Source organism: Lethenteron reissneri, chromosome 44 (assembly GCF_015708825.2).
Source record: "Lethenteron reissneri isolate LAM-NWPU_2019-01 chromosome 44, ASM1570882v1, whole genome shotgun sequence".
NCBI lineage: Eukaryota > Metazoa > Chordata > Hyperoartia > Petromyzontiformes > Petromyzontidae > Lethenteron > Lethenteron reissneri.
The window spans coordinates 12,707,959-12,992,177 of NC_083822.1; the positions used below are offsets into that span (position 1 = coordinate 12,707,959).

The 284,219-nt window shown below is 47.4% G+C and overlaps 8 protein-coding genes, 1 long non-coding RNA gene and 1 other non-coding gene across 23 annotated transcripts; 4 read left to right on the forward strand and 6 right to left on the reverse strand.

The window, feature by feature from the left end:
* Positions 1-13,336: 13,336 nt before the first annotated feature.
* On the reverse strand, positions 13,337-14,693 carry LOC133353468 (globin-1-like). Its single transcript, XM_061569735.1, has 3 exons — positions 14,509-14,693; positions 13,949-14,180; positions 13,337-13,686 (listed from the first exon to the last, which is right to left on the reverse strand). Exons 1-3 carry the CDS (start codon positions 14,628-14,630, stop codon positions 13,561-13,563), a joined length of 480 nt encoding a protein of 159 aa, XP_061425719.1. The 5' UTR covers positions 14,631-14,693; the 3' UTR covers positions 13,337-13,560.
* Positions 14,694-36,088: 21,395 nt separating this feature from the next.
* On the reverse strand, positions 36,089-40,614 carry LOC133353491 (globin-2-like). Its single transcript, XM_061569777.1, has 3 exons — positions 40,433-40,614; positions 39,712-39,943; positions 36,089-36,431 (listed from the first exon to the last, which is right to left on the reverse strand). The coding sequence occupies exons 1-3, from the start codon at positions 40,555-40,557 to the stop codon at positions 36,306-36,308; spliced, it is 483 nt and encodes a 160-aa protein (XP_061425761.1). The 5' UTR covers positions 40,558-40,614; the 3' UTR covers positions 36,089-36,305.
* A 1,350-nt stretch (positions 40,615-41,964) lies between these two features.
* On the forward strand, positions 41,965-51,741 carry LOC133353591 (uncharacterized). Its single transcript, XR_009756407.1, has 3 exons — positions 41,965-42,233; positions 42,439-42,555; positions 48,228-51,741. It is a non-coding gene; the product is annotated as an uncharacterized LOC133353591 (long non-coding RNA).
* Positions 51,742-58,872: 7,131 nt separating this feature from the next.
* On the forward strand, positions 58,873-104,139 carry LOC133353433 (inactive rhomboid protein 1-like). 2 transcript variants are annotated; one of them, XM_061569695.1, is made up of 19 exons: positions 58,873-59,401; positions 82,554-82,706; positions 85,067-85,197; positions 86,406-86,531; positions 91,312-91,513; positions 91,955-92,158; positions 93,126-93,254; positions 93,772-93,959; positions 95,706-95,987; positions 96,764-96,875; positions 97,340-97,414; positions 98,090-98,251; positions 98,969-99,066; positions 99,179-99,242; positions 99,395-99,489; positions 99,975-100,050; positions 100,446-100,546; positions 101,582-101,735; positions 102,272-104,139. In XM_061569695.1, exons 2-19 carry the CDS (start codon positions 82,578-82,580, stop codon positions 102,695-102,697), a joined length of 2,754 nt encoding a protein of 917 aa, XP_061425679.1. In that variant the 5' UTR covers positions 58,873-59,401; positions 82,554-82,577; the 3' UTR covers positions 102,698-104,139. The 2 variants fall into 2 exon arrangements, with proteins under 2 accessions (XP_061425679.1, XP_061425680.1); XM_061569696.1 differs by lacking the exon at positions 86,406-86,531 and having other exon boundaries at positions 58,874-59,401.
* Positions 104,140-104,208: 69 nt separating this feature from the next.
* LOC133353459 (IgGFc-binding protein-like) lies at positions 104,209-131,618 on the reverse strand. The gene is made up of 34 exons (XM_061569723.1): positions 131,454-131,618; positions 130,284-130,480; positions 128,803-128,964; positions 127,993-128,131; positions 127,011-127,182; positions 126,637-126,778; positions 125,564-125,728; positions 125,189-125,229; positions 124,919-125,043; positions 123,749-124,040; positions 122,472-122,701; positions 122,256-122,370; positions 121,983-122,157; positions 120,392-120,684; positions 119,569-119,768; positions 118,812-118,962; positions 118,000-118,091; positions 117,432-117,578; positions 117,020-117,330; positions 116,260-116,522; positions 114,884-115,092; positions 113,772-113,910; positions 113,185-113,411; positions 111,096-111,352; positions 110,623-110,903; positions 109,872-110,086; positions 109,042-109,177; positions 108,229-108,413; positions 107,299-107,402; positions 106,913-107,215; positions 105,585-105,681; positions 105,250-105,442; positions 104,482-104,554; positions 104,209-104,302 (listed from the first exon to the last, which is right to left on the reverse strand). The coding sequence occupies exons 1-34, from the start codon at positions 131,616-131,618 to the stop codon at positions 104,209-104,211; spliced, it is 6,090 nt and encodes a 2,029-aa protein (XP_061425707.1).
* A 627-nt stretch (positions 131,619-132,245) lies between these two features.
* Positions 132,246-171,236, reverse strand: LOC133353501 (exocyst complex component 7-like). 3 transcript variants are annotated; one of them, XM_061569792.1, is made up of 20 exons: positions 171,143-171,236; positions 155,400-155,488; positions 154,908-154,973; positions 153,275-153,459; positions 149,992-150,097; positions 148,092-148,326; positions 147,016-147,165; positions 145,609-145,701; positions 144,994-145,139; positions 144,201-144,353; positions 143,312-143,410; positions 141,697-141,759; positions 140,570-140,645; positions 139,112-139,177; positions 138,489-138,609; positions 138,201-138,296; positions 137,559-137,622; positions 135,312-135,353; positions 134,609-134,742; positions 132,246-133,581 (listed from the first exon to the last, which is right to left on the reverse strand). In XM_061569792.1, exons 2-20 carry the CDS (start codon positions 155,460-155,462, stop codon positions 133,479-133,481), a joined length of 2,061 nt encoding a protein of 686 aa, XP_061425776.1. In that variant the 5' UTR covers positions 155,463-155,488; positions 171,143-171,236; the 3' UTR covers positions 132,246-133,478. The 3 variants fall into 3 exon arrangements, with proteins under 3 accessions (XP_061425776.1, XP_061425777.1, XP_061425775.1); XM_061569793.1 differs by lacking the exon at positions 171,143-171,236 and adding an exon at positions 170,303-170,347 and having other exon boundaries at positions 155,400-155,471; XM_061569791.1 differs by lacking the exon at positions 171,143-171,236 and having other exon boundaries at positions 155,400-155,645.
* Positions 171,237-202,238: 31,002 nt separating this feature from the next.
* LOC133353560 (forkhead box protein J1-B-like) lies at positions 202,239-223,160 on the reverse strand. Of its 2 annotated transcripts, none has more exons than XM_061569885.1 (3): positions 222,958-223,160; positions 218,535-219,210; positions 202,239-204,597 (listed from the first exon to the last, which is right to left on the reverse strand). In XM_061569885.1, the coding sequence occupies exons 2-3, from the start codon at positions 219,177-219,179 to the stop codon at positions 203,725-203,727; spliced, it is 1,518 nt and encodes a 505-aa protein (XP_061425869.1). In that variant the 5' UTR covers positions 219,180-219,210; positions 222,958-223,160; the 3' UTR covers positions 202,239-203,724. The 2 variants fall into 2 exon arrangements, with proteins under 2 accessions (XP_061425869.1, XP_061425868.1); XM_061569884.1 differs by having other exon boundaries at positions 202,239-204,642.
* A 3,542-nt stretch (positions 223,161-226,702) lies between these two features.
* Positions 226,703-226,850, forward strand: LOC133353741 (U12 minor spliceosomal RNA). Its single transcript, XR_009756467.1, has one exon. It is a non-coding gene; the product is annotated as a U12 minor spliceosomal RNA (small nuclear RNA).
* A 1,339-nt stretch (positions 226,851-228,189) lies between these two features.
* On the reverse strand, positions 228,190-254,403 carry MGRN1 (mahogunin ring finger 1). Of its 9 annotated transcripts, XM_061570078.1 has the most exons (20): positions 253,620-253,882; positions 252,794-252,993; positions 250,535-250,653; positions 248,347-248,435; positions 246,949-247,095; positions 246,077-246,194; positions 244,345-244,411; positions 242,639-242,682; positions 242,103-242,150; positions 241,869-241,940; positions 240,355-240,514; positions 239,699-239,811; positions 238,722-238,948; positions 238,284-238,404; positions 237,328-237,436; positions 236,931-237,094; positions 236,455-236,500; positions 235,870-235,974; positions 231,598-231,647; positions 228,190-230,534 (listed from the first exon to the last, which is right to left on the reverse strand). In XM_061570078.1, exons 2-19 carry the CDS (start codon positions 252,879-252,881, stop codon positions 231,604-231,606), a joined length of 1,881 nt encoding a protein of 626 aa, XP_061426062.1. In that variant the 5' UTR covers positions 252,882-252,993; positions 253,620-253,882; the 3' UTR covers positions 228,190-230,534; positions 231,598-231,603. The 9 variants fall into 9 exon arrangements, with proteins under 9 accessions (XP_061426062.1, XP_061426057.1, XP_061426058.1 ...); XM_061570073.1 differs by lacking the exons at positions 231,598-231,647; positions 253,620-253,882 and adding an exon at positions 254,195-254,403; XM_061570074.1 differs by lacking the exons at positions 231,598-231,647; positions 253,620-253,882 and adding an exon at positions 254,177-254,403.
* An 8,482-nt stretch (positions 254,404-262,885) lies between these two features.
* On the forward strand, positions 262,886-275,630 carry UBALD1 (UBA like domain containing 1). 2 transcript variants are annotated; one of them, XR_009756394.1, is made up of 4 exons: positions 262,886-263,152; positions 266,192-266,254; positions 273,699-274,365; positions 274,549-275,630. XR_009756394.1 is itself a non-coding variant. In XM_061569812.1 (3 exons), exons 1-3 carry the CDS (start codon positions 263,033-263,035, stop codon positions 274,044-274,046), a joined length of 531 nt encoding a protein of 176 aa, XP_061425796.1. In that variant the 5' UTR covers positions 262,886-263,032; the 3' UTR covers positions 274,047-275,630. The 2 variants fall into 2 exon arrangements, 1 of the variants encoding a protein (XP_061425796.1); XM_061569812.1 differs by having other exon boundaries at positions 273,699-275,630.
* The last annotated feature ends 8,589 nt before the right edge of the window (positions 275,631-284,219 follow it).

Below are 284,219 nucleotides of genomic sequence, written 5' to 3' on the forward strand. Positions count from 1 at the left end.
CCACCTGTCACCCGTGCTGTTAGCTCCCTGCTCTTGTTTAAGTCAAGGTACAAAACAAACAGACTACCTTTTTCTTGCTATAACACACATATGCCAACTATTTTTTGTCACGTTAAGTTGCTATATACATTTTGAAAGAAATGTAATTGTACCGTGGTGTATTGTTCAATGTAGGCATTTTTACATTGTAAATATAGAACACGAAAGAATCTCACAAATAATAATCTGATCTAATTTCATATACAACAACGCAACGCATTAAAAACGATGCTTTTCAAAGATATCGAGTAACAATGAAATCTTTACTATGGGGACCTCATTTGCCAGTAAAAATATGATAATTGGTTCTTTACCCTTCTATCTGGCAACAAAACTGACACCTTTTTGCAAGGAGTCATGTTTGCATAGACCGCAATACCTGCAGTCATAATACAAACAAAAGAACATAACTCTGATAATGTGCACTGTCCTTGAAGTTGATTGGTCCACACCCGAGACAGCTTTCCTTCGAGCCTAGTCTCATATGGGTTGGACCAGATGACGCCAAAAGGCGCACAACTCAAAGACAATGCACCATCAGAGTATGAGAGCTCGGGGCAAGCATCTACACTATGGGGACCTCATTTGCCAGTAAAAATATGATAATTGGTTCTTTACCCTTCTATCTGGCAACAAAACTGACACCTTTTTGCAACGAGTCATGTTTGCATAGACCGCAATACCTGCAGTCATAATACAAACAAAAGAACATAACTCTGATAATGTGCACTGTCCTTGAAGTTGATTGGTCCACACCCGAGACAGCTTTCCTTCGAGCCTAGTCTCATATGGGTTGGACCAGATGACGCCAAAAGGCGCACAACTCAAGGACAATGCACCATCAGAGTATGAGAGCTCGGGGCAAGCATCTACACTATGGGGACCTCATTTGCCAGTAAAAATATGATAATTGGTTCTTTACCCTTCTATCTGGCAACAAAACTGACACCTTTTTGCAAGGAGTCATGTTTGCATAGACCGCAATACCTGCAGTCATAATACAAACAAAAGAACATAACTCTGATAATGTGCACTGTCCTTGAAGTTGATTGGTCCACACCCGAGACAGCTTTCCTTCGAGCCTAGTCTCATATGGGTTGGACCAGATGACGCCAAAAGGCGCATATAGTAAACATATATAGTAAACATATAGCAGTGTGATACACATTAGGGTGGGTAGAATAATACATAGTGTTATATTAAAATGGATAAGGCAGCAACTGCAGCAGCAGCAGCAACTGCAGCAGCAGCAGCAAGTGCAGCAGCAGCAGCAACAGCAGCAGCAGCAGCAACTACAGCAGCAGCAGCAACTGCAGCAGCAGCAGAAACTGCAGCAGCAGCAGTAACTGCAGCTCCCTTTGATGCTGTTAATCCTGCATAATGCACATGCATATGCAGTACTAATCACATTCCTGCATTTCTCATAAATATGCTAAATTCCTTTTGATATGCAAATTCCTTTGTCAATGCGCCCAGCTTATATATATGCTCGAAGCTCGTGTGCTGTTTCATTCAGACTCTGTCGCCTCGACGGACCTGGTTTTCACCTGAGGACGGCTGCTTGCGTTGTGGCCGAAACGTCGTGAGAATTGTTTTATTATGTTTTATTTTTATTATTTTATTACTTCCCTTCTACGTGACTTTACCGAAAGAACCAAGAAGATGAATCCCTGCAGTCACGAAAGCTTTAAATCGAAATTTAATATTAGGTGTTTTCTACTTTTTTCTAGCAACAAAACTGAAACCTTTTGCAAGGGATCATGTTTACATTAACCACAATACTTGCAGTCATAATGCAAACAAAAAACCAACACCGATCATTTATGCATTGTACTTAAAACTGATTGGTCCACACCAGAGACAGCTTTCCTTAGAGCCTCGTCTCATACGGCGTTCGACCAGATGACGCCATATCATTATATTTTGGTACTGGCAAAGGAGGCCTAATGATGTAGTAACGAATGGACACGTTTTGTTAATGTGACAAACCTTACTTATTGGCTGGGTCGGGTGGTGGCGGGTCTAATGACACGTTTATATTTATGCAATCTAACCCATAAAAAAAAACTCAATTATGGACGACTGGCTGATTGAAGACAACGCGAGTCCCTCTCTCGTGCCCTTGTCTGTGTCTCTCAGGCTCATACCGTGACATCGTCATCTGTGTTTGCATCTCTTCTGTCATCTCACTTGGAGCTTACAACTTGTAAGCGTGGAGGGCACCACAGACGATCGTTGTTACCCCCCCCCATCTCAATAGGCCATCATAACCACTGCGCAACATACACGAGTGGAATAAGTCAACTAAATTGCACAGCATTACCGTGTGTTTGAATTCTCAACCACAGTCTCTTTTTCCCGTCAAATCGATACATCTATCGTAGACATTATACAAACGGCATGTGTACACAGTGCGCCCGAATTCAACGTTTAAATTCAACCAATAGGGGCATCGCTAAGTGCACTTGAACAAGTTAAACATACTGTATTCGGCATTTACCGTTAGCAAAAAGAAAAGCCCTCCTCGGCTGCGTTGGGCATGTGTGGGGGTGAACAGGCGGGTCGTTGGCGTGAAACCACTCGACATTGTCAAGGGGGCAACATGCCAGAGTTGGCGGCCATGCCCTTCCACTCGTCTCGTCTGCTTGCCGTGGCTGCTCAGTCGGTCAGAATATGGAGTGGGTTCGTTCGCTGCCCGTCAGGCAATCTCTCTCTCTCGCTCGCTCGCTGGCGAACCGGTCAGAGATCGCCACTCACCACTTGGGAGGGAGCGCAGCGCCCCTGACAAAAATAGGCGCAGCGCACTTAACCAGCTATGCTGCTGTAACCCGCCAGGGCCCTTTCGACCTTATTCCGTGGGCCAACCCCAGAACACATTTCTCAGTCGGCACTAGGTCCAACAGAAGCGCGCAGAGGTCGTCTGCTACCGTGATGAAGTGCAGCACAGCAACGTCGTCGCACATGGCTCGGTACAAATCAATTCCTGCCACTCGAACACACACAGACGCCAATTCCCAGCCTGTCCGGGTCACATTTGGACAGGTTGGAAATACTGTTTGCACGTTTCAGGGTGGATTATAAGCCAAAAATAATGCATATTCGAGTTATAATATTAAACGGGTAGTTAAATGACACGAAGCATGAATATATTGCGTAAAAGTAAATGTGCCCAAGATGTGTATTATATAACAAAATGCGTGTAAGATCACGATACCAACACCTTTTATACGCCATTTGTTTTGTCAAAGGATGCATTTAAGAGTAATTATAATTCAAATTTATAATGTGCATTCCACGCTAGCATCCCAATGCGCAATGCATGGAAAGCAGGAAACAAAAAGAGAACCAGCAGGGCCAACCGAGCAAACTAAAGAGGGAAGGCCACTTTAAAGAGATGGGTTTCAAAGCAGACTTCAATATATCTGCCGACTCTGATTGCCTGATTTCAAGTGACAAAGCATTCCATAGCTTGGGTGCCCTGCTAACAAAAGCCCGATCGCCAAAAGAGCACAACCTATACATTTATATATTCCATCAATGTCCTTAAGAAGATCTTATTTTACATTTATATATTCTATCAATGTCCTTAATATCTTCTTGGAATATATAAATGTATTAGTCCCTGCAATTAATGTTGGATGAGCCCTTTTAAAAACCTTATAGGTTAATAGCAGTATATTAAAATTCACTCGTATTTTACCGGTAGCCAATGAAGGGATATGAGGACTGGTTGTAATGTGCTCACGGAATGGTGTACGTGGTGTGAGCACTCTAGCAGCTGCATTCTGAACAAGCTAGAGTCTGCCCAGTAATTTGCTCGGTATCCCAGCCAGTGAGGCGTTGCAGTAGTCGAGTCGAGATAACACAAAAGCATGGACCAGTCTCTCCCAGTCAGCACGTAACAGGAAGTGATGTATTCTGGACATATTTATTAGGTGGCAAAAATAACATGATAACCACTTGAGATAGATGTGCCTCAAAGGATTATCACTGGTGAAACTGAACACCAAGGTTACAGACCTCCCGTGTGGTACTGACATCGTGACCATCAATCAACAAACAAGATGAACCAATTTTAGAAAGATTCAGAGGGGAGCCGATTAATATGGCTTCGGTCTTGTCAGCAGGATAGATTTTTTTTATAATTTGCCAAAACTTTGTCAAATCACCGCAGGATAAATGCCACCCCTTCCTATATATCAGCATTTTTCTTCTTGCTCTCCCCTATGTCTGAATATAAATGGTCAACGTGCTATTTCCGTTGTGGTCGATATGTTGTTTAAACAGAGTTTACACAGCCGGTCAGTGTTAACATGGTGGGGGGTGGGGGGGGGGTAGGATTATTTCGACTGCCGCGCCAGGAGGTTCATCTCGGCATCGCACGTCCAGTGTGTTCACCGCTGCGCAATTTCACCATTAAGCAATGGACAAATAATACAAAACACGTCAACAATGTGAAACTACATTTACAGTGTCGCTTGATTAGTTCATTTGCCCTTCATGCAACAGCTGTTCCACTTACCCGCATAGCGGTCAGATGACAGAATTCCTTCAGCTGCCGCCGTGCACCAAAAGGACCTCAATGGGTTGCAAGTAGGTCATGGGAAAGCTGTGCAAGCAAAATAAATAAATGCAGAACATTAGCATAGAGATTTAAAACAAAAACACCAATGACTAATAAGTTTGTCATTTTGCAATACCATAGCTTTATGCTGAATGGAGTACTAAAAAATATTAACTGTTTGAAAAAAAACCACAGGCATTGTGCAACCTATGAAAAAATAGTAATGCAGCCAGTGGCAGCACTTGGTAAAAGCAAGCTGAGTCGAAGTGCATGGCCCAAACAAGTGAAGGGGTCACGGGTTTATGAAAAGAATAGATGAACAAAACATCTGCTTGAATTCATATCCTGATAAACATAACATGCAATTAGCATAATAAAAAAATAATCAATTGATGGTTTTCTTTGAACCTATCTACGTGACTTTACCGAAAGACCCACGAATATTAATTCCTGCAGTCACGAAAGCTGCAAGTCAAAACAGCGAAGTCATCTCTCTCCACCTCTCTCTCTTGTCGACATCTTTGCCGTTGCACACATTTTTGTCTCATCCGTGTCTCTCATCTCATTACCCCTCAATCGTGTGTCCACATTTCTGTTATCTCAGTACACACACCTCTGTCTCTTGCCCATCTCATTCTGTCATCGCACTCAGAGTTCATAGATTGAAAGGCGGAGAGCCCTGAATCATTTCTGCTCTGGGCCCCCGATGTGTCCAACGTCACCACTGGACGCTGCACATCTTCTCCTAATGGCTGTGTTCGGTGTGACCGCTGTTCCTATTGCATGCAAAGTTCAACGCTTCAATGGACACATTTTGCATCGTTAACATTCGGAAGACCAACATAATATTTCGTTTAATCTGGGTCAAATGCGTTCGGTGTACTTGCTGTTCCGTTTGAATGCAAAATGTCACGTTTCGGGGCTTCGGTGGACACGTTTTGCGCAGCTAACGATGTGCAGACCGAGAGAATATTTTTTTCTAATCTCGGTAAAACGGCACGACCATCCTGGTATAGGTCAACCGGTGGAAACGTTGAGATAAATTGATGATATGAAGGGGCCAGGAAACTGACTTTTTGTCACAGGATACTGGTGTGGGATATGTTTGCCCTTATCAGCTCTAAACAGGCCTTCTCAAGATTGCAGAAGCTGAGACTCTGCCCGTACAGCATACGTTTAACCACGGTTACATCGTCGCTGCAATTCCGTAGAATATGTTTTCTTCTTCGTCCGTACGCGGCTTCGCTGCGCGTGTATTGTATGGACAATGCTTAGTCTGAAGATGGCAACCTGCTGCAAAGGGAGCACGCGCGCGTGTCTTCACTCGTTGAAAATGCTAACTCACAGCATTTGTGCTTAGAGACACCTTTTATGAAGCACAACAGCTTTCACGCAATTTTGGGTTTTTGCGAGGCGATGCCACGGTGTTTACTTTGCTAATGCTTTTTAAAGAGTATCCTGAAGGGAAACATCTCCCAGAGCTTTGTCCGCCTTCCTTTACAATGTCTACAATGCATTCACTCAAGCGCCGGCGGAGTATGACTGGAAAATTCTTTCCCATAAAAACATTGTGTGAAAACAAGCTCAAGTAGCGTCAGTGCCAAACGTTTACACAATGCGTGGCAATTCCCTCGGTTTCATTATTCGGTTGGATATCTTGAAATTGAGATTTACTTCACACTCTGAGTATGTATTTGAGACAACTGCGCACGTTTTGATCACGTGGTGATGTGTTTCATATCTTTGTACAAAATATATACCCAACTCTTCTCATACGTATTCCTAGTACGGGCAACTTTGGCTTCGTATTTTCTGAAAACTATTCACTGATTAGGAGAGTCACGCAGAAACTTCACTTTGATTATCTGCAAAATTTGATTGTGGATAAGATGAGTGAAATTGTGGATAACTCCCACGGATAATGGGATCTATGATATTGGTCGCCTACCACATCACGGGTAAGAATTTTCTTCTATACCGTGACTGCAGGAATGCATACTCTTTGGTTCTTTCGGTAAAGTCACGTGGGTAGAAAATTTTAATAAAACAAAAAATATTATTTCACGACGTTTCGATCACAACACAAGCGGTCGTCGTCGGGTGAGAAAAATAATCATCCAGCAGTGGAACTGCTGAACCAGCGAGAGAGCTGCTACAACAAGAGGCTATTTACGTGGCGATGGGCAAGGGTCTGCAAGGGTCTGCCCATCGCCACGTAAATTACTTCTTGTTGTAACAGCTCTCTCGCTGGTTCAGCAGCTCCACTGCTGGATGATTATTTTTCCGCCTGAGGACGACCGCTTGTGTTGCGATCGAAACGTCGGTATATAATATTTTTTGTTTTATTATATTTTTCTACCTACGTGACTTTACCGAAAGAACCAAAGAGTAACCTTGCATTAATCTCCCTCCCCCTCCCTCTACTGGTTATAGTCCCCATAGCAACAGCGAAGAGTCAGTGTCGAGTGGTATCTGGAGTGGTCCTCGGCCCGACACTCACCGACCTACACTGACCAGCGAGGTGAAGTATGGCAAAGAAGCTACCCATGACCAACAGGATGTGAGGAGGCCTTCATTTAGCAGAGGATTGACATAGGGCTGTAAATTACTCTTGTAAATGTATTATTGTCGCCAGGTGACCCTTGAATAAAGCACTGAATTAATAACTGATTTGAATTCAGATTCCAAAAAACACAGGATGAGATCCTTTGTGCAAGCACTTCCAAGAGTTCATGAACAGTGAGCCTGGTGAAATTTGGGGAGCGCATCGTCAGTAGTGAACCTTTGGTTCCTAGGGTGTTTCGGCCTTTCATACTATACACCCTCCCCAAAGGCGGCCAGCGACAGGGTGATCAATCCTACGCTTGCGTCCCATTCCCAATTAGTCATAGGAGTTGCCTTGAAAAATAAAATAAAAATTTGAGAGGCAAAATTCAACAACGTTATACATTAACTCGGAAGTGTTTGTAATGTTATGTTTTTTTTTTTTAAACTGTGTGTCATGTTGTGGATTAACAAATTATTAATTACTTGTTGGCATCTTTGTCAATCGACTCGTAACGTAGTTCCATCACATCAAGTCTGTCATGTGGATTGTCATATACTAAATGGAAGGCAGGCAAGGATATTTCTTTGAAAAGCCTGAGGCAGTAAAATAATAACATCGACCATTTATTCTAATATGTCATCACTGCTAAAAGTTACGAATGTTTTTTAGCTCCATCGATTATTCAATGAACACAGGTTTTTTTACATATTCGTGGTGAATAGTGACATAATGTGTTATTATAATTAGAGTTAGAAAATGTCCCCGTGGCCCAAATGCTTTTGTGAAAGTCGGGATTCTGTCCGGTGTTAAACTCTTCTGGCTTCAAGCTCAGCTCACGACGTAGCTTGTGGGCGGGGCTACCTGAGCAGTGGGCGGGGCTACCTGAGCAGTGGGGGGGGCTACCTGAGCAGTGGGGGGGGCTACCTGAGCAGTGGGGGGGGGCTACCTGAGCAGTGGGCGGAGCTACCTGAGCAGTGGGGGGGGGCTACACGAGCAGTGGGCGGAGCTACCTGAGCAGTGGGGGGGGGGGGCTACCTGAGCAGTGGGCGGGGCTACCTGAGCAGTGGGCGGGGCTACCTGAGCAGTGGGGGGGGGCTACACGAGCAGTGGGCGGGGCTACCTGAGCAGTGGGCGGAGCTACCTGAGCAGTGGGGGGGGGGCTACCTGAGCAGTGGGCGGGGCTACCTGAGCAGTGGGCGGGGCTACCTGAGCAGTGGGCGGAGCTACCTGAGCAGTGGGGGGGGCTACCTGAGCAGTGGGAGGGGCTACCTGAGCAGTGGGCGGAGCTACCTGAGCATTGGGCGGGGCTACCTGAGCAGTGGGGGGGGGGGCTACCTGAGCAGTGGGCGGGGCTACCTGAGCAGTGGGCGGAGCTACATGAGCAGTGGGCGGGGCTACCCGAGCAGTGGGCGGGGCTACCTGAGCAGTGGGGGGGGGGGGCTACCTGAGCAGTGGGCGGGGCTACCTGAGCAGTGGGCGGAGCTACATGAGCAGTGGGCGGGGCTACCTGAGCAGTGGGCGGGGCTACCTGAGCATTGGGCGGAGCTACATGAGCAGTGGGCGGGGCTACCTGAGTAGTGGGCGGAGCTACCTGAGCAGTGGGCGGAGCTACATGAGCAGTGGGCGGGGCTACACTGAGCAGTGGGCGGAGCTACCTGAGCAGTGGGCGGAGCTACCTGAGCAGTGGGCGGGGCTACCTGAGTAGTGGGCGGAGCTACCTGAGCAGTGGGCGGAGCTACATGAGCAGTGGGCGGGGCTACCTGAGTAGTGGGCGGAGCTACCTGAGCAGTGGGCGGAGCTACATGAGCAGTGGGCGGAGCTACATGAGCAGTGGGGGGGGGGGGGCTACCTGAGCAGTGGGCGGAGCTACATGAACAGTGGGGGGGGGGGGGCTACCTGAACAGTGGGCGGGGCTACACGAAACAGTGGGCGGGGCTACCTGAGCAGTGGGCGGAGCTACCTGAGCAGTGGGGGGGGCTACCTGAGCAGTGGGCGGGGCTACCTGAGCAGTGGGGGGGGGCTACATGAGCAGTGGGGGGGGGCTACCTGAGCAGTGGGCGGAGCCACCTGAGCAGTGGGCGGGGCTACCTGAGCAGTGGGCGGAGCTACATGAGCAGTGGGGGGGGCTACCTGAGCAGTGGGCGGAGCCACCTGAGCAGTGGGCGGGGCTACCTGAGCAGTGGGCGGAGCTACATGAACAGTGGGGGGGGGCTACATGAAGCAGTGGGGGGGGGCTACCTGAGCAGTGGGCGGAGCCACCTGAGCAGTGGGCGGGGCTACCTGAGCAGTGGGCGGAGCTACCTGAGCAGTGCTTGGGGCTACCTGAGTCATCTTCTTCTCCATCACTCAAACATATCCATCAGAACAACCTCTTACAGATCCATACTCTTTGGTTCTGTCGGTAAAGTCACGTAGGTAGAACAAATAATAGATCACGACGTTTCGATCGCAACACAAGCGGCCATCATCAGGTGAGACAATCACAGCAGGGCAACTGCAGTTTCCCTACTTTACCGAAAGAACCAAAGAGTATTGATTCCTGCAGTCACGAAAGCTTCAAATCCAGATTCTTACAAATCATCGGCATGGATTCCATCAGGAACAATCTACCTGTGGCCTGATTGCTTATGTTGATACACGTTAAGAGCTTGAGAAGAGAGACCATAACATTTCTAAAGCATTTGATCATGCGTGGCATAGCGCACGACTTGCCCAGCTGGTCCACTCTCATCTGCAAGCTTGGCTTTAACAAAAAGCAATACACTTGTTTGGTGTGACAACAACAACAACAAAAACCCCTGGTCATGTTTAACCTAAAAAGAAATCCACTCAAATATCACGGCAGGCTGGCAAACACAAACAGTTGCTCCCATAACAATTAACGATGTTATTCTTAGCCGGATATATTTTTAACAAAAATACTTAACAGTAATATGCCGGGCACAACACATATAATCTGAGCTGTCATCGATAGGGCTTTACAGTATCACTGAGTCCTGGCTAACGAGGCGAAGTTGGAATGTCGCCAAGACTGCACTTGACAGAATGAATTGTAAGGCGGTCAACTTGATTGATGATTCAGCACTCACCAATTCCCTCCACCCACTCGATAACCGGTGGAACAGTCCGCTCCCTGTCACCCTTCTCTCGCTACTACCGCTGTCAACTGACCCTGCTTCTTCCACCGCACTGCTGCCCCCATCCCACTTTTGAATTCCCCTTCTATTGTTTGCCCCCCCTCCCCAACCCCCCAAGTTAAAATAACCGTTCTCAATTCTATAACGGGTGTGGACATTATGGGATTCGCTTGACCGTGAATCCGGGAGAGGGAATGGAGTCATATTCTTGGGTTTTATCGGTAAAGTCACGTAGGTAAAAATTAAAATTAATAAAAGTAAAATAAAATAAAAAATAAAATAAAAATCACGACGTTTCGGAGGCAACACAAGCTTCCGTCTTTTATTAATTACATTTTTTTACCTACGTGACTTTACTGAAAAAACCCAATAATATGAATCCTTGCAGTCACGAAAGCTTCAAATCAAGGCTCCCTTGACGCGCTGGCTTGCCAGTTTGTGAGTCCGATTAGCACTGATTGTGATGGGCGCAGCTGTTCGGATCGTTGTTTGTTGAGCCACCTTGTAGATTGTCTCTCGGTGGTTTGTTTCCAAGCATGTATCTGTGCGTGCTTCTCTGTGCATTTTAATCCCAGGACTTGTTAAATTTTATTTGTCAAATTTCATGTTTCTGATCCATATGTCACATTAGAGTGTGTGTGTGTGTACCAAGGACACTTATTGTCAGAATCAATACGATGCAGGTTAGAGTGCTTTTAGGAAAGTTGAACTGGATAATAAGAATCAACGTAACAATGTGCCTAAAGAAAGTGAACAAATATGTTCATCATTTTAGCCATGATCAATCCACCGTTGGATGGATGCCTCCTCATCCCGTCAACATAGCTCATGATTCTACGACGTGATAATCCACCTCGCATTCGATTCACGTTCTGAATACAGAATACGAAACTATGAATGCGGCAACAGCAGACTGCCTCTTGTGTGTGTCAAGCGCTCTGATGGTAACGTTTGAGATTTGACGCAAGGGAGAAGTGCGGAGTTGCGTCTGACCGCCGGCTCCACTTGAGTCAGGTCGGGTGAGGAGTCATTTGCGAGAAAATCGAGCGGTGTGTGCCCGAGCACCGGTTCTTCTCGCGCGCGCGTGTTTTGAAAATCATCTACGTTTCTATTTGCACAGAGCAATTCATGCGCGTGGGATCTGATGCGTGCATCGTGAGCGCTGACCGTGGCGTCGTTGCGTGCCGTGCGCACACCACGTGGTCGTCTCGGACAGAAGATTATATTTATATTTTATATTATAAAGATTATAATAATTTTCTATTATTATACAGATTATATTTATATGTTATATTATCATAAGATTATATTTATATTTTATATTATTACAAAGATGATATTTATATTTTATATTATAAATATTTATTTTTATATTTTATATTATTACAAAGATTATATTTATATTTTATATTATTATAAAGATTATACTCCACTCCATCAGCTTCTATTCCTTCGCCCCCTGCTCCAGCCACGTGCCAACTCTCCTCGAATCTCGCTCCACTGCATCCTCCCCGCCTCACCCTCGGGTCTCCGTCGCCTCCTTCCGTCTTTCTCCGGTGCCATCTCCGCAGCTCCCTCCTCATTTGCATCTCCTCTCTTTCTCCTCGAGAATATTAGTCGCCCCGCTATGAAGGCTCGAACACCTTCATTCCCTATTTCTTCCTTCAGAGGCGTCGTCTCAACACGTCCCATTATGTATACCTTAAGCCACTTCTTTTTTACGTAAAAAAAAATAAAATGGTATACATTTTCTCTTCTTGGTTCTTTCGGTAAAGTCACGTAGAAGGGAAATAATAAAATAAAATAAATAAAACATAATAAAATAATTCTCACGACGTTTCGGCTACAACGCAAGCAGCCGTCCTCAGGTGAAGAACAGGTCCCTTCTACGTGACTTTACCGAAAGAACCAAGAAGATGAATCCCTGCAGTCACGAAAGCTTTAAATCGATGGTATACATTACTGTAAGTTGACTATACCTGTGTGTGCTTAACATATTTCAAACGAAACACGTGGATTACATATCATATTGCATACGCAGAGGATGACGCGCTACGTGTCTGGCTGTTTGTATTATCAAAGTAACAAACACACAGTGTGTGTAACAATTGCTTATATTTAATTTAGCTCAATTATTTTCACATGCCAATAGGATGTCCCACGCTTCTCAAGAAGAACCCACGTGCAGCTGAAACATTATCCAGAAATTAAATCATGATTATCGTAATTATCAGTGTGAGAAACTATGCATGCCGCCCCGTAGTGTAACCCAGTATTTCTCTTCAGGTTACATGATAGACCCCGACTTGTATTTAGGACAAGGCCACAAAGTACGCTTTGTTGAATTGTGCTACAGAATATAATCAATTAGATGCGCCCCCCCCCCTCCACCCATAATAGGGGCAATTTTATTTCAGCGCCTTAACAAGTGCGATAATGCATGAAGGCTTTACCTCCTAATCGTTGTGAACAATGTATATTTGATTAACTAGTTGTGGGTTTAAATACGTATGCCTCATTAAGGATTTTAGTCTTTGCTTTTTAAGAATGTCGTTATCATCGCTCGATTTTTCAAACACTGGATTCTTTCCTTACGCTTCAAGGAAATGTGTCATTGACAACCACCATTCACAACCAAAATTCACAACAACAATTCACAACCACCATTCACAACCACAATTCACAACCACAATTCACAACAACAATTCACAACCACCATTCACAACCACCATTCACAACCACAATTCATAACCACAATTCACATCCAAAATTCACAACCACCATTCACAACCACAATTAACAACCACAATTCACAACCACCATTCACTAACACAATTCACAACCACCATTCACAACCACCATTCACAATGACAATCACCATTCTTTTAGATGTTACCTGCAAACTTTTTCACTGCGTTGTGTTTAAAGTCACAACACCGTCGTGCGAATGTGCAATAAACACTCCGTTTAATGGCTCGCCATTGTCTAGCAACATCTGTAAACATTTACTTTTTGAACTTGAAAGAATATGACAGAAACAAAAAAAGCTCACATTATATGTGCTTTATTTTTTTTTGTAATACAAGGATACAGAAAGCACCAAGAGAGATGGAGAGAACTTAAAATCCCATAATCTTTGCAAAAATTTAGTTTTTTTTATTAAAATGCCTAAAATCCTATTACAATTTAATCAAGCTTGAGTGGGTGGGCAAGATATGCTGAAATCAGACACACATGTCGAGAAGTGTATTAATCTTAAAATCTATTTGCGTCTAGAATGCAGATTTTAAGCCAATGCACGTGGTGGTCAGCAACTTGGACCAGCCATTCTTGGCCGCGTCATTGAATTGGGCTCCAAGACCTTCAGCAATGACACTCAAAATCACATTGGAGATGACCTGCAAAACAATTACATGAGATTATGTTAAATAAATACGACTTCACCATCGCACAAAAAAATTTTAGCGCGATAAATTGCGTGTTAATATTAATATGCATAAACACATTGACGTCCAAATAGAAAAAAAACACCCAAACATGTGGCTGCAATGGTTTGGGTTTTATTATCGCTGTCGTTATTTTTCAGTGTTCAAATTATAAACTTTTAAAAGCTTACGATGCACTCGGCGCATGTATGAGATGGCGAAGTTAAACATTTACCTTGAAGTATTTCGGGTCAACCTTGAAGTCAGTGGCATGCTTCTTGCTCAAGCCATTCATCTGGGCGTTCTGAGCATTGGTGTCATCAAGGGCCACCACCATGTCATTGATGGAGCTCATGATGCGCTTGGCGTGGTCGCGCAACACGGGGGAGCTCTTCATCTCATCGGCAGTTTTCAACGCCTGGAACTTGGGGAAGAACTTCTTCGCATCGGCGTTGTCAGACAAAAACCTCAACGGACGAAATACAAAACAGATGACAGAGACGAATTGAGAAGCGTAACTTCATCCCACAGAGAGAAAAAAAACACTCAATACGCCAACGTTATTTTATTTCTCATACTACAAGTAGCCAAATAATACATTTACAAACGTCAAAAATTTCAAACGGAATTTCAGTACAAATATTGCACCAACAACGAACGTGGCACGCTCCGACAAAACAACTCTTCCCACGTTTGCAGGGGCGCACGTGAATTTAAACAAAACATCGACACACATGTTGACGCAACAGCATTTCAATGTAACTGCGCGCATGCAAAATTCCGCGGGCATCCTACTTGATGAGAACGGTGGTCCCGTGGTCCTCTGCGTGGGCGTAGACGACTTTCCAGGTGTCCCTCACTGCAGCCTTCTCGTCCCCAGAGAGAGTCGGAGCGGAGCCGCTGTCTGCAATGCTCATGTTTGCCGACTTTTCTGTTGCGCTTGTCCTACGAAAAATCAAACTTTGACTCTTGTCGGCGTATGCTGCCGGGTTGTCCGACTTATATAGCCCTAGGATCACGTGATGACATTAGCAGTGCCCATTTCAGGAGCAAGTGGAAAGTCACGATTGAAAAAAAAAGAGAGAGAGAGCCCCTTAGCACCGCCCGGTTGTGTGGGAGGTTGGGATGTTTGGAGGTGGGGCTCTGGAGAAGTCCTGGGTGGACACGCGTGGCAGTGGCTTACGTGCCTGCTGCCCCGTACCAAGGTGACCGCAGTCTTTGTGCTGCTTAACCCTGAAATTGTCCAGCTGCCTTTAAACGCCTTCCGAGTCCACGGTTTGTTTAAGTTCACGGGGACATACAATAATTGTGGTTGCGGGCTGGGTTTTTTTTTTGTCATGCTTCATGGTTATTTTTTAGAGACATGTTCCTGACTGAATGTGCATGCATGGACACGGATTATAAACGAAGTACCAACCCACCCATTCCTGTATCTGAGAGCAAAATTTGGGGCTGAAGGAGTCTTCGAATCTGCCACGCGTGTGTGTGTGCGCGTGCGTGTTCAGATTTGTGCGAGTTTATTGACAATAGGCATACGTTTTGAGTGCGTAGCGTTTCACAATCTCGAGGATACGGTAATACCGTTTGATGAAGAATCACTGAAAAGCTGGCGTGGCACATTAATGGATGGTGTGGCCAAAAAGCCCCACGTTGAACCACTTTTGTCTTCCCAGTGCACCCAGGCATTTTAGGTTGAGTCCACTTGGGGGAGTCACCGGTCATGTTTAGATATCCACCTGCCACTCGTGTTAGCCAGGTCAGATATTAAAACTCAGTTCGCTGGATTGTTAGTGGAGTGCTCTAAGCAATGCGCGCGTGTTGTGTGTGTGTCTGTGTGTTCAGGCGTGGTGCTGACTACCCACCACCTCGTGCGCCGTGCCGGCCTTCACGTGTGCTACTCGCTAACAGCACTTGCCCCAACAGGCTGTCGAGGCTATACCGGAGTCTTTGTATTTCACGTATATATATATACAGTACACACTAACTCACGTCATATATTCCCATACAGTATTGTGTATGTGGACATCTTTCAAATGCTATCTGCAAAATTAATTGCGCAAAAATATATATTGCAAATACTTCATTGTCAATCACCAACAGGGAGAGAGAGAGGGTGGTGTTGGAGTTCGGGGGGTGGGGAGAGCTGGAAAACATTCCACGAGAAATTAAGCCCTGGGTATTGTCGTTCAGAAACCACATCTGAACGGTGGTGGTTAGCACTGACATTTGTCCATCCATGTGTAGTGTCAGTGATTCGGAGACGAGGTTTGTAGGAGGCACCTTCTTTATTAACAACGTTCATGGTCTCGTCCACACACTCTCCCCAGTCGCGTAGCCTAGCCTGTGCACAACCAACACTGGCCGTCTAACACGGCGCTGACAGAGACAGCCAACAACTCTCCTGCAGCGCAATGTCTAGCGGAGACGACAGCTTCCGCTCTCGGATCCTTTCATGCTACCAGCGCGGCCTGACCCCGCCTGACCGCGCCTCCCTTCTGGAACCCACTAGCAGGTTCCAGAGGCCTTTAGATGGGGTCCTCTTGCAATAGTTCCTCCGCTCTGCCAACACGCACCGCGCTCACGCTCACCGGCGTGTGGACTGTCTGTCCGCCACAGTTGTCGCTGCTGTCCACCAGCCGGCGCTATTACACTAGACGTGTATCCAAATGTGATTCATCGGGAATGTTCACATTGCATGTGGAGTCTATTCTTTGCTTCTTTCGGTAAAATCACGTAGATAGAAAAAATAAAGTTCTTAATCGGAGTGAGTGTACTGGCAGTCGATAATGCAGACTGTTGCCTGGTTTTAAAGCTGGTGAGCATATTGACAGTCTATGATGTAGACTGTAGCAATTGTTATTAAACTGAGTGTGTAGTGTAGCAGCGCCGACTGGCGGCCAGAAGTGGCAACTGTGGGTGTACCAACAGCATATAAAGAGCAGACAGTATACACGGGAGCGTCGGCAGAGGGGATGAACTGGGGCAAAGGTCATTGAGGAGATGCATCTGGGAGCTCCGAGAACCCGCTAGAAAGTTCCAGAAAGGGGGTGTGGCCAGGGCAGAACCAGGCCACGCTGGAAGGATAAAAGGGGGTGAGTGTCAGGGCTCGGGGCTGTAAGTGGGAATGGGGGTGGTCTCATCATGGAAGTCATCTTCGTGGTCGCCATCGTCGTTGTCGTCCTTGTCATCGCTCGACCTCGCCGCCGCTGCTGGATAGTCAGCCAGCTATCCAGGAAGTCAGCGCTGTCGTGCCAGACGGCCAGCATTGTGTTGTGAGTTAGTGAGTTGTAATAGTGTGAAGACTGAATAAAGAAGGTGCCTCTACATATATGGTCTTTGGAGTCCTACGTTACACATGTGTAAGGGAGTTCAGGGGAAGGATTCCCGCCAAACGGAGGGGGACAGTGGAGCAAGAACAGTGAGAAGGGAGGAGGAGCAGGTGAAGAGATATATGAGAGGGGCTGAGGCGTGCGAGGGGAGAAACTGGCGGGAAACGGACGGAGAAGGCCGGGGACGAGTGTGGACTGGGGGAATAAATAAAGGACGAACCCCCTGCAACCTCGTGTCGGCTCTCCACAATGGCGACAAGGAAGAACCTCCGTGGAAAAGACCCAAGAGAAGACGAAGCATGGGCCGGAGACCCCCCAGGGCAACAAGGGGGCCTGCTCAGCGCGTAGCCCAACGCCTTCACCTATTGGCGTTCAGCTCAAGCGGCCAAACAAGCCCAGCCTTGTGTTTTTTGCTTGTATAAATCTTAGACAATTATTGGTGCCCTTCATCAATTGCACCAATGGCCTTCTTTGATGCACTGATGAGCAAGACGATGCGCGCAGAGCCACTGGCGACAGCCTTGTGGTCGTCTCCTGTGGTCTTGAGGTGTGACTCGGTGTGCACGTGTCACCATTCATCAGCGCAACTGTGCTGAACAACACGTACACTCACATACAATTATGAGTACAGGTACGCCGCTTGACACGTAACAACACCTTGACTCTGCTTGCGCGATGTTTTATTTTGACACGCAATCTCGCATTTAAACATTTCCCCCCCCCCTTCCCCGCATCAATGATTAGTGAAGTCCGCTTATTCACGACCTTCATTTCCTCCCTTAGCCCACTTTGCTCGACACGAGATGAACTGAATTCTCTCGGTCTCCACACCCACCCCGCCTCGGCCTCTGCCTTGAAGTTGCCACCCAGTGGGCGAAGGCGCGCGCGTGTGTGTGTGTGTCGCCGCTGGCTCGATGTCCCCTGCTAAGAAGTGTTACTCGCAACGATCCAGGGGGACGGCTCTCGCATGTGCGCCGTCACAGGGCACCGCCCGTCCTTGTTCGCCACGCGCCATGTCCGACGTTCCGTTCCATGCGCAGGTGGCGTCTTCGATTCCTGAACAATTCACGTCCTGAAGAAGCACACCAGGACATGGAGCAAAACGTTGGACATCTCGCCGAACAACACGGCATATCAAAGAGCTTACAAAGTGGAAGTTGCTCCGTCGTAGCCAGGAAAAGTGACATAGTAACGTGCCATTCTTTTTTATGCAGCTTTACAACTGTTGCTTGCACGGTTCTGTGGAGGCAGACATTGAATACATATCATTGCATACAACTGGTGCAAACTGCTGCTTCATGATGTTTTTATGAAATTCCATAAGATTATTTATACCCACTGGTTTATAATGGGCTTCAGTAGGTTCTGAGGTGCAGTTTTCGTGTAATTCGTTGAGTACACAATTGCAAAAGAGGCTATTGCGGTTTTTGGAACAAACAATTAGCTCTCTATAAAAAAAAAATGTTAAAATCGTGTTGTAAGTTTCTTGACATATGACTACTCAAAAGCCTTATGTCTGCATTGAGTAAATATGGGGTAGCTTTAAAACGCTTAAACTTTGCAGAAAGCCAAAGCAAACCTTTTTTCTGTAGTCTGGAATGTTAACAAATTCACACTAGACACAATGAAAACACATTCACCTTGATGCAAAGGTACACACTGACATAGGGCAGAGGTCCGGCAGAGAGCCCACGGTAGACACAAAACAAGCCCTCACCCGTTGCTTGTCATGGTGTCAGCCCCGAGGCCTGGCTAGAGTGAAGATCCACGATGTCTTCAAAGGGAACGGACACAAATCTAAACGAAATACAGGCGGTCCCTCGACTTTAGTCGGATTTGACCCACATCGATGCACACTTACGGCAGGTCACCAACTGCCACACGCACTTACGACGCGACGCTTGACTCAAGCGCCGGGTCTGCACGCAAACCAACGTACGTTAACGTCAGTTTAACACGGAGGCTTTCGCGACCACTAATATTAATACTGGTAGGAACCTCCTGGTTACACCAGCCCACAGGGGATTATTGTGTCCGTCGTGCAGGGAGGGGCTGGGTGGGGAGGGAGGGGCTGGGTGGGGAGGGTGGGGCTGGGTGGGGGGTGGGAGGGATGGAGCTGGGTGGGGAGGGGCTGGTCACCCCGTGGTGCCCTTATAAAACTCAACGTTTAACCTAATCACGCTGGCTCGTGCCCGCCCTCACAGTCGGGCATATTTGCGGAATACACCACGCCGCCTTTGACCCTGGCCATTGACCCTGGCCATTGACCGGGCAACCCAACGTTCCTACCAGCTCCCTCTGCAGGAATGTGTTAATAAAGGTTTTTGGGTTGGAACGCGCAATTATAAATGTGTCGTAACCCTCCACTACCCATTTACAATTAATGTTGTGGATTTACTCTCCAACACATCGGTGGGCTGAAGTAGTAACTAATTGGTGCGTTGTTTACATGGCAAACCTTACTGGCTGTGTCGTGTGGTGAAGGGTTACGACACATTTATACTTAAGCGATATTACCCAAAAACCTTTATTATGAATACAGTAATCCCTCGCCACTTCGCGGTTCAAGTTTCGCGGCCTCAGTGCATCGCGGATTTTTCGAACTGATTTTAAGACCTCATTATACCTGTGCAGTAACACCATCATCATTCATCATCACATTCATCGAACTGCACAGGTCTGTCATCGTCGTCATTGTCATCGTCATTGTCATCGTCATCGTCGTCGTCGTCATTACTGGAGTCAAGTCTCAACATACTACTGTCATTGGTGAGTGTAGAACACCATAATACGTATCGTATGAGAGAGAGAGAGAGTGAATGTATAATATGAAGGTTTTATAATTAAATAGATTTAAGTAAAATAGAAATATATAAAGTATACATATACATATTTTAAACATTCTGGTACCCACACACACATATACGGAAATTCCTAGGGGGCCAATCCTACTTCGCGGATTTTCACCTATCACGAGGGGTTCCGGTCCCCATTAACCGCGATAAACGAGGGATCACTGTAGTACGGTTATGTCGCCCACTCGGTCTGCCTCTGTATGGTGGCGCTCTGGTGCTAGACCCCTGTGCAGTATGAGTCATTTTAAATATTTATTTATTTAATCCTTAAAAGCGGCTGACAAAAGGAAAGGTGAGTGCTCCCACAATGGTGTTGTAAAGGAACGTACCAGAAATGCAAATAAGCCAGGTATTACAGAGAATAAAAGTGAAAAGTTTCTAAACACAATTATTGTACTTTATACATGATTGGTAGTCGATTAAATATGCTATTTATATTCATATATATAAAAAAAGTTGCATATCAGACCTTTCCTCAGGAACGTAACCCCCATTATATCATTGTTTCTGTGGGAAAATCGGTCTCGCCTTACGCCGTTTCGATTTACGACACCCTTCCTAGGACCATAACCTGACGTAGGTCTGAGAATCGCCTGTATGTCTCCGTGAGATCTCAACACTGTGGGCTAGGCAGCGATTGCTAGGGATGACATTATCACCCCCACTGTACCAGCACTGCCAGGAAGATAAACCCCCATGCAACATGACCACCTTAACATCACCCATGCAACATTGCCACATTCATGTTCTCGCTACATGCCGTAAGTATATTTTGAATTTTTCCGCAGATTACATATAATACATTTTCAAGTTTGTTCGTATGATTGTGTTGCCGATATCAATTGTGTCATGAATTATAGCATGCTGTTGATGATCGATTTTGCTTACTTTGGCTTTGGCAATTGACTTACGCCTCCAAGTTCTCTTCGAACGGAGAGCACACGCGTAAGACCCCGAGTGGAGCCACGCATTGTGGTTCGGTGGGTTTTTTCACGCAATAATTTAAGTTCATTCAACTAAATTTAAACTATTTACTATTTTTATTTGACCAGGTAAGGAAGGCCCACTGAGCGATATAGCTCATTGTAGGAAGCGACCAGGATGTCACAAATGATGGCTCAACGAAGTTGCTTATCACGTGGACATTTAGGGCAGAAAAATACTCTAAACGCACGTTCCGAATTACTTTCCCCCTGTGGTCCCTTTTATAAAGCATTCATCATTTTCACTACGTTATTTTTTGTTATATTTGCTGATGTTCGGCTCGCAAGCGGAGGTTTAAATTAAACATGGCAATAAAATAAATAAATAAATATGCCTTTCCCCAAATTCATGCCGTCAAAGGTCAACTCAAGGATTGCAGGATTTTGTTTTTTAAATCCACAATTTATAGACAATGAACAATTGTTTATGGACGGTGGTTTAATACCCGTGTATAATTTATGTTTTAATTTTACGTGCATTTTTGCAAAGAGTCCCTTCTGAAATACATTTGTGTTTCATGGCAGTGACATATCAGTTCCATCGCCAGCCGAGTTGCAAATATCATTCTAAAATATTCAGAATCTGAAGAGAAAATATTCCGAATGATCTTTGTTTAAGGTTAAATAATTCCCTTATGAAACACATTCTTTTTTAATGATTTATGAAATGCAAATCAAAATGTAATATTTATAACTAACCTACAGAGTGCATTCTGACACAATATTATTTTATAGAGAAAAGAAATGCATTGCCGTTTCATCACTTAGAAGCATAAAATATTACCGCACAAAATTCTACATAAAACAAAAAAACGTATTATGTAGCACATTTAACATCACAAACAAAAATAATGTACAGCAATTATTCGATGTGACTACTGCATGAAGGCTTCCTCACTCACTGTCAGTCATGGAGGTCGTTTGACCGTATATGTCAGCACACTGCTGTGTGTGTTGGTGAGAGAAGGGACCAGGACTGGTTTATATGTAACTCACCGCTGACATTAGCCGGAGCTTCAACTCCAACTCACTACCCAGCGGGATCATAGGACAGTGCGCTAAGCACCAAATATCCATTGCTCATTTTAGGTCAACAACAACAATAATAATGGGCTTTATCACAATTATATATATATATAATGATTGAAACAATGTTTCAGAACACAGAGAGACAAAAAAAACATACAACAAAAAATAACCTCCTGCTAAAATACTGAGAAATTATTTCACCTTGACAAGGAATGCAAAACATGCAACGCTCAGTTGTGAGGCCAGCAAATTCCGGTGCGATCCGCCGCAGCCACATCACGCTAATAGGATTATTGTTGGGCGTTGCTAACGTACAAACGGCACGTAGCCACAACCGTATCTGTCAATTAGAGTCGAGTTTAATTAAGGGGTTATACTTCAATATGCAACATTTGGGTGAGTTTTAGCCGTTCAGAAGAGAGAAAGAGGAGAGAGAGAGAGTGTAACTCACCGCTGACATTAGCCGGAGCCTCAACTCAAACTCACTACACAGCGGGTTCATAGGGCAGTGCGCTAAGCACCAAATATCCATTGCTCATTTTAGATCAACAACAACAATAATAATGGGCTTTATCAGAATTACGGCACCACAGCAATCAAAACAGGCCAATCAAAATCAAGGCGCAGCTCTGCACTGAAATCGCTCGTCCACTCCACTGCTGGCAGAAGGGCTTCCACGAGAGAGCGCTGTGCAGAGCCCCCCCTCTAGAGGACATTCTACTGCCGCTGGGTTCACAGAAGTGGTGGGGGGGAGGGGATGGGATGCAATAAATTTCGATTTAAAGCTTTCGTGACTGCAGGGATTAATATTCTTGGTTCTTTCGATAAAGTCGCGTAGAATGTGCGACAGAAGTGCAGCATACATACATCGTGTATACACGACGATAGTAGAGGACTGTAATTCTCTTGTAAACCGTAAAAACTGTAAAAAAAAACATCTGTGTGAAGAAAATTCTTGATCAGATGTCTTCATCTCCGATGTCCTTCATTATGTGCTTCCCAGTTAAACGCAAACTCGAAAGGTCCTCAAAATAGCCACAATTTAAATTAGTTCAAAGTGATCGTGAATAAACACAGACCTGCATATCAGGTTTGTGAATGAACACCGACACACAAACACGAAATATGTTCCAAAAGATAAGTAGCTAAGCCCCGTGGACGAAGAGAAGTGGCTTCTGCCGATTGCCACTCTCAAACAAATGCGCGTCGTGAACTCCATCGATGGGACTGGTGGAGGGAATGGATGACTCTGAAGGGACTGAACACCAAGCTGAGAAAACGTAGCGGCACGACACCCATCATCTTCAAGGTGGGGCCGCAATAGTTTAAGGTTAACATTTGTATCTTTACGAAGCACTGCAATGATGTACAAAAAAAACACAAAGTATTTTCTCACGTCACTTCTCTCGCTCTGAAATGTCGAAGTACTTGTGCAGTGATCCCACTAAAATAATCGGGGGAAATTATCGATGAAACATCGTCACGTCTCCCACCAGTCTAAATACACGCATACTATTAAATCCTGTAAATATCAATCTTCTCCGTATGACATGTTACCATCGCTTTCAAAATATTCAATCAGTAAAAAGGGCATTATAAATCAGTGGGATATCGACACAGGTAATTGCCCTGTAAATTATTAACAGTGTGCGACTGCGGCCATCCAGAACCGACCGTGCAATGTCCGAGCCACCAATACAAAGGCGACTGCTGCTGATGCGTCGATCTGGGCTTGCCCACCTGAATGTCAAATTGTAGCCGTCGCTCTGCATGTACACCATTAGCAACACGATAGAAAGACAAACATGTTGACTTGCTCTAAGTTTGACTTCATGAGAAAAAAAATACCTCGGCTTTAAAAAAACAAATCAAATATACGTGTTCCTGAATAACCAGTTAACAACGTGATTAAATGCACACGGTCACAGTGACCTGTCTAATCGTGGCTGCATGAATAATAACGATTACTCACCCCGGGTGTTAATTACTCCAACACGTTTATTATTGCGTGCAGATGATCAGTTCTCTGCCAGCTTTATTAAGCAAAACTATTTTATTCATAATATATCTGCCGTTAGGACTATGTTTGAACAAGCAGGCACTATATTCCACCGTTTTGCATTGCTCTCACTGCTAACCAAGTTGCTCTGTTAATGATGTACCATTATGGGTTGAAAAAGCTACACATACACACACACGTGAACATTAGCCAGTGTTGATGATTGTTTTTTTACCCTTTTATCTGGCAACAAAACTGACACCTTTTTTTACAAGGAGTCATGTTTGCATTGACCACAATACCTGCAGTCGGAATGCAAAAAAAACATAACTCTGATAATGTATGCACTGTCCTTGAAGTTGATTGGTCCACACCCGAGACAGCTTTCTTTAGAGCCTAGTCTCGCATGGTGTTGGACCAGATGACGCCAAAAGGCGCACAACTCAAGAACAATGAACCATCAGAGTATGAGAGCTCGGGGTAAGCATTTACACCATTGGAGCCTCATTTTCCAGTAACAAAATATGATATTAGCCATTGTTGTCCGACCTTTCATAAAGTAAAGTGAAGCTGACGGTGCAGTATCTGTATGTACTTGAGGGATGTCCCAACACTTTTAATCTATTCCAGAATAGTAAATAACACAAACACACAAGTTTACAAGAGAGGCACGCTTTCATAGATTGTATTTTTGTCGGGATGTTTTTTGTTAATTACATTTAAATACCCAACATAACATATACATAATGACATAAACATCGCACTATTTAATACATGTTTTATCAGCTGGGAGCAGGGCATGCGTGAAGAATCACTGGGTTACGAACAGGAAGTACTTCTGAGTCTGACCATCGCTAACTTCACCATCGCTAACTTCACCGTACAACACGCGAAATCTGCCCGGGTGCATCAAGCCTTGTTGAGCGGTAAGCTGACGTGTCAGGATTTCAACGTGAAAGCTAATAAAAGGTGAAATGCACAACACACGAGTGAGTGCCTAATATCAAGTGTGAGTGCCTAATATCAACGCTGTTTGGCCCATACATCGATTTAATATCACAACAATAAGCACATTGAAAAGATTATACTGACATTGTGCATCGCTGTGTTATTAAACACACAACGACAATCTTATCTTATGTTATCTCGGATTTTATAAAGTGCTTTTGTCAAAGCGCCCTACCAGAATTATAAATGGTACATCTGTTTTGGCTGATGGGGTAAAGGGATGGGGTTTGAGTGTTGTGGAGGAAATGGCAAGGAAGGGTGACGATAGGGAAAGGGATGGCTGGCGAGGTTAGGAAGGGGAAGTGTGGTTAAGGTTTAAGGATGCGGACAGGACGTAGTAGAGGGATACGCTATTGAAATGGTGACTGAAGTTACCTGCTTGATGTGGGAGTGTATTCCAATGGAGGGGAGCCAGGGGGCCAAAGGAGAGGACACGTGACTGAGCACAGAGTCCCATATGCTCAGTCACCATCGAGGGACAACAGAGATTGTGAACGAATGTGAGCACTCGTCAAGATCTAGAAATGCACGGCCTAAGCTTCAACATTCTTAGGTTTTTTAGGTAAAGTCACGTAGGTAAAAATTAAAAGTAATACAAGTAAAATAAAAAAATCACGACGTTTCGGAGGCAACACAAGCTTCCGTCTTCAGGTGGAACCGTCACAGCACGATTGCTGTATCATTAAGATTCAACAGTTTTATTATCTTACTTGATACAGCAATCGTGCTGTGACGGTTTCACCTGTGTGTTGCCTCCGAAACGTCGTGATTTTTATTTTACTTTTATTAATTTTAATTTTTACCTACGTGACTTTACCGAAAAAAACCTAATAATATGAATCCTTGCAGTCACGAAAGCTTCAAATCTAGAATTAAGCTTCAACAGTTTTATTCATGGCATTTACGGTTTCACGCTGCTTGGCGCGCACAGAGAAACGCTTAAAGCTCGAACTCCCTTTCACGGGCTGTCTGACGATTATCCATTGAGCTCACCTACCAACTTGGAAGCCCCAATTTTTTAGAAGAACGTAGGAGGGCAATTTCAGCCAAGCAATACACGTGAATCTTTACTGGGTCAACGTTTGCTTGGTTGATTGAAACTAACGATGTTGCAGGTTCGCACAAACGATAGGCAATTGCAAAGCTAAACTTCTAAGAGACTTGAGCACCATCCCAGATTTGTAAATCTACAATTGACTGGCTCAGTACCCATAGCAGACAAGGAACTTTTTTAACAATACAAACTGCCACCACGATAGATAGAAACAAAAACATTGTGTAATTTAAATTTTAATATATCCTGCTTTCATCATATATAAAATTACTGTAAACTTGTAACCGATGGATACACAGCTAATGCAGCATTTGGAATTAAATATGTACTTCTTTCAAAATATATGTCATATCTTTACCCATTCTTTATAAATATATTTACACACAGGGTGCGTGAATATAGCAACCGCGTATGTTACCTTCACAAAATGACAGCTCCTTTTCCACGAATACAAAACAACAGATGGGCTTCACAAATAAGGCTATTTCATCATCAACAATAACAGCCAACGATCGATCCACTGCTGGACGAAGGTCTGCTCACCCCGTCACCATTCATCACACCCGTAAATATCCATCTCACCTCTGCACAGGAGCTAACCTCGTCACTGCATTTCCTTGGTGGAGCATTTCCCTCTGGAATGTTCCTTCCATTAGCTGCTATTCCATCCCAAGTCTAACCCATCAGCTGTCATTGCATCAAGCAATCTGCCCTGCCAACATGACTTGATTTTCTTAATAGTCATTCAAACTAAAGTGAAAGTGGTTTGGGTTTGTTATCTACTAACGAATTCCGTTTGTTTTATACATATGCATTCATAAGGCTCAAAGAAATGCGTATTCTTTATCACATAAAGCGTCATAGATACAGGGATACTGCCGAATACAACCTTCATTGTAAGTCTGCCAGCTGCACCACATTATAATTAAACACGACTTCTGCCCGCAGTACCCTAGTTATCGGTGTGAAGATGAAAGCAAATGAACAGTTAATACAATTCTGAACCTCAATTGCTCCACAAAATACCGATGGCGATCATTAATTAGTGATCAAAGAGACGTCTCTTTATTGTGTAATGTGAACATTTCTCGCCATTACCGTTCTCAAACGACACGGTCGGGGCCAGGTCCACCAATCTTGTGCACTAGTTATTAGTGAGCGTGCACCTGCAGAAATGTGCCAGAGGTGGAAACGCCGCGAATAGAATTATACAGCTCAAAATTGCATTCAAATTTGAGCTGAATCACATTTTATCGATGCCCTTACTCGCCCATTGGGTATCCTGAGCAGATTGCGGGGAACCTCGTTAACAATTAATAAGAGAAATACATCTCTCCAGTGAGATATCTCTCATGAGTGAGATAATACATTAGATAAATCTGTGTAGTGAGATGAGAGACGAGGGGTTTAGATAGGCTATGTTCATTAGCTTGTTATATTTGTTGGGGGTTGAATATCGCCTGATATTCGATGCATCCTGATTTATATTTTGTCATGAACCCAGAGCCTCCTTGGACTGCTTGGGGACCCGAAGCGTCGTGATGGATTTGCTTTGGCCTGGTGTTCCCATTGTACCTCCATGGGCCTCTAATGCCTTTCAAAGCAAATGCTGACAGGTCTCCTAACAATAACAACACATTTTTTAATTAACTTTAAACTTTTTAACAAATAGTGTACTGTATTGTGACGTGCCTGAATGATATTCCAGTCTATTACATACTTATGTGTTTATGTTTATCAGTCGTTATTAATGTTACGTAATAACGTATATTTAAGATCAAACGACCTCATCGTTTAACGTTTAAATCTGATATTGGTCGCGTTTTCAGTTTTAAATACTTTTCAAAATGTGATTGAATAAGCCTTTCCGTGGTAGATCTTTAATTAATCCAGGCGAGTCATGGGATGCATGAAAGTTGCATGATCACAGTGCCAACTCTGCCATCACCACTCTTTGAACCGTCCTTGTGAGTGTGAGGCATTGAGAGGCCAATCAACTATCTACGTTTAATTTTATCACCGAATCCAACACTCACACTTCACCGCCCATCGGTCCTTCCTATTTTTAAAACGAGTGACCTGCGAAGAATGTATCGAGCGTACCGTCTGATAAAGGTCCGGTAAAACAATTTTTTTTAAGACGGATACTTTTGTAAATATTTAAGCTTTGTCATATGATCCGGCAAGCTGTCCCGGGCTTCACCCGGGACTTGGATCCACCAGCGCGGCCGCCTTTGTCTCCCCAGTGGCGATGTTCACACACCACAGCAGTTACTTGTTTGAGGCTGAGTCGACCTAGGGGAGGCCTAAGAGCGGTTGAAATAATCGTCACCGGTGGTGGCCGTGAGCGGGATTCGAACTCGGGTCGCCGGGTTCGTAGCGCAGCGCGCTAACCACTACACCACCGCTCCCCACTCACACACACAGCGCGCTAACCACTACACTACAATGCGTTACACTTCCACATGCGCGGGTCACGTGACAGATTTGGCGTCACAGCTCACTTGGCGTGCAAAAAATATATATGCATTATTGAGCTCCCCCCCTAGAAAAAAACACAAAAGTGTAATTTAATATGTTTTGCATGGTGTACAGTCTGGAAAGTACCCACATGGCAAATTTAAAGTTTGTTGCATGTCGGGAAGTACGCTAAACATTTTGAACAGACACACATAATCACAGCGATTCGCGTTTGTGCAGGCGACGTTCTGTGCACCGTCACTGCCCTTCACACTGACGCTTTGCCCCCCTCCCCTTCCAAGCATGCCCTCTTTACAACTTCAAGGGTCGATTCCAGTTTGGGTCGCTTCCTGCAGCCCCTCACCCTCACCCTGCTGAAAGTCTCGCTCTCCCGCTCACCTTTCTGGCGTTTGTTTGGACGTGTCTCGCAGCACTCCCCTAAATATACTCGGATTCAACCTCGCCAACTCACCGTGAAACGTATCCCCCCATGCCATTGTGTCGAGTGCGTCTCTCGCTCTGCATGCGGGCGACATCTGCTTCGCCAGTCACGTCGCACACGACTCCAGTTCAGAATAAGTATAACCCGTAAAAACAAAGTTTTTCACTCTAAATCCTTTATATGCGTGGCAGCGAACTTAATATAAAGGATTTAAAAGTATATTCACCTGTGGAGGACGCGGGGATCGATCCCACGACCTTTGGCATGGGAAGCGAGGGTACTACCAACTGCGCTACTCCACCACGGCCTGTGGAGGGGTTACGCTCTGGGCTCTTATAGTGTGACATTCAGCCAAAGCCATGAATGAGTTCTATTTGAATATATATGAAATAATTTTTTTTTGCCAAAAATTGTAAAATTTTGGAATTTTTTTTCACGAACATTAATTGTCTGGCACAACGAGTCTGTGTGGAAAATGTCAGCTCGATTGGATCACGGGAAGTGGGTTAAAAAACGACCGAAAGATTTGCACGGTCGTAAGCAAGCAAGCAAGCACGCAAGCAAGCAAGCATGCGAACTTAATATAAAGGATTTAAAAGTATAACCCGTAAAAACAAAGTTTTTCACTATAAATCCTTTATATGCGTGGCGGCTAGAGTCCTCTCGTCCTCTGGCTTGAGATGGCTGCCACCTATGGGTCAGATAATTGTCTGCCAGTATTAAGCAATTGGTAATTAAATATTTAATTTGTTTTCCCTAAACAGTGTAAAATTTTGGAAAAAATATTTCACGAACATTAATTGTCTCGCACAACGAGTCTGTGTGCAAAATGTCAGCTCGATTGGATCACGGGAAGTGGGTTAAAAAACGACCGAAAGATTTGCACGGTCGTAAGCAAGCAAGCAAGCACGCAAGCACGCAAGCACGCAAGCAAGCAAGCGAACTTAATATAAAGGATTTAAAAAATGCGTTGCGTTTTCACGCGCAGTGTCTCCACAACGTAACATAAATCAAAGCGACATTTTTTGGTTTCGTTTTTAAATCAAAATTCAGCTATAACAATTGTTTTTATATTTTACCAGGTAACGGCCCACTGAGATAGAAGGCTATTTTTCAGAGGCGACCTGGCCACATATGATAGCTAAATAAAGTGGCTTATCACGTGGACATTTACATCAGCTGAATACTCTAAACGCACGTTTCTAAATGTGGAGGGATACAACCGTAGGACCCGGAGAAACATCCACGCGTCCAAATATACAATACAGGCGTCAGGGTCGGAATCGAACCCACGACCTCCTGTATACCAGGCGAGGGAGTTAACATCTCATAGCCACCGTGTCGCCCCCAGCTGCTAGTTGCAAAACCTCCCACAGGTGTAGGAATACGTTTGTTGTTTCAATGTGCTAATTGGTTACTGATATATTTCATGTTTTTGCTTTTATATAGTTGCGTTTTTGCTCTGCGGAGCAGGAGATCGTTGATTGATGTTCGGTTTGCCGCCTTGATGGTGGATTGGTCGCGATTTCTTCACTCAACAGCGTTGGGCCGCGTGAAGGCTGCTTTGATCTATAATACAGGGTTTCTTTTGGGTTAGATCGCGTAAATATATAAATGTGTCGTTAAACCCGCCACTACCCGACACAGCGAATTAGTAAGGGTTGTCATCTAATTGATCCTTATGGCGGTAACCCGGGGTACCAAATAATACAAACTGGCCAAGGCAATTAAAAGTGTTATTTCTGGGACACTATTTTTCCCAGGGGTGTACTTAACTCCGTGACTGGGGTACCAATCAATCCGAAATCAGTGCCACTTCGCGATGTCGAAACGCAGTGAGGACGATTGCGCCGAAACCCTGAACGCTCGTCTGCACGAGAGTGCATCGTGTACAGCTCGTCGAGATGAGTCGATTGCCGCATCGCCGACCATCAACAGACTAAAAATGACTGCATCACGGACATTGTGCGAGAGCCGGGGCACTATGTTATGGCTTGGCTTTCCAACACACTGGTTTGCTGTTCTAGTAACGAATTGGCACGTATTATGGATGATATTGGTCGCGAAAGGCCACGTGTTAAACTGCTTTTATATTGTAACCATGATCGTGAATACAGTTCGCGTAATATTGGTGGTACATTGAGACGGGGCTGAAAAGCAAACCTACAGTTTGAGTTTGTATTGCTTATTTTAGCATCTCATAAGAGTCGTATACAACTTTAAAATGCACTTTTATATCTATACACGCGTCCATTACAAGATGTTCTACAACGATTATCAAGGTCCTTCACGGGATGCAATGCGATCTACTTTCGCTCAGGGTAGAAAGAGCGATTTTAAAAAACACCACCCGTGAACAACCAATACAGCCTATCGATATCAACTGCCGAGAGATGCTAACTGGGTTGTTACACAACTCGGAATTGCATTTCGCAGAGTTTGCGACACGCGTGGATGGAGCATCGAACCCAGCTCTCGGGCCCCCCCTGGGGGGCAACGCGACTCGCATCGTTGGCCGTGGCACGCGGCACACGAGAAGTCGCACGAATCCTTTTCGTTCTCACGTATGGACACTGCCCCCTGCTGGAGTGAAGCTTCGGCGTCGCGATGATATTTTTTACCGTTCTGCTTGATGCCATTCCCGACTGGACGTATGCATGTCTGTATGAGATCATTTCAGTTTGTTAAAAAGGTGGCCCTGAAATGTTTTGCTCATGCCACCGCTGGTGGCCACGAAATGTTTTGTCCACTCGTTGCAAGTTGGTCAGCTGTGGGAGGATTTACCCACACTTCACCCCACCACTGCGGTGAAGCCATTCATGCTGCCGTGTGGACAGGCCGTGGGCGAGGGGGTGTTGAAGAAGCTTGCCCCGGGTTATTTCAACTGCGATGCCGGGAGATTGAATCGGACCGGCGACTTCTGGATTGCAAGTGAAAGTGTGCTAACCGGTAACACCATGGCAGCATTCCAGTTTAGTTTTTTGAGAACGATGTTAAAAGCCCACATCACTCTTATCTCGGATTATGAATTATAACCAAGCAATCTTTTTAATTGTACCAAGTCTTAGCGATGGGCGCCACGGTGGTGAGGAGTTGACTACCACGCCTCGTATACAGGAAGTCGTGGGTCTGATCCCGACGCCTGTATAATTGGAGTTTGCGTGTTCTCCCCGTGGTCGCGTGGATATTTCTCCGGGTCCTCTGGTTTTCCCCTCCATATTTATAATCATGCGTTTAGACGATTTGGCTGCTATAAATGTTCACACGAAGAGCCACTTTGTTGAGCTGTCATGTGTGATAGTCAGGTCGCTTCTAAAACAAGAGCTGTACAGCTCAGTGGGCCTTCACTGGTAAAATAAAATAAAAATTAGAGCTGAATGTTGGTTTAGAAACAAACAAAAATGTTAGTTTGCTTTATCTTACCACTTTCACGTTGTGGGGACACTGCGTGTGAAAACCAAACGCATTAAAACAGTTCACGTACATAGTGATATTTTATTAATTGTAATTTTGTATAACTATCAACTAAAGTAACTATGTTTGGAATTCGGTATCTTTGGTTTGATGTCTCAGTTACACCTGACATGGTTTGTACTTAGCCCTTTGAGCCATTGACCCAATGGCTAATTGGTACCATCCTGTATGGCAAATGCTATTTTTAAAAATTGCATAATATTATCTAGCATATACAGAGCATACAGAGTATATGCTAGCAAGGCCGCTCGGCACGGAATGGGACCGACCGCGCGTGACAAATTTTTGCTTTTGGAGAAATAACGAATCCCGAATTAACCGGAACCCCCGTGGAATGTGAAAATCAAACAGCGGCTTCATGAAACAGATGACACCTGTGCTCACTTCTCTTTGTCCCACAGACGACACTGCCCATCGTGCACACCCCAGCTGGGAGCGGCCAGCCCCCTTGGCTCACGCGGTTCGCATCCTTTAGATGTATTTACACCGACAGTTGCTGTACATTCTGCGTGAATTAATACAATCCACGCGTTGCCTGTAATCGCAACGTCTCGGCTGGATGCCGCAGCTGGATTCTCATCTGGCTCCTTTAAATGTAAAACGAATGTCTTTGTAACTGCTGCTTGTTGTTGTTGTTGTGTTTAGTGTTGGTGTCCCCCCCCCCGCCCCGCACCTCCAATTAGCACGGTTAGCTTCGTAACGGTGGTGCAACATACATTAGAGAAGTTCAACATACACACCAAGCGTACATTACAGAAGATGATCGATCACTGTGTAACAAAAAAATTGTTCCTGGGTACTGTTATTTCCTAATTGCTTATACCTCAAAAGTACAGAAATTGGCTCTTATTCCCCAAAAACTTTGCTTTGTGACCAGGACACAAAAGCAAAGTTAATAATCCACTCCATCAATATCACTGTGTAACAAATGTATTTATTTTTTGTTCCTGGGTAGTGTTATTTCCTAATTGCTTATACCTCAAAAGTACATAAAATGGCTATTATTCCCCACAAACTTTGCTTTTGTGACCAGGACAGTGATATTTTTAAATATATATACTTTCAAAGAGAAAACGTGATGTGCATTTGTATCTTTGGTTCACATTAAGAGTCAGAATATTTACTTATACCGCAGGAATCCGATGAGCTATAACGCTCTTTGTCGCAGATATCTAGAGGGTGCACGTAAAAACATTACCACAACGAACAATACAAGAGAGGGTAACACATCACTCAAGAACAAATTAAACTAAACCATCCCCAACCTACCAGGCAAACCCCACTGAGCTATCAACTTGTTTTTCAGAATCAACCTGGCCACAAATGATAGCTCAACAAAGTGGCCCATCAGTTGGACACGGGACACTTTGTTGAGGCTCACGTGATACAGTGCTTCTTAAGCTTTACTGCAGCCTTGCACCCCTTCAGTTCTAAATCGTTAAAGAAATGTTAATAGACAGGTTTGATGAAACAGAGTAGTTGTATTCTTGGTTCTTTCGGTAAAGTCACGTAGAAGGGAAATAATAAAATAATATAAATATAAAACAATAGAAATTCTCACGACGTTTCGACTGCAACACAAGAAATCGTCATCAGGTGTGAAATCCACAGCAAGAATATTTGAAAAAAGGTGGTTTTATATTAATATTATTTTATTATTTCCCTTCGACTTGACTTTACCGAAAGAACCAAGAATATGAATTCCTGCAGTCACGAAAGCTTTAAATCAAAAGAGTAGTTGTACTTTCGTGCCCGTGCTTAATTTGTGTGATCGATTATTCGCCTTCTAAAAAAACAGTCTGGCCGTGTCTCGCAACCCCAGAAAGGGCATCTCGCATCCCCAGGGGGTTCAGCGTGCACCCCAAGTTAAGAAGAAGAACCACTGCCCTAGACCATTCTTACACCGGTGCACAAACGACTGTGATTGATCGTTGTCTCCAACAGTCGGCAGCAACAAAGGACTTTTAAAAGTTGATTCTGGAATGAAAAATCGGCCACAATTACAGCCTCTTTGCAAACGACAGCAACAACACCTCGTCGTGGGCATCGACACGTGGCAGCCTGGCAATTCCATCCCATGGATCTACATTAACGTCACCTTAGCAACCAGCCCCTGTATTTATGGAAGCGACCAGAACATTTGTGGGCAGCAGGAGGCCCGGGGGGTAAGTGACGGAGTGAGGGTGTTATAAAAGTAATCTCGGGGTGCATGAATTGCCTCACCCTGGCATTATCAAACGTGATTGGATATCGGGATCACGGTTAACTGATGTCTCCCCCCCCCCCCACGCTTGCACTCTCCCTCCCTCTCTCTATATGATGCTATAACAGCTTATTTTATGTCCGTAGTGTTGATATACTATGACTGTAATATAGGGTAAACTGTAGGAACGTTTGGCACCGGGTGATGGTTCGCACACTGGACTCACAATCCCGCTCCGCCGACTAGCACTTTTGGCTACGTACGGCGCAAAAGAAGTTCAACACACACACAATCCAGAGGTCGCCGGTTCGATTCAATCTCGCGGTTGTGAAAACGCGATTACGTTTCTCAAATCCCTAAGATTGTCCTGCAAGCATGGCCACACGAATCTAAAAATTTTTACAGCTCTTTCTTTAAAAGCTTTTCAGAAGGTACCGGAGTTGCCCAGTACCATAACATTCTGTCCATGGAACGTACATGGTATTCTTGTCACCACATAATTGACACCGGAAAATTATTAAAACACAGGGGTCATTAAGCAACACAATCAAGCGTTGTCCACACGGTGAATGAGTTATGACGGGATGGTATGACTTGGTACAACTCGGAACGTGGTCTAAAGTTACTTAAAATAGTGTGAGCACTCATGGCATCCATACATCTTACAAGTAGCCAAACCCTAGCCGTGAGAAAATGACGTCAGAGCAAGCCCGATGGAAGGAGCGCGTGTACAGACACATTCACACGCGGCATTGCCAAGTGTCGCACACCCCCAGTGTTGCAAAGTCGCCAAATGAACCTCACAAAGTCGCTCTGTAGATCTTCTACAGGCGTCAAAATGGCAACGAACAATTTACCAAAATTTACACCGATGAGTGGTGATTAACCGTCCTTGTGAGTGCGAGGCAATGAGAGGCCCATCAACTACAGTATCTACGTTTAATTTTATCACCTAATCCAACACTCCCACTTGCATGACATCGGTCCTCCCAGAAGGTCACTGGACTCTGTCTCCTCGACAAAAATGTTGTCGTGAAAGGCACCCAAAGTCGCTAAATTTAGCGGCAAAAATCACCCAGTTGGCAACACTGGCATCACCACAGTGCTTGTACACAGCACAGCGCAGCCTCGAATGTAAGCCTAAAGACATCGCACAAGAAAGTCATCCACTGCTACCGCTGCCACATTGTGCACATGCCACTACCCGTCCTGTAGACTAGTGGCAGAGTCTCTGTGGCCGGCTTGTCGCCTTTGGTGGGTGTTAAGCTAGAGGAATTGCTCGTTGTCAATACATCACTGGAATTGGGATCCGTCAAAAACGAAGCGCCGCTTGCCTGGGCTGCGTGCCCATGGTTTACGCAACGTTCTTCTGACTTTGGATCGAGTCATTCAAGTGATACGAGTGTGCTGCGGACACTCACACACACCAGCCCACATATCGACACCTGTACATCAAGTGGATTGTGAAGCGCACATCGGTTTTTTGGGGGAGCGGGAATGTGGGTGTGTAAATTAGGCACCGTGTACATTTCATATTTGTCAGTGTTATTTATTTCTATAAACCATTTATCACCACAAGGACAATCAAGTTCTGCTCCAAAACCATTTCAACAAATACAAGTTACAAATGAGCTGGAATGCACAATTTTTTTTAAATGAAAACGTGACAAAATATGTAATGTAAAGACGCCACTCGGGGTGGCCAAGAGAGGCTTCCGAGGCAGCGCTGTGGAACGGAGGCACCGTGGAGCCGTGCCTAGTAGGCCGACTGCAGCTCGATGATGATCAGACTCAGCAGCTTTGACCAAGACGTACGCATCTCGGAGGTAAAGCTCTTGCCGCACGTCTCGGTCACGTACTTCAGGATGACTTCTGCAAACGTCTGTGGGAAGAGAGAGGGCGAATATGCCGTGAAGTGGGCGATCATGCATATGCAATATTTGAATAAAATGTAAAAATATAACGACGACGATGATGATGATGATTCCAATGATTTACGGTCCTTAGTCAATCTACTGCTGGATAGAGGCTTGTCGACTCCATGTTGGTCACGGGAGTTGTCTGGTCATACTTCACCATGCGGGTCAGGAGGGGGGGTGGGGGGGGTGCCCAGGATCGGTCCACGCATCACTCGCCACTCGTGTTAGCAGTGGCCAAGAATCAAACTCGGGTGGCTGGGTTCACAGCGGAGTGCCACAAACCTCTGTGCCAAAATAATATCTCACTTTACAAAGTTAAGTGCGACATGGCTTTGTCTCGGGGCTTCATTTACATCGAAACATTACCGCGATGATACAAATACATGAATGAGCATGTTCTGAAGCAAAATGTAAAGGCAAAATAAATAAATAAAAGATTAACGTTTAAACTCTGCTGCTTGTTTAACAAAGTCTTCAAATTGAATTCTCGTGTGCCAATTCCTATTTGATTTAATTCAAAAAGACAGCGTACACGTGGCCGTATTTAACGTCTAGCAATGGCAGAGAAGACAGGGAGGGCTCCCACTATGGCTGTCCGCGTGTGCTTTCGGGTCGCACTGCGAGTTACAGCCGCCTACCTGCAGCCGCCTACCTGCAGCCGCCTACCTGCAGCCGCCTACCTGCAGTCGCCTACCTGCAGCCGCCTACCTGCAGCCGCCTACCTGCAGTCGCCTACCTGCAGCCGCCTACCTGCAGTCGCCTACCTGCAGCCGCCTACCTGCAGTCGCCAACATGCAGCCGCCTACCTGCAGCCGCCTACCTGCAGTCGCCAACATGCAGCCGCCTACCTGCAGCCGCCTACCTATAGCCGCCTATCGCTCGCTCCACGTGCTGGAGAGTTCCATGAGAGGCCGAGTGAGATGAATGGCACGGCGCCCAACACCCTCGCGGCACAGCGTGACAAAACAACAACGGCAGTAGCACGGGGGGCCGACAGAGCACAGCCGTGAGGACACCCCCACGCCCGCAACAATTCGATTTTACTGGACACTGCGAAAAAAATGGGCAAAGCCCAACAAACAAAATCTACAGGTTTGGTAATAACATGACGGAGAGTAACAATGCAACACATTCCAGGGGTCCCTCGAGTGTGTCTCGCGGGTGTAGTTGACACGAGGTCAGTGTCGCTGTTTGGTATCTTGCTCTGGAAACCCTTTGACCTTCCCCACGGAAGTCCCCACACGTGGAGCGAAGCTCCAAAACAAAAGTCTTCATGGCTTGCAAAACAAAATACATGACCTCATCTTGAAGGCAGGTTCTTGCTCAGCAGCGAGTCATTTGCAAACTTTATGGCATGTGTCAATAAAAAAGGCTTATCGCAAAAATGCAGGTGTGTGTTCATTTTTCACGCTGATAAAGAAGGCAACATATTTCGTGCGACATCACATGACGGCAAGCTGAGCAATGCTGTTCATACCCATCTGTCTCAAATATTATTTGATTATATATCTCTTAAGCATGCTTAAATGTAAATGGCTTCCATTCAAGTTTTTTCCCTTCTCTAAAATCCTTACGGGACTTGGGACACGTGTTGATGAGAGAGAGAGAGGAGGATGCAATGAGGAGGGGGCTGCAATGAGGAGGGGGCTGCGGAGATGGCACCGGAGAAAGACAGAAGGAGGCGAGGGAGACCCGAGGGTGAGGCGGGAGGATGCGGTGGAGCGAGATTCGAGGAGAGTTGGGACGTGGCTGGAGCAGGGGGCCCAGGAATAGAAGCTGATGGAGTGGATTTTAATATTAATAATAATAGTAAATATAAATATAATCTTTTCAATAATATATAATATAATCTTTTTTAATAATATAAAATATAAAAATAAATATTTATAATAATATAAAATATAAATATAATATTTATAACAATATATAATATAAATATAATCTTTATAATAATATATAATATAAATATAATCCTATGCGCAAGAATGTATATTTATAATTGCGTGCAAATGATGTGCTGATGAAGGAGGCACGCACTCCCCAATTTTCTTGCGACTTAATTTCCTTGCGACATATGGCTTAGAAGATGATTCCTAACAGGGGGTCCATTACAAAATAAACGTGTTATACAAGTGGTCTCTCACTTTGTTATGTTATTAAAATATTGCATGAATGATGAAAGCAACAACAAAATCGATGGTGATGATCACTTGAAGGTTTCATCATGTTGGGATGTGGCTCTGTGTTATTCTATGACACAGAGCTGCAAATCTTCGCCCTCTACTGGCAGACTAATGCCCTAATCGCAGGCCGGTGACGAGTCGCACCAGACCCCACGCGGACCAGCTGTCACTCGGCCTGCCCTGTAAATTATATTCGAGATGAGTTGTGGTGTGAGGTGCCATGATTTGCTGAGGCATTTAAGTGTCCTCTAAATGCCAGTAGAAGTGGAAAAAAAAGTTGCACGTATGAGAAGACCTGATGATGCAGGCAGTGATGAGAAGGAAACTGGCACTATTTGGACACATTTATAGAAAGACAGACAGACAGCAATAGGAAAATAAATAATGTGTTGTTTGGAAAAATGGAAGGAACCGGAACGAGAGAAAGACGTGCACCACGGAATTGCTTGACGACGACATCACAAGAGATTGGTGCCAGAAACACGTGGCACCACGTGAGCATCCTGGCACAAGACAGAAAGGAAAGTGGAAACAAATGACGAAATGTGCAGTGGACCACCTACGGGCTCTCTGCCCAATGGACCGTGATGATGATGTAAACGCCAAGATTGCTGTTATTATTATTCACATTGAAGTAGTTGAGGTGGTTCGGGCACCTGGTAAGGATGCCACCCAATATACTCCCCCTGGAACTCTGCCGGGCAGCAGCAGCACGTCCCACTGGGCCAAGACCCCGGGCCGGCCCAGCACACGCTGCTGCTGGCAGGACGATGTCACTCGGCTGGCTTGGGAACGCCTGGGAATTCCCCCCAGCCAGAGCTAGAGTCTGAGTATAGTAGTGTAGTAGTGTATAGTGTAGTAGTGCATAGTGTAGTGGTGTATAGTGTAGTAGTGTATAATGTAGTGTATAGTGTCGTGTATGGTAGTGTATAGTGTAGTGCATAATGTAGTAGTGCTGGAGTCTGTCGCCAGGGAAAGGGAGGTGTGGACCGCCACTCCTCGACACGCTGCTGCCACGACCCTCACCAGGACAAGCGGACCGAGAAACGGACGAACGAACCTTGAAGTAGGCGGGCTCGACGTTGAATTGCTGAGCGTGTGATGTGCTCAGGTCCTTCAGCTTGTTCTTCTGCTTGTCGGGGTCGTCCAGATTGAGCACAGCTTGGTGCACGGCCGCCAGGATCTTGTCGCCATGGACGCGGACCTCCGCTGAATTCTCCAATTCCTCGGCCGTTTCGAGGCCTTTAAACTTGGGAAAGAATTTCTTCGCCTCGGGGTTGTTGATAATGAACCTTGAAAATGGAAAAGAGAAAGGCACGTACATCTGAACAGCATGCACTGCTACGTCACTTAAAATAATAATATAAGGATAACACTAAACCATATATTTACAATTGTCAACGTAAACTCACTAAAGCCAGACAATACAGCTGGCACACATGGTAGGTAAAACTGACTAAAGACATTAAACAATCTATTCAATTTTTTTATGGTCAAGCCAAATGTGCTATTATGGCTTATGCTACAATTCTGTCACGGTAAGTTTTATAGTAAAAGTCACGGCCGAGTTGCGGAACAATAACAACAATACATCTGTGACCTCCGTGCCAAAATCATAGCCTCACTAAAATGGCACATTCTTCATGGTGCACGCCTATCGTCTCTCCAGCAATGTGCGTTCCAGTATATCCTCGGTACAAGGAGCTTCACATTTAGTGCCCCACCCAATGCCACTTGTGAACGGTCGCCATAACACATTTATGTTGTTGTTCGAATCCTACCTCGCTAAAATTTTGACCCCTGCATCTTGGTGGCTATTGTTAAAAATGTCCCAAGATTCTCGAAGAGCGGCCTTTTCATCTTCCTTGAAACTGCTCACGATTCCTGAGTCCTGCAGGGCACCCATTGCGAGCGTGTGCGGCTTACAGGGGCGAGCTCGCAAACCGGTCCCGAGCGACCATTCGCACCGGACTTATATCGGGATCGTGAGCTTGCTTCATGCGTGTGTTGTAATGCCATGCGGTCAGGATCCGTGTTGCAAGATACTCTCGCTGTGCACGAAACAAAGTGTCTGCACGCCGCTTATCTTTTATTCAACAACAAAAAAGTGAAATGTGACATTGAAAATATGTTTTTTTAATTCATCTTATCCGCCATGATGCGGGACGGGGACAGACATCGCAGATCCCACTCTCCGTGAAATTTTGCTCCACTTCTCCGCAGAAAAATTGCAAACAGAATATTCCGTGCGACTCCTCGTGTCCATGAACAAATAGCGGGCAGGAGGAAGTCGTCCAGAAACATAGGACAGGAAACCCCACGGATAATAGGAATAGGGGGAGCGAGCCTTTTTGCAGACCCTACAGCTCCCTTGAATAGAAGTCTCGCAGATTATGGGGTCATGGATAAGAGGAGTCATTCTGTATATAATCATCACGAAAGCTTTCAGTCAATCCAAGACTGATGACAATTTATAATATCGCTCAGTTCGGAAAAAGTTAACTTCCTTTGAAATCAAACGTAAAACATCGCACACTTCAGCAAGGATGACACTATGAGAAAAATCCAAACACAACCTGTTTGACAATCATTCTACGAAAGCCCGTTTCAACGACGTATCATCTTCAATGGGGGACGCTATCTAGCAAACAAACAAAAAAACAGACCGTTCAGCATTGCTGTAATAAGTGACATCGCGTTTTAGAGATACCATCCCTTATCACAATGGGCAGGCCAGGGTGTCGCGCTACCAAAGGCACTGCAATCAAATGATCGTCTATGATAGAGCCCCGCCGCTGTGAGACACGTGTGTGTGTTTGTGCATACTGCAACAAGCGGGAGATTAGATCAGGCGAGAACAAAATCGTGATTGCTCGCAACTCTCACAAAGTATTGCAGCAAGCAGCGGCCATAATCAGATTTTACCGTTTCACGCTTACAAAACATTCCAAAGAGAGCACTTCAGAGTAATATGCCCAACATATTAGCCATTCAAATAACGCTACAGCAAACCTGTCAACCGCTTATCAGTGCCCTACCTTATTACATACCAACTCAGACCTTATTGGTCACCCCGTGCCCTTAGAAATCTCAACGTTCATCCTACAAAGTCCCATCACAAGGGAGAAACACGAACAGACGAAACAATGTGACTACAATTCAGATTTTTTTTGGCCCAAATTTAAACGGCTGTACGCAGTATGGACCTCAAAACGCAATGTCCCAACCCCGTGACGACCCGCGCGGGTTGCCACGGGGTTGTCAAAGCCACAGCACACAACGCGCTCTGAATCGCGTGCAGTCGCATGCCGACTTCGCTGCGGCTGAAGCGGCTTAGGACATTAAATATAGCCCCCACACACACACCAGCACCACCAGCACACACTAAGCGGGATTATGAGGGCATGTGTTGATGCGGGCATACACGAGAGCTGTGCGTTTTCTCTGTAAGGCGACTGCTGGTGTTGCCGCCGCTGCTGCTGCTGCCACTTGGAGGGCAGCCCGCGTCATGTGCACCACCATTGTGGTCATCAGCACCCTCGTGTACCTGGTGCGCAGGAGGTTCTTCAACAAAGTGGGGCCGTGAGTCCGCAGTGCCTCCTCGCGGCGTTCGCTCTGCGCCTTGCCTCTACGTGGTCACGTTTAATGATTAATTGTGCAAGCCGGGGGCTCACTTCGCAGCCTACAAAACAACAACAACCTTGCAAGCCGCTCGGTCGTATCTCTTTGTATGTTGTTGTTGTTTCGATTGTTTGAGAAAAAAAAGAGTATAAAACCTCTTTTTCAGACTCCATGAAGAATGCAATTTAAGGTCCAAAGGAGCAGCAAATGGAATTGGTGTTCAAAATGGAACCCCGCCTTAGCTGTGCATCGACAACATCCCCAGCAGCTGCCTACGGGAGAGGTATTCATGAGATCTTGATTGTGTAATGACGCTGCATTCTCTTGCCTACTACAAACTAAAAAAAAGACACGAATGAAGCAATGGTTTAATCGTGAACGAGCATAGGCAGGTTGTGTTTCATTTGGTGGACTGTTAGAAAAGATTCTGCTCCAGCGAGGGTCACGTTTTGCTTGCCACGTTTGGCACCAAGTGTCAGCCAGCCACGGCATGGTGGTGGAGTTAGAATTATATATATGTGTGTGGACACGTACACATGCGTTCGTGCGGCACACACACACACACAGGAATAGAATGATTAACAGCGACAATTGAACTGTAAGTGATTTGGTACTGGAATCATAAAGTTCGATTAAAACAACAATAGACGCAGATGTTATGCATTGGGTAAAACATATTAATTTTAAAGGTACAATTATGGCAGGGCCCATATTAATGGCGTGATAATTATTGTCTCATCATGATCACAATAAGTGTATTTGACAAATTGCATTACATAATAGCGTGTCTTTATTGTACATAAACATGTTATACCACTTAATGTGGTGCTGTATGTATGAAACAACCCCACTTTACTGGGTTTACCGCATGCAAGAGCTCATCTTTTTTTTGTTAAAGAAACTTAACGAGATTACGACAGCAGCACCCATCCTGGATGTTAACCAACATTAAGACCATGCTGGATGTTTGTTAACCAACATTAACACTATGTCCATTAGTCAGCAGGTGGCACTGTTATCCCAACGGAAGGTGCAGTATAACAACGTAATGTAGGGTTGGTCGTCTTGCAACAGCCACGACTGGGCCATGACATTACAAAGCAGCATTACCCTTGTACCTATGTTTGTTGAACTTCTTTCGCGCGCTACGTAGTAGGTGCGACATCCTTGCATTGTCTTGCAAGGGCGGAGAACCATTGTCTTTACTGGGGGCTCATTGGGACTTTACAATACCTCTGCCTGGCCACACAATAGCACACGCACCACCGGCGTGTTTATCCAACAGCATCGCAAACAATCATTGGGGGTTCACTTCTACCGCACTAACGAGATGCCTCCCACCTGCTCTTCCCTCTCTCACACAATATCGATTTGGTTCCAAAGTCGACATGCGCACGTGGTTTTTAAGATTCACCCGAACACGGCAGCCGAGATGCAGCGAGGGATACGCGTCATTCGGGGTGCCCGTGTCAAGGTGTTTTGAGGTCGGACCACGCGTTGTTCGCCAAGATGTCCAACGCTCTCGCTCCGCGTGCTGTATGAGCTTCTTCGGGAATGGAATGATGTCGGTCATCGTGCCGAACAACCCGCGGTGCAACCAGAAAGACATCGGATGTATGTTGAACTTCTTTCGCACCGGACGTAGCCAGCCGCTCTAATCGGAGGTGTGGGGGGACGGGACAAGCTAGACACAAAAAGCGGTTTCTACATAAATGCGTTTTCAATCTAGACGATGTAAAGATGCATAGCTCCAGGTGGCCTCCTAGCATCGGAGAGCTACACGGCACAAGCGCGACAAACTCACCTCAAGTCGTACATTTGCGGACCATTTCGATGTGACCGGGGCAGATTTGTGTGGCCGCGAGGTAGATGAAATGAAGTCGTTTGGGGCGTTATCTCACCCATGGGTTGCCCACCACCCACCCCGTGAAGTAGCAGCAGCAGTCGTGTACGGTGAGCAGTGCCGGATCATCCTCGTAGCACAAGTAGCTGCACAGGCTACGGGCCCCGCATTTTCAAGGGCCCCGTGCTAAATTATTTCAAGCTATCAATTCCGGTTTAGTGATTCTGCACTTGCTCTATTACTATAGTACTATACCGCTTTCAACTTTTATGAACGACTGGGTGTTTAAGGTTAGCGATTTGTCGTATTATCCGGCTGTATAGCAAATGAAAAAATACAATTAATAAAATAATAAAAATAGAACATAATAAAATACAATTCTCACGACGTTTCGGCCACAACGCAAGCAGCCGTCCTCAGGTGAAAACCAGGTCCGTCGAGGCGACAGAGTCTGAATGAAACAGCACACGAGCTTGGAGCATATATATATAAGCTGGGCGCATTGACAAAGGAATTTGCATATCAAAAGGAATTTAGCATATTTATGGGGAATGCAGGAATGTGATTAGTACTGCATATGCATGTGCATTATGCAGGATTAACAACATCAAAGGGAGCTGCAGTTTTATTTTTTTATTATTTTATTACTTCCCTTCTACGTGACTTTACCGAAAGAACCAAGAAGATGAATCCCTGCAGTCACGAAAGCTTTAAATCGAAATAAAATACAATTACTTTACTATGCAAGTAAATCAATTGTGTTTTAATATTTGTGTCTTTTATTTAGGGCCCCTTTATAACAAATGCTATACGCCCCGCACCAGCTTAATCCGGCACTGACGGTATGCGGTTATTGTGAATGACATTCGCAAACTGCTCTTTCAGATGTTGGCCGCGGTATGCTGCGTGCTTAACCGCACGCCCACCGCCTGGAATGAAATGAAGGATCCATCCACCCAGCAGTAGCAGCCGGTGGCGAGCGCCCGACACGAAGTGGGGGTATAGGAGGGTAACGTGGCACCTCATTTGCTCACCACAGCCATTCCCACGGGCGGCGCAAATGTTTCAGCACCGCGTTTTCACTCAAGGCCAGCGGCTTGCATGTGTCACTAAACAATGTTGGAGAACGCGCGGGATAGATGATCGTCGCTGTTCGGGCCACAATTGGCTGTGCCTCTCAAGACACCGGTCAAAATCAACAAGCGACGTTAACGTCATTGTTACTGCTGGCTGTCATCAGCAGCCGTGATCTATCCACTGCTGGGCGAAGGGCTCTCCTCCCCCACCCACGAAGTTGCCATCGTTTACGATCCGACGGTGAACACAATCCACCAGAGCTGCTTCCTCGTTGCTTCATCTCCACGGTGCACGTTCACGCGGGGGGAGTGTGCGCATTCACGCGGTTCCGTCCTCCCGGCGTGAGTCTCGAGCACACCAAAGCCACCATCCTCGACAGCGAGTGACGTCTCCCGGCCCAAGCGAGTGCGCTTAGGGGCCATCCATTTAATCCACGCAGAAACGATCAAGGATTATACGGGATTAATAATATTAATGTGTTTAAGCAAACAGATAGTCCACCGCCGGACTATCTAAACTCATTTGAAGGCCAATGTAGACAAATTATTATTGAGGCTTCAGCCCCCCCCCCCCCCCCCGGTTCCTATGCATACGTACATATTTCTAGATTTGAAGCTTTCGTGACTGCAAGGATTCATATTCTTAGGTTTTTTCGGTAAAGTCACTTGATACAGCTATCGTGCTGTGACGGTTCCACCTGAAGACGGAAGCTTGTGTTGCCTCCGAAACGTCGTTATTTTTATCTTCTTGGTTCTTTCGGTAAAGTCACGTAGAAGGGAAGTAATAAAATAATAAAAATAAAACATAATAAAATAATTCTCACGACGTTTCGGCCACAACGCAAGCAGCCGTCCTCAGGTGAAAACCAGGTCCGTCGAGGCGACAGAGTCTGAATGAAACAGCACACGAGCTTGGAGCATATATATATAAGCTGGGCGCATTGACAAAGGAATTTGCATATCAAAAGGAATTTAGCATATTTATGGGGAATGCAGGAATGTGATTAGTACTGCATATGCATGTGCATTATGCAGGATTAACAACATCAAAGGGAGCTGCAGTTTTATTTTTTTATTATTTTATTACTTCCCTTCTACGTGACTTTACCGAAAGAACCAAGAAGATGAATCCCTGCAGTCACGAAAGCTTTAAATCGTCGTTATTTTTATTTTATTTTTTATTTTACTTTTATTAACTTGAATTTTTTACCTACGTGACTTTACCAAAAAAACCTAAGAATACGTACGTACATAGTCAATTGACCCCCCATACGCAAGGGTACGCGTTTGGGTGAACCCCCCTGCCACTCCACGCGTGCGTAGTCAATGGATGGCCCCTTTCGGAGTGGGTGGCTTTTTTGTGTTTGTTATTATTATTGACATTTAAATTTTTAAAAAGCGTACGTTTAACAACCGAAACGTGTGAAGTCTTTGTTACCTTCATGAACAAAATAGTATCCAGTAGTCTAACTCGGTAAGATAGTAATGCATAACTCACAGTGGATCATCGTCAGATGATCACGAAATTAACGTTATTTAAAATAGCTTCTTTTTGCACATTCTTGCATATAATATTTTTTGATATTGTGTGTATGGTTTTTTGTGCGTTTAAAATGGGTTTACGACATGAACTTGGTATAAAAAACGTACAAATAGACAAAAAATATCCTATGAAAAAAAAGTTCCCGTATTTACTCTGCCGTACTTACCACTCCAATCTCGAAGACTCTGCATGGGGCGATGTACGCAGTACACCACCACTACTACTACTCTCTTGATTCAACACAACCACGGTGGGTGTTTGACAATAGCCAGACTGGGTAACAAACAGCCTTTGCAGCGGTTTCGGCGGATCGGTCCGGGACCGTCGGACAATCGATGATCAAGTGTCGTTTCATCCACTTTCAAAGGAGAATCGTCCACTTTCATGAGTAATTATCTGTATGATAATTCCCGCATTGTGGGTTCGTTCCATGACCTATGCGAGTGTAGATCCCACGCGCCTCCACGTGGTCATCGATGCACTTTTCAACTTTTTTCCCCCATGTTCTTTGTCGCTGTCCATGTTTCTTTTCCATATGTCACAGTAGGTAATTGATACATATATCGACCTGCTAGAACATATCAATGTTATATACTGTACAGATTAAAACGGACTTGTTTATGAACATTGAAATGCGTCGCCTTCCACTGCTAAGTTCAGTTCTCTAAACTCATTCCACGCTGCTCTCTCCTCTGCATTTGTACCCCCTGACGATAATTGCCCAAGTATCACCCCCCTCCAACCGTGTTCCTCAAAAACAACATTTTCTATTGTTAGTGGCCCTGTTGCAGGGCACTTTTGTTTTGCGAATTCGCCCCCGAGCTCTACTTTTGCAGCGCTGTTTGTCAAGTTCTTCGATCAATCCGCGACGACAATTCACCACTGCGGCTGCAATTTAGCGGCTGCTGCCAGCAGCAAACCCCGACTCGTTAATCTCGTCTCGATTCACGCTTATGCCTCTTTTTTTGGGGGGGATATCTCCCAATATCATTGAGGTTGTATCTCCGCGTCGAAACTCGCCGTCCGATGAGTACTTTGTGCATTCCTCCACGTTATTTTGACGATTCCAACGGTTTTTTTATAGCACACGCGCGTATCCGGAGCATTGCTCATAAAATAATCCGCTCTGCTAATATTGCCCCCGAAGTAACCAACACGGCTCTCCGCAGCCATCGACTCCACCCTTTGCCAAGGGTGGTGCCAGAGTGACCCAATAATAACTTTTATTGCCGCTACCACCTAGGAACGAAGGGAAGAGTGATCCAAGTCCACTAACTGCAGGGCTCGCTGAGTCACCGCCACCCACACGCGCCTACCCGCGTCACCTTTCCTTGGCCTCTCCTCCCACACAATAAATGTTGACATTGGAGCAACGGCCACACCTATTTCATGTCTCAGGCGCACACCGACGGCTCTTCCTGCACAGTCTCGAGAACGCTTTAGAAGGCAGCTTTCGCCACAACATGTTTTTGTTGACATCTTTGCATCGACAGGTCACGTCTGCTAGTCGCTCGACTGACACGAGGGGTGATGAAGTCGTGATCAGCCGTGCGTGCTGCAGCCGCAAGTGGCGTGGACTTCGTGAACGTGATTGAGCTCAACACAACTCGCACGCATACTTTATTTCACAAATGGAGTGTCAGTATTGTGCTTTTAACCAAATGGTAACGAAAGTATACATATACACAAACGCAAATAATTTTAAATATAAATGTTCATGTATTTTACATTATCATGATGTATACACAAACTGACATTTCGTAGTATTGCATGAATACTCTTGATTAGTTAGATTTTGCATGACTATAACTTTACGAAATTATACTGTAATAATGTTAGAAACAGCCTTAATTGGGTCACACTGCAGTCTCCCGTGACGCCAATCCCCTGATGATTGCCTGTTACATTGCATGCACTCTGACCACATTTCATACCCAAACCGACATGCAGATGCTGGTGTCTCTCTAACCCCCGTGGGCTCCCATCTTTAGTTTTTTACCCCTGGGATTTACCGTAATAGCCTTGATGAACACCTCCTTCAGTCTCACCCATTCATTATGCTAATATGCTACTTAATAGAATTAACTTTTAAACGATTAAATTCTTATTTTAATGATTAATTTGGTCACCTCCGATTAGCACGGTTGGGTTACGTACGGTGCAAAAGAAGTTCAATAGACGTACGCGCGTGTGTCGTACAACACTTACCGTCCCTGTTTATTGTGTTGCTATTATAATTTTAACTTTGAAATGTGTAGATGGTTATCTATATTCACTGCCATCTGGACATGAAAGCCTGACGTAAACACAGGGGGTGGGAGGCTCCGTGTTCCTGATCATATTTCACGGCTCGTCGGATCACCGAGGGAAAGTCCTTGACCCTGAAATTGTCCCGAAGGAAGTGGTTAATGAATGACAGAAAACGAGACCAGGCCAAAGGGGCCATCCCTGTCTCAGGCAAGCCAGCCACCTCCTCGCCATCTCAGGAGCAGCCGACGGGGTTGACTTGGCAGAGGGTGGGAGATGGGGGAAAAATGATATGGCCTACCTTTGGTAATCCTGCATGGAAGAGTAGGCCAAACACCCTGGAGAGGGGCTGTCTAGAGCCCACTCTAGGGGGAGACCCTTCCGCCAGCAGAGACACGAGAGCGAAATTTCAGAATTGCACCTTTAACGTGCAGTTGTCCACGTGCTTTCAGGAAGGGAATTAAAGGAAGCAGTCACTAGAACTTGTAACTTGGTTTTTCAATACAGTACTGGGCTGTCTAATCTCTCCTGTCAGAATTACAAATATAACACCGGTCAACACACTTTCTCTGGCATAAGGTATTCCAACGGTTTTAAGGTAATTTTGGGGTGCTGATTCCAAATCTGGCATCAGTTTTGTCTATCATATCAGGTTTTTGAGATATCAAATATTGCATTTTCAATCAAAACTGCAGAAGAAAAATATTAAATAAATGTGGATATTTACATAAAATGATATTATAAACACACAGTTAATTTCGGGTAAAATCAATGAAAATGGGGTATGATAGAGCAAATCTGAGATCAGATTTGGAATCAGCACACTGAAATTAGTCTAAAACAGCTGCAAAAGTCCAGGCCAGAATTTTTTTTTTGTTGACCAGTGTAATTTTATACATGTGCATCGCGTTTAAAAGCGATTTCACTGTATCAACATCAAAACTTATCCACGTCACCATCAAACCACCAACGACAACCGTTGCATCAAATGCCGGCGGCGAAGACGAGAGCAGCGTGTGTCAGTCACAAGGACACCGACTTGGCGGGCGTTAGCGCGGGTGAAGCGACGGGGGTCTTGAAATGTGCCGCCGTGAATCACGCGAGGCTGAATAAAAAGGCCCTCGCCGACAGGACGTGCAAGGGAGGGCATTTATAGGCTGGCTTGTTAACCGCGCTGTTTCTTTTTACTGCACGTTGTTACTAACTGGATTTTGGAAATTGTTATATCGGTAACCCAGCAATGCATACTTTTCGTAATAAAGGGGTTTTTTTTGGGGGGGGGAGGTTAGATTGCGTGAATATAAATGTGTCGTTAAACCTGCCACCACCCGACACAGCCAATTAGTAAGGTATGTCACGTCAGAAAAACGCGCCCAATTAGTGACTACTTCAGCCCACCACCGGTGTGTTGGCGAGTAAATCCACAACATTTACAATTTGATGATTACATCCAGCACCACTGGGCGATTTTTCGAGACAATTCATCCGAATCGGCAGGTTTTGTTTACGTGACAAACCTTACTCATTGGCTGTGTCGGATGGTTGCGGGTTAACGACGCATTTATATTTACACAATTTAACCCCCCCAAAAAAGACATGAATTATGAATAATATTGGTCGCGAAAGCCTACGGTGTCAAAATGCATATTTTGTGAGGAAAAACTTCAGCCTGTACTGACACTGTTTTATCTATGTTGCTGTAATTTTGTCCGTGTACATGTACAGCCAGTTCTGTCAATCCACTGCTGGATGAGAGCCTCCCCACACCGTGCAGGCTGTGAGGGTTATGTGACCATACTTCACCACGCTGGTCAGTGCGGGTTGGTGAAGGTGGAATGTGAGTGCAGAACCACAATGGATGTGGCTCCACTGCCCTCTGCTACTGCACGTGTTTATCATACAATAGTGGTCACCCAAACAATATCCAGGCTCACACCTGCTTAGATTCAGAGTTTTGATGGGATTGGGCACATTCTTGTTTTTTGTTCATAGGCTATTTGTAATTTTGATTTGATTACATTTCTACCGCTTGCGATTTTGACAACAGTATGTATTTAGTCTGGTACTTTTATCCTGTAAGCAGTTTGGTTTCCATTACAATGTTTCTTATCATTCCATTGCTCTTCGTGATGTTTACATGTTGTATTTAATGTTCAAGGTCAAAAAAATAGTCAGACTAAGAATACATATTTACGAAGTCACATGTGAAATATCGCATGTCCCAATGTGATATTTGTGTTTTTGTCAAGGCACAATACCAGGGACCATCCCTTTTCCATTTCCAAAATGAAAATTTAAAAGGAATAATTGACCAATACTTTATAATACCTTATGCCTTTGTTCTGAACACAGAAAATATGTTTGTGCAACAGGCATAAGGGCCCGCCCATTTCCTTTAAGCAAACAAAATAAAATTGAGTAGTCTCCAGTGAATCTGATGGAAAAACACATGTTCATAGAACTCCAGTTGCTGGGTGCGCCTATTTTGTCACTTGTAAGAGCCTTTACAGGCAAAAATAATGTTTTAATCTGTTAATCTTGATATTGTTTTAATGGGTTTTTTTTTTCCCTCCGACGATGTTTTATTGTCTCTCCACTGAAAAACAAACGATTGCATGGTCAAGATGAAAAAATAGCTCAGAAAAAACGAGACTACGTGTAAATACCCCCACAATGTTAATGTTTTAACTGACGATACATGGAACAATTTTCGAGGGAAAACTTTACTGTTTAGTTATTTTAGCTGAAAACACTCACCAAAATGTGTAAAGAAGTTTACATAATTTAAATTTATAATTAAGCTCCAATTCAGGATTTACCAAAAAGGAATTAAATTGCCGCTATAAATCGGCGTAGGCTCTGCTAAATATTAAAATAGAATCAAGAGGAGCACACAGGAGTTGGGCATCTCAGTCGTTCAACGGGCGACTCTGGCTAATGTAGCGAACGCGAGCGGTCCCCTATCTCTCGCGAAGACCACAATGGCAACATGTATGCACAATGCGAAACAGACGATTGTTATGCACACAAAAAACAGCAGTCGTAGGAAGTCTGGTGTCTGATGTCTGCATTCCTAGATAACATTGACGAGTCATTTTAGTCTGCCTTAACTGTGGCTTTCTCGTGCAATCATTCCCCACCATTTGGCTTCTTCCCTGGGGTGTGTGCCACTAGAATTCCATTGTGCGTGTGCATCCACAGGGTCTGCCCTAATCAGGGTGGACACGCTCTCTCTGATGGCCTCAAAACATAGATATGTAACCGAAACTATTTTGTATTTTACCAGGTTAGGCCCACTGAGCTATGTAGCTCTTTTCAAGAAGCGACCTGGCCACAAACGATAGCTCAACAAAGTGGCTAATCATGTGGTAATTTACAGCAGCCAAATACTTTAAACGTGTGTTTCTAAATGCGGAGGATCTGGAGAAAAATCCACGTGGCCACGGGGAGAGAGAGACTTGCAAACTCTAAATATACAGCCGTTGTCAGGGTAGGGATCGAACCCTCGACCTCCTGCATACCAGGCGAGGGAGTTAACATCTCACCACCGCGTCGCCCACATATATAGTTATACACAGGGACGCATGACGGCGTTCTGCGAATATGTAATTTTCCAAACACCGCTCGCACAATGAGATTGTGTTCAGTATCGTTTTTGTTTTAGCGTTGAATGGGGTCCCGCAGTATAGATGGAGTGTGGTAGTTGTAAAGTGTGGATATTCCCAGACTCCTGCCCCAGTGTGAAATCGTAGGCCAGTGAACACTCTCAAAGGACTCTGCAGACCTCCTTCTAGCGCAGGGGTCGGCAGCCTGTGGCTCCGGAGCCGCATGCGGCTCTCTAAGGACTGTGTCGTGACCGTTATTTATTAAGGATCACCGTCTCATATTCACATGCAATGTGGCTCTTGAAATATTGAGGGTTTTTTTTTTAGCAAATTCGAAAAAAAAAATATCTTCTCGTTATTTTGGTTGCCGATCGCCCTGGTCTAGTGGAGGCCTTTCAGCCAGCAAGCAATCTTACGGCTTCGCATTTGCCTTGAATACCCATTGTGTGCATTAAACCAACGATTGCGTTACGATTACTCAACCAACACGACTCAATCAAGGAACTAACCGATCAGCCTATAGCAAAGCTCTCTTGAAATTAAGTCTTTGGACTTAATTGAGATTTTTTTTGGCAACAAAATTATCACATTAATTTGTCAATTTATGATTTAGCCCATTACCCGATCTCTATTTGTGATTAGTTTTGACCTCATTAAAATACTACTAAAATGTCATCCCAGTTACTGCATCTTTAAAATATGCAATTTTATTCCAGACAACTCTGTAAATTAAACGAGAGTGCATAATCTGTCACCAGGCAGATCAAACTTCCACATGTTCCAGCGACTCATTAGTGCACTGAATTACACGTGGCTCCTAATTTTAAGGGCAGCAGCAGCAGCGTCCGGAACAAGCATGAAGAGATGCCATTGCAAGCACTGTACAAACTAAGGAGCGTCTTTCATTTGGGTGCAGCTGCCGAAATATCTTTCTACCCTTGCATTCTGCCTGCCTTTCCCTCCCTTCACTATCCCCAACTTCAGATTGAACATCAACACAGCTCCACAAATCCACTCACCATATTCTCCCCAAAGGAATTCCAACAACTAGCTTTCCAATGTGCTTTGGGTTGTACCCAGTGCTGTTCGGTATGATGTCTGAAGGTTCAACTCCGATTAGCACGGTTGGATACATACGGTGCGAACGAAGTTCAACATCCATACATACGAACACGTGGTGCAACCTGAAAACAAATTTGAGAACGAGAAGTCCTCACTTTACCATATTAATAAAAAGTGTGCCGTACTTGGCCCTTCCCCTCTTCAACCATTATATATACGGAGTGGTAGCTCTTGTAATCTCTCATTTACTTGATACAGCTGTCGTGGCTGTGACGGTTCCACCTGAAGACGGAAGCTTGTGTTGCCTCCGAAACGTCGTGATTTTTTTATTTTACTTTTATTAATTTTAATTTTTTACCTACGTGACTTTACCGAAAAAACCTAAGAATATGAAGTCCTTCATGCTTAAGTTGATGATCATGTTCTAGAACATTCTTAAGAGTTCGAAATCTAAAGCCATCGTCTCTGTAACACATTTCTAAAGAAAAAAATACGAGTCAACTGTGAAGCTAACCAATTGTCACATTCTTCACTTTTGTTGAGTGCTATTCTGGACTTTACGCACCACATTATTTATTTATTTCTTAATTATTTGGATAACTGGAGCATCATGCATGTTTTTCCGTCACAAAATGTGTCCAGTCATGTTTAGTAGTTTTGATGAATTTTGGGAAAAGTTGGTCAAATTATTTTGCAGTGAGTGGCCACAAAAACAAAAGCCCTGTTACACATTCGCCCTATGCTGACAATGTAAACACATTATATATGTATAGACTGCATTGGCAAACCGTGCTGCACGATAACAAAAACCCAACACATTCGCCCAAACGACTGCCTTAAAACAGAAAAAGATATACATATTAGCAGATGTTTCGGCACTTGGTGCTTCTTCATAGCAGTGATGGAGCCTAAAAGGAAAATGAATATGCATTCATACTGGAGGAATCCGATGAGCTATAAAAAAGAAAATCACAGATGAGTACCAATCTCAATGAGCCCACGTGGAAGGTTGTAGCTTCTTTGCATGCTGTCCACAAGATTCCACAATACAAAAAGGTCGAAAAGCCATGCCAATATAAACAAAAGAATCTCTCAAACTGAATATATTTTAGGTACTATCCTTTCCATGACATCCATCAGGGAACACGTGACGTGGAATCCGCTCCTATGCAAAGCAACAGTGATGTACTATCCAGGAGATTGCATACCCATGCAAAGAGTCCATGCAGGCAAACAACTGAGCCTTGCTGCTGGCAGAAGTGATCAAGAGGGAGCTGCAGCAGAGTGTGTGGGATTACTCCTCTCGCTGACAAAGATAATGGCTATAGAGGAAACGGTCCCATTGTGGCCACACCAGTTGCTGAACCAAAGGCAAGCTTACTGTGTGCACAGCAAATGTTTACAAAGCAGTTCCTTTTCCACGTTGTCTATAGTCAAACCACAAACAGACATAAACATTCCAGCACTTCTATGTTGATTTAGGTTTCTAGAGTGCTCTTAGGTCAACATTTATAATAAAAAAATATACCCAGCTACAAGTGCCGCGAGTAGATGACGGGATGATTTGGGAGCCCGTTAAGAGAGAACTGAGAATATCGGTTTCACTGTCACGCGACAATCATTACTCGCAAATGGTGGGAAAGTGATGCCCTTTACCGTGTGGACCATGTGGCTTGAAGGGAACTAAGAGATGGCTCTGTAGTGTCTGCTTCTGAGCACCATTCGCTATCATGAAGGGTCACGTGGCTCTGGGAGGGACCTGAAGGGATCCTTCTTGTCATGGGCCCCAGAAACCAAATTAAAACTAAACTATTTTTTTATTTTACCAGGTAAGGCCCATTGAGATGCATAGCTCATCACGTGGAAATTGATAGCAAACACTCTAAATGCACGTGGTTCTAAATGTGGAGGGGAAAACCGTAGGACGCAGAGAAAAATCCACAAGACCACGGGGAGAGAGACACGCAGACTCCAAATATACAGCAGCAGGCGTGAGGGTCGGGATCGAACCCCCAACCTCCTGTATACCGTGGCCCCCGATAGCATGATCGGGGTAGAATTGGTGAACATGGCATGATCTCCACTAGCGGAAGCCCCAGAGAGCCCCTGTGGTGGGTTACTGAGCTCTTCCACACGAGCCAGACTTCTTGTAAGAGGTCGGAGTAGCACCACTCCACCCCGCTGCAAGCGACACACAGATCGACTAACTGCGGTGGAACACATGCACAGTGTTCGGTCGACAGACATGGGGAGAGTTAAGATAGTGTGTGCACGTATGTTAACTTGCAACGTACACGGGCATGAATACACATTGAGTACAGTAAATGTACACACGCAAGTCAAGTCTGGGACCGCATTGGCAAGTGTAGAACTGTGGACTGGCCACATTACAGCCGATATATGTGTACGAAACTAAAGTATGTAACACAGCACATGACCCGGCTCTTTTTAACTAATTAATGTACAACCCCAAAAAACAAGCTTGTACAGAAAGGTAATCTTCAAACATTTATACCGTAATACGTTTGCTAAAGATACTTTTTTTTTCCTGATTTCATTTGACAGAAGCAAGTTTTTTTTAAAACCGACCTTTCAATGTTTTCATAACAATTTTACACATTGCTTGCATGAACATAATGAGTCTAAAGTTACAGTTACTCCGGCGATGACAAATACCGAGCTAAAAATATCTCATCAAAGCATGCCAGTCGTTCCGACTCGCGCGCACACCCCACGTCATCCCGTCGAACCCTCCGCGCGAGTCGAGGATTGTCTCATGGATCTTGCTATTAGACTCTGTGGAGCTCTTATCGGAAAACACCACCAACCACCAAGGTACGTAGGTGGACTTCTGCACAAATCTGGCTGTCGCCTGATTAAGCTAGTTGTAATTACTGGCCAAACGTCGTACTCAGATTGTAAATGTTGTGGTTTGGCTCTCGAACACACCGGTGTTGCTGTACTCGTGACGAATTGGCCACGTTCTGTTTACGTGACAAACCTTACTAGTTGGCTGTGTCGGTTGGTGGCGGGTTTAACGACAAATTAACATATTAACGCGATCTAACCCAAAAAAAATCTGTATTATGTACGTAGTAATGCTGACACGCGTGATGCCACACTGCCGATGTAGGCAGCCCGAATAGGTAGCTGTGTACCGTGACCCACCAGCACGATGTCTGATGACTCCACTCCACCTACCGGGGGATCTTTTTGTTAACTAATACATATTTACAGCTAAAGAGGCTCCCAGCACGTGGAGCGAAACGTCGGACAATGCGGGACAACACGAGGTGCAACAGGAATACGCATCTGGAGGGCAAAGCTCATAACATCACAACCGTGACAAACTGCGTGGTGGTAAACCCAAATTGGACTTCTCGCACATTTATGAGCTGTTGTCAAACAAAAATAAATGTAAATTAATAAAATAAAATACACAAATGTGTGATGAAGGCCCCAAGCCATCGGGGTTGTTTGACCATACTTCACCACGCTGGTCAGTATGCGTTGGTGAAAAGGGGCTACTCAGGAGCAGTGCAGATACCATTCACCACTGATGTTAGCCGTGGTCAGGAACCAAATTCAGGTCACCAGGTTCACAGTGCCACACACTAACCACAGCGCCACCGCTCCACCCCAGAGCTATTATGAGACTGAAAAAAAACATTGCCGGGCACCTGCCACATCCCGGTCTTATTTAAACGTATGACCTTGAACCACTCAACACCGGCTTACTTACACATTTGTTAGTCTGCTCTTCAGCAGTTATTCAATGTCAAGTATACGGAATTAAAATGTGGTCTACCACGTTTGAAAACCCAACTCATTAAGTAAGGTGCAAGTGCCAACGAAAGACTTGTTCAAATCACGTGTTGCAACCGTGACACTTCCATTACACAACAATTGCTCAATTTTATTGTATCCATACATCAAAAGTGTTTTCAAACGCTGCACGAAGATTACTACCGCAGTTACATGGAATCTAACGAGCGGTAACATCGTGATGTATTTGGGGCGATATAAATGAACTGCCATAATTACGAATGCCCAACTACTCACAGGGCCACGTAACATATATGTTGAGTATTTTTAGGTTTCGCACAAGCGAATTGGTGGAGTGATAATAAGTGTGCAGTACTGTACTCGCAAAGAGAAAACTTTAGTTTGATAACGCAGCGAGGTTAACATCATGCTCCCCCCCCCCCACTCACCAACCCACAATGACCAGAATGGTGAAGTATGGTCAAAACGTACATAACCGTCGTGGTTGGGGGAGGCTATAATCTATCAGTAGATTGGCAAAAGGCTGAAAATAATGATTATTCACGTACGCTTTAAACGTAATGAATGGGATTTTCAAAAAAATAATACTATCATTGATGCAATTATCACATTGCATTATCTAGTTGTATTTTTGTGAACAAGAAATATATGAGTTCAAGTACCGCTCAGGACATTCATAAAATGTGTTTCACACCTTGTCACACGCCTCGTGTATTGCATCATTTCTTCACGACAACGTGTTGGACCGACTTGGACATTTTACATTTTAGCCACCATAAGTGCCATTAAGTAACAGCCGACTGACGTTAAGCTAGGAGCCTGTGGTCTTGGGAGTCATCTCATTGTTGGTGTTGTCTCTCCGTGATGCGATTGAGCTCTGTGAAGTACATTCCATCAAACATGACAAATACGATGGTATTTTTATTATAATCAGGAGAGATTCCCAATAATTGACTAAAACTAAAACGTGAGAGAAAATTATTTGCTGGATTAAATAATGCCACTTTAACTGTATTTTCGAACATTTTTAACTGCGTTTAAAAATAAACATGACATTTACAGACTGCCAACAATCTAAATGTTCAACATGTGTACAAAAAAGCACGCTCCTTTTGTAGCTGTAGCCGTTATCGACGTGCGAGTTCACGGCATGTCTTTGCGAGATAAGATTCTTCTGTGGGACTTCTGGACAGGAATGCTGCCCGGTTAGGGGACAACCTTAAAACAGGTCTGTGAAAAGTCACTTAGCGACGTGGTTGCAGGGGGAGAGAGAGAGAGAGACAGAGAGCGAGGGGTGGGTGGGGTGTGTGTGTGTGGGTTGGGGTGTGTGCGTGTGGACGAGGAGGGCTTCCCACATGAGTCATCGAGTGCATGTGACAGCCCGCGTCTGGCGGCCGGTATGTGCATTTGTGAATGGGGAAATAGGAGGAGCCCGTCGAGCAACTGCTGCCACCCAGAGCACGCGCGTGGCTTGGGTCCTTCCCCCTCGCGGGCCCGGCCCAGCCACTCGCAACCCAAGCAGGAAGGGAAAACGAAGCAGCAGCAGCAGAAGAAGAAAAAGAAATAAAATATTTAATGAAAAGTTCCATGGCCTAGGCACTCCCCCCCCCCAAACTCATGGTCCGTGAGTGAGGCTCGTTGTGCGCAAGGCTCCCGGTGTTCCACCCGCCGACACGCGCACGGGCATCATCATCATCCTCATCCTGTGCTGCAGCCACTCCACCCGCTCACCGCCTCGTGGCACCGGGGCCAGTCCGGACTGGCCCAAGTAAGAGCAGCGTGCTGCTGCTGTAGCTGCTGTACGACCGACAGGGAGAGCGAGAGAGCGAGAGAGAGAGCCACGTCTCGGGGCCTAAGTTGCCAGCGTTCAACAACGACAAACTCGAGGATGAAACCAGAGCTGTACACGGCGAGGCGAAGGTGACGCGAACCTCAGCGAAAGACCCCCAAGGCTCTGCCGGACGGAGGTGAGTAGCGCGGAGTCTGATGATACTGCCTGTCCGAGCGCTGCTCTTCTCTCTCTCTCTGTCCGTCTCTCGTCACCGAGTCGCCTCGAACTTGACGGCACTTTGACTTACAGCATTCTCAAAGTTGACTGCCAAGTAGGTAAGCGTGGCTTGTTGAGTTACTACACTGCGCATCTTACCCGTCCTGAGATTCACCATCGCTGCGGGGTATAAAGTGTTCTTCGTTGCGTTTGTTAAAGCTTAGGTGGCACGTGTGCGCGCGTGTGCGTGTTTAACCGGCTTTCACATCAAAGAGCAAAGTCATTCAGTGGCGTGCACACCGGCCGTGTACGCGGGGCTGAAGCCACCGCTGTGCATGGTCGAGTGTCAACTTCACTCGATCCAAAGTCACACTCGTTAGCTGCTTGTCGCACACTTGGACACAAGGTGACACACACACACACTCTCGTTGGAGTTTATCGTAAGGCGAGCGTTGTGTTGACAGCCGCACACCGATGTTGCGAAACTCCCTGCTAATCCGAGGTTGCCCCACGCCCCCTGGATCGTCGGGGAAAGGGGGGCAAATCGCCATCTGTTTCCATCTGTGCGGGGACAGGGCGTTGCGCCTTTGCGCGCGTGAGGTTTCTCCTGCCACTTGCATAGGCACTCGTTAATTGGGTGGAAACAGCTTAGAATTAAGCCGAATTAAGGACCTTCCTAAAATAAATATACCACGACGCAGTTGTTACTTTCCTGGATAAATAAGTAAATTATTATAATTGAGTTCCGAGGTGATGCACTGTATTATGAATTCATGCAACACAGCACGGTGGTGAAATACTAATCCTCCATAATGTATTCGGTGTCAATAATCGCACCATTCCATATTAATCTGCAATACAATTGCAAAATGTCTCGCATGAGACTTTTTGCCCAACAAAAATAGAATGTTACCCCAACAGTTGAATCGGCGTTCCATATGTTAAAATGTACATCCGAGTCAAATGATCGTTGCCCCTAAGACAAAGGTCAGTGCATTGTAATTCTCTGCTCGCCACGATGGGAGGGCCACACATCGTATTTTCTTGAAAATGTCCACTCGAGAGAAGTATTAAAGTCCACTTTGTCATCTCAAATGTTACAACTCCCGGGGATTGTTCTAGCCTAGGCATTGCCAACTCGTGTTTGCTCTTAAAACGTAAAGTGACAGACATATCATGCCTTCTCACTTGTAAAAGTACCTCGAATTAAAGGTCACGTTCGCGACCCCGTTGCCCATGGCTCCTCGTTTCCGCGGGAGCCAGCGTTTGTGAAAACTCATCTGGCCCCTAATATTCATAATGAAGGTTTATTGGGTTAGATATCTCAAGTATAAATGTGTCGTTAACCCAACACCACCCGATACAGCGAACCGGCAAGGTTCGTCACGTAAACAAAACGTGCCAATTCGTTACCAGTGGAGCCCACTCACAACATTTTAACAATTTGTGAGTATTGAGATGTTTCGCTGGTAATTACATCCAGCATCATCGGGCAATTTTGCCAGAATTGTGGCAACACTTGTAACTGTTGTGGATACACTCTCCAACACACCGGTGGGCTGAAATAATAACGAATTGGCACGGTTTATTTTACATGACAAACCTTAAATTTTGATTTAAAGCTTTCGTGACTGCAGGGATTCATATTCTTGGTTCTTTCGGTAAAGTCACGTAGAAGGGAAATAATAAAAGAATATGAATATAAAACAATATTGTTTTATACTTATTTAATTTTATTATTTCCCTATATAAACAATATTGTTTTATATTTATATTATTTTATGATTTCTCTTCGACGTGACTTTACCGAAAGAACCAAGAATATGTGACAAACCTTATTGGCTGTTTCGGGTGGTGGCGGGTTAAAGACACATTTCACTAACGCGATCTAACCCAAAAAAACTTGTATTGTGAATAATATTGGTCGCGAAAGCCGACGTGTCAAACTGGCTCCTAATATCCCTACCATCAGAAATTCTCTTTGCAGATAAGTGGAGTAAAATTAGTGGATAACATCGCGGATAATAGGATCCGCAATGTCCGTCCCCCACATCACGGCGGATAAGAGGAGCTCAACTTTGGTATGCTCTAGGAGTAACTAGTAAGTGTGTGAAACCACATGGATTTGTTGGGAACCTGAAAACGATCCCCAAATTGGAATTTTTGTTGAGGCCCTAATTAAGGAATGTAATTATCCCAAATATTATACGCAAAATCACAAAGCCATACAGAAAACTAGATTATTGTTCTGATGTGACATCATTGAAGTGGCAGAAAAACAAAGGGGTTTAGCCCCCTTGCTGTTAAAGGTTGAGTAATTGGTTCAAGCACACCCAGACCACCCCCACACAATCTCTTAAATTCCACATTAACAACCACGGACTCAAGATTGTGTGTGTGTCTGGCCAAAGTTGACGCTTGGCACTTAACACAGTTATGTCAGTAACAGTTTTGAAAACAATTAGTGTATTGGAATTATATAAATGTGTTGCTAAAGTCCAACTTGGCTTTGATGGGGTTTTTTTTACCTTCGGGTTGTAGCATGTTGTTTGTCTGGTACAGCAATCCGACGTTTCGGCTTCACGTGCTTGGAAAGCTTCCTTAGAGGAGAGCTCAGTTTCGAACGAAGTTCTCGGGCATGTGGAGGGAAATGTCATAAAATCGTGCCGAACACGGGCATAAACTCAGACCCATCGCACGGCACATGCGGCACAATCGCCCTAACCTACGGCAATTAATACTTCCTGCATGTTGATAATGTCGGCTATTAATAAAAACAAATTGCTTCTAAACTACTACAGTAAGTTACGTTGGCAGTCATTGGCACATAAACAAACACTGCACGCCTCAAGCAATCGGAATGCTAATACAAACACAAATGTCAACAACAGAGTAGATTGCAATCTCAGAATAGGGTTCATCCAGACCGCGTTGGTCCGAGTGACAATTCCTGCTGTTGCAACAAAGTTCTCGATCAGTGCAGGGCAGTGTCTGCTGGAAGCTGCCTGTTTTAAGTATTGTTATGCCAGCTTGTTTCTGTTCCAACGTCAGGGATGGAGGCGGGTGTGTCACAGTGGTGAGCGACCCGAGTTTGAATCCTGACCATGGCTGACATCAGTGGCAAGTGATGTCGGAACTGGTCTCGCACCACTCCTTCACCAACGCACACCGATCCCTGTGGTGAAGCCTCGTCAATAAAACCCCAGACCAACAAAGTGTTGGGAGGCCTGATTCCACTGGGGAATTGGGAATGACTAGATTTGCATCGTACATATATGTCGTGTGTATATATACGCACACGTAGAGGTACTGGGTAATCCAAGATTATTACATGGGGGAGCAGTGGTGCAGTGGTTGGTACACTCTGCTACGAAGCCGGAGAATCTGAACTCGCCCTTCACCTATCTGCATAGACCAGCATGGGGTAGTATGGTCAAGCAATCCTCACCACCATCACGGCACAGGGAGACCCAACATTTGCAGTGTATGGAAAAGGTTCTGAACATTATTATACATTTAATTAACATACAAACATTTGCCACTTAAAACATTGCAATCCATAAACTGACCAATTCAATTTAATTACATTTTCCTCTTTTTAGGTGATGGGACTTTTTAGCTTGCATGATTGCACAGTGCATACCTTGTCATAACCCCGCGTGGAGTTGCACTAAATGCCGTATTACTAAACATTTATGAAAGCCAGCAGCACATGGGCCTGGGAACTTTAAACATCGTCATGAGTGACTTCCTTTGGTACATTACGCATCGACTAATTTTCGTTCTTTCATTGCCACTGCCCCGAAGACTGACCACAGCGTGCGTGTGTGCCGAAACACGTGTGCGCCGAAACACGTGTGTGCTGTTAAAGTCTGCGTCATGGCCATCGGTGCTCTTGGCATTTGTTTGACAAACAATTACAGAGACGAGTGGCCGCTGTACATTCCCAGACAGCAGTTTCTTTTTAATGTGAACAATTCATGATTTAGTCCAAAGAGAAAATAATCCTACGATGGTTTTCGGATTAGTACCCCGCGTGTTGTCCAGCACGTTGTCCGACGTTTTGCGCCACGTACCGGCAGTTTTTTAATTTCCTGAAGGGGATCTGAGCTCGTGACGAACAGCGCACAGGACAACCCTAAACGCACCATAGAAGAACTGTACAACACAACCGCGGAAACCTCGAGTAGCGACCGTGGAAGTTATCCGTGCACATGAATCCATGTAACGTTATACGGAGCACCATCGAAATGTGCACTGGACATGTAATTGACTCGTAACAGCTTTGAAATGTTTTACATTTTCACCATTTAAAGTCGAGTAATAGAAGGTAACTCAAAGGATGGCTTGTGAATGTAATAATATTCTTGGTTTCACACCTGATGATGATTGCTTGTGTTGCAGTCGAAACGTCGTGAGAATTTTTATTGTTTTGTATTTATATTTTTTTCCCCTTCTACGTTACTTTACCGAAAGAACCAAGAATATGAATCCCTGCAGTCACGAAAGCTTTAAATCAAAATTTAATGTAATAATAATTGATAACAATGGTCGAACAGCTTTCCGTCAATTCACGGCCAGGCGAAAGCCTCCCCATGCTCTGTCAGTCATGGGATTGTTATTTGACCGTATTCACCGTGCTGGGTCAGTGCCGGTTGTTGAAATTGACGGGGGGGGGGGAGGAACGGGGTAGCCCAGGACCGGTTCTCGCCGCTGACGTTCGCCTTGTCCAAGCTCGAACTCGGTTCATCGGGTTCACAGCAGCAGTGCAGCAGCCAGCGCGCTATCGCTCCAGCCTGCCAGGTTTCGATTACGTAACCCAGAGAATGGCACGCGCCAGCTACCACATTCCATAACAGTTGTATCATAACGCATCCGTTCAATAATCATGCCAACTTATTGAATCGGAAAAGGCTCGTCGAGTTTCGAGATTCTCGAAGCAAAACGTTCTTGCACTGGCACGTGTGGCTGCTTCCATGAGTAAGTGCTTGGCTTGGCATGGAGGAAACCGATGCACAGTCGGTGGGGAAGGTAAACTGAAGCATTCCAGGAGTAACGATCAAAGCTTCCCATCTCCTGGGCACCTCGCTCCAACAACACCCGGCATTGCCAGACAGTCTCCCACCAATGTACCGACGAGGCCCAATGCGAGAGAGAGAGTGGGTGCTTTTAAGGCGATTGGGGAGAATGTGAAACCAAATGATGGATTATTTTGTGACCTAGACACGTGTGTTTATTCCTAGATTTGAAGCTTTCGTAACTGCAAGGATTCATATTCTTAGGTTTTTTTCGGTAAAGTCACGTAGGTAAAAAATTTAAATTAATAAAAGTAAAATCAAAATGAAATAAAAATCACGACGTTTCGGAGGCAACACAAGCTTCCACGTGTGCTTGTCGGTAGTCAGCTAGACTCTCATTCGAACAACAATTGTGCTGGTCAAAACACAACGTAACGTTTACCAGAGTTATAGTTTCCGCTGGTACCAGTTCAACCATGCTCAGGATTTCATGACAAGTGCCCTTTCCTGTTCAGTAAGTGTCCTTTATAAAATTCCACCCGGCAGTATAAATAGATAGCCTGCAGTTCGTCGACTGGCCGGTTGCGTAAGAAGGGGAAACGTTGTGGCTACTCCAACTTCTTCCAAACCGTCAGCCCGTCGTGGAAGTGTAGGCCAATTACCCACTACAGGAGCTTATTAAGTCCTGCCATTTTCCCCAATGTTATCCCGATTATGCTAGCGGGGGTCACGGTGGCTAGGAGATGTTAACTACCTCGCCTGGTATACAGGAGGTCGTGGGTTTGATCCCAACCCTGACGCCTGCTGCTGTATATTTTGAGTTTGCTTGTCTCTCTCTCTCTCTCTCCGCGTGGTCACGTGGATGTTTCCCTCCACATTTAAGCCAAATAGCCCATAGCAGTCCAGTAGTGACATAAGCAAGCAAGTGCAGGGCTGCACATTTAGTCTTCATTTCATGATATGCTAATGTTATGTGTGAGCCAATTGAGCATACATATATATAAAACCGTTCAATTAAACACCTTATGTGGTGAATTTCATTTTTTTAGCTTCCACTCCATTATTATTCTTCACCATCGATCTGTCATCATCCCTTCCAGCGATGCGTCTTGCCCAAGCCCAACTTTTCTTAGTAGTCGGGAGAATACCATCCATCTGCGTGTGTTCTCTCATCCGTGTGTTCCTCCCGCCTCTGTGATGCCAGGCATGCATCTGTACATACTTCTTTGCAACACTTTTTAGTTTTTGTAAGGTTTGTTGTTGTGAATAACCATTTTGTTGAACCACATGTTCAACATCTATGGCAAGGCGCCATAGATTAATGCATCCGATTCGTATGTTCAGTTAAAAGTGGAATCCTGAACGTAAACCAATTTGCGAATATTCTTTGAGGTTTGTGTAAATAAAGGAAGACTTGTTTATTAATTAATTTCTAATCAGTAGAGTTTGGGGGGGGGGGGGTTACATAAACTTGTTATTGACAGCTCACCCTCCTCAGCTTCCTCACGAGTGGCTGCGATCATCAATGTGCCACCTGTGCAGCTGATGATGAAAATGCCTTCACGCACCCACACCCCCCCCTGCTGCGGTCACCCAGATTACCAGCGGTGTGGTACATGGTGCCAATGCCACCGCAATGCTTGTGCCATGCCTTGCTGCCACCAGGGCCGTATTTTCCAATCGGCTGCAAAAGGCACTGTGCCCACGGCCTTCGAAAACTAAAAGGGCCTAACAATTTTTTTTACCTATGTTCTTTGTTTGTATGATAAAAAATGGCACCAATATGTCTTTTTGAATAAATATATTTGTAGATAGGAAGTATAGACACAATGTCTATACAAAGAGGCAGAGTTATTAAAATGTCAATCGTTTTTTTTTCATCAGGTGAGAGAGAAATTAACACCGGAGGTGAACTTTTGGAGATTTTTGTTCATTGTAAGATTCGCAATAACATCTTCAAATTGTGTTTTTCGCACAATCTCATTGTCAATAGAGTGCAGTGCAAGGGAAGGACGAGGCGTTATCACTGAATTCATCACTGAAGGCCTACGAAACAGAAGTGCCTAGGGTCTACAAGAACCTTAATTCGGCCCTGCATACCACGGCACTGTTTACCAATCTTAAAATGTGGCAACAAATGCATGTCAATCTACAGTAACACCTCTGGAGATAGTTACCCAGGTAGTTGCCAATGTATCCGTGACCCAATTTAATTAACTAAATATATTAACAATTTATTTCCTCATTTACAATGTACAGTATATGACTATTTAATAAGGAAACGTGTAGAACTGTAGTTCGCATGACATTAACAGTGACAATATCCTGTCTTTCTTATGAGCGGTATGTATGAAGCATGATATGCTAACGTATAACATTTGTACTCAATATGTGAGTGGGTTACTCGGCTACAGTATTTCAGTTTTTAAAAGGTATTTTATCCGTAGTTTATGACATTACATTGCATTGTTTTAATATTTACTGGAGTATGGGAGGATATAAATTTACATTCATGTCTGGTATTTATTTTACATACACAACATAATCAACCCTTTTGACGAACGGAATACTGCAATTGAATAGTTACATTAGATCATGCGATACACTCGTGCTAAAAAAAACCCCATCACCTCCGCAATAGATAAGCCTACATTATCACAACATTATTATTATCATAGATTTAACTTACTACAGCGGACAAGCTGGTACCAACCCATCCTTAGGACATTAATCTTTTTCCCCTCTCAGCCTGCAGTTACTATTAATATCAATTTCTTTGAGTGGCAATAAAGCGGTCCAACACCGGGCCACTTGTTTGACTTGCCGTTTCGCCCCAAATGGACATTTGTGAAAGAGCTTCATAGCTCATCGGATTCCTCCTGCAGTGTAAATACAGATTCTGATTGTGACATGAGGTGGAGCCAGCGCTATGCTCTGTCTGCCACGGAGGGCACCACTCACAGTGATTTGGTCATCTTTCTTTGGCTTAGGTCAAAGGTCACAGGTCATACGTAGCTTATCATCACTAACATGGATTGTGGTTTTGTTTTGATTAGAGCACATCCATCCTCCACTCTCAATGATGAAAATTGACTCAATTGAGTTCTGTGACTGCCAAATTCATTTTCTAAAATTACGATGAACAATAATCAATGTCTGCGTAATGTAATGACACATGCTCGTGACCCACAGCTCCCTTCTAGCAGTCGACTTGTTATGTTTAACGTGGTATTGGTATGTGTAGCATTTCGAGAATGATGAGCCAGGGTCTATTCCAGATGCCACACATTTATTGAATGGCTACAATCTACATTTTTGTCTTGCGGGTATGTATGTATGTATGTTGAACTTCTTACCGCACGTAGCCAACCGTGCTGATCGACGATGTGGGGGACTTAACAAAGGCTATTTCCATAACACTTGTATATTCATGAAACCATCATTCAAACTTACAAAAAAATTTAGTCAGTTGCCCTATAACACATTTACAAGTAAATCTCAAGCCAGGGTAACGATCTTTCCTTTAACAATAACAAAATAACTGTTATGTTCAGCTAACTGCGTGCGAGAGCAGGCGTTGCAACTGGATTGCAACATAACATTGACGTTTCATGTTTCGGGTGCATTCCGGCACCCGAACCATGAAACGACAATGTTACTGGCAGGACCTCAACACCGCAGTCACGCAGGATTTTCAGCAGTTACAAACGATAGCCGCTGGGAATTAATCATGCGCTAATGACTCCTTTTAAACAATCTAAACAGGGCTTTCACGTTTTAGTCTCTTTTAATACACACGTTGCCACACGTGTGTATGTAGAACTTCTTTCGCACCATACGTAGCCAACTGTGCTAATCGGAGGTGCGGGGGGAAGGACAACAAACTAAAACACAAAGCAGTTCTAAAGAAATGAGTTTGCAATCTAGATGATGATTTAAAAGTGCACAGCTCCCAGTAGCTACCGAATATCGGAAGGAAGAGCGTTCCAGACGGCCGCAGAAGCGCATGAGAAAGCGAGCGTTGCGGCGACCGCCTTTGCTCGATGGCCTGCCAAAAGCCACCGAAGTAATATGCTAAAATCCTGTGTGTAGCGTTTCCTTTCAAAGCAATGCACGCTCGCGGTGAATATCACCTGTCTCTCCCAGCCAGACCACCCCATGGCATGGGTATCTTCATTTATAATGCATAGTTCACGACACCAACCGCCAATGCTGTACCTCCACAAGCACACACACGCACACACGCACGCGCTACGATGCAGTGCTGCACGTCGTAAGAGAAAACATGTATTTATTAAACCCACCTAAAATGATCCCTTTAAAAAAATAACTGTGCAATGAACGCACGGGTGTTAATTGCACAGTTGATGGAGGCAACTTTACACTATGAGACAATGGGCACGTGAGCGTAAGTGCAGATACATCTCGGAAAGGACTCGGGATATGTGGGCTATATGAGCAATGTGCAAAATATAGTATTTGTAGCAGTGTGGTTTATACGTCATCGACTGTAATTACAAGGCTATAGAGTCGTCAGAGATTAAAAGTCAAGAGTTATTACTCTGCTTGAAATTATAGTTCCGCCACGTTTGAATGCCAATGCTGTCATGAAAAGTAACAGCCACCAAAGTAATATTTTGCGTGTGGGTTGATACGCCCGCACGCGCGTGTGTGTGTGTGTGTATGGTGGAGGGGGCATACATTGTTGAGGTGCGCATGCTGTACTACAAATCGCACTCGTATGGCTTCAACTTCCGGACGTGAACAAGGGTGGCCGATGGCATTCCACCTGGTCCTGGGCCACCCCAAGGAAAATCCGCCAAAGGTGTCTCGCTCACTTCTGGGTGGAAGGGCCTCCACTAGAGGGAGCTCCCGAGAGCCCCTCCACGAGGTATTTGGCCTACTCTTCCATGCCCGTAAAGACGTCTTGGAAGCGTTGGGAGTAGACCCACTCTTCCCCACATTATTTTCCGATTGGCTCGCTGTGCTGTACCCAATTATACCGCGCGGTAGGCAGAGGAAGAGGGGTGGAGGTTAGGGTGTCTGTCATCGGCCAGCAGTCTGCGTGGCTGCGCGAGGGATACACTTCAATGTTGTGAGAACAGCTCTTTTTAAGCTGAAACAGGTTATCCAACTGTTGCATCCACTATCGAAACGTCGCTCACTCTTGATGTAAATGTGGGTGATAATACCCACTTGGGTATACCAGCATAGTGTCCAAATTCAGAGGGCCCACCCACCCCATCGTGCTCGCAAGATCCCCGCGCCCCGGGTCCATGGTGCCAGGATTACAGGTGCACACCAAGCCTGACAATGCTCTTCTTTCACAAAAGCGGCCAAGATGAAAGGTAGCAGCTCTCTTACAGCACGTAAGTGTGTTGTTCTCGCCGTGCAGTCTGCATCAACATTAGTCACCGCTGGCTTTACAGAAATAGACCTCCGATGAAGCCAACAGATTACCGAGTCACTTGAAAAGTATGTAAATACTGTACGAGCTATAATTTACGCTCGGCTGTGTTGTTACAACCCACCCACAGTTTTAAAACACGAGTGCACGTACGTTGAACTTCTTTTGCAACGTACGTAGCCGTGCTGATCGGAGGTGCGGTGGAAGGGCAAGTGGCAGTCGGCGTGAATGATCAAGCCCAGCGTGAAAGAGTAGACCAAAGACCTTCTCGAGCTCCCTGTGGTAGTAATGGAGAGGGCCTCCCACCAGCAGTGGCTTGAGCAGCCAAGCGTCTGATCTGAGAAACGAGGACAAAGGCATCACGCGGTCACCGAGGCTCCCGTGCCGTGCCGTGCGTACGCCGGTCGGGACCATTCATAAATAACGACAACGATCCACCTGGAACGGGGAGCCGTTCGTGACCACTCGGACCCGTTAAATGGAATCTGAAAATGGTCACCGATTTAGCGGTTATTGTTTAACAACCCCTAAGTTATTATAAACGACAAACACGAAGTGGTCACCATTTGTCGATGTTTTACTAAGCCCCCACATTCACGCTCCTTTTCAGATATTCTGAAACAGTTGCTTCTTTAAACGGCAGATATTTTCGTACGACCTCATTTTTTCCAGATATGTCGAATGAGATGAAGTCACTCGCACAGATGTCTTTTATTTGATTTCGCAATGTTATCAGTGTGGGAAATTTCCAAACTTGTGCTGCGCCGAACTGGTACTCGAAGGCAATGACATGCCTGTTGATACGCCCAAGTATTGAGGTAGCGAATACACCTGATTGGCAAGACCAATGGTGGTGGGGGAATAATCGAAGTCGAGATCACTGAAAGTCCCAGCTCGCTATGAATGCATTTAACATCTATGCAGCGAAATCGCAGCATTTAACGTGCGTACGTGCACGTCATGAATATATCGGTGTGCGTGCCGTGTATACGCAATTTAACTGTACACACCTGACAAGCTTAACAGTAGTCGGTGTCGCCCATCGTGCGTTGTGTGTCTCACATTGGTAGGCGCCACGTTTGGTGAGGAGATAGCCGGTCCCTCCAACCCGACCGCCCATCGCTTCACCGCCATCACCTCTACCCATCTGCCGCCAATAACGTGTTCCAAGTGCATTTGCACTTGACATTATGCTTCATAGACTACATACAGTTTGAGACTGGGCTGTCTCTGGTGTGGACCAATCAGTTTCATAGGCAATGCATATATCATCAGAGTTTGTTTTTTGTTTGCATTCTGACCACAAGTATTGTGGTTAATGCAGACATGATACCTTGTAAAAGGTTTCAGTTTGGTGTTTTAACATCTTAACAACTGTTTTGTTGCCAGAAAAAAGGGGAAACCCTGTTCTCAAATTTTGGTACTGCCAAAGGAGTTCCCATGATGTAGATAATATGTTCTAGGTAATGTATTATACATTCTAAAGCATGCGTTGCACACACGCATCATGCATGTAGTGGATCACAAATGTAGAGAATTGGTTGCCTGCCTTTGTGAGTAGACAGAGTCTCGATAGCTTGGATTTGACCATTGAGTGATTTAAAAACTGGAGCTCTGTGCATCGCTGTTACACGTTACTTTTATTCCTGAATTTTCACGTTTAATTTAAACTCAACTTAAACTTCCCTTTTAAAAAAATGTAGCACTTCTTTTTTTATTTACACTTCTGATTCCACGAATGTATTTTTTTATATGAGAGACTTCAAATTAAATGTTTAGCGTTTATCCCAGTTGCTGACTAGTCCCAAGTATTCATGCAGCCTCTCATGTGATTAAGGGGTAAATACCTGTCAACCCCTTATCAGTGCCTACCTTATTGCAGGCCAATTCAGATCTTACTGGTCACCCCGTGCCCCTTATGAATCTCAACGTTCATCCTACAAAGTCCCTTCACAAGGGAGACACACAAACAAATAGACACAAAACATTGTTTTTGCTGTACGCCGTACGGACCTGAAAACTCAATTTACCTGAAAACTCAATGTCACTGTGCAAGAATACGGGGTAAACCGTATGGGTTGACAGCTATGGGTAAATGTATTGCAGTGGTATGCAAAACAGTGCCTGTAATTGTGAGCTTTACAAATGGTCAGTATGCCAAAACTGATGTAAAAATCACAATATAATTTAGACACCACCAAGTGATTGAACAATATATAACTGTAAAATAACATCTCTCAAAAACATAGAACATGAGTTTTTGTAGGTATTGGGTTAGGCAACATGGTAGTTTTTGACAAAAGTTACTGTCATCATCAACCCTCCACCACCCGACCAGATTGTCACGATTACACAGATGTTCGTACGTATGTACATTGTGTTGAACTTCTTTTGCACCGTACATCGTCAACCGTGCTAATCGGAGGTGCGTGGCCATTGTATTGATACATTTATCATTCATTAAGCTCACCGGTGCCATAAGACTTCACTCCATTTCCGAGTTCATTGCTTGATGAAGCTCAAAATCAGCTTGAGTGAAACGTCACGTGACGTTGGCGATGTTCATGTCAGCCATGGGAGGTCTGACGGCACCGGCGAGTAGCTTTATTGGTCAGAATTCGATCAAAGCATTAACAACGTACAAATAGCATCTTTGTAAACGGGACAAATCTTGTTGGGTGCTAAAAACAAACGTGGATTTAATTCCTCCAGAACGGCGTGCTGATAGAGTTTGAGTTCGTTGCACGCATTGGCAGTCGAGGACACAGGGAGCGCTCCTTGGAGCCAGCAGTACAACTCGCTGACATGAGACCATCTTCCCCCCCAATGGGTTTCCGGGTTGTACCTCGCGTACTGCTTCACCGTGATGTCCGCCGTTTCACTCCATGTGCTGCGACCTCCTTGAGGAACAGAATCGTTGAAAGTGCTCCTGCAGAAGGTCTCAGCACGTGGTGCGAGACGTCGGACACCACGCGGTGCAACCCGAAAACACGCCGCTCGGAGCCGTACCGAAAACACGCCACAGCACCGGCAGCAGCACAATGATCCGATCGAAATCCCTAATTTCGATCGGATCATTAGGGTTTATTAGTAATACATTGGCATTTTGCGACCCCCACTGCCACTGTGTAGCATATTATTACGTGCCAGGGACTCTATGAGATGATAGGACAATAGTCTGAGTCCATAATTGGCAATAAGTAACGGCAAAGCAGTTAAAGTGACTCACAGAATTGTGCGCAGTTGCGTATTCAGTTCACGACTTCCCTGAAGGCAAACACCTTCAGCGAGCGCGATGCCGATCACAACGCGGTTCAAATTCGACCCTCGATCGATGGCTGCGCCATCGCCGCACACGCGCCGAATAAAAAGTGAGGGACAAGTCCTCACTAACTAACAACTCTTATCATTTTTAATTGCTGGAGGGGTTGCCCCCCTCTACCTGAAAATCCTGGCTCCGCCATTGGGCAGCAGTACCTCAAGCGGCGGAATTTTTTATGAGACAATTGTTAGTTTAACACGTAGCAGGCTTTCGCGACCAATATTATTCATAATCAACGTTTTTGGGTTACATCGCGTTATTTATAAATGTGTCGTAACCCTCCACCACCCGACACTGCCAATCAGCAAAAAAGTGTCACGTTGACAAAAGACAAATAGTCCACTGCTTTATTCCACCGGTGTGTTGAAGCGTGAAACCACAACATTTACAATTTTTGAGTACGACGTTTCGCTGGTAATTGCATCCAGCATCATCGGGGCAATTTCAGGGACATTGAGTTTTTACTGGTAATTGCATCCAGCATCATCGGGCAAATTGCCCGATGATGCTGGATGCAATTACCAGCGAAACGTCGTACTCAAAAATTGTAAATGTTGTGGTTTCACGCTTCAACACACCGGTGGAATAAAGCAGTGGACTATTTGTCTCTTGTCAACGTGACACTTTTTTTTGCTGATTGGCTGTGTCGGGTGGTGGAGGGTTACGGCACATTTATACATAACGCGATCTAACCCAAAAACGTTGATTATGAAAAACAATTGTTAAACCGTTTTCCTCGGGGGGCAAAGGGGGCCACTTGTAATTATGAAATAGTTGGCCACTTAGGTAACAAAATTAAATGACCAGAGCCCGCGTGGCATTTAAGGTTACATGAAGGGGCCGTTGCTTTTTAGCCACGCGACGTCTTCATTGCCTAACTTAAGACCACGGAGAAAACACAACATCTCAGTGTTGGCAAATGCGTTGCCTGCAAGGGTTGCGTGCCTGAAACACTCCATCCAACGTCAGGTCACGTTCCCACACGGCGCAAACTTTTAGTTGAATTCAGCGCCGTAATTCGGAATGTATTTTTTAAATATATATTCACGCTTTTGCTGTAGTACGTGGACTGTACGGTACGTTGGTGTTTGCGAGTGGCGCTGGTCGCACAACGATTCGCGCACTGTAACCCTTAAACCCAGCGAGTTCTATTCCTGGCCACGACATACCACCGCTCACTGGACAGAGCAGTGAAGTAAAGTCAAGCAAGCCCCACTGCAACTTCCCCACCCAATCTGCTCCAGAGCCATGCCAGCCAAGCAGATATTCTTTCTTAATGCTCAAGTTTTTTTTTTGTGTGTGTGTACGGTCATTGGGGACTAGGCAAAGACCATCAGCTCGCTGCATTTGAGAACCCAGTTTTTAAACCAGGTTGCCGATACCCACATTCAAACCCAGGATCAGAGTTATTCCACCTTAGCACTCTGACCTTTGAACCACCAACCACCTCAAAATCATAACATACCGTCTTTAAAACCGTGCACATGGATGATTAATGATTTTGTATTCACAAATGTTCTTTGTGTAGTAATTCGTTCGCATGACCACTTCCACCACTGTTCACCAATGTTAAGAACATAGATTCTTGAATTCAATTATAACCCCCAAATGTGACACCGTCGAATTAGAAGGGCGAAATCTTACCAGATGTATTAGTTAAAAAAAATAAGAATAAAAATAGAAACCATCAAATTAAATCACGACGTTTCGGAAGCAACACAAGCTTCCGTCATCAGGTGGGATAACCACAGCAAAAAACTAAAAATGTCTGTACAGTAATTTTTATTTTTATTCTTATTTTTTATTTTCATTTTTTCACCTACGTGACTTTACCGAAAGAACCAAAGAGTATGGATCATTGCAGTCACGAAAACTTCAAATCTAGAAGATATTAGTCACTCGACGGTATATGTAGATGAGGGCCTCTCCACTACACGTCTGTCTTGGGTTGTTTGACCATACTTCACCAAGCTGGTCAGTGCGCGTAGACGATCAGAGGGCCCAAGGACCAGTTCAGATATTACTCGCCGCTGATGTTAGCCGTCGCCAACAAATGTGCTGTGATTGTGCATGCACAATGTATGTATGTTGCACTTCTTTCGCACCGAAAGTAGCCAACCGTGCTAATCGGAGTTTCACTGTAGTGTGCTAACCACCGCACCACCACTCTCTCCTAGTATATGAATATACGATAGAGTGATTTAGATATTTTGACTATATTCAAAATATCTAAAGTAAAATAGTTTGGTTATCAAATGCCACGAACCCTTTTGGTTTTTACAGCTGGGTTATTAAGTTAATATTTATTTATTATCGGGGCAGAGTTGTTGAATCGGTGAGTGGTGTACGGCAGGGGTCCCCAACCCCCAGGCCGCGGACCGGTACCGGCGCGTGGCCTGTTAGCAATCGGGCCACACAGCACGAGGTGAGCGGTGAATCCGCGCGTGGCCCGCCCATGATTTTATTTACCACTTCCGTCCGCGCCTCTTTCCCGCACTGCGCACTTGCCTCAGTCACAGTTTTGGTAAGCCCAAAAGCTGCTAACCCCTAGTAGCCACAATGAGTCAAAAACAAACGTCGCTGGAGAGCTTCTTTGAAAAGGGGGAAAGACCCAATGATGAACCCTCCCCCCCACCCCCGGTCCGTGAAAAAATTGTCTTCCATGAAACCGGTTCCTGGTGCCAAAAAGGTTGTGGGCCGCTGGTGTGTCAAGGTGCCTACTTGAGTCCACTGCGTTTCATCTTCTTGGTTCTTTCGGTAAAGTCACGTAGAAGGGAAATAATAAAATCATAAAAATAAAACATAATAAAATAATTCTCACGACGTTTCAGCCATAACGCAAGCAGTCGTCCTCAGGTGAAGACCAGGTCTGTCGGGGAGACAGCTGTCTTCTTTCCCTTCTACGTGACTTTACCGAAAAAACCAAGAAGATGAATCCATGCAGTCACGAAAGCTTTAAATCGAAATCCACTGCATTTGTCAGCCAGCCACCCACATGGATATGCAGCCGCTGTCGAACTCGACGAAGACATTGCATTGCTCAAGGTCCACCTGTATTACACATCATCAATAGCCATGCCATATCCACTGCTGGTTTAAGGTTAGCAGAAACTGTTGCCATCTATGTTCCAACTCATCGTTTTACAGGCGTCTGTGGAATCAATATAGCACTTAAGCGGATCAATCTCGTTTAATATTGCTCTTGTTTCTTTTGTGGTATCGGGTAAAATCTGTTCTCAGTTTGCCTTTTAACCTCCACCCCACTTTCAATGCAGTATGACAGCACCAGTCAACCCCTTATTAGTGCCCTACTATATCAGACCAATTCAGACCTTATTGGTCACCCCGTGCCCTTATAAATCTCAACGTTCATCCTACAAAGTCCCATCACAAGCGAGAAACACAAACAAATACGCAACATTTATTTTGCCCGTATTGAAACGGCTGTACGCCGTATGGACCTGAAAACTCAATTTCCCTGCACAAGAATACGGGGTTAAACCGCATGGGTTTGACAGCGATGTATTACCGTACTATGCTTGTTCATCCATTATCAAAAGTGGTGACATTTAATCCTGTTACGCCTCTAGGTATTCGAATATGTTGGTCAGGTCATCCACAAACAGACTGCCGCCATATACTCGCATCTTGTTTGCAATAATCATTTCCCTCTCTACCTAGGTTAGAAGTACATCTTGCACACACCAGCATGTAATAATTTCCCATGTTAAAATTTTTAAGGATAAAGGCATCTGTCAATATGGGCTTTCTCCATTCCAGTACCCTACTATCAAGTACGTGTTCATTCATAATTTCACCTTTTCCACTCCTCCACATTCATTTCTACACAAGTGCGATGCATTCATTATGAAATCCTCTAAAAAAAGGGCACTTTGTAATGAGTCCATCGCTGTGAAGGAGCAGGTGGGACTTTTTTTACCGCTAACTTTTGGGCGTTAAGATAAATAAAGAATATCGCGAGAATCGCTGACGGCGTCTTGCGTTTCCTGCTCTTGCGGGTAAACCGCGAGGTTTAAACCATTTTCTAAAAAGCTCTACAGAAAGCGATAACCTCCTACGCTACGAGTGCATGGCGCCAGATAAAAATGTGAGGTTATCCACGGACGCATGTTAAAAGCACAATAATTCACACACACATACACGCACCAAGGGTGATGCTATAATTAACTCCCACTGCAAAGCGGCAGTGTAAGTAAGTGTGCGGTTTTTTTCCCGAATAGAATCACAGCCAAATGTAGTCCACGTTTCTGGCATTGATTCTATAGCTGGACCTCACTAGAACCTCGCAAAACTTGGAAAAGCCATTTTTTTTCTGTAACTGGATGCATTTTATACAGTACGTATACGATTATTAGTTTTGTTATATATTTTTCCTTTTTTTATCCTCTATCAAAATTTTTTTTATTTAAAGTGCACAATTTAACATTCATAAGTTACAAAAGAGTGTGTGTGCGTGCATGCAAACACGGATTATCTTGCAGAATAAAAATGTTTAATAAATCATGAATACTGAATGTCAATATTACAAGCATAATTGTATTCTTGGTAAAGTCACGTAGAAGGGAAATAATAAAAATAAAACAATAAAATTCTCACGACGTTTCCATTGCAACACAAGCAATCATCATCAGGTGTGAAAACCACAGCAAGAAAATGATTTCCCTTCTTACGTGACTTTACCGAAAGAACGAAGAATATGAATCCCTGCAGTCACGAAAGCTTCAAATCGAAATTTTAAAGCATAATTGTTTTTGGGGAGCAGTGGCACAGTGGCTAGCACACCGCACTGAGAACCCATCGAGCCGAGTTCGATCGCGGGTCCGTGGCTATCGGTGACGAGTAACATCCCCACCACCCGCTTGACGAACTCACGCCGACCAGTGTGTGAAGTATGGTGAAACAATCCCCACGTGCGACGGTTTGGGGAAGATTTCATCCAGCCGTAGATTGGTAAAGGACTGTAAATTATAAATGTTGTATTGGATTCAACTTTTGATACACAACTGAACCTTATATACAACTGAACCTTATCAATACTGTATTCGATTTATTCGATGTTGTTGTCAAGATTCAGACCGAACATCATCAGTCGTGATCAATCTCCGCAATCTGTCACCATCGATGATGGCCTCACGATGCAACAATCACGCGCCATCTCTCTATCCTGCACGTGAACCGGACCTCTTGGCTCCATCTCGGTGGTGGACAACATCTCGCTCGTGTTCTCTCCTTGGGCTGCTATTCTCCTGCCATTTCCCACCGTGTCCGTCCAGTGCTCGCCGAGCTGCGTTGGCTTCCGCTTGCCTAACGAACACATTAGTGTAAGGTCGCACTCAATATACACGAAGTGCTTGCCACGGATGAACCACAATGCCTTGCTTAAACCGTCACGCAAAACACAAAGCATCACACAAACTCCGGTCATCCTGGCAGCAGCGGCTTTGGGTTGGCCATCGAACAAAGACGGTCACCGCATCATCGCGCGCTTTCAGATGCGCTTCTGTGGCCGTCTGGAATGCTCTTCCTTCTGATGCCACTGGAGCTGTGCACTGTTAAATCTCGATTGAAAACGAATTTCGTTCGAACTGCTTTTTTCTATTTAGTTTGTTGTCCTTCCCCCGCACCTCCGATTAGCACGGTTGGCTACGTACTGTGCAAAAGAAGTTCAACATACAGTACGTACATATTCATCCATCAGTGGCGACATCTTCCTTCCCCGTGACGTTTCGTGCCCAAGCCCACCGACTTAAACGTCGATATGGTGTCCGTAACTTGCGATGTTCTCTGACCTATGCATTTCTATTCTGCTAACTTTACACACCTTTGGTTCCATATCCTCTCTCTCGGTGTCCGCGTTCTCCTGATCCGTATGTCCGAGCAAGTGATGTGCACTCTGCGGGCACGTTGTTGGCAAGTTGCTCTTCATTGTCAAGCTCGGCTGTCTGAAAGCACCTCCAATTATCCTCTCCTTTGTCTCTTTGTATTTTATAATTTTGAGCCGAGCCACCTAAAAACAAAAACCCTCCTTAAACATCACCTCAACTTACCGCACGAGGCTTCCTACCCTCTCCACCACCTTTCCACGCACTCCCCCGCCTCCCCCCAGCTGAAATGCTTATCGCAACTGCGAGAAAGAAACCTAACTTTTTATTCATGGAAAAAGAACAACGCTGGCCAACACTTCTAAATTTACCTCCACGGTGAATAGGTTACAAGTGCACCTTATTTTCCGAGTCAAGGCCGAGCGTAGGAGTAAGGATTGAGTTTCCACACGCACCTTGGGGCAGGTGCAGCTCATTTGGCAGAGACTGCTACTGCCGCCGCGCATCGAATACCGCGGTGTTGCTCCCAGCACGTGGAGCGAAACGTCGGGTGTCAAACACGCGGTGGTACAACCCAAATACGCATCGATGAGCTCCCCCCCCCCCCCCTACACATACAGCCGCGTTTGCAAATTTGTAACTTTGAACCCAGATCCGTGTATCCTCGTTAAATTTTAATCCGCAATGTCATTGAGGAACTGTTGTTGTTGTCTTGGTGTGGTCTGGGACTGTTGTTGTTGTTGTTTTGTCGATTTGCCCCAACCCTTGCATTCGGTGTCGACAAATCGCCAGGAATGTATGCACGTGTGCAGTTTGTAGTCGTGTACTTGATTTCTGTTTAACGACTCGCTTACATTTCTCTATCTTGCGCTCGTGCCGTCTTTGACATATCGCTTGCTGATGTAACCCGGTGACCCCGTGACCCCGTGCCCCGACCGGACATCGTGAAAAAGAGCTTCACAGCTCATCGGATTCCTCCTGCAGTCTCAATAAAGATTGCGACTCCGTCCACATTCTGTTGTTACACCCGTGGTCACACGCGCCGTATGCAACTATCGGCAACTTGCTGCTGCTGCCACCTAGTTGCATGCAACACGCCTGACCACGGGCATGCCGGAATGTGGAGATACTCTTTATTACGACTGGAAAAAAAACGGAGTGTAAAGTGGTGCACTCTGGAACTACGGCGTTCTGACCTCGCTCGTCTCGGCAGATGTTTGAATGCGTGTATAACCCTTTTTCCGTTGTATGCCGGAGTGGATCCATGCATTTACATGTGGGAACGTTGAACTGAAACGTTAAAACAATGCCGGCTCTGCTCAAAGCGTTACCATGTTTACGCCCAGAAATTAGACAAACAATTCCGACACAAAGGCACGACGAACAATTGCTCTTGCCAGTCTGCTATTGCTCAAAAACAAAAACTTAATCTGTTGAGGCTGCACGTACGTGGCGGACATTATTGTGAAATTGCTCCGAATCGACAGAGCGTCCGCAGACACAAACACTCGACCCATTGGCAGAAGCGTCTGTGGGGCCGTGCAGCACAATAAGTCTGGATTACGCACGTACACAAAGGGTCATTGTTTGTAGGAGGTATGATTCACAGCTTGGCAAAATAAAACAAGAAATATGTTTGAGAGAGAGAGAGAAAAAGCAAGCAGCTTGTCCAAATATTGAAGTAGCAAATATAATAGCTGCGGTCTTTGTGTTCACGTGACACGGGTCACCAACTTCGTTGCCTGCTGCTATGTTCATCGTGTTAATGGAAAGTGCGTGTGCACGTGTAAAGGACGGTTGAAATGCATCGAAAGGTTAGCGCGCCGCCTTTCTCATATGAGCACTAATGTGTATTTGCAGGTAGCCCGGAGACAATTCCACATTTCCATGGTATTGACCAGTCTTTCCTGTAGGATGTCTGCTCTTGACTTCCCACAAGGTGCAGCCCTGCAATTGCTTATTCATAGTAAATGCTGACGGAAGGGCCTCTACTGCACGGAGCTCGAGAGAACTTCTCTCGAGGGTGTATTTGGCCTACTCCTCCACGCTGGCCAGATGTCTTGGAAAAGTTGGGAGCAGTCCCACTGGACGTCACCACGCGTGCGCTATCAGTCCGAATTAGAATCTTTCTTGGAGAAATCCGATGAGCTATGAAGCTCTTTTTTACATTTGTCCGATAGAAATCAAATGTGGTGTGCCCACTTATACTGCTGGGTAGACAGAGGTGGGGATGGGGGATTTAAGAAACGTATCCGTCCGACACGTACGCTGTCACGACCGATATTATCTATGAGGGTTGTTTTGGGTTAGTTCGCAGAAATATACATATGTCGTTAAACCCGCCACTAGCCGACACAGCCAATTAGTAAGATTTGTCACGTTAACAGAGCACGGCAATTCGTTACTAGTTCGGCACACCGGTGAAATGGACAGTAAACACACACGGCATTTACCATTCAACTCCAACGTTTTGCCAGTAATTACAACCAGCCTCATCAAGCGACAGCCAGAGTTGTCGACGCTGAGGCCGCTTGTACCCGTTGGTTCCAGTGGCGAGCCAGGAGAAACTAGGAGAGTGCGCTCACCACAACACCCGCCACCCCTCTCTTGATTGACCCTCGGCAAAAAACCACGAGCCGAGTCACATCCCAACAACGACTTAAAAGTTGCAACACTTTGGTCGTGCGTGACGCACGCCAACCCCGCTCGGTGCAATTACCAATGCCGTCTTTGTGGCGTTCACTGCCTTGCGTGACGCATGCTGTTTTGGCGGTCGAACGCCGACTGCTCATCTCCGGATTGCCGCCCACCACCGGTGCCCAAATGACTGCCGACACCCGACCGCCACCTTGCGTGCAGTCACTTATCATCGCCCTGGCGTTCACTTTATCGGCGTCTGTTTAGGCACACCCAGAGTGGTGGACGTAGACACGCTGGTGTCCTGCTACGATTCGTGTTGGGCCTTGCAAGCCCGTGTTAACTGCCGGTTACCCTCAGAAACCCCGGTGTTGCTTCAGGTTGAAACGTTACAAAAAGGGCCGGTTAACGTGTTTTGGCATTCGGAAAAGTGCCGGTATATCATATCTTCATTTACCGTCACATTTCTACCGCTGGTTCGTCTTGTTTTACTTTATCACAATAACAACACGATGTACTGAAACGCTCATACATAGATGACCTTTATAACAAGGTTCGGGTCCACTCAGACCAAAATTCGCTTTTAAGAAAGACATGTTTATAGATAGGAAACAGTAATTCTCAGTGTATTAACAAAACACTCTTTGACATTTTCTAGTCAACCTCCACTACTCATAGTGGGGGGGGGGGGGGGCTTTATCCAGCAGTCCATTAACAAAGGTTCACAAATTATGACATTCATCTCGTGTTTATATATTTTTTTATTATCATATAACCGACTTGTTTTAACCGGATGTGCGCACGTGATCCGTTTTAAATTGCTTCGATTGCAACGCTCTTTGTTCATCGACCGTGTCATTTGTCAATTCTGTCTCTGTCTCTCTGTCACACACCTCCTCCCTTAGTCTGCCGATGCCCACGGCGCAAGCATGGCGGACTCGCTCGGCGCGAACGTCAGCAACCTTCAGAAGAAGAAGCCATCATGGCTCACCCTGAAAATCCCTGCGACGCAAGCGGACGCGGCACCGGCGACACTCCAGGAACCCGGCTCGGGCCAGGTCAGCTACGCAGCAAGCGGTTCTGAGGCGGGGGGGGAATTCCTCTAGACCAGTGGTTCCTTCTTAACCTGGGGTGCACACTGCACCCCCTGGAGGTGCCAGATGCCCTTTCTGGGGGTTGTGAGACATGGCCAGATTTTTTCAGATGGTAAATAATTGAAAACAAAAATTAGGCACGGGCTCGTAAGTAACAACTTACTTTTCGATTTAAAGCTTTCGTTACTGCAGGGATTCATCTTCTTGGTTCTTTCGGTAAAGTCACGTAGAAGGGAAATAATAAAATAAAATAAAAATATAAAAAATTTCTTGTATTATGTTTTATTTTTATTATTTTATTATTTCCCTTCTACGTGACTTTACCGAAAGAACCAATAAGATGAACAACTTACTTTGTTTCATCAAACCCTATGTGTTTATGAACATTATATATCTTTTTACAATTGAGAACCAAAGTGGTGCAAGGTTGCAGTGAAGGCCAAGAACCGCTGCTCGAGAGCCTTGCTGCTCGACCAAGAGGCCGACTTGCGTTTCACATTTCTCAATTAAAAACATTCTGTGCACGTTTGTAAAATCCCTGCCCCCATCGCCCCCGGTCCCACCTGTTCCACCCAGCGGTGTAAATGGGTTGTCACCACAGTGGGGCGATGGGCAAGTCGCGTACGGTGGGGTAAAGTGTGGGTACTCCCCTCTCATTCAATGCGTATTGTTGACAGAGTGGGCCAAAATGCCCTCTAGAGAATGTTTTTTCGACTTCCTGTAGTTATACAAGCTCTTCTGCCAGCAGTGCTAGGAACACGTAATTTCAGAGCTGCACCTTTACTTGGAAGTACATTCATAGTCATACTTAAAACTAAACAATTTTTTTTATTTTACCAGGTAGCACCCACTGAGCTGTCTCGCTCTTTTTCAGAAGTGACCTGACCACAAATGATAGCTCAACGGAGTGTCATATCACGTGGAAATGATTAGCAGCCAAATACTCTTAAACGCATGCTGATTCTAAATGTGGAGGGAAAAACCGGAGGACCCGGAGAAAAATCCACACAATTACGGGGAAAGAGAGACACGCAAACTCCAAATATACAGCGTGCATCAGGATCGGGATCGGACCCACGAACCTCCGGTATACCAGGCGAGGTAGTTAACATCTCATCGCCACCGTGACGAGACGTTGCCAGTTATTTACTCGGGACAGCCTTCCCGAGTCTCAGCAACACCTTGTTTCACGAGGGTCCTGCGTGCACGAGCACATTTAGCCAATGCTATTCAGCAGTGTCTGGTCAAATGCACGAGACTTTGAGTTGCTGGAGAATGCTAGAAAGTTGACAGTTGGTCACCTGCAGGGGACGCGGGAAATCTTGCCACTCCTGCTGGCCTTGTATAAATCTGAGTTACTTTTAAGCTATATTTTATTTTATTCAAAGCTATTTATACACTTCCACTTATTACATTTTTAGCTAATGTAGTCAATGATTTTTAAAATGTATTTATAATATTATGCTGAGTGTATGCTGCTGCTGTGTCCTGGACAGCGCTTTGAGATACTTAATGAAAAGCGCTATATAAATGGAATTATTATTATTATTACAAAGCATACAAGGGGGTTATATAGCAGCCAGTACTGGCTGCTTCACAGAACCCACACCTTCAAAAACCTGGCAAGCCCTGGTGGTGGTCACCCCTCAAAGTACTAACCAGGTTTCAAACCTGCTTTGGCTTCTGGAGATCTGAAGAGATCGGGGCACATTTAGGTAAGAGTGGCCGTCGGCGCGCAGTGCCCCTGCTACAAGAAGGCCACGGTCAAGTCAACGGACGTCACATGGCTTGGGTGGTTTTATGAAAATGCTCGCAATTACTAAAGAGTAAGAATGCTTAACAGTGTGTGTAAATGTACACATGACTCAAGCGCAAAAAAAACGCACGTTTGCAAATGACAATTTGGGGGTATAAATTTACTTTACGCACAATAACATGTTTGTTTTGGAATCATATTTGGACAAATCGTTGAGACACCGATTAATTTATTGATGGATTAATGACAGCCGCACTAATCGAAGGTGCGGGGGAAGGACAACAAACCAAACACAAAAAGCAGGTCTAAAGAAATTCGTTTTCAATCTAGATGATTGCATAGTGCATAGCTCCAGTGGCTTCCTAATATCGGTAGCAAGAGCGTTCCAGACGGTCGCAGAAGCGCATCTGAAAGCGAGCGATGCGGCGACGGCCGTCTTGTTCGAGGAGCTGGCTCAAAAGCTGCCGCTGCGGGGACGGATGCGGAGCCAACGCGATGGACGCGATGTGAGATCGGTGGATGTGCTTGCCGTTGTCGTTGGGCGACGACGATTACTGTCTGTTCACAGCCCTCGGGCGCGCGGCCCGTGTACCGCTGGAGCGTCAGCATGCCCGTGGAGTCGCACGGACCGCCCACCGGCACGGAGATGGGGAAACCCTCCTTCCAGCGGCAGGGCTCTGTGGCTCAATCAATCCGACGGTAAAAAAACAATAACTCGCCCAACGTCCATTTTTCAGCAACGCTCTCCATGCATCATGCCCGAGTGGAGGGCGCCGCCATTGCACACCACGACTGCAGTGCAACTCTTTATGGACACACGCTTTCACCACATTTGGACATCGCTTTAAATCCTGAAAATCATTAAACTGAACAAATGCTTGGGGTTTTGCTTTTAGTAAGTCATGCAGTAAAGAGTTAAAATGTATGGGCCTGATTATTTATTTATACATCTCTGTGAGTGATGCTGCGCGTATTCTCTGTACAGTATAGTCTTATGCGTTTGGTTCATCGCGGAAGCTGTACTAAAAGCAAATAGTCTGCTGTGCATGCCGTATGATAAACACCGAAGCAATTACTCTCCTGTACACATGCTGAGCAAACACACACCGTATACGCTTTAGTTTCTAAATAACCCAGTGCTCGATATTTTTAAAGACAGCGGTAACTTTTTACAGCCATTGTTAGAGATTCGGTTCTAAGTGATTTAGCCATTCAATTGCTTTGAGAGTTTTCAAGGCACTAATTTCCACACTAAAACACACACAAACACTGCAGTATACACATGAAGTGTTGGAGAAATATCGATTCGTCTTACCGTTAACCCCACCCTGCACCCCAGCTATTGTATGGCCTGCTGAGACAAGGGTCAGGATTTGAAGCGATTAAACTGAACTCAACTATTTTTATTGCACCAGGTAAGTCACACTGAACTATCGAGCTCTTTTTTTCAGAAGCGCAAAAAGGAGTTGCTTATCATCACGTGGCAATGTATAGCAGCCAAATACTCAAGCATAGGTGGTCTGGTTTTTACGGTCTTGCTTTGATTGTTCGTTGGGGTTTTTTTCCCATCTTGTTTATAAAGTCTTGCGCGACCTGTTAACCGAATCATAAGTTACCAATATCATTTCCGTCTAACTCTCAGTGCATAATCAATTCTCGCACACTGTTAAATGTAGACGTCGTTATGTGCCCAATACCTGTTGTAATATGTCCAACCCTTCGGTACATATCTTGTACAACAAAATGGGGGGAAAAAAACATCTATTTCTTTACCTCCTTAATATTGTGACTCCTTTTGTATGGTGGGTTTGCTAAACTATTTGATCAAAATCTGTTCTTCCTCCCGCTCCTCTCCGTGTCCTGGTGCTACGGTCCCTGTCTTCCCTTCCGTGCTTCCGTTGTCCCAGCTTCACATTTTCCAAGAACCCTCCTCGTAACCGGGTTCAGTCGGTGCTTGAGAGGGGCCAGTTTGCCAACAGGCGTGTGGCACCCCATCCCAAGCGAGCCTCCACCCGATCACGGGACATGGTCAGGTATCTGTCTACCTTCGCGATTTCCTCTGCTCCGTTTTTTTCTTCACGCTCGGCCTCAAGTGTGATCGTATGGACCGATTAATTGCACACTTGCTGTATTGCTGACTTTGTAATCTATGACATGTGACATATTGCTTGACGTTGAGAAGTGTTGTTTTTTTCTAAGCACTCAAGAATACATTATTTGTAGACGCTGCGTTGGCAGTCATGCACAAATAATTCATCCGCTAAGAAGAAGGGCCATTTCCCGAAACGTCGTTTATTATGCCGTTCCTTCCGAAGGCAGTGTTATTGACAAATTCGTTGGGTTCTTTGTCACTGCAGATTATTCTCGTAAAAAAACCTGTTGATCACTCGTCACAGAGCATGACGAGAAGCACGAGAGCTGTGGCATGTCACCATTCCTCCACACTGCTTTGCTGAGCTTAGTTTTTGTAAGTTTTAATCCCCCTTATGAAACTGAAATTTTCTTAAAACCGAATGCCTTTTGTTACATGATGCACATCCAATAAAAAAAAATTTAAAACTAGATTCAAAGCTTTCGTGACTGCAGGAATTACTTTTTGGTTATTTCGGTAAAGTCATGTAGATTTTATTTTTCTACCTGAGTTTACCGAAAGAACCAAAGAGTAAAAAAAACGTAGTTTCCACATCAACGCAATTCAGCCAACTTATATTATTTGAGGATTCCTACCGCATCGTTTAGGTGGCAAACCACCGACTGACAATGCGTTCAGTTTGAAAAGGACCTCACGATATTTTACAATGTTTAATTCAGCATTGTGCACACTTTAAGAGCACCTGTCCACCGAAGCGTAGGTACTATAGAGGTGCGCTTCACGTGCCAGCCCCATAGCGTGGGGGAGCAGAGCCCCTGCCCGCCCCCCTCCACCACCCTTTCTTATTTTTCTCGTAAGTTTGCCCAACAAGGCCACTTCTTCAGGGTTGCGTCGGGCCCGAGAGAACACTGCGGTGTCACCGACGACGGGAGTTCGCTTGTCGTCTCGAGCAGCCCACATTGTGCCGCTCACTAAACTGGCGAGCCCCAAGGGTGGCAGATTTTGGGTGAGCGTTCAAAGTTTGGCGGATTACCCAGATCAGCGTCTTGCAGCTTAGTGGTGCGCACGACAAGGCCACGTGAGGCAGAGAGCGGGGACGAAACGACACGCTTGCACAACGGCAATATATACGGGCACCCTCTGGAGGTAGAACCTGCTAGACTGCCTTTGAAAGCGCGTCTTGTTTTTTCTAATTGTCCCATGAAAAAAAAACTGCGTTCAAGAGCTGCTGTGGGCTTTGACAATAGGCAAATTTTTTTTCATCCTCTTGTCAGAGTCCGGGTAGGGTTTCCATCCTCGCTGTATACACGCGCGAACGCACGCACGCACACACACACACACTTGCGCGCGCTCGCACGCGCTCGCACACAGACCCACACGCGCATCCAATTGCTCCTGCAGCTTTTATCACTTCCCCGACGGCACTTGAAACAAATATAAATGCTAAATTTAGTCAAAGTCGTGCGTTTTTTTCACGGACTATTGACGCCGACTCCACACGCAGTGACAAGGTAGGCGGTTTTTAGTTTTACGTTTGTTGAGTCATGGTTTTCCGATACACCACGCTATTTTAATGCATGTCACTTGGTATCAATATAGCAAGTAACCGTTTTTTCGTATCCACTTATCCTACTTGTAATACATTTGACAGCGTCTTGTCATCTTTACTTTAGATTAACGAACCATTTTTTTATGATTATACATTTAAAAATGTGTTATGTGCCATTCACATAGTGCACGAGATGGGTGTAAACGTGACACGCCAACCAATGCCAAATTCGTACATATAATATCTTATAATATTTACAGCGCCAGTATGGTCCACCACTGCACACAGAGCAGCAGTTAAATCAAGTGCAAGTAGCTGCGACTTATCAAGCAATACTGAAAAGCGCCAGAAACATTCAGAGTCAATTCCCGATGCCAGTGGTGGCTGACATACGAATGCTGGGCGGAATCCCTGGCTTGTAGCCGTAGCGTGTTGCAAACCACAAGCACGCACGCTTATCGTGACAGCCGAAGAAAGGAGAGGGGAGGGGGCGACTGAAGTTACTAAACTGTGATGGTGTACTCCAGGAGGAATGTGTGGTATGGGTACCTTTGAGGATAAAAGCAAACAAGTTAATCGACTGCCTGCACAAACTACAGGCTTTAATGTCAAAGCTTTAACGCAGGTTGACCGCACATGCACTTTGATGTACTGCAGCCGTGTGATGCGCACGGTAAATAACACTCACCTGGTCAATAAGATTGGGGGGGGGGGGTTTATTTACTGTGCTTAGCTGCTATGGAAACACCGGAATCGGCTTTGAGGATGCAGAAGAAATTGGTTGGGAGAAAAAAACTCAATTCGGGTTGAGAATCTCCACCGGCGTGGAAGGTCTCGCTGGCCGTTCGCCTTTGAGGAGCGCCGCGCGCCTCGCCTCGTACGAGGAGCTTCCTCGCGCCAAGGGAGAGCGGAACCGCGAGACCGCGTGCGCGCTCTTGCGCCGTTCTTGTCAACGCCACACCGAGAACAGCATTGTTCGCGATGCCGATGCTCTATTGAGGTCGACAGCGTGCAACATAACACTTCCCGACTGGTAAGTCTACCTTTTTTACATTCGTATTGGCATTTATTGCACGTTTGTACGTGTCTATTTATGAACATATATATTCGGGGGGGGGGAGTGGTGGTGCGGCGGTTAGCGCGCTGCGCTACGAACCTGGCGAGCCGGTCGATTCCCGCTCACGGCCAACGCCAGCGACGATTGTCTGAACCGGTCCTGGGCCTCCCCTAGGTCGACTCAAATGAGTAGCTGGTGCGGTGTGTCAACATCTCCACTAGGGAGACAAAGGCAGCCGGGCGTGGCGCTGCCACCCACCTCCCTCAGGCGTCATAGATGCTCGCTCACAGCACTTGCCCCAACAGTATTCATTATATTGGCACAAAGTAAGAATTGCTTTTGTATTATAGTATTTAGTCAAGATGGTGTCAAAGCGTTTTGTGGAATTAGATTATAAGTATGATAGATATTCTTTGGGTCTTTTGGTAAAGTCACGTAGATAGGTTCAAAGAAAATAACAAAAAATAACAAAAACCTACGACGTTTCGATCGCAACACAAGCGTTCGAACGCTTGTGTTGCGATCGAAACGTAGTTTTTTTTTTATTCTTTTTTTAACCTATCTACGTGACTTTACCGAAAGACTCAAAGAATATGAATTCTTGCAGTCACGAAAGCTTTAAGTCAAGTATGATAGATCTTAATAAAAATGACAGAACTTAAAATTATCGAAATATTGTATTGCCTCATATCAGATTTCTCATTGCAAGTGCTTATCGTGTGATCTTGAATATCTAACAAATCGTACAGTTATTTTTTTTATGTTACCAAAAAATCCCCAACTAGAATATACAATACATAATAAACTGCCAAGACAAGCAATAGACACATTTAAGAAAGATTACAGTGTGCTCTGCACTGTGGTTGGGAGATGGCTATTGATAAATGTATCGATGGCGACTAAAAGGTGAAACGTTAGACCAAGCAGAATTGAAAAACCAGGCTGCTCATGTCAAGTTACTCTTGTGATAAACCATTACAAACTGATGAAACACACAGTCATTGTTATTACATTTTAAACGGTAGCATTCTAACAATATTATTGAGAAGTTGTATTTATACATTCTACAGCTACCTACTTGACAACAAAAATGAGTCGACTTATTAACCTGACCTTTTCCAAGTAAATTGCCCCCCTCTCATAACGACACGACTACAATGTTCAACAGATCCCAGCAATTGGAGGCACACAATTGTTGAACCCAGACTCCTGGTTAAACGTCTGTGTGAGCGTGCACATGCACGGGGAGTGGCAGTCTAGTGGTTGGCGCACTGCGCTACGATTAACTGGTCCTGGGCTTCCCCTAGGTCAGCTTAGCCTAAACTGGGTACCTGGTGCGGTGCGCTTACCAGCAGTAGGAAGGCGGCCGGGGGTGGTGCTGCCCAACACCACAGCCTAGCACTCTCCCCAACAGTCTGGAGGCTATATGGAGCATCTTTTCCCATACTCTTCGGTTCTTTCGGTAAAGTCACGTAGGTATAAAATAAAACAATAAATCACGACGTTTCGGGCGCAACACAAGCGTCCGTCATCAGGTGGGAAAGCATGGTCTGCTGCTGAGGCAGACTGTTTTTAAAAGGTTTGAAATGGGTGTAGCCCAAGGGTCATAAAGAAGTGGCCGGGGCTAGTGATGTTCATGTGAGAAATTAGCATGTAACTGTAAGATAGGAGAGCGGCCTATTGCTTTACAATCGACTGCCACAAGAGGTTTTTTGGATTAGATCGCGTCAATATAAATGTGTCGTTAAACCCGTCACCACTCGACACAGCTAATGAGTAAGGTTTGTCACGTAAATGAACCATATCAATCCATTACTAGCCCAGCACACCGGTGTGTTGGAGAGTAAACTCACATGCCGGTAATTAGAACAACCAGCCTCATCAGGCGACAGCCAGAATTGCGGAGAATTCCTCCTGGTTTTTTTCTCGTCTTAAAGAGGAGTGGGTAAATGTGGATATCGTGGATCATATTTGGCCACGAAAGCTTACGTGTTAAAAATCGCGTGCCACAATTCCGCGAAACGCAACGGTGCCTGGCTTGGGTCGAGGCTGCACGACTCAAAGACACCCCCCCACCCCACGCCCGCTCATCGGACCTGTCGCATGCACCCCCAGGGGCACGGCCGAGTGGTTTGGCGTGGGCCGCGACTGCGAGGCCGAGCAGCAGCGATGGCAGAGACGCACGCGCAGGCACTGCAGCCTGCACCTGGGCAAGCTTAAGCCGCAGTACCTGCGCGAGATGGAAATGCCCAGCCAGGACACCATCTCCCAAGCCAGCAATGAGACGCCGCAGCCCTTCTACCTCGGCATGCAGAGGGTAACTGTCGGTCGGCGCGCGGTAACTATTTAAAAAACAAGTCCCCAAGTTTTTGCCGTGTGTGCCAAAAACAGCCGGCGTTCGTGCGGATTTATGAAGCCTTCAACGTCACCATGTTCTCGGTTGTTAAATGACCCGAGGAAGAAAGAAAAAAAATCACTCGTGCGCTGCCTATAAAAATGGGTTGCGGAAATTAAAGGGACAAATGCACCAGCGCGTTTGGCCATCGCGCTACGCAGGTGCGAACTGTGCGGCGACACTGGACACGGTCTGTGAAAAAAAACACTCGCAGCGCAGCCACGTTGACAAACAGCCAAGTTCGCAATCCTCCTTAATTATGGCACTGTCGCCATATTTTTTGATAGATTGGTTTATTTTTGTTGCGGGTGGGGGTGGCGGGGGGGGTGAGTTATATATTTTTTTGTTCTTCACCGCCGGCAGATCTATGACCCACTGGCACGTGGACGAGCTTACAGGGCCACGGACGACTTCTACGATGGAGTCAGCGTCCCGCGCACGCCGATCACGCCCGGCGCCGCCTCGATCTCCTCCTTCACCAGCTCTGTCGTCGGCCGCTCCTACGTGCGCCGCAAGCGGCAGTCGGTCGCCAAGATGAGCATCCGCGCCGCCACCGCCCTGGTCAAGGTGAGCGCCGGGTCGTTGCCCCCCCCCCCCTCCCAACCACAGAAAATCCACGTCCGCAAAAAATACCACGAGGTGGCACGCAGCTCCGGTTGCGCGTGCAAGTCGCAGCTTCCCGAGCGCAGTCAAACCAATCGTTGTGATGTCGGTTTACAAGAGAAGGCTATCGGAGAGGGTTTTTGTACGCGAGAATGTAAAATTAGATGCCTGGAATTTTACGTGGCCAGCAACAGTCGGGACTGCTGGAGGTGTAAACGTCACGGTGATCTCCTGCTGCTCCTCAAATGAGCATTGAGGCGGTGCCCATCTCCCATCTACAGCCCCGAGCCAGTGGTGGGAAATTCCACATTCCTATGGCGGGGGGCGAGATCAGAGTTAATATGTTGAGAGGAATAGCTAAGAGTTAATACTGTACATTTATGTATTTACTGCAACCTGGGAGAAATGTAAGACTTGCGTGCCAGCTCTAGTAGTGCTTGTTCAGTGGCTTTGCTTGAGGGATTGGTTTGCGATCGGATGGCTCCTTCGTCGCTGCAGTTATCGGCCACGAACATTTTCAAAGCACGCCCTGAACTCTGAACAAGAACGGATCAAGCCACCCTGGCATTGACAAAAGTGACGCTTGGATTGAAAATGAAAAAACCAGCGGTGATCGTAGGCCTGGGAGTGAGCAGGTTACAGGGATTCTTCAGCAACGCAGAATTTTTAGATAGCAAATGTATTTTGACACGGAGGCATCAATGGAATGACTAACGTGCGCGGAAAAACGTACCACCAAAGAGACGGAGCTATGGAATCGGCTCGTGCGCAGGTGCCAAGTGGCTTTTTATTATTTCGTAGGATTGTGGGAGAGGACGGCGGACTGGGGAGGCCGTCAATGCGCACACCGAATTGTCCACGGGCCGGTGACGGCGACGGAGCGTTTTGACGCTTTACGAACACTGCAATGTAGTGCGACCTCTCTTTCCAGAGACGATCAATCAGAGAGGGAACCTTGAGGCTGGGACCAATGCAGCGCTGCAGCTTCGTGCCCACGAGCTTCATGGACGACGACACTCTGGAGCACGTCGAGGAGCTGGATACCTCCTTCTTTAACAGAGTGAGTTGCAACCCCCTTGCACAGAGAGCCCCGTGGCTCCACTTGGCTTTGGCTGGTGCACACAGCCGGGTCTATTTGACTAATGCACTCAGCAGTATATTGTTAATGGATTTGTCTAATGGCATGTGTCATTTTGTGCGCTGGCCAGTGAAGTGCGAAGCATTTGTTGGACAATGACATCGTTGATTATTCTTTATTCTTTTTACAAAATAGTAAAATGCTGCTGTAGTGACAAATGGAATAAAAAACATTTAACTTTTTGATCAATACTGCTACACTGCGTGATGACAAAATAGCGGTTGTTTTTATCGTTGGACTTCATGAAAATGAAAAATAAAACCGCCTTTAAAAGCGTGCGCGAGCAAGGCACAATGTCGATGGGGAGTCGTGTACCGATCCACTTAAGAAAATAGCTTGTCACAATCTCCGGAGGACAATGGCGCCGTCGACACAATGGCACCCCTCGTGACGTTCCTCTTGCCCGTCGCCGCCGCCGCTATCGACGGCACACTCCCAGGAAGCCGCCGTGCCGGAGGAGACGTCTGCCTACCTGGACGAGGTGTTTGAGTCGATCCCGGAGGCGGCCGTCTCAGCGGAGGACAAGGAGAAGGAGGAGGAGGAGGCGTCGCCCCCCCGGCCGGAGCCGCCCGACCTCTCGGGGATGCCCCTGCAGCGCGATGCGCTGGAGATGGCGCACTGCTTGCTGTGAGTCCCAACACGCTCACACACAGACACACACACCTGTACATACCACTCACACACCCCTGTACATACCACTCACACACACACACACCTGTACATACCACTCACACACCCCTGTACATACCACTCACACACACCTGTACATACCACTCACACACACACAGACACACACAGACACACACACCTGTACATACCACTTACACAGACACACAGACACACACAGACACACACACACCTGTACATACCACTCACACACACACACACCTGTACATACCACTCACACACACAGACACACACACACACCTGTACATACCACTCACGCACACACAGACACACACACACACCTGTACATACCACTTACACAGACACACAGACACACACACCTGTACATACCACTCACACAGACACACACCTGTACATACCACTCACAGACACACACCTGTACATACCACTCACACAGATACGCACACACACACCTGTAGATACCACTCACACACACACCTGTGCATACCACTCGCACAGACACACACACACACAGTGACAAACCTTACTCATTGGCTGTATCGAGTGGTGGCTGGTTTAACGACACATTTATATATTTACGCAATCTAACCCAAAACACCTGTATTGTGGCAGTTAGCTCTTGTTATAATCGTCTGTTTTTGTTGTTGTAAATTATTATTATTATTGATCCAACCATGGCGGTGGGGGGGGGGGAGGTGTACAACTTCCGCGACAAGTGAGTGGCGCGTAGCGGGATAGGCGGCTCGGACAGACAACGCGGACGTGCAGGGCCGCAGCGTTGTGCCGCAGATTTATCGTCTTTTAAAATTGAGCCCATCGTTTGGAATGAAGCACAGGTCACAGATTCTGACTGTCACCACTCTCGACTTTGACGTGCGTTTTATTTACGGCGTGCACGAATGCCCAGATGCACTGAGTGATGCAGCATGCAGAGTTTCAGAGCCAAATAAATAAATAAGGGTTACCGCACCGCATTTCACCGTGATGGTCTCGTACGAGATTAGCACGTGGAATATTTCACATCCGGACCCTACCACTCGAGCGGTCTGCCGTCGGGATTTCGGTATCGTTGTCCAGCAGCCCAAGGAGGGAGCCTTAACCAACATAACGTCCCACAGCGTTACGGCTCAAGGGCACTCCACAGTCTGAATGCGGTGAACAACTTTAAACAAATGGAATATCAAGCTACCGGCATCTGCCGTTACACGTTCCCCAGACATCTCCGAAATTAATTCTGCATCTCACATAGCTCGTGGGCCGATTTCACGGTTTAGTTTAAACGCAGTGAGTGGGCACCAGGGCCGGACTCGTGTGGCAAGTGGACAGAACCCAGTATTTTTAGGGGCCCCCAAAAATATATATACGGCTTTATAATGATTGTAATCCAATATTGTAGCGCAATGATAAATCACGTACACAATTTGCAACTAAGGCATGACTTTGTATTCTACTACCAGTTGTGAAACAAATTAAAATAGTTTTGTTTACTTCAACTTTGATTTAGTTTTGCAATTGACGCATCACGTTTAAAATCGAGAACTGAAACCGCCAAAAGGTGAATAACCATGGAGCGTTGGGCATTAGGCAAGGATGGTGACGAAACAAGTTAGAGCTAGCCCCGGGCCCCTATAAAACTTCACTTGGGCCCTGAGCGGATGCACGGGCTAGCAGATCAAGGAAGACACGGAGGCTGATGCCACGCACCGTCCACCCGTCATGCCGCAGGCCGGAGAGAGGGTGGAGGAAGCCGAGTCCCGGTAGCACCACCGCCCAGCAGCAGCAGGCGACGGCGGCGGGCACCCGCGTCCCTCTGCGGCAGGAGGTGGTGAGCACTTGCGTGCAGCGGCGGCGGGGCAAGCGCATCCCTCGGCTGGTGCACGAGCTGGCGTTCGTGCGCGAGAAGCGGCCGTACGGCCTGGGCATGGTGGGCCGGCTCACCAACCGCACGTACCGCAAGCGCATCGACAGCGTGACCAAGCAGCGGCTGGAGGAGCTGGACGACCACAGGTGTGCGCCTGCGTGCGGGCACCGCCGATACTTCTGCTCCGCGTGCCACAGCAGAATTTGGTGCCACTAGGAGGTGACATTTTAACGGATTGGCGGTACACCGGTGTGCGATGAATCGAATTAAAACGCAAAAAATTTAATTTTCCCGCGATTCGCAAAATCGGTTCACGGGATGCCAAAGCAGTCGGAAGACGAATGGGGGTGTCGGTTTAAATTTGTATTGTAGACTTCCACGGAGGACCAGTGTTATGCCGTACCGGTGTACTGCCAATACGTACATTTAGCGATGCACCGGGAGTGGAAGTGTGCCCCGCATCCGAACTGGTACGCCATTCTGCACTTCCCTGAACGGCCAACGGCATTTGCCCGACACCACGGCATTTTCTGAACGCGGCATGCAGGGTGAAGAGGTTTTCATGCTGGCACTGCTACGTGTCCATTTAGAACACTGTAAATACCAGTTGTTGTATGCGGCTAATGAAAGCGAGTAGCGGGATAAAAAGCTTAGAGGGCAAATACAGGCAGAGCTCGATTATGTCACTACATGGCAGTTTCTGTACAGTGCTGCTTATTAAAGTGTTTGAGAGTGCAATTTGCTTGTATTGGCCACTCAAAGATGTTAATTGTGCTGTGGCTGCCACCTGCAATGTATATTAGAGAAAAATTCAAACGAGAGCCATGGTTTGAGACTCACACGCGTTATAAATGAACCATAACATTTTATGTATAAGAGTTTTATTTTGTATATTCGTGTGCGCGCTCGTCATGTCTTGCAGGCCATACTTCACGTATTGGATTACGTTTGTGCACATCTTGATCACCATCCTGGCCGTGTGCATCTACGGGATTGCTCCCGTCGGCTTTGTACAGCACGAGACGTCTGGCACGGTGAGACGACCTCTCCGTTTCCCTTACCCCTTTATCGCTAACGTTATTTCTTCTCGTTTACCCTCGGAGAAAGCCTCACCGTGTCTCAGGAGGCCCCTGTGCGAGTAGGGCCTCCAATAATTGCTATGCATATTCTAGAGGAGTATAATTTGCTATAGGATTATGTGCGTACTAGGAGGCACGATTGATTTCACCACCCACACAGTATTTAATGTCTCACCAGCGTTTGAACATCTTAACGCCAGTTTTATTGCCAGAAAGTGGAAAAGCTGTTATTATTTTTCAAACTTTGATACTGCCAAAAACGTCCCGTAGAGAGTGGTATTTTTGTGTTAATCACCCTGTTTTCTGCTGTCTTCTTCAACTACACAAACGTGGTTGAGCGGTCAACACGGCAGCGTTGCCAGTGTTGACAATGTATTTGTGTGCGCGCTTTAACTGGAATTGTATTTCACCACTTGCAGATTCTCACGCACAAAGGAATATATGACAGCGCTACGTATCTGCAGCATGAAAACTTTTGGATTGGCCCAAATTCGGTAAGACGCGATTATGAAAAATTTACTTTGCTAATTGTTTATGGGCTCGTGTTAAGATGCTCATGGGCGTTTTGACTGAAACCATTGAGGAAGCCTCACCAGCCTGCTGAAATGGAAGAGGGACCCTGTGCCGGTGACATGACCCAAATGTCAAAATGTAACGCTATTACTGCATCCGCAAATTGGATTGCCACGTTAATCCACAGACCAAAACACAGGATATATTTTTCAGGCAGCGTTGGTCGATCAAAACTGTGCAGTTTACTGTTATTAAAAAAAATAACAATTCCACTAGATCTCGGTACAATTCAATTCCTGCCGACGGCACAACAGGTGCGAATTCCTGGCAGTCCCGATCAAATTTAGGAAATGTGGTAACTGAGAAAATGACTTTCTTGGGAAATACCACATAGCAACATCGCCCCCGTACTGGCACGCGAATACCCATTTGCAGACCAATGCTGTGTACGGCTCGTACCGCACAGGGATAGCCGACACTGGGGGGTCCCCCCCCTCTCCTTGGCTAGACCGCAGCAGGGCATCGGAATGGTCGAGATTAGACGTGGTTGTCAGGGCACTTGGAGTTGCAGCGGCGAAACCACAATTAAAAATCTTTCTAATAAAAAACACGCACCATACATTGAAATCTCGTCCCATTCTTTCCGACGTGCCCAGGAGTCTCTCATCCACCTCGGAGCAAAGTTCTCCCCGTGCATGAGGCAGGACATGCAGGTGTTCAATCTGATCAAGCGGGCGCAAGCGACGGAGGGCGAGTCCGGGTGCTGCGTCCGCAACGACGGCTCGGGATGCGTGCAGACGTCGCGCAAGGACTGCTCCGTACGTGCAACGCAGGGCAGAGGGGGGCCACGGGACGTCAACGCAAAAACGCACGGTCGCTTAAAAACCACCAACTACTGTCTTCTTGGTTCTTTCGGTAAAGTCACGTAGAAGGGAAGTAATAAAATAATAAAAATAAAACATAACAAAATATATTATTTTATTATATTATATTATTATATTATTTTATTATGTTTTATTTTTCTTATTTTATTACTTCCCTTCTACGTGACTTTACCGAAAGAACCAAGAAGATGAATCCCTGCAGTCACGAAAGCTTTAAATCGAAACACCAACTACTGCGTTAGGTTTTCGCAGTTGCGCTGCGGAGCCGTTTTGTATCGCTTGGCACGATGCCCGACGTTTCGCGCCACATGCTGGGGGGGAGCGGAGAACGTTCCAGAAGAAGCTACCAGTAGGTGAAGCGAAACAGACGTAACCAAACAACACGGCGGACCAACTTGTACACATCAGAGAGCTATTGGTTACACCTCTTTGCAATATTCACCCCAAACCGGTTTGTGAAAGGGGAGCAGTAACCTGTGGTATCAACTTCGAGTAAATGTTCTCAGGTGAAATACAAACCAGCGTTTCTTGAACATTTCCGAGGGTTTAAATGGACTGTACATATTTAATAGATTCAAATATATATTGTTTTTTTCAACCAAGAATGGTTGCAATTTACGTACTTAAGTTTTTATCACGTGATTCGTGCAGGAATCGCTGTCAACGTGGATCAAGTGGCCAGAAAACGATTCTCCCTCGCTCGGAGAAGTGGCCAGAACATCTGGGGCAGTTTGTGGGCAGGACCCAAGGCAAGTAACAAAAAAAATGACGGTTGCACCCACAATAATAAAAAAACGCATTCGTTTTCGTCGTCGCGATTAGCGAAATAAAAAATCGTCTCTCTCCCTTTTTGTTGCACAGAATTTGCGAAGAGCCGGCTTCGGTGCCGCCTCACGAGTGGCCGGATAACATCACAAAGTGGCCGGTAAAATCCTCCTCAAGTGTTTCCCCCGACACAAGCATCGCAGTGTTCTTTTGTTTCACAAAAATAACTTCTTGGTTTAAAAAAAAGTTCATTTGTTTTGCCGGTTCTTTTTAAAAAAAAGCTTAAATTCTCCGTTTTTTTTCTTTTTTCAGATTTGCACAAAAGTGGCCCTGGGAAACTTCACCAGTTTCGCACACATGGATTGCGACGTCACTGGACACCCATGCTGCATTGGTACCAAAGGACGGTCAGCGATGCATTCAGCTCTCAATTTCAGTCGTCGTCGTCTTCCGCCCTTCGTGTGGCATTTAAAAAAGCAACCAACAGAGCATTACAACCGTATGCAAAGATTCGCAATACGTTCGATGTCATCACGAGTTCCTCCATGTATAGCATGTGTATCTCCTGTATAAGCGTATGACGGGCAGTGCGCTGTTTGGGATGAACGGATTGGACTTCGGCCGTGCTCACAAGGCCACCATTTAATTTATCGTTGTTGGAACGTGATTAAGCGCAGCCTTCAATTGCAGACTGAAGCCAGCCAATTCCTGGGGGGGGGGGGGGTCAATGAATAGATACACGGTTCAGTAATGTCCGTGCTCCTGTTCTTGCAACCGTGCTGCACATGGAGGCTCATCTTGAAATCGTCAGATTTGTAAACTCGCCACACCGACAATGTGCCATCTACTGTGCATTAATCAAATCGCAATAATTTTGCATTCTTGGACACAGATGTGAAATTACATCAAGGGAGTACTGCGACTTCATGAACGGCTACTTTCATGAAAAAGCAGCCTTGTGCTCGCAGGTACCAAGCAAAACACACTGCAATGATGTACCATCATCCATACTATACGAACAATGCAAATTAATAATTCGCCGCTGGGTTTTTCGGGTGGTACCTTGCGTTGTGTGGCACGTCTGACGTTTTACTCCACTTGCCGGGAGGTGACTTCAGTTACTGAAGATCAGACTGGCTCGACAGCTTTACTCGCTGCGATTAGTGCAACTGTGCACAGAGCACATCAAGGTTGATAAAGTCGTTTCTGGAGCTCCCCAGCTGATGGAGTCAAACGCCGGATATGCCGAACGCCACAGCGTACAACCCAAAAAGCCATCGGAGACCACAACAACCTATGCAGGAATGTGAATTAATCATCGCTCTGTGGGTGGCACGGCACACACGCGTGCCTGTGGTCCCAGGTGTACTGCATGCACGATGTGTGTGGCTTGCTGCCCTTCCTCAACCCGGAGGTGCCTGATCAGTTCTACCGCTTGTGGCTGTCGCTCTTCCTACATGCTGGGTGAGCTGGAATGCCCTGCGCGCGCACACCACACATCAATGAGCATGACGATCACGTGAACTCCGGTCATCCTCGCAGCAGTGACTTTTGGCTTGCCATCGAAGGAAGTCCGTCACTGCACACGTTTTTAGATGTGCTTCTGCGACCGTCTAGAATGCTCTTCCTTCCGACATTTTGAGAGCACTGGGAGCCATGCACATTTAAATCTGGATTGAAAACTAATTTATTTAGGACTGCTTTGTGTTTATAGTGTGTTGTCCTTCCCCGCTCACCTCCGATTAGCACGGTTGGCTACGTACGGTGCGAAAGAAGTTCATATATACACACACACAATAGCTCATCTGCTGCCGGATTAAGGCCAGAAAACAAATGTTGTGCTATGGACATGCGGTGCACGCAGCTGGGCACTTGCACATGGAGCAGTCACGTGATGGCCGTCGCATCTCTGGGCCACTTGCAGCGTGCCAACTCGCACATGCTCCAGCCCAAACACGTTTGCACCACTAATCTACCTCCAACAAATTCCCCCGCTCACGCAAGCGATAGAGAGATTGGATTTAGGTCATTGCCACTATGGGGGTCCATTAAAGGGGCCAATCCAAAACCTGGCAATGACCCGCCAGTCTCGCCTACACAAACTGTTGGGGTAAGTGCTGTTAGCTCGCATCTATGAAGTCCGGCAAGGCGGGTGGGGGGGGGGGAAGGTGGGCGGGGGGAGGGGCGGGGGGGGAGGGGCGGCAATGTTTACACTGCACCAGGTACTCATTTGAGGCAGAGTTGATCTAGGCGAGGGCCAGAACCGGTTTGGATAAGTCGCCGGAGGTGGCAGCCATGAGTGGGAATCTGAAGTCGGGTTGCCGCATTCGTAGCGAAACGCCTTGCCACAGCTCTGGAGCCATCACCACCGCGCGAAAAATCACAAAAAACACGCGGGGATGCAGTGCGAGCACTCAACGATGCGAAATAAAAAATAAACTGGAAGTGGTTGACGCCAGCTCGTTTCTTGCCGTGCGTTCTGCGACCTTCCCCGTGCAGGATACTGCACTGCCTGCTCTCGGTCTGCTTCCAAATGACCGTCTTGCGGGACCTCGAGAAGCTGGCGGGGTGGCTGCGCATATCCATAATCTACCTCCTCAGTGGGATCACGGGCAACTTGGCCTCGGCCATTTTCCTGCCCTACAGGGCCGAGGTATGGAACTGCATCCTGCGCACGTGTGAAAATGAATTTTATTTTAAAAGGAATGTTCACAGACCAGGCCATGACGGTTTGAAAGTGCCATAGGCTGCAGACAATAACGCCGCGTTGTGATCAATGTGTACTTCCTAAAAGGAAATTAATTAACGTGACAGAATGACAAAGGGCAAGCTGTAGTAACACGTCAGACAGATTGCAGCCACTAAAGATTCTTAACATTAGCACCAACATAGAGAAGCACCTCGACGTTGAATGTGTTAAGACCATGGCACTGTGAATCCACTCCACGTGCTATACCCCTGTAAATACGGCTGCGTGTACAGAGGGGGAGCGATGGGCACACGATTTCATAAAACGTGGCATTGTTTTACCTGCTGCTCCAGATCAAATTGAACCATTGACCCCACGATAGAAAGCACCGTGCTTGCCGACCCTTGTACCATGGGGGCAGCAGTGTCCAGCAAGTTTAGGAGGAAGGGGGGTGGTCTGTACATAGAACACGTCTCCACCCACCAGACCTCTTCTTGCAGGTGGGACCAGCTGGCTCGCAGTTCGGAATCCTGGCATGCCTCTTCGTGGAGCTGCTGCAGAGCTGGCAGGTGCTGACTCGGCCGTGGCGGGCGCTCGCCAAGCTCCTGGGCATCGTCCTGTTCCTCTTCGCATTCGGCATGCTGCCCTGGGTCGACAACTTTGCACACTTCTTCGGCTTCCTCAGCGGGCTCATGCTGTCCTTCGCCTTCCTGCCCTACGTGACGTTTGGGCGGCTGGACAAGTGCCGCAAGCGTCTCCAGATCATGGCGTCGTCGCTGGTGTTTGTGGGCCTGTCGGCTGCCCTGGTGGTGTGGTTCTACGTCTACCCCATCACCTGTTCCTGGTGCGAATACCTCACCTGCATTCCCTTCACGGAAGAATTCTGTGAAAAATACGACCTGGATCCAAACCTTCACGGGGTGTGAAATGTTTCACTCATTTGCACATTCTTTAAAAAAGCATTTAAATGAACGAAATGACTTTAGCTGAACCAAAAAAAAGTTTTTATAAATCACACGAAGGGCTTTGGATAGCATTTATCAATGCCTAAAGCTGGTGCTGCTTCTGTTCAAAACACACGAACGTGAAACCGTTCCATCAATAACACCACAAGTGTTATTTAGTCGAAGAGTTTATTTGCAGCCTTAGAACCGTGCCAAAAAGATGGATTTTGCCAGATTGCAATCGATCTCAAAAATACCACCCTTCTGCTTCGCTGTCAAGACTGCCTTTCCAAAAACAAACCCAAACTCTTGTTATAGGACTGCATTATTTTTTAGCACGACCGAATGCACCCAAGTTGTTGGTCATCCAATTCCAGCACTTCACTTGATGTGCAAGACAGTTGAAGCCCCTCCCCCCTCCCACCATTGACGTTGCAAACCAAATGAAACTCGTACCAAGGCAGAATCATTAACCGCTTTGGGGCAAAGGTCACAATGTCATGGATCAATGGATGTTATTACAGATTAAAAGATGAGGATTCTACCAAATGCAAGCTATCAGGAATGCACCAATCACACCTGGGCCAGTAACTTAGGATGGATAAGTACATGCCTTGCCGCAAGTGGCCCCAGCAGCATGGATACAAGTAAATGGTTGGCGTTTCGTTTCTTGAGTCCTTCAGCATTTCAGACCGTAATGGAGTATTTACTGCACACAATATTTGGCTTAACCAAGACCAAAGAAATCCAAAACTGTCACCTGCTGGTTGCACAGTAGGTCGTCGTGAAGCACAAGCACATTCGGCAGATCAACCCTCAGTGTGCGCGGTTTTGGGTTGCTGCCACATTGCCTTCGGCATGTCCGACGTTCTGCTCCGTGTCCAGGGGAGGAGTGTCTTCAGGAACTACTGCCCCATCGTGGGGAAACCGCAAACTCCAACCCTTGGCAAAACCCGTTGGGGAGAGCTGCAACAGCACAACTGCGACAAAAACCTACAAGGGCTTTTGTTTGACCATTTGTGCCGGTGGAAAATATAAAAATCGCTTGCGGTCACAGCGTATGGGCAAACCTGCACATCCCGAATGGTTGGGTTTTATGTTTCCGAGCAATTGTTTTTTAATGCTGTAAATGGAATTGAATTCCAAATGACGATGTAATGTTTGTGTGCAAACCTTTAGCTTTATAGTGCCTTGCTGCAAAACTCACATTTTAGGGACCAATTGAGAAGCCCCTACACCACAGCCTTATTTAATTTTATCTGCCACTATTTTACACGTGGAATTTTTGTAAGATTACCTTTGAAACTGTAGTGTTTTAACTACGTAAAATGGCACATACCAAGGGAGATAAGCAGCAGTGTTGAAATGCAATCGATTTTTTTTAAATGCATTGCTTATTTATTTATGTTACAATCATTAAAATGCTGTATTGCAAGAAATCCCGATGGTGTTGCGATTTTGGTGTTCATAATTTACACAGCAAGTCTGATGTTTCAGCCCACGACCTTCGGTTGAGGTTTATTAGTCTGCGCACACTGGGTTCCTTTGAATTGACCCGCGTCCATGACAGAAACAGCACCAGAGGCACTGCTGGTACAAAAGACGACATTACACAAAGCAGAGTTGGAGAGCAATTTGGCACCACCAGAAATCAAAAACCACCACGCAGAAATGAAAGGATTCAAGCGAACGCCTCGTCATGCCCCTCATTTTATTTTCTCATGCACGGGAAAAAAATACGACCAGAGTTCAACTTAATCACGCACACGGCAAGCACGAGCAGAGCGGTGGCACAAGCAGCCACAACCATCATAACGGGCGTGCTGAAGTGCACCATCCCTGGGGAGAGAGATGGAGAGAATTTGATGAATGTCCTTGGTGATGGAGAAGCACAAATAATAACAAGCACTTCACAATTCAGTAGTAATCAATGCACCCCACCATACACCACCCCCCCCCCCCCCCACCAAAAAAATATGACAACATTCCCGACAATGGCCCCGTTTGGGCAACAGTCCTTGCTAGCAGCTGGCCTCTGCTTGTTTTGAAGGATTTGTCCCAAAAAGTTATTATATTCTCAAATAAAACCTCTTTCGGGGAATTGCTGGATGGAGTTTTTGGAACGAGATATTTCAGCCTAAAATGGAAATGCCAGATGGTGGGTGGCCGTGCCTTCGCATCTGCAACTCCCAGGGGTGCAATGCACTCCCACCCCTCCCATAAATTGTCAACTTAAGTCCCTTCCACTAGTTAAGTCCCATTTAAAAACAAACTTGGCTTACTCCGGGCCTTTACGAGTCGACTTTTGTACAGGTGTGCTGCTGCGCGTCTTGCAAGAACCCATGTTCTTCCTAAAAGAATATCATGCCCTTGTGGTGTACATTGAGACGCAGTTTCACGTGAATGACACCGCCCATTAAAACCCAAATATTGTAAAAAGGTGCAATGACAATAAGAACGACTAGGCTACATTGTTTGGACACACTGTATGAATGGAAACCAATGAGTGAAGTCCCCAGCGCACAACGACTCGCCTTCCAGCGCAGGAATCTCGTCACTCCACCTCACGAGGGGACCACGGGTGAGCAGGTAGACCGGCGTGGACACAGACGAGATGCTGCTGCTGCTCCTCCGTCGCTGCTGCTGCTGCTGCGTCACGCAGCCCCTCCAGCACCTCGAGTCCAGCTCCGTTGTCTTGCACACCAACATGTAGCAGTGGACGTAGAACTTCAGTGTGCGGGGAGGGGGGGGGGAGTGGAGACGGCAGGGGAGGATTAGCGGCCATGTACACAGATGGCGTAACGATGCACCAATTTCACCGGTAACTTGCACACACACACACACATCTTCGCCCCAATAGGACACTCACGTGGTGTGCGTTTGCCATTGTGAAGGAGAAAGCTTTGAAACTGAAGCGCTGCATCGTCCGGCTGGCCGTGTGGTTGTGGACGTTCGTGGCGAGGCACCTGGGGTCGAGATAAAAAAAAACGTCCATGCAGCAGTAGGGGAAATCGGGCTCAAGTGCAGCTCTAAAGCTCCAAGCAGTACCCATGAAATGGAATGCAGGACAGTTCCAGCAGTGGTGCCGGCCACATCAACTGCTTGTCATCAAGAGCAACGCGCAGGGGGCCTCTTCTTGCCGTCGTGCAGCGCCCGAAGCGTGTTCGCGGTGTGCGACGCGCGCGATGATCGGCGGCATCATGTCTAACGTTTTTACTCCGTTTGCTAGGACCGTCTTCAGGAATTGTGCAAAACGTCAGAAAATCGCGCCCGAGATGCGCAGTCTAATCGAGACGTGCCAAGATTTAAGATGACAAGCCGAAAGATCATTCATGCATGATATAGCTGGTCGAGTAGGACAGGTATTGGGCCCAACTGACGTTTAACATTATTACCTAGAAACTCCAAGTTGGGTTACTTAACAAATTCCATGTGTATCAATTTAAAACCAGTCAGGCGGTGGCAATCCACATTTTAGGAGATCAATCGCCAAGGAGCTAAAACAACCCAACCAGCACGGTGAAACACAAACAAACCGACATGGGCAAAGTGGAAAGACATTCATCTAGCAGCAGATCGATGGAGGGGTCACCATCAGATTGACAGGCCGGGATGCCGCCATAGGTTTAACTGCCTGTGCGATGTCGAATAAGCAGGCTGTCTCCCAAGCATGCCAGTTTAAGCAGTGGGCACATCTTCCTATGCACCCAGCGGATAGACGCATCAGGAGGTTGCGTTCAGCGTGTGTATGTTGAACGTCTTTCGCACTGTACGTAGTCAACCATGCTAAAGCATGTGCGGGGGTGGGGGCAACTAAACTAAATAATAAAATAAATCTGTGTCTTCATCTAGACGATTTAAAAGTGCACGGCTCCAATAGCTTCCTAATAAAATCGGAAGAGCGTTCCAGACGGGCTACAGACGCTCCTATCAAAAGTGCACGCGATGCGGTGACCAGCATATCTTTGTTCGACAGCCGGCTAAACAGCTCGCTGCTGCGAGGACGGGGCAACAAGCGTCTGGCCAGTTTTGAAGGGAAGGCGACCATACCCCCCACAACGGGTCTCCATCGAGCGCCTTCGAGTGACGGGGCTCCTCCCTTCCTGCCATCGGCAAGAAGCCGGCCACAATTCCAGGGGGCTACACAACTTATACGGCTTAAAGTTCACGTGCAAAAAAACGACATTTCCAACTCACCCATCAGAGATGAGGTAGTGCTTTACCAAGTCCTGGGAGTTGCTGGTGGGCGTAGCGTAGCAGTCTATGGTGAAAAGCGCGAGGTCAAGGCTGCTTTTGATCGACACCTGAAGGTACAAGTATTGGCCCAGCGACACGCTCAGTGGGTACTGGCTGGGAGAGAGAGCCTCCGTAAACTGTGCATCCATGTAGAAATCCATCTTCAGATCCAGGCGTGCATAAGCGATCTGTTCCAAGGACATTTTAGACCAATTCGCCTTGAAGACACCTTGACTCAGCAACTTGAACCTCGGAATTTTGCATCTGCAAAAAAAAAAAACTCCATTTGGATTCAAATCAGTCTTACATATTACCCCAACCCCACCTGTGATGTGGTGAACGCTCACATTGCATTGACGAGGATGTTGATGTAGTCGTACGTCACGACCATGCTGCTATCGGCAGTCGCAAGGGTTACAGTTTGTGTGAACACAAAGTCACTTTCCTTTTCCTGCAAAAGAAAAATTACACTTTAAAACAAATGCCACCAATCTCTTTACAAAACAAAAACAGAACTTCCAGCCCAAATGGAGATTATGCCAAGGGGAAAAAAATGTCAGACATAGGTAGCAGAATGGACGCGCCTTCCAAATCACAAGCCCAAGTTCAACCCTGCCCTGGCCAGAGTAGACGCAGGAAAACATTAAACAATCAAAGTTAGTAACAGGCCCACGAGATACCCACTGGGCGAGTTAACCGTTGTTCGTCCTATGTGGCTTGGTGCCTAGCAGTGGTCAGACGACTCAAGAGGTCAGTCAGGTAGAGCACAGGGGCAGCACTGCCAATACCCTGGGGTTCCAGACACCTTGGGAAAAAAAAGGGGTGGTTCAAGTGTAGTACGCTAACAAGTCTCAGCCTTCAAGGGCTACCAAAACAAAACTCAATAGAATGGGGCTTTGGTTTTGAGTGTAATTTTTTACAAGTTTCAGAACGTGCACTGGAAGTAGTTCGTTGTATTTGTTCTCCACAAACGGGATGAATTGTGGCGCTAAAATGATCCAAATGGACATCTTTGTTTCTCGACAGTGCAGGTTGCGGTGGCACAACTTGGTTTCAAAATTGGTAAAATGGAAAAATCTATACAATTGCAACCACCACGAGCAATATAATTTTACTTTTTGCAGAGTACCACTAAAGGGAAAGCCTGGCAAACGGATCTTTGACCAAGGAGAAAATCTGACAAATCGAACAGCATGTCCATTACGAGCACTCCACGTGAAGAGCACACTCCCCAATTCGTCAAAACGTGGCCGAGGGAACCCTCCCAACGCGCAAACCTCAAAGTCGGTCCCGCAACCGGCGAGCGAGACGTTGAACGTGACGAACTTCCCATCGTCCCGCAGCGCGCAGCCCGCCGCCTGCGTGCGCAGCCTGAGCGAGGCGGCGCCGTGTCCCAGGAGGACGTCCTTCGGGATCCTGGCGACCATTCGCTCATCGCGGCACTCCACCTCCATGCGGCCATCTGGGGAGGGGCAGGGGAACCACGCGGTGTCAGAGCGCGCGCACGTGCACCACGCGCTCCCCCCACGTGCACCACGCGCTCCCCCCACGTGCCAGCGATCGTTTGCAGGGTTTTTTATTTGCCATCTCCGAATAGCGGTATGCACTCTACGTGCGTGCTACAAAACAAAAGGGAGGCGTCGTTGGAATTGATACCAAGAAGTTTATATTCAGAAGGCGGCAGTGGCAAAAAAAAGTCGCGGATGATCTTTATACAAACGGAAGTAGCCAGAGTTAAGGGTGGTCAAAAAACGCACAAGCATCACAAATGTGCATACAAAGGGGAGGAGGTGCATCATCATTTGTCAATCAACATTATATTACTAGGGCTGAATTTAAGCCAAAGCGAAAACAAAAATTTTGTATTGATTTTATTGTTAATTTATTGGGGCTGTTGAAAGGCATCAAGTGACACTTGAGACGAAGGTTTGTTCACAATTGGAGACCCGCAGGTCACAAGACCCCTCTCCACAGCCATCAGAATGTGAAATATCCACCAGCACTGGATCCAGGGCTGTAGTACAGCACGTACTGCCCTCAACGCTCATGAGCAGGAAACCTCGACTCGATGCATAGGACAGTTGACTTGCCCTGCTCGCAGCGGTAAGCCCCATCGGAGAATCTGCACTGCGACGCGGGGCAGACGGTGGGTGCGCTGGTCAGAGTCCGGTTGCGCTGGCACGTGTAGAGCAGAGAGCAGTTGGAGTTGTAAAACTCAGCGTTGATCTGTTCACGGAGGCAGTCAATGCAACAAGGGTAACATTGTCAACCAACTCCAAAGTTGACTATTCTTTAAAATTAAAGAACGTTGTGATTTTTTAAAATGCAGCAATATTCCAGTTAAATGCTTGAGAAACAATTTATTGCACAAGGAATTTTGGAAAATAATGAAATAATGCTATATCTAGTAAAGTCTCCAAGTCTCTACACTCAGCACAAATTGCATTGGGATGTTTTTTCTCAAGAGCACAAATTGGGATGCGGGACAAAAACCAGAGCACCTGGAGATAAACCCACGCACACAAACCACCATCTCTGCAGTGAAAGATTCCCGAAGAGTAGAACGCTACCATCTCCTGGCTACACCACAATCCAAATACTAGCACCGGGATCAAACTCGCTTCGAGCTCGGTGAAATCTGACAAGACTGGTCCACACGGCAAGAGCCTCGGCCAAGACATAAAACACCACGAGAAGGTTCAAAAAAATTCATAGAGTGCCCTCCTCGCGTTGCATTAGTTCCACTCCATGGGGGTAAATTCCTAGGGGTGGGAAATTGAGAGTTTAGATGTGGAACTTATTTTGCACCGTACGTAGCCAATCGTGCTAAAATTGGTGGTGCAGGGGTAGTGGTAGTAGTAGTCACACCCCCCCTGGTTAACGAGAGCGGCGTCAACCACGTTCGGCGCGAGTCGTGCACCGGGTGGTAAAAGAAGCCCCCGCCGCTGCTCTCCTCGACACAGCCACAGTCCTCCTGCGCGACACATTCGCCGTCGTGCTTGAAGTAGCCCACGTGGCACTGGCAGCCCTCGACGCAGGGCCAGTCGCAGACCACCTCCTCGTCAGCCGTGGCGCACGAGGGGGGACACATCTGGGCACACAGCGTGTACTGGCTGTGGGGCGGGCACGCGAGCTCTGCAAACGGCAGAACACGCAGAATGTTGGAAGGACAAATAAAACTCCCCGTTAAAAACCTCCAGGGTCCTGAAGTGTATAAGCTGCTATGGTCTGGTGTGTCCCAGAGCGCTTACCGCACCCTACATTTTTTTAGAACTCACCCCAACTTCGGACGAGTTAGATCAGTGCCGTCTAAAGCAACGTTACCATTACGTTTTTTGTCCTTCCCCCGCACCTCCGATAAGCACAATTGGCAAAGTACTGTGCAAAAGAAGTTCATACATACCACGATGTGAACCAAAAACTTTCACCCCGTAAGGCTCACCGAGCAAGCGCTTTTCTTAAGCAATACGTGATAGCTCAAGGTGGCGTATCGGTATCACGTGAAAATTCAGAGCAGCCGAATATTAATAGGAAAAACCCTTGAGAGCAAAAATCCACATGACCAAGGGGAGAACATGCAAATGCCATATATACAACATGTTTACAGCAGCAGGCGTCAGCATCGGGATCAAGCCCCACGACCTCCAACAAATCGGTGCGTCACCGCTCACCGCAACGAGCGGCTGCCCGCCACTCGCCGACGTAGACGGAGACCTCGCGACACAGCGCATGGTAGTCGTGCAGCAGGGCGCACGCCGCCGTGGGCTCGTGGCCGCCCGGCAGGGCCGCGTCCGCCACGCAGCTCTGGAACCACCAGGCGGGGGAGCGCACCGCGTGGCAGGCGGCGAACGGCCCCGTCGGGTTGGTCAGCACCCAGCAGGCCCCGCTGCTCGCGGCTGGAGCCGCCCACTGGGGCGTCGTGCCCAACGCCGCAGAGTTCCTCAGATCACAGCTGCAACAGCGACCACGTGGTAGGGCATCCCCCCCCCCCGCCAACATTTCCCAAGTGCACAGTGCAATTACCGGTACATTTGCCTTATCCATACAAGGCTGCATTGTGGACACGCAACCAAACTAAAAAAAAAAATCTCCCACAAGATCCGAATAAAAACTATAAATATCATAAATCAAAAGCAGCACTTACTTGGAATTATTTGGAGGAGCGGCCCAGCTGTTGGCAAACGCCACCACGTCGCCGAAATCGTCCTCCCTGCCATTGTTGTTGCCGCACAATCCACCGGTGCGGTTGGTCAGAGAGAGCACCTCGATCATGGCCGTGCCCCTGCCGTCATACCTCACCAGGTACGGCTCCGCGATGCTGAACAAGACCACGTGCCCAGCGCTCTCCAGGACGACAAACGAGGCAGTGGCCACAGGGAGGTTCCTTCGAATGCCGTCAACCTGCCAAAGTTAAAACAGAAACCATTACAAACTCTACATGCAGGTTCACTCACCAGAATGGATGTGGCAGCCAACGACAAACAAGTTTGAAAGCCGGATCAAGGCATCCTTAATGTGTTCTCAGGATAATGAGAATAGAAGCCGAATTAGCAGCACAGTTCTTAACACGAGCACAACACGCTTACATGACATTGGTGGTGGGAATTCTGATACAAGTCATTCCGGATAAAAGCACAGGACATCTTACCTCACCGGGGTTTGTGCGTGTACTGTATCTGCAGCGTGTACTGCGCTGTCAGTCAGTAAAATTGTTACGAGCAAAGGAAATTGCACGAAAATACGACAATCGATCTATAGACACATCCCCACTACAGGGAGAAGACAGTTTAAGCCTCCACATCTTTGCCAACAATCTCAATTCACTTACCAGGTACAATGTGAGCACACTGGCTCTAAAAAGGTACAGAGGCCATCACTTGCAGGAAAATTCAAGGTCATAAGAGATCAGGAAGAGGGTGGGGGCATCTATAAACAAACAAATGTCCTCCAATTGCCTATTTTGGCAAATATTGGCAGTGGAGGGAGAAAAACACGTTACCCTTCACATTTTTGTACTAAATAAAACCAAAATTAATTTTTCCCAAGTTAATTTTGGGGGGGTTAGATTGCATAAATGTCGTTAAACTCCCCACAGCCAATAAGTAACGTTTGTCACATAACCAGCACATGCAAATTCGTTACTAGTATACACCGCTGTGTTGGAGAGCAAATCCACAACACTGACAATCATCTTGCAGTTGGTTTCTCCGGTCAGGAGGGGGTTCTCGTCCCAGTCAGAGTTGCTGGAGGGGGAATTCGGGTGCCAAGGGGTGCCGACTCCAAACTGACAGCAGCAAGGATTCCACGGGAATCTTTTGGGAATTGAGCCACGAATCCAATATAGATGGGTCGGGTTAAGCTAGATTACCAATCAATATAGTAATTGGTCAGGAGCTGCATTTAAGAAGGAAGGCTCATCATTGTTCAAGGATGCTTAATAGTGGACAACGTGTGACAAATCATTGACGATTTAGATTCTAAACGAGCAATTTGTTGCATGCGAATTTGCGGTGGGTGTTAACCGAACACCTTCACGGAACGGTGGAGGGGATTAGTCGAGGACAACAGCTTTGGGCTCTCACAAAAGTGTCATCACGTTCCGTAAAAAAAAACAAGTTCATTTTAGCTCTGCTAGGTCAAATGTTGTTTGAACATCCAATTTGGTAGCAGCATTCTCAATAGGCGACCTTAAGTGGCAAGGTCGACAGGGATCCAATCGGAGTAACTTGGGCCCAAAAGACTGGGCTCCTCCATTCACACCCCCACCACAATCTGAACAGCCAGAATTGGCAGTGTTCAATTTAAGGTAAAAAAAAAAATTCACGCAAGCAAAATGCTCCGTAGGACAAAGCGACAGATAGAAGCGTTAGACGTAACAATACAGATGCAGACGTACAGAGGGACAAGAGGGAAACAAAGAGGGACATGGGAGTCCATGCTCGTCTTCCTCCCAAAGCCACATTCCCCTCAGCACCTCCTTCATCTCGACTGCCATATTCCAATTTCTGGTGGATGTACAACAACCTCCCCTATATAGAAGTGGGTGGATAAGTTGCGCAATCGTTGCTGCATTCGGCCATGCACCCAGCAGCCAGGGTTCAATTCCTGCCACAGCTAAGTACGGACAGAACATGCAAACGCCAAATATACAGCAGGCGTCGATCGAACACGCGACATCCGGCACACCAGGCGAGGGAGTTGGCATCTCTTCACCACGATGTCGTTTTACTTACGTAGACGGCAGTGCCCCTCGCCAGGGTGATGGTGTCCGCTCCTTCCGTGATGTACAAGGCCACGGTGGAGGCCGTAGCGGAAAGCGGCTTCTGCTCAAGCCTGGCCACGACGCTGCAGCCCGGCTTGGACAGCAGAGTGAGCAGTGTGTAGTTGCACGCGTGGTGGACGTCAAATGTCATCCCGTCAAAGGTGCGGTAGTGGGAGTCACCCACGGTGTGGCACTGTTCTGCAGGGTTGTCGGATACAAATGAAAAGGACGCTCCTCCCGATGTTGCCGCAATGGAATTTTTTTCACGATGGTGAAATAAAATTCAATGACGTTTCTCACGATGTCAGTTTCGCAAATGCCATTTTTTCTGGTTGTGATATTCTTACCCCCCCCCCCCCCCCATCATATGCCTCAGTCAGGTAGGTAAAAATAAATAAATATTAAGTAATACATCATAAAAATAAATAATAAAATAGCTATAATAATAGAAATAAAATAAAAATCACGTTTCGGAGGCAACACAAGTCTCCGTCATCAGGTGGGACCGTCACAGCTAGATTTACTGTATCAAGCGAGGCAAAATTCCAAGAGACTTACTTTTCTTCGGGACGCAGTAACGATTCTCATCTTTAAGGACGCAGAAGCCCTCGCAAGGGAACGGGCTACACACGACCCTGCGGCTTGGTGTGCATTTGCACAAACTTGTGCAGTTGGCGTTGCGAAATGTGGATCCAACCTAAAAAAAACAGACAAACGAGGAAACCGTCTACAAAGCGTGGGTTTCTACACCAGACGTCGAGAATCCAGTTTGCCTTTCCACACCCGACTGTTGATTAAATTAAATGAACATTAATGATCTTGGATTATCAGTTACAATTATGTCATTGTCCAAACTTCCTTCAAGTAAAGCGCCAGGGTGTTATACGGCTTGACAGTCGATCTTGGGCTGCTCCACAACGAATCGAAAGGATTTGTCACGGCTCTGTGCATAGATGTAATTAAATCCAGCTCTTGAAGTCAACGAACGCAGTCCACCCCTTCGTCATCAACTCCCTCCCCAAAATCAACAAGTATGCCAAGCGGCGAACTCCAGATTCGTACACAAGCAATGATCATGGTCGTCTCCCTCGGTACACTCATCTCGTAGCAACGCTTAAGGACTTTGGTCGACGTTTAATTACGAATATTTGTCGCGTTAGTCCTCCGACAGACTTGTTCACGCACAGAGGCCATTGCTGACTAAATCGCTCGACAGTTTCTCATAATTATCTAACTTGCATAACAGCTTTTAGAGCAGCAAGTTGGCCCTTCCCAGGCTCCAGTGACTGCCCACAAGCCATGGGTCACTGCGGTACTGCTACAAGCTGTAAAACGTTCACACAACCCCATTGGAAAAACTCGCATTTAGCGACGTCCCCCCCCCCCCCCCCCCGCTGGCAGCCTAATACCCACCTTCGATTAGCAAGGTTGGTCTATGTAATGTGTGGAAGAAGTTCATATACACACACACAATCACAGGTAAGTTGCTGCATGTACCTGGGACAGCTGCCACTTGGCTAGACCCACAGCAGGACATCGAAAATGACCGAGAGGTGATAAGGAGCAGAATTGCGGGAAGGAATTCCAAGCGCCCTTAAAGAGATAAAAAAACGCAAACCGCGTAAACCCGCGGTGGCGCGAGCCACCCCCTTCTTGACCGACAATCTCGCCTCGTAGTAGCGGGCGCCGTCGATGCACCCGCACTGATCGGGCAGCACGCAGCGACCGCCGCTCCAGACGAAGCCGAAGTCACACGTGCAGCCTTCCAGGCAGGGCGCCTTCACGACGCAGTCCTTCTCGGCCTGCAGGTCGGTGCACGTGGGAGGGCACGAGACGGCGCACGTCTCGTGGTGGCTGTTCTGCGGGCACGCCGGGGCCACTGGCGAGACACAAACCAAGGGGGGGGGGGTCAAGGGTCGCCGTTTGACAAGAGGGAGCGCGCGGGGGCCAAGTAAAGCCTCCTCCATCCCCCCCCCCCACTCGCGTGCGAGGTGTCAGGCAGATCAAAGTCGGTCCAGAGTGCTTCATGTCTGCATGTTGCTCGCAAATTTACACACTTGCCCTCTACGCCATTCTAAAAATATGACGATTAAGAGGTTTAGACAATATAAAGGTAATTTTATTATGTCTAAACAATAATAATAGCAACGATATGTATGAACATGCCAGATTGTTGCAGGCAAGTCAACTCAGGAGACGCAGAGCCAAGCTCAGGGATGACCGAAAGCCGACCCAGACAGGCCTTTAGACGTTTCTTGAAAGTAGCAACGAGCACATTTGATGTTGCACGTGCAAAGGGGATAGTTCCACACCAAGGAGGCGGACAGCAGAGAACAGCTGTGAGGCTGTAACAGGGTGTCCCCAAAGTAGATTTGCTTTGACCATAAAGAGCCATTCTGGTCACCATTATATTTATCAGCAGGGGCAGCTTTCATTGCAGGACAAATGTAGCGCTACCCCAGTGTAGCCCTACAATTCCTTGTTAATGCCACGGCTGCCAGAAAGGCCTCTTCTACCGTCTGTAACTAGAGCCCCTCCAGGAGGATACTTGGCATAATATTCCCACAGGTCAATGTATTTTAAAAGAGGTAAATGCTCTAATGTGGCAGTAATTTTCTTCTTAACAGAGCAAACCTTAGACAACGTCAAAATCTCCTGGAAAAATCCCACCCATTCAACCTCCACTTCTAAAACAGATCCCTTAAATCTGAGACTGTTGAAAATCTCGACGGGGTTTTTCCCCCCACATGGTTTCGGCATCATATCCGGACACACTGAGGAGGTCAACGAACCGAACTGCAACAGAAGCTCCCAAGCGCGTGGAGTAAACAATGAAGACGTAACAATGCACACCACCACACGGCAACATCAAAACACGTGGCACAACCCGACATCACCAGCACAGCCCCACAACGCGACTACCCGCCAGTTGTAACCGTTTTAGAACTCCCAGCAGCAGCTTCACCTTGGAGAGCGAACTCGTCACACACCATTCACGTCAACCGAACCTCGTTCATGCCGAGGCGCGCGAGCGCTTGACCCTTACGGCAGCGAGTGCTCGCCCTCCAGTCCCACAGCGGCACGCCGGCGAGAGCGCAGACAGCAGCGTAGGCCGCCAGCGCCCGACAGGCTGCCGGCACGGCGGGCTCGAGTGGCAGGTCGGCGACGCAGTTGTCGTAGTGGGGGACGACGTCCACGACGCCGTGGCACCGTCTCAGCACGGCATCGCCCAGCAGCCTCGCGCAGCTGTTGTTCAGGAGACGCGCGTCCACGACCACCGCTGCACTCGGCGCTCCTTGTTTAAAGCCACTGCGAGGAAAATCGAGCGGACGCAAGCTACGGGGAATGCCGACCACGGCGGCGCAACAGTTGGGGGGCACAATTCGAATTCTAACATGGAGCTTCGCCGGAATCGACAGTTGAATCGATGGTGCCATGGGATTTTAAACCTCGTCCACCACCACCCCTGCCTGCCCACAACCCACCCATCAGTAGAATGGTGGGGGGTGAAGTGCGGTCACGCGCTCTTCCAAGACCTTATGGCCAGAACTTTAGAGCGCGGCCAAAACACCGACTGGGAGGGGTTTGCCGAGAGGGAGGCCGAGGCCCTGCTCACTTGCAGTGGCACGGCAAAACCTTGCAGGGCTGCACGTCACACATTGTTGGCAATCACACCCTGCCCCCCTCCCCCTCCTTTTAAGTTCAGCACCAATTCAAGTACACAAATTTCGCAAACGGTTGCATCCACGAGGACGAGCGTTCGACACCACGCACCAAAAACAAAGCACCCCCCCCCCCCTCCTTACGCGTTCCAATCGACCGCCGCCGCCGCCCATGCGTCGCCGAAGACCGCAGCGTCGCGGGCGATGGCTCCGGTGGGCAGCCTCAAGTCGTCGGCAGCGTCGCCGTTCATGTTCCCGCACAGGCCGCACACTCGCCCCCAGTAGGAGGTGCGCACTCTGACGTACGCGTACCCCGCCCCTAAGTCGAGGTGAACTTGCAAGCCAAGCACGGCGGCAGTGTCGAGGATTAAGAAGCTGCCCGAATTCGCTACGACCAAGAGGTGGGAATCTCTGCTCGGGTACATGAACGGAACGCCCGTGGGCATGCCATCAACCTGTAGGGCCAAAACGAAAGGGTAATCGCCACATTTAGAAGACTGAAACACAGTAAACGAAACATAAAGCGTTGAAATTAGTCGTAGGGACGGATGCTCACCAATAAATTACCAGAACGAAACAACTTCAACGTTAATCCGTAGACCGACACGTGGACTTCCAGCAGCTCGGAGCCCGTCCACAAGGGAAGCAAGGGCTTGCTCTTCACGAGCACACTCCACGCCTCCCCAGATTGAGAACCACATGGCTGGGGGAAGAGAAAAAAAGAATTGGGATGGAGTGCACAGTAAATGTACAAAAGGAGAAAACATTTCCAGGAGAGCTGCGAGGATGACCAGAGTTCGCGTGATGGTTTTATCGCTTCGTGACGAGATCAGGCAAGATATTGTGGTTCATTTGTAGCCAGAATTTCCCAGGACTGACGCTCTCCCACACAAATCCACCAACAATGCCACCATCTCACACAATCCTGCAGCGTAATAAAGGCCACAATGGCAATCTACAAAACAATAAAATGTACAAATCTGCATTTTTGAAAAGTGGCTCACAGGTTGCGCCACGTAATTGCAACATTTGACCAGTTTCCATAAAAGGGCCGTGGCGTTTTGCCACGCCCAACAGCACTGGCTCCGCAAACCGAGAGCAAGAGGCCACGTCACCCACCTCACCTTCGCCAGGACGAGGTGCTGGGTCCCTTGGTAGGTGTACGGATAGCCGTCAAACGTTTTGAAACGATTCGAGCCTCCCACGTAACACGTGGCTTTCACAAGCGGGGGAGGACAGTGGAAACAAGAGACGGCAGCTTTAAATGTGACAATTGGCATCTTCAATGCAATTACAGGAAGTCTTCTACTGGCAGATTCAAGCCATGCCTGTGCAGAGTGCCAGCCTGGCACGGTTCATGAGGCATCGGGCTGTTTTTTTTCTCCAATCCAACAGCAGAGCCGTGCGCAACGGACGTCACACGCAAATGCTTGTAGATGACACCGACACTCCACATTTCGCGAGCACCATATTCTAAACCACTTTTTATTTTACCAGGAAAGGCCCCCGGAGCTATACAGTTATTTTTCCGAAGCGACCTGACCACAAATGATAGCTCAGTGGCTTATCATGTGGAAACGTAGCAGACAAATACTCCAAAACGCATGATGTTGATTCTAAATGTAGAGGAATAAACAGGAGGACCCAGAGAAAAATCCACGCGACCACGGGGAGAGGCAGGACACGCAAACTCCAAATATACAGCAGGCGGCAGGTCAGGATAGAACCCATGACCTCCTGCATATCAAGCAAGGAAATTAACACCACTGTGGTGCCCATTCATCCAGACATCGATCTTTAGTCAGCGCACACCAACAAGACATTTCAACACCCACCCCCCCCCCACCGATGGCCTAGCACAGGCGTCGGATTGCAGGGCCGTCGTGGAAGGGCACGAGGAGCTCTCGCGCCATCAACGATTGGGGCAGCGCCCTACCCCATCTGGGATGGCTGCCATGGACGCCGTCCGCGTCCACGCCACAGTAGGACGTGGTGGCGTTGTGCACGTACGGCTGGCACGAGGCGACGTCCAGACTCATGCACGTGCACCGCACGCTGCAGTTCCCGTCCATGTACGAGTCGCCCACCTAACACCGCACGCGCGCGGAGGCAATGGGGTGGACAACGGTAATGAAGTTGTGGTTCCATGAACCCAGAGACGATAGTGGCACCAATTGCTGGCACCACTTGCCGTGGCAAAGTTTTCGGGATTCCGATTTCTTTATGCGCAATTGGTGTGATAGCCACTCAAGACGAGTGGGTTGGGCAAATGAAGCCCTACCATTAGCAGCATACACAGATTGGCAGAGATAAGGCAGGCGCAACCTCCAACCTGGTAACAATTCCTGCTATGACCGATGGGAGAAATTTCCCCATATTAAAATCAACTGGCGACGAAACGATGAAATGTACATCACCGTGGGTAGAACCTAGTGCACAGTAGCCAACGCTAAATCGGGAGGGGCGAACACTGAACATCACTCTTTACATTAATAATAAGAATGGCAAGGCTGCTCATCATGAATGTGAAGAGCTCAGGCCACCCAGCGGTACGAATGCGTACGCTACCTCGTGTCTGGCAGGGCCAGCATGAACGTGGCGGTCCAAGACCCTCTACAGCATCACTCCCTTCGAGTGCGGTAACTGCCGGGCAGCAGCCAGTGGCAGTAGCAAAGAAAAATCTATATCCTCACCGGAAAGTATTTCCCACTGCTTGTGCATCCACACTCAGAAGGCAGCACGCAGGAATCCTTGTCCCAGATGTGCCCAGCTGGACACACGCAGCCTTCCCGGGGAGGGTCGCCACAACCGAGCTCGGCGTTGTGATCGCCGCAGGACGCGGGGCAGGCGGAGGCCACCGTGGAGTACACCGATGTCGGGGGGCAGCTGTGCACTGGGGGGGGGGGGGGGGGGGGGTGTAGAGGGCACACGAGACAACAGCGGAATGCCGCGATGCAATAAAAAAATCGGATAATTACTGCGTATTTAAAACCAGCGTTCAGACGGAACGTTTTGGTTAGGACTCTCAATATAGCAGCCAGGAACACCATATCGAGTTCGTGGAAGAATCAGGAAGCATCCCTCCCAACACTCTCCCATTATTAGGCCCAATCTCAGCACTGATGCATCTGAACTATAAGCTCAGACAATAAGAACGCACACGTGTACAAGGGGGGGGGTCCATTCCTAAACCTTAAACCAGTCTTGAATACACGAGCCGAGAACAGAGCTGGCCAAACTCCCCCACCTTCCAAAAGGAAATGCTCCCCCCACCCACCCCCCCTTGCTCGGACGAGTCCAGCGTGCCGCCTGCCGATACCGTCATGCCCCTGGTTATACCGTCCAGAAAGTCAGCATGTTGCGATGTGCATTGCAAGGATGTGAAATGAAGAAATCCCCAGTGTAGAGAATAAAATCAACTTCCATCCTCGTGTGCGGCCCTGCATCACTGCGTCTCAAACAATGGGGGGGGGGGGGGGGGGGGGGGGGGAGAAGCCACGCATCCGACAGACTCACTGCAGCCAGTGACGTTCCGCCAAGTGGCGTTGACGCGTCCTCCGGCCGCGTAGCAATCGTCCACGTAGGCCTGCAGGGCCCGGCAGAGGCCCGCGTGCATGTCCATGAGGTGCTCCACAGAGAGGTCGTAGACGCACGCCGCGTGGTAGGGTCCCATGGCCACCGTCGCGCTGCACTCAGCCAGGGGACCCGACTCTCCGGCGTCAAGCTCTTTGCACGCGTCGGCAGAACCGAACAAGGTGCCGGCTCTTTGCTGGCCAAAACGGCTCGACGACCCGTCGTCTGGAAGCCCGCTGGGGGAAGTATACGAATATTTAATTAGAAAATAAAAATGCAGCTTTCGCGACGTGTTGGGAAGATGGCGAACGGCAGCATCGTCTCGTCTCCACCGTCAGCGTGGCGATGTGCCGTGCACCGTATTTCGCCAACTCCCGAGTGTTCATTACGCGGGAGAAAAACTAGAGCACCAAGAAAAACAAATAGTGCAGGGGGGGGGGGGTGTAACAAACCCAATAAGATGGCGCAAAAAAAGTGGGTGACTCCATTTGGTCTAACACCTTCTGCCGGGCAGCCAGGGTAGGAGACACCCAACACACATGGGGGGGGGGGGGGGGGGAAGTTGAGCATGTCTCTGCAATCCACCAACCCTGGATGACCGGTATGTGCGCCCACCGCCGTGCCAGGCTAAACTGGCACGAGCGTGCGGACGGCTTTGTCGAGTGTCGTCATCCTTCCCACGCACCGCCGACTAGAGCGGTTGGCTAACGTACTGTGCGAAAGAAGTTCAACATACGTGCACACGTATGACAAAATCCTAAGATAAATTTCACATCTACCGTTCTGACGCAGTGTTTCATCATGGTTACTGCGCAAGGGCCCAAATTCTAACCGTGGATGAACACTACCAGCCACACCAGGTGCACGTTAGTGCGCTTCAGAAGCATGTCAAGACACCAACTGTGTGCACACACAGGTCGGCATATGTCGATGGTGATTGACTGCAAGCCACCAATAACACATATTGCGGTTTTTGCACCCAAAGGACTAAGTGTACAAATGTTGAGAACTGAATAACCAAACCAATAGACACCCATTGTCATTTATACAACTACATTAACACCCCCCCTCCCGATTGGCTCGGTGACGACACCACATTCACCCCCTCTATTTAAGACCGAAACATTTGGCTCTACAAATCTGGCTGTCGCCTGATGATGCTGGTTGTAATTACAAGGTGAAACGTTGTACTCCAATTGTAAATGTTGTGGGTTTACTCTCCAAAAACACCGGTGTGGTGAACGAGTAACCAATTGGCATGTTTTGTTTACATGACAAGCCTTACCAATTGGCTGCGCCGAGTGGTGGCGGGTTTAATGACACATTTACACGATCCAACCCAAAAAAGCCTCATATGGATAATATTGGTCGAAAGCCTAAGTGTTAAACTGCCGTTACAAAACGTTATTACATGTATATCATTGTTGACCTCAAAAGTAGACCCACCCATGCAATTTGGCACAAGGTGTGAAGTTTGCCGAATAGTCTACCTCGTCCGCTTCTCACGAGGCTTACATAAACAGAGCAAACGCACCTCTCCCCCAAAAAGTCCACGATCCAGTAATTTCCAAACAGAGCTCCGGTTGTGGCACTAAAGTCCGGGGCGGTCCAATCATCGGCCACGCTGCCGTCGTAGTTACCCAGCAAACCGCACGTCATACTCCCGTAGCGGACCGGGTTTTCCAACTCGACGACAACACGGGAATCGCCTGCGGAAAACAACGAGACAAACGTTATTCGCCGCGTCATAAGCAGGTTTATCAAGGTGTGTGCACAGGTTACACGTGAATTTAAAAAACAGTTTTACCGAATTTCACCGAAAACTCCAGGTTTGTCCTCAGCACGTGATCGTTTTGCGATTTGAAGATGTGGAATTGGTACAACGGGTCCCTGTATGGCATATTCACAGCAACATCGTTCACCTAACAAAAGACAGTATACAAGCCATTAAGAGAGCCGGGTCAGTGTCAATGTGAAGTTACAAAATGTTCAACATTGCGTTAAAAAAAAAACTGGTCGTTACCCATGCTCCAGAACTGTCGAGCACGACTTGAAATCCGTGCACAAAGATCCACGCCTTCTTCGTCCAGCTCACGGTTTGTGTTCCCCAGCGCTCGTTCTTGGCATAAACAGCCCATTCGTCGGCCGTCTTGTTGCACGTTCCTGCCAGCAGGAACGGCTTGGTCCCCATGTAGTCGAAGCGGAGACCATCAAAGGACTTGTAGTGCGGATCGCCGCCACCGCAACCCGAAGCTGTGGATGCAAAAACAACGGGGGGAGGGGGGGGGGGAGACGCACAGGGAGACAACGGCCAGAAGTGGGTCAAGGTTACGTGAACAAAACGCGCCGAAATGACCCATGACCAATAAATCCCACCATGGTGGTGTCAATGCATCGAAAGGCAACAATTGGAGAGGCAGTTCGTGGCATGCAAGTAGTGTTTCTCTCACCACTGCTGGCAGATCAGCCTCCACTGGAGGAAGCTCCCCCCCCCCCCCCCTATGGATTGTATGCATGGAGAACTTTTGCACCATACGTGGGTGGCCGTGCTAATCGGAGGTGCATGGAGAGATTAGTTGGCACACTCGGCCACTCTGGCCAGACTCTCTAGAAGTGGTTCTTAGCCTTTAGAGCCTTGCACATCCCTTTCGTTCTCTATTGTAAAAATGTTAATAAATACATCTGTTTGATGGCAAAGTAGTTGTACTTACGGGTCCATGCTTAATTTGTGTTCGATGATTTACCTTCTAAAATAATCTGGCATGTCTCGCACCCCCAAGAAAGGGCATCTCACATATCCCCAGGTTAAGAACCACTTGCTTGAGAAGGTGCAAGTTTACAACCCAACTGAATTTTAAGTCTTGTGCCAACCATAATCATGTTGCAAAAAACAACTTATGTTCAATTTTATTTTCAACACGACCACAAGGGTCAGACGAATCCATTAAACACTTACAAAGTATTATCCGAATACACCAGTGTATGCAGGCATCAAGAACATATGGACAATCTATTGTATTTAACAAACTCAATGCATCATTGAAGATATATAACCTCTGAAGCGTATGGAAGCCACCAGACAAAACAGTTTACTCAGACTCCTGGTAACATCCTCAGTTATTTTGCGTGCAATCCGACGCGATTACATATCGTGTGCAGCACCTCCAATTTGCAGTTGGTTACACAGTGTCAAAAAAAGTGCACACATGCATACACGTGGGCGTGGGAGCGTGCTCACAATAGTTTGACAAAACTAAATTAAACGCCGAGAAGCAGACGATTGCAACAGACGCCACGTACCGAACACGATGCGCTGAAAGAAGAAAATCCACGTGCACTCCTCGTGGGGCTCAGAGTCGACGCGAGTGGCCCCCTGCACCACGGCCCCCTGCACCACGGCCCCATCCAGCTTCATGCAGTAGCGCGTCGCGCCCCGGAACGTGAACGGGGGCGTGCTGACGGAGAGCTCCCTCTCGTCGTGGGGGTTCACCCGCACCCTGGCGCAGTCGGAGGCGTTGATGCGGTGCGCGAGGCGGCCGCTCTCCACCTCGTAGAAGCGGACGTGGGCCCTGGCATCGAGGGTGGAAACGACCTGCGACAGATGAACGCAAAGGTCATCCGCGTCCACGTCCCTCGCCTTTCAGTCCCTCCACAAACATTTATTTATTATTACACATCCAGCTGCTACAGATTTCCAAGGACGACATACTTGCAGTATTCGTTGGTTCATCATCCTTCCCCCGCAACTCCGATTAGCACGGTTGGCTATGTACAGTGCAAAATAAAGTTTAACATGTATACACTGAAGAAACTTTGGATCGGTTTCACTCGGCTTCTCATCAGCAGTCAGGCTTGCTTGAAGCAATCCTGGTGAACTACCCAATTCCGAATCAAGTGTATACATTTCCATAAATTGTTAATTGAATGCTCCGTCATCTTCAATCTACGTGCGAATTAAAATTATCAGTGCACCATGTCTTCACTAACCCACACGGCAAAGCATGGTATAAACAATGCATCGTGAGCTTAAATAGTGCCAGAATTATTTAGTTGCATTGTTACACCCTTAAACTATAACTGGTGGGCATAGGTTGACCGTGGTTGGGGCACCGCTCAGAATCAAAATCGGAGTCTTTACTCAGACTGGAACAGGAAACCGATGACCTATCAAGCTATTTTTCAGATGTCCAGCTGCAAGAGTTCGATTGGCAACCATGGCTAAAATCAGTGGTAAGCAATGCATCTTAAACCAGTCCCGACCCTCGGCACTCCACACCAGCCAGCAATGCAGCAGCGTGATAAAATCCCCAAGACAGAAGGGCCATGCGGGAAGACCTCCATCTAGCTCAGCAATAGATTACCAAAAGCCTGTACACATGCACAATCTAGCGGTCTACAACTGGACGCGTGACAATGTTTTGCCTTAGGAGAATTAGAGGTGCCATTGCATGTCAACGTGTAAATATTTACCGGGTCGCTAAAGGTCACGATGAAAGTGACCGTATCGGCATAGGTGGCATTGCTGCTGATGGACATCTGGACAGGTGCCAGTGGCGACAGTTTTTCCAGTATTCGTTGAAAGGGCAAATATGAATCTGCAACAGCAAAAGAAACACGACAACTCACCAACCTGGAATATACAATGGTCAAAATTAGGCTTCAGCAGAAAAGCACAAATGATTTTTATGCAATTCCTTACAAAACCATATTATTAAAATATTTTTTTTAAACCCAGCTTACCCGACACCACCACCGTGATGCATCTCAAATCACTCTGCTGGCTGCAGTTGGAAATGAAAAAGGAAACGTGTTAAACGGATACCAACTCAAATACGAATTTTCAAAATGTTAATGGCAAGAATTCTACTTCATGAAGTTGCCACTATGCTTGAAATTACATCACGGCTACTGGCTTTGTGTAAACATTATTTATCACGATGCCTGGATTAAGATTTGAGTATTAAGACATTTACATTGAGACGTTAGGCATTTTAGCATCTCGAAAATTGCTTGGCCATTTAAAAAACACCTCTTTAAACTTCACCGACGCGAGTTTTCCTGCAGTAGCCCGTGTATGACGGTGCTGGGTTCGAGTCAAAATATCCAAAAACAGACCCGGCAGAGTCCACCGCAAAGAAGCAGATCAAGTGCTTCCCCACATCATTGGAGGCGATCTTCCACTTGAGGTACGTTTGGAACAAGCTGGGGTCCTTGTAGTTTCTGGCAACACTGCCAGTGAGAATGTCTTGTCCATAGACAACCACGTGGGTAATGGAAGCACTGCAAGACAACACAAAGATGACCCCCCCCCGGCCCCACGCTCCAATCAAAGCAGTCCACGTTACACAATACAAAATGTCACGATGCATCAACCCATTGGCTTCCCTGACCAATGCGTAGGAGACTGCTCCGCTTCCATTTCCCTACTGCCCATAGTGCCACGTGGATGTATACAACACGAGGATTGCTTTGTGTTACACAGGGCACCGTAGTTCAAATCAAGTCCTCTTGCAAATAGCCATCTGGTAACCCCAGCGGCTTTGTTGACCAAGCCTGGCTGTTGAAGAGGGAATATGTCGAGACCGGGGTCCAGTCTTCTCGCTCAGCACAAACACTGCTGGATCCTATTGGTCTGGAAAGCCAACGGGGCTGCGGGCCAAATAAACACGTTTAAATGTGGAGGCACAGAACCGCGTGTCACCACTTGTGGGGGTTATTTGACCATACTTCACCACACAAGTCAGTGGGATGATGAAGTTGGAGGGGAAGGGAGAAAGACTGCCAGAATCCAGTTCCGATATCGCTTCACCACTGATGGGACCTGTGGCTGTGGGATCAAATTCAGGTCACTGGGCTCGCGTAGTGCAACGTGCCACTACTTTACCCCAACAGCTGAAATATTTGCATATTTTGGTCGCAGAATTGTTATGCAGACTGTTACCGAAGCTACGCGCTGCTCCTCGTGAGGCACATGGCACTGGGCACGCATGCAGCGCTGGCAGGGAGCACTTATTAAAACGCGTGCATTCTAATATTTTAGTTACGCGCACGTATGATTAGCATCAACCTCGCGGTCCATGGGCAGAGAGCCCTGTAGGTGTCCACTGCACATTTCGGCATTTGATTCGAATGCAAGTACTGTAATTACGCAACCACTTGCAGAGTAATCAACCAACGCAGGAACTCACTCCGCCGGCGGCGTCTGGAAGGTCACCACGTTGATGGGCACGTTGAGCGTGCGGCCCACTTGAGTGCACAAGGAGGCCCCCGGCAGTGGCGTCAAGCCTACGAACGCTGGCTTCGAGGTGCAGGGGAACCCCGAGTATGAGACTGGAGGACAAAAGGATGAACGATGCTTCGTGTTAAATCATTAAAAATTTAATTTCCTTTGGGCCATAGCGTGTCAAATCATTTGTAAAAAAAAAAACACATTTCAGTTCGCGAAATGTTAATTTTGCCCCTTTAAAAAAGTGGCAATTTTACCAAAGAATTGTCAGCCAATATGAACCAAAAAAGCCACAAATGCGAGTTTGGCAGCCTGCAGAGGGACACACGGACGCACCGACGACTGTGAAATGCAGCGGCACGGAGGACAGCACGTCGTACGGCCCCTTGGCAGACTCGTCGAGGTGAATGGTGGACGCGGGAGTGTCCTCGACCACGACCGTCACGCCGTACGTCCCGGCGAGAGGGAGACCCCTCGTCGGCCCCCCAAACCTGAACACGCACAGATCCTAGGGGCGGGGGGGGGCGTGGCACCGGGGGGTGGGGGGGCTGACACGACGTGACAATGGGGGCCATGCGAAAGCCCGTTAACAACAAGAGGCGCTGGGACTACAGCGGTGCGACGAACGAGGCCACCCGGTTCAGTCACAACTATGGGGGCGAGAGAAATAATCGCCTCGGGTTAAAAACAATGCGGTGAGCATAGAACAATTAAACCGATCACTCTTCTGGTCTGCATCTCACGAGATGCGCATTGTTTTTGTTTGACACGTTACGCTTTTGTCACCACGTACATAAAAATCGCCTTCTGTCATAGCATTAGCTTTTTCTCAAATTATGCCAACATTAACATTGGAAATAATTAAACAAATATATAGCCGACTGAATCAGCAGTGGTGTGCCAGCACCAATAGAGAGCGCATTCAGCGGTAACGTGGAAAAAGGGGTAAGGGACCGTCCATAAATGACGTCACGAGATTTTGGAGGATTGACCCCCCCTCGTCACACGGCGTCACAAGTCACACCCCTCCACCACCCCCCCAAAAAATAAAACATGCTTCAAATCGCTTTAAACTCTTGTCATTGTAGTGCGCATTTAATGTGGCGCTGCACTGTTGTTGGAGAAACAATTTATTAAGTCGATTTAAGTAAGTAGAACGTTTTCTATATTTATTTAAAGTTGCGCATTTTGATGTGACTTCACATTTCTCAAACCCCACCCCCTCGTCACACATCGTCACAAATGTCTGACACCCAAGAAACACAAAATGGGCAGCGTTTAAGCAATGGACCCAAAAGAAAACGCGAGTACCACGTGCCTCCAAGAGCTGAGCATTGGGGAAGGTGCCGCAGCCGCCGTCCTCGCACTCGGGGCCGCGTGCGTAGCGGCACCTCACGCGGTCCCCGTCGGCGTCAGACGCCACGACGCGCTGCTCGGACTCGCAGGCGCCGTTCACGCTGCACGCCACGGACACGCGGGAGGGGGAGGGGGGCGTCAGCAGGATCGAAACTCTTGACACAAGGCGCGATTAGAAAACACGCGCGCACGAGTAATGCTGTAAAAAATAATAAAATATTTTTTGTTTTATTTTATATCTACGTGGCTTTACCGAAAGAACCAAAGAATATGGATTCCTGTAGTCACGAAAGTTTAGTCAAAATTTCTCGCCTGATATACAGGAGGTCGTGGGTTCAATCCTGACGATGCCTGCATATTTGGAGTTTGCACATCTCTGTGGATGAGTCTCTGGATTTTTCCCCTCCACACTTCGAATCAACATCACGCGTTTAGATTATTTGGATGCTCTACATTCTCACGAGACGAGCCACTTCGTTTAGCTGTCATTTGTCGTCAGGTCGATTCTGAAAGCGAGCTACATGGCTCCTGGGCCTTACCTGGTCAAATGAAGAGCTCAGTTTAGGGATCGTTAATATTTGTTGGCAAGGGATATCAGAACTGGTCCTGCCCAACATTTGTGTCCTCAACCTGCACCGAGCCACAAGTTCCAGGGTGGGGTAAAATTAAAACCCGCGATCAACAATTGGCGTGAAGTGTGGACTTGAAACGGTGAAATTCGTAAATGACTTTCCTCCACAAAGTCTCACTGCGTTTGCGCGGCGCGCGTTACCGGAGTAGAGGGGGGAATGCGACTTTGGGGGAGTTGTTGGACTGGTTCGTGTCGCTCCTGGTCCTCGGGTCGATGCTGGACGCCAGCAAGTAGCCATAGCTGTCGAGGGGAGGCTTCGTCTCCGTCGCGCTTACGAGCGACGCATTGCACCAACAGCAAGACCTGTGCGCGACAATGCACCACTTTTTTATTTAAAGCTTTCGTGACTGCAGGGATTCATCTTCTTGGTTCTTTCGGTAAAGTCACGTAGAATGGAAATAATAAAATAATAAAAATAAAACAATACAATAATTCTCACGACGGTTCGGCCACAATGCAAGCAGCCGTCCTCAGGTGAAGAACAGAACAGACTCTGTCGTCTCGACAGACCTGTTCTTCACCCGAGGACGGCTGCTTGCGTTGTGGCCGAAACGTCGTGAGAATGATTTTATGTTTTATTTTTATTATTTTATTATTTCCATTCTACGTGACTTTACCGAAAGAACCAAGAAGATGAATCCCTGCAGTCACGAAAGCTTTAAATCGAAATGCATCGCATCTCTTATTTGTTACATGGGGGAAAAGATGTCGAGCGGCATTGTTAAATAGATGCGGGCTGAAACATCCAGCCAGTCTATCAGATTGCTGGTACACAGTATCCACAATGTCTAACGAGCTCACCGCAACATCCCAACATTATTACTCCTATACGCGCACTAGACACAAGACCACGGTCTAAAATATTACCAACCAGATGAAAACCAATTTTGTCGTTGCGGTTCTCCATATCGCAGCTCGACAACAATGATTGTAGCCCTCCTTGACATTTGCCCACCACTCCCAAGAGCGCCTGAACGTCATCTCGCAAGCCAAGCAGGGAAACGATGCTGGTCAATGCTTGGATGGGAGACAACTTGAGCTTGTCACTCATTGCAGGCGTGGAAGTTAGGGGCGGCCAGATGGCAGCCGCACAAACGGATTCTTAACCCTGTGTGGAGCATGGAGTTACAAGCCCCCCTCCCCCTCTTATTGGTGTGGTTCTCTTCGGGCATTCCGGTTTCCGCCAGCATTCAACGCATTAACACATTTGGCCAAACATCCCCATGCTGCACCTTTTCGAGTTCCCAAGCGTCCTGGTTGTGGTGTGGCTTAGGACCACATAACTAGGCGGTTAAAAGCACGATGATGGTGAGATCTTAGAAGGCAATCAGGATCGATGCCTGGATAGTGCTGGAATGGACCTCCATGACCTAAACCGGCATTACAGGCTGTTGCTGTGCTCCACAGAAGGAAACAGAAACCCCGCACTGTAGTACTGTGCTCAATGTCTAATGCTCCACACAGAGTTCACAAACCCCCACGGTGAAGCATGGTCAGCAGATCCCAGCCGGCCACGAAGGACGTGGGGGGAGGGCGGGGGCTAGCCGAGACTTATCCATCAGTGGCCTGACAAAGGAGCCGTGCGTGTGCACCACTGGCACAACGAGACGTGGCACACGTACCGGTGTTCAGCCGTGCCACCCTTGGTTAACATCGTGAAGCTGCTCGTCAACATTTTCCAGCCATCGCCCTCGCTGGCCCCGGCACATCGGTATCTTCCCTGCACCTGCGGCTCAGCACTCCCTGCCGGGCAGCTCCAGGTCTTGTTCAGCGAACAGTTTGCCGTCGAGTGCAGCGCCAGGGAGGACACGATGCGAATCTGCGCACACACGCACGGCAATCTTGTAGCGTGCTCTGGTGTGAAGAGAGGGGGGAGGGGCGTGCTGATACTCGGGTGGGAGCGCACGAGAAACTAAGACAATGTTCAGAGATAAACGGAAGAAAGGGTGAAGTGTGGATCATCTCTGGCGGCTTCCAAGACATCTAGCCAGTGTAGACGAGGACATCCAAAGCTCCCTCGAGTTTGTCGAGGCCCTACCGCCAGCAGTGAAGCCAGCGGCGCAATTGCAGGGCCTCGCCATGACCACCTTGTTGACGAGTTGGCGAGTGTGTACACTCGTGTATTGTGCGTGAGTTCTCACCACCACTCCATGTGTAAGAGTCATGTCTGTACCAATGTCTACACAAAAGGAGACGGAGCCCCCTCCACGCTTGCGGGGCCGATGGCCTCAGGCCGCGCAGCTCCACTGCAGCCTACGATCACCCAGCACGGAGCCGTGGAACGCAGCACGACCTTGATGCCCAGTTCACGGGCACGACGGAAAGACTCATCCCAGCGAGGCACCATTCCTCAAAAATTAACCCGTAAAAACTAAGTTTTTCACTCTAAATCCTTTATATGCGTGGCGGCTAGAGTCCTCTCGTCCTCTGGCTTGAGATGGCTGCCACCTATGGGTCAGATGATTGTCTGCCAGCATTAAGCAATTGGTAATTACATATTTTTTTTAATTTCCCTAAACAGTGTAAAATTTTGGCAAAAAATTCTCACGAAAATTAATTGTCACGTACAACGAGTCTGTGTGGAAAATGTCAGCTCGATTGGATCACGGGAAGTGGGTTAAAAAACGACCGAAAGATTTGCACGGTCGTAAGCGCGCAAGCAAGCAAGTGAACTTAATATAAAGGATTTTTTTTTTAAATCACCCGGTTCAGCCACCTCAATGCAACACCGATAGCGGTTTGCTCTACAGCAACAGCACAGCACGACAGAAGAGTGGGCGACGTTGTCGTACTCTCACGAAGCCCTCGAGAGGCGGCGTCGAATCGTCTGCCTCCCAGTGCAAGGTCCCGCCGTAGTAGCCGCGGCCGTGAGCCGTGGCGGCGACTCCGACGAGAAGGGCGGTGGTGTACGTGAGCGTGACACAAGACGCCCACGTCGCTGTGGCTACTTGCGTCATAATGCTCAATCCCGTCCGGAGCCTCTCCCCGCGCGGTGCTTTATGGCCTCGCCTTTCATCACGGCCGCGCGTGCGCTCATTGGTTGAGCCGTCACGCGTTCCACGTGGACCGGATGTGCCCTCGTGCTGCGTGTTTAATTGCCACGCTTCCCGAGTGGGCAAGCCGCTGATTGTGTATTGTGTTAAGAGTGAGCTAACAAGTTAGACTTCACTCTGCAATGCCTGACTTGTTTTTGCTTAATGGGATACAGGCATACACGTTGCAGCGCAAGTGTAGGTCGTTAAAGTAATTATGATTAATTATATTTTTTACACTGTATATAGACTTTGATTTATGTATTTTTTCCTTCCATCTGTGCAATTAAATACCCTTCAGTCAACCAGGTTAATTCTCTTTGAGATTAACGATATTTGCAAAATACATTTGCAACCATGGCAGCGTTACAGGTCACACATATAACAGTCCTCGTTGCGAACATGAAACACAGAGGGTCCGTTGGCAAATAGAGAGAACGTGTTTCATGTTGAAACGCTTTACTGTTTCATTTTGTATCCACGGAATGTATTACAATACACATTTCAAAACGCAGAGCTATTGTTAAAAAAAATTACCAGAATAAGTCTCCATTCGTGCAAACACGTTTATTTGTTTGTGCAAAAAGAGCGATCAGTTTTTTTTGTGATAAATCACTTCAATCATGTCTTTTACAAACACACGCCTGCGGTATCGAGTAATTGGCAATTGCGTTTCGTTAATGACAGTGCAAATATGCTCCGAAGCTCAATGGTCTTGGGTTATGGTCATTCCCATGACAGTCTGAGGAAGCCTTCACCCGTTCCTTGATTGACCATGTGCTGTGTGCATTGTTGTTGTTGTTATGAAGGTCGCCATGAAAACAACAAATGTCTAGAATAGGACACCATCTCCAATTTCTGGGTATGATTCTATAAATCAGTCCACGATTTTTCGTAATAGTATTTCAAATCCTGTTGTATTTTTCTGTGATTTTCTGTGTACCTCCAGTACAATTAAGAATTAATTAAACGTTTGTCAACTAAAGTTCACTCAACACATCCCTGCCACTTGTATTATAATCAGCGCAATTGTACCGATCACGCTTCCATTTAAGCATCGTAAAGTAATTAAATTTACTACTAAACTTTAATTATATAATTGCCATGCTAATACTTAATTTGAAGCTTTCGTGGCTGCAGGAATTACTCTTTGATTTTTTTCGGTAAAGTCACGGAGAAAGAAAATAAATGAAATAATAGAATACGACGTTTCGATTGCAACACAAGCAATCGTCGTCATGCTAATGATGGCTCCTGCATCAAGTTAATTGACAATTGATATTTATTAACAACTTTAACTATTCACTTTTTTTAGTAATTCTGACATCTTTTAAAGTTCGTTTTATTTGACTCAAGAGGCAAAGGATGAATCTCATTTGCAAGGGCGACCCGAGTCATCAAAAATTACAAAAGCGACCAAGTAGAACAACAAATCTAGCTGTGACGGTCCCACCTGATGACGGAGACTTGTGTTGCCTCCGAAACGTCGTGATTTTTTTATCATTTTATTTCTATTATTACTTTAATTAATTTTAATTAAATTTTTTACCTACGTGACTTTACCAAAAAAACCTAAGAGTAGAACAACAACAACAAAGTACGGCAACAACAACGAAGCTAATGTCAGCCAGTGGAATATTTAACAACACATTAGGCGATACCGTGGATCGTATCGTATCGATATATTGCAGCATTGCCATATCCATGACAGCCCTAATGACGGTATAACGATTACGGACGCTGCGTGCCACGTGACGTTGTTGCGGCTTCTCCTGAGGGAGGTGGTCAGGCTGTGGCGTCGAACCGCCCGTCCAGCAGCCCTGCCACCTGCTCCACCGAGTATCTGATGTACTTGCTGGGATTCTTGGAGAAGGAGACACTTGCGAATCTGCGTGTGGACATAATTTGCAAAATAAATACACGTTCAGTCAGCATGGACGCACATTCAATGTTTTTTTTTTCATTCATATTTATTCACAAGTCATTAATATATTTAACTTGGAAAAATCCCCTGCGATGGAACACCTCGTTTGTAGCGGTGGCCAGGGTTGTCGATTGACACGTGCATGAGCTCACACACGTTATCTGCACATTGTGGACTAGCTTGTTTGCCCGTCCACTGACGGGTGTATATTGCAATAAATCTGAAATATTCAATAGAAAAATTGTTCAGCTCATGATTATTCATGAGGGGGATTGCCCCATGTGGAGTGACGTCACCCGCTAATGGTCATTGGGGAGGGGTGCGGCATGTGGAGTGACGTCACCCCCTCATGGTTATTGGGGAGGGGTGCGGCATGTGGAGTGACGTCACCCCCTCATGGTTATTGGGGAGGGGTGCGGCATGTGGAGTGACGTCATCCCCTAATGGTTATTGTGGAGGGGTGCGGCATTATGAGTGTGCGACCTTTTTGTGCGTTTGTGTAAAATATTAATGAGGGGGGGGTGGGCCTCATGTGGAGTGACGTCACGCGCGGGACGGACAGACATTTCTGGGTGATTATCGTTGGTAATACGTCTGTGATGTACAGGGTGATCCATCTATAGATACCCTGTGATTTCAATTGACCCTCTTTCTTTCTCAACGGCAGCTATGTTGAATGACGTGCATCAGCGGAGTGTAAAAAAGAAACAACATGAATACATGTGTATTGTATGTGTAACTTCTTTTGCACCGTACGTACCCAACCGTGCTAATCGGAGGCGTGGTGGGGGGCGAGAACAACAAACCAAACACACAAAGCAGCTCCACAAAAATGAGTTTCCAAATCGAGATTGATTTAAAAGTGCATAGCTCCCGGTGGCTTCCTTACAGCACACGCTACGTCCCTGAACACTTACACCATGCCAACATCACTGCCACTTGGCGTGTCCACGTGTGGACCCCTGTCGCTCGCCACGCGGGGGCACCTCACCTCTCGAGGAAGCTGCCGTAGGCGGCAACGACTCCGGGTTTGCCCTCGCCGTAGAGTTTCGCTCTCAGGTCACGATCGGGGATGGCCCAAGTTCTCTGCACTTTGCACAGCTCTTCCAGGCCATTGTTGAACGCCTAGAAATCGCGACGCACGAGTGCGTGGTTAGAGTGTAATTCGAAATAGACATGAACATCTGGCGAATGTCCAGAGCAGCACGGGGGAGACGCATGCACAGTATCAAATTGAGAGACAGAAAGATGAACACGCGGATGAAAGAATATGCACAGGTCGGAGACGTCACTCAAAGTGTTAAGGAAAGTGAGCTTGGACATGACACGTCATGAGAAGGGATTACAGCCAATTGTAAAAACATAAAAACTAAATTCAGCAATGACAGCTGCAGCCAAGGAATTGTCCACATCTGAGAGTTGCCTTCCCAGACGAGACAGAGCAATCAGCTCGTGTGCTCGGTGGATTATTACATCGCAAGGATCGTGAGAGATCGTGGTGGCCTGGTGGATATTCACCGCAGGATCATGGACGGATCATGGCTGCTAATGATGCTGATGATGCCGATGTTTAAGAGGAACCTGCATATTAATGGCAGCTGCATATATTAGATTCACTAATTGTCTTCAACCGCCCGTGCAATATTAAGCGGTGTGATTCGATTCAGATGTTGAAATATGGGCTTTAGACTTACACTAAGCTTGTCTTTGATCATTTTCCTCTCCTTCGACTTTATCTGGAAGCATTAATAAAACAAGATTAATCATCATCAAACACAATATACATCTTATATAACAGCTTTGTACCAAATGTATTTTCATTCGGAAACAACATCAATGGTTAATTTAGACCACTTCTAAAATGTTGATGAAGTCCATTAAGACCTCCAGCCTGAACACAAATAGCTATGGACATAAGAAGAAGAATCTAGAATATTTAATCTGAGTCAAACAGGTTTAGAAAGCAGCTGGCTTGCTCGTGTTGAAATTCATTGCAATCTATATATATAAAATCGCAAATCTGTCTGTCTGTCTGTGTGTGTGTCTGTCTGTCTGTGTGTCGCCGGACCATACGCAGTTTCATTGGACGAAATGTGAGGGATTTGCGAGACACGATTGGTCCGTTTGGTTTTCCACGGCGGTTGCCCCTGGCAACGGGTAGCGACGCATTCGCTGCGGGGTGGACGCCATTTTTAATTCCCGTTAAAAATATGCGCACGCATTAACACGCGACTCTGAGGTAAATTCATCAAAGTTTCACGTCCTCTTCACTCCCCCCCCCCACCCCAATGTGTGCAATTACTATTATAGGGTCGGTAGATAATAAAATTATAGCGATTAGACAGTATTATTGTAGCGCGGGGGGGGGGGTTAACGGCCCCAGTGCCCAGCCTCAGCCGGGTGGGCAATCTAGGCGAGGCCGGAGGCTCTGCACGGTACTAGGCCTCGACACCCCACCCGTGTCAAGCGACGACTTTGTGGTATAAACTCGATATACCCAGCGTTGCCCGGGGGGAAAATACATTTAAAATCTTCTGAAAACTTTCAAACATTACATAACAATGAAATCTGTGTATATATGTAAGGTTATTAAGAAATATATTTTTCACCCGGGCAACGCAGGGTACTTCTGCTAGTGTATTTATGTAATTGTAGTTCGAAACCATGACACAGTATTGTAAACAGTAAACTAAAACAAAATAATAAAACTAACGAATACCTGTTACCAGGGCAGGAGCGGTGGTGCAGTGGTTAGCTCACGGTGCTGTGAGCCTGGCGACCACATTTCAATTCTGAGCCATTGCTAACATCAGTTTTGAGTGATATCTCAACCGGTCCTGGATTCCTCTCTTCACCCACCCACACTGACCAGCGTGCTGAAGTATTATCAAACAGCCCACGTGGCCAAATCTTGTGTGGGAAGGCCTTCATTATTCAGCAGGAGACTGACAAAGTGGTGTTGCATCTATACATCATCTTACGACAATGTAATGGGAGAGACATTGTATCTCCAGACGTAATGTGTGCAATCATACGTTTTCTCTAAACGGATGATATGGTGTTTCAAAACAATTCGCGGTGCCTACGATAAACAGAATGTTCAATATTTAACGCACAACCGATGTCTTAATGAGGGTTCACGTTCAAGGTCAACGCTTTGATGCAGAGGTCAATTCACGGCGGGCCAAGTTTTGCGCCCTTTAACCTCCGGCGTGGCCGAACAACCTCCGCGCACAATGTCGAGCGCGTTTAAAACATTTAGAAACCGCACAAAAGACGCGCGCGCGTATCCGGTGTCCTTGCCATTGTCTCTGTTTGTCACGTGATCGTCTCCTGCGTCACCGCCGCAGCACGTGCGTGCGGGCGTCGTCATCGTTTGTAATTCGGTGTCTCTACACAGTAGGGAGAAACCCGATAGCCAGGGCGTGCCGCCGCTCATCAAGCCAAGGGCCCTGTCTATCAAGTGTCTCCTGCCTCACCTGGCGACGCGTCTCCTCATTTCATCTCGGGAGTCAAATGCTTTCCAACTGCTGAAATCCGCGGTCTTGTTCGGCGTTCAGAGCACATTTTAGAGCCGTGTACAATGCTGCAAATCTGACAATAATTTCCAGGCAAAGCTCACTGAGCGATTAGCTCATTTTCACGTGTGACCTGGCCACACATCGTAGCTCATAGAAGTGGCTTGTCACAAATGAGGAGCACATGCAAACTCCTATAAAGGCATCGTCAGGGTTTGGATCGAACCCACGACCTCCTGCACACCATTCCCTCACTACCGCGGTGACCTCTAAAGCATAGTCGTGCATTTCTCACGTTTAAAGTCGTTTGCGCTTAATTTTTAACCACTGACCCGTCGTTATCTAGAGATGTTCGCATATCCAAACCTTTACACACACCCCGCTCGTACTGCAACTCCATTGTTATCTTTTCGTTGCTTTTACCTTGGACCCGGGTTCCAATGAGGGGAGCCCGCTGACCGTGATGTGATCCAGAAGTTTCCTCCAACTGCCGGCGTCCACAAGCAAACAGTGGCGACGTTAACGCCTCTCGTCCCCCCCCCCCCCCACACACCCCGCACCCCAACCACGGCACGATTAGCGTCGTTCTCAGCGACGGTTCGCTGGCACGACCCCTAGGCCGCGTTGTAACGAAAGCCACGTCGAGTGTTTTTTCGTGGTTTTTATTGTTCCGTGAAGACCACGCAGCGTCTGACGTATTAATGTACCAATCGAGATGGAGTGATGCACGTGGGGAGCCGTAGCGTCGTAGTCAGCGCTGCGCTACAAACCCGGCGGTCCGAGTTCGATTGCCTCTCACGGCCAACACCGGTGACGATTATGTGAACTGGTCATGGGCCTTCCCTAGGTAGACTCAACCTCAAATTAGTATCTGGTGCGATGTGTAAACATCGCCAGTGGGAATGCTATAATTGGAGCCGGAACTGGGTTATCTGAAACGCATCAGTTTTACACCGAAATGTTTTGGTCATTTTTCCAGACCTCATGCGTAGGTGCCACACACATTGTGCACGTTCAGGATGGTTTTGTGCGATGGGGACTGTGTGTATGATTGAGGAACCAAACCTCTTCTTGTAAACCACGATCTGCTCCTCGATTAAACCCTCGTACGCTCCATCAGTCCCCGCCTCAGTCAACTCGATCAGCGGCAGCAAACCAAAACTGAAAACACGTGGACACGTGATTTACGACGACAACAAAAAACCATGACCGTGAACCATTCGATGTCCTGAAGACGTGAAGGGAAAAAATGCATCGCCCCAAATTACATTCACATTCTGCTATCAGTGTCATTACAATTAGATGCATTATGTATACAGAATTGCACGCACCCTGCACGCACCCGGCACGCACCTGCGCAGGGAGCAGCGCAGGTAGTTGTAGTTGTTGATGAGGAAGACGGCGCCCAGGGCCGAGTCCTCGTACACGTGCGCCATGGCCGCCAGGGCGCGCTCCACGCGGCTGCGAGCCGAGCCTGGGGACACGCGGCAGGCAAACGGCACGGGGGAGGGGGGGGGCATCGGGGATCAAATGGGCACGGGGGTCAAATGGGCACGGGGGTCAAATGAGCATCGAGGGTCAAATGGGCACGGGGGTCAAACAGACACCGTCAGATGCTGAGAACATTTTTCGCTTAATTAAAAAAAAAGTTTCCAATCTCAAGTTGGTTTTGTGTAACGGGGTGAGAAGTGAAGAGGGCAGGATGGAGTCGGAACTCGTCGGAGCGATCTGGGGGATAGCCAACATGGCAAGAGCTAAACAAGCGAAGTGCTGTTAGAGCAATGATCAAATATACATCGTGGTGACAAGAACATCAGATAACCCTGCAGCACCCCCGATGTGCACGGCTGTCTAGGTACGGTGCGAAGGAAGTTGAACATACGTACAAGTCGGCTCGGACATATTCTTCCAATGAAGTTACAGAAGCACATCGGGTGACCGACCATGGCGTTGCGTGTGCTCTGAGAGCGACTCACAAATGTAGGCGCTTAGGCAGATTTGCTCCTTTTCAGCGGCGCCGACGTTCTTCTCCAAGCTTGAGTCTGCACGCAACAACAACAACACATATCGTGCGCAAACCGCGAGGTCAACGTTGTCGAAGTCGAAACAACAATGGCGGTCACGCGACCCTTCCTCTGAGGTCACAAAGCCGAGACAACTCATCCACAACCCAACGTTCAATTGCAACGCGCGGTCATGTAAAACATGTCAAAACCGTATGTCGCGGTCAAAATGATTGTTGTTCTGAGCCATAAGTCCAAAGTGCTTCACTGCTCACTCGAGCTTGGGGTCGCTTTCATCTCCAGTTCACAGCTCCCATGGTGGACAATTCCACGACGCCATGGTGGGGGCGAATCTCTCCCGTGGGACAACCATCCGATGACTCCCCGACAAAGTCGCATTTACATTTAGAGTTGGCTACGGTGAAGGTGAGGACGGTGCATCCCTGAATGTGCTGTCCGCGACCCTGCTTGTGGAAGGGGCCCCCGCTCGGGGGAGATCTCTCTCGAGAGCCCCCCCCCCCACCCCCCCTGCAGGTATTTTGACCGACTTTGCCATGTTGGTCAGATGCCTCGGACGTGATGGTGGGGGGGGGTACCCCTCTGAATATCTCTCTCGTAAGTCTGTCCAGCATCAGGATGAAAAGGATGGGGCTCAGGGCGTTTTAATATAACAGAGGAGGGTGAATTTTAATAAACGTGCCCATTGTTTAAACTGCTGCTGCTGCTGAACTAGTGACGGAGGGATTGCATTGTGCATCCAGCGCGTTAGTGAAGCAGCTCAAATACTCAACACTTTGCTCTGGCAAATTAAATTGTCACTAGAATTGCTGGCATGACGTCCAATTGCTTCTAGCCTTTAATTATTGTATTTTTTTGGGGGGTAGTTTAAGAAAAGCAATCTGTTTATTAAAATTCAACGAAGACGGAACGGCAAATTAAAATTAAATTATCGAAGGATAAAAAAGCCCACAATGACTCGTGTGCCGAGGTAGTTTGAGAGTTAATTTTGATCTCTAAAATTGAGCTCAGCTGCCTCTCACACACCAGGAATATGACTCGGGATACCCAGGGCTGGCAATTCGAAACCGCGCCGGTATTTGGGACTCGTGCCATTTACAAGCCGCGCTCTTTCAAACTTGATTGCGTTGTTGTCCAGCCAATGGCTATCTTTCCGATGGCGGAGATTTTAATTGCAGGCGCGCGGGGTGTACTCGCGGGTTAAGGCGGTCACCGCATCGCGCGGCGCTTTCAGACGCGCTTCTGCGGCCGTCTGGAACGTTCTTCCTTCCGACATTAGGAGGCCACTGGAACTATGGACTTTTAAGTCATCATCTAGATTGAAAACTCATTTCTTAAACAACAAAAAATTGTGTTTAGTTTGCTGTCCTTCCCCTGCACCACCGATGAACACGGCTCAACATGCATACGTACGTTGGTAGCCCTGGGAACTGAGGATGCCTCCGGCTATCTCTTGGAAATCCAGGACTTCTCGTAGGAACAGTATGACCTGTGAGAGATAATAGGGCAAAATGCATTTAATCTGGCCACACAGATTACACGAACCAGACTGCGTGATTATTTAGAGTCTCTCTCATTGCCAAGGCCAAACACAATTGTTTTTGGGCGGCGTTAGGAACACATTTGCCGGGAAATGATGGGAAGGAAAACTGAAAAACAAGCAGATGAACGCATATGCCCTTGCAGACATTGAAACAAACACACTGCATGGTGAGGTATTATATTGTATAGCTTCAGCAGAGTGTCTCTCCTTACTACAGGTAGCCTGTGGTCTAAGCCGTGGTCATGGCAAACAGCCATTGGGTGCCCAGCCTCAGCGTAAATGGTGACACAGCCAAACAAAGCCATTTTGCGTCACTTGAAAGTAATTCTCCGGTAATAACCTTGCCATTTGCTGCCAATTGATATCCTTCATGTAACTCGTGCGTATCGGCGTCGCCCGTTGCACGCTCGCTTCCTGGACGTGTTCCTAGCCTGTGTTGTAAACGTCCCCGTTCTAGGCCCACACATTCCCTGTGCCCCTCACTGTCTGGTGCCCTGGGTAGAGGCCCACATCGCCCACCCCGAGGGCTGAGTCTACAGGCATGAGACCTGCACTGCCTTATGCGTCGTAGTATAACTTACTTCATAACAACATTTTTATTTATTTTTGTAGCAATTGACTACACGGGCGAGCTATGCGTTTGCTCTGCGTAGCAAACTTACTGTTTGGTTCTTTCGATAAAGTCACGTAGGTATAAAACAAAATTTTCTACCTACGTGATTTTAATGAAAGAACCAAAGAGTATGGATTCCTGCAGTCACGAAAGCTTCAAAATCAAGATAGAAAACTTAATTGTAGATTGAAAACTCATTTCTTAGAGAACGTATTTCTCTGTTTAGTTTGTTGTCCTTCCCCCGCACCTCCGACTATCACGGTTGGCTATGTACGGTGCGAAAGAAGTTCAACACACGTGCGGACATACAAGCTGCATCGCGTACAAAACAGAATGAAACAAGCGTTCATTTGTCTTCATGAATAGTGTGCTGGTTGAACTTACGGCGGAGGAAAGCTCGTGCACTGTGCCATCCTTGGGAACCGTGTAATCCTTCCCGGATCCACTCTGCAATCGACACGTGACCAAGCTGCAGCGTGCACACAACTCGGTGGCGCGCGTCGTGACGGGTATCGCAAGATCCCACCGTGCCCACCCGGTGCTCGCTGAGCTGCATTGGCTTCCGGTTGCCGGTCGAACACATCGTGAGGTTGCGCTCATTACACACAAAGCTATTGCCACACAAATGAATCACAAAACCTTGCTGATCTCAAGGAGCGTAAACCATCACGCGGAACTCCGGTCATCCGCAAAACGGCGGCTGGCCACGGAACAAAGACGGTCACCGCATCGCGCGCTTTCAGATGCGCGTCTGGAACGCTCTTCCTTCTGATAGAAGGACGCCACTGGAGCTATGCACTTTGAAGTAATCTCGATAGAAAACTTCGTTCTTTAGAACTGCTTTTGTCTTCTTGGTTCTTTCGGTAAAGTCACGTAGAAGGGAAATAATAAAATAATAATTATAATAATAAAAATAAAACATAATAAAATAATTCTCACGACGTTTCGGCTACAACGCAAGCAGCCTGAGGACGGCTACTTGCGTTGTAGCTGAAACGTGAGAATTATTTTATTATGTTTATTTTTATTATTTTATTATTTCCCTTCTACGTGACTTCACCGAAAGAACCAAGAAGATGAATCCCTGCAGTCACGAAAGCTTTAAATCGAAATTTAAGTGCTTTTGTGTTTAGTTTGTTGTCCTTCCCCCGCACCCCTGATGAGCATGGTTGGCTACGTACGGTGCGAAAGAAGTTCAACGTACACACATAAATACAACACAGTTGAGCATTCCACTTTCTGATTGCTTACCCAGGAAGGCTTCACTGTCTCAAGACTCTTTTTTCAGGAGGGTCCTGCCAAGTTTTTCGCAGTAGGGGGTAATGTTTCTGTCGTGACATGCCGTACGAGTTATTTGCAGGTAATGTTGCAGTATCGTGATGTTTGGCCGATACCCGTTGCATTCTATGGTTGTTATTTTTTTACTTTACTGCGGGAGGAAAGTGGAGAACCCAGAGGAAACCCATGCACAGCAGGGGGAGAGAATACAAACTGCAGGCAGGAAGGTGCCCGGGTCCGGGAATCGAACCCAGGGACTTCTTGCTGACACGCATGAGTATTCGAAATCACTCAACAAACATCTCACCTATTGTACGTGTGTTTATATATATATACAGAATATATATGGAATATATACAGAATATATATAGAATATGTGTTCCCAATTATCAGATGAATCCAAAACAGTTGGAAATCGAGCCTGGGTTATCTGAAATTTGTTTTTCTAAAATATGACGTGACAGAAAATTACGTCACATATTCCATAAATTCCGTGGTTTCTTTTGCCAAAAGTTGCTTCACGAGGCATCAGGTGATGCCACCTTTGTTAGCTCGAAGACACATATAATGAACGCGCAATATCAATCTCCTGAGGATCTAATAAAATCCGATTGTGTCCTTAAAAAAAAAATCTGAAACCCGAAATTTTTAAAACCAAAACGAGTCCCTATGTATACACTCTATTGGTGAACTGCCTCTGTGATTCGTGTTGCACCGTTACCTTTATGTACGAAGTGAATCCCTCGAGCAGACCAAATCCAGCAGCCTCCATGTTGCTAATGAGCAACGGAACTCTGTCCTTGATGGCCGAGGATGTGATCTAATCGAGACAGCGGGAAAAATCACCTCACGGCGTTATTGCCATTCATGCAGCAGGCGGTTGACGCATGCAGCCCTGCAAGTGTTTATTATTCACAGCAAATGCTGATGGAAGGGCCTCCACTACACGGTGCTCTAGAGAGCTTCTGTCGAGGGTGTATTTGGCCTACTCCTCCATTATGGCCAGATTTCTTGGAAAAGGTGGGAGCGCTCCCACTGGACATCGCCACGCGTGCGCTATCAGTCAGAGTCAGAATATTTCCTGGAGAAATCCGATGAGCTATGAAGCTCTTCTTTCACAGATGCCCGATAGAAATGAAATACGGTGCGGCCCACGTATACTGCTGGGTGGACAGAGGTGGGGAAGGGAAATTCAAGAAACGTATCTGTCCAAAACATACGCTTACGCGACCAATATTACCCATATGAGTTATTTTGGGTTAGATTGCAAAAAATTAAATGTGTCGTTAAACCCGCCACCGCCACCCGCCACGGCCAATCAGTAAGGTTTGTCACGTAAACAAAAACGTGACCATTAGCACAGCGGTGTGTTTGGAGAGTAAACCTACGACGTTTCGATCGGCAATTACAACAACCAGCATCATCAGGCGACAGTTCTCAATGCAACCGCATCTCGAGCCCCCGCGTACAACGCAGTGCTTGTGACGCGAGCATCCTGGGGGAGAGATGGCGTGGGTGCGTGCGCACTTATTTATTTTCTTACGAGTAGAAAGCTGACAGACGATCGGCCGCGGGCGGCAAGCACGGCCGCCGGGCGCTCGCGCGCTCACCTGCAGGACGATGTTGAACCCGCGCTGGCAGCTCTTCAAGCGGCGGATGACGGCGAAGAGCGGGGAGATGACAAAGAAGTTCCTCCTCTCCGCCGCTCGCTTGGCAGACGAAGCAATCTTCTCCGCGTCCGTAATCAGCTTGTCCATCGCATCCTTGGTCGGAGAGGGCATCGAGAGCGGTGGCACTGCCGGCGGTGGCCAGGTTCTGACACCTTCGCCTCTCACGGCGAGTTAAGGCCTCGCATTCTATCACCACAGCGGAGCCACGCGCTGCGACAATTGGCGACGTTTTTTGTGTTAATTGAGGATTTTGATTCGATGTCGTTTTCGTTCGTGGGGAAATGCGCGACACTTTTCTTTGCTAATGCGGCACGTTTCTGTTGGGGAATTTTCGCGTAAACCCTTTTTGCCACGTGCTGCATTTAGGGGCATTTTTGCGTTCGTAATGTCCACAAAGTCTTTGAAAAATAATAGAAAATGAAATAGGTTTAAGCGTAATTCACAACAGAGCAGTTACGAAGCAGCAGGGTATCTCCAACGCGTCCCCGTGCAATTCAAAACGGATTCTTCGTGGGGGGAAACAAAAAACAGCATCTCTGTGAATTATTCGATACCAGAAGACCATGCGTGGTGGGGTAAATGCCACACATTACGTGAAAGAGGAGGCCAAATGCCCTCTAGAAGTGGCTTAGATGGCACCCCCCCCCCCTACTGCTGTTGGACATTACCTGAGTAAAACTAACACTGGTGACACGGCCAATATATAAGGTCCCTGGGATGACATCCGCCTTACCCACAGAAGCTTCTCGAAAGCCGTTGCGTGGTGATGAGTGGGTAGGATTTGTTCCAGCAGGTGAAACTCGCTCATTGCCAGCTTCAGGAAACCAGGGATGCACGGCAGGTAAAGCTGTGCGTCCAACTCTAGGCTGTCTTCCATAGCTGGTCGAAACACAGGCACACTGCTGCTCAACGCGATTCGTCAATGAAATAAATATAACAACAATTTCACGTGGCATCTCACGTGGCATCTCCCCTGCGGAAATGACCGTTTCTGCATTGGTCATCTCAACTCGGAACCCACGAGCCAGTGGTGGAAATTCCACATTCCAATGACGGGAGCCAGCTTCTCCACAGGATTACCACTGTTGACCTCCCACAAAGCATTACTCATTTTCACTACCCTCTGAAGGATGATAGGTTGACATGACCCTCAAATTATATTTTTATATATAGGGACATCTTTGAAAAAGAGCTTCATAGCTCATCGGATTCCTCCAGTCGAAATAAAGATTCTGATATTTAAAAAAACGTGTGTTTGCACATGCATATGTACTTCATCTTATACAAGCACTACACGTGGACACGTGTACATAGAATATGTATTAAAACAAAACCAATAACAAATTACCTTCAACGGAAGTTAAATCACTGATGCTCTTCCGACGATCAGACTTGGATAATGACTGCAAGCGTTGCACACTCGGGAGCACAATCATAGAGCCTGGGGAGGAGGGGAAGAAAAGCATTTCCAATAAAATGTCATCTTTCAAAAAATAAAATCTCACAAATAAAGAGAGCACACACGTAGATATTTATATATTTATATTTTAAAACCAAGCCGACAGAGCCGCGATCAAAAGGGTTGGGTGCGTGCGGTCGAGACGAACGCCTCTGGAGAAGAACCCCGTCGCAATCGAAGGCTGGAAAGAGAAGCGGAGGACAGAGAGAAGAGAAGTAAGAGATTGGTGTGCGGCAAGCACAAACGTGGGTTTCAACAGCTGGAGTTGGCCACGGGTCAGCGTCAGCGCGGCGTGGGGGTGCCCGCACCTTGCCGTGGACGACAGCCTGCGAGCGGAGACCCTGCGAGACACTCCAGTGCGGGTGCCTTGTGTATGGCGCTCAGCCGATGCTCTTAAGAGTTGTCAGGTTTGTGAGTTTCCCAATGTCACCAAGTGAAAGAGCCTTAAGGGCACGAAAGGCAATTCGCAACAAGGTGCACGCGGGAAGTCGACATTTGTTGGTGGACGACTTCGCCAGTAGGCAACTACAGAGAGGGGCACGCAGGTGTCCCTCATCACTCATTCACCAGAAGCCGGTCCATAAGACCTGGTCCTCAAGACCTGATCCTCAAGTTCTGGTCCTCTTGACCTGGTCCACATAACCTGGTCCACAAGATCTGGTCCACAAGACCTGGTCCTCATGACCTGGTCCACAAGACCTGGTACACAAGACCTGGTCCTGTAGACCTGGTCCACAAGACCTGGTCCATGAGACCTGGTCCACAAGACCTGGTCCTCATGACCTGGTCTACAAGACCTGGTACACAAGACCTGGTCCACAAGACCTGGTCCATGAGACCTGGTCCACAATACCTGGTCCTGATGACCTGGTCTGCAACACCTGGTCCACAAGACCTGGTCCACAAGACCTGGTCCTCATGACCTGGTCTGCAACACCTGGTCCTCAAGACCTGGTCCTCAAGACCTGGTCCACGAGACCTGGTCCACAAGACCTGGTTCACAAGACCTGGTCCACACGACCTGGTCCTCAAGACCTGGTCCACGAGACCTGGTCCACAAGACCTGGTCCACACGACCTGGTCCTCAAGACCTCGTCCACAAGACCTTGTCCACATGACCTGGTACACAAGACCTGGTCCAGGCAGTGGGGCACAGCCGGGAGTGCTGCCACACGCTGTCCCTAGCTCCGTACGCATTTCCACAGCATCGTCATCATCATCATCATCCGTGAGCGGTAAAATGTCCTCCGTGCGATTGGAGGCATCGCCACAATGCGAGAGCCGGCCTCGACTCACCGATCTTCTTGTTGGGTTTGCGTGCCGAGAGGAGCGGCGCCGTGAGCGGCCGGGCCAACCTCACGCCGAGCTTTTGGTGGTGCTCGCGGAGTTCCGACATGGAGCGCAGAAGCACCCGGGAACGGATCTGCTGGTAACTCTTCAAAAACTCTGTGACCCGAGACGAGAAAATATAAATATACATTTCACATCGTAGTTGGTGTCCCCACGGTGGACATTCGTCAAACTCATACGTGCATATTAGTTTGTATCACCACTTTTGGAGTCACTATCATTATGGACGCATATAACATGTGCACGATGAATTCCCTAACAAGGTAGATGAAGCTATGTGTTGTTATCTGCCTTTCAAATGGCACAAATTGTCTCTACATCTACAAACAGACCACTCACTGCCAGACCAATCATCTCTAAACCATCATCATCAGCCATGATCTATCCACTGCTGAATGAAGGCCCCGACAAGCCGTCACCATCCCTCATGGTTTCGCATTGCAAGACACAATCAAGTTCTTGCACACGAGCTGATTTCATCACTCCATCTCCAACTTGGTCGTAATTTAAGGTATGATCTCTCTTTTGGAGCTCATCATCCTGTTTCGTGACGTCTCCTTTTCTTACCGGTCAATACGATGTCCACACAAGTTCACAAAACAATTTGATATTACTGATGGAGGGAGACAACTTGGAAACAAATAAAAAATATTCATCCCTGCTGAACAGGGGATAAAAAATAATGAAATATCTAACCAATCACACACAAACCACTCACAGCCTCACCATTCTCATCTCACAGGGAGCACGCTCACTCAAACCACTGACAGCCAACCCACTAACAAGAAGACCACTCACAAACATAGTCAATTTAATGCACATCTGCTCTGTAAAAAAAAAACTCAACATCATTCTAAAATGCAGGACCACTCACTGCCAAGCTACATGCGAGAGTAGTCCTCGCCTACTCCTCCTTCTGCCGCTTCCCATGGAAACGTCGCCGTCTTTTTTTTGTTTGCTGCTCGCAAAGTGGCAGCCCACAGTCAGGGGGCCTGGGGCCGTGCTACTACGCCCCGTCTCACCGAGGCTGTCACTGTGAGTCCCGAGCCAGGAGGCGATGCGCGCGAGCTCGCGCGCGGCCCCCTCCGGGAGGTGCTCCACGCGACGTGCCCCCTCGCTGTCCTCCCGCGTCCACCAATCGCCATCCGCCTCCGCGAGCTCCGCGGTCAATCCGGGGGGCACGGGGTTGCTCCGGCGACTCAGGACGCTGACGAACTCCACCTCGAGGGCGGCGCTCCCTCGCTCCAGCAGGCCGCGCTGGGACGGGCGGCGGGAGCCATCGGCACGGAGAAGACGATGACGCGGCGAGCGACACTTGCTGCGGCGGCGGCGGCGAACGGGCGGCCCTCGCGCCACCGCTGCTGGAAGGGGCCTTCGCGAAAGGGAACTCTGGGGAACCCGTCTCGAGGGGTAATTTTTCGCCGACTTTTCCTACGCTGGCCAGCGCGCCTTTGGACGAGGTGGCAGTACCCGAAAATGAGCTAGTCAACGATCTAGTCAACTCACTCATCTTCTTTTAGCGGCTCTGAGCCACAGATGACAATTACAACATTTACTCACATGGCATGGACGATTCTGTCAATGGTGCAAGCCAATGGCTGTGATAGTTGATATTTTATCGACCTCGGTTGCATGATCGGTTGATTCGTTCCCCGACCGTACACTTTCTGTGCGAGAGTCAGGGCGCTCCCATGATTCAGGAACATTATCATTGTTTAGTCACCACACTCGAGAAGTTGGTGATATGAAAAAAAATACCAGCCAGAATTATTTCACCAAATGATCACCCCATAGTGGGAGCAGGGCTAAGTCAAGGTCACCCAGTGCTCAAAGGACCGAATCGTTGGGGTTGCTCTGGTCCAGTCACTTTGTATCAGCCGTCGTCCATCCAATACGCATATGTTGTACGCCGCACAGCAATCTTTTTTATTATGAAATTAATTTAGGACAAAATGAAAATGTTTGTGAGTGATGTATTTGGGATTACATCCCTGTGCAGGTTACCGATTGCTAGCTTTGAGGAAGAACACTGCTCCTACCACATTACGGAATCCAAGTTTGATCTTTGGCCCGTGGTAGCAAGAGTGATGAATGCAGTGGGAAGCGATCACACGCCCCTCCATCAGGGTAGTGAAGTATGGTCAAACAATCCCAGTGACTGACGAGGCATTAGGGAGGCCTTCATCTAGTAGTGGATTGACAAATGTCTGTAACTTATGTAAAATGTAAATGGTTTTTAACCACTATAGGTGTAACGATGCTCACTGCCCAGTGATTTAATTCTCTGTGCGAATTTAGGGTGGTAATTTGATTCGAGATTATTGTTTTTTTTTTACATTGAAGCCGCAGGGTTAATATGAACTTATAACACACACACAGCATACGTCAACATACAAACATCTAAACAACATTGAATATCACGTGATTCGACGCGTGCATTGTGAACTCAATTATCAACGAAAACTCCAAATATGTAACTACAGAGATTACTCCTCTGCTAGCAATGAAGACAATTATTAAAGTATAATTATTTTAACAGCAGTAGTTTGAGCAGTCGCAATCCCGTGTGCTGCCATTTAAAAAAGACGTGAAACATTTACGGCGTTGTAAAGTTAGATGTGTTGAAACCAACACGGTCAATTCGCGTGTATCTACATCAACTCTGTTGACGCCAATGTATTCATATGTATTAAATATATAACGATGTAAATATATTCTATATTTTCTACTTTATATGTATATACATTATAAATTCTCAATAATATATAAACATATATTATTGAGAATAAGATTCATATAAATACATTTCACATATAAATACATAAAGTGTGCGTATTTTTAGTTTTTTCTCAATAAAATGTTGCTTCTATATATAAATACATAGATTCATGATGGCGCCGCGATCCGCGAAGCGCGTCTCACCACTTGGCTGAGCTCCACGCTGCCGGGGTGACTGACGGAGAAGAACCGCGCGGCTCCATGGAGCCGCTCCAGCACGGCCAGGAACTCCTCCAGGCGGGCGGCGGCTCTGCCAGGGGTCACGTGCCCGCGTCTCACGGCGTGTCTCACGGCGTGTCTCACGGCGCGTCCGTCTCGCACGCTTCGAGCTTCGTGAGCTCGACGGTGACAGGCCGCGATCACGCGACAGTGCCGGCGAAGCAAACATGGGCTCAAATCTTCTTGGTTCTTTCGGTAAAGTCACGTAGAATGGAAATAATAATAAAATTATTCATATTATTTTATTATTTCCATTCTACGAGCCGCGAATGGAAATAATAAAATGATAAATCATTACTTTTATTCTTTTATTATTTCCATTCGACGTGACTTTACCGAAAGAACCAAGAAGATGAATTTCTGCAGTCACGAAAGAAGCTTTAAATCGAAATCGGCTCAAATGTGAAAAAACTCACAAACATTACAAGCCAATGGATCCCTCTCATCTCTGTCTTGTCTGCAACCCTCTCCTCTCATCTCACTGCGACTATGTTGTCCACATTGATCTTATGGGACACCAGCTTTATCGCTTCTCTATACTGCTTTTGTCATCTCACTGGAATTGTATGAACTGAAAGTGAGGCCCTCCCCAATGGATGTTAACTACCTCGCCTGGTATAACAGGAGGTGGTGGGTTCGATCCCGACTCTTGACGCCTGTTGTATATTTGGAGTTTGCGTGTTTCTCTCCCCGTGATCGCGTGGATTTTTCTCGGGGTCCTCCGGTTTTCCCTCCATATTTAGAAACATGCGCTTCGAGTATTTGACTGCTGTAAATCTCCCCGTGAAAGGCACCTCTGATTAACACGGTTGGCTACGTACGGTGCGAAAAAATCTCTACATACAGACACTTCATAGGGCTATCATTTGTGACCAGGTTTCTTCTTAAAGAATAACTAACAGCCCAGCGGGCCTTACCTGGTAACATTTTAACAAAAAGTTTAGTTTATAGTTTAAGTACAGGAAGCTGCTATATATCGGACACGTGACCTGCCAGGAGGGATGTATGGCGATGGGGGGACCGCGATCTGACCGGACGTCAAACATCGACCACTGTCTGGAGATGGAAGCGACCACGATCAGATGTCACGTGGTGACGAGTCGAGCGAAGTTGAGAGACCACCACGAGGAGATATCGGCGAAGGAAACGGTGATGCCCCCCACAGTGATGCCCCCACGGTGATGCCCCCCAATGGTGAAGCCCCCCAATGGTGAAGCCCCCCAATGGTGATGCCCCCCACGGTGATGCCCCCCACGGTGATGCCCCCCACGGTGATGCCCCCCACGGCGATGCCCCCCACGGTGATGCCCCCCACGGTGATGCCCCCCACGGCGATGCCCCCCACGGTGATGCCCCCCAATAGTGATGCCCCCACGGTGATGCCCCCCACGGTGATGCCCCCAATTGTGTGCCCCCAATTGTGATGCCCCCCAATGGTGATGCCCCCACGGTGATGCCCCCCACGGTGATGCCCCCCAATGGTGATGCCCCCCACGGTGATGCCCCCCACGGTGATGCCCCCCAATTGTGATGCCCCCCAATTGTGATGCCCCCCAATGGTGATGCCCCCCACGGTGATGCCCCCCACGGTGATGCCCCCCAATGGTGATGCTCCCCAATTGTGATGCCCCCCACGGTGATGCCCCCCAATGGTGATGCCCCCCACGGTGATGCCCCCCAATGGTGACGCCCCCCACAGTGATGCCCCCCACGGTGATGCCCCCCACGGTTGAATATCTCAAAGGGCGAGAAGAGGAACGTGTCATCGGCACGATGGCGATGCTGTACACCAGCATCGCCAAGCGACACCCCGGTTCACGTCAGGGGGGGATGCGTTCCTGGAAGGTGCGACGACGAATAACAAAACGACGTCAATCAAAGCGGTTTACAGGGTGGTAGTAGGTGGTGGTGGGTGGTGGTGGTAGTGGGTGGTGGTGGTGGGTGGTGGTAGTGGGTGGTGGTGGGTGGTGGTGGAAGTGGGTGGTGGTGGGTGGTGGTGGAAGTGGGTGGTGGTAGTGGGTGGTAGTGGGTGGTGGTGGGTGGTGGTAGTAGGTGGTGGTGGTAGTGGGTGGTGGTGGTGGTAGTGGGTGGTGGTGGTGGTAGTGGTTGGTGGTGGTGGTAGTGGGTGGTGGTTGTGGTAGTGGGTGGTGGTGGTGGTGATGGTGGTAGTGGAGACAAAGACTGAGAGGCGACGGATAACGAGAAAGGACAGACGATACCGTCAGCGACGTGGGTGTGGGTTTGATGCGACGACGTATTTGCGTAACGACGTAAAGGGGGTGGGGGGCGGAAGACGTAAATGGGGAGTGTTGCTGTATCGAGCTGAGCAGCACGCAGCTCCACGTGGCCCCTTTGTCAGTGCGGGGCTCCGTATCGCGTTTGAGGGGTTGCCACCGGACGGTGAGTGGCAGGGACGCGCTGCCGCTTAGGCGTCTCAAGTTCACACGGCAGAGCAAAGTGCAGCGTTCGTGCTGTCGACGCGGTTGTTAGGGGAGCGCTACTCGTGGACGTGCAGTCTGGGCACTTCCAATGCGACAGCTGGCGGGTTCGCTTGTGCATCTCCGATCGTCTTATAATATCACAAAGGGGAAATAAATGGAGATCATAACAATTATTTTGAGACTGCAGCGTAAAGCGATGGGTTTCCGTCCAGCCTCACAATAATAATAATAACTGTCATGTTACAATTCAATAAATAACAAAGCAACTCCTGCCTTGTTAACACGCAGCACGCATATACCCGCAACTCCTAATGGGGCTCCAGTTTAAGTGGCCTCGCTAAAATTTTTTGTTGGCGGCATTTAAGCTCCCCTTGCCCGTTTGCTGTGTGCGTTCAAAAACGAAATTATATATTCCTCGCCGCATTTAGTCGCGAAAGCCACGCACTCTCTCCCCTACCGGGAGGCTCTATCACCTGCGGGGCGACTCGCTGTCGCGCCCAACAATTCCACAGCCCGGCCACGGACGTGTGACGCATTCCTAGCCTAGAGTCGCAAAACTTTCTCTCTCGCATGGCAAACGATGTCGCCCTGGGTACATTGGGCTCCCGTAACTGGAGCCCGCACCGACAACAACAACAACAAAGAACAAGGCCACCCTGACACAAGCACACGCGCGCCACAAGAACGTGGCCCATTAAAGTAATTTTCACTCGGGGGGGGAGGAGGGGAGGCAGAAAATTGGACGCGCAAATTATCGGATGGCATACCCCTCCTTAATGAATTGCTGGGTCTCGCTGGCCACGTGGTAGTGTGCGATTATGTGGTCGATGGAGGACAGGGTCATCTCGGTCGCTTTCTGGAGCTGCTTCAGCGCCTCTGTCTCCCGGTAGACGGGCATGATGGCGTTCTCCAGCTTCAACAGGCGCCTCTCGAACGACTCCACAACGTTCACCTGCGAAGGTCACGGAAGGTCACGGGAAGGTCCGGGGCTAATCGTCGTGCACCCGCAGTCGAAGGTGGCACGTTTGGAATACAAAAACAAGCGCCCCGTGTGCGGTGCGGGTCAGTCCTCGCTCGCCGGGGGCCAGCCGTGTGGACCTCATTTATAGCAATCTCATCGATCTGCAAGCTGTGGCCAATGGAGTTAAAATACGGTCATCGAACGCGATGCTGTACAACCACTTATGGGGGCGGTGGTTGGCGGGGGGCATTATTGTAATTGGCCACACGTGGCAAAGTGACATGAATATCATTACAGAGCCGAGTGGAGTCGAGACGCAACTCCTGCCTGGGATCTTGTGAGTCCAAATACCTCCAGTCGCTCTTGCATGTCACGTGAGAATACCCCCACACTCGCTTGCAGGCACGCCAAATGCCTGTCTGAATACACAAATGGGTCACGATTGTCCGCAATGTGTACACACCATCCGGTACTGTACTAAGCATCAGAACTCCTCTGGCAACAGGCGTGCGTTCGGTGTAGGTCGTGGCATGTGGCAATAGTCACAGATTGTGTCATGCGGCCAATCGTCACAGGCAAACAGATAACGCGGGTAATGCCGATTTGCGGCCGCACACACGCAGAGGGAAGCGGGGCGTGTGTGTGTGTGTCGATCTGTCGTCTCACACCACGAGCTCGGGGAAGATGCATTTGCCTATAACCCAATCACCCGCCGTTGAATGGTAGACGCTGAGCGTGCGTTGAGCATGAATGGTCGTGTTTGAATGGGCGACACGAGGGTTTGCGAGGTGCTGTAGGTGGCCATCAGAGCGCAGAGTGATCGCTCTCACTGCCCCCCACCCCATCCTCCCCCTCCCATGCAGGGACTCCAGACAGACTGTTACAGGATTTATTGAATGGCATTTTAATGAACGTGTATACTTAACAACAAAAATTAGAGCTATATATCATACATTATATAAGGATGTTAAAAATGTCACGGGCAGACAAGATGAGTAGCATGAATGTGTTATGGATAGCAGGCACGACAAGAAGATTGATGGTAATAATTGGAGAGAGGGAAGTTGGCTTTCTTGGACATGCAATGAGAAAACGGGAGACTGACACAAGAGACTGCATGTCAATGTGGATTTGACTTCGAACTTTACAGGCAGCACAAGCAGCCGGGGAGGGCAGTGAATTAAATTCGTCATCAGTTTGAGCAATTGCATGCAACTGGGGGGGATCTGATGCACAGTTGCTGAGTAAATATCAGGGCCCGAGCTAACTGAAGGTCACGATCGCCGTCGGCTTTGAGAAAGGACGCGGCACAGATGGAGAGATAGACACTGTTGTTTCGTACGGGGTGTATTTACAGTTTTGTCATTTGATTCTCTAAATAGCGATTTATATTCAGATATATCTATATTTTTTAAACGGATTCAATCACATTCACTTACCATGTGGTCGGTGAGCTGGTCATTCTTTCTCAAGTTTTCCAACAACCACTCCAGTTCGCTCTCGTCCTGCGCAGACACAAGTCCAAACAGTCACCAAGGTCCTGTGCCAGTGAGGCGTCACGGTGACTCGGAGATGTGAACTACATCGCCTGCTGTACGGGAGGTCGTGGGTTCGATACCGACCCTGGCGCCTGTTTGCGTGTCTCTCTCTCCGTGGTCGCGTGGATTTTTCTCTTGGTCTTCCGGGTTTTCCCTCCACATTCAGAAACACGCGTTTAGAGAATTTGGCCGCTGTACATTTTCACGTGATAAGCCGCTTCGTTGAGCTATCATCTGTGGCCAGGTCGCTTCTGAAAAATAGCTATGCTGTATAGCTCAGTAGAGCCTTACCTGCTAAAATTAAAAATACTTTTATAGAAGCACCGTCCAGCTTTGGCAACAGGAGGAGATATCACAGCACAGCGTCAACGCAAGGTCGACAGAATCGGATACCTTCTCAATTCCCCCGTCGATGTCGACCATTCTTCTCCGCAACGTGCTGGTCCCGTGGTCCATCTTGCACACCTGTGATGTTAAACACTCTGTGTGTGCGTTACCCCGATTCTTAGCGCAAAGGTAAGAGAACACACAATTAATGCATAACCCCCCGGATTTGTCATTAACTACAAGAGCTGAGTGAGTCTGCACAGTTTTTTACAATGTCACTTCGCTTAACGTGGCCCACGAGACATCAGTCACGTGGTCTGTGTCTCGCGTGCATCCGAGATGCCCTATCTCTGTGGCGCCTCGTGTGTAACATTCGCAGTTTTACCCAAATTGACACCAAATGTTACATGGTGCCACGGTGGCTAGGAGATGTTAACTACCTCGCCTGGTGTGGAGAAGGTCGTGGGTTGGATCCCGACACTGACGCCTGCTGCTGCTGCTGTATATTTGGAGTTTGCGTGTCTCTCTCTCTCAGCATCATCACAGCGGCTAGGAAATGTTAACTACCTCGCCTGGTGAGCAGGAGGTCGTGGGTTGGATCCCGACACTGACGCCTACTACTGCTGCTGCTGTATATTTATGGAGTTCGCGTGTTGGCTCTCCCCCCGGCCGTGTGGGTTTTACTCTGGAAGCCCTCCGGGTTTTCCCTCCACATTTAGAATCAACATCACGCGTTTAGAGTAGTTGGCTACTGTAAATGTACACGTGATAAGCCACTTTGTCGAGCTATCATTTTGTGGCCAGGTCACTTCTGAAAACAAGCCATATAGCTTAGTGAGCTTTTCTTAAAAAAAAAATGTTTTATAGTTTACTGTTGAACATTCTCTTTCTCGCTTAGTCAATTTTTTTCCGGGTGTTCTGGTCACCTCCCACAAGCAAAAGTATCCCGAGACTCAATGTAGCTGTCCTGGATAGCTAAATTACATCAATTACTTGGCCTTCCCAACAAATATTCTGTCCCGACCCCGGTGCCAGCATGTGCCGACTCAAGTGAGACACTAATAATTGCAATGGAATCACTCATTGCACACTGGATGCTTTCTTCGTGTAATTGCCGCACAAAAAATATGAATACAATAAAGGCTGTCTGGCCGGCCTTATTCGATGAAAATTGTAATTTGCCGAATTATTTTAGATGCTGGTGGCTGGCCTGCGTGTTCTGCATTCCTCCAGTATAGGTACTGCCACCTCTTCCAATATGTGTGGCGCACATCGAAGAGTAGGCCAAATCACCATCTGGAGGGGTTATCTAGAGCTCCCTTGTTCTGAAAAAACAATCAGTGGGATTGGTGTATTTTCAAGTGGTGACGAACCTTAAATACCTTAACAAAAACAATCTACCGTTAAAGTAGCCTTGCCAAAGAGTAGTGGTCTGGATATCGCATGTAGTTCGGAGTAAGGGTGGTCTTGTATTTTATTATTCTTTTTTTGATTGTGGTCGCTCCTCGGTATCGAGAGCTGTAGCCCGCAATCGTCGACGTGAATCTACGAAGCCAGAACTGTCGCATGCCTGCGGCTCAGTGACCCAAATTGTTCATGGCTCATCACCAAAGCTGTAAACTCAATGCCAATTTTTTTTATATATCATAAAATAAAATTCGATCAATCATACTTATTAAAACAATTACAATTTCTGACTTGCGCGACAGCTAAAAATGTCCACCTCTTTGCAGTGACCTCTGCATCCCGTCTCGCTTCTGCCTTCTCTGTCTGGCCCTAGAACCTCGCCCTGTCCCATGCTCGCTCTTCCCGTGGACTCCACAGTAAAGATGCACCTGTGTTCAGCTTGGGTCTTGCGGTTTTATTTCGCTATTTTTAAAGGAAGGGCACGGGAAAGGCTAGATGTTACGAAATAGTAAAACATATGTATTATTGAAGACTGAGATATATTGGACTCTGGGCACCGTATGGCGAGGAGGTTTTCCGATGTGACTTCGGATTGGACCGAAGCGCTGTTCAGCATCACGTGTTGACGTTTCACTTCACACGCTGGGAACTTCTTCTGAACAATTGCAGAAGCTTCCAGCGTGCGGAGCGAAGCGTCGGGCTTAATGCGGAACAATGCACGGTACACCGTAAAAAAACGGATCACAGGGCTACAATACGGACAAATATCCTCTGCATAGCCTTTGAAGACTGCATGAGCAAGTGATGTTAGCGAGTAGCACCTATGAAGGCTAAGTGTGACTACAACATTAATGTGGCACTATAATCCAGAAAAAATCTACCATTATATGAAATTAACATTTAAGACATGGGCCAGAATGTTTGCGACAATTAACACTTAGAAAATCTTATAATTCAAACGTATTTTGAGTCACCACGGAATAACAATATTTGTTACTGCTTTGTAATAATTATGTTAAAATAACTAAAATAGAACACCGCGGCCTTGCCGCCCTCCCGCTATGAGTCACGTCAAGGCGCCGTGTGGTGACTCGAAGTACCAAACTACCCGGTCCCACCACACCTGCCGGTCCCACCACACCTGCCGCATCCCACCACACCTGCCCGGTCCCACCACACCTGCCCGGTCCCACCACACCTGCCGCATCCCACCACACCTGCCCGGTCCCACCACACCTGCCCGGTCCCACCACACCTGCCCGGTCCCACCACACCTGCCGCATCCCACCACACCTGCCCGGTCCCACCACACCTGCCCGGTCCCACCACACCTGCCGCATCCCACCACACCTGCCCGGTCCCACCACACCTGCCGTGTCCCACCACACCTCCCGGCCCCACCACACCTGCCGGTCCCACCACACCTGCTGTGTCCCACCACACCTGCCGGTCCCACCACACCTGCCCGGTCCCACCACACCTGCCCGGTTCCACCACACCTGCCGTGTCCCACCACACCTGCCCGGTCCCACCACACCTGCCGTGTCCCACCACACCTCCCGGCCCCACCACACCTGCCGGTCCCACCACACCTGCCGTGTCCCACCACACCTGCCGGTCCCACCACACCTGCCCGGTCCACCACACCTGCCCGGTTCCACCACACCTGCCGTGTCCCACCACACCTGCCCGGTCCCACCACACCTGCCGTGTCCCACCACACCTCCCGGCCCCACCACACCTGCCGGTCCCACCACACCTGCCGTGTCCCACCACACCTGCCGGTCCCACCACACCTGCCCGGTCCCACCACACCTGCCCGGTCCCACCACACCTGCCGCATCCCACCACACCTGCCCGGTTCCACCACACCTGCCGTGTCCCACCACACCTCCCGGCCCCACCACACCTGCCGGTCCCACCACACCTGCCGTGTCCCACCACACCTGCCGGTCCCACCACACCTCCCGGCCCCACCACACCTGCCCGGTTCCACCACACCTGCCGTGTCCCACCACACCTGCCAGTCCCACCACACCTGCCCGGTCCCACCACACCTGCCTGGTTCCACCACACCTGCCAGTCCCACCACACCTTGCAGTCCCACCACACCTGCTCGGTTCCACCACACCTGCCGTGTCCCACCACACCTGCCGACCCCACCACACCTGCTCGGCCCCATCACACCTTTCGGCCCCACCACACCTGCTCGGTCCCACCACCCCTGCCCGGTTCCACCACACCTGCCAGTCCCACCACACCTGCCAGTCCCACCACACCTGCCCGGTTCCACCACACCTGCCAGTCCCCCCACACCTGCCGCGTCCCACCACACCTGCCAGTCCCACCACACCTGCCAGTCCCACCACACCTGCCGCGTCCCACCACACCTGCCGGTCCCACCACACCTGCCGTGTCCCACCACACCTGCCAGTCCCACCACACCTGCCAGTCCCACCACACCTGCCCGGCCCCACCACACCTTTCGGCCCCACCACACCTGCCGCGTCCCACCACACCTGCCAGTCCCACCACACCTGCCAGTCCCACCACACCTGCCGCGTCCCACCACACCTGCCGGTCCCACCACACCTGCCGTGTCCCACCACACCTGCCAGTCCCACCACACCTGCCAGTCCCACCACACCTGCCGACCCCACCACACCTGCCCGGCCCCACCACACCTTTCGGCCCCACCACACCTGCCGCGTCCCACCACACCTGCCGGTCCCACCACACCTGCCAGTCCCACCACACCTGCCGACCCCACCACACCTGCCCGGCCCCACCACACCTGCCGAGCCCACCACACCTTCCGGCCCCACCACACCTGCCAGCCCCACCACACCTGCCGAGCCCACCACACCTTCCGGCCCCACCACACCTGCCAGCCCCACCACACCTGCCGAGCCCACCACACCTGCCGAGCCCACCACACCTGCCCGGCCCCACCACACCTGCCGAGCCCACCACACCTGCCGAGCCCACCACACCTTCCGGCCCCACCACACCTGCCAGCCCCACCACACCTGCCGAGCCCACCACACCTGCCGGTCCCACCACACCTGCCGGCCTCACAACACCTGCCGGCCCCACCACACCTGCCGGTCCCACCACACCTTCCGGCCCCACCACACCTGCCCGGTCCCACCACACCTGTCGGCCCCACCACACCTTCCGGCCCCACCACACCTGCCCGGTCCCACCACTCCTGCCCGGTCCCACCACACCTGCCGGCCCCACCACACCTTCCGGCCCCACCACACCTGCCCGGTCCCACCACATCCTGCCGGCCCCACCACACCTTCCGGCCCCACCACACCTGCCCGGTCCCACCACACCTGCCCGGTCCCACCACACCTGCTCGGCACCACCACACCTGCCCGGCCCCACCACACCTGCCGGTCCCACCACACCTGCCCGGTCCCACCACACCTCGCTGTGAGTGACTGGCCGGTGTGGAGGGCACTACGACCCCCTTGTTGCTGGCCGAGCGCAATCGTAGCAGCAGCAGCAGCAGCGGTGGTGGTGGTACCGTGAGTCGTAATTAAAAATAAAAAGAGCCTCGCTTAGTTCCAGGGTAAACACATTTCATCATGGGAAAGCCCGGGCCACGCAGCGGTGCACAGCGCGAGTTCTGGGACGCTGCCTCTCACACGGATTACTGGAGCGGCAACATTTCCTCTGAAATTCGTTGCACATGTGGGCGAATCTTGAGCCGCTGGCACACAAACAGCTCGTCGGCACTCCCCGAGGGTGGCAATTGCTCACATTGATTTTCTTCAATCGCCCTTTATGACTCGTGCAGCCAGCTATGGCTGCAGAGTTTGGTAGTACATGTTGTTTATTGTGAAAATTCGGTCACAGTTCCTATGATCACTCTTTCATTGCTTTTATGGCTTTATTTTGGTGATTTTAGAAAAGTTTTTTTGGTTTGGCCATGTTTGTTTGTTGTAGTACAGAGTTAGACTGATGGCCTTAATCTAAGTTGTCTTGTGGTTGTTGTTGTTGTTTGACTTGCATCCCACTGGAATTTTTGCACACATTGTTGGTGTACAGTGCTTTTGTGCAATATTTTGCTGTCTTTTCTTGGATATTCTGTTTGCACTTAGTCACATAGTCACTTTAAGATGTTTTCTTGTTCATGTTTTAGTTTTCTGTTTGTTGCGGTTGCACCCGATTCAAGAGCCGAATTGCTCACAGGGCTATACCTAACAAATGAAACTTGAACTTGTCTCTCCATCACAAATCGATACGACAGCGAGGTTCAGGTGGTAGCGTCTGGTGAGAGGAACATGCTGTTAAGAGAAAGGTGCCGCATATTTGCGATGTTTGATGGAAGAGTATCGTCGTTTGGAAGAAAGGGAACGCACGTGATGTGACACATCGAGGGAACGCGAAGACAAATAGGAAGAGTTCGTGTAAGAATGTATTGTCATTGTGGACAAGAGGAGCATTTGACACCCGAGGTGATACCGACAAACGCTCCTGGCTCCACGGGCTGACTCGTAACGGCAGTGTTTGGGAAGAAAATCAAAAATTCACAACCACCACACGGTGGCATCGGCGTTCGTGGGTGCCGTCGCTGCTGCTGCTGCTGCGCGTGCCTCTCTCCGCCGCACGAGGGACGGAGCCGGCGTGGGCAGCATGGAAGAGCAGCGCCCCTTTAATGTTTAGCTCGTGACCTCTGTGACCCGTGTGCACTTCATTGGAGCGCTCCATTCTACAAACATTACAACTCAATAACGCGACCAGCTTCTGCTCCCTGATCAAAAGAACCGGCATTCACACGCACACTCTTATTATTATTTTTATTTTTAACTCCCGGACTATCTTTAGGGGGGGGGGGAATAAAATAATAAATAAAGCCTTAAAATCACTAGCAATCTACATGCAAAGTATCACATTATGGGGAGCAGCAGCAGCAGCGCATGGTGCACTGTCCTACCAAGCTGGCCACCCGCGTTACATTCCTGTCCACGGTCAACACCAGCGGCGAGTGATTTCTCGACTCAACAGATATCTCTCCGTGTACAGGGTTACATTCCTACCGCTCGATTTTAGCCAGTGTCGTGTCCACGGTGTTTGTATCGCTCGCATGCCTCCTACGTTTGATTCTCGTGACATCTGAACCGGTCCTGGACCCCCCCCCCCCTTCCTCCGCCGACCCCACTGACCAGCACGGTCAGGCAAAGGTCAGACAACAACCCACGTGACCGACAGAGTGTTGGGGATCCCATCACCCAGCGGCGATACGACAGAGGGGGCTTTGCGTCGTAACAACCAAAATGATGCCCTTCTATGTAGTACAGCCATGAAGCCCCCCCCCCCCCCCCCCCCCCCGCGAAAGTTGACGGCTGGGTCATGCAAAGCACGCTCGGAACCACGGCACCTTCACCTGAAGCTCAATTTGAGGAAGACGGGCTCCAGTTACACTCACTCGAGATCGAATATCTTCGTGAAAGAGCGATCCAAGGCCCGGGACGCGTTCCCAAAAAAAACACCGCACACGAGGGGGGGGGGGGGGGGGCAATGAACATCTCTACGTGGCGAAGTATTTATTTATTTATTAACTTCCGTAGACGGCTTTTACTTTCAGCGGCACTGATTTGTTGGTGTTTGGCCCCCGCCACCGTCAGACAATACGTCGCTGACACACCGCCGGCTCGGTCAGTTGGGTCGCACACCGCGCGATGTGAATGCGCCTGTGTGCCCCGACCAATTCACTCTTTACAGAACAAGAAATACTCCACTAAAGCACCACTCGCCTCCCACAGAAACCCCGTTAAAGTGACCGGCGTAGAAGCATGTTGCAAGCATTTCTGAAGACATTTCAGTGGGAGGTAAATTTGAGTGGGAAGTGCACAGATCATAAAATGTTCGATATTAATTAATATTATTTCATATAAAAGCAGCATGTCACGCTTCCCTTATTACCAGTCACACCATTAAAACACACACACACACTCGCCAATAACTCGCTGTGTGCTTCACGCACGAACACCGTGTCATGTTATTCTTCACGAGCTGTCGTGTTTTGTGTTCACGTGTTTGGAAAAGCAACGCTTTTGTCAGTGGCCATATTATTGTGAACGCGTTCAGAGAGCCTTGGGTGGTGGTCACAAATGATTCCAATTTGGTTTGGATTTGTCTGTGTCAATAACGTCGCAATGTTGCACTCTGGCGAGTACTTCCTCATTTAATATCTCCCTGAAAGGGAGAGGTCACCAGGTGGAAGCACACGTGGGCTCATCACTCTCAATGGAGGGGGCTTTCAATTTTAAACAACAGCCCTGCCAACACAGAGGAGGGACGCTGGGGCGGAGGAAATGGTTGTTTGCCGAAATCACACGGCGAGGAATGGGCCCCTGTTTGTCCTAGCAAATGAAAATGTGGTCTTCAAGGTGTCTGGCTTTGGTCTGGACACGCTGCCCATCCACAGATTTCAAAAGAGGGGGCAGCTTTAGGCGCGTTCCGTGCTCTTGCTCAACGACGATGACGACGTGACGCTGCCTGCACTCGCCCCAGATCCGCCACCGCCGCACAAAAGAAGGCACACGCAGGAGAGGGCCCACGCTGGCGATGTTTGTAGAGTCCCTGAATAGGCGTCTACGTGTTACAAGAGAGTGAAATTTAAAAAAACGATGGATTTAGGAACCCCTGCATTTACAACATGATCAGAATGGGAATATTTATGTATTACTGGAGGGCTCCGATGAGCTATGAAGGCTTTTTTTCACAGATGTCCAGGTAAGATCGTTACAACAACAAACAGTTACACAAACACGACAGTAGTGTAAGTACAAGAAAGATAAACAAATCACCCAAACACAAAACTAAACCATCCCCGTCCTGCCAGGCAAAGCCCACTGCGGTATCAACTTATTTTACTATTGCCAGGGCTGTGAAGGCGTGGGGGATTGCTGGATGGCATTCAGTGCACGGGATGTGAGCTGGCAGCAGTTGCCTTTGTTATTTTCCCCGCATGCACAGAAGACAGTGGTGCTGGGTGCTGGTCACGCTGGGCTACGCCAGACAGCGGCGCGCCTCTCTGGAAGTTGGCGGTGCCCCGCTCGTCACGGGCTCAAGTTTTTCTCCAGGGATCACAAGAGTTTTATATATACTGCGCCAGGAGTGAGAGTCCAGTTTTATTTAAATATATATTGTAAGCCAAGAGTTTGTGTCATCACCACAAACATGTATTTACACCCATCAGCCGCATCTCCAATTCGGCACGGTTGGCTACGTACGGTGCGAAAGAAGTTCAACACACATACATCAGTGCCGAGCCTACTGTTCGTGCACCCACTGTGTATTCACAAGGTAATCGCCACCTTATTAAAGGGAGAAAGATGCGGACTACATAAAATGGGACCTTTTTGCCAGTATTCCTGGTGAGATTCGGCTCTAAAGAAGGTTGTCTCTGGAGTAGGCTAATCAGTTTCAAAGACAATGCATCATCCATAATTATTAGAAAATATGTATTTGCATGTTCACCACAAGTACTGCATGTATGGTTAATGCAGTACTTGATTCCTTACACAGGGTTTCTATTTGGTGTTTGAACATCTTAACACATGTTTCATTTTTTTCGATTTAAAGCTGTCGTGACTGCAGGGATTCATCTTCTTGGTTCTTTCGGTAAAGTCACGTAGAATGGAAATAATAATAATTATTTTATTATGTTTTATTTTATTATTTTATTATTTCCATTCTACGTGACTTTACCGAAAGAACCAAGAAGAAGACATGTTTAATTGCCAGAAAGGGTAAAACCTATTCTTATTTTTTCATACTCAAAGCATATTTATATCGTCATTTTTGTACAAAACGATGAGTGGTGTCTGTTAGCCCTTGGACTAAAACTATTGGGAGTTCCTAGACCCGCCCCCCCCCCCCCATGATAGCTGCGATGGCCGCACCCCTTGCTGCCAACGCGCGTGAGACGATGCAGGCCAGGAACCACGTGGAACCGTTGACCTCAGGTGCTGACCCCAAAGCCGGCTCACTGAAATGGGAAGCCATGGCGCACGGCCTAGCGTCTCGTGTGTTCCTGTCCGCACTTGAGCACACACATCGCCTGCGTGCGCCTGCACTGGGGATGTGATCACAAATGTAATTTACAAAAAAGATTGCCACGGAAACGTGAAAAGAACAATTCGTTAAAATGGATCGATGCGCTCACAATACGCGCTTCAAATAAAAAATTGTAAAGAGCGATTCTTTAAATTATTTGCAAATATTTTCTTTCGCCTAATTAAGCACAAGACAGCCTGAATATTGTAGATCGGAGACAGGCGCTAACTTGAGGGGGCAATCATCCAGCACGGCCGATGATGTTTGATGATGACGATGTTGATGTTGATGATGAGACTGACAATACAGGCCAGACAGTACAAATGTGTCAACAGAGGATTGGTTATTGAATAGAATCGTGACCCCAAACTCTAATAATTCATCAATTCCTCTCTTGGCACGTCGACCGAGAAGTCACAACGACCTCGCGTTGTGATCCGTGTAACTCTCTTCCTCTCCGGAGTAAACATTGCGTGGAGGCACTTGGCAAAGTGGTCGCGGTATTTTAAAATGAAATGTCCTTTTGTGACGACTTGTAATGTCCTTTTCTTAAAACCTTCAACCACTCCGTCATCTGACTGTGCTTTTTGACGAACAATGCATCTGAAGGATCGTAAGGTGGTCGATTCTCAAACGTTTAACGTGCAATCATTGCACTGAAAAGGTTGTGGGGTTTTTTCTGTATCGACTTTATTATCTCATATTTATGATTCGCCTCCATAATTGTGGCACATTTGCAATCGTCGTTATCTACACTTATTTTCCAATGCCCCCCCCCCAAGACGAGCACGGCCCTGTCACGCGGCGAGAGTCGCCGTGTCTTTAACGTCACCGTGGCTTGGCGCTTCGAATGGCAGGGGGCACGAAGGGCGGCTCAACCCCGGCGATGCCTCGCGTGCCCTTCCAGAGCTCCTCACTCGGCGCGCTCCTCCTCTTTGCCGCGCGCGCGGCCCATTACACAACAACAGGCGATTCGTATCTGGTGTGGTTCAAAAACCAATCGTGGACTCCCTCGACGAATGGCACGAGCTGTGTGGAGCCCTTCACGGAAATGGTCAAAGCCGCACGCGTGGACGCGTAACGTCCCTTTTGTCAACACATAGCGGGACGAGGGGCCCCCTGTATGTCCACTAAAGTTAACCGCCTTTCGTCAGTTCCGATGAATTGAGATGAACCATAAGCGCTCGAAACGTCGGAGAAGAATCGCGTGACTAATCATCGTCATTGGCAGCCGTGATCAACCCACTGGTAGGTGAAGCCTTCCCCAGGCCATCAGCACCTCTCATGGTCTCACGATGTGATAGTCTGTCGATCTGCACGCACACGTGGCTCTAGTTTACTGGCAAACAGCCACTCCGTCAAATACAACTTAGACTATGAACATTGTTTTTATTTTACCAGGTAAGGCCCACTGATCTGTGTCGCTCTTTTTCAGAAGCGACCTGGCAATCGGGAATGATAGCCCAACGAAGTGGCTTGTCATCACGAGGACATTTATAGCAGCCAAATATTCGAAACGCACATTGATTCTAAATGTAGAAGGAAAAACCGGAGCACCTGGAGAAAAATCCACTCGACCACAGGGAGAGAGACATCCAAACTTCAAATATAGAGCAGGCGTCAGCGTCGGGATCGGACCCACGCCCTCCTGTATACTAGGCGAGGGAGTTAACATCTCGAGCGAGTTAACATTTGACAGTAAGGTGCCCCTAGAGTGGAAAGTGTTAAAAGGCGGATTAGTTCGCACATAAATAAATCATGGTTAAAATTACACCGTGCTTCCTATAGGACAACTCCAGGCTGAAAGCTTGGGGAAAGCCAATACTTGAGCTGTCACATCAATTTATCAAACTGTTACGGCTCATCATGCCAACAGCGCCATTAGCATACCACCGCCGCCGTTGTGATGAACGTGGAACCTCAATCCCTGATGGAGCCTCCGCATCATCGCCGTCCTCATCCTTTATCATTGCTGATGCAAATTCGGCTTCGTGAAAATTCAAACTGCCAAAGTAGCATTTTCATAAATGTCATTTGCCATGCTTCCACTGACGTTCAGCGAATTGCACTCGGAAAAGTTCGATCGAAACAAAGTAACTCATTGCGTGGAATAGAATCAAGTGTGTGCGAGTGTTGTGTTCAGCACCACAGACCCAAACACCTGGGTTCAATACCCAGCCATGGATACTAGCAGCAAGTCGCAGCAGCAGCAGTAGGACGTCGTTTGTGAAACACGTGGCAAGTGAAGCTCTTCTGGACCTCGCATAATTTGACTGGACTTTAAACATCAGCACGGGGCGGCGGCGGCGGGGGGCACTAAATTGGCGAGGCGTGGTGCTGGCCACACCGGGTGCTCGTGTGTAATCGCGACCTCACCAGACATCCACAAAACAATGCTGGCTCCACGGGGGAGCTGTGTGTGTGTGTGTGCTCTCTTGCTGGTGGTAGCCAATTTATGCGAATAACTTTAAAGTATATCGTGCCGGGACATATCGTGTGTGTTGTGTGTGTGTATTGTGTGTGTGTGTTGCGCGCGTGATGGACAGTTGGAAACTTGAACCGAGAGCCGTGCACAATGCGCATCTCACGTAGCCGCGGGAGGTGTGAGCTTTCCCACCCACACGAATCACCCACGCCGTGTTTGCGCCCAGACTCATTCTCGATCATCAGCCCGCGTCGCCCCCGCCACCACCGCCACCACCACCGCCACCGCCACCGCCGCAGCAGCAGCAGCAGCGAGCAGAATGCACGCGACTTCAAACAGATGCAGCGTGAAGCAATCGACTTTTACCATGTATACAAATTCACTGGTTATTGAATGTTCATGCCCCCCGACCCCTCCAGCATCACCACCCTAACCCACCCGAACGTGATTATCTTATCGTCATTAAATCTTCAGTGCTTAGGAAGGGCATTAAAAAATCATCCAAATGTTAAACTTGAGTCTCGGAGCCATGAAAGGCAACACCGCGCACACGCACACACACACAGAGAGGAACATATCCTTGGCTATGTGTCGTTAGCTTGAGGAGGCCAAGCCGTGACAGCCTGTGGTATGACAGACGCCAATGCTGTGCGAGTGTCCAGTGGCGCAACAAGAGACTGGGACACAAAGGGGTCACTTTGGGGTGTGAACCCTACATAATTTAGGGGCGAAGCTTCTGGGGTGAACCCAGACACGATGCGGTGTTGGGAGTGGCTTTTTGTTTGTTTGTTGTCGTTACTGGCAGAGTGGAGCGTGGACAGTAAAGCAGCAGAGCATTTGAAATAAGTAATATTTAAAAATACTTTTTTTAAACACGCTTCCATGAAATGTACCGTACGAGTAATGGCAGAACTCCACGACTCCAGGAAGTGGCCCCGAGGCTTGCCATAACGTCAGGGACTGTGGTGATTTACAGCCAACGTCAGTTGAGCGTGGACAATTAGACCCAAGCCGAAACATAACATATAAAAATTATGTTTACAAATATTTTTTTAATAGAATTTAGCATTGTCATCAGTATGCCATAAGTATACCAAGTTTGCAGTCGATACCACATTGAAAAGTGGGTTAAAATAGAGTTACAAGATTTGAGGATACGACAACAACAACAACAGACAGAATGAGTTTAATAAAAGCGTGTAATAAACATAAGAGTAAGTTTAACCCTTTCTGGCAACAGAACAGGATGTGTTAAGATGTTCAAACTCCAAATAGATTTCTTTCTGCAAGGAATTAAGTCTGCATTGGTCACGCACAGTACTCGTGATGAACACGCAGACAAACATTCTCTCATAATTGATGTGTTTATCGTCCTTGAATCTGATTGGCTTACACCACGTTGACAGCGGCAAAAACGGGGCCATGAAACAGCAGATCATTTATCTTCTTGGTTTTTCGGTAAAGTCACGTAGAATGGAAATAATAAAATAATAAAAACAAAACATAATAAAATAATTCTCACGACGTTTCGGCCACAACGCAAGCAGCCGTCCTCAGGTGGAGAACAGGTCTATCGAGAAGACAGAGTCTGAATGAGCATTTGTAAGAACGTTAAAGGTTCAGCCCTGCAAATAACCTCCTCACGCTACTGCTGGTGGAAGGGTCGCCCATTAAAGGCATCTGGAAAGCAGCTCTCTGATGGGTTCTTTGGTCAACTCTGGCACGAGCGACGGGCATTCTGGAAGAGCTGCCCGTACCCACATTATACCCCACCAAATGCGGACCTGTCGATTGACTAACTTTGAAAAACCGCACCAATAGGGATTTTTTTAAAATAAATCAATGTCTCCTTCATCAATGCACACATTTGTCTTTTCCTTATCATTATATTTAACCTGATGATCATCTTTCGATTTAAAGCTTTCGTGACTGCAGGGATTCATCTTCTTGGTTCTTTCGGTAAAGTCACGTAGAAGGGAAGTAATAAAATAATAAAAATAAAACATAATAAAACAATTCTCACGACGTTTCGGCCACAACGCAAGCAGCCGTCCTCAGGCGAAGAATGAAGCACCACCAAGCTTGGAGCGTATATTTAAGCTGGGTTAGATGATCATCGTCATCATCATTAAAGAACACGTACAGTACATGTAAATACAGTATGTGTATAATGGAAAGTGTGATTACTAAAAGTTATTTATATAAGCAGGAGACTTAATGTATGTGGCAAAGAGTATGCCGTTCAGACAGGGTCGTGGCATGCACAGTCCACGCAGCACGCATCCCACAGCTCAGTGCGCTTTACCTGGTAAGACTAAAACTAGTTTTATTTGTACTTATTTTGTAAGTGATTTGTTGACCTTTCCTATTCTTCACACGCCTGTCGTGTTTTTTTCGCGTTGTTTGTTGTTGTAACGAATCCGTGCCCCTGCTAACATCTGTGACAAAAGAGCTTTATAGCTCATCGGATTCCTCCCGCAGTATAAATAACCATTCTGCTCTCTGCGTGCACGCCTCCTCCCGTGCTAAGCGGCACCCTCGGCGCAATCAGCCCCCGCTGGCTCCATCGGCTCTGTCGCCCTCTTCAAGGAGGAGGGGCACGTTAACAAAGAAATGTCTCACGTTTGGCACGATACGTCGGATGTGTTTGGTGGAGCAAGCTGCTAATTAAACACCTTGGTAATGTGCCCCCGGCCTCCTTGTGTGGTGTTTCACACTGGGCAAGAGTCAAGCGTCACCACGTGGCCACCCACCCACCAAGCCCCCCCCCCCCCCACCGACGACTCGAGGTGGGGGAGGGGGCCTTAAAGGCCATTACGACACTTCTCGCCGCACACACGCACGCACTCATCACGCACAATGAGCGCTAGGGATTATCGATTGATTAATCTGACTTCAATTGTGGGGAATCAGTTAAACATTTGCGGTCGACTTTATATTGCCCGCAATTGCGAGCAAATCTGAATGTGTGCGCGCTGACAAACACACGTGAGCACGCGAGGTGGTATCACGAGGTCGCTCTGCATGCGGGCGAACAGGCGTTTGTCACGGCAAGGAGCACCTGGGTTCAATTCCCGACTTGGGTGGCGTTTCTGCGAGGACTTTGTATGTTCTCCCCCTCGGTCTGCACGGATTTCCTCCGGGTTCAGCTGCTTTGCTCCCGTAGCTTAATAAGAAGAAAACCACACACACTACAACCAGTAATGGTCAAACATCCCGATGCTAGAAGTTACCAACAAATGAATCGGTTGGGGGTGGCACACGTAGCAGCAGCGGCGTCGCCGACTGAGAAAACTTGGCAGGGACCTCCTGACAAAAACTCCTTGCTGATCGCACCTCCGGTGAACACGACTGTTTACTATGTACGGTGCGAAAAAGGTTCTACACTCACACATACAAGTGAGGCGTTCCTGGGCAAACGAGCGTGTTCGTCATACAATACCGTTTCTTTTGTAGGGAATTACATTTCATTCGAATGGGAGTTTAAAAGCATTTAGTTTAAGTACGTTCAGAATGAGAGCAGCTATTGATGTATTCTCTCCAAGGTGATGGATCTTTGAGATGTCACCAACGGAAGTCAGTGTGACGTGACGAGCACCCGGCAGACTTGAGATGAGAGCAACATGGAGTGGCATCCACAATCGAGGTGTTTTGGGTTAGATCGCGTAACTATAAATGCGTCGTTAAAGCCGCTACCACACGACACAGCCAATTAGTAAAGTTTGTCACGTAAACAGAACTTGGAAATTCGTCACTAGTACAGCACACCGGTGTGTTGGAGATCCAAGCCACAACATTTACAATCAGGCCACAGACAGATTGGTGGAGTGGCAGTTTGAACTTTAAAATCGGTTCAGTGCAATTGTACAAGTTTTTATCTTACAAGCATGTTTCACATTACCTGATGACACTATGTCGTCGTCGTCATCACAATGCTCTTTGTTTACGATTAATTCATCGCTGTTTGTCCGTGGCCGCGGCTTTTTTTCTGCCTTTCGCGACGAAGGGGCAGCTTCATTGCCCAGGGGATTCGCGCGTTCCTGGGGACGCAGCGGCCCTGGCAAGCGACGAGGGGGAGAGAGAGAGCGAGAGAGAGAGCGAGAGAAAGAGAGAGTCACGCGGAATCGACGTCACAATCCGCGAGGCGACAGGGGCAGGTCTGGGCTTGCGACGGGACTCCGCTGGAACAAACGGCAGTGCCGAAAGCACAAACAAAAGGGGACCCGGCCCTCTAATCATCACACCTGGCAGCCACGGCTCGAGGACGCAGACGCTCGGAGCGCCTCAACAGCACCGCGTACTCTCGGCTGGCTGTGTAAAGATTGGCCGAGAAGAATGATTGCCGAGAGAGAAGAGCCAGCGGCCCAGCATGTTACGTGGGGTGTTGGTGAGCAGTGAGTGGTGAGCGCACTGCCACCTGAGTTCCAGCATTCAATCCCCGGCCCAGTGGCCAATATCACTGAGCCGACTTAGGTCAGCTTAGCCGTAAACGAGCACCTGGCGCTGGGAAGAGAGAAGTTATGAGCTACCCGTCGGAGGCCGTCGGACTGCGAGAAGGGCTGCGTGCAGAACGATAGAGAGCGAGAGAGTGAGCGAGAGGTGGGGGTTTACATAAAGAAAAGTCATTATTTAAAAAAAAAATACGAAATGATGAACGAAGCAAAGTGCCGACTACACCGAGCATCTTCTTGTTTCCACTGATCGTAAACAAGAGAGAGAAAGGCGACGGGGGTGCGCTGTAGGTCACGCCGCCCACGTGTGTACCGTCCCGGCCCTGGTAGGGCCTGGCCGACAGTCGTTGTCGCAACGGTGTACGCCTGGCTGTGTAGGGGGTGGGGGAATATCTTTGTATTTTTGTAATGGCATTTTGTTAAAGTGTTGGTATGGCATTGTTGAAAATGTTCAGTACTCAACACAAGGTAGAGACGCACACGAGTTCAAGCACACGCGCGCCCAACGCAATTCTGCACTTTCCATCTGTGCCGCTTTAGCACGACGGGTCTGGCTCGTGTACCCACGTACGCGTGACTTTACAGCATGTGCTGCTGTGCGCTCTTGAACCATGTCAATATAATTGCAAGATTATATATATTTTTGTTACAATTCAATAACATAAATTCTCCATGTTTGGCCAAGTAAGCAAACACGTTCATTGATTCATCTCAGGAAGTAGATTATTATTCTCATGATGCACATTCATTGAATCCCGCACGTGAGACGATGTTTCTACGACCTTTACGAAGAACGTGTGACTTATAGCTGTAGGAAACGAATGGACGCGTGTAAAAATTGGCTAAACACACTAAAAACAAGGCACGAGAGGCGGTGTCAACGAGAGACGAAACAATGATGGATTCTTGAAGCGATGTTTCAAACCCGAAAAGTCACCGTCAATTCCCAAGATGCGTGGATAGACTGGGAATTGTTACCGCCTCGGTTTGAATGCGCTTCGTAAAATGATTATTATGATCAATCAAATCAAGATTATAACCATTGTTCGTTGCCTCCAGTGGCCGCAGTTTTCACCCAGTAACCACCACAGAACCTGCCCTGCGGATACATTTGTTACATGAAGAAAAAAAAACATTCACAATGTTTCATAATTATTTTGTCAATCCACTGCTGGATGACGGTTTCGCCATCCCATGGCCACACATCGCCACGCTCCGCAGTCGTCTTTGAAGAAGCGGAGAAGCCCAGGGCCGGTGCAGCTTCATTCATCGTCGATGTCACCCGCGGTCAGGCATCGAACTCAGGCGGTCTGGGTCAGACTGCCGCGCCACCGCCGCTCCGAGCACCCCGATACAAAACTAACGGCGCTCTCTGCATCTCGTTTCACTCAGCGCGGTCGGAGCGCTCCGGCTCGCAATTGACACGTGCACAGAAAATGTCACACGCACACACACACACGCGCACACACGCGCGCACACACGCACGCACACGCACACACACGCACGCGCACGTACACACATGCACACACACGCGCACACACACACACGCGCACACACGCGCACGCACACAAGAAAGACGGTAAATCTAATCACCAAACTACAACAACAACACAACTGATGAGAAATCAATGTTGGGAGTCTCGAGGTGAGGGCCCCACTGGCTGCTGTCCGCCCTTCCACGGGGCGTCTGAACTCTCCAAGTGCATCGGCAGCTCGCGGCCCAGAAGCCATGGGGGGCGATGGGGGGGGCTATGGGGGGGGGGCTTTTTGTTGTTCTACGGCTGTTGTGCACAGACCCAGAGGCCCAGAACGTCAAGCGGTGAACAGCAACGAACAGCGGCATCAAAGTTGTAATAGAAAAGGGTGGACACGTCTCTTGAATTGAGCGAGGCTAGAAGAGCTTTGGCTGAAAGTAACAATTGACGGGAATTCCCAAATGGAGCAGTCCGAGGGAAAGAAGCAGAAAGAGAAGCGGCGTGACCTGAAGTGCAGAGGTCAAGGGGGTGAGTGGGTGAGTCTGTGAGTGCGTGGGCGAGACTGTGAGTGTGTGGGTGAGTCTGTGAGTGTGTGGGTGAGTCTGTGAGGGTATGGGCGAGTGAGTGAGTGTGTGGGTGAGTCTGTGAGTGCGTGGGCGAGTATGTGAGTGTGTGGGCGAGTTTGTGAGTGTGTGGGTGAGTATGTGAGTGTGTGGGCGAGTGAGTGAGTGAGTGAGTGTGTGAGTCTGTGAGTGTGTGGGTGAGTCTGTGAGTGTGTGGGCGAGTGAGGGAGTGGGTGAGTCTGTGAGTGTGTGGGTGAGTCCTTGAGTGTTTGGGCGAGTGGTTGAGTGGGTGAGTCTGTGAGTGTGTGGGCGAGTGGGTTAGTCTGTGAGTGTGTGGGTGAGTGGGCGAGTCTGTGAGTGTGTGGGCGAGTGAGTGAGTGAGTCTGTGAGTGTGTGGGTGGGTGGGTGAGTGAGTGAGTGAGTCTGTGAGTGTGTGGGTGAGTCTGTGAGTGTGTGGGCGAGTGGGTGAGTCTGTGTGTGTGTGGGCGAGTGGGTGAGCCTGTGAGTGTATCGGAGAGTGAGTGAGTGGATGAGTGGGTGAGTCTGTGAGTGTGCGGACGAGTGGGTGAGTGTGTGGGCGAGTGAGTGAGTGTGTGAGTCTGTGAGTGTGTGGGTGAGTCTGTGAGTGTGTGGTTGAGTGAGTGAGTGGGTGAGTCTGTGAGTGTGTGGGTGAGTCTGTGAGTGTGTGGGCGAGTCAGTGAGTGGGTGAGTCTGTGAGTGTGTGGGCGAGTGAGTGAGTCTGTGAGTGTGTGGGCGAGTGAGTGAGTGGGTGAGTCTGTGAGTGTGTGGGTGAGTATGTGAGTCTGTGGGTGAGTCTGTGAGTGTGTGGGCGAGTGGGTGAGTCTGTGAGTGTATCGGAGAGTGAGTGAGTGGATGAGTGGGTGAGTCTGTGAGTGTGTGGGCGAGTGAGTGGGTGGATGAGTGGGTGAGTATGTGAGCGAGTGAGTGAGTGGATGAGTGTTAGAGTGTGTGAGTGTGCGGGCGAGTCAATGGGTGGGCGAGTGGGTGAGTCTGTAAGTGTATGGGGGAGTGGGTGAGTCTGTAAGTGTATGTGGGAGTGGGTGAGTCTGCTAGTGTATGTGGGAGTGAGTGAGTGTGTGGGCGAGTGTGTTTGTGTGCGAGGGAGTGTGTTGTCTTGACCTGCCGTGTGGTACTTGAACACACTGTGTATGACACAGAATCGTCAGCTCTGGTAGACCAAATCCTACCAGAAGGAATGAATGGTTTTCGATGTGGAGGAGCACAGGAAGTAATCCCGCACTTTCGAGGATACCCACACACACACACATCTGACAGCATCGACTACGATAGATTACATATATGAAAGGTTAAGGTGCAGGCCTGCAAACTGCTTGCACCCAACACTGCTGGCAGTAGCGTCTCCACTACTGTGGCAGTTCTTGGCAGTGCGACCAGATGGTTATTATTTCGCCTCCTCTTCCATCCTGGCCAGGCATCCTGGAAGAACTGCGAGTACCCACACTTGTCCCCACCACGTGCCCACGCTGTACACCCATTGGCAGTTCTGGGTGCACTCAGGTGGATGAGCGTCAGCGACACGCACCACTGTAGTTGTCTGCCAAGCCGGGATATCGAGCTGGCGACCCCTGCGTTGCAAGCTCGCCGTGCCGACCATCACATCACGGCAGCCGTGTTGATCTCGCAAATCAAACGCGATCACGAAATGTGACAGGATCCACGCATCTGCATGCTTTGTGTTCCTAGCGAGGCGTGTCGTGTGTGCGTGCGTGCAAGCGCACGGGTTTCCATGAAGGAAATATCCCCGCAATCGTCGAAAACGTGGCGATTCTGTGTCTTAACTGTTTGTGACGAGCTTTGTCACTTCAGGTCGACCAAAGTGCTTTAATGAGAGAGAGAGAGACGCAATTGCTCATGCTAAACAGCTTGCTGTAGGTAGCCCAATTGAAATTCATCTAATTACCAAAATTGTTTCTGCTGCGATACTTATGAATAAATAACCTCTGCGGAGCATTCATCTCGTCTGCGATGTCACCGCACACGCATTGTCACGCTCCCGGCTCTCTCAGTCACGGGGCTTTGTTCGCAGTTTTTCAAGTGCTGATTACAGCAGAGAGAGAGAGAGAGACACCGCCACACGAGGTGGAAGCAACGACTTTCGATCGCGTTATTTACAATTCGCCACCATCGGTGTGTCTCAGCAAAGGTGGGTTTTCTGTCTTGTTACGAGTTAATGGGCTACTATGTACAACAAAAACACGATGTTTATTTTACCGGGTAAGGCCCATTGAGCTGTATAGCTTTTTTTTCAGAAACGACCTGGCCACAAATGATAGCTCAACGAAGTGGCTGACCATGTGGAAATGTACAGCAGCCAAATACTCTAAACGCATGTTCCTGAATGTGGAAGGAAAAACCCAGAGGACCCGGAGAAAAATCCACGCGACCACGGAGAGAGAGACACGCAGACAGGCGTCAGGGCCGGGATCGAACCCACGACCTCCCGTATAGCAGGCGAGGTAGTTCACATCTCATAGCCGCCGTGGCGAGATGCCATGCGAGGTGATCCATTTGTAGACACCCCACCGATGTCCCATCATCCCCTCTCGTCGCTTTTCAATTTCTCGGCGAGGCGACTGGCCGCTGAGCTCCGGCTGCTGCAGTGGACCAGAGCCGAGGGAGGTGGCGGGGGGGGGGGTGGAAGGCGACTCCATCATCCCGTGGCATTGGGTTTGTCCATCATAGAGGGTTTTTTGGGGGAGTTTACTCTGCACGTAAGAGTTCTCCACGGAGATGCACGCCTTCGATAAATTCATGGAAAAAGAAAGAGAGAAGGAGCACTTAGCGCAGCCGAAATCAGCCTTCAGTTCATTATCAATTGTTCAAATGCGACCGGCTGTTTGGTGACCCTGCCACGGAAGTTCTTGAGGAGAAGGTTAATTTGAAATGGCGTGTTTATTACCATAGCGTATTAATAAAATGCAAATTCAGCTCGCTGGTTTGAGTCCCCCTCACGTCAGCTGCTGCTGGCTGATTGTAGTAATCGCATGATTAGCATTTTTTAATGAAAAGGTCATCTGGGGATGCACACGACATTAATCTCAGAAATGACATCTAGCCCGTAAAATGCCTCGGTTTTATCTGGGAGTTATTTTTTTTTCTCTCTATCCAGGCAAGGGGTAAAAGTGGTTGTGAACGCAACAACTTACGCCGATTGTCACCCCAGATGGGCGACTGGGCACAGCTGCTTGAGCGATAGCGTCTCTCTAATCTGATAATTTGATATTTATGCAAAATACTCAACGAAAAAAAAACACGTGTGTGTGTGCATCTCAGCTTTTTTTTCGTATCACATGCTTAAGCCTCTTTCAAGACGTCTGCCTAGAGTGGAAGAGTAGGCCAAATACCGCCCTAGGAGAGCCGTCTGTCAGCAGTGGAGCGAGAAAGCAGTTGCAGAGTTGGCTGTACCCTTACCCTAACAAATGCATGGCTGTGTTTACGCTTATAAGACAAGGCCGGCAGTGTGGGGTGTAACCCGATGCAAATGTGTATTAAAATGTTTCTTACACAATGTTAGGTATTCACAGCGTGTATTTACCTTGTCACGTGTGTGTGTGTGGGTTTAACTTTGAACCAACGTGAACCAGAATTTAATATAACTGATGTCTGAGTCAAAACAAGGCATTGCAAATTTTGATAAATTCTTCAACAATTCTTTTTTTTTTGTCCAAAGGCGTAAATTAGATCTATTTTATTTTGTGTTCCAAGCGTTCTCGGTACATTTATCAGAAACGCAAGCCACAGCGGGGGAGCGTCATTACATCGCACATATCTCTGCGCAAACTTCCTGAACTGTCCCGCAATCATTTTGGCCAGGTCTGTGTCACCCATCGCGGGGTCTGATGTCACTCACAGCTCCCCTCTCGCCCATTGTTCGCATCTCTCCCGCGGTGGCAAAGCCCCCGGCAGCATTTGGGAGGCACGCGCCTCCACACCCCCTGGCATACCCCACGCAAAGACAAAGATACCCCCCCCCCGTATAGCCTTAGCAGACTGTTGGGGCAAGTGCTGTTAGCGAGTAGCACCTATGAAGGCACACGAGGGGTGGGTGGCCAGCACCACGCCCAGCCACCTTTGTCTCCCCGGCGGTGATGTTTTTACACACCCCGCCAGGAACTCATTTGAGGCTAAGTCAACCTAGGGGAGGCCCATGACCGGTTCAGATAATCGTCACTGGTGTTGGCCGTGAGCGGGAGTCGAACCCGGGTAGCCAGGTTCGTAGCGCCACTCGCTAACCACCCCACGTCTGCTCCACATACACCACGCACACGTGCGCGCGAGTCCCACACAGTTCAAAAGGTGAAGATATGAGGATCTGGTTTCCATTGTGAGCCTCTTCTATTTTGTCGACATCGCGGTAACGTCGCCCCGCGGCATTGTGCGCTGATTGCTGTTGGTGTGTTCGATGTCACCGATCGCTCTCCGGGCATGGTCGTGAGATGAACACGCAGGTGAGCTACCACAGAGTGGAGCCGGCTTTACATGCAGCACCAACGTAGACCTTGAACGGCAAGTGCAGGCATGATCAGAAGTGGGTTTTAGTTCCTTTGGCTTCGTTAAATGCATAGTGAACTTTATACAATGTATTACTGACGGTGGCTTACCGCGTTTGCATGCGCAAGAACGATTGACGTTGGCAGCCCAGGCATGAATGCCTACCACTGAAACACACGTAACAATTGTCGACACAAACATTGCTTCCCCCCTATGTTCCGTTTGGAATTGATAAAAGCTACCATACTTCCTCTACTTGATTACTGTGACATCGTGTATAAATCAGCCCCCAGTACTGTACTGAAGAAGCTTGACAAAATTTATCACTCGGCCTTAAGATTTGCACTGAACTGCCCATATAGGACCTACCACTGCGATCTCTACATCGGGTCAAACTTAACATCTCTTAATGATCGGCGGCTTGTGCATCAGATCTTATTTATTCACGATGTACTTACAAAAAAATCAGGAGACTACCTGCTGGATCTCGTCACTGTTTCGAAGAACAAATGTGACCCAAGGTCTTCGCTCATTTACCAGCTTCACATTCCTCATTGTCGTACAAATACTGGATGAGGGTTCTTTGCTGTTGATGCCCCCAGGGTCTGGAATGCTATCGCCAATAAACTGCAACTTGGATCACTACCTTTGAGATCTGCACTCAAAACTGGCCTTGAGCAGCTGTACATCCATAGCTGCCACTGCTATGCAGAGTGGCCTGAAATAAAATGCATCGCTCCGGATGACCGCTGAAAAGTATGATCTTGAGTTATTATTTTCGTATGCTGATCTTTAAAGGTGCATTGACATTTTTTATATTCCTGCTGATACTCCTGCTGTTATGGAGTGACTCATGCTGCCAGCTATGGCTGCAAAGTTTGGTCGTACATGTTATGAATATCGTTTACTGTTAAATTTGAATCACAGTTCCTATGATCACTGTTACATTGTTTGTATAGCTTTATTTTGGTTATTTCGAAAACGTATGGTTAAGCCATGTTTGTTTGTTGAAGTACGGCATTAGCCTGATAACTTTAATCTAAATTGTTTTATGGTTGTTATTGTTCGACTTGCATCCCACTGAGATTATTGTACACAGCGTTGATATAAAGTGGTTTGTCTGGAAGACTTTGCTGGTTTTTTCTGGATGTTTCTGTTGCGCGTCGTCACTTTAAGATGTTGTTTGTTCATGTTTTTGTTTGTTGCGGTTGCACGAGTCAAGAGCCGCATGGCTCACAGGGCTCCACCGAATACATGAAACTGAAATCTCGGACTCGAGTCGCGTCCCGTGACCGCCGCCAGTCGAGTCAGTGGCGATGCCGGCAAGACTCAGAGCCACCGCGCCGATGTTAGCTCCTCGGCCCGGAGACGTAGCTGGTGTTTTGTAACAGGAGCAGGCGGGCGGGCATTGGAGGAGGTGACGGGTGGGTGGTGTTCGGTGCTACGACATCTCCCCCCCCCCATCAGATCTCTCGTTTCACGGTGACTCACAGTGCACGAGAGCCATGAGCGGTGCTACGAGGTGGCACTGGGGGGGGGGGCGGGGGTCCCCCAGTGCAGAAGGAAATCCAAGTAGTGGCTCAACAATACAACAACAAAAAAGGCTCCCCGGTGGAGAGCTGCAGGCAGGTCCGTGGGATTGTGAGGGCGGTGGAGGGCATGGAGCCGTGCGCGACAGCGCCCACCGCAGCCAGGCGGCGACAGCGAATATCGTCGTCGTCATCGGCTACCGTCAGTCCACTGCTGTGCACGAAGGCCTCCCGTGATCATCCACCACCATCGCTCACGATCCCGCGATGTCCCAATCCACCCAGCAGCTGATGTCATCGCTCCATCTCCCCGGCGGACGTCCTCTGTCTCTCTCTCTCTCTCAGACGTGTTCCATTCATTGGCTGCCGCTGCCTTCTTGTTATTGACCGTCGGCCACCGTCTCTCCTAGCGACGCGTCCTGTCCCGAGTCAACTTTTACTCTTCTTATCAGTTGGGATGTCATTAGCGCGAGCGTGTCCTCTAACCCACGAATGTCATTCCATGCTTCTTATTCCACCTACAACTGTTGTGTTACTCAGTGCACAATGCGGCATTAGCTTGTTTGTCGTTTACTGGTGAAAGGGTTAACATCGTTACATACATGCTAACATCAGATAATAAAAACAACTACTATGTCACAAATAACTCGATCAAATCGTATCGAGTGTTTTTATTGTACAGGTTTTTATACTAAAACTAAAATAAACTTTTTTATTTTACCAGGTAAGGTCCATTGAGCTGTGTAGCTCTTTTTCAGAAGCCACCTGGCAATCACAAGTGACAGATCTAAACAAGTGGCTTGTCACGTGGAAATGTATAGCAGCCAATTACTCTGAACACAGGGAGAGAGAGAGACGCAAACTCCAAACTTTGGTGACAACGTGTCTCCGTGTCTGTCTCCCTTTTGTTACGCGTTTTACAAATTTTAGAGGAGGGCCTTTTTTGGTGGGGGGGGAGGACTGCACTTGCTAATACATAGACTCCTCTACTTACGAACACTCGACTTACGAACTTTCAGAGATACGAACAAATCTGTCCGTATTTCATGTAGATGCCACTGGTTCTTCATGTGGCATGGAAAACCAGTGGCATCTACATCTGCAGAACATGAAAAACCAGTGGCAACTACAGGAGATTATACACCGTTTAAAGTCAATCCCCGTGTTGATTGTAAATGCTGTACAACATGTTTGGAATCGACAGGAGTAAAGTTGGACTTACGAACAAATCGACTTACGAACAGACCTCTGGAACCTAACTCGTTCGTAAGTAGAGGAGGGACAGTATGAAGAAGAGATACAGTAGTTTAATCGGCGTGCATTATGCCTGCTCGGAAAACAGTTGCAAAGTGCACAGCCAGAGACGACTTTGTTGACAACATCCCCGTAAATGACGACTTTGTTGACAACATCCCCGTAAATGACGACTTTGTTGACAACATCCCCGTAAATGACGACTTTGTTGACAACATCCCCGTAAATGACGACTTTGTTGACAACATCCCCGTAAATGACGACTTTGTTGACAACATCCCCGTAAATGACGACTTTGTTGACAACATCCCCGTAAATGACGACTTTGTTGACAACATCCCCGTAAATGACGACTTTGTTGACAACATCCCCGTAAATGACGACTTTGTTGACAACATCCCCGTAAATGACGACTTTGTTGACAACATCCCCGTAAATGACGACTTTGTTGACAACATCCCCGTAAATGACGACTTTGTTGACAACATCCCCGTAAATGACGACTTTGTTGACAACATCCCCGTAAATGACGACTTTGTTGACAACATCCCCGTAAATGACGACTTTGTTGACAACATCCCCGTAAATGACGACTTTGTTGACAACATCCCCGTAAATGACGACTTTGTTGACAACATCCCCGTAAATGACGACTTTGTTGACAACATCCCCGTAAATGACGACTTTGTTGACAACATCCCCGTAAATGACGACTTTGTTGACAACATCCCCGTAAATGACGACTTTGTTGACAACATCCCCGTAAATGACGACTTTGTTGACAACATCCCCGTAAATGACGACTTTGTTGACAACATCCCCGTAAATGACGACTTTGTTGACAACATCCCCGTAAATGACGACTCAGACAGTACGTCCGTCCAATGTGGCCGCATGAGTGCCACACACGAGTGCCATATGTTTGTTTTTTATACGAGACCGAACGTGCATCTGAAGCTAAAGGGTTGAGTTTATTTGCACGAAGCAATTACATAATGAACGAAAAAAAAACAATTTGGAATGTTTTTGCAATCACCTAAGCCGAAAATGTATTATATTTATGGCTATTTTTTATATTCAATTTCCATTAGAAACAAAATTTGTACATTTAATGCACCATCTAACAAGGCAGATGACTAATTAATTATGCATGCTGACTTGTAAACTATTAATTGCGTGATTGCTTCTGCCGGTTGCATCTGCTTTTTAAAAAATGTTGCGGGATTCTTTTTTGTTTAAATCTCGTGTGGAAAGCAATCCGTCTTTGTCTGTGCGCATCTAATTTTCATTTTAACCATTAGCCAAGTAACTTGTCACTTTAAACAAGTATCACTAAACAGATTTGACAGTGCTATTTGCATAAGCTACACCTCATAACACGAGACCAGGGACAGGTTTTTTTTTTCTTCCTTTCGTACAGCAAAGCTGAAACTTCATCGCGATTAATAGTGCAGAAATTACATCAAGCGCCGAGCTCTTAAATGTGCCATTTCACCATCAATGTTAACAAGAACAACAACAACAAAACAAGGAAAATATGCGATTAAATGTTTTGTTAGATCGCAACGTTTATCCTCGCGATTGGATTTGAGAACGATGCATTAGTGCAGTGCTTGACACAAAACTGCGAGAATATTTCTGGTGATTGGCACATTATTATTTTGCAGAGAAATGAGGTATCCATGGTGACTGAATCATTACGAGGCGAGGTTCACCGCAGTTCCATCAAGGGCCCAATCAGGCACACAGTGGGCCCCACACTGAAGAGGGGGGGGGGGTGCTGGAAACCTGCCACCAAGAATAAATAAACTGGCACGTGATGAAAAAATAAACTGTTATATGCAAAAGGAAACAACAACAACAGAGTAATTCTTTTTTCATCAATTTCAGGGTTTGTCAAATTCTAGACAATCTTCGGCATAAAAGTTGTTTTTATTTTACAAACGGTACTGAACACAAGTCCAGCTGTCTATTTGTGAGATATCCAAGTATGAAGGATGGCTGGAATCCACTTAAGGCCCGAATGAAATACGGCAACATTCACAGACTTTGCTTTCTCAGCATGATTTTTTTTTCTCCGAGACCTCACATTTGAAGAAGATGTAAAGTGTAGCCCCGAACTCCGCAGCTCCCGTAGTTCGAGCTAAGTGAATGCATAATGCATCTGCTGTACCGGACTCCAACTGCAGTTAGGGTTTCCGCTAAATGGCGAAACCCAGCGGTGAAAGTGTGTCAGTAGACGACGGTACGCCATGCCGGCACCAGACAGCCGTGTCACCGGGACGATACCTATTCCACTCTGTTGGCGCGGAGGGAACCAGGCAGTGAACGTCGGCTGCGGGACAAGTGGGCTTCCTATCGGCACTTCTACATTTACGTGTTGACCACTGGCGATACGATATCTTTCACATGCATGTATGTTGAACTTCTTTAGCACCGTACGTAGCCAATCGCGCAAATCGGAGGCGCGGGAGAATGACAACAGACTAAACACAAAAAGGAGTTCTAAATAAATGAGAGTGTCAATCTAGATGATTTAAAAATGTCATGTCTCCCGGTGGCTTCCTAATATTGGAAGGAAGAGCGTTCCAGACGGCCGCGATGCGATATTGCGGCAGCCCTAAGAGGCTGTCACGAGGAGGATAGCATACGATCTCTGAACGTGCTATCCTTGTGGTCACGGTTGTGAACCCAGATCTCTGGGACCGAAATGTGTTTGCACGGACCGCCTCCCAGAGCACTGTTTAAAATTCACCGTCACAAGAAGTTTTATGAGTCGTGCCACAATCTCGTTGCGGTGTGGCCTTGTGCGCTTCCAAAAAAAAAACAACCCTTCCTGTTTGAGCACCCCACTGAGAATAGAAGTGGCACTGCTGCTTCCACTGCTTCCTTGATTGCTCCGGGCTTAGCGCCACCAAAGGTCGGATCTGTCATTTGGTGCCAATTTAAGCAAAAGACTGCGGTGCATTTTGAGTCGCAATTTGTCACCACTGCCAAGGCTGCGTAGTGCTCCCCATGGTGCCCACAGACACTGCCTTCTTGGGACTTAGGCTGCAGATGTGACACGTTGTGACCACCCCATGCCCCCCCCCCCCCCGCACTACTCATCCCTCTGGCCTTGCAGTGGCAGCTCGGAGGTTGGAGGCGATGCCCTCCCCCACTGAGAACATTAATATTGGTATCGTAATGAGATTTACCGGAGAAAATACATTGCATTCGTTGTTATTATTCATGTAGCGGGGGAGGGGATATTTAAAATGCTTGAAATTTCATAACCCCACCGTCGCCCCCCCCTCACCTCCCCCCCCCTGGGAAGTGTCTACATCTGCTACTGCAGCGCTGCTACTCCCACACCTCCCCTGCACAACTTGAGCCCAACCTCTCCCTTCACCGGCACTCGTATAACCCTCTTCTGAGAATAAGGCCAGGGTTTATCAAGAAAGAACATTACGTTGACATTAACGAGACGCGAGGGCAGCCCGATCTCACACTCGACCACGCGGCTGTGCCCAATATGTTGCATATTGTTCTCTTGTGTTGCCAAACACGGCTCTTGATTTCATTATATAACTGATGTTCTAGACCAGTCGTTCTTAACCTTTACTACAGCCTTGCACCCCTATTGGTCCTCAAGAAAATGTATAATGTTAATAAACACAGAGGTTTGATCAAACAAAGTGGTTGGTACTTACGTGGCCGCGTTTAATTTGTGTGTTCGATGATTTACCTCCTTAAAAAGTCAGGCCACGTCTCGCACCGCCGGAAAGGGCATCTCGCGCCCCCAAGGTGTGCCTGCACCCCCAGGGGCTCAGAAGTGCAAAATTTATTTTACAAAAAAATAAATTAATCCTGCATCTAATTATAATTACGTCACAACCCTTGGTCAATCCGCTGCTAGATGAAGGCCTCCCACGTGCTAGCCAGCCATCGCTCGCCACTGACCTCAGGGATCACAAACTCCGGTTGCCGGATCGACAGAGCGGTGAGAGCGGTGTGCCGACTGCTGCGAAATTGCTCTGCCCCCCCGTGCAGTTCATGCGTACTGCTGATTAGTGAACTACAGCCATTGATTAGGGAACTGCAGTTGTCGATTAGTGAACTACAGTCATCGATTAGTGAACTACAGTAATCGATTAGTGAACTACAGTCATCGATTAGGGAACTACAGTCATCGATTAGTGAACTACAGTCATCGATTAGGGAACTACAGTCATCGATTAGTGAACTACAGTCATCGATTAGGGAACTCCAGTCATCGATTAGGGAACTACAGTCATTGATTAGGGAACTACAGTCGATTATCGATTATCCGGCGACTTCGGGGGGTTAGAGGGGGGGGTTGGATTAAAAAAAACGCGGGATAATCAATAAATCATTATTTTAAATATCTTATTTTTACACATTCTTGCATAACATGCATTTAGGTGTTGTGTGTATCTGTCTTTTGTGTTTTAAATGTGTTTCACTGCGTGAAATTGGCATAAATAAACATACAAATAGACATACATCCGACTTGTAAAAAATTTCCGTATTTACTCTGCCGTACTTACCACTCCAATGTCGAAGACTCCGCATGGGGCGATGCGCGCAGAGCACCACCACCACCACGACCACTCCGCTCTTGTTCCAACACAACCACGGCGGGTGTTAACGATCGCCGGACCTGGTCACAGCCTTTGGAGCGGTTTCGCCGGATAATGTTGGAAGCAGCCGGATAATATAATCGACGATGAACAGCAGGATTCATATTCGGGGCGGAACGATTCACCAACGGAGATCAAAAGTGTTGTCGTGATTCGGGTTTGCGGGTTGACTCTAACAATCCATTCCTTCGCTTTTACTTTGCGGCGAATGTCAGCATCTCTTGTGGCCGCATCTCTTACCGCATACACATTAAAAACAACAACGGCAACAACATCGATACTTTATACTCGCAATTCGATGCTTGTATCTGGATCATGGTGTCGGTCAAACGTCCCATTATCGGGCCACAGAGATTAAGGAAACTTTGGTGCCTGTTCTGGCCACATTCCAGCTTGTGTGCGGTTTCCCAGGCCTCGTGTCATCGTCGTCGTCATCACGGTCCATGGGCAGAGAGCCCCCTCAGTGGCCACTGTAACATTTAGTCACTTAAATTTCGACTTAAAGCTTTCGTGACTGCAGGGATTCATATTCTTGTTTTTTCGGTAAAGTCACGTAGAAGGGAAATAATAAAATAATACAAATTAAACAATATAATTATCACGACGTTTCGATTGCAACACAAGCAATCATCATCAGGTGTGAAAACCACAGCAAGAACATTTGAAAAAAGTGTCGCGAAACGTCGTGATAATTTTATTGTTTAACTTTTATTCTTTTTATTATTTCCCTTCTACGTGACTTTACCGAAAGAACCAAGAATATTTCGTCACTTGTTGCCACTTTCCTCTCTGTCTTCTCGTGCCAATGTGCTCAAATTCGTGGCCGCATCTTTCGTGGTGTCCTCGTCAAGCCATGCGCTGCTCGGTCTTCCTCTCTTGAGTTGTGATCGTGATTATTTTCAATAATCGATATTAATCGGTAAATAAATCGACTGCAGTACGAGAGTGCAAAGCATCGCCCCACCCTACATTTCCGCGGCGATTTTACTCGTAACATGATTTAAATTATTCAGACGCAACTTCTCAGAGCGGCTCAAAGATTACTGCTGATGATCATCTGAATCTTGCAGATTATCTTGTGCCTTGCAGTCGCAGCTGCTTCTATGAGATGATGCACGCTTTGCTTCCTTTAAATGTTCGAATGATGTTGTTTAACCACAATAGAGGTGTTTTTTTTTGGGTTAGATCGCGTCAATTTAAAATGTTTCGTGAAACCCGCCACCACCCGACACGGCCAATTAGTAAGGTTTGTGTCACGTCAACAAAACGTGCCAATTCATGACTAGTTCAACAAACCGGTTGTGTGTTGGAGAGTAAACCCACACACATTTACAATTCGAGTACCCTGGCGTTTCGCCGGTAATTACAACAACAACAACCAGCTTCATCAGAGTTGTTGTTGTTTTAAACAGCAACAAATTGACCGAGTCGAAAGTGTGTGAAGCATTCTCTTGGTCAGCCTCCCCGGAGTAACACAGCAGCAGCAGCAGCGCGGTGCGAGAGTTCACAGTTTGCCACGAGAACGACTTAGGCCGCCAACGCGACAAACGCGTCCGTGTTTATTTCGGAAGCTCGCGGCGTTCACCCTTTCCTTTTCTGCCCAATTCGTTTGTTTTGTCACGGCTAATCACGGCGACCCCACGTGACCTGCGCACACAGAGTGGCGATAATGAGCGCCGCGTGAGAGCCACGCCGTGCCACTGCTGCCTGTGCTGCTGATGCCTGTGCTGCTGCTGCTTGTGCTGCTGATGCCTGTGCTGCTGCCTGTGCAGCTGCTGCTTCTGCTGCCTGTGCTGCTGCTGCTACTTGTGCTTCTGATGCCTCTGCTGCATGTCCTGCTGCTGCTGATGCCTCTGCTGCTGCCTGTGCTGCTGCTGCTTCTGATGCCTGTGCTGCTGCTGCTGCTTGTGCTGCTGATACCTCTGCTGCTGCCTGTGCAGCTGCTGCTTCTGATGCCTGTGCTGCTGCTGCTACTTGTGCTTCTGATGCATCTGCTGCATGTCCTGCTGCTGCTGATGCCTCTGCTGCTGCCTGTGCAGCTGCTGCTTCTGATGCCTGTGCTGCTGCTGCTGCTTGTGCTTCTGATGCTTCTGCTGCATGTCCTGCTGCTGCTGATGATGTCGCTGCCCGTGCTCCGAGTGAGCCCTATAATCGGGGTGGTTTGGAGCCTGGCAAAACAAAAAAAAACGTGGATTTTATTGCGTGTGGCCCCGTTATCATAAAAATGGGCGGAATGGAAACACAAAAAAAGTGCAAAAACTACTTTGAGTAAGATTTTATTGCCACTTTTTGTAAGTTTAGATTTTTGCAAATTATCGTTAGAACCCATTGTAGTTTTGTTTACCAGTTGAATGGCATTATTTATTTATCCAGCAAAGCAATTGATATCTGTAAAATGAATACCAACGAGATTAAAAAATGCGTGTTTGAACAAGTTTAAGAGACACGGTGTGGATTGCAGCCCTTTATTTGTTCATCCATTACCAAGGATACATTACGTGCATTTTATTTCGTACTATTTCTGCAGTATTTTTGTAGTATTTCTGTAGAATCCTTGTAGTATTTCTGCTCTGCCTCTCTCTACTCCCCTCCACGCACTCTCCTACCTCTCCCCTCTCATCTCACTCTACTCCCCCCCACGCTCTCTCCTACTTCTCCACTTTCATTCCCCTCCCCTCCACGCACTCTCCACTCCAGCAACGCACGTTTCTTGGCAGTGCCTCCAGTCAACATTCACTCAGCGAGACGAGACTCATTCCCTTCTGCTCGGCACTCCGTTTTCCCAACCAGCTGTGCCCTCGACTCGATATTTGTCTTTTGTACTCGGCCAATGATTGACTGCTTCCCTCTATAAAATAAATTGTGTTCACTGTGCATGTACAGTGGCTTCAGATGCAAGTCGCATTAATTTTGTTGGCTATATAAATTCAAATAGCATTCTTGTATTTATTTATTTATTGCATCGAGTTTTATGGAATTCATGGCATAAGTAAAAAAAAAATATTTTAATATCCCACGTGTTGCACCAGCATACAGGGCCACACACGTTACCAGTGACAACAGTCAGTCTCTTGTTAATTATTTTTTTTATTTAAAAAAACTCAGCTTCTAAATATGTTGAAAAGGGGCGGAGAATCCGACAGACAAGAGAATACTATTAACTATTAGCTAACTATTAACTAACTATTAACTAACTATTAACTATTTACATTTTACCAGGTCAGGGCCACCGAGCCATAGAACAACCAGATTTTGGGTGGTCTCAATGTTGGGTAGCCTCATCATACCCCGACTTAACCGGAGCAACCCCCCTCTCCTCCCCGCTTGCATCATCATCACCATCATCATCACCATCATCATCACCACCATCATCACCATCATCATCACCATCATCATCACCACCATCATCACCACCATCATCACCACCATCATCATCACCACCACCACCACCATCATCACCATCATCATCACCACCACCATCACCACCACCTCCTCCCGGCTACAATCAGTCGTGCAGAAGGCCTCGGGGGTGGGGGGGGTAGATCTTTGAAAGAGACAACACACACACAAACAACACACGCACAAACAACACACGCACAAACAACACACGCACAAACAACACACGCACAAACAACACACACACAAACAACACACAAACAACACACGCACAAACAACACACACAAACAACACACACAAACAACACACGCACAAACAACACACACAAACAACACACGCACAAACAACACACACACAAACACACAGGCAACATGCAAACGAACTCGAAGTTCAAGACTTACCCGGGGCCGGGACACCTTTACACTTGCTCGAGTGAGGCGTGCGCGCGTGTTCGTGACTGCGAGCGGCCTCAATCTCCAAGCGCACCAACAGCAATCAGCTGCCCCGCGATGAGCAAAGCCGGCTGCTTACTTCGCTTCAACGCCGACGGCACACACACACACACAATATTCCAGCTCACTCGAGCGTCCCGATTTGTAAGAGAAAAAAAACCCCGAGTCAATCACGGCGAGACGGAGACGGCTGCTTCCGATTTGGTTCCCTCCACCGCCATCCACAATTTCCCCTTTATTCTTATCTTGTTGTTTCTACATTCGCTTTCTCAAGTGGCTCTTTGAATCGCGTGGGGATAGGGCTCCACTGGAGGCTTTCTCGACCCGACCTGCACATGTCGCCCGCTATGCCAGAGCTTTGCATTTCATTTGGCTGCCACGCGGTTCCTTCCACCGCGATTCGCGTCGTGCGATCTCTGCCCCTTGCCTCCTGCGTCAATTCGCGAGGTGGCCGCCGAGTGTAAAGTTATGCTATCGTCAAATTGACGGTGTGTTGAATGGAGACACGACGCCGGTTTTTTGTTGACAGCGATTTAAACAGTCGCTCACCGTTTGAGTTGAATTATGATTATTTACTCATCCAGATTGACAGAACGTCTAGACTAATATGAATTAGTATTTTCTGTGCGGACATAATATGCGCGTGTGACTGAAAATGAGAGTAACATTTTAAATTGGCTTTTTAGGGTTTGTAACATACTCAATGTGTGTCGGAGCGATGTCATTTGAAGAAAGTCCGTGCACCACAAATACCCAAGCAGTACCACGTCATTATTTAGAAGTTTTTATAATTAAATTTGAAATTATACGTACTGTATAATTCATTCATATTCCCTTATTTCTTATAAAGACCGCGGTAACTGATTTTAATAACGTGTTATATTTCATCATTCATAGCGAGAAACTATGGAGATATCAACATTATTATTATTTAAAAGCCTCAATAAGTCTCCTGCCAGTCTAAATTCACGCATGGGATATTATTAAATCTCGCAATTCTCTCCTCTGTTAGACACGAAGTCAATCAGTTGCATTCACGATATGCAGTCGGACGCCTGTTCAGCAGAAGACCCGTGAGAAGTTAATTGACAATCGGTGGGGTGTCGATAAACGGTTGACGCTGTGCGACTTGTGGTGAAAAAAAACAAAGAGAGAGAGAGACGGTGCAAAGAAAGAAATCAGACAAACACTCGATTGGAACGGCCCTTTCAAGCAACACCATCACATCACCTTCATCATCACAACTGCCCCCCCCTCCCATTTACCAAATTATATCATGCAAGGAAAATTGAACACAGACACACACACGTGCACACGATCGCCACACACACAAAGACAAAGATCGCCCTTATAGCCCCTAACAGACTGCTGGGGCAAGTGCTGTTAGGGAGCACCTGCGACGGTCGGCACGGCACACGTGGGGGTGGGTGGCCAACACCGCGCCCGACCGCCTTTGTCTCCCTCGTGGAGGTGTTTACACACGGGACCAGGTGCAGCCGAGTCGAGGCCCAAGGACCTGTCACTGGTGTTGGCCGTGAGCGACAATCGAACTCGGGTCGCCAGGTTCGTAGCGCAGCACGCTAACCGCTGCACCACCGCTCCCCACACACACACACACGTGTGTGTGTATATATAGAGGGCTTCACTGTTCTTGGCGTCTTCGACGTGCCAACCCGTTAAACACGATGAAGAATGCATTAACGAGGACGTGACGTTCCGTGCTTTGGGGCATTGCGTGCGCTGACACACAAAGACAAAGACCCCCCGTGTAGCCTTAACAGACTGTTAGGGCAGGTGCTGTTCGGCGAGCACCTATGAAGGCCGGCACGGCACACGAGGGGGTGGGTGGCCAGCACCACGCCCGACCGCCTTTGTCTCCCCAGTGGCGATGTTTACTACGCACCGCACCAGGTACTCATTTAAGGCTGAGTCGACCTAGGGGAGGCCCAGGACCGGTTCAGATAATCGTCGCTGGTGTTAACCGTGAGCGGGAATCGAACCCGGGTCGCCAGGTTCATAGCGCAGCGCGCTAACCGCTACACTACCGCTCCCCATCACTGAGACACACGCACACACACACACTCGCACACACGCGCACACACACGCGCGCACACACGCACGCACACACGCGCACGCACACACACGCGCGCACACACGCGGTCAGCCACCGCGCGTGCGACAAGCCCGGACAAGTCGCCTTGGCCCCCCACTCGGGCGCGCTCTGGCAGGTGGAGGGCTGCGTGAGTCGTGTGAGCCCAGTGGCGGGGCCGCGTGCGCGGCGAGGTTTGGTGAACAGAGAGACGCGTGGGGGGGTGGTGGGAGGTGCGGGGCGCGTGTGGGTGAGAAGAATGCCCCGCGTGAAATCGCAGCCTCAAAAGCCGCTTTCGCAAAGCAAAGCCCCCGCTGCCTCAAGCACCTTTATTTATATTACTTTTGAGAGGGGGGGGAGCGTGGGGTGGCGGTTCTTTAACATGAATCCGAATGTTTGCACAGGTATTTTTAAGTCCTTGCAAAAGCCCTGTTGGGAGAGGCGGAGGAGGGGTGGTGGTGGTGATTGCTCGTGCCGAGTGAATGGGCCGAGCAGCTTGAGGTCACTGATGGCCACTCGCGGTGCGTCACAGCGTCCACACACACAGAGAGAGAGAGAGAGACGCCTACAGCTGGAGCGCCACGTCACAAAGCAAACAGGGGCCACGGCGGTGCATTGGCCGTGGCACAAACACGCGGCTACAGTCAATGGCCACCGCAGCTGAGGTGGTTAAGATTAGTAGCCCAAGCGTAGCGGCTACCCCCCCTCCCCCCCTGAGCAGACATTCATCATGAGCCAGGATCAATCGACTGCGAAATGACAGCCTCCACAAAATCCACTGTCGACTCAGCTCCTCTCTCACGATGCAGCGACGTTGGTCATCCACTCAGCGCCTGCACACGAGGTGGCTTTGTCGCTCCATCTCCGCTGTTGACGTCCATCAGGGAGGGGGCACACAGTTCACCACGCAGGTTATTTCACGGCCGTATTGAGATTCATAATCGCTTTTTATATCGTGAGATAAGGCCACCTATGTGTGAGCGAGCTTGTTACCGTGTAGCCCACAAGCTCGGGCACACTCGTCCACGAAATAGCAGGGATCTCTGAGTCTGTGGACATTTTGTTTAAATGCGTCTTAAAACCTAGTAAATGGATTATAATATAAGTATTTTATGCTGAGAGTCTGCTGCTGCTGTGTCCTGTACAGCGCTTTGAGATCATTGATGTAAAGCGGCTATATAAATGTAATTATGATGAACCGGCTTAATTTATTTTCCACCACCCAACATAGCCAGACACATGAATTTGCTGCGAGCTTCACCTCATCGGCGAGATGAACTAACAAATGCTCGACGCACGTGACAGTTTGGTTTATTTGCCCGCGTCAGCTGGTGGAAGGTCTTACAAAAGAACGTTTGGCCAGATCGTTCCGTGGCCTTCCCCAAACATCTCACCCGGCACACGTCTGAGAAGGTGTAGGGGTCCGTTCATGGACAACTTCTATTCGAGGTAGATTAATCAACTAGACGAAGGGGATCATAGTGATGGTCGTTCAATAATAACAATAATATCAACAATGCCATCGCAGTAATTAGTATGTTACATTACTTGCGGAAGAACACGTTATAAGAGAATCGTACGAATTATTTACGAGCATTAACGGGCCAGTTGGAAATAAAACTCTACCTCGGCCGTATGAACGAGAACGCTACCCCCGAAACATTCTGGGCATTCTTTGAGCGCGCAGTGGGAGATGCCCCAGGAGTCGAACTTTGCATTTACAGCTCCCTTGAGTCAACAATGACCAGAACCCCGATCCCACACGCGCGGCACCGAGCTCATTAGCACCACGGAGGCCCCAACATCTCAAGACAAAGTGCAGAAAGCTAATGTGGGTCACGTAAACAATCATGGGTCTCGCAAAGTCTTTCGACTATACAAGACTTGCGCAATGATATATTCTTCATCGCTGAGAAGGGAATGTGTGCTTCCCCGTGATGTGCCTTTCATTACAACAATATATGCAGCCCCTTGGGCAGTCCACTGCTGGATGGAGGTCTCTGCGCACCACGTCGGCCATGGGGTTTTTATGACCATACTTCACCACGTCGGTTATAGGGTTTGTTGGACCTTACTTCACCACGCCGGTCATGGGGTTTTAAGGACCATACTTCACCACGCCGGTCATGGGGTTTTATGGACCATACTTCACCACGCCGGTCATGGGGTTTTAAGGACCATACTTCACCACGCCGGTCATGGGGTTTTAAGGACCATACTTCACCACGTCGGTCATGGGGTTTTAAGGACCATACTTCACCACGCCGGTCATGGGGTTTTAAGGATCATACTTCACCACGCCGGTCAATGCGGGTTGGTGATGGGGAGGCCAAGGACCGATTCAGACGTCAATCGTGGCAAAGGAGTTAAACGTAGATCATCGTGTCCATAGCGAAGTGTGCTAACCACTGCGCCACCGCTCCCCCTACACCCTATATCATTTACTGCCACTACCCGAGTCGCTTGCGTTGTTTATTTATTCTCTGAACAAATGTTTTAACGGCAGTAAAATCCCAAACTACCGGTGAACACATTTTAAACAGACGACAGCAAACTCCTTCCTGTTTTCGGGTGCGAACAGCGGACACATTCAACTTCGCAAACTTGCAACCCCAATTCATCGAGCCTCTCGCGAGCAAAGCGGGAGAAGACGCATCTCTGCACGAGCACAAGTCACGGTGGTGACAGAGTTGGCAACACCGTCCACATTGCGTCCGAGGGGCCAAAGAGCACATGGCGCCATGCCCCAACGTACACAAGCATACGTGTAACTTCTTTCGCACCGTACGTAGCCAACCGGCTGTGCGGGGTGAATGGCAGCAATGCGCCGTGCCAGCGAAGGGTAGAGGGCAAATGCCCCCCCACTTCTGGAACGGTGCCACATCGGCTGCTATGACCCAAGAACCTCGCTGGGCTGCTGGGATTTTGTTTTGTACTTAAAGACGCGGCTCTTAAAGGTCACGCTGACCCACGTGATTGAATCAACCATTTATGTTCGACTTAAAATCTTAACTTTGGACGAGGGTCGTGCTGAATGGAAGATTGACTGTGTGGCGTGTGATGTGTGTGTGGCGTGTGTGTGTGTGTGGCATGTGTGTGGCGTGTGTGTGTGGCGTGTGTGTGGCGTGTGTGATGTGTGTGACGTGTGTGTGTGATGTGTGTGTGTGGCGTGTGTGTGTGTAGCGTGTGACGTGTGTGTGTGTGGCATGTGTGTGTGGCGTGTGTGTGTGTGACGTGTGTGTGTGTGGCGTGTGTGTGTGTGTGGCGTGTGTGTGTGTGTGTGTGGCGTGTGTGTGATGTGTGTGTGTGACGTGTGTGTGTGGCGTGTGTGTGTGGCGTGTGTGTGGCGTGTGTGTGTGTGTGACGTGTGGTGTGTGTGTGTGGCGTGTGTGTGATGTATGTGTGTCACGTGTGTGTGTGTGACGTGTGTGTGACGTGTGGTGTGTGTGTGTGTGTGACGTGTGTGTGACGCGTGTGTGACGTGTGTACTCTCCTGGGAGTCGACCTGCTTGACTGGCTCACCGTGTGGCACGGCACGTGGTGAGTGGTGGTGAGTAGTGGGGAGTGGTGGTGAGTGGTGGCACGGCACGTGCTCCGTCTTGCCGTGCCCAGCGCGGTGAGTGGTGGTGAGTGGTGGTGGTGAGTGGTGGTGAGTGGTGGTGGTGAGTGGTGGTGAGTGGTGGTGGTGAGTGGTGGTGGTGAGTGGTGGTGAGTGGTGGTGGTGAGTGGTAGTGGGGAGTGGTGGTGAGTGGTGGTGAGTGGTGGCACGGGACGAATAACCCCCCCCCCCTCTCTCTCGCCACTAACGGGGGGAGAGTCGAGCCAAAGGCGCCTTCACGAAGCCGTGCATCAAATCCAATGTGTCTACACGTGCCTTGAACTTCTTTCGCGCCGTACGTAGCCAACCGTGTTAATCGGAGGTGCCGAGGAAGGACAACAGACTAAACACACACAAAAGCAGTTCGAAAGAAATTCGTTTTAGTGCTGTTCAAAGTCAGGTTTCACGCACTCGTGTTAACGTGTTAACGTGTTACCACCGTCACCATGGGCCGGCACAGTGGACCCACTGCAGGGGTAGTCCCATGGACCAGAGCTGACATCAGGACCAGATGAGGTAGCGGAAGTTGAGGAGTACTGATTTGTGATGTGGCCAATCCGAGTGAAGTCTGTGATAGCCGCTACTCACTCCAAGTCGCCATCGCATGCATCGCTGTTCTTGGCCACATCAAGAGATTGGAACCGCTACAGTGAAGGCACCGCGCGTGGTGCTGACAAGGGAGCTGCCTCGCCTGGGCTCGTGGACAAGTCACCTGCTGGTGGCCTCCCTCGATACCGCCACCGTCTCCCTCGATCCTGCTGGCAGCAGTCCACCCAGAACCCTGCACCCACACCCTTACCCACACCCAGCACCCAGCACCCTAACCCTCACCCAGCACCCAGCACCCTGCACCCACACCCAGCACCCTGCACCCACACCCAGCACCCTGCACCCACACCCTGCACCCTGCACCCTGCACCCACACCCTGCACCCACACGCAGAACCCTGCACCCACACCCTGCACCCTGCACCCTGCACCCACACCCTGCACCCACACCCAGCACCCTGCACCCACACCCTGCACCCACACCCAGCACCCTGCACCCACACCCATCACCCAGCACCCACACCCAGCACCCTGCACCCTGCACCCACACCCAGCACCCACACCCTGCACCCACACCCAGCACCCACACCCTGCACCCACACCCAGCACCCACACCCTGCACCCACACCCTGCACCCACACCCAGCACCCACACCCAGCACCCACACCCTGCACCCACACCCAGCACCCACACCCTGCACCCACACCCAGCACCCACACCCTGCACCCACACCCTGCACCCACACCCAGCACCCACACCCAGCACCCACACCCTGCACCCACACCCTGCACCCACACCCTGCACCCACACCCTGCACCCACACCCTGCACCCACACCCAGCACCCACACCCTGCACCCACACCCTGCACCCACACCCAGCACCCACACCCTGCACCCACACCCTGCACCCACACCACCCAGCACCCACACCCTGCACCCACACCCTGCACCCACACCCAGCACCCACACCTGCACCCACACCCCTGCACCCACACCCAGCACCCACACCCAGCACCCACACCCTGCACCCCACACCCAGCACCCACACCCAGCACCCACACCCAGCACCCACACCCTGCACCCACCCCAGCACCCACACCCAGCACCCACACCCTGCACCCACACCCTGCACCCACACCCAGCACCCACACCCAGCACCCACACCCTGCACCCACACCCAAGCACCCACACCCTGCACCCACACCCAGCACCACACCCAGCACCCACACCCTGCACCCACACCCTGCACCCACACCCAGCCACCACACCCAGCACCCACACCCAGCACCCACACCCTGCACCCCACACCCAGCACCCACAACCCAGCACCCACACCCTGCACCCACACCCTGCACCACACCCAGCACCCACACCCCAGCACCCACACCCAGCACCCACACCCAGCACCCACACCCTGCACCCACACCCAGCACCCACACCCAGCACCCACACCCTGCACCCACACCCAGCACCCACACCCCAGCACCCACACCCTGCACCCAGCACACACACCCAGCACCCTGCACCCACACCCAGCACCCAGCACACACACCCAGCACACACACCCAGCACCCACACCCAGCACCCTCACCCACACCCAGCACCCAGCACACACACCCAGCACACACACCCAGCACCCACACCCAGCACCCTCACCCACACCCAGCACCCACACCCAGCACCCAGCACCCACACCCAGCACCCAGCACACACACCCAGCACACACACCCTGCACACACACCCTGCACCCAGCACACACACCCAGCACCCAGCACCCACACCCAGCACCCAGCACACACACCCAGCACACACACCCAGCACACACACCCAGCACCCAGCACCCACACCCAGCACCCAGCACACACACCCAGCACACACACCCAGCACCCACACCCAGCACCCAGCACACACACCCAGCACCCACACCCAGCACCCACACCCTGCACCCAGCACACACACCCAGCACCCAGCACCCACACCCAGCACCCAGCACACACACCCAGCACACACACCCAGCACACACACCCAGCACCCACACCCAGCACCCTGCACCCACACCCTGCACCCAGCACACACACCCAGCACACACACCCAGCACCCACACCCAGCACCCTCACCCACACCCAGCACCCACACCCAGCACACACACCCAGCGACCTCACCGAGCCCCCACACCCACACCCTGCACACACACCCACACTCAGCACCCACACCCACACCCAGAACCCAGCACCAACAAATACACAACCTGATCTCATCGCTCCATCTCCTCCATCAACAGCCTCTCTCTCTCGGGACGCCTTTCAATCCTTGGCTGCCACCTTGTTACAACTCTTGACCATGAGACCTCCTTTACCAGTGGCAAAATGTAGTAGTAGGTTTTTACCCTTTAAACTGGTACAAAAACTGACACCTTTATACAAGGCATCATGTTTGCAATAACCACAACACAAGCAGTCAAAATGCTAAATGCAAACAAATGTTTGCATTTTGACTGCTTCATGCAAACATGATGCCTTGTATAAAGGTGTCAGTTTTTGAACCAGTTTAAAGGGTAAAACCCCACTACTAACTCTTGACCACTCAATGTGTATCACACATCTCCTGGTTACATACGGCAATGATGCTTGTTTGTTTTGCTTACAAATTTACATCGATGCCACGTAAGGTTCACTATGTTTAGATTCTCTCTCCCCCTACTTCTTCTGGCTGTAATTATTCCGTGCCAGGCCAACTATTCTGAGGCCCGCGGTGTCAAAGAGAAGCTGTAACCTTGAAAAGGTCACAGATCATGCCGCCACACCGATTGTGAACGCGAGCTCCGCTTCTCCCCCTTTACCGATGAAGCGATGCTGCTCTCTAAATCACGACTTCATGTTTTTTCTCCACCGCCCCTTTACCCACCTTTGCCTCAAGCGTGTTTGTCTTTCCTAAGCGTCGCGACAAAAAGGAGACGCAAAGTACACGCGCACCGATACCATTCGTTGTGTTTGTTCAGTCGGAGGAATGTTTTGAAACCCCCCCAAAAAAAAACCACGTTCGAGAACGAATGTGCACACTCCGTACGAAGCAGCACGGCGGCGGCCCGCGGGGGTTGCACACCTCGCGGAGTTGGGCCCCGTGGGCTTCTCGTGGCCACGAGCCACGTGCCGGCCAAAGCGAGAGGGCTCATGGGGAGGAGGGCATGGGGTGGGGGGGGCATGGGGTGGGGTGAGGTGGGTGGGGGCCATGGGGTGGTGTGGGTGGGTGGGGGCCATGGGGTGGTGTGGGTGGGTGGGGGCCATGGGGTGGTGTGAGTGGGGGGGCCATGCGGTGGAGTGGGTGGGGAGTGGGGCACGTCAGGTAGGGGAGCCCCCACTTTATTTCATGTCAGGTATGCGCTGTAACAGGATATAATGAATCCGCGACAGAATGAACAATAACACGATGTAACACAATTTTTGTTCCTGGGTAGTAAGTGTTATTTCCTAATTGCTTATGCCTCAAAAGTACAGAAAATGGCTATTGTTCCCCACAAACTTTGCTTTTGTAACCAGGACTGTGAACGAAAGACACAAATGCACACCACGTTTTCTCATTGAAAATAGATCAATTTCAAAATATAACTGTCCTGGTCACAAAAGCAAAGTTTGTGGGGAATAATAGCTATTATCTGTACTTTTGAGGCATAAGCAATTAGGAAATAACACTTACTACCCAGGAAAAAAATGTGTTACACAGTGTAATTTATGTTAATATTTTAGGCCCATATACGGAGTAATTGCTTTGCCCATATAAGGAATACCAGAACGCGAATCGAAGTATTTTTTTAACGATCCACAGCTCGAACACTACTTGATCCATGTTGGGACACATAGACACGTGTTTTGATTTCTGGATCGAAAGAGGCGATTCGTGGATCTGAAAGCCCCATATCATGCCGCCCATTGACGCCGATTGTCTTCCTTTCACAAGAACATAACTTCTCATTCCTTCTGTCGCGGATTCATCACATCCTGTCACGGCGCGCGCTTGAAAGGAAAAATGTGTTAAAGCAGCGAGGCTCTTCCTTTATAGTGCGTGAGTCTGGCCGTGCGTTGCGCCACGAGGTATACCGTTCAAATGTGTCAGCGGCTGGCGTCACGACCCGAGATGACCTCGCCACGCGCGATCGTGGACCCTGCCAGGCAAGACGCGTGTCCAAGAGTCCGGCGAATTGGGCCGGCCGCCCCGGGCCCCGCACTTTGGGGGGGGGGGTGCGTTTTGACGTCACGGCGTCAGATGTGTGATACCATGGGTCCTGACTGTTCCACCAACTAGGAATTACAAAGATGCAAACTTCACTGTATGGGGCAAAGCTGCTGAATTCATGTGAATGCGTTTGTTTATTGCAGTGTGTACGGATGATTTGTTTTATTGCTGGTTATATTAGACATGCCATTTGTAATCTAGCCGTAATTATGCGCTGTCTGTATTTCCTGCATGTTTCGTCCAGTGCTTCTTTAATCCACTTACGGATCATAATCATAAAATTACATCTAAGCCAGGTTGGTTTCGTGCTCTGTAAAAAGGGAATATTTACACTTTTACAATATTAAGTGGTATACGTTACCCCCCATACATTCGTGACTTTGGAATCACGAGAATTTAACATATTTTTTTACCAACATTTTCCCTTTAACATGTTTATTAATTTGCCACCCGATTTTATTTCAGTGGAATGGGGAAATGTGGAGGAAACGTCGATAGCACGCGGTGCCTTCACGTGATTACACGAGGAGCCACAGGCCGTCTAACTCCACGCCATGCACTATTTACACCCAGCACCCACACCCAGCACCCACACCCAGCACCCACACCCAGCACCCACACCCAATCTCGCCCACGTTGCACCGTGAGCGAGATTGACAACGCATCATCTGGTGGCCACTCTCCCAACGTTAACGGACAAACAAAAAACCCACGATAAAATGTCACACATCACCTCGGAAGGAAGTGGAGACTTTTTCAAAGACAGCCGTTTATTAAAGGGTCGGTTTTTTGTGTATTTATATATATGTATATATCTATAATCAATGTTTTTCTTCAGTTAGAATCATCAGCTATGGACGTGCGCCTGTCGCCTGCTTCAGGATCAACGCGAGTCCATTAGGAGCATTTCACATTCCTCTGCAGGTTTATGCAAAAAAAATTGCAAGTTGAAAAGCTGAAAACCAAATGCACACCGATCATCTATATTGCTTCAGCATTTAATAACAAAAAACACCAACTTGATCAACTTGAAGTTAAATTAACAGCAAGGACAGATTGCTTTGCCCCTAGCCTGTCTAAGCGCACACGATAATTCACACGTCATCATTGAGAAGTAAAAACATTTTAAGATGCCAACACTATTTGTCGTGTTGTATGGATATTAAATGACCGTGTAGCAAATCCAAACCTTGTAAAAATTAAGCAAACCCCTCTTGGCATATTACCCTTCACGGTCAACATACCTGATTAAAAGTAACTACAGAGCTATTTCAAAATAAATGACAAGAAATGAATGCAGAGATTTTAAAACCTTCCTTATTGTAAACACATCATAAATGCATACAACTACCGTAATTAGGGTAATTTGTCTACTCTTTAAACCACGACCGTGATATCCAACAGTGATACATTATAGAAATATACCTTAGCAATATCATAATTGATAAATAATCCCAACGGTATGACAACTCTCTCACAGAGTAAATTAAGTCTTCTTTGAGTCGTTCCAGCCGAATCCTTTGCAGAGAAGTTCCTGTTTTTTTCAAACATAATTCCGTTATCCATAATACAGAGATTTTTTTGGAGTTCGATCAGGTAAATAGAATTGTCGTTAAATCTGCCACCACCACCCGACACAGCCAGTTACCAATGTTTGTCACGTAAACAAAAACGTGCCATTTCGTTGCTAGTTCAGCACACCGGTGTGTTGGGAGAGTAAACCATACACATTCACAATTTATCGAGTAAATCACTCTGATATTGACTTAAAAAATAAAACAACGATCTTTCACACCTCCCAATCGCAAGACCATTTTCAAAGACAGAGAATAAAAATTGCACGCGAGTGACGGTGCGAGTCCCAATGACGACCATCGGTCACGAGACTCGGCCACCGGCAATCGGCGTGGACAAAAAATGTTTCTTTCTCACGTTTCAATAAATAAACAAGTCCCCTTCTTTGATGTTCAATAAAGCTACATTCCATAACGCGGCTAAGAAAAAAACATAACAGAAAAGCCATTGAATTCGAACAACCCACATACATTATTTGGTTTAAGGATGATGGTGATGATGATGACATTGACAATGACGACGACGACGATGATGATGATGAAATATGAGTAAATCTATAAATTGCATCAACGCGACAAACCAAATGTTTATATCCCAGGCAATGTTCACGTATAAAGCTCACATGTATCCGATTGTTGACGCCAATCTATTTTTAAAAAAAACGAGCTGCCTGTTCACACAGCCTGTTGCTCCTGTTCTCACCCAGATCTCTTAGGATTTGTGACTCGGCAGAGCCGTGGTAGAGGCAGGGGTGGAAAGTGTGAACATTGACCACAATGACCCTGATCCTCTCTGGAAGATTTGCAAGCATATGAACTTGTGGATATCTCGGGCCCAATTGAGCACAGGTGCACCCTCGATGCACTCCACTGGTAGACGAGCCGAGAGCACTACAACAATGCAAAAGTACAATGGTAACAAAATATTTGGCTAAACAATGGTTTATACATGGATTGATAAAAAAAAACTTGTGCTTTAAACAACAACAACAAAAAGGACCTGCAAAACAAGCCAGATTATTTCTCTTCCTGATTAAATTGTCACGATTCAGGGTCAAGAAATTCATTCCAAGAATTCAATTCTTGTAAAATCTCTCCCACCGTCTCTTTTTCCCAATTCCCTGTACACCTCGAGACACGCCAACTCTCACCCACTCCTCCGCCGTAAAGAGCGCTGCTTGCCGCTGGCAGCTTGGCATTTTAGGACTTTTTTTGGGGCTCCGTGCTCAGCAAGCGTAATTTCAAATATATTTAATTGCGGTGAATGTGTCATCGTCTAGTGGCTGGAAGGGTCACCGTGAGCCTACTACATACAACGCAAGACGCGAAACGATGCGTGTATCGCGAGGCAGAAGGGCCGGTACTGATGAATCAAGGCACCGTTACTCCCCCTGGATCCGACGCGGCTGCAGTACACGAAGCAGTGCATCTCATGCGGCCCACTGCTTGTGTGTCGGAACTTCCGTCCTCCAAAGTCCCAGTGTTTAACGGCGGTGATGATTCTACGTTTTGCCGCTTTGCGATGACGCCTGATGCAGCGGCTGCGATGCCATCATCTTTATGGTGAAAACATTTAAATGAACAAAGATAAACCTTTTTTTTATGCGGGACCAGTGTAACGACTCGCAGTGCGTGTACTGGACACGTTGAGTTGAACTGAGTGATGCGTGTGAGCATGGGCAACAAACGGGTGCTGCGCTCCCCACGTTGTTGCTGTACACTCGGCGTGAGCAGACACCTGCACCTTAACAGGCGAGGCATGATCATGCTGTATAGCTAGCACATGGCATCTACGTTTCACGCGCTGATGATGCATTCATATCGTCAATAACTACGACAAACGCATCTCTTCAAGAGCGCAACGCCGTCCACTGTTTGTTTTTGTTTTGAATATCGCTTTAAATGACACGTTCCTTTCCTTTATCCCTTTAAATGACACGTGCCTTCATCCCTTTAAATGACACGTGCCTTCATCTCTTTGCCGGCCACCACTGGGGTGAGGGGTGGGGGGGGGGCCTGCCCATTGCAATTTCTAAATCAGAGGCATTTCAAAGTGTTCCGCATCGACCGTCTACGGGAAATCCGCGACGGCGTTAAGACCGAGGCGAAGAGTTTCGAATTGCAAAGTTGGCGGAGGCTCGCGGCGTTCACTGAGATGCCTCCGAGCTGTCCCACTGGCTGAGGTTCTCCGAGAAGCCGTCGCTGAAGTCCAACACCTCGGCCAGACTCACCGCACCCCCCATCAGCAGGTCATCGTCATGGATCTCCTCCCAGGGGTGACGCAGGGAGCTCACGGCCAGAGCCAGCTCTTCATCCAAACCCAGCGGTGGCTGACTCAGCTGCTGCTGCTGCTGATGGTGGTGGTGCTGCTGCTGCTGCTGGTGGTGATGGTGGTAGAGCTGCTGGTGCAGCCGGCTCTGCTGCACGAGGAGGGAATCGAGGCCCGCCTGCCCGCAGCACCACTCGGACGGGCGGTCGATGTGGTGGCCGTGGATCGTGAGGTCGACGTCCAGCTCTGCGGCCGCGGCCGCCCCCCCGCTCTCCGGCGTGAGCGGCGGACTCAGCTCGAACTCCCCGAGCCCGCCGAGGTCCCCGTGGAACATGTCCTCCAGCACCTGCTGCCAGTCCAGGTCGGCCCGCAGGTGGTCCCTGGCGCGGTCGTCCGGGCCAGCGAACGGCGACGCGGGGAGGCGGACGGGGCTGGAGGTCCGGGGCATCTTGCCCAGCCTCTTGGGCAGCGGCTGCTTGCGCTTGCTGCCCCGGGGGTCGTCGGCCAGGCAGGGCCCGTGGGCGGCCCCCTGCAGCGGCGTCTCCCAAGCGGAGCCGTAGTGACGAGCGTTCCACATGCCGCTCTTGCCCGGCGCGGGCGGCGCGGGCGGCGCGGAGACGCCGGCGCCGTGGAAGTTTGCCGGACCGACCCTCCTGCGGCGTCTCACCATGCCGTTCTCGAACAGGTCGGCGTACTGCGGGTCCATGGCCCAGAATCCCCCCTTGCCCGGCTCGTCCTTCTGCCGGGGAACCTTCACGAAGCACTTGTTCAGAGACAGGTTGTGACGAATTGAGTTCTGCGAATGAACAGAGACCCCCCCCCCCCCGCGGTATTAACAACAACGGCCATTTGAAAATGGCATGAAGGCGACGGACGACTTTTGCTTTTTAAAGCAAAAGTCTTGGAGGTGTCCAGCGTATAAAGTGAAGGTAGCGGTAGCGTAGAGGTAGTGTAGAGGTAGTGTAGAGGTAGTGTAGAGGTAGCGTAGAGGTAGCGTAGAGGTAGCGTAGAGGTAGCGTAGAGGTGACGTAGAGGTAGCGTAGAGGTAGCGTAGAGGTAGCGTAGAGGTAGCGTAGCGGTAGTGTAGAGGTAGTGTAGAGGTAGCGTAGAGGTAGCGTAGAGGTGACGTAGAGGTAGCGTAGAGGTAGCGTAGAGGTAGCGTAGAGGTGACGTAGAGGTAGCGTAGAGGTAGTGTAGAGGTAGCGTAGAGGTAGCGTAGAGGTAGTGTAGAGGTAGCGTAGAGGTAGCGTAGAGGTAGTGTAGAGGTAGCGTAGAGGTAGTGTAGAGGTAGCGTAGAGGTAGCGTAGAGGTAGCGTAGAGGTAGCGTAGAGGTAGCGTAGAGGTAGCGTAGAGGTAGTGTAGAGGTAGCGTAGAGGTAGCGTAGAGGTAGTGTAGAGGTAGCGTAGAGGTAGCGTAGAGGTAGCGTAGAGGTAGCGTAGAGGTAGCGTAGAGGTAGCGTAGAGGTAGTGTAGAGGTAGCGTAGAGGTAGCGTAGAGGTAGTGTAGAGGTAGCGTAGAGGTAGTGTAGAGGTAGTGTAGAGGTGACGTAGAGGTAGCGTAGAGGTAGCGTAGAGGTAGTGTAGAGGTAGCGTAGAGGTAGCGTAGAGGTAGTGTAGAGGTAGCGTAGAGGTAGTGTAGAGGTAGCGTAGAGGTAGTGTAGAGGTAGCGTAGAGGTAGTGTAGAGGTAGCGTAGAGATAGTGTAGAGGTAGCGTAGAGGTAGTGTAGAGGTAGTGTAGAGGTAGTGTAGAGGTAGCGTAGAGGTAGTGTAGAGGTAGGTAGAGGTAGTGTAGAGGTAGCGTAGAGGTAGTGTAGAGGTAGGTAGAGGTAGTGTAGAGGTAGTGTAGAGGTAGTGTAGAGGTAGTGTAGAGGTAGCGTAGAGGTAGTGTAGAGGTAGTGTAGAGGTGACGTAGAGGTAGCGTAGAGGTAGTGTAGAGGTAGCGTAGAGGTAGTGTAGAGGTAGCGTAGAGGTAGTGTAGAGGTAGTGTAGAGGTAGCGTAGAGGTAGTGTAGAGGTAGTGTAGAGGTAGTGTAGAGGTAGCGTAGAGGTAGTGTAGAGGTAGTGTAGAGGTAGTGTAGAGGTAGCGTAGAGGTAGTGTAGAGGTAGCGTAGAGATAGTGTAGAGGTAGCGTAGAGGTAGTGTAGAGGTAGTGTAGAGGTAGTGTAGAGGTAGTGTAGAGGTAGCGTAGAGGTAGTGTAGAGGTAGTGTAGAGGTGACGTAGAGGTAGCGTAGAGGTAGTGTAGAGGTAGCGTAGAGGTAGTGTAGAGGTAGCGTAGAGGTAGTGTAGAGGTAGCGTAGAGGTAGCGTAGAGGTAGCGTAGAGGTAGTGTAGAGGTAGTGTAGAGGTAGCGTAGAGGTAGTGTAGAGGTAGCGTAGAGGTAGCGTAGAGGTAGTGTAGAGGTAGCGTAGAGGTAGCGTAGAGGTAGCGTAGAGGTAGCGTAGAGGTAGTGTAGAGGTAGTGTAGAGGTAGTGTAGAGGTAGTGTAGAGGTAGCGTAGAGGTAGTGTAGAGGTAGTGTAGAGGTGACGTAGAGGTAGCGTAGAGGTAGTGTAGAGGTAGCGTAGAGGTAGTGTAGAGGTAGCGTAGAGGTAGTGTAGAGGTAGTGTAGAGGTAGTGTAGAGGTGACGTAGAGGTAGCGTAGAGGTAGTGTAGAGGTAGTGTAGAGGTGACGTAGAGGTAGCGTAGAGGTAGTGTAGAGGTAGCGTAGAGGTAGCGTAGAGGTAGCGTAGAGGTAGCGTAGAGGTAGCGTAGAGGTAGTGTAGAGGTAGTGTAGAGGTAGTGTAGAGGTAGTGTAGAGGTGACGTAGAGGTAGCGTAGAGGTAGTGTAGAGGTAGTGTAGAGGTAGTGTAGAGGTAGCGTAGTGGTAGCGTAGAGGTAGCGTAGAGGTAGCGTAGAGGTAGTGTAGAGGTAGCGTAGAGGTAGTGTAGAGGTAGCGTAGAGGTAGTGTAGAGGTAGCGTAGTGGTAGCGTAGTGGTAGCGTAGAGGTAGTGTAGAGGTAGCGTAGAGGTAGCGTAGAGGTAGCGTAGAGGTAGTGTAGAGGTAGCGTAGAGGTAGCGTAGAGGTAGCGTAGAGGTAGTGTAGAGGTAGCGTAGAGGTAGCGTAGAGGTAGCGTAGAGGTAGTGTAGAGGTAGTGTAGAGGTAGTGTAGAGGTAGTGTAGAGGTAGTGTAGTGGTAGTGTAGAGGTAGCGTAGAGGTAGTGTAGTGGTAGTGTAGAGGTAGCGTAGAGGTAGTGTAGAGATAGTGTAGAGGTAGCGTAGAGGTATGTAGAGGTAGTGTAGAGGTAGGTAGAGGTAGTGTAGAGGTAGTGTAGAGGTAGTGTAGTGGTAGTGTAGAGGTAGCGTAGAGATAGTGTAGTGGTTAGTGTAGAGGTAGCGTAGAGGGTAGTGTAGAGGTAGTGTAGAGGTTAGCGTAGAGGTAGTGTAGAGGTAGTGTAGAGTAGTGTAGAGGTAGCGTAGAGGTGACGTAGAGGTAGCGTAGAGGTAGTGTAGTGGTAGTGTAGAGGTAGCGTAGAGGTAGTGTAGAGGTAGCGTAGAGGTAGTGTAGAGGTAGCGTAGAGGTAGCGTAGAGGTAGCGTAGAGGTAGTGTAGAGGTAGTGTAGAGGTAGCGTAGAGGTAGCGTAGAGGTAGCGTAGCGGTAGTGTAGAGGTAGTGTAGAGGTAGTGTAGAGGTAGTGTAGAGGTAGCGTAGAGGTAGCGTAGAGGTAGCGTAGCGGTAGTGTAGAGGTAGTGTAGAGGTAGTGTAGAGGTAGCGTAGAGGTAGCGTAGAGGTGACGTAGAGGTAGCGTAGAGGTAGTGTAGAGGTAGCGTAGAGGTAGTGTAGAGGTAGCGTAGCGGTAGTGTAGCGGTAGTGTAGAGGTAGCGTAGAGGTAGCGTAGAGGTGACGTAGAGGTAGCGTAGAGGTAGTGTAGAGGTAGCGTAGAGGTAGCGTAGAGGTAGTGTAGAGGTAGCGTAGAGGTGACGTAGAGGTAGTGTAGAGGTAGTGTAGAGGTAGCGTAGAGGTGACGTAGAGGTAGTGTAGAGGTAGTGTAGAGGTAGTGTAGAGGTAGCGTAGAGGTGACGTAGAGGTAGTGTAGAGGTAGTGTAGAGGTAGCGTAGAGGTAGCGTAGAGGTGACGTAGAGGTAGTGTAGAGGTAGCGTAGAGGTAGCGTAGAGGTAGCGTAGAGGTAGCGTAGAGGTAGCGTAGAGGTAGCGTAGAGGTGACGTAGAGGTAGTGTAGAGGTAGCGTAGAGGTAGTGTAGAGGTAGCGTAGAGGTAGTGTAGAGGTAGCGTAGAGGTAGTGTAGAGGTAGCGTAGAGGTAGTGTAGAGGTAGCGTAGAGGTAGTGTAGAGGTAGCGTAGAGGTAGCGTAGAGGTAGCGTAGAAGTAGCGTAGAAGTGGCGTAGCGGTGGCATAGCAGTAGTGTAGCGGTTAGCTCTATGCTGCACTACGAACCCGGTGCCCCGAGTTCGATTCCCACTCAAGGCCAACACCGGCGACGATTATCTGAACCGGTTCTGGGCCTCCCCAAGGTCGTCTCAGCCACCAAATGCGTACGTGGGTGCGGTTTGTGCAAACATCGCCACTGGGGAGACAAAGGCGGCCGGGCGTGGTGCTCGCCACCTACCCCCTCATGCGTCATGCCAGCCTTCATAGGCGCTCGCTAACAACACTTGCCCCGACAGTCTGTTAGAGCTGTACGAGGAATCTTTGTCTTTGGTCAGAACTGTGGAACTTTTCTGACACCAGGGCACGAGTTTGGGGCGCGTCTTACTCTCCGATTCGTCTCACAATCCGGAGAGCGCGCCAGTAGGTGAGTGAATGCCAGCGCGCGTCTCTCTCTGTAGACGAACCCCGGCAATCCCCGGCAGCGGACTCGCACGGACCCGACGTGCCCCCCGCGTGAACTGGCGGGGGGGGACAGGGGGCCGCGTGAACCGGCGGGGGGGGGGACAGGGGGCCGCGTGAACGAATTCCTTCGCCTCTCAACACCGACGACTGCGCCGCCATCGTCGTACGGGAGTCTCGACGATTAAAGCCAAAAAAAAACAACGGATCTCGACGCAGCTTTAACAAACAATAAAGCAGCCGCTAAGAATGTGGACGCCTTTGTAGTCGCACCGCTTCGCAGAGGTCCAGAAATTCAAAGCGCTCACAAATGGCAACCCCGCGCCCACGGGTTCCTTGCGGCACGGAGCCACAGCGTCTTCTTCTTTTTTTGGAGTGTTTTTGGCGCATCGCATGATCAATTTAAATGGCGTCTAATTATGACGGGCTTTGAAGCCTCTCCACTGGGCTTGACTCACAATGGCGAGCCTTCAATGAGAGGGCCGCAGCAGTCGCTCCTCCTCTTACACACCCTTCATCTATTATTTGTATCTCATTAGCGGCACCGCAATCGCCACCGACAGCCCGCAAGCCCACGGACTGTCCAACCTCCCAACCTCAAAACCTGGGGAAATTGCCCGCGCCTTACAATAACCACCGATGCGAGGACCGGCCGACACGAGTGGTACGAGTTGGATGATGATTTTTTATTACTATTATACGTGGCCTAGTGGAAGCTTCGCTCGTCGCGGAGGTCCGCGGTTCGAATTCAGCGGCCGCCCCGATGATTACTGCGGGGGCAATAACCACTATAGCACGCGCCGCCACCCGCGTCACAGTCGACGTTAAAGATCCCCCGGCGTCGTTCGCGAGAGCCGAACCTCGTGCGCCGGCATCACCGTCGAAATGAACGCCACGGTGGCGAGATGTTGCCTACCTCGCCTGGTACACAGGAGGTCGTGGGTTCGATCCCGACCCTGACGTTCCGTGGCCGCGTGGATTTTTCTCCGGGTCCTCCGGTTTTTCCTTCCACATTTAGAATTAACAACGTCACGCGTTTAGAGTATTTGGCTGCAGCTATAAATGTCCACACGACGATGAGCCACTTCGTTCAGCTCTCATTCGTCATAGCCAAGTCGCTTGTTAAAAAAGGGCTATATAGCTCAGTGGGGCCTTACCTGGTCAAATAAAAAAATGTGTTTATACCTTTAATTCGCCACGTTCGAAAATTACTCTGCAAATCCCTCAATTGGGATTAGACGCACACGGGCACGTCAGCAACCGTGGCCCCTCGACCGGCAGCAGCCTCCCGCCCCAGGCCGCTCCTGCGAATGAGACTCCTCCGGGTCTGAACCGAGGTCGCCTGGCACGGTGAGCAAAGGGGAGGGGTGGCCGTCAAACAGCCGCTGAAGCTGGTGGTTGTAATCGCCAGCGGAACCTCGCGCGGTACTCAAGTTGTGAACGTTGTGTGTGGATTTACTCTCCAACACACAGGGATGCTGAACTCCAATTGGGACGTTTTGTTGACGTGACAGACGTCACCAATTGGCTGTGTCGGGTGGTGGTGGGTTAACAACACATTTATATTTACGCAATCTAACCCAAAAAAGCCCTTTACTATGGACAGGCTGCCGCTGCTGTTTGCGTTGAGAAGACGCGGACGGTGCAAGTCCGACCTGGATGGCGGAACTCCACCTAGCGACTGCAGCTTCGTTCACTCGAGCGGCGACCGCGTTGGTATTTATTTTACGACTTCATACGTGTATCGTGCGCAGTGGATGCATTTGCCACTGGAAATCGTTTGAAATGAGTGCACCTGCACGCGTGGCTTCTGGGTTCCAAGACCCGACTCATTTGCAGTGTCAAATTCCGGCTATTACTGTTTATAGCAACAATGATTAATTAATGAGGTGGTGGTGGTGGGGGAGTGGTGGAGCAGTTGTTAGCGCACTGCACGGTGAACCAACGGATGTGGTTCACATCCGTGGCGTGTGATATTGTAACCGGTCCTCCACATTTGACCTGCGTGGTGAAGTATGGCCAGCCAACTCCCCTGACCGACATGGCACAGTAAGCTCGTTATCCAGCAATGGGTTGCCTAAAGGCCGTAGAATTATAATTATCAGTAACAGATTAATGGACAATAACTGTAAAAAAAAGTGCACTGCTCAACAAGGCAAACGTAACATAGTTATGTTGTCCTAAGTGTACGTTTAGAAGAGTGCTTGCTAATTGGCAATGGGTTCCTTGCATCTGAGCTATGATTGTGTTATGTATTATATAATGTCGTGTGAAACTAGGATCCTTATCTAACAGAGAAGATCATTGCCATCTGACAGTTCACCAAAATGAGTTGAAGCAAGCCTGACTGCTGATGAGACACTGGATGTCGAAACCGGTCCAGAGTTTGCTCGTATTGAACCAATGCCGCTAAAATGATGCACTCGCAGAAAGCCTTTTGGCTGATGGGATGTCTAAAAAATACTTTGATTTGTTTTTTATGTGGAGGGACAAATATGGAATGGAATACAGCATCGTCTTTCGTTCAGCTTGGCATCTCAAGTGGTTGGGGGCTCCACAGTGGCTAGGAGATGTTAACTACCTCGCCTGGTATACAGGAGGTCGTGGCTTCGATCCAGACCCTGACGCCAATATATGCGAAGTTTGCATGTCTCTCCCCGTGGTCACGTGGACGTTTCTCCGGGTCCTCTGGTTTTTCCTTCCACATTAGAAAGACGTGTTCAGAGTATTTGGCTGCTCTACATTTCCACGTGATGACAATAAGCCACTTGGCCGAGCTCTCATTTGTGAAAGCCAGCCCACTGCTGAGAAAGAGCTCCATAGCTCAGTGGGGCCGTACCTGGTAAAATAAAATGAAAAAATTGGTTTAATTAACGTTTTACTTCAAGTCCTGTGCAGATGTGCGGCAGACAGGGAGCGCGCGAGAGGCGGTCGTGGCAGCTGAGCGTGGTAGAGACGCACGCGTCCAGTGCACTGTGCTTGCCATCTGTTGTGACTGCAGCAGATTACGTTACACGCCCTGCACACAGCCCCGTGTCGCCTCCCGTCACAGCGAGACCACGGGTGCGCTATGACCACCAGCAGCAGCAGCAGCACAGCACGCAGGTTCGCTCCCCCATGGGCAGCACGTGTCGCGCGCTGCCCATGGGGGAGCAGCACGTGTCGCGCGCACGCCGCCTGCGTGGTGCTCTGATGTCGTCAGGGCTTCATGTCTGCCGCTGAAGCTGTCCGAGGCAGGGCTCCAGAGAATATTCCTACATCTCCCCACCCACCACCACCCACCACCTTATCCCATTGGGCTTTGAGGGTTAGGGGTAACTGGAACTAAACTATTCTAGGGGAAATTGAAGCCTGCGAAAATTAAGCCCTGCAATAATGTAATTGCGCAAGCTGCAAGCATCATTACAGCGACACAATGCATGGTACATATAAGCTGTATAATACAGCAGAAGCTGAATACAAGCACACCTGATGTAAGCACAGAGCAACACCGTGCTGATGGGGGAGGGGGGGCATAGGGCCGCTTCTGATATAAGCACACCCCTGTGAGCACAGCTCTCGCGCCTCGCTCCCAACACGCGTGTGCTTTTATCAGATGTCCGCCATTCTCAAAGTCCACATCTGACATCGTGACAGCTACCCACAGGTACTGTGTGCATCATAGACAAGTCGTTATTATCTCGACGTGTCCTATGGATTTCGAGAGACAATGAATCTCTCCATGGGATCGCATCTGATGTGGCGATCACACTCGGACACAACTGCGTCCGAGCTACGGTGGATAGAAAACATCGCAAGCTCCTCCGATTGGCACCGTTGGCAGCCTTTAACACTGCAGTCTATGGGAGCCCTTAACATTGAAGTCTATGGGCGCCCTTAACATTGAAGTCTATGGGAGCCCCTTAACATTGAAGTCTATGGGAGCCCTTAACATTGAAGTCTATGGGAGCCCTTAACATTGAAGTCTATGGGATCCCTTAACATTGAAGTCTTTGGGAGCCTTTAACATTGAAGTCTATGGGAGCGCTTAACATTGACGTCTATGGGAGCCTTTAACATTGAAGTCTATGGGAGCGCTTAACATTGAAGTCTATGGGAGCCTTTAACATTGAAGTCTATGGGCGCATTTAACACTGAAGTCTATGGGAGCCTTTAACATTGAAGTCTATGGGAGCGCTTAACATTGACGTCTATGGGAGCACTTAACATTGAAGTCTATGTGAGCCTTTAACATTGAAGTCTATGGGAGCCTTTAACACTGAAGTATATGGGAGCCCTTAACATTGAAGTATATGGGAGCCCTTAACATTGCGGTCTATGGGAGCCCTTAACGTTGAAGTCTATGGGAGCCCTTAACATTGAAGTCTATGTGAGCCTTTAATATTGGAGTCTATGGGAGCCCTTAACATTGAAGTCTATGGGAGCCTTTAACATTGAAGTCTATGGGGGCCCTTAACATTAAAGTCTATGGGGGCATTTAACATTGAAGTCCATGAGAGCATTTAACGCTGACGTCTATGGGAGCCCTTAACATTGCAGTCTATGGGAGCCCTTAACTCTGAAGTCTATGGGAGCCCTTAACACAGAGGTCTATGGGATCATTTAACATTGAAGTTTATGGGAACACTTAACATTGAAGTCTATGGGAGCCCTTAACATTGAAGTCTATGGGAGCCTTTAACACTACAGTCTATGGGAGCCATTAACACCGGCGTCTATGTGAGCCCTTAACATTGAAGCCTATGGAAGCCCTTAACATTGAAGTCTATGGGAGCCTTTAACATTGAAGTCTATGGGAGCCATTAACATTGCAGTCCATGGGATCCCTTAACATTGAAGTCTATGGGAGCCATTAACATTGAGGTATATGGGAAACCTTAACATTGAAGTCTATGGGAGCCCTTAACATTGAAGTCTATGGGAGCATTTAACGTTGAAGTCTATGGGAGCGCTTAACATTGCAGTCTATGGGAGCCCTTAACATTGAAGTCTATGGGAGCCTTTAACATTGACGTCTATGGGAGACTTTAACATTGAAGTCTATTGGAGCCTTTAACATTGAAGTCTATGGGAGTCTTTAACGTTGAAGTCTATGGGCGTCTTTAACACTGAAGTCGATGGGAGACTTTAACATTGAAGTCTATGGGAGTCTTTAACATTGACGTCTATGGGAGCCTTTAACACTGACGTCTATGGGAGACTTTAACATTGAAGTCTATAGGAGTCTTTAACATTGAAGTCTATGGGAGCCCTTAACATTAAAGTCTATGGGAGCCCTTAACATTGAAGTATGTGGGAGCGCTTAACATTAAAGTCTATGGGAGCCCTTAACATTGAAGTCTATGGGAGCGCTTAACATTAAAGTCTATGGGAGCGCTTAACATAAAGTCTATGGGAGCCCTTAACATTAAAGTCTATGGGAGTCTTTAACATTGAGGTCTATGGGAGCGCTTAACATTAAAGTCTATGGGAGCCCTTGACATTGAAGTCTATGGGAGCCTTTAACATCGAAGTCTATGTGAGCCTTTAACATTGAGGTCTATGGGAGCCCTGAACATTGACGTCTATGGGAGCCTTTAACATTGAAGTATATGGGAGCGCTTAACATTGCAGTCTATGGGAGCCCTTAACATTGAAGTCTATGGGAGCCTTTAACATCGAGGTCTATGGGAGCCTTTAACATTGAAGTCTATGGGAGTATTTAACGTTGACGTCTATGGGAGCCTTTAACGTTGGAGTCTGTGGGGGCCTTTAACATTGAAGTCTATGGGAGCCTTTAACATTGAAGTCTATGGGCAGCCTTTAACATTGAAGTCTATGGGCAGCATTTAACATTGAAGTCTATGGGCATCCTTTAACATTGAAGTCTATGGGCAACCTTTAACATTGAAGTCTATGGGAGCCTTTAACGTAGAAGTCTATGGGAGCATTTAACACTGAGGTCTATGGGAGCCTTTAACATTGAAGTCCATGGGAGCCCTTAACACTGAAGTCTATGGGAACATTTAACACTGAAGTCTATGGGAGCATTTAACACTGAAGTCTATGGGAGCCTTCAACACTGAAGTCTATGGGAGAATTTAACACTGAAGTCTATGAGCGTCTTTAACACTGAAGTCCATGGGAGCCTTTAACATAGAAGTCTATGGGAGCCTTTGACATTGAAGTCTATGGGAGCATTTAACATTGAAGTCTATGGGAGCCCTTGACACTGAAGTCTATGGGAACATTTAACACTGAAGTCTATGGGAGCCTTTAACACTGAAGTCTATGGGAGCATTCAACACTGAAGTCTATGGGAGAATTTAACACTGAAGTCTATGAGCGTCTTTAACACTGAAGTCCATGGGAGCCTTTAACATTGACGTCTATGGGAGCCTTTAACATTGAAGTCTATGGGAGCCTTTAACATTGAAGTCTATGGGCAGCCTTTAACATTGAAGTCTATGGGCAGCCTTTAACATTGAAGTCTATGGGAGCCTTTAACATTGAAGTCTATGTGAGCATTTAACATTGAAGTCTATGGGAGCCTTTAACGTTGAAGTATATGGGAGCCTTTAACATTGAAGTCTATGGGAGCATTTAACATTGAAGTCTATGGGGGCATTTAACATTGAAGTCTATGGGAGCATTTAACATTGAAGTCTATGGGAGCATTTAACATTGAAGTCTATGGGAGCATTCAACATTGACGTCTATGGGAGCCTTTAACATTGAAGTCTATGGGAACCTTTAACATTGACGTCTATGGGAGCCTTTAACATTGAAGTCTAGCTCCGAGTTCACTCCGCTGCGTGAAAGTTCCACCTCGAGCCAGCGAGGTTGTGATTGATGGGCCCAGCACTCAGTGGTTCACTCCACTACTTCCATGGTTACTTTGCCCACGAACTTCACTCGCTGATTCTCCCAGCCACGATGGGGACTCGGTCTATAATGTAGGTTTTGTTTGGGTGAGATCGCGTAAATATATCAATGTGTCGTTAAACCTGCCACCACCCGACACAGCCAATTAGTAAGGTTTGTCACGTAAACAGAACGTGGAAATTCGTTACTAGTGCAGCACACCGGTGTGTTGGAGAGCAAATCCACAACATTTACAATCTGAGTACGACGTTTCGCCAGTAATTACAACTAGCTTCATCAGGCCGACAGCCAGGACTCGGTCTACCGAGCTGACTTGTTTCACCTCTCCCGTCCTGTGTTCAACCACAATGCAGGTCACAACAACACTTACTCACCCACTCACTCACCACCCTGCAGGTTACAACAACACTCACCCACTCACTCACCCACCCACTCACCACCCTGCAGGTCACAACACCCACTCACTCACCCACTCACTCACACACTCACTCACCCACCCACTCACTACACTGCCGGTCACCTCACTTCCCTTTCTGCTTCATCCCTCGCACTTCTCCACTTTGAAATTCCCTCCTCCCATCATCAGCATCTCTTTTGTGAATGTATTGTAACGCTGCTTAAGCCAAGAAACCCCTCAAGTGTTTATCCTATTACACATCCAGTGGTGCTGATTGTTGCTGCTTGCTGGGAATGTTGCACCGTTCAGCCTCTGTCTGTGTTCAGCAACCGTGTTAATAATGATCTGCACTCACAGCAGGGCACTTGGTGGTGCAGTGGTCTCTGTGTGTGTGTGGCGCAACAACAACAACTCGCCACGCACTTGCACGTAGTAGAATCCCTTCGACATCGAGGAGGGGACAGCGTAGCAAACATGGAATGGCCATCATTGCCCCAACGCCTTGCGCGAGGTCGTTACGAGTGTGGCTCATCAGGGAGACAAAGTGCAGATCTCTGAACGATAGCTGGGCATTCTAGATTTGAAGTTTTCGTGACTGCAAGGATCCATGCTCTTTGGTTCTTTCGGTAAAGTCACGTAGGTAAAAAAATAAAAAATAAAAAATAACGACGTTTCGGACGCAACACAAGCGTCCGTCATCAGGTGGGACAATCACAGTAAAAAACAGTTGCTGAAGTAGGCAAAAGAGCTGCTGGTTTAATTTATTTTTTACCTACGTGACTTTACCGAAAGAACCGAAGAGTATGGATATCTGGGCAATTGCAGCCTCCTTTTACATTGGACAGATTCTGTAGTAATATTATTCTTGTATACAGATCGACCATGGAATTTGTTGAAGTGTTACGATCGACAATAACTTTGTTATATCCTTACTCTCCCAAAAATATACTTATATATTTATATATGTACACTGTCCTGTAGTTGAATATCAGAGGTCTAATCTCACGTTATGACGGGCAGGATGGTCATGGCGGTTTTTTTGTTACATAAATCCTTAAATGAATAAAATCACCAACTTTACATAATATCTTGTGAGGCCAATCTTCATACCAATTGCACAGGGGTACAACTGCACTCGTAATAATCATGGTCACTGCACTCTCCTTAAAACGTTGCTGAGCAGTGCGAGTCGGACGCACATGATGGTTTGAATGGCTCGATTGATTCAAGGCAGTGGTTCTTAACCTGGGGGGGGGAATCACCCACTGGGGGTGCGAGATGCCCCTTCTGGGAGGGGTGGCGAGAGACGTGGCAAGATTGTTTTTTTTTTTAAAGATAAACCATCGAAACACAAATCAAGCACGGAGCACTAAGTAACAACTTACTTTGTTTCATCAAACCCTCCATGTGGCTATTAACGTTTTACATTTGTAGTTTCTTTACGATGAAGAGCCAAAGGGGTGCACGGCTGCAGAGTCAAGGTCAAGAACCGCTGAGTTAAAGGGTTTCATTGACGTGCTCACGACCACCGCTGGGGGGGGGGGGCCCGCCCCCTCTGCCTCCCCCCATTAGCGTCACCCCCCGCCCACTGGGGGGCCCCCCGCGGTGTCCACTGGGGGGCCCCTCTTGGCCGAGGCGGCGCCAGGGGCGACCCGTGAAGCACGAGGTGCACGTCTCTGCCTCTCTCTCTCTACATCGCGCGAAGTCGTGGGGACGTGGTAACGAGGGCTGCGTATTCATCATATTGTCGTGATCGGGCCAATCATTTATTTTTTGGTATCTTTTTTTTTATCGAACCTCACCTTCGCGAAGATGTCATTTCCCGGAAATGCTTCGATGTAAATAAAATGTATAATCCATGAGAATGCATTGAAGCCACCGAATCAACAACAACAAAAAGTTAACTATATATTTAACCATGGGGATTGTAAGGACGTCTAAAACAATTAAATGTTTCGTTTGTGTATCGTCCACACTGCGCTCTTGGTACGCTTCCTTCAAGGCACCACGTTTAGGAACTAGGCACAACCAGTCACAGCACATCACTCATTCAATATCACCCCACTCATACAACACACAGCTCCACTAGCTCGTACACTGATACCCATCACTGTGCACTATACGCTACACGGCTAGAAGCCACAAATATTCCCCATTGGGAACCCCAAAAACCCCCAACACCGTTCCCTCCGCCTTGGAACAGCAACAACCACAACATCAACAAGTCATTTAGCATCTGCACATGATCACCACACACACGCACACAAAGATCCCCCATGTAGCCCTAACAGACTGTTGGAGCAAGTGCTGTTAGCGAGCACCTCTGAAGCCTGGCACGGCACACGAGGGGGTGGGTGGCCAGCACCACGCCCGGCCGCCTTTATCTCCCTCGTGGCGATAGTTACTACACACACCGCACCAGGTACTCATTTGAGGTTGGGTCTACCTAGGGGAGGGCCAGGATCGGTTCAGATAATCGTCACCGATGTTGGCCGTGAGCGGGAATCGAACTCGGGTCGCCGGTTTCGTAGCGCAGCGTGGCGCTAACCACTACACCACCGCTCCCCACAGCCGCACACACAGACGCGCACACAGACGCGCACGTAAGCACCCGCCACGTGGGGTCGGCGTGGCGGTAGTAGCAGAAGTTGTCCATGATCCACTTGTAGATGGAGGCCAGCGTGACCTTGCTCTTGTGCGTGGAGCGCATGGCCATGCAGATGAGCGTGGCGTACGAGTAGGGCGGCTTCACGCTGGCGTCCGTGCGGTAGTCGACCTCGTCCGCCACGGGGCTGGCCGCTCGCCCCCCTCCCTGCTGCTCCCCGATGCCCTCCCTGCTGCGACCGCACGCCGGGCGCTGCGGGGTGCACGCGGGGGTCCCCCTGGCCCCCGCCGTGTCGCCGGCCGGAGGCGAGCACGGCGCCGGTCCCGACCTCTGCTGCTGCTGCAGATGCTGCTCGTCCTGCTGCAGCAGCAACAGCTGCTGCAACTGCTGCAGGCCGCCGCTGTTGCCACCGTCACCGGGGGACACTTGCGGAGCCCGCAGGCTCGAGCCCTGGATGGAGAACTCTTGGAGCCACTGCAGGCTGGTGAGGCTGTCGTCGAGACAGATCCCACCGCCGCCGTCTCCTCCTGCACCGCTGCTGCCGCCGTCGGCTCTCGCCGCCCCGCGAGCTTCATCCTCGGCGCCGGGGGGCAGAGGCTGCCAGCTTTGTTGGAAGCGAGCGGCGATTTGGAGCAGAGCGGGCATGGGCATGGTTTCTCCTCCCTGGCCACGCTCGATGAACCTGCGGCAGCGCGGGTTTATTTTGCGTCAAGTTTTTTCGTTTTTAACCACCGTGCACACAGACAAGGGAATCGAGACTGCTCGGCGGGGTCGCGTGTAAATGCAACGAACGGCACTAACTGGAACATGTGCCCAAAATTAAGGGTGACCGGCTGCCAAGGCACGTGGTGGAGGAAGCCGTCAAAGGTTCTCGGGCAGGAGGAAGAAACGCGAGGAGATGCCGGTGAACGAAGCGGTTCCAGCCCCCACAAAGCAACGGGCAAAGCACGAGAATAAGAAGGCCTGATGCTTGATTTAGAATCAGCCTTGAGCTTTAATTTAACAGAAGATGCAATCATATCCATGTCATCATTGAAGAGGAGACCACTGGTGTTAAATGGATTCTTATTGGTCAATACAGGTCACCTAATTATCATGATGAGATTTTTATCTTTCTTTGAATACAGATCTCAAGGCCGATCTGAAAACACCACGACATGAAGCAAAACACACCTGATCAAATGCCACGTTCTTGAACGTAAATATGTAACCAGTAACAAAGATACTAAAGTACAAAAAACCGGTAAACATTGCAAATACGTGCTAGATGCTTTACATGTATGTGATATAATTAATGAAAGTCCACAATGTAATTGATCACGTAAGTATAAATGTGTCGTGAACCCACCACCACCCGACACAGCCAATGAGTGAGGTCTGTCACTAAACAAAACGTGGGCAATTAGTTTTCTACTTTAGTCCACCGCCGGTGTGCTGGAGAGTAATTCCACAACATTTACAGTTCGAGTGCTGTGAGGTTTCGCTGGTAATTAGATCCAGCATCATCGTGCGATTTTGCCAGAATTTCTATTTTCGCAATCTAACCCCCCCAAAAAACCCTTCATTATGAATAATATTGATCACGAAAGCCTACGTGTTAGACATAAATCCATCCACGTTGCCTGCCCATGCCATGTCATTCGTGGGGGTTGTTGACCATACCTCACCCCGCTGGTCAGAGGGGATTTGTAAAGTGGGAGCGGCACAGGGCAATTATGATATCACTCGCCACTGATGTTAGCCACGGCTGGGAATCGAACTCGAATCGCTGGGCTCGTAACGTATTGCACTCACCGCTGCGCCACCACTCCGCCAGGAGAAACAATCATCATATACATGATAATGAGGTTCCAATAGTGCATCATATACATGTTGCGATGTTAGTTGTAGTTACTGGCGAAACGCCGTACTCAGGTTGTAAATGTTGTGGATGCACTCTCCAACACACCGGTGGTGCTGTACTAGTAACAAATTGGCACGTTCTGTTTACGTGACAAACCTTACTAATTGGCTGTCGGGTGGTGGCGGGTTTAACGACACGTGTTGTATATATTTACTCGATCTAACCCAACACACCTCTATTATGGATGATATCGGTCGGAAGAAGCCTACGTGTTAAACGTACATTTAAAAACTCGTGAAATGTTATCGCGCCTAAAAGGAACTCTCCCGGGTGCCTCATTATCTCCACCGGTCCGCCCTTGCGCTCTCAGCCGCTGCTGCCTCGACAATCAGAGGCGCTCGATTCGTCGAGGCGACCTCTGGTGCCGGCCAAATCGAATGGTCCGCGGAGAATTGGCCCTCGAGACGTGAACACGGAGAGACGAGGCGCAAAGCGGGTCACGCACGGAGCGTTCCCTGCAACTTGCTCCAGTGACTGGGGCAAGTCGCTCTGGGCTGGAGCGTTGCCTTCAGGCTGTGCAGCAGCAGCAGCAACCAAAACAACTGCTGGCGGAACACGTGTGTGCGAATGACATGTGTCACGGACGTGTCTCGACGCAAACGGACGTGAAGACAACTTTGTGGAACATCACCCAGTTAGGGGTGCTGATGATTGGGCCTTTTGGGAGTTCCTAAGATAGCGATGGCTTTGAAGAATGTACAGAGAGAGTCGTGTTGCCCCTACACTGCTGGTCACGGGGGTTGTTTGGTCATACTTCCCCACGCTGGTCAGTGCGTGTTAGTGACGGCGAGGAGAGGGGGTCGTGTCGGTTCACACTCGCCACTGATGTTAGCCGTGACGAGGAACAATCAACCTCGGGTCGCCCCAGGTGACAACATTAAATCTCGTTCCGACATGGCCTTCATCCAGCAGTGGATTGACAAAAAGTTCGGTAAATATCAAAATATAAAACAATTATTATAGCTACATATGTAGTAGCACCAGCAGCTACATATGTAGTAGCAACAGTAGCTACATATGTAGTAGCAACATTAGCTACATATGTAGCTACAAGCCCCGCACTTTCAAAGGCTAAATGCTTTCAAGCTTTTAAGCTATCAATTCCGGTTTAGTGATTCTGCACTTGCTCTATTAATATAGTACGATATCGCCTTAAACTTTTATAAACGACTGGGTGTTTAAGGTTAGCGATTTGACGTATTATCCGGCTGCACAGCGAATGAATAACTACAATTACTTTACCATGCAAGTAAAAAATGTGTGTGTTTAAATATTTAAGTGGGTTTTTTTGTTTAGGGCCCCTTTATAACGCATGCTACAAACCCCGCACTAGCTTAATCCGGCACTGGTGGAGATGGCAACGTTCATTGCGGATGTTATCGATCCGACCGCTCCCCAAGCCGCCCGCCTCCAACACGTGCGGACTGAGAGCCGACTCCGTGCCTCTCCGTACGCGTGGCTCGCGATGATTTCTCGTGCCAGAGCTCAACCACGACCGCTCGGCACAGATGAAGTGACTTCGTTTAAAAGCACGTGTCTGCTCCAAGTCGCACCACGTGTGTGTGTGTGTATGTAGAGAGACGAGCTGCCCATGGATTTCTTAGAATTTCCCACGAAAGATGATGCGGTTGCCTCTATAAACGAGTGCAACACATGTGGACCAAGGCAAAGGTGTAAAGAGAGTTATCACGCGATGGCGATGATGATGCTGCTGCTGATGATGACGATGATAAAAAGACGCAACATTCAACTTCCCCTCCCGTATACACAAAGGCAGGGAAGCATTTGCATGGCAGGCTAGTTGCAGGCGTATCTTCCTCTTGGTACATTGTTATATTGGAGATCGGAAAGGCATGCGGTGATATGTGACGTGTAAATCTTCGTCTTATCTCAATGTCCGTTGATCTTATTCGGCGATGATAGACACTGGGCACAACTATTCAGGCACGGTATGAACGACGCGCTGCTAGACGCGACGTACTTCAAGTGTGCCGCAATGACTCGTTACCATATCACACGAAATATCTGCTACACTCACCGTAGCCTAAACCTGCCACCTCCGATGAGCATAGTTGGCTACGTACGGCGCGAAAGAAGTTCAACGTACAATACATATGAACACGACCATTCCTGAGAAGAAAAAAAGCTCACGGTTGTAAAAATGTAATCGCGTATTTGTAACAACTTTGTAAAGTGCACACACGTAATTTAATAAAACATCTTCCAGTGTGCATATGTGTGTGTGTCACTTACACCAAAGCCGGATTATACATTGCAAATCAATGGGATTACAAAAGGCGTACGATAAGCGCACAGTTGGAGAAAGTGGCTCCACGGCATGGGATGATTCAGAGCGCCGTGTCATCTCCGTTCCGCTATCGAGGCATTAGCGCTTTATCCGCCACTCGAGACGGCTTTGGGTAAGAGGCGCTATCTGATTCTATCACGGGTTCAACACTCACACGCGCCCGTGTGTCACCACCACCGCCACCGCCGCTGCTGCTGTCATTCTCACGCAGTCCTCACCTGTGACAAGGACAAAGCTGTCGCGCGTTTCTGCGTGGCGGAGGATGATCTGCGGGCGCTGATGAAGATTCTGGAATTCCGTTTCACCCCTCCTCCTCCTGCTGCTGCTGCTGCTGCTGAGTGCGTTTTGAGAGGCGCTCAATCCACCACCACCAGCGATGCGCCCTCCTCCACTCTACTCCTCCTCCTCGTGCTGCTTGCTGGCTTGTCGCAGGCGTTGTGCAGTGTAACCTAGGCAGCCCGGGCAGCTTTAATAGGACGAGCACACACGTGGTTGTGGCGGTGGGGGGGAAAGTCGCTCCTCCTGCCCATTGAGCCACAGCGCTGTCCAATGCGACGAGAAGCCACGCCAAGCGAACGGAGCGGTGCTGGAATTCACGGTGGAGTCTTCATTGGCTACAACGATAACATCGTCAACCCCCCCCCCCCCAAACCAGCCATGATCATTCCGCTGCTGGATGAAGGCCTCCCCCTTCAAAAGCCATCGTCAGCTACGAAAACTCGGCCCTGCGATGCAGCGCTTTGCCAGGCACCTGCACGCGAGATAAATTCGGCGCTTCGTCTTTCGCGGTGGACGTTCCTCTCCCTGGAGCGTCCCTCACCCCTCCTGTGACTGACACTCATTCTCAGTCTCGCCCACAAGGACATCGTCACCCCTCCTGCCCAAGCACATTGGAGGTTGAATCGACCTAGGGGAGGCCCAGGACCATTTGTTTTTAACAGAGACCATCATACCTCTGACCTGCTTGCGTCATTTGATCCACGTGTTCCTCTTTCTGCCTCTTCAATTCGAAATGGGCGTCTCTCCCGGGTGATTCTTCACGCAGTTTTGACCTTTCATTAAAAACATTTTGTATGAGTTTCCATTCTTATGACCAATCTTACCACGCATTGATTAAAGCTGTCTTCTTAGACACAATGAAACACAATGTCCTACACCTCCATCCTACCACAGCTTGGCTTTCGAGACGTAATCGTCAGCACATGTTTTGGGTATGCAAATTCTGGACTAGATTCGCTATTCTGCGTCTCTTGTAATGAATATTGCTGCAGGACATGCCAATTGCTCTCCAGGTATAACACACCGTGACATCGTCAACGCCTGCTGATCTGGAGATCCATTGGCGGCACGCGCAGTAAAACAAACGTACTCCAGGTGGCCTGAACAAAGACAAAGATCCCCCGTATAGCCTTAACAGACTTTTGGGGCAAGTGCTGTTAGCGAGCACTTATGAAGGCCAGAACGGCAGCATCACGCCCGACCGCCTTTGTCTCCTTAAGTAGCGATGTTTACACACCACATAGGTACTCACTTGAGGCCAAGTCGACCTAGGAGAGGCCCAGGACCGATTTATACAATCGCCACTGATGTTGACCGTGAGCGGGAAGGAACTCGGGTCACCAGGTTCGTAGCACAGCACGCTAACCGCTGCACCACCGCTCCACACCTGAACACGCACACACAAACACGTGGAATCTGTGGCTCAAATTATTGTAGACAAAGAATGTGATTATGATAGACTCCTTGAACATCATCATCCCAACAGCAGCTCCAGCCACGATCGGCTAACGATGAGATAAATCGCCACGGAAGCTCGCCCGTGTGTCTCAATAGGCACTCCAGGAGACGCTAATTGTTCAGAATAATGTCCCAAGTTTTCATTGAATGAGGCTACGATTGACAACAAATCTCGGTGCCGTACCTCACGGGTCTTGTCTCTGCGTTGTCTCTAATCACAGGAGTGTTCCTGCTGAAATCCACATCACGGCGCGAGCACTACGTTACACATTGCGCCGCTGAACTGGTTGTGTGTGCACGCTACATTTACCATTAGTTTAATCACACGCAAAGCCAATTAGGACCAGTTATTTTAAGCGCTAAGTTAAAGTCTCTTGTTTATGACTGCTTGTGTGGCAATGGTGGGGAGGGGCGGCCTAATGGTGATCTCGCTACACTGTGAACCGGCAAATCTGAGTTCGATTCCGTGGCCACGGCTAACATCAGTGGCGAGTGGTGTCTGAACTGGCCCTGAGTGGTCCACCCTTAATTCTAGAATGAAGCTGGCTACCACATTCAGACAAGCCCCTCCCCCCCCCCCCTTAACTTGTATTTAAGAGCTTGTCTCTTGGATTTTCCTTCACTTAATACAGTAAATTCAGCTGTGACGGTTCCAACCGATGACGGAGACTTGTGTTGCCTCCGAAACGTCGTGATTTATTATTTTATTTCTATTATTTCCATTATTTATTATTTATTTTATTTCTTACCTACGTGACTTTACCGAAAAAACCTAAGAGTATGGTCCACCCTTACCAACCCTCACCGCGTGACCAGTGCGGTGAAGTATGACCAAGCAACCCTGATGAGCGGTGAGGAATTCATCCAGCAGTGGAGTGAGTGTGCGAGTTATTACGTGCGCTGCGCTAGGAACTTAGCGAGCCGAGTTCAATTTTTTCGCTCACGGCCAACACCAGTGACGATTATCTAATCTCCGATTAGCACGCTTGGCGACATACGGTGCGAAAGAAGTTCAACATAAATACATCGCCACCGGGGAGACAAAGGCGGTCGGGCGTGGTGCTGGCCACCCATTCCCACGTGGTGCTACTCGCTAACAGCACTTGTCCCAGCGATGTGTGGAGGCTATAAGGGGAGAATCTTTGTCTTTGTGGGAATAGGGGCCGTCCATAAATGGCGTCACGCACCTAGGGGGGGGTCAGACATTTGTGACGATGCGTGACGAGGGGGGGGGTGTTTGAGAAATGTGACGTCACATAAAAATGCGCAACTTTAAATACATATAGACAACACGTTCTACTTAATTAAATAGACTTTTTAATAAATGTTTTCACCTACAAAAATCGTCCAAAATCGCGTGACGTCATTTATGGACGGCCCCAAAGGAGCACCTCTTGAGTAACTCGTGGTTAGAGTTTGTGAGACGGCTGTTGTCTAAATGGACCATACTGACCAAGTGTGACGAAGTCACCCCCACGGCCGGTGATGGCGTGGGGAGCACCTCATCCAGCAGTGGATTTACAAAAGGCTCGTGCATCTACAAATGTTAACTTAAACATTGCCAATATTGCAACATATTTTTGGTTCTTTCGGTAAAGTCACGTAGAAGGGAAGCAATAAAATAATAAAAATATAAAAAAATACAATTATATTTTTTAATATTTTATAAAACAATAAAAATATATTTTTATTATTTTATTGTTTCCCTTCTACGTGACTTTACCGAAAGAACCAAGAATATGAATCCCTGCAGTCACGAAAGCTTTAAATGGAAATATTGTAACACTTAGACTGTATCACAGTGACTGGAAGATAACGGCCGATGATGACATAATAGACAACATACCAAATATTTATAATGTAAGTTGCATTCGTGGAATGTATATTTATTTATATATGTGCACGCAATGAGTCGATGGTTTTATTGCAGTCGACTGCGATTACCCAGAGTTGCCACTAGGCGGCGCATAAGCTTCCAACGCGAGCAGCATAAATTATGTTAATGAGGTCAGCGACATCATACTTCGCGTAAAATTGTTATTCTCAAACAGATAAGGCACTCGCCACATATATAAACATATCTATATAAAACATTAAATTGCAATTTATCAAAATATCAGATAAAAACATCTAGAGACGACACAATAAAAAACGCATTCTGGGCGACCCATGACGTTTAGGCACGGGCAGTGCCTATAGATGCCGAACGCCGCGGTGTTAAACCTCATGCCTTAAACTAATGAGTAAGGAAAATAACGGTTCGGGGTGACGCCCGAATCCTCACTCGGATGTGAGAAGAATTTTTGAACGGGTACAGGTCGCCCGCGGGTGACTCGCTTACTTTGCGAGATGCCGGTTGAGCGCGATCTGCCCGTACCCCATACACTAAGCAAAATAAGAACACCAGCTTTTGGAACAATGCCGAGTAGGGTTATTTACTCACAAATACTCTTCCCAAGTCATCTGACCTAAGGTGGAAGAGTAGGCCAAGTACACTCCAGAACTCCTTGTTGCCCGAGCCCCTCTTCCGCCAGTACTGGCGAGAACACAAAACAATTGCAGAGCTGCACCTTTGCCTTTCAATGTAGTTTGTGGAGTGGTGGCGCAATGGTTTGTCAACTTTGCGAATGCAATCGGTGGTCCGAGGTCGAATTCCGCCCGTTTCGCTGGTGATTACATCCACCAGCATCCATCGGGGGCGTGTTCAAGTTGCACATGTTGTGGATTTTACTCTCCAACACACCGGTAGGCGCCTTAAGTCGTCACTGTTTTGTTTACGTGACAAGCATTGCTGGCTATGTCGGGTGGTGGAGGGTTACGCCACATTTATACTTACGCGATCTAACCCAAAATTTGTTTTACATCTAATTGTCAGTCTTCGTGCTGGGTGAAGGCTTCCCCCACGCTGTCCAGTTGTAGGCGATGGATACAATGTAATACAGCAATGACAAATCAGTCAGGTTTACTATCCTAAAAAAATATTTCCCTTTCAGATATTTTCGTACTGAAATGATTGTTGACCAGCTATTGTGAATTACCCGATGGTGCAAAACTGTCGTGTCGATAGTCGACTTTCCCTCCTGATAGGACAAGTTTTGAACTTTCACCACACTAGCTGGCGCCCCCTGTTGGATTTCTGGAGTCAACGCTTAACAACGCCAGCAAATAAAGCTCAGGATTTGTATGGCACTTAAATGCCACAGTATCTGAAAGTGCTCGACATCAAAATAAAAACGACACATCACCGGGTCACTAGGAAAACAGAAACGAAAGAATTCCCACACAAAATGTCCAATGCGTCCGTTGGCACCCATCCCAATCCTGGATAATATTCACCATCTTCACGATCCTAAATGGACTCAGCCCTGCCTGCATCTGCCCTCACCTCAACTCACCTCCACGCACCTTCTCGCGACCAAGGCTTTCTAAAGCCTCTCTCAGTGGGAAGTCGCTCACTCTCCTCTGCTGTCCCCCATTCTGAAACTCCCTCCCCTCAATCATCCATCCTGTGTGGAATCCCTTAACCCATGTTAAAAACCCCGTGCTCAATATCTTAATTTTCCCCCGCCTATGACTGCTTCTTTATCTTCCGTTAGTTAATCCTCTTCGTCCCCGATGGGACAAAAGGCCGCAATTAGTTCCCTCCACTTTCTTAACTTCTTCCTGATCTTCCGTACACACAAAAAAAAATGATACACCGTTCAAACGCAAAATGGGGCATACTTGTTTATTTTATATATTTTTTTGACAATTCATTACAGCCCAAAAATCGACTGTCTCCAGTCATTGTTGCAACGTGCATCAATTGGCGTGAAGATGACACTGCAAAGCAGACGAGCATTGCAAGGCAGCGCACAAGGGGCTATAAGGCTCATTGTTTGAAAGATCACTCGGTTAGATGTGTACTCCGTGCTTTAGTGGAGCGGCGTTTTAGCAATGGCCAGACAGCAGTTGTTCCGAATGCTGCATTCAAGATTGCTGCCGCTAGCATATCGACTTTGCAGCTCAGAAGTGACAACCGCTTGTGTATATTCGTGATTTAATACGCAGTGAAATAGCCAATACAGCGGCGTGATATATCATACATTGAAATCCCATTGCGGTAGAGTGCTTATTGCATGCGTATTGCATATTGTGTAATACTTGGAATATAACTGTCGTATGTGTACCTTCATGTGAAATGGCGACGTACAGTGGTCACCGTTGTGCTAATAGACTGATGAAGGGTCTTAGATATGCCTCGCATTGAGCAGTATTCACAGGTAACCAACCGAGTTGGGGTGGTTAACTCTGCACTGCAATTTCTGCTGAAGAATACCTTGGATGGTAGGTCTCCATTGATTTTTTTTAGCAGCAGAAACAATAAGCCCACTTCTGATAAGTTGCCAATGAATGTCATCAAGTTGTGAATCAGAGGACCATGTGTCCTGTTACTCAAGCTACAATAATATAATACAAATGTTCACAAAAAGCGCACAAGCACACGTGAATGCAAACAAAAATAAATAATTCAAACTCGCCTCTTGTGGCTACAATTCTAAAAGTAAATAGTATTTAATGTGCAAATACTTTTAACTCTGTATCACAAACTCGTTCATCTCCCTTTGTTGATATTTTACAAAACGAAAATATACCGTATATCCATGTGCTTCTCATTTATTTTACGTTATTAATGTATTCATGTCACGTGATTAATGTATTAATTTCACCTTTTGTCTGTCAAGGACCCTTCACTCAAAGCATTTTCCCTTTTTTCAACCGAACACCACAATACACAACCCTGAACATTTGGGAGTTATGATACCAGAAGGCTCAACAACACGCGAACACTTTCCAAGAAACATAAAGCTGCAATGATAAAACGGTAACAGCAAACCTACGTTCTGCAATCATGCAAAACACAAGCTCTAGAGGCAGCATTTAGCAAATAACGCAAAAGAAAACAAACACAAATAGCTATATATTAAGCTATTTCCTTTAACGTGTTATAATGTATAGTGCAACATATGCAAACATATATATCATGTTCAACATGCAATGTCCAATGCAAACTTTACAATGCAATAATTGAACAATGTTTCAGTGTTTCCAATTACAGTAACAGCCCATGCAATAGTGCCCCTGCTTGGCTAATTAGGTAGTACTGTACATACGTATTTGGTGAACACAGCTTAATGATTATTTAACTGAATGGGGGTTTACTTTCTTGGTATGATTCGCCACTGTTTCCTTCGTTACGTTATCCTGCTATTTTCAATTTCACGACAGTCACAGTGTCCACCGCGCTCTTGCCATCTTACTTTGGTAAGCATGCACACTGCTCTCGCACCAATTACTATGAAAATGATTGTTGCTCGCCTCGTTATAGCGCAGATCTCCCTGCTGTAGGTGAGGAGTGACGTCTCAATGGGCCCTTCTTGGCTATTTAAAGTAACGAAATGGATCGATGCACACTATTGGATTTGCGTCAACTTCAGGGGGACAAATCACCTTGGTCGGGAGCAGAGGTTGTAAAATTAGCTATTACCCCACCAGAAATATTACGACGGTCCCTTCGTTGTAAGTACAGATAGTCCCCGAGCTACGATGGTCCGACTTACGATCTTTTTGACTTACGATGGGGTCGTCGTAACGCATCTCCATCGTAAGTAGAGGACTACCTGTATAGTTGTCATCACTGCCGAGATTGCTCCCGCGACAAACAAAATTATATTTAAAAAATACTGAAATTTTAACTTTTTTCAGCTCCTTTCCACCCCAAGTCAATGAGTTCCCGCAGACCCCCTGGCGATCAGCGTTAGCTACGTCAATGGAGCTTCGTGAACGTGGGGGACATCTAACCGAACGCAAAGCAAAGTGTTGGCAGTGAGCTGGTGACAACGCAACGGCCGCTGGATGCCGTTAGGCCCCGGACGGGTTGCCCCCTACATGAATGCGCGTGGGGAGGCACGAGCTGCAGCAGAATCAGCCGGGATCTCGTCGGGCAGCAACGGCAGCAGCTGCTTGCTGCTGCTGCAGCTCCCCCTGCTCTCCGTGCTACCGCACGAAGCCGGCGTTCCTGGGTGACGCGCCACACCACACAAAGCCATTGTCTCAATTAACCCGTGGCACATGATGAGCACCGGGGGGTGTGGGGGGGGATAGAGCACACACGTGGGGGTCTTTAGTACAATTGAGCATGACAGGACACAGCTATATATACTGTCGTTCCAACAATTACAAGAAACTAGGAAACAATTTAAAAAATTAAAATCACAGATACTTAGATTGAAATATAACTGGGGGTTTTCTCTATAAAAAGACGAGTTAAGAAAAAACACATGTAGTGCCCCATGTCATCGTATGCATGACAAACATTTTTATATTTTACTCTGAACACTGACACACAGTAGAAAATAATAATTGATATAATCAGCATTTAAGTTGTAGGCCGAAACAAATAAAAACATGGAAAAAGAGGTCAGATCAGTTTTGAATATAGAGAGCAAGTGTCAGTATGGCAGCCAAGCCTCTAAGGCAGTGGTTTGTAACCTGGAGTGCACCCTGCAGCCCCTGGGGGTGTGAGATGCCCTTTCTGGGGGTGCGAGATGCAGCCAGATTTTTGTAGAAGGTAAATCGTTTAAAAACAAATTAAGCACGGTCACGTAAGTACAACTACTTTGTTTCAACAAACCGATGCATTTACGACCATTATACATTTTGTAACGATTTAGAACCAAAGGGGTGCAAGGCTGCAGTAAAGGTTAAAAACGACTGCTCTAAGAGAAGATAAACAATTGAATGCTTGACCCAAATGCTCTCACCCCAACTCATTCAGGTCAAATTTGCAGTGATGACACGCAATTTAAATTATGTAGCATACAGCACTTCTGAATTATACTCATCCAGCCTTTAGGTGTGCAGGTGTATGTGGAATAACCATTTCACAGCATCAATTTCAAAAACAAGACATCTTACAGTACAGCAGTTTGTGCATACATCCGTACGTACAGCAAATGTATGCACAATGTACATAATTTGTGGTAACCTGTTCATTGTTGCCAACTTTACATTTAAATGAATCGGCTTAACGCTTGCAGATTACAAACTATACTCTCGTTCACATCGAGGCACTGACCTACCCGCAACTAGTGGCCACCATCGGGGAAAGAAGCAGACTCAGGATCAGAGGCTGTCCAAGTGAACCAGATCACACAAGGAAGGAAAAAATAGGACACACACAGGAGCGAGACAATAACGAGAGAGTGATCTGCATGCACAGTGTGCTGCCAACGCCCTCCGACCGTAACACCGGTCAACTGAAGGCTCCTTAACCTCTCTGTTCTCACATCTCACCACAGCCCACAGGGACTACTGATTATGGGAATATTTGAGGACTGCATTATACCACTGTCTTTACGACACTTGAAAATAATGTTACACGCGATAATCGGTTCTAGCAAAAGGGTTGAATTTCGTAGTCACCCCTAAACACATCCCAGTGGATGATATCATTGCCCAGGTCGACGTAGCCCTTAAGGGTTTGGCACACATCACTGCAGACGTGGCAAGATCGGAAATCGCTGCAATCCTCAAAAACGCTAAGACACCTATTAGCAACATCAGTAAGGATGAGCACTTTGAGCTTGCCCAATTAAAAAAGAGAGATGACATCGTCATCCTCTCAGCCGACAAGGGCAATGCCACAGTCATCATGGACAAAACCACATACAATAACAAAATTCAGGAAACCTGACTCCCACCACCATCCTTACCAGAAGAATTCCCTCATCAAAACCATAGAGCTCCTCCTGATGACGATCGCTTGTGTTGTGATCAAAACGTCGTAGTTTATTCTTTGAACCTATCTACGTGAATTTACCGAAAGACCCAAATAATATAATAAGCATACACTTAAGGCACCAACATTTTAAATGTGAAGGTGAAAATATTTTAATGCAATCCACTGCACCTTACTTTTAGTGGTGCACCCTAGCGCAGAAATATTCAGAGCCGACAGCACTTAACCGTCTCAACATATTTGCATTATTTCATGGCTAATAGATCTCAAGGGTGCTGCTCAAGCATCATTAAAAAGGGATTGCTGAAAATGTTAATTAAACATATAAGATGAAAAAAAACATATAAAATGATGTGTTCAATTGGGACCTAATTAGGTGTTATTTTACTTTCAAATAACACGTGTACAACAAAGCTGCAATGTATAAGCAATTCCTAATGTTTATCCAGTTTATACTACATTGGATTAGGAGAGAAGCACTTTATTTAGACCGCATTATCGTGGTACATTACAATGTCCAGTCCTTTGCCAATCCCCTTCTAGATGAAAGCTTTTCCATACTGTCATGGTTTTTTTTAACCATACTTCACCACACTGGTCAGTGCTGATGGAAGGGAAAGAGGGGGGGGGGGGCAGGACTGGCTTAGATATCACTCCAAGTTATCTGTGGCTGGATATGGAACGCAGCCTGCTGGATTTGTAGTGCAGTGTAGTGCTAATCACTGCACCACCGCTCCACCCGAGCAGTTTATATTTGTATATATGAGCAGTACAGTAAAATGCATGTATAATGTCATTCATATATAATAATTATGCATGTAATTATGCATATAATTATTAGAGTATATGCATTATGAGCTCACTGTTGAAAGCAATTTTTATAAACCTGGGTAATAACGTATACCAGAGAATTGCATTGTTTAAAAAAAATGCACTACATATCAATTCCAATGTGACAGAGGCGATCTTTTCGAATAGCATCAATAGGCCCCTGGAGTAATGTCAGCATTACGAGCATTGATCAATTTTAATTGCAGCCTTGTATCCGCAATTATGCAAGCTGTTATTACATACTTCAAAACGACTACAGAGAGCAGAGGTTCGTGTAAAATTCTAAATGTCCTCGATATATTTTTTATGGTTTACTTCATCGAATTAAACATATCCAAATAATATAAATATATATAGCTTTCACTTCAAGTGTGCAGTGTGTACACCAATATCAGTGTGACTAAAATTACATTCACGTAGCATACGAGTACAAATTTGACTTCAACGCATCTCTTTAACAAAAACAGAGGCGGTGACGTACTCACAATGGATGCTCGTTCTGCAATATCATGCTTCACATATTCCCGCCATTGCATACGATCACAACAGCCGGAGCTCACCTCATGGGCACATGTTTTTTAAATGCGGCCCTCCTGATGTCAGTTCATGCTCAATATTCAAATTTAAGTTGGCATGCAAAGAGAGTGGCTTGTCGCTTACGATCACCGACAGAGGAGAACGTCGACCCTTGTTGGACACTTCTATATTTGCAGCTAGCTTGAGAGTAAAAACAAACTAAAAAAATATTCCCGCAATAAAAGAAAATGCACCGCCACTAAAATATGGACCACACGTACCTACATTATTTCAGTAATTCAGACAAATTGTAGGTTGCCACATACATCAATCGTCGTGTTATTTTCACCTAATTTGAATCGCTTGCATTGGACATTCTTTACAGTTCGTCCATTTTTAGCGACGTTAAACACAAAGCCAAATTTCTGGAACGACTCTGTAATGGGCAACATCATCAAGTGTCAGATGATAATATGCTTTTGCAATGTAAATTAAATTCCAATGTATCAAAGGTAATCAAGTGTTTCAAATAAGAGTAGCATCCACGCAGGGACAGAATATTAAAGCAGAGCACGCACATTAGTCATTATGCAGCCTCACAATAGTCTCTCCCCACGTGCATGATGCATGATGCATATTGTTCAAGATTGCATGACACAAAGCAACCATTAGCTTATCGCACACTGACCACATGTGCACAATCACACGTCCACATGCAGAACTCCCAAAATACACACGACCAACATAAAATGCATCCCAACCGCTTTTTAGCTTCAATTGATGATAAATTGACATAAACTAAGGTTCACTATTTATTTTAAAATATTCAGACCATGAATCGCAGTTTCTTGGAGGAACAACCTGTCAATTTAATTTACAAAGAGGTTAGTTATTTCTTACTACAGTTTAACACGGAGGCTTTCGCGACCAAAATTATCCATAAGATGTTTTTTATTGGGTTAGATTGCAAAACTTTCAATGTTGTGGGCTTACTCTCCAACACACCGGTGTGCTGAACTTGTAACTAATTGGCATGATCTGTTCACGTGACAAACCTTTACTAATCGGCTGTCGGGTGTTGGCGGGTTTAACGACGCATTTATATTTATACGATCTAAACCAAAAAAACCTCTCTATTTTGGATTAATTACGACAGCTAACTCTTCCGGTTTCATATGCAACAATCGGCAAAGAGGCGTACACACAAACACACGAGAACAATATACATGTGGATGAGAGTAATTGGTTTCAAGAAAAAGGGAAAAAAAATTTAAGAGCAGGCAATGCATCACGATGTAATGTCGGCTATCTGGAGAGAAAGTGCACGCGCAAGCTCGCAGCATGGAAACTACGTGGATTCGTCGAAGGGGGTGGAAGAGGAGAGACAATCAGGCATTAAAGCGTAATCTTGAAACCGTGGCGGTCAAAATAAAAAAAAACATGCCAATGTTTTCAAAAATAGATGATGGGATTAATTAAGAGATGGTGTGGCATTTGCTCAGGTTGCAAAAACCCATGCAAATGTTAACAGAGGATTTTGAATGAATGCTAATCAAGTACCAATCCATGGGTGGGTTTGTTGAGCCATGCATGCATGAAATAATTAGTAGCATGGAAGCCGTTGTTAGTCCAGGTTGATTTACACTTACAATCAATTTGTTTTCAAAATTGCGACATTTGCACGAAGATTGTTACTTATGTATCTATCGTATATGCATGTAAGACTTTTATTCTCTCCATAATGGCAATGCTCAGGAATCATGTCAAGTGAATAAATATCTGCTCTCCTCCTCCATATCCCACATAAACGCCCTGCAAGTCTCCGTTATGCTCTCTATTACTCATCTGCCACACAGTTCGCATATTTTAAATGTCCAAATCTGTTAAATATACAAATTAAAAATGTTCACCAAAATTTTACGTAAAATCAGCTTCTAAAGTAATTACTCACAGATGGCCTTCTGATATTTGATCGAAATAATGGTGGTTCGCACAACTTATGACAGATACACACATACGAGATGTGTTAGATTTGATCTATATGCCACGTACAACTAAGTGTACCCTGGCATACAATTGCCGTGAAAATCTAAATAAAAGCCTTGCAGCCAAAGTCAGATCCACCGGGTGTAAGAGCGCTCCCAGCAGTGACTGCGTAATCAAAGGCAGGCGTTCTGCTGAAGTGAGCAAAGCCTCGTGGCAGAAGGGTGAGCAGCCGAGAGGCAGACTCAAGCTGCGAGCTTGCCGTCAAAGTGCACTCACTCACCAGGCAGGGCATCCCACACGCTGTGGCCACTTTCCACCTCAACCACCGTGGTGTTGTTATTGTTGGCGGGGAGGAACAGTCCCCTTACCGTTCTACCGTGCCAGCCTACAAGGCAGGAGGCACACACGACAAGGCGCCGACGTCAGGCTCGGGCGTCCGCCGCGGAAAAGACCAAGCAGGCCCAACGCGGTCGCACAACCGCAACGTTCACGAGTCTCCATCACCGGCGTGGCCCAATGCAAGTTACGTTAAAGCCGTCCTCTGCGGCGAAAATGTAACCACCACTGTCCAAATCGCTGAACGTTAAGAAGTGAGGAAACGAATTCCGAAAGAGAGAGCGTGACGCTGTCCCAATGCCAGCGGGGGGACAGCTGGGCACCAGATAAAATGTAACATCAATAGTGTTTATTTGTACATTCTTCAGAGAAATTGCTATTTTGTTGCTGTAAAGCTTTGGAAGCATCTGAAGCATGCAAATTAAACTGAAATAATTTTCAACAACATCATTTATATTGATGAAATAAAAAAGAAACATGCATTTTGCTGAATGGGATTATGCGAGAGAAAGATTGAATGTAAAAATACCTTCTCCTTCTGCTGCAGAATCACCTTCCTCTAAAAAAACATTTTCCTGTTCAAGGAAGATCATTGTCAGACACTGAGAAAACATAAGTGCTTTGAGTCATTTCAGTACAGCAACTTATACACTTAATGTCGTATTCACCGAGATAACAACTATAGCATGAAGAGGCATTCATGGTAGCAGTGTTGGTATCCGAAAGATTTGAATGAGACCATGCTCTCGGTAGACTGCTTTCCCACTGGTGACAAGTTACGTCACTCCTTCTTCCAGCCTTGCAGGATGTCACTAGCAAGTTTGCGCACGGAGGCAATCTGCTTGCATAAAACAATAAAAAACAAATCTGTGAATCACGACGATATAACTCATTGTAACAGAGGTACAAAACACCCTCTTTTTATTGACAAGGTAAAGCCCACTGAGCCATACAGCTCTGTTTCAGCGGTCAGCTCCGGCGGGATGAGGGTCGTCGCACACTCACCTGTGGCTCGCCGGGCGGCGTGGGTGGCCCCTCGCCCTCGTCGTCCGTCACAACTGGATAGGAGGCCGACAGCGTTGAGAGCGTGTCCGCCGTGAGCCGCGAGCGTTGGCTCAGGGACGACGCTAGCGACATGGCCGAGTGCGGTAGGCTGCTACTGAACTGGTCTGCGCCAGGGGAACAATTTAAACAATTAACATCGTGGAGAGTTTTTGTTTTCGTACCGGGTTTATCTGATCCGCTTAGGAACTCCTCTGGATCGCAATAGAATTAGGAAACACTTCCTAGCGTGATGGAAAAAATCCTACTGCTGTTCGAAAGTACGATGTAAAAAAGTGATAGGCGAAACTGCAATTTACACGCAGCATGTTTCTAGAATTATGGGAATTTAAGTACCAACCTTCTGGTGAGGTGAGCAAAGAAGAGGAAGGTGTTATGGTGCAGGAGGATGGGTCCATGGGTCCGGAAGACACAGTGAGGTTCTCGTGTTCTGGAGTGACTCCACAGTCCTTGTGTAAAGTGGGTGTGGAGAAAGAACACGATGGCTCAAACCACAGTATCGGGCAGAAAGCGGAGAGTACCGTCCAGTCGAAGGCCGCCTCCGGAAAAGCCAGGACCTACGGTCTGTAATGCAGTGGTTCCATAGATGTGGGTCGCGTGCCTCTGTAGGCTCCGGCATGGATATTGTGCAGGAAAAATTTTGAATATGCGCGGGGAACGTCAGCACCACACTGCCGTGATAGAACACACTTATACGCAGAATAGCTGGTGAGCAACATCTTTTGTAGGGCCAGTGCAAAGAAATGTTTTGAGGTTTATCAAGCCCTGTCAACTGCTATAGGTACAGGAAGGCGATGGATAGCCTGGCAGTCCGCAGATTATAATAGTCTCAGTAAATGCAATCGAAACGTCGTGATAATTTTATTGTTTTATTTGTATTATTTTATTATTTCCCTTCTATGTGACTTTACCGAAAGAACCAAGAATATTATATCGCTTACTGCTGAAGCAAAAACCATCCGTACCACAGATGTCCAGTTTGCAACCACAACCATCAAGCCCAACGCAGGCAAAACCCTCTTTCAGAATGGCATGACGAGGGCACATTTTTGCTTGTCCGCACAAGGGCTTAAACCCAAAAACGTTCATAAGCATTGGGTCAGTGCCTCGAACATCGCTGCCCCCAAGCCATCACCCGACAGACAACATTTCAAAAACCAAAATTCCATGACCCAGCTGCAGGTTGTCACATTCAAAGACAACAAACGATGAGTGTAAATCGTGCAAGGTGACCAAGCTAAGGGTGACTACAATTTCACATTTCTGTTGCTGCAATTATTAGAACTGTGTGCCCACCTGCAGGAGCGTGATGTTGCGCAGGGAACACATGACGGAACGGTGGCAGGACGCCCGCAGGTCCATCTCCTCGTCTTTCTCATCGTCATCCCTGATGACCGACGAGTCTCGGGACAAGGTCCTACGCACACAGATTAACCTTCTTCACCAACCACCACCTGCTTTGTGTTCACGCATCGTAGAGAAAGCTTTAAAGCATCGCCAGGTTTCGAGCAACCCTTTGATCAAAGTGGCCAGTTTTCTACGGAGTCCATATCTGCAACGGAACTTAATACGAAAACTGAACTTGCATTGGGTCAACATTTCGAGTTATCGTGACTCCATCGTACGATCGGACACACAGATGGACAGAGGTAATGCATAAACACTTTCAACCTTGCACGTAGTACTGTTCCTCCCTGTACTCTTTACAAGACGCATCTTTCTGTCTGCTCTCACTTTGGGGTGAGCTTCTTGCGCGTGCTGTCACGGCTGCCGGAGCGGGAGAGGGAGCCGGCAGGAGAGACGGGCAGGCTGGAAGGCAGGGAGGACGACGAGGGCAGGCTCGGGAAGTTGCCCTCGTGTGCCACGGGCGGGGGACCCGCCGGCATGGATTGCGAGAGCGGCCCGTTGAGAGCTTCGAGCAGCGACATCACCTCGTAGCCCATGTGCACCTGCTCGCAGCTCTGTGAAGAACAGGCAAGGGGAAAAAAAAAACTATAAAAAATCAACGATAATCCATGTTTATTTTCCCGGGTAAGGCCCACTGAGCTTTGTAGCAATTTTTTTCAAGAGGGGACCTGGCGATCTCAAATAATAGCTCAGCAACAAAGGGGATTATCATCACGTGGAAATGCATAGCGGGCAAATAATCTAAACGCGTCATGTGGAGTCTAAATGTGGAGGGAAAAACCGGGGCACCCGGAGAAAAATCTTCGCGACCACGGGGAGAGAGACACGCAAACTCCAAATATACAGCAGGCGTCAGCGTCGGGTTTGAACCCACGACCTGCTGTATACCCGACAAGGTAGTTAAGATCACGCAAACTCCTCAACCAGATTAAGGCTTTAAATTAATTGCATCCCTTATATATCACAGGGTCTATGAAAACATGCTAGCTTCCCAAAGAAGATTTAGAAAAAAAATTAAAGGAAATTAGAGGAAAATTTAATAATACAGTTGTAATAGTGAGCATTTTTAAATGCCGATACGCATGCCATGTGAGGACTGTTATAATGGTGTAACCTTAAATGTGTGGCGTGTATACATTTTACATTTTACCCCGTGTATACAAAAAAGCGTTTGCTCGTCACATCGATGAGCTTTTTGAATGCCAGGTTGATTCACTGTTCGCTCGTAAGCAAATACACGTTATCAGCAGTTGCGTCATCGAAAGCCAATGGCGTTCCAATTCGTCCGAATGTTTGCGTCGCACCGTGCGCTCGTCGTTGTCGGACGACTGCGAGGCCAGCACGGGGCTGTAGCTGACCGCTGCGACAGAGCACGACTTCCTGCGCATAGCCCTGATCTGCAGCAGCGCGCGGAACGCTGCAAAGATGAAAAGAGAGGATGAAAATAATCATGCTTACACGTGCATTCTGCAACGCCTTCCAACATGCGTTTTTTTAACTAAAGGGCTCTTTTAGTTTTGGTAGCGGTTGTAGCTAGAAATAGAAGACAAAAATACACGTGCACTAAAATGCGGACAGGTCAAGAACCAATTTCAAATACACGACCAATGTTTTATAAGGCACTTTGAAGCATATGTTGTATGGCGATTGAAATTATAATAAGCGATTCAATATGATAATTGGTTCTTTACCCTTCTATCTGGCAACAAAACTGACACCTTTTTACAAGGAGTCATGTTTGCATAGACCGCAATACCTGCAGTCATAATACAAACAAAAGAACATAACTCTGATAATGTGCACTGTCCTTGAAGTTGATTGGTCCACACCCGAGATTCAATAGATTCAATAGTTAAAACGTTGCCGTACGGTGACGGCACGCTGTGCCTTATCTTGACGGCATACTATGCCTTATGGTGACGGAACGCGCGCCTCACTGTGACAGCATGCTATGCCTTACGCAGCCGGCAGATGGGGCAATTGTTAGCCTGATATCGCAGAGTGTCGGCACATGCGCTGCAGAGGCAGAGGTGGCGGCACGGCAGGATGAGCGTGTCCCGGATGTCGGACAGGCACACGACGCACTCCGTGCTGTTGTCGCTGATGTCATCTTCACACGTCTAGAGAGGAAACAACCACGATGCACAAGCGAAGATGCCGAGAACGTCAAACAGGGCCTGGACCTAAGGGTCGGCAACCAAAAAATAACGAGACATTTATTTTTCGAATTTGGTGCAAAACTCAATATTTCAAGAGCCGCATGTGAATACAAACATAGGTTACGTCACAAACGAGTCCGTAAAGAACAGCATGCAGCCCCGGAGCCGCACGTTGCCAAGCCCTATCCCAGACTATTAGGAAGCCACTGGAGCTATACAGTTTTAAATCTAAATTGAAAATGAATTTCTTTAGAACTGATTTTTATGTTTAGTTTGTTGTCCTTCCTCGTGCACCTCTGGTTAGCACGGTTGGCTACGTACGGTACGTACAACATAAATACCTACATCAAGACTACGTTGTCCACGAAACAAATAGATTCATACCACGCCTGTATTCCCAAATCTCTCGTTTGCAATATCCATGCAAAGATTCACCGATTAATATAATTTTTTACACTCACGATGCATGCATACAATTGTACGTGCAATAATTCATATTCTTGGTTTTTTTCGGTAAAGTCACGTAGATAGAAAATACAAATAAATGTTTAATTAAAAATAAAATAAAAATAAAAGCAAAAAACCCACGACGTTTCATTCGCAACACAAGCGGTCTTCATCATTTCTATCTAAGTGACTTTACCGAAAGAACCAATAATATGAATTCCTGCAGTCACGAAAGTTTTAAGTCAAAATTGTACAAGCAAGAATTTGTTATTGCACGGTTTATGCAAATTATATGACGATAATATTACATTTGTATATGTAGACTAATGTAATGAATGAGTCATTACAAACGAAGAAGAATGGGAGAAAATACAAATGAGATTAAAAAAGAAACAATTTTTTAATTGAATCTTGACCCCCCAATTATGACTATTCATCAAACCACTTATGTAACAATTAAGTAAACTACATAACACAGCATAGTTCAATTCCTTTACCAATACAGCATTTCACTGTACTTAAATGTACAATATTAAAACACTCCTTTAACATGTTTTATTTCAACATACCTTACTTTTCAATACACTTCTTGTACTCTTAAAGGATGTGACCATTTAAGAAAATGCTGACATGCGATCACTTTGGTTGACAATGCTTTGTTTTTCACTGTGGTCACCACTGCTGCCATTTTTGTGAAAGTTTGTGAAGAGATCATCTTATGTATTTGAGAGATTAAAGTGTTCACACTCACATATTAACGAAATGTTATAAAAATGCAAATTTCACTGTTGTAATCGTAGCGCAATTTTCGTCGGCAAGCATACATCAACTTCACGAGTACATCGATAATAATAATGAACAACTTTACCTTAAGCTCTTGCACACTCCCCTTGTTTTCAATGCCGTAGATTTCCTGCAGCAAGTAGCTCACTCCGTCCACCTTAGTTTCCAAATTCAAAACATCATCACGAGCGAGTCAATGGACGTAGTAAAAAAAGCACGGGCGTATTGCAAGACAGCGCGCAGCAATTGTTTGGAATCAGTGCTCTGCCACTGTATGTTCAATGGCAATCGAGAACAATTCGGTGGTTATTTTACTCACCACTTGTTTCTGCTTGAGCGGCTTTACAAAGAAGCTTCCATCCGTGTGCTGCAGAGGGCAGCAAAGAGCCATCAACACTGCGGTAGCAACGTAACACTCGGGAGCCGTTTAGTCTCCAGAGCACACTGTCGAGTGCAAAGCGTCTGCGTGATTTTCACCTTTTATCACTGCTAACCCTACATAACACACGAGCATTATATGACTTTGAGACCCCCCCGCCACCTACACATTCCACAAGGAGTGACTAATCCCATATCTGCATTTTCCATCAATATGCTTAATTCCGGTGTTAATATGTAAACTCCTTTGTCAAGGCACTCTCCTCCCCCCGACACAGCTTAAATGTATGCTGCCAAGCTTGGCGGTGTTCATTAGGACGCTGTCGTTCCGACAGCTCTGCTTCTTCACATGAGGACGGCTGCTTGTGTTGTGGCCGAAACATCGTGATAATTTTTATTTTATTATGTTTTATTTTTATCATTTTATTATTTCCCTTCTACGTGACTTTACCGAAAGAACCAAGAAGAAGTTTTCACCTTGTCAAATGTAGCGAGTAGCACATGGGAATGTCCGATATACTCTGGCCATACAAACAAAACATCACACACAACAAAGAAGCTAAAAACATTGCACTTTCAACTTGTGCCCATAATCCCAAAAATGCGCTGACATTGTGCAAAGCAGATCGCTAAATGCCTCTTGTCAACCATGACATTTCTAAACGTCATGGGCGTGCATTTCCCCAGCCACCCAATGTTTTGGCAAGGTGTGAGTTGCTTGCTGTGACACGCTGTCTTCAGTACCGTGCAACAGAAACTTGCGCAACTGTGAAATGCGCACTCAAAATCACATTCCCCAGGTTACAATTTGGCAAAAACACTATGTTCAATAATAGGGTGGGGGGAAACGTGTTAAGTAATTAATATATTTATGTCATCATATACATATCGACTAATTACAATAAATTGCGCTTCTATACACGAGCAGCTTGGATTGTCACAGGCCTCGGCCTTGTACCGTTGTCTCTGAAATATTGCAATGGACAAATAAAACATGCTTATTATAAAAGCCTCTCCAAACCGTCACCATCCCTCACAGTTCATTGTACCTACCATATATGTGCATGTATGCTGAACTTCTTTCGCACCGTACGTAGCCAACCGTGCTAATCGGTAGTGCGCATTAATTGATTTAATTCCTCCATATCCAAGGTCATTATATTCATGAATACAAATCGGATTGCATTTCATATCATAAAGATCGTTTTCTTTTACATCAAAACATGTCTGCAACCGTGTCTAAAACCTCCTTATTTTTTTCTTTCATAAACACCGAATGTATACGTGCTTTTGCACTAGGCTGCCTAACTGCACATGTACGTATGTGTACGTACACAACAACTGCCTTCTGCAATAACAGGTCGGTAAATGTTGACTGCTTATAATGAGTTACTTTACTAACCTTGCTTTAGTGCGCATGCAGTACAGAACTGGTACAACGTGTCACTAAACATACCCTTTTTGGCACTGCCTACAAACTACAAGTTAAATATGATGACCACAAAATGTGAAAAGTGTAAGAGACCAGACATCTCTTTATCCCAAAGGGCATGTTTTATGAAGGGGTTGATATTGCAGAGGCAGACATCTAACAATCACCAAGTTTTTCTAATTAGTTGACAGCGTATATATCCAGAGACACGGTCTCATGTTGCCTCAACAAAATAGTTGCCTTCGTTGGCTTCGCTGACCATTCCTCGGGACTGTGCCCCATCATACTCCAACAGAGCAACATAAATGAGTGTCACATGTTACGCTGTGCCAATTTATCTCAACTGCAGGTTTGGATGCGAGTCAGTATTTAACACAGCGATTAAATACTGGACAATGTGGATATAGTTTCTCTACCTAAAATTGTAGCTGCCTATGTAGCTACCTCCCAGAGACTACAACATAAATGCCTGGGTGCTATATTAAATGTGTGAAATTAAGGACAATTCTTATTGTAAATAATGGTCATTATTTGTATCATAAAACAACAATTTGGCTCACATTATACTGCCACTTCAGCCATGCGTATGATACGTATGCTACAATAAATTATCATGTGTTGCAGACAAATCCTCCAAAATGTACGCGAGACACATACTGCTACCAACTCGAAATATCCTATTCGCAATCATAAAAAAAGATATGATTCCAAGAAGCCCATGGGTAACCATTTGTAACAACCACGACCTTACCTTCCCCCTCCGTCACAACCGCATGGATCACCATGGGGTAAACATCACGCTCCAAGTCAAAGGTCAGCTGAAATGTACAGTAAGAGAATATGTTAAGGGCTGCAAATCATGCTCACCAAAAGGAAAGCTCATGCTAAATCCAGAGATGGGGAATAGAAAGACAAATATTACAAAGGCACGTTCCAGAATGATTGAAATTCATGGGACAGAACAAAAAATGGAACGTCAATTAATAAAAAAAAATGTGGTTTTAAAAATGGGCTGGAATATTATAAATTATTATATTTTTTGCTCAATTCTTTTTTTTGGAATGTACAAACATAAATTGTAAGCATTCAAAACATGTTTGATGACATCGCCTCCTGTGTTTACCATAGGTAGCAATGACATCTGTTCCTGTAGTTGCAGACATCAGTGTGTAGCACATGTTGCATAGCGTGCACCAACTTTAGGCATATCGTGAGCACAAGGGCGCACAATATGGCAATGTTTTCAAGTCGATCTATGCGTGATTATTTTTGTAAAACTAATTAAAAACGTGTGGTTAACTCACAAATCATATTCAGCCAACAACATTGTTTTATTTAACTAAATTTAGTAATGCAGGTAGGTTCCGTTCTGTTTTGTTCCAATGATAGTATATTATTTTAAAAAGTTTTGCTGGCTGGCTGGGCTGGACAGACATGCACGTTGCTAGTTATTCCCAAAAAAAGTCAAAGAGCGATTCTCAAATGTTATATAAACTAAAAACTGCGGAACTAAAAACAATTTTAAATTTTGTTTTGAAGCTTTCGTGACTACAGGAATCCATCTTTGGTTCTTTCGGTAAAGTCACGTAGGTAGAAAAATAAAACAAAATAAAAAATAATATATCACAAAATTTCGATCGCAACACAAGCGGTCGTCCTCAGGCAGAAAAAATAATCCAGCAGTAGAACTGCTGATTCAGCAGTTATTTTTATTTTGTTTTATTTTTCTACCTACGTGACTTTACCAAAAGAACCAAAGAGTATAATTATTTATTTTCCAAGGCCCACATATCTACCCTCAGATGCAAAACGAACTGAACCAGAAATTAATGCAACAAAACCAAATGTAACTTTAACTTCTGAAACAAGAATGAAACAAAGTATTTGTCTGTCAATCATTACCTCTCCCCGGTTGAATCAACCCCACGCCCTAATCTGGATTTCAGTGTCCCTTGGGAGCATGACTACTTGCAGCCTCGAAAACACCTATGTAAAAATGTCACTTGATTCACAACATGCCCAACAAATGACACTCTCATCATATCATTAACAAATGCTACTATGATGACGTGTACAAGATGAAAACCTTGTCAAGTTAGATGGGGTAGTTGGGTTTATTGGGTTTACTTGTGCAATGTTTGCACATGCCTGGCCACTCTAGACTTTCCTGGGATGTTTGGCCAACTCCATTTGGCACTTACCCATGTTTTCCCTTTTTTCCCTAACACGAGAATCATACTCACGGGACTGTGAGACCCTGCTTTTGAGTTGGGATAAATCAGTCGGATCCATTACCTCCCAAGTGTAAAAGTCTTAAGTTTGCTTATATGCAACCAGCCTTGACCACAGCAGGGGAGAACACGGGGAGGTCTGGCGAATACAAACGCATGATTATCTGGAGCAGCGTGGCGTGCACTCCTCCGCATTAAGGTGTATGGATTCTGCTTCTCATGTGGGTAAGATGTAAAGCAACAATGATTAACCTCTTCTGGGTTCCACTCAGAGGGGTCAATGACATGCGACGTCTGGGAGAAGAGTTGGCTCACTCCTCCCTTGCAGAGAACCGTCTCTGATTGACGCAGGTGATGCTTTGCCGTATACCTGAAAGCAAAAATGACATGAGAGATTCTAGATTTGAAGTTTTCGTGACTGCAAGGAGCCATACTCTTTGGTTCTTTTGGTAAAGTCCCTGGCTCCTCCCCCCCTCTTCCCCCATATAATCGCTTGTCACTAACAGCTCTCTTTGCCCACTACAGTAATTTAGTTTTTGCTGTGGTTGTCCCACCTGATGACGGAAGCTTGTGTTGCTTCCGAAACGTCGTTATTTAATTTAGTTATTTCTATTTTATTCTTTATTTTTATTCTTATTTTTTGTTTTTTGTTTTCACCTACGTGACTTTACCGAAAGAACCAAAGAGTATGAGAGGAGAGAAATTAACCGAGATAGAAAGCCATAATGCTTGAGGAAGGCATTATATACAGGTGCAGAAAAATAGATAACTAGCAATCATGGACAACCCCGCACCACCAAAGCGGAAGAGTAGCCCGTATATTTTTTATGCTTTACAATAAAAATCAATCAATTGCTGTGGCTGACTATGAATTGTACAGAGGATTTGTTTTCTCCAAATTATTAATGAATACTATGAATAAAAATACAGAGTATCAAATTAATCATATTCATATTTTAAGCAATTGCATGCAAGTATAAATAACAATGTGTAGTAATAATTTAAAGAAAGAAAAAGTATGCGTATGTTCAATTCAACTTGAAGAACACTGATAATCTTAACAATAATAAAATTGTGTTTATGGAAATGTGTGAATATTTCTAATGACCATGAGAATATCTCACATGATAATGCCATTGTGAAATTCCTCTGTAGCTTGGTAATAGATGGTAATGGCCACCTGCACATCCGAGTCAAACACAAACTCTACGTTGTAGCTGAATTTGGATTTTAAAGAATCGGCATCAGGAGTTTCTGCTTCATCTGTAATCCTGGGAGATGAAAACAAAAACATGTTTAATTGCTATTTACACACATTCATTGCAAAATCACAGCTCCAGATAAGAACTAAATGTCTGACAATTTTACCCAAACGAATTTCCATACAATAACAGTTTAACGTGGCGTTAAATTATGCTTTAATTTTCAGACAAAGGGCTTTATTTGAGATGGGACATCTCTGTGGTTACCGGGCTCCCAATAGCAACCTCTCTCTTGGTTGCCATGCCAACTTACTTGCAGTGCCTCCCTCTCTATGATGAAAACATATCCTTGACAGTGTACGGTGTGTGCAATGCCAAAAAGAGAACCCTGTATTTTATAAGTCGTGCATTGGTACAACAATACTATGCTGACTGCAAATGTAAATAGTGCTAAGGCAAAAATCCAAACACTGCAGCAAAGATTGGCTCAAAGCCAAGACTTGCACACATCACTCACTGCTGAAAAGGTTGAACATTCTGTTCTCGTATGCATTACATGAATCCGAGCTGTGGATACCTGGAACAAGCCACATTTGCATTTCTCCCACAACCACAAAAAAATGTTTGGCACACAGTGCTGCCGATTTAACGAAGCAGGAAGCTAAGCATAGCCGACAACCTTGAAACAGCTTAGAACATATCCTGGAGCTGGATTACAACACCCAACGTCAAGACTGGCTTTAAGGATTACAAAGTGCAATGCGCAGCTTCAGAATTTGCCTTTTGATGCAATGATGCAGGATCGCAGGGAATGATGCGAAGAAGGCAATTTTATACACTTTACTGCACCGCATATAAAAAAGGTTAATGTATTTTATAATGATTTATCATAACCCTTTTACGACTTAATGTAGCCAGGAGCTTGTATTCTCCCGAGTCTCCTCTTTACTACTATATGTTATTTGAATGAACTCTTATGTGAATTATGATGAAAATAACTGCTACAAAAAATATTTAGAATTATCATGTAAATTACTGTACTTCCTTTACTTAACTATTTCAACTGCAGTCATCATTATGACCTAAAACAACATTAATCTGCTTGCATGTCAGGTGCAATGTGCAGTAACCAAGCAAATAAATATATTTGGAACATTTGGTTATGATGCATACAAAACTGCATTGCAATATTTTGTTTTCGAGGTAAAAACCAGCAAGTTGTCACCGTGCAACCCAGCATGCAGCAGTTACTGACTAGGCTGTTTGTAAATGGTGATGCAGCAGATGCCTGCCATGTTCTTCTGCTATGGACAGACTTACCTGACGAGACGTAGCGAATCTTTCCTGATGTTTACGAGGCTGCGTATAGTCTTGACGGGCTCATGGGGTGGAGGTGCAGGGTAAGGAAACTGGAAAATAAAAATATTCAATTGACGGCCCAAATATTCTTAAACATGTTTACACCTCAGCAGGAATTCAAAGTGTATTTTACAATACGTGACTTCATAACATCTGAAATGTTATACTTATGAATATTAACATACACAATCCGCCATGATTTTTCAATGCATTTGAGTTAACAGCATTTACAGAAGATATATTTTTTTCCAAATGAAATCTGGTCCCGTTCAGGCATTGCTTTTCTTTGTTTGGTTTATTTGCGTCTGGTTTCTGGCTGCGCGAGACAGACCCTGTAACTGAAAAATGTAAATGGGAGCCAGTTGTCACCTCATCCTTCTCCCAAGTAATCACTACCAAAGCAACGCTCGTGCAAATAAGTACACCCAGGCATCAGAAGAACGCCCCCTTCAACATCTTTGTAAGATTTAACAAAAATGCCAACAGCTTTGATCACAGAACTCATGCAAAATGTGGCATTACAATGTCATATCGGCATTATAAATACATTGAACACGTTCAGTAAACGTCAGTGATGTCTAAACACATGTCTAGACATTTATACTGCCCTGTAAAGTACTGTATATGGGTGTACAGTATATTTTACTGTAATAAATGTTATTTAAAGTGCTGTAAATACGATGGAGTGGTTTCAGTGGTAGGGCACCAAATGATGAACCTGGAGTCAATTCCCAGCCATGGCTAAGAATAATGACGAGTGATATCCGAACCAGGCCAGAGCCCCCCTTTCACCAACCACCACTGACCGGTGTGGTGAAATATACCGGGAGTCCAAAAACCCTCATCCCAGAGACACATATATATATATATATCATGGCTCCCAGTCCACAACAGCTCTTGTTCCATCAGCCATGGCACTGGTTGGGAAGGTGAACAGAGGGTGCTAGAACTGGATATGATAAAGTCACCATCTTCTGAATTTAACTCTGGCTATAAACGATACATGGAATCTGTCTGGCAAACCAAACCTTGTTGAACTGAGACTGATTGGAGAGACGTAAAGTCGGAGGTGAGGAAAAAAGAGAGCGTCATACATTTAAATAGTGGTAACCTTTTTCCTATGACTGAGAGAGAGTTGTTGGTCATAATGAGTGTGATCCTTAGTCCCTCTGGGAATGAAACACTGAATGATACGATTGACAAATACGTCAGCTAATGTTGCCCAGATAACATGACATTCGAGCCAGACAATTACAATGTATGCCCCAACAAATTGCTGCCTCAACAATACGTAGAAGTAGACCAAATGTAGGGATACATTGACACTTCCAAATTAGGGAAAACACATCTTACAATCGGTGAACCTCAATGCCAAGGTAAAAGGTACGGAGACGGTCGGATGAATGATAACATTTGACGAAGGAGTGAAGAACGACAGAGGAGGACATCTCTTAACAGCTCACTTGCCAGCTGCAACCACCAAAGGCCATATAAGAGGGAGCTTCAGACAACTTTACCGATGCAAACAATAAGTCAGCAACACAGACAGTTGATACAAAATGGCTTCAAAGTGGAAACTATTTTCCTTTAGAGTTCACATAAAACATGCCAAATATGTTGAACGAATAGAAAACAATGACATTGTTATGAGTATTGTGTACTGTCTTATGAATGCCTCTGTGTGCTCCAGACCGAAGCAGAACTGTAACAGCTGTTACGCAGCAGGAAGTAAGATGAGAGTACTTTGTGGAGGCTGATACATTATTTAAATGTCAAAGGAAGTACTGAATTATTTAGAGCTATCATGTCTTTAAAGAGGATCCAGTGCACTGAGTAAATGTGCTTAATACATTTAAATACATTACACAAATTATCTATTCTATATTTTGTGATTATATATAACATGTAGTAAAATATCTATAAATTGTATATCCCATCATCATGCATGGATGTTGTACAGTAAACAGTTTTGTTAAACGTGCTACACGGTGAATAGAGTATACTGCATGGCATACATATACACACATAATGAATGTCGTGCACATAGATTGCATGTGACAATCCTTGGGAGCAATGGACAAAGTTGAAAACCTGTTACCCCCAGGTGATGTGACCATTGATAATGAGAGGTAAATACAGCAGAGCTTACCGGTACTGGCCTGTTTCCCAGGAAGTTGAGATCTGTATTTTCTCCAAACAAATAACCTTCAGGAGTGCTTGTCTCAAACTTCTCTCCGCCCATTATGAAATGGCTTGCAAAATAATTGCCTACGTGAGAACAAAGCACAGCATGTGGCATTGATCGACATGACGAGTCTTGAAGTGAGTCCTTTATTCAGGCCGGAAATACCTCTCCTGGTGCACCATGGCGATTCACGTGTTAGCGGGGGCTTGTAAATGATATACCACTGTTGTGGTTTAATATTCAGTCTGTTTATGGAGCCTTTTAAATAAAAATATTTGGCATCGGATGTGTTAGGTTTTCCATTATTAAAGGTAAAGCCAATTAACCAACTTCCATTTACTTGCAGAAATATACACCTCAGTACTGTACATATTAATTGGCTCATGATAGCACTCACATCACACAACATCAAATACGGTTTGATCGGCTACATTTTTTTTTCAGAATATAATAACCTTCTATCACACAGCATTGATTACTTTTTCACGAGAGAATATTAGGCATATTTTGTCCAAAGCTACCACAGTTACAGTCAATATGCTTAGTATAAGCAAGTATAAACAAACCCCAAAAATCATGTGTTATGGATAAGCACAGCATTTGTTTATACTATATATAGAACCTTGGCCGACCTTTTTACCATGTTTTACGTGTCAATAGTAAATACTGTGGTAATCACAGCACTGTATTACCAATACATGGCATAAAAACTTGACAATACATACAAAAAATGTGACACTCAACCAAATATACATCACAGCACACAGTGTGAAATTAATTGCGTGCAGACGCACACTCGATACATTCTGCACTGGTTTATTTTCTTAATTTAGTGTCCTAAAGGTAACAGAATGCCCCCTAACCTACCTTAGTTAATCTGAGACCACGTATCACAAGGCAATGTGTTACCAACACTGATAATGAGGAATACAATACACCATTAGCAACGGGTGAACCTGCCAAACGCTGAAGAGTGGCTGTGAGCTCCAATGACCGAGTGAATAAGCCAACCAACATTACGTACACGGCAGAGAATTACCGGTCGTGTTTTTGTGCAGGCTTTCCGAGTGCTCATATGACATGGAGACGCATTACCCCTGCTATGACGTTCACTCACAAGTGTACCAGTAGTGCATAAGCACCGCGAAGCGTACACTACAGAACACGCATGGAGCACTGCATAGGAATGCCCATTGACCACACGTAGAGAATAGTGCATTGTAACAGTTAGTGTGCACTTTAGTTGACGAACACTGAACGGTGGTCAGTAATCATGGAGACAGTTGTTGTGACGTTTTTCGTGTGGGTGATGGTGAAAAGTGGTGATGGTGATGAAGGTTACAGTATAGTGATGAGAGTGATGATGAGTGATGAATTATTATGATTTTCATGGTGGCAGGGACAGTGGTGATGCTGTTATACTAGTTGTGGTTATATTTTTATAGTTGTAGAGCACTTAAATTTGTTGTGATTATACTGTACTTGTGATTATTGTGTAGTTGTTGTGATGCTTATAGTTGTGATTTGTGTAGATGATGATGTTATAATTAGAATTGCCGTGGTGATGATGTTGGTCATGATGCTGGTGATTGCTCTGTAGTGATGTTGATCATTGGCGTGATGTCCGCACTCTACGGATGATGACCATGACGAGAGTTATCATGGTTATAATTGGCGTGATTATGATTTGGGTAATTATGCATATTATCATTATTGCTGTCGATGATTACATATAGGTGTGGTGATCGTAATAACTAGTTTCCGTGGTGACGAAATCGCTAATGATCACAATTATAGTGATGTTCATCAATGCCGCGATGTTGTTAGCACTCTTTAGATAATGAATATCGTTATCATCCTGATGATTATAGTCATGAAGTTGGTAGCGATGGTGATTCGTGGTGTTCATCACTCTGTCAACCTGTCAACCCCTTATCAGTACCCTACCCTATTATAGACCAATTCAGACCTTATTGGTCACCCCGTGCCCTTATAAATCTCAACGTTCATCCTACAAAGTGGCATGACAAGGGAGAAACACAGACAGTGTTTTGTTGTTGCCAGTATTGAACTAAATGCCCCTGTACAAGAATACGCTTCACATCGACAAGGAAGAACGCGGGGCTAAACCGTACGGGTTGACAGCTATGTAATGTTCACATGCACTCCGTAGTGGATAATAACGATTACATCGCTGCAGTCACATAAATAACGAAGAATCACCCGTCTTCGGTGGGTATCTGTAGACAGCGTTGGCTTGGATGTCGAGCTCTTCCACGCCTGCGTGTTGCCGGCTCGTCAGGGCGCCCATGGCCCCGGCTCCCCCGAACCTCCACGGCCGGGCCGCTCAGGCAAGAGCCTAGGCTTCACCAGAGCCAGCGGCCTGCTTCGGGGTCCCGTTATCTCTTGAGGCGCTTAGAAGACTAACAAAACACACACACGAAATACAAATATTGTCGCTAACAACACTGCTACTAGTACCACCGATAAGGTGTTTTACTGATGTTGCCGTGGTTACTGTGTAATTGACGCTGTTGTAATGTTATTGTGAGAATGAAGATTTACTGACAGACGCGTCTGACGGTGTGGGCGCTTGACGCAAGACACATTATAATAATATTATTAATATGCACAATACGCACAGTGTTGATATTCAATCAAAATCGTGAATCTAAAAGTGGGTTATCGTTGTAATGTGATACTGCTGCAAATGTGAGTACGGTAGTGAGATGGACACGTTTGGTGTTGGGTTAACGTCCTCTGCTGTTATCAAGTTGACTTCACTGCGAATATATAAAAGTACGGTGACATCGACTACTGTAGCTTATATTTTTTTTTAATAATAATCATGAAATAAAAGTAGTTACTGCGCATGCACACAACAGTAACGAAACCGCTCTACATTGCTGGACTACAGTATACAGTATATTAGTTATAAATATAAAATACATGCAGACAGCCTGGTAAATGTTGAGCTAAAGTCAAAAACTAAATACCAACAAAACACATTCATGTCATAATGTACAATTAGAACGAATCAATAATGTACCTTTCAATAGATCATCACAGTAATGTACATTAAAACATTACAAATATTTTTTTGTAAAAATTAACCGTCAAATACAAAATAATGTAAACGCCTAATTTACGCTACGTAGAGTGATTGTGTCTTTTAAGTGATACTTTAATGGATCAAAACACGCGTAGGATGCGAAGGGCGGCTCCGTGAACACGAAGACGAAGACGACGATGGCATGCAGCAGCAGCAGTGGCAGTGGACGGGCGCTCCATCACCGCGTGGCGTGGGGCCCTCCGTGACCTCTGTGACCCCGTCCGGGGGGGGGAGGTGGGGGAGCGAGGCCGCCCGATGTCCCGGGCGGTGGCTTTAAGGGGCATCATCATCATCATCCCATCATCATCATCATGATGATGATGGGATTTAGAGATCGACACCGACACCTCTGCTAGCAAATCGCGCGACAGTGACAGACGGCTGCCTTGATCCAGCAGTGGATTGACCGTGGCTGATGGTGATGATGATGAATTATTTGGTACTCTAATCTACAAAAAAAAAACAGATGCAATTGAAGGACGTTGCCCGCTTACTTGGAACCGTTTCGTCACCTGTCTCAGCTGAGTAGGGTCCCGTTGCTGGAAGCCCTTGCCCGGCTGCCGCATTCACTGGCGTGTCGCCGCTTCGTATTTTGCCTGTGCATGTGCCGGTGCATGCGTCCCTCGACGTCTTTGCGTAACCGCAGTCGCGTATTTGATTTCGGTGGCCGACCGCGAGCCAAATCCTCCACATCCACACCTCGCACACACCTCCACACCGCCTTCAAGCTGGGCGAACCCGTGTGGGCCAACGCGGTATTACGCCTTTGAGATGTCACATACCACACACCACCCCCACACACACACATAACCTGCAAGGTATTTAAAGTGATGTCGCTCAAACATACCCTGTCAACCCACACGATTTCAGGCCGTGTTCTTGGACAGGGACATTTAGTTTTCAGGTCCATACGGCATACAACCGTTTCAATACGGGCAACAACAAAAAAACACCAAAAAATTTTGTCTTCCATAATAGAGGTTTTTTTGGGGGGGTTAGATCGCGTAAATATAAATGTGTCGTTAAACCCGCCACCACCCGACGGCCAATAAGTAAGGGTTGTCACGTAAACAAAACTTGCTAATTTGTTACTAGTACAGCACACCGGTACAGCACACCGGTGTGTTGGAGAGCAAATCCACAACATAATTTTTTGTCTATCTGCTTGTGTTTCTCCCTTGTAATGGGACTTTGTAGGATTAACGTTGAGATGTTTAAGGGGCACGGGGTGACCGATACGGTCTGAATTGGTCTGTAATAAGTTGGGCACTGATAAGGGGGTTGACAGGTACGCTCAAGCCTGGGGGTATCATCCAATACTTTATTAAATAAATTGATTGTTATTCCACCGACCATGGGTTCGCTTAACTCAGTCTGACCGGGTAACACGAAATCAGTTTGGGATTATCGATTACTCTACTGATCATCGGTCTGATTACTAATTATCAGACAATATGAAAAGTTGTGATTGTATTATAATCCATTTCAGGTTATCGGTTATATTACTCGTACGGGATTGCACGAAAGTAGTGGATATTTTTTTTAAGTAATCGATTATTAAACTGGTTATCGGTTTTATTACCTGATTTAATCGGATAAGACGACAATATTGAGAGTTGATGGCCTGAGCTTGGTGGCGTAATCGCCATCGTCGTCACGTCACGCTGGGCGTGGATTATTAGGGGGGTTGCCCGCCTTCAGGAGGCAAGATAGGGGGGTATCCAGTATATTTGAAGGGGCTTGAGTATTTTTTGGAGCATCCCAGATCAATGAAGTATGCCCACAGTTTCTGAATAGCATCTAAATCCAGCAGCATTTAAACTATATTCAGTTACATTTAGATGTGGTTGAATGGTTCTTACAGTAGCAGATTGATAATACTGATAATTAGAATGTCTAACTCAAGAGAAACCTCATTGAGTCTCAGACTTTTTGTGACCCGGGCCAATGTTTTCCAACAGTATTTGTTTTGGCAGGGAAAGTCTAGACTGATTTTACTTTGTTAATCTCAAGAGCATTTGTGTGGCCTGTTAATAAGAAGCATAGCTTGATGGATACAAAATGTTACTTTATTTTTAAACATTTTATTTTTGCATGGGCAACAGCCTGTATTTTATTATGTGCAATCTTTCATATGATGTAATGTGGTCTTCATCGTCCGTATTGCAGCATTTGAGACACACACACACTTTGGTTATTACATGCGTTGCTGAAGCAGAAATTTAACCTTTCACTGGGTGCAAAAGTGGTCGTAAAAACTCATGCTTGCCACTGTGATTATTGCATTGTACATTTGACTCATGCTGCAAGCATTCACATCCTCTTACTTACATCCTTACATTTGGTGTTTGTATGAAAATGAGATAACCATAAACATGTATGCACTAGCAGAGTAATAATAAAGTTAAACTTGTGAAAAACGCACATTCTTCCAGGCTTATGAAATAGGTGTCGCTTGGAATGTAAGGACATTTGGTACATTTACAACCAACAATATACATTCTCGTCGCATTTTAAGGCAAAACTGGAAAGCATCCACAGCAGATCAACACAGTTGAGAGTTACAATCCAACACATACATGCGCATTTTCTTTATCTTCATACATTATTTGACTGTTCAATATGTCTAGTCCTATGGAGGAAGTAGATTTCTTTAACGCTAAAATCATTGTATTAACCGTTTAATATAGTGATTATGTCATTGTTTAAATGGGATAAGCCTTCGAGATTTGCATGTACAGTAATATCCAAGGGCGTCTTGGTGAAATGACAGCATGACACGGACGTTGCTCAGCATTCACAAAGTTAAACTACACAATCCCAAGGGCGTCTTGGTGAAATGACAGCATGACACGGACGTTGCTCAGCATTCACAAAGTTAAACTACACAATCTGTGGATAAGAAATAAAAATACGTTTGCAGCAAGCTGCCAGGCTAAAATATAATTTTTAAAAACATTGTGAATTACGTACCGTACGACATTCTGAAAACATTATTACAAATGGGAACCAAACACAACCTTGGTTTATTATTTTTCCAAACACAAGGAGTGAACTCATTGACATTCTTTTGTAGGAATCACCAATTCAAGCCAAAAAAATAACATGACCTCGAAAACATGACTTACCCTTTCACAAAGCAATACTGGCATTAGATGATAATAAAGCAGAAAATCCAATTTGTTACCTGTCGTTGGGGTGTGGAAATCAGCTTGTGTATAGGCCTACATCAGAAGCCAGTGAGTATATCGACACAAGCTGATTATATGTTCGTAGGATATAACAATTGTTGGGGTGGAGCAGTGGCGCAGTGGTTAGCGCACTGCATTCTTAAGCCGGAGACCCGAGTTTAATTCCCAGCCATATGGCTAACATTCTTCATTGACCGGCGTGGTGAAATATGGTCAAACAACCCGCACCTCCGATTAACACGGTTGGCTTGGTACAGTGCGAAAGAAGTTCAACATACACACAGTATTTACATGGCACGGAAAACCTATAATCTAGCACCGGGAAGATAAAGGACTGTACATTAGTATTGTTAATGTGCATTATGGCATAAAAGTTGTTGGTTAGGTAGAGTAGCATTTGTGCATCACACGTATGAGAAGATTGCACTTTATAGCCCATGCACATATATTTATTCAAGCCAAACAGCTGGGCAATGCCAGGAAGTACATTTTTCTTGGCTATATTCTTAATGAGGCCTTTATCAGGCATCGAGGTTACAGCACGTTTTCTCTGGTCATTGCTAAAGGCATATTGGTAGTTTATAACTGTATGCATCTTTAACACATGTAATGTTTCAAATGTAGTAAAGCAGGTTGTTGAATAGCATGCCATCCTGACAAACTAAGCGACTTAAAAAAACATAGTTTTATTTAAATGAAGCTTCAAACCAATGTCACGTATTTTGATGGACAGAGTTTGTATCTCCTACATTTTCGTCAGTGGCATGTTCTTATAGTCAACGCATAATTTAAGTACGCGTAATTTAGTATCGTGTAAATGTTTTTTTTTTGTTACACGATCTGCCGCACCTGCCATTGTTCACGAATGTATGCGATGTCGATTCATAAAATAACATCATGATTCACAATTGTGCAACACCAGGATCGTGCCCGTTCACTGACCCACCCTTTGCCACACGTGCCTCCACACAAATACCAGTCATTGACACACACACGTCCGTGTTTGCTCAGTTGTTGAGTACGTAATTCACTTCGCGTTGAGAAATGTTCCACCTTGCGCATTTCCTTCCGTTTTGTAGAGAAACGTGTACAAATATTTGTGGAAGTGTACATGGAGCCAGATAATGCACACAGGAACCGATTCTACGCAATGTTAACCGCCGTTGGTCAACACTGGCTCGTGTGACATTAAATTATGACTGCAAGCCGGGTCAGCCGACAAAAAATATAAACATAATAATACAGTACAGCCATCTGTGTTTCACGAATGCTTCTCATTTCATGGGTTTCCATTGTATTAAAACAGCGGTCGGGAACCTATGGCTCGCGAGCCATATATGGCTCTTCCAGTGACGGCATATGGCTCCCAGACAATTTTGAGTTGAAAAAAAATAAATCAGTTTGGAACTGATTTTAAAATACTTGTGATATTGCTTAATAATACTGTGTCATTTTAAAGTAAACAGAAATTAGTTTTGAAGATAAATTTCACGGGTCAACAGCAAAACCATGCAGCACCAGAAGTCGCATTAAAAGTAAGACATTTAATTTATTATGCGTAAAAAATACTATATGGCTCTCAATGAAATATATTTAGAAATATTTGGCTTTTATGGCTCTCCCAGTCAAAAAGGTTCCCGACCCCTGTATTAAAACCAGCTTATTTTCCTGTAATCGATCGGATCGTGGATTTTTACTTGGCACTGCGGTCAAACCTTGTTTTGTTTGCTTTATATCCCTGGTACGTATCTTTTGTTTCCCTGAAGGATATGTATCACAGTCCCATACCCTTTGAAATTCTACAGACATCAATAACCCAACTCTCCAGGCTTGAAAATGCGGGGGCGTTGACGGTAATTCCTTCGTTAGTTTGGCAGATTGAGCATCGGCGTCGACATTGTGCGTGCCCTGACATGCCTCGCACCGCTAGAGGGCACCCTTTCAAAAACAAACGTGTCCTCTGAATTTGCCTTCATGTACAGGCACTCGTCGACTTACCAACAACTTTCGACTTACGAACTTTCAAAGATACGAACAAACCTTCCCCGTATGTCCAGTCGCAGCTGTTCGAACCAAAAGTCGTAAGTTCACCATCGCGCAATAGCTGGCGGTGATGGCCTCTACATCTGCAGACCGTGAAGAACCAGTTGGACTTAGGAACAAATCGACTTACGAACAGAACTCTGGAACCTAACTCGTTCGTAAGTAGAAGAGTCCCTGTACATCGATTCGATTGTTTACAAGAATGAGACAACAACCCACAATTCTGCCTTTTTACAGTGCAATGTAACCACGACACTTGTCGTTGCCGCAGTAAAACATGTTAGATATTTACGTGTTAAAGTGGCGACTCGCTATCATGAACTGGAGCATGTGTTACGTTACTTAGCCATTGGGTCCCAGGCGATCATTTAGCCATAACCGGCATTTTTGCAAACCGACAGTTAGTGACAAATAAAACCACTGAAGTAGCTCCACACTTTGCACCGTCTCTATTCTAGCGTATGGCGAGAACAATACACTGGGCTCTGCGCAGTGAAGTGTATATTCCACTGACTTCTGTAGTGTGGTAAAGTCAAGTTCAAGTTCATTTATTAGGTATAGCCCTGTGAGCCATTCAGCTCTTGAATCGGGTGCAACCGCAACAAACAAAAAACAAAAACATGAACAAAAAACATCTTAAAGTGAATATGTGACTAAGTCGCGACCAAGCGCTTGGTTTCTATTAAAAACAAACCCCCACCGTACAGACAGAGGGCAGAGTGAACTCAAAATACAGGCCCCACCACCAAAGACAAACATCCTCCCCCATGGCCTTCACAGTGAGCCGGGCACTGTGACACACAATGGGGGGGTGACCCAATTCCACGCCCGACCCGCCTTTGTCTCCCTAGTGGCGATGTTTACACACCGCACCAGGTACTCATTTATGGCTGAGTCGACCTAGGGGGGGGCCTAGGAACCGGTTCAGAATAATTGTCACTGGTGTTGTGGTGGGTCGACCAGGATTCGTAGGCACACAAACCTGTCACCCCCTTGTAAGTGCCCTACCTTGTTACAGACCAAATCAGACCTGATTGGTCACCCTGAGCCTTTATAAATCTCAACGTTCATCCTATAAAGTCCCATCACAAGGGAGCCACACAAACAAATAGACAACAATGTTTGCCCGTATTGAAACGGCAGTGCGCCGTATGGACGTGAAAACTCAATTTCCCTGCACAAGAAGAACGCGGGGTGAACCGTGTGGGTTGTTGACACGGTGTGGGCACAGCGCGCTAACCGCTACACCACCGCCAGTACCACCACCACCATCACTCCCCACCACCACCACCACTCCCCATCACCACTCCCCATCACCACTCCCCATCACCACTCCTCCCCACCACCACCACTCCCCACCACCACCACTCCTCCCCACCACCACTCCTCCCCACTACCACCACCACCACTCCTCCCCATCACCACCACCACTCCTCCCCCCACCACAACTCTTCCCCACCACCACCACCACTCCTCCCCACCACCACCACTCCTCCCCACCACCACCACTCCTCCCCACCACCACCACTCCTCCCCACCACCACCACCATCACTCCCCACCACCACCACTCCCCATCACCACTCCCCATCACCACTCCTCCCCACCACCACCACTCCCCACCACCACCACCACTCTTCCCCACCACCACCACTCCTCCCCACCACCACCACTCCCCACCACCACCACCACTCTTCCCCACCACCACCACCACTCCTCCCCACCACCACCCCTCCCCACCACCACCACCCCTCCCCACCACCACCACCACACCTCCCCACCACCAACACTCCCCACCACCACCACCACCACTCCTCCTCCCCACCACTACCACTCTTCCCCACTACCACCACCACCACTCCTCCCCATAACCACCACCACTCCTCCCCCCACCACCACCACCACTCTTCCCCACGACCACCACTCCTCCCCACCACCACCCCTCCCCACCACCACCACCACTCCTCCTGACCACCACCACTCCTCCCCACCACCACCACTCCTCCCCACCACTCCTCCCCACTACCACCACCACCACTCCTCCCCACTACCACCACTCCTCCTCCCCACCACTCCCCACCACTACCACTCTTCCCCACTACCACCACCACCACTCCCCACCACCACCACCACTCCTCCCCACCACTACTACTCTTCCCCACTACCACCACCACTCCTCCTCCCCACCACTCCCCACCACCACTCCTCCCCACCGCCGCCCCTGGTCTCCCCCAGCCAGCAGCCCCAGCAGTGTTTGGTGTGCTGGTGGTGGTGGTGTTTGGTTTGCTGGTGGTGGTGGTGAGTGTTTGGTGTGCTGGTGGTGGTGGGGAGTGTTGGTGTGCTGGTGGTGGTGGTGAGTGTTTGGTGTGCTGGTGGTGGTAGTGGTGAGTGATTGGTGTGTTGGTGCTGGTGGTGGTGGTGAGTGTTTGGTGTGCTGGTGGTGGTGGGGAGTGTTGGTGTGCTGGTGGTGGTGGTGAGTGTTTGGTGTGCTGGTGGTGGTAGTGGTGAGTGATTGGTGTGTTGGTCCTGGTGGTGGTGGTGAGTGTTTGGTGTGCTGGTGGTGGTAGTGGTGAGTGATTGGTGTGTTGGTGCTGGTGGTGGTGAGTGTTTGGTGTGTGTATTCATAGTCTCACAGTCCTCCCCTGTGTACATTCGTGTGCGTTGTTAAATTATGACACCGTGGGGCTTGTCGTGATTTCATGTTTTGAAGACATCAGCATCGTCACCGTCACTCTCTTCGCCGTGGTTGGTGGTTGTGGTGGTGGGTGGTGGTGGTGGTTGCTGGTGGTGGTTGTGGTGGTTGTTGCTGGTGGTGGTTGTGGTTATAAAGGAGGCACGCGGCTTTGAGAGGCGACTTCACGCCGCCCGCGCCATCGTCTCGTGCAATTGTTGCGCTGGTGAAACGCTCGTTCTGATCATCACCGGTGTTGCTGCGCGCACAGGTGCAGCAGGTGTTTCATCTCGCCGCCGCCACGTGCCGTCGTGGCGCTGCGCACTGTGTTGGTTTCACACCCGTGCCACGCACAGAGCCTCCTCCTACACGCGTGTCGTCATTGTTGTTGTTATTGTTGTTGTGCTCCAGGGAGGTGTAATCATTGATACCGGCGCGGCCCCTCTCCGCAGCATCAGTAGCAGCATCAGCACCATCGGCAGCAGCATCATCATCGGCATCAGCATCATCAGCAGCAGCATCATCATCCGCAGCATCATCAGCAGCAGCAGCACCATCGGCAGCAGCATCATCAGCAGCAGCATCATCAGCAGCAGCATCATCAGCAGCAGCATAAGCATCAGCAGCATCATCAGCAGCAGCAGCATCATCATCATCAGCAGCAGCATCATCATCAGCAGCAGCAGCAGCATCATCAGCAGCAGCATCATCATCAGCAGCAGCAGCAGCAGCATCATCATCATCGGCATCAGCATCATCAGCAGCAGCAGCAGCATCAGCAGCAGCAGCAGCATCATCATCAGCAGCAGCACCAATCGCTTCCGTGTTTCGTTACCGCCACCGCCACACTCGCCGCTGTCGCCTCTCCGCGAGCTGCTGCCGTGTTTCGGCGGCGTCTCCGGCCGCTGTTTTGGTTTTTTTTTCCGTCTTTTGTTGGAGGGGGACGAAGCGGGTGGCGTGTTCACCTTTCGGCGCCGTGGGTGCCCGTGGGTAGCGTGAAGCGCCAGGCATTCGTTTATTAGTGGTGGTGTTAGAGCAGTGGTGGTGGTGGTGTTAGAGCAGTGGTGGTGGTATAGCAGTGGTGGTGGTGGTGTTAGAGCAGTGGTGGTGGTGGTATAGCAGTGGTGGTGGTGGTGTTAGAGCAGTGGTGGTGGTGGTATAGCAGTGGTGGTGTTAGAGCAGTGGTGGTGGTGGTGTTAGAGCAGTGTTGGTGGTGGTGTTAGAGCAGTGGTGGTGGTGGTGGTATAGCAGTGGTGGTGGTGGTGGTATAGCAGTGGTGGTGGTGGTATAGCAGTGGTGGTGTTAGAGCAGTGCTGGTGGTGTTAGAGCGGTGGTGGTGGGTGGTGGGTGTCAGTGGTGGTGGTGCGGTTGTTGGTTAGCTCTGCCCGGTATTGTTGGGGTCAGCCTCGTCTCGCTACTGGTGGCAGTGGTGACGTTCCGCCTGGACATGTCCACGAACATGGAGGAGCTCAAGCACCAGCTCATGGTCAACCAGTTCGTGCTCACGGCCGGCTGCGCGGCAGAGCAGGCCACGCAGCTGCTGCAGGCGGCGCGCTGGCAGTTCGAGGTGAGGCCCCCTCCTGCTGCTGCTGCTGCTCCTGCTGCTGCTGCTGCTGCTCCTGCTGCTGCTGCTCCTGCTGCTGCTGCTCCTGCTGCTCCTCCTGGTGCTGCTGCTGCTCCTGCTGCTGCTCCTCCTGCTGCTGCTCCTGCTGCTCCTCCTGCTGCTGTTGCTGCTGCTGCTCCTGCTGCTCCTCCTGCTGCTGCTGCTACTGCTCCTGCTGCTGCTGCTGCTCCTGCTGCTGCTGCTGCTCCTGCTGCTCCTCCTGCTGCTGGTGCTGCTCCTGCTGCTGCTCCTGCTGATGCTGCTCCTCCTGCTGCTGTTGCTGCTGCTGCTCCTGCTGCTCCTCCTGCTGCTGCTGCTACTGCTCCTGCTGCTGCTCCTGCTCCTGCTGCTGCTCCTGCTCCTGCTGCTCCTCCTGATGCTGCTGCTGCTCCTGCTGCTCCTGCTGCTGCTGCTCCTGCTGCACCATCACGTCGCACCCTCGGATGTCCAGCCCCAGGTCTCGACCTCCAACATGCCACGGTCGTTGTTGTCCGATAGGGTCACAGTCGGCACTGATTGACCCATGTTTGTTGTTGTTGTTTGTATGATTAACAAAAAAGTTAACCAAGGTATCTTGTTGAATAAATACATGTACAGATAGCAAGGATAGGCACAGTGTATATACAAAGGGGCAGAGTCATGTCAATCTTTTTTTTTTAAAGGCGAGAGAGAAATTAACTCCGAAGATGAACTTTTCGAGATCTTTTTTCCCAATAACATCTTCAAATGGTGATTTTCTTACAATCTCATTGTCAATAGAGAGCAGTGCAGGGGAAGGATGAAGGTCCTACGAAACAGAAATGCCCAGGGCCTACAAGAACCTTAATCTGGCCCTGCACACTGGGTGATGGGTGCCCATCCAGATGTCGACCTCCACGTGTCCAGCACCAACCCCACGTCCAGCTTCGGTCCACCCCGCCCGTCCCGTCAACTCCTTCCTGTGATCCTCCACATCCAAGTTGACCCACTCGATGACATTGTGTTCTTTCAGCCTTCTCAACACACAGTGCTTCTATCTGTCATCACGACACACGCTTGCAGACCACGCTCCCCGCTAGTGCAACAACGACGCGGTCATACAATGTAGGTCCGTTCTCCTTTGCTTAGAGCCTTAGACTAATCCTCTCCGCGATCCGTCTACCCCGAGCCACCTCCATCCGTCCCCTTTGGATCAGCTTACATATTCCGTAAATCACGACCTCCCTTCCGACCATCTCTATGGAAATTAATCCATAGTAATCCAACGCTTACTGCCATTTTTCATTAAAATCAATTCTGACATCCAAACAACTCCACCTGAATTTCACCCCTCTCTTCATAGCTAAACATCTTGTATCGTCTCTCCGTCAGTTCCCCATCGTCGTCCTCATATCCTCCTCATTCATTCTATCTCGCCCATAATTGTGACATCCGATCATCAGCCGTAATCCATTCACTGCTGGATGAAGGCCTCCCAAAGGCATCGGACATCACTCGCTAGTCTACGATGTAGTCGCCTTAAACTGGCACAAGAGCTGATTGTATCACTCCATCTCCTCGGCGGTCGTATTTTCAGACACGTTCCATAACCTTGGCTGTCACTGGATCATTATTGTTGATCACCAGCCATCATTCCGTCTAGCTACTTTGCTTCAGCTTGAAATGTCGTTATAACGAGTACAGAATTTCCTCACGTGTTTTTCGTTACGTCTCAATGTTATTCTAAGAATGCGTCTCTCAATTCTTCTTTATCCTTACAACTGTACGTTCATTATAACGTGATCTATCACATCTCCTGTCCCATAGAAGTCATTTCTTTCTAACTTTTTGCCGTGTGTAGTTGGACCTTTATAGCGTTATAAGACATTGACAAATAAAAGCAGTTCGCTGACTATAACTTTGGACAAACTCAACACATCCCTCGGTAACACTTCCCTAAAATGGGGGGGGGGGGGGGGGGGGGGAGAAATTCCAATAGGTGACGTTTCGGGAAATGCCCCTTCCTCAGAGGAAATGTGTGGACATGAGTTTTGGGTGGTCCTGGTGCAGCCTGATGGCTGTGAAAATCAGAAGGCAAGAAAGAGGTGTTTTGTTTTCAACTGCACATTGGCATTGGCAGACTCTGCCGCAGTTGGCAAGCGTGTAAGGGTGTTGCCTACCAATTAGTGCACGTGACGTGTGTTGTCCTGCAGTGTGCATGCCTGATCAGCCGAACAGAACGCTGCACGAGTAACAATGTAGACTCGTACGCGATTGACTTCACTAAATTACCATCCACATTATTCCTCGTGGACAATTCACAGTGACTGTATTGGGGTCGCCTTTAAGCCCGTTCTCTCCTAAGGCCCAAACCCTGACCAAATTCTGCCTTGTGTGTGACCTGGAAAAGAGATCAAAAGGCACATTCCTCCACACAATGCTCAACCTCATCACACAATGCTCAACCTCATCACACAATGCTCAACCTCATCACAATGCTCAACCTCATCACGTGTGTGTGTGTTGCAATTTCCAGGAACGAGGGACTTAAAAGTGCCACCTTATTTTTAATGGCCACGCTTGCCGATTATCCCAACGTACAGTAACATCACAGTTGCTGAGCCCAGATGCCCATGTGTGTCAAACTGGCCAGCAACGAACAGCACCATCGGGCAAGGTCGTTCGTGTGCCGCTGGGTTAAGACCGCAAATCGTGGTTGCTTTGTCCTTTTCACTCTATTGTATTGTCACTCTAAATTTAAAATGTGCCATTACTGTACAGCACAGGCAGTGGTGTACAAGTAAACATAACAAACACCCAACACATTCGTCAACAACTGCCCTAAAAGGAAAACAATATATTTGATTAAATGGACATCAGCTGTGAAGAAGGTCCGTTGCCTGAAACGTCACCTATGGATATACAGTACAGTATTTATTTTCCTTTGAGGGCAGTGCCATTGAGGAATGTGTATCGTCACTGTGTGGCATTTGAGCCAATCGTTGGCGCGCTGTTGCCGTGTTGTGTCTCTGCCCCCATCCACAGACGGCGCTCAGCATGTTTTTCCAGGAGGCGAATGTGCCCAACGCCTTCCACGCTCACCAGATGGTGAGTTGCAAGAGGGCTTTGGGCCCTTCCTCTACCCCTTCCATCCAAATCCATTGCCCCCTTTCATCCACCGTGCCATGTCACGGAGGGCCTGTGAAGACAAACATTGTCTAACCCTCCCCCACCCCCACCCGTGCATTTTTTGGGGGCATTTCAAAAAGCTGCTTTTGTTTGTTTTGGTTTTTTTCAAAGGCTGGCTCGTCTTACGGCGTCGTGGCACGAATTCCCCCGTGATCTGATTTACACGTGACTGAAGAGCAAATCAAACAATGTAATGGAGCAGGAAAATGTAAACATTAAGTTGTGGCCAGATTTGAGAGTGCCTGCACAATCCAATTAGACCGCTTAATTGCGTAATTATTCTACACAGGCAAACCGAGGTACACATTACTAAATCATACACTGACGTTGTTTTTTTGTATTAATTATTATACCCACGCATTGGTTTGACATCATTGATTTCACAGGAGTTGTTCTGTTATATTTTGAGAGCCAGAATATGTATGCCAAGTGGTAGGCTATCATCACTGGCACGGCGATTATTTTTTTTGGGTTAACCCGCTGCGATCAACAATTTCCATTTGAAAGATCCAGTGTTCCTGAGCATGTGATCACAGTACAAGTACATGCTGTTTGTTTTTGCATCGAGAAACCACAAGAGGAATGCAGCGTGGGTTGGAGAACAGCAGCAGGTTAATGGCATCGTTCACATGTTGATCGGGCGGGATGCGTCGCCATCCCTAGAAAGGACCAATGGTCAAGAGTAATGACGGAGCGGTGGCCAAGGGATGGAATACCAATATCAGATGAAGCAGTGAACTCGGCTCCGTGCAGTTGCTAGGCGGATTGACTACACGCCAGGATTACGCTAGATTGTGGTGACTTGGGAGACCTTCATCAAGCAGTGGATGGACCATGGCTCATGATGATAATGATGATGATATTAAAGCGTCACCATAGTGATTGTTATGATTTGTACCCACTGCATTGTTTAACAGTGTACACACGTGGGAGGAAACCTGAGTGCTAAGAGGAATGCATCTGGTGTGTTTTGCAACAATACATCCATCCAGTGTGGGCCCCGTCGTTTAGATGGGGTGATCTTGCCAATCACATTCTAGAACTAAGCGCCATTTGATTAACAATCCTGGCTCTGCTGATGAAATCCAGAAGGTCGAAACCGTTCCAGAGTTGACTTGCTTCAACAAATGATCTGGAAAGGCAATAGACCAATAGACTGAAACGTTTTACTTTAAACATGTAGACACAGAATATAGTTGTGCTTATATTGTATACGTTTCTACCTACTGTGCTATAGAGGGGCACAATATTATAACAATATTTTAACAAGTATCATTATCGTTGCAACACCCCACAACATTTGGGCTTTTACTGCCAGGAAGGTGTGGCGCTCGAGTGCTGTGACATCAAACCTGACTGTACACGTTCCTTTGTACACAACAGTTGAATGTTCGAGGCAGTACAGTATGTATATGATGCACGTCACCACCTGCGACTTGCACCATTGAAGCTGGAGGGGTGGTGGTGGCGGTTAAGTAATTATTTTGTAAATACACCCAATGTGTCAACAGTGCTGCTAACATGGAGAGTTTGTCTATGGAAGGACAGTTTGAAGCAAATATTACAATTGTTTATATAGGGCAGCACTCCACAAAGTAATCAGCTGCAATATTTCAGCATTGCATTGCTCAATTGTTTATTTTTGTATAAGCATATTTCCCTTAACACGTGTTCCGTTCCCTGGGTCAGTCAAGTGCCATGATTAAGTACGGGAAGTGTGTTTTTCACTTTCAAAGTGTCGTTTTTCAAATGTTTTGAGAACTTTGAAACGGTAACTTGTTTCAAACTTAGCTCTGTGGCCTCTTGTTGGTGTGGAATTTGTTGCTGGATTTGGCGTTAAGGTGAGCACACCTGGACTAGCAATCCATGGGCTCATCGATTTCATGCTTGCGGTGGCGGCGGCAATTCAAAACGATTTGCAGGTTTCTTAAATGCCCTCCTTCCTCGCCTTAGTTCATCCAGTAGTTATGAATCGGTACATCCCAGTTCGTCAATCGGAAGGCCGCGTGCAGTGGAGTAAAGTGTGGGAATTTCCGACAACCTTCCATGACGTATGGCCAGCGATGATGACTCTGGCTGTTGCCTAATGAGGCTGGTTGTAATTATCGGCGAAACATCCTGGTTCTCGAACGTGGTGGGTTTACTCTCCAACACACTGGTGTGCTGAACTTGCAACTAATTGGCATGTTTTGTTTTCGTGACAAACCTTACTATTTGGATGTTTTAACGACACATGTATGGATAATATTGGTCTCGAGAGCCTTTGTGTTAAACTGAAGAATATAGAAAACGACGTTGTATTAGGGCATACTAGACCTCTAGCAACTGGAGGCCCTTCTGCTAGCGGTGACGTCAAGAAGTTATTGCAGGAACGCACCGTATTCCATTTACTGTATTAAAAATTACAGTGCGAAATGTAATTGAAATTTCTTAATGTAAATTACCCCGTGAAGCTTGCAAGTTTTACCTGCCGTTGACATCAATCACTCCACGTGGGAGTTGAGAAATGTTGTCTTGCGCATTGCGAGAATATTGCCAAATCAAGAGTGGCAAGCATTTGACGAATCTCGTAAACTGCGTAAAGAGTCGTATATTTGGCCCGTGATCTGGCCGGGTCATTGCACTGCAGCGCAGCCTCCTGGAAACCGGCCCCCAATTTTTTACGGTTCATTATTGCCAGCCAGCGGTCATGTTGTGTTTACAGAGGGCATCCAACAAACAAGTTCTGCTCAAGAGCATAAACCCTTGGTAGCAGCAGCAGCGGCGTTATGTAAAGTGAGCGGCACCCTCTGTTGGCGTTCCCAGCAGTGCAGTCACCGGTGAACAGTCGGATGGCCTCCAATGACTTGTGCCCTCAGCTGCTGGTTATAATCTCATTTCAAGGTTCTGCAGCCCACCCGAGTGTGGCAGCATTCGGTGATATCCTTTAACTGTCTTTGACGGCCTGGAAACCGCAGAGATGTTTTGGATGAGATGGAACCGAATCGCTTCAAATTGCAGTTTGGCTATAAGCTCCTTTGGTTGTTCATACGACTACGTTTAGTACGATTGAATGTGATGTCATTTCGTGCAAGAACCGCGCTGATTTCATAAATGAACACAGCTGAATGTGATCTCAGCGTTATATAGCTGTAAAAAAGTAAATGTTTAGCTTCTTTGTACAGCGTGTTCCACGTCTATTTTTGGCCTTAAAAATCCCTCCAGTGAGATTACTGTCCAAATAAACTCAACCGTTTCGTACAATCATTATATCATTAACGAGACAATTGTGTTAGTTATTTTCACGTAGTAAATTCGGACAAGGAATGGAATGTGTTGACTCCAATACACTCTGTTGAGTCGGCCATGTCAGCGACTTTGTGATTATTTTAGAAATACTGTCAAGCTATGTGTGAGTGTGTGTGTGTGGTCGACTCAGCCTCAAATGAGTACCCAGTGCCGTGAGTAAACATCGCCACTCGGGAGACAAAGGCGGCCGGGCGTGGTGCTCACCACCCACCCCCTCGTGTGCCGTGCCGGCCTTCATAGGTGCTCCTCGCTAACCGCACTTGCCCAAACAGTCTGTCGAGGCTACACGGGGAATCTTTGTTTTTGTTGTTAAGCAAGTCCCGAACGTAGTTCTGGCTCTTGTTTTCACTCGTGGTGTTGCCTGCCACGGTTGACGAATAATATAATTCACCTGGCGTATTACACTGGTCAACACACTTTTTTTGGCATAAGGTATTCCAACACTTTTCGGTAATTTTGGGGTGCTGATTCCAAATCTGGCATCAGTTTTTGTCTATCACATCAGGTTTTTGAGATATCAAATATTGCATTTTCAATAAAAACTGCAGAAGAAAAATATTAAATAAATGTGGATATCTACATAAAATGATATTATAAACACACTATCCTAAAATACAGCACCATATTTTAACACTAAAGCAGTCACTGACTCGCAACAACTTGCAATCATAAGTGACAGAGTTAATTACGGGTAAAATTAATGAAAATGGGGTATGCCGATAGGATAAAAATGAGATGTGATAGAGCAAATCTGAGATCAGATTTAGAATCGGCACCCTGAAATTAGTCTAAAAACAGCTGCAAAAGTCCAGGCCAGAATTGTTTTTTTTTTACCAGTGTTATTGTCATTACCTCCGAGGCTAAGTCTGGTGACAGCAGGTGAAATACTCATGAGTCTGGGCAGATGGGAATTCATATCTTGTCATGCCAGAAGGAAATCTGCCAGGGTGTCATAGTCAGCAGCACGCTGTACTTGCAATCCAAATACTCTAAAACGCACGTTTCTAAATGGGGAGGGATAAGCTGGAGGACCCGGAGAAAAATCCACGCAAATACGGGGAGAAAGAACATTCAAACTCCTAATATACAGCACGACCTCCTGCATACCGGGCGAGGTAGTCAACATCTCGCCACCACGGCGCCCTTGGCAAGAGTCTTAAATCCAAACCCCCCCTTTTAACCAGAAGTATAAATGGGTTCAACACAGGCTGTCACGTGTGGTGGGGTTAAGTACGGGCGCTCCCACCTCTCCCGAGATGTCTGGCCAGTGTGGAAGAGTAGGCCAAAAACCCTAGAGTTGGGCTGCCTAAATCTTCTCTGGAAGAAATTCTTCCACCAGCAGGGACTTGAAGAAGCAATTGCTTGCATGGCTGCACCTTTACCTTCCCGTCGTTTACATGCGAGGAAGGGCAAATAAACGAAGGCACTTTATGTTACAACGCCTTTATTTACGTTATTTGGCAAGAGAGATGTGGACTTGGAATGCTTTGTAAGTGTCAGGGCAGAAATGAGGCATTGGAACACCATTGATCAACAATTATTGGAGGTCACGGCTGTAATGCTCCACTCGATAGTTAACGAAAACACGGTTGTATTTATTTTCTTTATAATGCTGTTAAGTTTACAGATGATTACCCTCGTGGTTCTGTTTAATCGTTCACTGTATGGCAATGCAGTATGGACATAAGCAATGATCGCCGCAATGCGCTATGATCCTGACTGCCTGAGTTGCATTTCCTTCCCAAGGATTACTTGAGTAGCCATGCCGCACCCCAGTCCCCCTTCAGTAACGCACAACGACGAGCGTGGTGAAGTATGGTCAAACAAACTCCGTGACCGGCAGGACGTAGGGAGGCCTTCATCCAGCATTGGATGAACAAGTTGACGCAGCATCGAATGCATTTCTCTGTCGTACCTTGGCCACCGATCATTTATTCACCCGTCAAAATAGATTATTATTTTTCTATGTATCACACACACATCGAATCGTGTGCGTGGGAATTGATTTGCTTGTCATTTATGCAAATGAAGTGGCACTTTTGCATAGTAATTAATGACCAAACAGAAAGAAAACAAATGAGACTGAAAACGTCGTGGAAAATATTGATTCTTAAATCTCGACGACAAATCTTGGCCGTCTATCAATTTGCTGTTGTTGGGGACTTGCTTCCTGATAAGATCATAGATATGATGTCGGGATGAATTTAGTTTTTGTCTGTGTGGCATTCGGATATTTCCTGTGAGCCTCTAGAGCAAAACGAGCACACCAGGTAATGCACGTGAGATTAACAACGCGACTAACCGGTTGCTTTGATCTCAAGTATGTTTTTTATGATACATTTAACACACCTATTTTAAACATATTGATTTATGTACGCATAAACAGGCCTCCTGGCGATGCAGTAACATTGCGCACAGAACAAATACAAGCGAAATCGTATATTTGCATATTTATTACACGGGTTTGGGCATGAAAAGTGCGATTTAATTTTTTATTTGCGAGCTGTTGGTTGCTGTGCAGAATTAATCCTGGAGGCTTAATGTACCCAGAGGACGGCCACGTTGGTTTGTGCAATTTGCCATTCCGCCATAAAGGTGGTGCTTTATTCCGCCTAACACCTCATACGTAGAGGTTGTTCTGACCCAGCTAGAGCGGCGCTTAAAGGCACACATTCATTATTGTGTTGTGAGTCGGACGTAAATTAACCCTGTGGTTTGCACGCATGTGGCGATTTACAGCACATTGTGTACAGAGGCTGTTTGTTTTAGAACTCCGTGGCAAATGGCAGCCTCCAGTTCTGGGGAAATGTCTAGAGACGAGTCCAGTTTCTGTTGGGTGCAGCAGCAGCAGCAGCAGCAGCACAAGCTGTCTGTTATCACGCCCCTTAATTTGTTTGGGATCCCTGCAAGAATATAAGGTGCCCTGTATTTTTGTAGCCTTTTGAAATAGTCACTTTTTTTCTCTCAAAAAAAATATATTTGACAGTGCCCTTGTGTCCTTTAGCAAATACACATCGCCTTGCTTTGAGAACAAACACCCACCGTCTGTATAAATAAGACGTGGCTAGTATACTACTACACTACAGTATTGAAATGTTTCTTTAAAATTAAAATTCCCCATAGCCATTACTTATCAGTTAAAGTGTACCCATTGCACTAATTGAGTTAATTTACTTTTGTATTTTTTTTGCATTAATTTAGTCCAAGTACTGTATCAGTTTGGTCAGAAGCACTTGCAGTGAATGCAGGAGCAAATATGGGGTGGGCAGTTGGCTCAGAGCACGGAGCCAGCACTGCTGTGAGCATGAGTTCAAACCGGGGTTTAAACACAGCAAGTAACTCATTCATCTAGAGAGTTTATCACATTATTATTTGTTTAAACACAACCAGTACGCTGTGCAATTTATTGCTTTAATCACGACGGCAATGAGAAATTGACCAATCATCGTGATGCAGGGCTTTCTTGACAAAAAAAGAAAACCTGTGGAGGCTTCTTTGTATAAGTCACCTTTTATTATTGTGTTGTATGCCTGCGAGACTTGGACGTTCAAAAACACTGACGGAGATGAGATATTGGCACTCGAAATGTTGTTGCTACAGAAGGATACTGCTGCTGCTGCATCTACGCTGGACACAAAGAGTGACCGACACAGACGTGAGAACAAGGTTGCGCATAGAACAAGACGACCTGACGCAGGCAGTGATGAGAAGGAGGCTGGCACGACTTGGACACACATGTCGGATGGAAGACAACAGGACAATTTCAAGTGTGTTGTTTGGAAAAATGGAAGGGACGGGAAAGAGAGAAAAGACCTAACAGAGCACGGTTTGACAACAACAGAAGAAGAGATTCGTGCCAGACAGATGTGGCCACTACGTGAGCATACTGGCACAGGACAAAGGAAAGTGGAAACTAATGACGAAATGTGCAGTGGACACCTACGGGGCTATCTGTGCTATCTGACCATGGATGTTGATGATGATGATGATTGTTGTTGTTGTTGTCGACCTAACTTGTGACATTTAGAAAGTGATCCGAGATCGCCGCATTCCCGTCTGTCTCGGTCGCACGCAGATGTGCACGCCCACCAACACGCCGGCGACGCCGCCCAACTTCCCCGACGCGCTGGCCATGTTCTCGCGCCTCAAGGCCTCCGAGGGCCTTCAGGCGGGCAGCCCTGGGTCGGCGGCGGCCGCCTCCCCGCCGACGGCGGCGGGCGCGTGCGGCGCCGCCCCCGCCGTGCCTTGGGCCACCGCGGCTTCGCTCGCGCCCGGCGCCCGGCGCTCCAGCAGCGACAACGGCTGCTGCCCCGCGCAGCCGCAGATGCCGCCGACCGGAGCCACGCAGCACCCTTACCACCGGCACCGCAGCCGCCGCCACCACCAGGCGAAGATCAACAGCTCCGTGGAGGCGGAGAGATGAAGACGGTCGCGAGGGTTGCACCGTTAACAGCGGCGCGGGTCACGGGTTGCCGTTAACAGCTTTAACTTTTGCGCGCGCGGTAAAATGGTGATGCCGCGGCCGTGCAGCATCGACTCTTGTTTTTGTAAAGAATTGGGGGCAAGAAATTGCACAGCGTATGGGTAGTGTTGTTGAGAACACTAAAATCATGCTGCCATAAACTCTCTCGGTAAATGAGTGTTTTTTTTTTGTATTGAGCCTTTCTGAGCGTAATATTATTTTCCACGTACTTGGCAAGGGGTAGGGGGGGGGGTATTCATGTTTAAGAAAGGTAAAGCAGGTAGCTCAGGGGTCGGCAACCTACGGCTCCGGAGCCGCATGCGGCTCTTTACGGGCTGCTTCTTGACGATATGTACGTATGTACAGTATGTACTCAGATGCATTGCGGCTCTTGAAATATTGAATTTTGTACCGAATTGGAAAGAAATGGCTCTTCTTGTTATTTTGGTTGCCGACCCCTGAGGTAGCTTTATCCCGAGCACCCGGCGTTTTGAACGTTGCTCGTTGAGGCAGAAAGCAGTACGAAGACTTTTTCACGAACATAACTCGAGGGGGGGGGGGGGGGGTTGCCCTCGAGTCCACACCTTTTTTCGATTTCTATATAAGACTCTGCAGACCGCTGTGGATATTTTTGCAATGTCTTGCTGTTAATGAAGATTTTGATGCATTATATATATATGCCTGTTCAGTGCCCTGAAGGTGCCAATGTGGCAAGCTTGCAGAGGGAACCGATGGGCTTGCTTTGCATCATGTTAAACATGGTTATCTATATCGTGCAAGGTCACAATGTGGAGTCTTTTTTTGTTTGTGTGGTATTTTATTTTATAATTAGCCTGGATTTGATGACATAGTGAAGCCCTCTGATGATCGATATCTGGTGGTAAGGAGGATTATTTTAATATTTTAATGTCATCCTCATTTCGTACCACAACAACTTCTTGTCGATTATTGAATATTCTACTAACACTAGGAAAAGTGTTTTCTGTAGATTCAAGTGCGGCAGTAATTCCACTCTGTCCACCCCAGCATGCGTCGACGATGGCTGTATGTGTGTGCGTAATCACCGTTACGTGTGCCGAGAGTTGAGTCACTACTATTTTGTACATTGCCTCTAAAACTGTGATGTCTGTGATACTGTTTTTTTTTCTTTCCATCAGAGTACCAATCCAGATAGAGAATGTCTGCTGTACTAAATCCCTGGATACAATTTGCATTGCGGATTTCTGCTCCGATGGAAATAATTTGCACAAACTCAAAAGGGATTGTTTTCGCCTCGCGCTGTGCAACTGTAATCCCTGAGTGATATCGGTTCTGAAAATATTGTTTTGTACCCACAACATTTGTGGATAAACGTTTTTGCCAGGTCTTTTTTGTTAGTAATTGTATACGTGTCATTTGTAGTTGTATGCATCAACAAATGTTGTTTTCTCTATTAAACTGAATTTTTTTTTAAATTCGGTTACAGTACTTATACAAAAAAAATAAAAGATCATGCACCTGAAATGACAAACCCCTGCTGTGTGCACAATAAAGGATGTGAAGTGGCATCGCTTTCGTGGTGAGTGAAGGTGTGAACGCACTTTGAATAGAGATTTGCTAAATATCCCAGTCCGTCGCTCAAAGACCTCCTGGGATCGATGCGTTGGTCACATCGGCTCCTGTCCATTTACCAGACCGAGTTTGCGGTTTCCCCCTTGGTCTTAAGGCACTCTGACAAGGCAGGCACAAAGCAATGCTTGTGCCCAATAAAGTGATGCAAACCTGGTCTCACACACGCACATTCACTGGGTTATAACGCACACACAATCCCAATCTTTCCTTTAAAAAAAGGAGTGCATTTCAAGTGTACCAATGAAGCACTTTTGATGCCATTGTTTTTTTTACGCAGAAATGCGATTCAAGAGCGATATTTGAAGCAGTTTTGAGTCGCCTGCTTCAACCCACACTGACCAGCATGGTGAAGTATGGTCAAACAACTCCCTTGAATGATCCATTGCAAGTGTCAGAGTATAACTAGCTAGTTATTGCACATCTACTATCTTTGCAGTAATGACAGGTTGTTGTTTTTCAAGGCGTACAGATGAAGGCCTAACTGGCATACTTGAACAATCGCCCATTCTCATGTCAGCATCGTCATGCGACATCTGCCTGTCCATCATGACACCCACTTGGGAAAAGCTGAAGGTGCATGCTTGCTACCATCATTGGCCGAAGATCACAATTCCACCCCCCAAAGAAATACAGATATCAGATCAGCTGCCGAGCATCGTCGGTAAATACGTTGAGAGCGCTGCGATCCACTCCGGTGTTGTCGGCCACGCTCTGGTCGTCTTTGCTCGAGTCTTTGGTGGCCGCAGTCCGCGTCCCGCTCGGCGGTTTTCATGCCGCAGTCATCGCTGGCTAAAATGATCAACGCTTGGAATACGGTTCGTCTCGTCATTCGCAAGACTGCACCGATTGCACGAACGCAACAATGTCGATGTAGATTTTTGACATCTTTCCACCCCAACTCGTCTGCCCTGCTCTTGCCACGACCATCATCATTCCTCCTCTTATTCCTCCTCCTTTACCAAGTCAATTCTTGAGCCGCAGAAAAAAAAATCCCACGATGGAGAATGGAACGCTGGGCCGGTGGTGATCCGTGGAAGGCTCACGAGCGATGCTTTTGCGACGCTGACCGGTTCGGAAAGGTGACGCTACGAATGGCCCCCGCCGCCACGTGTGTTTCAGCTGCGGGGAGGGCCCTCGCTTCAAACAACTTCACCTAGAGTCGTGTTCGTACGTCCGTCGGACCCTACATAAAAAAAAAATGTCAAACCTATTTTCTTCGTCAAGACGCTTCAAACCAAAATCAACGATATCACAGCGAATGCATAATGCTGTGTGTGCGTGACTTTTGGTTGACCTCAAAGAGGGGCCCCAACACCGTCACTACAAATAGAATGTTTGGATGCTGAGCATTGAAGGTCAGCAGCGCCTTGGCTTGCAGCTCTCCCCAGAGCCTCCCCATTCGTCACCAGCCTTGCTCTATCCGCCGCTGGCTGAACGCTTCCCCAAACTTCCACCATCTCTCGTTGTTGTGACAATCCGCCCAGCTCCTCCTGCACCCCTGACGATTGCATCGCTCCATCTCCCCCGGTGGACGTGCCCTCTCGGCCACGTTCCATCCCTTGGCTGCCACTCGGTTATTTTAATTTGTCTTGCCCAAGCCCACGAACTTTTATTGACGGGTCGGATTGCGTCTTTAACCATCACGCGACTCTCCCGTGCTCATCGCAGCAGCAGCGGCGGCGGCAGCTTCTGGCTCAGCCATCGAACAAACGGTGGTCACTGCGTCGCGCGCTTTCAGACGCGCTTCTGCGGCCGTCTGGAACGCTCTTCCCTCCGATATCAGGAAGCAACTGGGAGCGATGCACTTTTAAATCATCATCGAAATTGAAAACTAATGTGTTAAATAACTGATTTGTGTGTGTTTAGTTTCTTGTCCTTCCCCCGCAACTCCAATGTGCACGGTTGGCCACGTACGGCGTGAAAGAAGTTCAACGCAAACACGTGACCCACGTGTTCAAGTTCAACATAAATACGTGACCCACGTGTTCATCTTTTTGTTGTCTCTCGGTGTTATTCCAAGCATTCGTCTCTGCCTTCCCCCTCGGTGTACTTTATTTCGCGATTCATTTTTGTGCGTGAATCACCGCGCTCGTAAACGATATGTCGAGCATGTAGCGCGCACGCGCTAATTACAAACCGCTGCGGATCTCTCTGTTTGCGTGTCTCTGTGCCTGATGCTGTGTTGCCTCGGTCTCGATTCACTTGCTGCGCGAAAAGCTTCGAGTTTCAGACAACAATTTGACGAGGCTCGCGTGAAAACAACTCTGTTGTGGCTACGTTCTCGCTCATCATCTGTTTGCTTCTTATCGGCATGTTGGTCGGACGCAGTGGAGCCCAGGATCACAGTGTGCCCGCTATGTCCACAAGGATGTCGTGAACTTGGCCTCGCAGCTTTGCCAATTGGGGTGACCACAAACATCTCTCAACGAGCCATTAGATATTTCACAACAACTAAAATTAATCGTGCTATATTTAGTCAATATAAAGTTTGGAAAGCATGCTTTGAATGTAAACCATGATAGTGCTGTCATAAAAGCGATTTTAAAAATATAGAAATAGTCTTATCCATATACAGGACCAAGCTGGCTTGACTCAACATGTTGTACCATTGGTCTCGTGTTATCAACAGAGAATCGTTTTTTTTGTCTGTCAACTTTGGGATACGGGGAATGTGGCAGCTAAATTATTTCACGTAGGGGGCATCCAAATTGCTGACAAGGCGATCCAAGTGAAGACTGCGCTTGTGAGAGCCCAAATTCGTTTATTTCAATCTTGATTTGAAGCTTTCGTGACCGCAGGAATCCATACTAGTTGGTTCTTTCGTAAAGTCACGTAGGTAGAAACATAATAGATCACGACGTTTCGATCGCAACGCAAGCGAACGTCATATTTTGCTGCTCCTCGCGAGGACATCACGCGGGGTTCTGGGACTCGTGGTTAGCGACTCGTGCCACCTCGGCGTGGGGTCGTCTCCACGTGTTCCTCCATCCGCAGTGCAGCCCCCACGTGCCACACTTTGGGCAAGATGTGTGGAGTCACGTAGGTAAAAACTGTGATTTTATTGTTTCATTTTTATTAATTTTAATTTCATGTTTTACCTACGTGACTTTACCGAAAGAACTAAGAGTATGAATCCTTGCAGTCACGAAAGCTTCAAATCTAGAATCAGATGTGTGGAGTCAATGAACACGGAGACGTGGGCTTGTGTCACGCGAATATCTCGCGTGAAATGCCTTGTTGTTGTGGGTTTACTCTCCAACAAACAAACACACAACCCCCGTGTAGCCTTAACAGACTGTCGGGGCAAGTGCTGTTAGCGAGCACCTATGAAGGCCGGAACGGTACACGAGGGGGTAGGTGGCCAGCACCACGCCCGATCGCCTTTGTCTTCCCAATAACGATGTTTACGACACACCGCACCAGGTACTCTCAAACACACACACACACCGGTGGCGTGCTGAACGAGTATTCCAATTGGCACGTGTTGGTTACGTGACAAACATTACTAATTATCTGCGTAGGTGGCGGGTTGAACTACGCATTTATATTTACGCAATATAACCTCACCCCCCCCCCCCCCCAAAAAAAATACCTCTATTATGGATAATGGTCGCGAAAGGCCACTACCACCACCACTACTACCACCACCACTACCACCACCACTACTACCACCACTACCACCACCACCACCACCACTACTACCACCACCACTACAACGACGACTTGTTCAGCTGAAGAATGACCTTGCCTCGTGTTGACGTGGGTCAACTGCGCCCTGAGAGAGGCGACTTGCTGCTGGAGGTGTCCACAAGCTGAAATGTTTACCGGCGCGACCTTTGAGTGTGTGTATATATAAAAAGCTTCAAACATTCCGCATTTTATTGAAGATCAAATGGTGCGTGGCAGAATAAGGAGAGGCTTTCATTGTCGACTGTGGGGGTGGAAAGGATGCGTGGATCTATGTCTGTCCGACAAAAAAATAGCTCTCAACATTTTACCGTACGTTGTTGTTCATCATGAAACACGGTATATACTACATAGAATAATACTAGAACACAAATGCCGGCTTATTTAATTTAGATTAAAGTACTTATACACGCTACTTATTAGAATACAATGTATTAACACATGCTATGAAACAATCACGTATCTTCCATTGGATAAATTAAACGGTGCAATTTTAGTCGTTATTTTGAGTAAACATTTACATATCTATGACCAGGCAACGGGCGTGATGAGAGACGCACCATGATGCCCTTTGTGTTATTTCTGTGGCATTATTCTTACTGTTGTTAGTCACCACATCTCGGAAGCTCAACGTGGCCGTGTGTGGAGCACGAGACGATCGTGCACGATGGGCAACTTCCATTCAGCGGGTGCTGTGGGGGGGGGGGGGGTATCATCAGCAGAGGGCAGCGCAGTTAAATCCATTGTACTGTACTGTGCTCCAGCGTCTATGTTCCCCACCGTTCACCAACCCGCTGTGTCCAGCGTGGCCAATAAACCAACCACATGGCGTGGAAAGAGGCCCTCGTCCAGCGCTGTATAGGCGGGACCTGCGCACCACGTGGTGTAGTGACAGGGCGACACCTGCCGGCCTCAGGGGTAATTACGGTCACGGCTGCATCACGTTTACTGGTTTGGCCATGTTTGTTTGTTGTAGTACGGAGTTAGACTGATGGCCTTAATCTAAGTTGTCTTGTTGTTGTTTGACTTGCATCCCACTAGAATTTTTGCACACAGCGTTGGTGTACGGTGATTTTTCTGCAATATTTTGCTGTCTTTGCTTGGATTTTCTGTTTGCACTTAGTCACATATTCACTTTAAGATGTTTTCTTGTTCATGTTTTTGTTTTTTGTTTGTTGCGATTGCACCCGATTCAAGAGCCGAATGGCTCACAGGGCTCTACCTAATAAATGAACTTGAACGTAATGCCTCGTTATAAGGGGGGAGGGGGCCGTATCTGGGGTAAAGGTGAAGGGCGGAGTCAGTCGAGAAGCTCCGGGAACCAGCCCGAAGGTTCTGGAAAGGGGGCGTGGCCAGAGGTGGGCGTGGCCATTCCAGGCAGATAAAAGGGGACCGAACCAGAGGTTCGGGGCTGTTCTGCGGGTCCTGGGTCCTGGCTGCGTCGCTGTTCGTCGTCATCTCGTCGTCTTCGACCCCGTGGCTGTTCTTCTGCGAGACCAGCTTCGTCGCCGCCGCTACGCGAGTCGAACATCTCGCGTGGTGGATGACGGAGATGGGCTGCGTGTTGGGATCGCCCATGTGTAGCTGCGTTACCAAGTGTATCGCCCCGTGTGCTCTTAATAAATGAGAAGCCTTCTACCCGATGTGTCCCGGGAAGTCGCTCACTGCACGTGCATTATTGCCGCTTCGCACGGTTGGCTACGTACGGTGCGAAAGAAGTTCTATGAGAGAGGGGGTGGAAGAAAAGGTGTTTAACCTCATCATCAATGGGAACGTTTGGTGCGCCCTCCGTAGATCTGTCACGCATCTTGAGGGCCGCTGTCCCGCACCTGACAACTTGGGTGGTGCGGCATTGACGGGCGCTCCGTGTTGATGTTGAGCAGCGTGAGAGTGAGCGGTGCAGCAGCTGTGGGACAGAAACCTCCCCCTGGGGTGGCTGGTGGCTGTCTGTCTGTCTCCAGCGAGCCCACCGCTTGTTCCCCCTAATGGACGCCGAACGCCAAGAGAGTCGCCTTCCGTTGGCTGGCGGAGTGGTCGAGAGAGGGCCCGGACTTGCAGTGGGCACGCGTGTTCACCAGCGCATGCAGACAGCCACGTGTGTGTGTGCACGTGTGTGTTTGTACACGTGTGTGTGTACACGTGTGTGTGTGTACACGTGTGTGTGTGTGTGTACACGTGTGTGTGTGTGTACACGCGGTGTGTGTGTACACGCGTGTGTGTGTGTGTGTGTACACGCGTGTGTGTGTGTACACGTGTGTGTGTACACGTGTGTGTGTGTACACGTGTGTGTGTACGTGTGTGTGTGTACACGCGTGTGTGTGTGTACACGTGTGTGTGTGGGGAGCCGATGACTGGTACCAGCGGTGTCAAGATCGGCCTCTGTGGAGGAGGCTCGTGAAGGACGCTACTGGGCAGTTGGAGGCAGTCGCCCTCCAACAACAACGGAGGGCGGATGAGCGACGCTCACAACAACGAGCGGAGCGCCGGGTGGCTAAAGGACAGCAAGTTGGCACAGTAGAGGACACAGGTGGTGCATCATCCAGTCGTCTCAGTCGACCTGTGGCACCTGGATCTGCCCCGTGCTCATGGCCAACACCAGTGGCGATTATCTGTACCGGTACCGGTCCTGGGCCTCCCCTAGGTAGACTCGGCCTCAAATGAGTACCTGGTGCGATGTGTAGTAAGCATCGCCACTGGGGAGACAAAGGCGGCCGGGCGTGGTGCTGGCCACCCACCCCCTCGTGGGCCAGACTGTGAGTGAGGCAGTGCGGAGATGAGGTGGAGCTGGTTGAACGGGGATGTTATCTCCCTCGCGTGGTATCCAGGAGGTCAGGGGATCGATCCTGCCGCATGTTTATTTGGAGTTTGCATGTTCTCCCCGTGGTCGCGTGGATTTTTCTCTCCGGTTTTTCTACATTTAGAAACCTGCGTTGAGATTATTTGGCTGCTACGAATGTACACACGATAAGCCACTTTGTTGAAATATCATTTGTGGCCTGGTTTACTGGGCAAAATCGTGTTTTTGTGTTGTTTGTTGTTGTAACGTTCTGACCCGCCACTATTGGACATCTGTGGAAAAGAGCTTCATAGCTCATCGGATTCCTTCTGTATAAAGATTCAGATTGTGACTGAGACCCACGTTTTTTTACTTTTTATATTTTTCTGACCTGTCGTGTTTTCAGTTCACTTCTCTTATTTGTGTTCCTCTTTCGGAAAAAAACATTACTCGGAGTGCAGTGAAAGCATGTTTCGCGAAACTACGTTCTGTCTTCACATAATTAAAACATGTTTGTGTATGCCATTGGCCTCTTGGCTTTTCAGACCAATATTATTCCAGCAGAATGCTATTAAGCAAGCAAACTCGGGACTGGTTTCAACTCTCTGGGTCTCAACAGACAGTTGTTAAAAACATGCTGCTGGATGATATTGGTCTGGAAAAACCAATGGACTTACATTTTTAGGAACTTTTGAGAATAACGTCACATATGTCAATGAAAGTTCCCCGAAAACTACCTAATAACTTGAGTGCAATTGTCCCTATGGTTTATGTGTTTGAGATGTCCATAAGCTAATTCGTTTTAGCATTACTGTCTTGTAAGTAATTGAATTAAATTTGCTGCATATAAATAGAGCGTATTGATTTTCATAGCAACACAACCACTACCTCCCAATCTGTCACTTAAAATTTACGGACACCACTTTACGACGGATGTTTAAAGGTGGTAATTCCATCTTTGATGTGGAGCCTGCATGTAAGGGCGAGAGAAAGTGTACACCAAGACTCATACCCACGGTGCCGTAGGGGTCGAACATTGTGGATCGTGCTATCCGCAATGTTATCCATGACTTTACCCCACTCATATGAAGAAAAATTGCGGATAACAGGAAGAATGGGGTTGTGGATAACTGGAGCTTCGCAGACCCTACATCTTCTATCGATAATATAAGTTGTAGGTAATAGGGTCGTGGATGAGAGCTCTTACTCGCTAGATTTTCGCCTAAAAGCCTTGTCCCTTTCATGGATTAAATGTTCTTGCTAAATTGAGTACACACAGTTGCATAAGGAACAATGAACTCTGTCCGTGTCCATATTGTGCATTGACCAGGGTTCAGCTGTCGTAGGATGCCTTCTCTCAAAGGGAAACTGTGTTTCCTTAAGAAGGAGAACAAGAGAAACCATGCGTGCGCCTTGTGTTGGGATCACTGTTAATGAATGGGACACAACTGTTGCTGGGCCATGAGGATCAGAAATCTGGGGACAGCTGTTGATGCTCATATTCCAAAGTCCTCCCCTGCTGCAAGGGAAGCCTGCCAGGGTACATCATGAACTGTTTATCCGTGTAATAGACCCCACCCCCCCAACCCTTCGACCCACGTGGAGGAGTGGTTTTTCTCACACTTTTTTTTCGGAATCTCTTTACAAAGAAACGTGTGTGTGTGCGTGTGTGTGACTGAGCTAAACCGAACTATGGGGAAGCTTTCCATGCCTTAATGGTTGTGTTTTTTTACAGCTCATGAACGAAACACTGCGTGCAGGTCCACACGTAGCAGCAGTCTGATCATTGTTTTAATCACTCCGTCGTTCGCTTGATTGACAAATTAAGTATCCAACACCGGTTTAACCAGCATCACACACACGATCTGGTGGCATAAAGACTTCACACAAATCCATGGGGTTTTCTTTCACACTGTTATGTTTATCTATCTGCTATGAAGAAACTGTAGCTACATCGCGGATTAGATTTTTGTTCCCTTCAAGGCCACGGTGTTTTTTTTCTTCACTAAAGTGTTGAGAGGTTTTAATTTTGTTTAAATGAAAGTTCCGTTGTGTGGCCA

Coding starts and splice junctions, on each gene's coding strand:
- LOC133353468 (XM_061569735.1), bottom strand. CDS start 14,630: ATGAGCATTGCAGACAGCGGCTCCGCTCCGACTCTCTCTGGGGACGAG. Junction 14,181..14,508: donor GGGACCACCGTTCTCATCAA/GTAGGATGCCCG, acceptor TCGTCCGTTGAG/GTTTTTGTCTGACAACGCCG. Junction 13,687..13,948: donor TTGACCCGAAATACTTCAAG/GTAAATGTTTAA, acceptor ATTGTTTTGCAG/GTCATCTCCAATGTGATTTT.
- LOC133353491 (XM_061569777.1), bottom strand. CDS start 40,557: ATGGGTGCCCTGCAGGACTCAGGAATCGTGAGCAGTTTCAAGGAAGAT. Junction 39,944..40,432: donor GGGGTCAAAATTTTAGCGAG/GTAGGATTCGAA, acceptor TCCATTTTCAAG/GTTCATTATCAACAACCCCG. Junction 36,432..39,711: donor TCGAGCCCGCCTACTTCAAG/GTTCGTTCGTCC, acceptor CTCTTCCCACAG/ACGTTTGCAGAAGTCATCCT.
- LOC133353433 (XM_061569695.1), top strand. CDS start 82,578: ATGGCGGACTCGCTCGGCGCGAACGTCAGCAACCTTCAGAAGAAGAAG. Junction 99,067..99,178: donor GTTTGTGGGCAGGACCCAAG/GCAAGTAACAAA, acceptor TTTGTTGCACAG/AATTTGCGAAGAGCCGGCTT. Junction 99,243..99,394: donor ATAACATCACAAAGTGGCCG/GTAAAATCCTCC, acceptor TTCTTTTTTCAG/ATTTGCACAAAAGTGGCCCT.
- LOC133353459 (XM_061569723.1), bottom strand. CDS start 131,618: ATGACGCAAGTAGCCACAGCGACGTGGGCGTCTTGTGTCACGCTCACG. Junction 126,779..127,010: donor GCTGCATTTCACAGTCGTCG/GTGCGTCCGTGT, acceptor TTTGTCCTCCAG/TCTCATACTCGGGGTTCCCC. Junction 124,041..124,918: donor TCGTGACCTTTAGCGACCCG/GTAAATATTTAC, acceptor CATCTGTCGCAG/GTCGTTTCCACCCTCGATGC.
- LOC133353501 (XM_061569792.1), bottom strand. CDS start 155,462: ATGGACCACGGGACCAGCACGTTGCGGAGAAGAATGGTCGACATCGAC. Junction 145,140..145,608: donor TGATTTAACTTCCGTTGAAG/GTAATTTGTTAT, acceptor TGTTTCGACCAG/CTATGGAAGACAGCCTAGAG. Junction 144,354..144,993: donor CTTTCGAGAAGCTTCTGTGG/GTAAGGCGGATG, acceptor TCTCCGACCAAG/GATGCGATGGACAAGCTGAT.
- LOC133353560 (XM_061569884.1), bottom strand. CDS start 219,179: ATGCCCATGCCCGCTCTGCTCCAAATCGCCGCTCGCTTCCAACAAAGC. Junction 204,643..218,534: donor ACGCCGACCCCACGTGGCGG/GTGCTTACGTGC, acceptor GTTCATTCGCAG/AACTCAATTCGTCACAACCT.
- MGRN1 (XM_061570073.1), bottom strand. CDS start 252,881: ATGGGCGCCCTGACGAGCCGGCAACACGCAGGCGTGGAAGAGCTCGAC. Junction 239,812..240,354: donor TTGCCCCATCTGCCGGCTGC/GTAAGGCATAGC, acceptor TCATCTTTGCAG/CGTTCCGCGCGCTGCTGCAG. Junction 238,949..239,698: donor CCGACAACGACGAGCGCACG/GTGCGACGCAAA, acceptor TGTTCTTCACAG/AGCTGCGAGCAGGTGCACAT.
- UBALD1 (XM_061569812.1), top strand. CDS start 263,033: ATGTCCACGAACATGGAGGAGCTCAAGCACCAGCTCATGGTCAACCAG. Junction 263,153..266,191: donor CGGCGCGCTGGCAGTTCGAG/GTGAGGCCCCCT, acceptor CCCCATCCACAG/ACGGCGCTCAGCATGTTTTT. Junction 266,255..273,698: donor CCTTCCACGCTCACCAGATG/GTGAGTTGCAAG, acceptor GGTCGCACGCAG/ATGTGCACGCCCACCAACAC.